General features: G+C 40.4%; 6 protein-coding genes across 10 annotated transcripts in view; 3 read left to right on the top strand and 3 right to left on the bottom strand.

Moving 5' to 3' along the window:
- scara5 (scavenger receptor class A, member 5 (putative)) overlaps positions 1 to 8,069 on the bottom strand; it is a 51,150-nt gene extending 43,081 nt beyond the window's left edge. For 2 of the 4 annotated variants that reach the window (XM_053643328.1, XM_053643300.1), the window contains exons 1-2: positions 7,710 to 8,069; positions 2,130 to 2,248 (exon numbers count right to left, since the gene is read on the bottom strand). In XM_053643328.1, the coding sequence (XP_053499303.1) occupies positions 2,130 to 2,241 (112 nt within the window). In that variant the 5' untranslated portion in view covers positions 2,242 to 2,248; positions 7,710 to 8,069. Of the gene's footprint in view, positions 1 to 2,129; positions 4,440 to 7,136; positions 7,300 to 7,709 lie in introns of those variants that run through there. The other 2 variants (XM_053643318.1, XM_053643308.1) reach the window with 2 other exon arrangements.
- Positions 8,070 to 9,189: 1,120 nt separating this feature from the next.
- On the top strand, positions 9,190 to 11,969 carry LOC128619281 (uncharacterized). The gene is made up of 7 exons (XM_053643357.1): positions 9,190 to 9,328; positions 10,425 to 10,739; positions 10,848 to 11,159; positions 11,338 to 11,433; positions 11,488 to 11,555; positions 11,654 to 11,719; positions 11,816 to 11,969. The coding sequence occupies exons 1-7, from the start codon at positions 9,190 to 9,192 to the stop codon at positions 11,921 to 11,923; spliced, it is 1,104 nt and encodes a 367-aa protein (XP_053499332.1). The 3' UTR covers positions 11,924 to 11,969.
- A 4,905-nt stretch (positions 11,970 to 16,874) lies between these two features.
- LOC128619274 (polymeric immunoglobulin receptor-like) lies at positions 16,875 to 37,450 on the top strand. The gene is made up of 14 exons (XM_053643348.1): positions 16,875 to 17,261; positions 22,949 to 23,263; positions 23,372 to 23,683; positions 24,012 to 24,077; positions 32,651 to 32,704; positions 33,763 to 34,071; positions 34,180 to 34,485; positions 34,783 to 34,830; positions 34,953 to 34,994; positions 35,623 to 35,730; positions 35,807 to 35,874; positions 35,965 to 36,030; positions 36,224 to 36,289; positions 36,374 to 37,450. Exons 1-14 carry the CDS (start codon positions 17,123 to 17,125, stop codon positions 36,479 to 36,481), a joined length of 2,007 nt encoding a protein of 668 aa, XP_053499323.1. The 5' UTR covers positions 16,875 to 17,122; the 3' UTR covers positions 36,482 to 37,450.
- A 3,252-nt stretch (positions 37,451 to 40,702) lies between these two features.
- On the bottom strand, positions 40,703 to 45,374 carry LOC128619289 (uncharacterized). 2 transcript variants are annotated; one of them, XR_008387911.1, is made up of 5 exons: positions 45,034 to 45,374; positions 43,221 to 43,414; positions 42,404 to 42,514; positions 42,223 to 42,311; positions 40,703 to 41,178 (listed from the first exon to the last, which is right to left on the bottom strand). XR_008387911.1 is itself a non-coding variant. In XM_053643369.1 (5 exons), the coding sequence occupies exons 1-5, from the start codon at positions 45,080 to 45,082 to the stop codon at positions 41,071 to 41,073; spliced, it is 657 nt and encodes a 218-aa protein (XP_053499344.1). In that variant the 5' UTR covers positions 45,083 to 45,374; the 3' UTR covers positions 40,703 to 41,070. The 2 variants fall into 2 exon arrangements, 1 of the variants encoding a protein (XP_053499344.1); XM_053643369.1 differs by having other exon boundaries at positions 43,115 to 43,414.
- A 22,395-nt stretch (positions 45,375 to 67,769) lies between these two features.
- Positions 67,770 to 216,548, top strand: LOC128619295 (exostosin-1). Its single transcript, XM_053643387.1, has 11 exons — positions 67,770 to 68,898; positions 187,582 to 187,675; positions 192,185 to 192,292; positions 196,269 to 196,388; positions 202,021 to 202,153; positions 204,580 to 204,698; positions 205,423 to 205,518; positions 209,706 to 209,795; positions 214,102 to 214,262; positions 214,805 to 214,976; positions 215,721 to 216,548. Exons 1-11 carry the CDS (start codon positions 67,985 to 67,987, stop codon positions 215,904 to 215,906), a joined length of 2,193 nt encoding a protein of 730 aa, XP_053499362.1. The 5' UTR covers positions 67,770 to 67,984; the 3' UTR covers positions 215,907 to 216,548.
- Positions 216,549 to 240,889: 24,341 nt separating this feature from the next.
- Positions 240,890 to 250,000, bottom strand: part of gnpat (glyceronephosphate O-acyltransferase) — a 13,019-nt gene continuing 3,908 nt past the window's right edge. Inside the window, exons 6-16 of the mRNA XM_053643480.1 lie at positions 249,338 to 249,413; positions 248,448 to 248,599; positions 248,146 to 248,276; positions 247,560 to 247,783; positions 246,731 to 246,982; positions 246,539 to 246,618; positions 246,194 to 246,334; positions 244,749 to 244,848; positions 244,510 to 244,603; positions 244,319 to 244,380; positions 240,890 to 244,184 (exon numbers count right to left, since the gene is read on the bottom strand). Of these exons, the coding sequence (XP_053499455.1) occupies positions 244,141 to 244,184; positions 244,319 to 244,380; positions 244,510 to 244,603; positions 244,749 to 244,848; positions 246,194 to 246,334; positions 246,539 to 246,618; positions 246,731 to 246,982; positions 247,560 to 247,783; positions 248,146 to 248,276; positions 248,448 to 248,599; positions 249,338 to 249,413 (1,356 nt within the window). The 3' untranslated portion in view covers positions 240,890 to 244,140. The remainder of the gene's footprint in view (positions 244,185 to 244,318; positions 244,381 to 244,509; positions 244,604 to 244,748; positions 244,849 to 246,193; positions 246,335 to 246,538; positions 246,619 to 246,730; positions 246,983 to 247,559; positions 247,784 to 248,145; positions 248,277 to 248,447; positions 248,600 to 249,337; positions 249,414 to 250,000) is intronic.

Here is a 250,000-nt window from a genome sequence, read left to right on the forward strand (position 1 = left end):
TACGGTTGAACGTTTCTCTTTCTGGCCGAGACACAACGGGAAAAGGTATTTCGTGACGTCATACATGTAGCACATCATCGAGACAACCAGAGAGTGAGAATGTCAGACGGACAGACTTGACGTTAGAACTCAACCTGCAAAATGTCTGGTAGAGAGACTTTTCAGACCGAGTGCAGATCTACAGCGAGACGTACGGCGGATATTTACGTACGGCAGATGTGTAGGAGTTTATCGGTGTTGTGACATCACACAAGGCGGTGACGAGATTACACTTTATATAATGACGAAAAGGGACTTGAACAAATACACAAGAAGGAGAGTTTTGGACTTTGGTCTTTAGAATGATTGACATCCTTTATTTAAATAATTCATGGCTTAGTGGTTAGCACGTTTGCCTCACACCTCCAGGGTGGGGGGTTCGATTCCCACCGTGGCCCTGTGTGTGCGGAGTTTGCGTGTTCTCCCCGTGCTGCGGGGGTTTCCTCCGGGTACTCCGGTTTCCTCCCCCAGTCCAAAGACATGCATGGTAGACTGATTGGTGTGTCCAAAGTGTCCGTAGTGTATGAATGGGTGTCTGAGTGTGTATGTGATTGTGCCCTGCGATGGATTGGCACCCTGTCCAGGGTGTACCCGGCCTTGTGCCCAATGCTCCCTGGGATAGACTCCAGGTTCCCCGTGACCCTGAAAAGGATAAAGCGGTATAGAAGATGGATGGATGGAAGAATGAAATGACTGTATAAGATTTTCCACTCAAAGATTACCGGATTTGTGCATGCATCTGTCTCTTTTGTGTTGATATTCATTTGTCTTTCTCCTGCTAATGGACAACAAAAGGAGGAGTTTACGTGTGCGTGCAGGATCAAATTTATACCCCAGGACACTGAAAGTCGGCATTTTCATTAAGACCCTAAAAACAAAAACACAACTAAAAACAGTGCGTCTGATTGAAATTTCTGATTATACGCGATTTCCGGACACACTTTACGTCCCCGGAATGCACCTCAAGGATAAGTCCATATTCAGCGAGCTAAAATTTGAACGATCGGGATCACGTCGGTGTTTATGCGGCCGGGGTATGATGTCAGAGTTTCACATTACAGAGCCCAGCTTTAATAAAACACACTTATTAAGACTTAAATAACCAGCTCCTGGAAACGCTTTCCAAAAGCATGACTCGCTCATCCGCGGTCTCGTCTTCTCGTCGGGCTTATTAGGTGTCTAGATATTTGCACGTCTGCGACTCATAAGGACCAGCGAACATGTTTACACCACTTTTATGCTCGGCGGGGCATTTAGGAACTAAGTGAAGCAAGCTGGCGCTCCTAAAATGTCGTAAATGGGTTTTTTTTGGGGGTTTTTTTTTTTAAAAGCATCCGAGCAGAAATAACAGCAGTGTATAAGGACAGACAAGCAGAACACACACATGCACAATGCCTACCCTCTACATGCAACCTTATATGGGTTTTATGGGAGATTTGATTTTTAAAAACAGGATTAAAATGCATCAGAATGTATACCATTTCACCGTTTTATTTATTTTCTGATTGTAATTACTACATCTATCTTCGTTTGTCCTTAACATAAGCGTCATTGAAAACACGTACAGTATGTAGCCTATTAATTCTCTCACCTGTATATAATCTGCGTGTTTGTGTTCACAGCTTGAGTTTCTCATCCTACAGCTGATCTACGCTTTTTATTTTTCCCCCCTCGTTCCTCAACTAGCAAATCCTCACTCACAGATGTCAAAACACTTGCTGGTTCCCATTGCAGCTCATGGAGGGAGGGAGGAAAAAAAAAAAAGCCCCAGATGGGTCAGGGCAGCTCACACAGCTCTGCGGGACACACCCAGCTGTTCTGCTGTCAACACTCCAGACTCAAGTTTGGTTTATTGCCCAGCATGCTCTCTGATTCTCTCCGCTCGGGGATCAGGCGTCATGTGGCCACCGAATTATTAGGCAAATATCTTTTATAATGGTGAGACTAAAGTGCAAAACTGTAAACAAACACGAAAATATCGGTTTTTATTCTTCTACCCAGAATAGAATGGTTTAACCAAGTTATGAAACATCCGCAGGAGATTTAAAAGCCTGATTTTCTTCCCCTCGCTCTCGATTATTTGAGCTTACCTTCTTCGCAGAGGTTGAGTTTGGACAGGTTCCGTCCATCGTAGCCCTCCTCATAAAACGAGCCATTGTCTCGCTCCTCATATGTGCTCAGGTACATGGCCTTGTTCTCCATTCAGGAACTAATGCAGGAGAGAGACATTCAGAACCACCATCAGGAGCTGAGCGGAACCAGAGCCAATCAGAACCATCCTCGCCGAATCGTATTTTTAACCAGGACACTGAAGACCACACTCTTGACCTTTTAGTATCATTATTTTTTAATGATTCATAGCATCAGCATGGACAGAGCTGATCAGATTCTCCACCACATGCACGTCATGTTCAGTGGTACAATGAAAAACGCATCTCACTATGAATCAGAAGATTCTAGGTTCAGCTCCTAGCAAACGCTACCCATTAGGGCAGTGGAGGCTCAGTGGTTAAGGGTTACCAAAACAGAAGGTCAGGGATTCAAGCCCAAGCACTGCCAAGCTCCCACTGTTGCGCCCTTGTGCAAGGCCTCATGGCGGACCCTGCGCTCTGACCCAAACTGCCTAACATGCTAGGAGGAAAAGACGAGCGAAGAGTTTTAATAAATTATAATGTATACGTGACAAATAATGGCTTTCGACTACTCCTTTCTTACCATCTCACCTATTCAAAGCCACCATCACATCCATTCATTCTGATCTATTCTATACTCATTTAGAACCATCTTACCCACTCCAAACCAATATCGTACCCATGCCAAATCACCATCTGACCCATTCCAGCCCAATGGGAATTATTTAGAACCATTTTGTCCAATTAGAACCATCTCACCCATTCCAAACCAACATGTTACCCATGTAGCACCATCTGACCAATTCCACACCAACGCAGTACCCATTTAGAACCATCTGACCTAGTCCAAACCATTATGATACCCATTTCAAACCACCATCTCACCCATTCCAAACCAATAGGTTACCCATTTTATAACCATTTATTCCCATGATTTAGAAGCATTCCAAACCACCATCTTTCCTATTCTAAACCAACAATTTATCCATTTAGGACTATCTTTGCCATATCTATTCCAACACATCCAACCCTTTCCGAAACCAAATGTTACCCAGTTAGAACCATCTCGCCCATTCTGACCCACCGTCTTTCTCACTCCAAACCAATATGCTACCCATTTAGAACCATCTGATCAAGTCTGAAATAATATAGTACCCATTCCAAACCACCACCTGAACCATTCCGAACCATCTGACCCATTCTGAACCAACATGTTGCTCATTTAGAACTACTTTGCTCCCTCTGACTCAATCCTAACAGCTACCTTTCCCATCGCAAACCAGTGTTACCCATTTAGGACGGTCATCACCATTTGGAACCATCTCCTCATTTGTTCTATTGGGCCCACTGCTGCAGACCACAAGGGCAATCATGACAATAACTGTGGTCTTACTGTCCTATGTCAGTATACATTATTATCCATAATTAAAAGAAATGTAGAATACATTAAAGAAACCCAAACCCATGAATCTATTTGCATTCAATGTGACTCTTGGGTTAGATTTTCAGCTATAATAACATAGCCACACAACCTACCCTGCATAATTACGATCACACTCATGAATGCGTGGCATTGTGTCCTTTCACAAATGAGAAACACACTCCACAAAGCGATGCTGTATGCTAAATACGTCCTACGTTTTCCATTACCTCGTCTACAGGTGCCTTGGATTGAGTTTCTGGACATGAATCACATGCCTTGGCTTTAAAAACAACATGACGAATGACACGCAGTACGCTCCAAGCTGGCTTTAAACGGTCTAGTAAAACAAGTGTCAGTCAGTGTGATCCAGGGTGCGTACAGACAAGACTGTGTGTGGCTTTTCCTTTTTATTGGCTTCATCATCCGAGTGACCTCATCAAAGTTTTTTTTGGGAGGGAGGGGGCTGTTTATTTTGAATTCAAAGTCTGCAGGTTGAGCATGGACTAAATGGATTATTACATTAAATTATTAGAAAACATAAAAATTCCATGTTACATTAGTCCATATGGCCACACTTCTATTTTGGACATTAAGATTTGTGCTACATTTAAGTTAACACATTACAACATAGATTATTCAGCTACAGCAATATACAGTCTGGTAGGAAAACCATTCAAAGCCATATTATAAGATAATGGATGGAATGGAAAGGAATAAAAATGATGGATAGAGTGACAGATGGATTTATGGATGGATGGTTCGTTCCCTGTATAAAGTGAATGGAATAAATGAATAAAGAATATGGAAATGAAGGAAATAAGGGAATGAAAAGAGGGAGGGAATGTAAGGGAATTAAGAAATTATGGTATGGATGGATGGATGGATGGATTGGAAGGAAAAAAAAAGGAAGGAAGCAATATGATGAAAGGAATGAAGAAATGATGTATGAAGGGTTGGATTGATGGATGGATGGAAGGAAGGAAATGGAAACAATGATGGATAGAAAGATGGAAAAAGGGAATGGAAAGGATGGATGATGAGAATGATGATATGATGGGAGGAATGGAATGAAATGACGGATGGATGGATGGATGGAAGGAAGAAATTAATGGAAGGGAGTAAATAAAAAAATGGATGAAAAGTAAATGACGAAATGATGGATGGATGGAAGAGAAGAGAATGAAGAACTAATGGATGTAAAAATGTAAAGGAATGAAAAAAATATGGATGGATGGATAGATAGATAGGCGGAAGGAAAGAAGATGATGAAAAGAATGAAGAAATGATGTATGACGGGTTGGATGGATGGACGGAAACAAAAGGGAAAACTGTTGGATGGAAAGATGGAAAAAAGGAATGGAAAGGATGGATGGATGAGAATGAAGATATGATGGAGGAAAGGAATGAAATGAAATGGATGGATGGAAGAAAGGATGGAAGCCAGTCTGCTACAAGTAACTAACTTTCATGAACATTTTTTTACACAAAAAATGTAACTATAAATGGATAAAAAAACTTAATTATTGGAATATCGCTTGAGTATAAGAGGAATAAAGCCCTTCAGGACACGCTGTAATAGTGACACCGCTTCATCACACCACCCGTCGTTTATGAGTTTCCTAGAACAGCATGACACCAAGTAGATTATTCCTTACTTGACTGTATTAATCATTTATGTTTATAAATTTACCTCAATTTACAGTTTAGATCTCATTTTATTATTAGAATTACTCTCATAATTAACCACAAAAACCTTCTCGTCATTTCTTTTTAACCCGTCTCTACCGAGGGTGCCGATAATTCTGGTTGAGATTCATGAATGCTTGTTCACATGCAGTGCACATGTATAAAAGGTTCTTGTTGAGTAAGTGTAGGGATGAACTTTACCTTTATTGCGATAAAAACAACATGAGACGTGCGTTACATTCGCATGCGATGATGCTGAGGTTTAGAAAATGAGGGGACACGATGACATCACTGCGTCTCCAGTTATTATCCGACTCACGAGGGATTTTTTTCCTTCAGAAAGTCACGCTGGACCTACAGAGATGAGGGACGAGCCGCGAGAGCGCCGTTTATCGAAGTCATTAAAAACGGCTTCATCACTGGAGTTTTCATTAAGCGCTGCATGTGTGTGCTGACATTTAGGAGTCCGCTGGCAGGCTGGGCTGCTAACACACACACACACGCACACACACACATGCTGCTAGGAAACTGGGACTAGAGTTAAACACTGTCGGAACCAGAAAAGACCCTGTGAAAGTGCAAACCTCCTGTCCAATGTTTTTAGACAAGTTCTCTGTCCATCTCTCTGATGAACAACACTTTAATCCTCATTTCCTGTTCGCTGTTTAGCAATGCCTGTTAATCCAGGTGTGTGTTATATCAAGACACACACACACACACACACACACACACACACACACACAGAGACAGACAGAGTCAGAAATACAGACAGTTGGAGACCGACAGAAAGTGGTGGATAGAGAGTGAGAGAGACAGACAGTGAGTCAGAGATGAACACAGACAGACAGATGGAGTCAGACAAACAGTAGTAGACAGAGACACAGACAGAGACAAGCAGATGGAGACAGACAGACTGTGAGACAAAAAGATAGAAACCAACAAAGACAGAGACAGACATGTAGAACAGTTCTGAGTGGGTGTGGCCTAAAATACTACTATTCTACTGAACCAGAAATGGAGTGTGAGGCAGCAGTAGCGCGAACCCTAGACTTACTCACTGGACTTACTCAAACTGCAGCCATCCGCCCAGCGTCAAATCAGGGACTGCTGTGTTTTTCTTCTTCCTTTTTACAGGAAAATGGCTCAAAAACTGTAGAGAGCGTCCTGGGTGAGTCTCGCCGTGTGGTACGGGAACCGGACAAACCGCAAGACCCTACAGTGAACTGTGAGAACAGCTGAAAAGATCACCTGGGTCTCTCTACCCACCAGCGACACCTCGGACAACATCCGCACAGCCGCCAGTACTGCAGACGACCACTCGCACCCCTCTCACCGACTCTTCACCCTCCTGCCTCCTTCAGAAGGTCCAGGAGCCAGCAGACTCCACACCGACTCAACACCCTGCTGCCTCCCAATGCTTACAAGGGCTGGTCAAACCCCTAACCGAGTAAGACCGCTCCAGACCGCACTTCACATAGCTACGTCAGACGCTTGCTCTGCTGCCCATATTGCTGCTATACTCGTGCTGCTACATCACACGATAGTGTACATCTCACCACACTCTCGCTGATTATTTTCCTTTAACCGCACCACACTGACCGTTTTAATCCGTACTCACGTTGGAATACTGCCAGTAAGATATGTTCTACTCGACCTGCCGTAAATCTCCTCGTATACTTGCTCACGAACGACCAAATTTTCGGTTCGGACCTGACCCGAGCATAAAGGTTAAATGATGGATTGTGAGTCTTAAATCTTATAATATGAGTCTTATAATCAACACCTGACTTCATGATGAACTTATTCCATTCAAGTCCATCTAGTTTCCTGCATTAAGCACCATGCTGTTCGACTACCTGCTGATAGAGGGGCAGTGTGATTCAGCCCTGACTTCATCTGTATCTAAAGAGAGAGCGATGCAGTGGTGCTTTAATCCTCCTCGTCCTCTGTAAAGATATATTTCAGACCTGGTGTATGTTGTGCAAGGCTATCAGCAGAAACACTCGAAGGTGGAAGATGCTGCAATGTGAAACAAGGTCGTTGTGCGTGTTTGGTGAAGACAGCAGGAAAAGACACACACACACAGAGAGAGAAAGGTAGAGAGATGGAAAGGAAGTGTCAGTTATAGTACTCCACATGCACTCACTGTTAGACTAACTGTTAAAGAAAAGCTGCACTGAATAGGACAAAAAATATAGATTTCAGTCGAAGAGACCAAAAGTTATACTGCACAATTTATTTATTTATTTTTTAATCCAATTGTTCAAAATATTTAAATAAATGATACTTTGTGGGTTATTTATTGGACTTTTTTTTTTTTTTAATTATTATTCCTGAAGTTTCCACCAGTTTATGATTTATGGAGCTACTTATATTTACAAGAACTCAATCATACATATACAAACTTTGAAAGAACAAACATCACCCACCTTGATTCTCCAAAATGTTCTCCACTCTCAAAATCTCATCCTGCTCCTTCTCCTCACGTCTGTACAGAACCAAAACCCGACCTCTCCTCCAACTCCTCTCTCTCTCTCTCTCTCTCTCTCTCTCCACACTGATGTACACTGAACAGTCCGCCTCTAAACCCCTGCATGTGATCAGATGATTGGTGCTCTTGTGTTCTCCTGCACCATGAAGTTCTTCCTCTTTACTGCATTAATCCATCAGCCTGGTCTTCAGCTCGACCTGCTTCTTTATTTATTTATTTATTTATTTGTTTATTTTTTCCAGCAGAGAATGAACAGTAAAGAAGCTCAGAAACGGACGCAGGCATTACAGTAGAGTGCAGTGCATTGTTATTTACAAACACAGCGCAGGTTCTCTGCAACAGGTGAACGTAATTACACGCTGTGAACGCGCACGCGTCCCTTTTCTCCATCGCCAGCGCGCTCCCGGTGGAGTCACGTGACCAGGCGCACGCTTTTCTCCCGCAGTTAGTCCACTTTTGCTGCCCGCTTATTGTTGATGTACAAACATTAGAATAATTATATCTCTGTATTAAATCATCTCATCAGCGCCCCCTTGAGTCTGTGTGTGTTACTGTATCAATGTGTTTGTGTCAATAAACTGGTCTCAAATATATCATAATATACTGTGTAGTAAGTGTAAAACACATTATATATATATATATATATATATATATATATATATATATATATATATATATATATATATATATAGTTTTATATTAACAGAGCAAAGATCAGCAAAATACCATACACACAGGATGTTTATCTATCTATTATATTTATTTCTATAATATCTATTGTATTTATTTATCACATAAATTCAAACTAAACAGTATTAACAAATCAACGCGAGGGGGCGCCATTAAGTGATTAAGGAAGTTTAATAAAATATTGAGTAAATGAATGAACAATTAACAAAGAAATAAACAAAGTAACAAATAAATAAGATGTTTAGAATACCGAAGTGCATAAACTACTGCAGTGCATTGAAGTGTACTGAATACTGAAGTGTATGAAATAGTGCTCTTTACTACTTTGCATAAGTTTTGTCCTGTTCTTTGCCAGACATTTAAAAATATATATTAAAAACATATCATAAGCTTTATTCTGGTGCACTAACCCTGAAAGGCCACTAGATGGAGAAGTCAGATCAGTAATGCAGGAGACTGTGGATGACTGTCACTGTGTCATGTCAAATCTCATGTGAGACACTATAAGATGCATGTTTTTAAGGCATGACAGTGATTAATTATACAATAGCTGATTGTTTATTTGAATTAGATCATTTGAAAGGATTTAGAACATAGACTCAGTTCTGCTGTGCAACAGACATGAGAAACTTCCTCTCATCTTATCTATCTATTCAGTGTCATACTGCTATATCTGCACTTCCTGTGTGAGCTGTGAGTGTGAGTGTGATCTATAGTGTGTGTTCATTATGATCAGACTCGGTGCAGCAGTTGGTCAGTGTGTGTTTAGCTCCAATTCTCTCTTTGGATTAATGTGTGTGTTTGGGTCCTCAGTCAGAATGCAGGTGTGTTTTCTTCTCCTACTTATACAGCTTCATGTCACTGAAGGTGAGTCTGCTTCTCTCTCTCCCGTTTTTAATAATGTCAGTAAATATATGGAAGAGTTTATAATTTAATGCCTTTAAAGCATGACATCATGCAGTAATCTTAAGTAGAATATGGAAATATAAAGTGCACACTGAACTACTGAAATTATTTGGGTGAGTTTTGGAGTTTTTCTGTTTGATATCAAACCAAATATAAATATAAACGTGAGAAAATGTTCATGACGGGATCTTCAGAAAACCTGCTAAGAACTTCCTGCTAGAGCTTTATTAATCCCCGTCCATGTCCTGGGTTCATGTAGAACGCTGAGTCTCCTTCATCATGATTGGTGTTCTGGTTGTTCCTGATTCGTCCCCCTACAGTTTCCTCTTGCTCTCTCATTGGCTGTTACGCATCGTGGTTCTTACGGCGTCGTACATGCTTGAAACACTGGGGTGTGAACACTGTTCTCAGAATATGTGGATAACGTCAGTAAACTGCTTACCCGTGTGGTGTGTTCACGCCGTCACTTCCTTCACCAGCAGTCGGCCTCTTCGGTGGTGTGTCACTAAAATAGAAGCGGGTTTATCTGTTCAGAGGAAAATACATGCAGAGTTTCAGTTCCTCAGAGTAACACAAGATAAAATCAGACTAGCCATGTTGCAGCTTTTAGATCTTTGTATCAGATATAACTCCTGTTAAATTACAATTAAATTCCTGCTGAATCTTCACACATTTTATTTCCAGTTAAAAGCGCATGTGAGCATTGTGTAGTTTGTGTTCTGTGGATTAACACTTGACCATGGGTGTGACAAATGATGAGAGACTTTTACATTCAAACTGATAAACACTCAATAATCTCTTTCATTTGTATAAATGTTTGTTTTTTCCTGCGTCACAAGCCTCTAAACATTTTTGCCTGTCTCAGTAGAAACGTCATTTGAGGAAACCACAGGTCTGTAACTGTGTGCTGTGAACTTGTCCCCATACTGCAACACTATATGACAGTAGTTGTGCATGATGCAGTGTGTTGCTCTGGTGGAAGTGTTTAAAATAGCATTTAAAATAAAGTACAATTGAACTGCTCATTAACAGATCATTAACTGGTGTGTTTCTACAGGCTGCAGACTGGAAAGAAACGGAGAGGCAAAACTGATCACTGCATACACAGGAGGTTCAGTACTGCTGTCCTGCTCCTGCACTGACCTCCACACCAAACCTGAGACACTCACATGGAGGAAAATCACAAATGGAAATAACTGGGTAGAGATATCTCCTGAGAGAGAGCAGTACAAAGACAGATTTCAGCTGGTTAATGATCTCTCTTCAGGAAATCTCTCTCTGCTCATATCACACCTGACTGTAGAGGATGGAGGAGGTTACAGGTGTAGTCTTAATGAGAATGACATCAGAGACTTCACACTCACTGTTAAAGGTAAATGACTCATTTTTATTCACAATGCTACTTCAGTGATAATCTCAGGACAGATTAATCTGATGATGTAACAGCAATGCAATATGTTGATGTTTGTTCATTCTCCAGGTTGCACACGGAGTCGTCAGACAGTGACTGTGACTGGATACGTGGGACAGTCTGTCCTTCTGCCCTGCTCCTGCTCTGAACTACAAGCCAAACCACACACTTTCAGATGGGTCTATATTGAAGGATCTGATCGCATAAAGATCTTCCCAAAGGACGAGACAAATCGCTACACAGACAGAGTTCAGATCTTTAATGATCATCTTCCAGGAAATCTCTCTCTACTCATATCACACCTGGCTGTAGAGGATGGAGGATGGTACAGGTGTAAGATCAGAAACACTAGCGATACAAACATCCACCTCACAGTAAAAGGTAAAACGACCTTCTGTATATAAACTATATGTGAAATTGACTACAGTATGTGTCTAAGGAAAAAAATAGAGGTAACATCAAACATAAAATAAGAAATAAAATGTAATCTGACCAATCAGAATGGAGAATTCAAACCCCCATGTGTCCTTCTCACTTCTCTTCTGTTCCACAAACCCAGATCCTCACACCATCATCATCATCATCATCTGTACTGCTGTTGGGGTTCTGCTGCTGCTGCTGATACTCGGACGAGTCATGTACTGGAAACACAGAGGTACACGCACGCACGCATGCACGCAGTCTCACTCTGTCTGGTTTCATTCTGTAGGACAGAGACGAGGACAGACCGAGACCGGTGATGGACAAACAGGACAGAGGACACAGAAGAAGAAGCAGGTGAATACACACATCCATGTGTGTGTGTGTGTGTGTGTGTGTGTGTGTGTGTGTGAGAGAGAGAGTTTGGTTTAATGCAACATGTTTTTTCTCTACAGAATGATTGTGATGTTCTGTACACAGCTATAAATCCACAAACTAAACACAACAAAGCAGAAGAAAAGGTGTGTATCATTCTAAAAGTGTGTATCTTACATGTGTGTGTGTGTGTGTGTGTGTGTGTGTGTGTAATAACACATTGTTGATGTTTATTCCTGCAGGATGAGGTGACGTACTCGACTGTAGTCCACAGTAACACTGTGAGAGCAGCACACACTCCAGTGGAGTCAGGAGATACTGCAGTATATGCCATCATCAAAACTAACTAACTAACACACGCACACACGCGCGCGCACACGCGCGCGCACGCACGCGCGCACACACGCGCGCACACACACATACACTGTTTGTACTATATTTGTGAGGTTTTCGCACTGCTTTATTCCAAAGTGTCTACAACTCTTATTAATTTTTAAAAATCTTTTATATCTACTGATAATTTTCTATATCTGAAGTATAATAAAGCTTTTTTTGCCTTTACATATTCATCATTTTTATCTTCTGTATTATGGTTAGATCTTTAAAGCAGCAGTTTGATCCACATCTCCAACTTCAAGCTCTCTGCTGAAACTGTGAGAGCATCACGGGGGTCTTTTAGGAAAACATTTCGAGCTGAAGGAACTCTGTCTCGGCCGGAGCTGAGGTGATTTCTGGGTCGTAAAAATAAAGATCCTGTTTTTATAAGAGATATTTGAAACAATTCGATTCTTTTAGGTCTATACACACCTGTAAAAATGACTAAAGCTCACGGCGTTGGATTAAATAGACTTCATTGTTGTTTTTAGCTTCAACAGTTTTTGTGCATGTTTATTTCTATTTCATAAATAAATAATAAAATCAGAAAAGCTCACTGTGGACTGTCTTCTTCTTCTTCTGTTTACTAGCCATTAACACTGTTCACTGGCCATGATGAGAGATTATCCACATTATCAGTGTTTATTAGCCGTTATCGCGTCCATCAGTAATTATTACTATTTACCAGCGTTTATAATCGATGGTCAGCATTTTCCGGCATGCGGGCGCTACGAATTTTCGCATCATAGACCATCAAATGCTGACTAACCGGCGAGTCAGTGTAGAGAACACAGGGTTACGTGGCCGGAGAAGCGTAGCTGATTGGCTGCTGCACGGCGTCGAGGGAGCCAATCAGCGCTCAGACAGAGTTTCATGGCTGAAATAGGCATTCGGTGGAAAAAAACCCCTCCACTCTAAACAGGTTTGGTTTTATCCAGCCTCTGAGTGTGACTGGCTTTGTTTTGGGGAGAAATATTATAATTACACACATTTCGGTCTTATTTTCGCACAATGATGATTTGAATAAAGTTGAACATTAGATTAATAAGAGAGATGTAAAATTACTGTGTAACTCACCTCGTAGAGACACTGGTTATAATTAAGATCTGGGCTCTAACAGAGTATAAATATATATAAACACCAAAAACCACCATCAACTTTCACCAAGTTTGTTGTGTATTATACAAATATAATACACACTTATATATACACACAATAAACTCACACACAGAGTCTTTCTTGCAGTGAGAAAGTCTATTTACAGAAATATACACAGCGGATTATAGTCTTTTTGGATCGTCCTCACCCGTTCCTCAGTCCAAAGGTGAGAAGATCCACTTTTCCGCCGGATTAATGAAACTCGCTGGTGAATCCTCCCGAGCAGTAACACAATAGAAGGGAAAAGGTATTCCTTCAGAGGAGACATCCACCGGAGATGTTCCTTCAGAGGGAAACCATGACCATAATCCACAGAGATGATACACTGATCCGCTGAGCGCGCTCCTCCTGCTGTCTCTCTCCCGGTTTAAACTTTACTTCCGTAAACAACACGCGCCGTTACGTGATGACGTAACCAGTGCTGAGGCCACATATAGTCTCGCGATAACACGAATGCGGAAGTAAACACGGTGTGGATGATGGTATCTAGACAGCGCTAATAGCTAACATGTGCTATTAATTAAAATAATTAAACACACAGGTATATATCAACATGGACATTATGTGGCATAAATAATAAAATACAAAACAGAATAAAAAGAAGCTCAGAAACGGACGCAGGCATTACAGTAGAGTGCAGTGCATTGTTATTTACAAACACAGCGCAGGTTCTCTACAACAGGTGAACGTAATTACACAGTCTGTGAACGCGCACGCGTCCCTTTTCTCCACCGCCAGCGCGCTCCCGGTGGAGTCACGTGACCAGGTGCACGCTTTTCTCCCGCAGTTAGTCCACTTTTGCTGCCCGCTTATTGTTGATGTACAAACATTAGAATAATTATATCTCTGTATTAAATCATCTCATCAGCGCCCCCTTGAGTCTGTGTGTATTACTGTATCAATGTGTTCTCAAACTGGTCTCAAATATATGATAATATACTGTGTAGTAAGTGTAATAACAAGATTTTATATGTAGTTTTATTTTAATAGCACAAAGATCAACAAAATATACACAGGATATAATTGTATCATGTATTTATAAACTTATCAATATTAACAAATCAACGCCAGGGGAGCCATTATGCAAGTAAGGAAGTAATTCTGAAGTGTAAGGACTACTGAAGCGTAGAAGTGCATAAACTACTGCAGTGCATTGAAATGTACTGAATACTGAAGTGTACTGAAATAGTGCTCTTTTCTACTTTACATAAGTTTTGTCCAGTTCTTTGCCAGACATTTGGAAAAAAAATAAAAATAAAACATAACATAAGCTTTATTCTGGTGCACTAACCCTGAAAGGCCACTAGATGGAGAAGTCAGATCAATAACGCAGGAGCCTGTAGATGACCGTCACTGTATCATGTCAAATCTCGTGTAAAATGTAAGACACAATAAGATGCATGTTTTTAAGGCATAACAATGATTAGTTATACAATAGTTGATTGTTTATTGGCATTAGATCATTTGAAAGGATTTAGAACATAGACTCAGTTCTGCTGTGCAACAGACATGAGAAACTTCCTCACATCTATGTGGTCAATGTCATACTGCTATATCTGCACTTCCTGTAGTAGCTGTGAGTGTGAGTGTGATCTATAGAGTGTGTTCATTATGTGGCAAATCGGGGATCTGGACCAATGCCCCCACCTCCATCACGTGGCATTGGTCTTAGAAATGCCCAGGCTCCCTGCTATGCCAGAACACTGATGCAGGCTTTACTCCCACACCTGCGGCCTGAGATTCACACACCTGGGGAGAGAAGAGACAGACACAGGGGGAGAGAGAGGGGAAGCACGGATTCGGGGAACTGGTTTCAGGGGGGTATGAGAAAGAAGGTGAGAGAGAGAGAGAGAGAGAGAGCAAGAGAGAGAGAAGACAGGGGTTTGCCTTCCCCCAGATGATCCTCTGCCTACTGGACTGCCTGGTTGAGTGACGCCGCTCAGTGGTACTGGACCTACTCCACCATCCCTTCTAGAAGACAAACTGTTCCAACACCATGAGTTCGACCACATCTTCAGAGCTGCACCCCTCAGACAGCAGCCACCTTCGCCAGGTGTCCCTGAGCTTCTGGGTGAACACAAACAGGTGGCCAAACTCATGGACAGTCAGCAAGTGGAAACGCTGATGGTCCTGTTCAAGGGTACCGCCGACCCATTGCAAAATCACCCATTTATGTCTGGGTACTCCAGCATCTTGGTGACCTGCAGCTGCTGGGCAGCAAGTTGGGCTTCTCCGATCAGGATCGGCAACAGGCAGGCCACCGACTGGGCAACGGGCGAGCCCCATGCCTCCAAGGAGCGTTCATACAGCTCCAAGGATGTTTCAGAGTCGTCCTGCATTTCTATCTTAGCTCTGGTGAGTGTGACCTCTGCCTGCGGGGAGGAGTAATGTCCTGAGTCCTCATTACTGTGGTTTTATAAAAAAGCTGATAAACAAAACATCTACAGCTTATAAAAGATACAATTCAGGGGGCAAATCATGGAGATATCTTGTGGTTATTTCAGTGGAAAAATGAATCAACGTTTGTGTACATTTCTGAGGCAGCTGTCATGACAGAACCGCCTCCCCCCCCCCCACCCCCCAAAAGGCACCACTGCCAGAGTGCCAGAAAACACTCCCTCCCCTCGTGGTCCTGGCCTTCTCGGCAAAATGTCTTTACAGCCCCTTAGTTCCAAGGCAGGGCGTTGTCCAACAGATAGCAGGCTCCTCAAGGAGCCGAGGGGAAGGCATGAAGTTGGGGCAGTAGACAACCCAGCTTCCCACGCCTGGGTACTATCAGCTTCAGCAGAGTGAGAAGGCGGAGCGACGTCCTCAACGTGCAGGAAGGCGGAGTGACGTCCTCAACCGAGCAGGAAGGCGGAGTGACGTCCTCAATCGTGCAGGAAGGCGGAGCGACGTCCTCAACCGTGCAGGAAGGCGGAGCGACGTCCTCAACCGATCAGGGAGGTGGAGCGACGTCATCAACTGAGCAGGAGGGCGGAGCGACGTCCGAAGCGGAGGCTGGCGTAGTGACATCCTAGGCAGAACAGGGAAGAAAAGCTGAGCTCATGGTCGCACCGGGAGGCGGAGCAACTTCATCAGCTGAACAGGGATGCTGAGCTCTGTCCTCAGACGAGCAGGGAGGCTGAACGACATTCTCTGTCGACTTGGCATGCTGGACGAGATCCACAGTGGGGGAGGGAGGGTGGGAGATGGTTCCAGCCTGGTTGGAAGGCTCCCCTTTGGCATACCCCATGACGGGGTACATCATGTCGAGCCATTCCTGATTGTTTTTATTTAGGGACAATTTTCCCTCTTTCTCCCACCTCGGCATTTTCTTTTTATAAAGGGCCTCTTGGATTCTGAAAAGATCTGCTGCAACCATGTTGAGGTCTTACGTTCTCTCACGATTTCAAGGTGGAGACAGACGTAAGTGCGATTAGAATTTTAATTAATATCAAAGCAAAACACAAAACAAGAACTATGAACAGGCAGCAAAACACTAAGGCAAAGAATAACCGTGAAACAAAGACCATAAACACAGACAACGGTAAAGGAAGACAAACGTAAGACAAGGAGTGCAGTGCAAACTGTGGCTATATACACATAGGTGCTCATTAACATGACGTGATTCAGATGCAGGTGGTCATGTGACTGTGATACAGTGAGGTGCAGTGCATGCTGGGAACTGTAGTTCAGCGTTCCTTCTCTGATATACATGACCAAAAGTTCATACTATTACGACTTACCACAAAAGCTTGTTAAGTGTGTGGTTTTGCGGGGACATACAGAGTTGAGGACAGTTACGGGGTATTTCCAGCTTCCTGTAGAAATCTTTTTGGAGCGGGGGACGGGGTAATTTGTGGCACAATCCTGCACCATGTTATGTTGCACAACAGACAGGAGAGACATTCTCACTTCTGTCTGGTCAGCGATGAACTGCTAAATTTGCACTTCCTGTGTGAGCACTTCCTGTAAAGGTGTGAATGAAGTAATGTAATAAACGTCCAGTGTGTGACCTATAGAGTGTGTTCATTATGATCAGACTCGGTGCAGCAGTTGGTCAGTGTGTGTTTAGCTCCAATTCTCTCTTTGGATTAATGTGTGTGTTTGGGTCCTCAGTCAGAATGCAGGTGTGTTTTCTTCTCCTCCTTATACAGCTTCATGTCACTGAAGGTGAGTCTGCCGATCTTTCTCTCTTTTTTCTCTCTTTTTTTAATTTGGATGACTTTTTGGAGTTTTTCTGTTTGCCATCAAACCAAATATAAATTTAAATATAAACGTGAGAAAATGTTCATTATGGAACTTTTATAAAATGTACTTAGCACTTATTAAATAAGAACTTCCTGCTAGAGCTTTATTAATCCCCGCCCATGTCCTGGGTTCATGTAGAACGCTGAGTCTCCTTCATCATGATTGGTGTTCTGGTTGTTCCTGCCTCGTCCCCCTACAGTTTCCTCTTGCGCTGTCATTGGCTGTTACTCATCGAGTTTCTTACGGCGTCGTACATGTCTCAAACATGCTTGAACCACTGGGGTGTGAACACTGTTCTCAGAATATGTGGATGACGTCAGTAAACTGCTTACCCGTGTGGTGTGTTCACGCCGTCACTTCCTTCACCAGCAGTCGGCCTCTTCGGTGGTGTGTCACTAAAATAGAAGCGGGTTTATCTGTTCAGAGGAAAATACATGCAGAGTTTCAGTGCCTCAGAGTAACACAAGATAAAATTAGACTAGCCATGTTGTAGCTTTTAGATCTTTGTATCAGATATAACTCCTGTTAAATTACAATTAAATTCCTGCTGAATCTTCACACATTTTATTTCCAGTTAAAAGCGCATGTGAGCATTGTGTAGTTTGTGTTCTGTGGATTAACACTTGACCATGGGTGTGACAAATGATGAGAGACTTTTACATTCAAACTGATAAACACTCAATAATCTCTTTCATTTGTATAAATGTGAGAAATGTTTGTTTTTTTCCTGCGTCACAAGCCTCTAAACATTTTTGCCTGTCTCAGTAGAAACGTCATTTGAGGAAACCACAGGTCTGTAACTGTGTGCTGTGAACTTGTCCCCATACTGCAACACTATATGACAGTAGTTGTGCATGATGCAGTGTGTTGCTCTGGTGGAAGTGTTTAAAATAACGTTTAAAATAACGAACAATTGCACACCTCTTTGTCTTTGACTGGCCAGTTGTGGATATTAGAGGGTTATCAAAATGTGTGACTAGTGGACATTAATAAGATGAGGATGTTAGTGTGATGTGGACATTAGTGTGTTGTGGACATTGTGTTGTGGACATTATGTTGTGGACATTAGTGTGTTGTGGACATTAGTGTGATGTGGACATTATGTTGTGGACATTAGTGTGATGTGGACATTATGTTGTGGACATTAGTGTGATGTGGACATTATGTTGTGGACATTAGTATGTTGTGGACATCAGTATGATGTGGACATTATGATGTGGACATTAGTGTGACATGGAGATTATATTGTGCATATTAGTGTGATATAGACATGAGTGTGTTGTGCATATTAGTGTGATATAGACATGAGTGTGTTGTGGACATTAGTGTGATATAGACATGAGTGTGTTGTGGACATTAGTGTGATATAGACATTAGTGTGATGTGGACATTATGTTGTGGTCATTAGTATGATGTGGACATTATGTTGTGGACATTAGTGTGATGTGGACATTATGTTGTGGACATTAGTATGATGTGGACATTATGTTGTGGACATTAACAAGTTGTTGTAATTATTGTGTTGTGAACATTAGTGTGATGTAGACATTATGAAGTTGTGGACATTATGGAGTTGTGGACATTAACAAGTTGTTGTAATTATTGTGTTGTGGACATTGGCGTGATGTGGACTCAAAGTGTTTGTGTCAGTAAACTGTTCTATAATCTATGAAATACACTGTGCCGTTAGTGTAATAACAGAAGATATTGTTAGAACTAACAGCAACGATGCCTTCCAACAAAAACTTGGCAAATATGGACACTGCTTTTGCAATGTTATTAGGAGAACTTTGCCATTTACACAGCGGTACGTAGTACATAGCTACTCATGCAGCATACCATTGGAAAGCTAAGAATCTTTGATTTGATTGATATAAACTGTTTAAAGATACAATCACCAAAGCAGCTACAATATATCAACTGGTGTGTTTCTACAGGCTGCAGACTGGAAGGAAACGGAGAGATAAAACCGGTCACTGCATACACCGGAGACTCAGTACTGCTGCCCTGCTCCTGCACTGACCTCCACACCAAACCTGAGACACTCACATGGAGGAAATACACAAATGGAAATAACTGGGTAGAGATATCTCCTGAGAGAGAGCAGTACAAAGACAGATTTCAGCTGGTTAATGATCTCTCTTCAGGAAATTTCTCTCTGCTCATATCACACCTGACTGTAGTGGATGGAGGAGGTTACAGATGTGATCTTAAAGGGAGTGAATACAGATATTTCAGACTCACTGTTAAAGGTAAATGAGTCATTTTTATTCACAATGCTACTTCAGTGATAATTTCAGGACAGATTAATCTGATGATGTAACAGCAATGCAATATGTTGATGTTTGTTCATTCTCCAGGTTGCACACTGAATAATCAGACAGTGACTGTGACTGGATACGTGGGACAGTCTGTCCTTCTGCCCTGCTCCTGCTCTGAACTACAAACCAAACCACAAACTTTCAGATGGCAATTTTTACAACATCACAAAGAAATCTTCCCAAAGGACGAGACAAATCGCTACACAGACAGAGTTCAGATCTTTAATGATCATCTTCCAGGAAATCTCTCTCTACTCATATCACACCTGACTGTAGAGGATGGAGGATGGTACAGGTGTAAGATCAGCAACACTCACTTTAAAGACGTCTTAGTCACAGTAACAGGTAAAATGACCTTCTGTATATAAACCGCATGTGAATTTGACTAAAGTCTGTCTAATAAGTGAATTATTTTAATGAATGTGACCTTTCAGCTTTTCGTTTGATGGCTAATAATATTTTAATTAAATTATAGAATATGTGTGGTTTAGATTTAAAAGTATATCATTTATAGTTTTATACCTGATTCTCACATGCTTTTGAAACCTGCTTCACTTTCACAATATTTACATCATTAAAAACTAGACACAGACTCTGGTGTTTTCACGCCGTCACTTCCTTCACCAGCAGTCGGCCTCTTCAGTGGTGTGTCACTAAAATAGAAGCGGGTTTATCTGTTCAGAGGAAAATACATGCAGAGTTTCAGTGCCTCAGAGTAACACAAGATAAAATCAGACTAGCCATGTAGTAACTTTTAGATCTTTGTATCAGATGTTTTTATTACAACCCCAATTCCGAAAAAGTTGGGACAATATGGAAAAAGCTAATAAAAACAAAGAGAAGGGATTTGTAAATGTACTTTGACTTGTATTTAAACAAAAAAACGTATTAAGACAGGGTATTTGATGTTTTACATGCAGCTGATCAACTGCATAGTTATTTTTAAGATAACGTTTATTTTGAAATTGAGGCATGCAACACGTTCGAATAAAGTTGGGACAGGGGCAGTTTAGGACTAATACCGATGTGATAAGTTGAAATAAGAAGGTGATGTGAAACAGGTGAGACAATCGTCTAATCATAGTATATAAGGAGCCTTGAAGCTCGCCAGTCTGCCAACTGATGCATCAGCGAATAATCCAACACTTTGAGAAGAACATTCCCCAAAGACAAATCGGTAGGATTTTGGGCATTTCACCTTCTACATTGTACAATATAATTTAAAGTTTCAAGGAATCCGGTCAAATCACGGTGCGTAAAGGGCGCGGCCGAAAACCGCTTCTGAATGCGAGTGATCCCTGATTCCTCAGACATCACTGTCTTAAAAACCGTCATGAGTCTGTAATGGAGATCCTGACATGGGCTCGGAATACTTTGGTAAACGTTTGTCAGTCGACACCATTCGCCGCTGCATTCAAAGACACAAGATACGGTTTTACTATGCAAAGCTGAAGCCATACATCAACACTGTCCAGAAGCTCTGCCCACTTCTCTGGGCTCGGTCTCATCTGAGATGGACAGTAGCACAATGGAGTCAAGTTTTGTGGTCTAACGAGTCGACATTTCAAATAATTTTGGGAAAAAACAGCCGTCGTGTTCTCCGGGCCAAAGAGGAAAAGGACCGTCCAAACTGTTATCAGCGTCAGGTCCAAAAGCCAGCGTCTGTTATAGTATGGTGATGTGTCACTGTCCATGGTATGGGTAACTTACACATCTGTGAGGGCAGCATTAATGCAGAAAGATACGTACACATTTTGGAGCAACATATACTGCCATCCAGAGCAGGACAACGCCAAACCACATTCTGCCCGGATTACAAGCGCATGGTTGCGTAAGCAGAGAGTGTGGTGCTAGCATGGCCTGCTGCAGTCCTGACCTGTCTCCCATTGAGAATGTGGCACATTATAAACCACAAAATAAGGCAACGAAGGCCCCGTACAGTTGCACAGCTGGAGAAATGCATAATGGATGAATGGGGGGAAATTCCCCTTGCTAAACTTAACCAACTGGTGTCTTCACTCAGCGCCCAAACGTTTAACAAGTGTTATAAAAAGAAAAGGTGATGTTACACAGCGGTAAACAGTCGACTGTCCCAACTTTTTTGGAGTGTGTTGCAGTCATCAAATTTGAAATGAGTGTATTTGAAAAAAAAATTAAAAATTTAATTCACAAAATAAACCATCAAATAATGTGTTAATAATGTGTTTTCAATACAGTATAGGGTGAACTGAATTTTCAAATGATTCACTTTAACAAGACCTGCAGGACATCAATCCTGCATATAATTATGTCCTTCAGAATATTCCCGTATTTTTTTTTTTGTTTAAGGAGATTTCTAAACAAGAATAAATGAACACTCCATCTCAGATACTGACTACTGACCATTTAGAGCTTTTTAACTGTTTACATTTTCATATTCAGTTACATCCCTACTGTAGACATTAATAAGATGTGGACATTAATAAGATGAGGAGGTTAGTGAGATGTGGATATTAATAAGATGTGGACATTAATAAGATGAGGATGTTAGTGAGATGGGGACATTAATAAGATGAGGATGTTAGTGAGATGTGGACATTAATAAGATGAGGATGTTAGTGAGATGTGGACATTAATAAGATGAGGATGTTAGTGAGATGTGGACATTAATAAGATGAGGATGTTAGTGAGTTGTGGACATTAATAAGATGAGGATGTTAGTGAGATGTGGACATTAATAAGATGAGGATGTTAGTGAGATGTGGACATTAATAAGATGAGGAGGTTAGTGAGATGTGGACATTAATAAGATGTGGACATTAATAAGATGTGGATATTAATAAGATGAGGATGTTAGTGAGTTGTGGACATTAATAAGATGAGGATGTTAGTGAGTTGTGGATGTTAGTGAGTTGTGGACATTAATAAGATGAGGATGTTAGTGAGTTGTGGACATTAATAAGATGAGGATGTTAGTGAGATGTGGACATTAATAAGATGAGGATGTTAGTGAGTTGTGGACATTAATAAGATGAGGATGTTAGTGAGTTGTGGACATTAATAAGATGAGGAGGTTAGTGAGTTGTGGACATTAATAAGATGAGGATGTTAGTGAGTTGTGGACATTAATAAGATGAGGATGTTAGTGAGTTGTGGACATTAATAAGATGTGGATGTTAGTGAGTTGTGGACATTAATAAGATGTGGATGTTAGTGAGTTGTGGAGTTGGAGGTCGTCTTTAGTTCTGTAGAGTTGCTGCAGATGGTGAACTGCTCATTAACAGATCATTAACCGGTGTTTTTCTACAGGCTGCAGACTGGAAGGAAACGGAGAGACAAAACTGATCACTGCATACACAGGAGACTCAGTACTGTTGTCGTGCTCCTGCACTGACCTCCACACCAAACCTGAGACACTCACATGGAGGAAATACACAAATGGAAATAACTGGGTAGAGATATCTCCTGAGAGAGAGCAGTACAAAGACAGATTTCAGCTGGTTAATGATCTCTCTTCAGGAAATTTCTCTCTGCTCATATCACACCTGACTGAAGAGGATGGAGGAGTTTACATGTGTAGTCTTAAAGAGAGTGAATACAGAGACTTCACACTCACTGTTAAAGGTAAATGAGTCATTTTTATTCACAATGCTACTTCAGTGATAATCTCAGGACAGATTAATCTGATGATGTAACAGCAATGCAATATGTTGATGTTTGTTCATTCTCCAGGTTGCACACTGAATCGTCAGACAGTGACTGTGACTGGATACGTGGGACAGTCTGTCCTTCTGCCCTGCTCCTGCTCTGAACTACAAGCCAAACCACACACTTTCAGATGGATCTATATTAAAGGAACTGATCGCATAAAGATCTTCCCAAAGGACGAGACAAATCGCTACACAGACAGAGTTCAGATCTTTAATGATCATCTTCCAGGAAATCTCTCTCTACTCATATCACACCTGACTGTAGAGGATGGAGGATGGTACGGGTGTGAGATCAGCAACAATATCGATACAAACATCCGACTCACAGTAAAAGGTAAAACGACCTTCTGTATATAAACTATATGTGCAGTTGACTACAGTATCTATCCAAGGAAAAGAAATTAGAGGTAACATAAAATCAGAAATAAAATGTAAGAATCAGACATGAAAAGTTTCTGCTCCGTGTTCTGCCCCTCGTCTGGGTTTGTGTTTATGATTATAGATGATCCGAGTGTGTGTTCTGACCCGCTTTCAATTCTCACTACGGTTCCTGGATTGTCTTTAATAAAGAACACGCTGAGTTTACACACTTGTGTCCTGCCTTCACTCACTGCACATCACACTCTTTATTTATAACTTATTAAACCTTTCTCTCCTTGCAGATGCACCAACAAGACCTTCAGCATCCAGACCAGTGATCACAACAACTTCACCTAATCCTGAACCAGGTACCACACACCACTGATACACACTGGAATGAAAAGTCTTTGTGAGTACGTTAGTACATCAGCTCACAGCAAGAAACGCACACTAACTTTATCTGGTCTTTCAGTTCCTGTACGTGTCACAACAAAAGCTACAAAACCAACCCCAGTGGTCAATGACAACACAACCACACACTCTGAAACTTCTTCTGAAAACGGTCATGATCAATACACTGCATTATCTTCTGTTCATTTAAGATGCACTTACTGTGTTACATCATTATACATAAATGTTAATTTGTGTAATTATGTGAAGACTGGATATAGGGAGGATTGTATCTTCTGCTAAGAAATTCCACAGGAAACGACACGTCTACAAACCCCTTATCACTCATTCCCTATCAAACTTTTACCCTTTCCATCAGTGTCTCCTTTAAAAAGTGTAACATTCAGTGTAACACATGTAAACAGTGTTAAGGTAATGTTCTGACTGATATTGATGACGTCTCTCCAGAGCGTCTTCCCTTCGTCCCCTTCGCCGTGGTGACTGTGATCTTTCTGCACATCATCGTGGCTGTGGTCTATTGCAGAACCAGAAAGAAAGGTACACACACTTTCAAGCTCTTGTACTCTTACTACTTTGTGGACATTTATCCTCCACTTCCCTGCCATTTTATCTGCATGAACGTAGCTTTTCTTGTTTAGTTTACTCTCTAGGTCCTCTTAGAGTTCATTACAGCAGAGCTGATGGAGATGGAGCAGTGAGTCTGCAGTGGAGAAGAACTCAATCAGCTGATCCATCAATACATTAATAAACAGATTTATTCATAAATAGTACTGCATAAATAGTTCTGTAAATACCGGAGCTTCATTTTTTATTCACGTTTTGTCCTTTCCAACCTTTTAGACGTTCAGCTTTCATTTTCAGCCTAATAATATTTTAATTAATCATAGAATATGTATGGTTTAGATTTAAAAGTAGATCATTTAGAGTTTTATACCTGATTCTCACATGCTTTGGAAGCCTGCTTCACTTTCACAATATTTACATCATTAAAAACTAGGCACATTGTATTTTTCCCCTCAGAAAATATTGTAATGTTCTTGGTCCTGCATTGTAAATGCGATCAGAACTGATGTATTCTGACTAACATTGGTGCGCTTTCCTTTTTTACTTTTAAAATGAAATAAAATTTCCAGAAAACCACTATTTTTAAAGGTGTACTGTAAAGGTGTGAATGAAGGAATGTAATAATCATGCAGTGTGTGATCTATAGAGTGTGCTCATTATGATCAGAATTCATTATGACCATCTTACCCATTCCAAACCAATATCGTACCCACTCCAAACCACAATCTGACCCATTCCAACCCAACGGGAATCATTTAGAACCATTTTCCCCAATTAGAACCATCTCAACCATTCCAAACCAACATGTTACCCATGTAGCACCATCTGACCAATTCCACACCAACGCAGTACCCATTTAGAACCATCTGACCTAGTCCAAACCATTATGATACCCATTTCAAACCACCATCTCACCCATTCCAAACCAATAGGTTACCCATTTTATAACCATTTACCCATTTATTCCCATCATTTAGAAGCATTCCAAACCACCATCTTTCCTATTCTGAACCAACAATTCATCTATCTAGGACTATCTTTGCCATATCTATTCCAACACATCCAACCCTTGCCGAAACCAAATGTTATCCAGTTAGAACCATCTCGCCCATTCTGACCCACCGTCTTTCCCACTCCAAACCAATATGCTACCCATTTAGAACCATCTGATCAAGTCTGAAATAATATAGTACCCATTCCAAACCACCATCTGAACCATTCCGAACCATCTCACCCATTCTGAACCAATATGTTGCTCATTTAGAACTACTTTGCTCCCTCTGACTCAATCCTAACAGCTACCTTTCCCATCGCAAACCAGTGTTACCCACTTAGGACAGTCATCACCATTTGGAACCATCTCCTCACCCGTTCTATTCTATTGAGCCCACTGCTGCAGACCACAAGGGGAATCATGATAAGTGTAGTCTTACTGTCCTTTATCAGTAAAAGTTAGTATCCATAACATGACGAATGACACGCAGTACGCTCCAAGCTGGCTTTAAACGGTCTAGTAAAACAAGTGTCAGTCAGTGTGATCCAGGGTGCGTACAGACAAGACTGTGTGCGGCTTTTCCTTTTTATTGGCTTCATCATCCGAGTGACCTCATCAAAGTTTTTTTTGGGAGGGAGGGGGGTGTTTCTTTTGAATTCAAAGTTTGCAGGTTGAGCATGGACTAAACGGATTATTACATTAAATTATTACAAAACATAAAAATTCCATGTTACATTAGTCCATATGGCCACACCTCTATTTTGGACATTAAGATACACACATTACAGTGTACATTATTCAGCTACAGCAATATACAGTCTGGTAGGAAACCCATTCAAAGCCATATTATAAGATAATGGATGGAATGGAAAGGAATAAAAATGATGGATAGAGGGAAGGATGGATTTATGGATGAATGGTTCGTTCCCTGAATAAAGTGAATGGAATAAATGAATAAATGAATAAGGAAATGAAGGAAATACGGGAATGAAAAGAGGGAGGGAATGTAAGGGAATTAAGAAACTATGGTATGGATGGATGGATGGATTGGAAGGAAAAAAGGGAGGAAACAATATGGTGAAAGGAATGAAGAAATGATGCATGAAGGGTTGGATGGATGGATGGAAGGAAGGAAATAGAAACAATGATGGATAGAAAGATGTAAAAAAGGAATGGAAAGGATGGATGGATGAGAATGAAGATATGATGGAGGAAAGGAATGAAATGAAATGGATGGATGGAAGAAAGGATGGAAGCCAGTCTGCTACAAGTAACTAACTTTCATGAATATTTTTTTACACAAAAAATGTAACTATAAATGGATAAAAAAGGTAATTATTGGAATATCGCTCGAGTATAAGAGGAATAAAGCCCTTCAGGACACGCTGTAATAGTGACACCGCTTCATCACACCACCCGTCGTTTATTAGTTTCCTAGAACAGCATGACACCAAGTAGATTATTCCTTACTTGATTGTATTAATCATTTATGTTTATAAATTTACCTCAATTTACAGTTTAGATCTCATTTTATTATTAGAATTACTCTCATAATTAACCACAAAAACCTTCTCGTCATTTCTTTTTAACCCGTCTCTACCGAGGGTGCCGATAATTCTGGTTGAGTTTCATGAATGCTTGTTCACATGCAGTGCACATGTATAAAAGGTTCTTGTTGAGTAAGTGTAGGGATGAACTTTACCTTTATTGCGATAAAAACAACATGAGACGTGCGTTACATTCGCATGCGATGATGCTGAGGTTTAGAAAATGAGGGGACACGATGACATCACTGCGTCTCCAGTTATTATCCGACTCACGAGGGATTTTTTTCCTTCAGAAAGTCACGCTGGACCTACAGAGATGAGGGACGAGCCGCGAGAGCGCCGTTTATCGAAGTCATTAAAAACGGCTTCATCACTGGAGTTTTCATTAAGCGCTGCATGTGTGTGCTGACATTTAGGAGTCTGCTGGCAGGCTGGGCTGCTAACACACACACACACACACACACGCTGCTAGGAAACTGGGACTAGAGTTAAACACTGTCGGAACCAGAAAAGACCCTGTGAAAGTGCAAACCTCCTGTCCAATGTTTTTAGACAAGTTCTCTGTCCATCTCTCTGATGAACAACACTTTAATCCTCATTTCCTGTTCGCTGTTTAGCAATGCCTGTTAATCCAGGTGTGTGTTATATCAAGACACACACACACACACACAAGCACACACACACACACACACACACACACAGAGAGACAGACAGAGTCAGAAATACAGACAGTTGGAGACAGACAGAAAGCGGTGGATAGAGAGCGAGAGAGACAGACAGCCAGACAGTGAGTCAAAAATAAACACAGACAGACAGATGGAGTCAGACAAACAGTAGTAGACAGAGACGCAGACAGAGACAAGCAGATGGAGACAGACAGACTGTGAGACACATATAGACAGAGACAGGAAGAGAGACATGGGCAGACAAATACAAATAAAGAGACAAAAAGATAGAAACCAACAAAGACAGAGACAGACATGTAGAACAGTTCTGAGTGGGTGTGGCCTAAAATACTACTATTCTACTGAACCAGAAATGGAGTGTGAGGCAGCAGTAGCGCGAACCCTAGCCTTACTCACTGGACTTACTCAAACTGCAGCCATCCGCCCAGCGTGAAATCAGGGACTGCTGTGTTTTTTTCCTTCCTTTTTACAGGAAAATGGCTCAAAAACTGTAGAGAGCGTCCTGGGTGAGTCTCGCCGTGTGGTACGGGAACCGGACAAACCGCAAGACCCTACAGTGAACTGTGAGAACAGCTGAAAAGATCACCTGGGTCTCTCTACCCACCAGCGACACCTCGGACAACATTCGCACAGCCGCCAGTACTGCAGACGACCACTCGCACCCCTCTCACCGACTCTTCACCCTCCTGCCTCCTTCAGAGGGTCCAGGAGCCAGCAGACTCCACACCGACTCAACACCCTGCTGCCTCCCAATGCTTACAAGGGCTGGTCAAACCCCTAACCGAGTAAGACCGCTCCAGACCGCACTTCACATAGCTACGTCAGACGCTTGCTCTGCTGCCCATATTGCTGCTATACTCGTGCTGCTACATCACACGATAGTGTACATCTCACCACACTCTCGCTGATTATTTTCCTTTAACCGCACCACACTGACCGTTTTAATCCGTACTCACGTTGGAATACTGCCAGTAAGATATGTTCTACTCGACCTGCCGTAAATCTCCTCGTATACTTGCTCACGTTCGACCAAATTTTCGGTTCGGACCTGACCCGAGCATAAAGGTTAAATGATGGATTGTGAGTCTTAAATCTTATAATATGAGTCTTATAATCAACACCTGACTTCATGATGAACTTATTCCATTCAAGTCCATCTAGTTTCCTGCATTAAGCACCATGCTGTTCGACTACCTGCTGATAGAGGGGCAGTGTGATTCAGCCCTGACTTCATCTGTATCTAAAGAGAGAGCGATGCAGCGGTGCTTTAATCCTCCTCGTCCTCTGTAAAGATATATTTCAGACCTGGTGTATGTTGTGCAAGGCTATCAGCAGAAACACTCGAAGGTGGAAGATGCTGCAATGTGAAACAAGGTCGTTGTGCGTGTTTGGTGAAGACAGCAGGAAAAGACACACACACACACACACACACACACACACACACACAGAGAAAGGTAGAGAGATGGAAAGGAAGTGTCAGTTATAGTACTCCACATGCACTCACTGTTAGACTAACTGTTAAAGAAAAGCTGCACTGAATAAGACAAAAAATATAGATTTCAGTCGAAGAGACCAAAAGTTATACTGCACAATTTATTTATTTATTTTTTAATCCAATTGTTCAAAATATTTAAATAAATGATACTTTGTGGGTTATTTATTGGACTTTTTTTTTTTTTTAAATTATTATTCCTGAAGTTTCCACCAGTTTATGATTTATGGAGCTACTTATATTTACAAGAACTCAATCATACATATACAAACTTTGAAAGAACAAACATCACCCACCTTGATTCTCCAAAATGTTCTCCACTCTCAAAATCTCATCCTGCTCCTTCTCCTCACGTCTGTACAGAACCAAAACCCGACCTCTCCTCCAACTCCTCTCTCTCTCTCTCTCTCTCTCTCTCTCTCCACACTGATGTACACTGAACAGTCCGCCTCTAAACCCCTGCATGTGATCAGATGATTGGTGCTCTTCTGTTCTCCTGCACCATGAAGTTCTTCCTCTTTACTGCATTAATCCATCAGCCTGGTCTTCAGCTCGACCTGCTTCTTTATTTATTTATTTATTTATTTTTTCCAGCAGAGAATGAACAGTAAAGAAGCTCAGAAACGGACGCAGGCATTACAGTAGAGTGCAGTGCATTGTTATTTACAAACACAGCGCAGGTTCTCTGCAACAGGTGAACGTAATTACACGCTGGGAACGCGCACGCGTCCCTTTTCTCCATCGCCAGCGCGCTCCCGGTGGAGTCACGTGACCAGGCGCACGCTTTTCTCCCGCAGTTAGTCCACTTTTGCTGCCCGCTTAATGTTGATATACAAACATTCGAATAATTATATCTCTGTATTAAATCATCTCATCAGCGCCCCCTTGAGGCTGTGTGTGTTACTGTATCAATGTGTTTGTGTCAACAAACTGGTCTCAAATATATGATAATATACTGTGTATGATTATATAGTTTTATTTTTATTTAATAGAGCAAAGATCAGCATGCAGTATTTATTATATCATGTACACACCACGGGATATCATCTAAATGCAAACTAAACAATATTAACAAATCAACGCCAGGGGGCGCCATTAAGTAAGCAAGTATGTAAGTAAATGAATGAAGGGACGAATGAATGACTATCAAACAAAGAAACAAATAAAAAGATATTTACCATATACTGAGGTGTAAGGACTACTAAGGCATACAGAATGGAGAGAGTATATGGAACAAAGAAGTGTATAAAGTATTGCAGTTCATTTAAGTGTACACACTACTGAAGTGTATGAAAGAGTTATATGTAAGTGTAGCACTTGTTTGCTCTGATACAACTTTATTGAGCTACTGGACCAGTTCTAGGTTCGGATGGAGTGGGGTAACGGTGAAAAAATTAGACCAGAGACCAGGTTCTTTAAATACAAAAGGCATCAGTTTACTGAAGGTCAACAAAGGCAATACATTTAACAGACATCAGAACCAATGAATAGTCCTGCAAGTAGCAAAAGGTAGGTAGAACCCACTTTAATCCTTTTTTCCTCTGTCCCTTTCCTTCACCTAGGTCACAAACAATTTGGTTTACCTAGCTTATTTTATTAGATTAGACCGGTCTAAGTATTTTATTTTAGGTTAATAGGGTGTGCCTATATTCTCTTTCTCTATTGGCCTTTTTTCTTGAGTTTACTCTTTTTTCCCTTCCCTTACAGGTGAGAAAACATTTATGTCAGTTCCAAATCAAAGTCAATTCAAGTAAAACACTCTTAACCCTTGAATCATAATATTCACAATGATGAAACAGAATACAATGTGAAGTAACACATCAGATCCAGTCCAAGTTCAGTTTCACTTATACCTTCAAATTCAATTAAGATCAGTAAAGTTCAGTTCAGTTCCAAGGGAAAAAAAAAAAAAACTAGTCACCACAATTCCTTACAGCCATGCTTCAATGTGTTTACATTCAATCACTGTCAGACTGTTTTTAACCATTCTTAATTGTTTCTTACGTGTATGTGTTTTAACTGATTACCTTATTCATGCATTTTATGAATTATTTATTTGGTGATAATTCAATGTGGGTTACATAAGGAATATTGTAGTGTATAGAATACTGAAGTGTACTGAATACTGAAGTGCATGATTTAGTGATCTTTACTACTTTGCATAAGTTTTGTCCAGTTCTTTGCAATGGACACTCTTTTCTCCTGCATTTAATAACATAATGTTTTAAATCTAAATATTGTAGCGAGTTTAGACAGCAGTGGGCGGAGCACAGACAGACACGGGGCTGTTTAAGTATAAAATGAAGTGAATTTATTTACAGTTTGTGATAGTATGTGCGTGCAGGAATGGTCCTTAGGGGGAAGTGCTCGTGTGCCGGGGTCGTCCGTGGGCGGTAAGTGCCGCGCTGGAGGTCTTCCGAGAGGCTGGAGTTGGGTTCTGTCCGTCAGCCTCGTCCCGGATACAGCCAAGGGGCGGAGCCTTTGGTCGCGCTCGCGCTCTCTGCAAAAGACACAACACACATTAATCAGTGCACCGGGAGAGTCCTCTCTCCCTTTGCTAGAGGAGGATCGCCCTTTTATACTCTTCCTTCGTCTGCTGGATGGTGGAGAGCAGACGCGCTGCTCATCAGCCGCCAGCCGTGTGTATTTCGGCGGCTTCCCCCCGCCGCCACGCGCTCGCCGGCTGTCCAAAACATTGGGGGTGCTGAAGCCGAGCTGTCGCTACACTGAATACTGAAGTGTATGAAATAGTGCTCTTTACTACTTTGCATAAGTTTTTGTCCTGTTCTTTGTCAGACATTTAAAAATATATATTAAAAACATATCATAAGCTTTATTCTGGTGCACTAACCCTGAAAGGCCACTAGATGGAGAAGTCAGATCAGTAATGCAGGAGCCTGTAGATGACTGTCACTGTGTCATGTCAAATCTCATGTGAGTCACGATTAGATGCATGTTTTTAAGACATGAATATGATTATTTATACAATAGTTGATTGTTTATTGGCATTAGATCATTTGAAAGGATTTAGAACAGACTCAGTTCTGCTGTGCAACAGACATGAGGAACTTCCTCACATCTATGTGTTCAGTGTCATACTGCTATATCAGCACTTCCTGTAGTAGCTGTGAGAGTGAGTGTGATCTATAGAGAGTGTTCATTATGATCAGACTCGGTGCAGCAGTTGGTCAGTGTGTGTTTAGCTCTAATTCTCTCTTTGGATTAATGTGTGTGTTTGGGTCCTCAGTCAGAATGCAGGTGTGTTTTCTTCTCCTCCTTATACAGCTTCATGTCACTGAAGGTGAGTCTGCTTCTCTCTCTCTCTGTCTCCCCCCCTCCCGTTTTTAATAATGTCAGTAAATATATGTAAGAGTTTATAATTTAATGACTGAATTTTTCTGTTTGATATCAAACCAAATATAAATATAAACGTGAGAAAATGTTCATCACCGGACTTTCATAAAACCTGCTTACCACTTATTAAATAAGAACTTCCTGCTAGAGCTTTATTAATCCCCGCCCATGTCCTGGGTTCATGTAGAACGCTGAGTCTCCTTCATCATGATTGGTGTTCTGGTTGTTCCTGACTCGTCCCCCTACAGTTTCCTCTTGCTCTCTCATTGGCTGTTACTCATCGAGGTAATTACGGCGTCGTACATGTCTCAAACATGCTTGAACCACTGGGGTGTGAACACTGTTCTCAGAATATGTGGATGACGTCAGTAAACTGCTTACCCGTGTGGTGTGTTGACGCCGTCACTTCCTTCACCAGGCGTTGTCCTCTTCGGTGGTGTGTCACTAAAATAGAAGCGGGTTTATCTGTTCAGAGGAAAATACATGCAGAGTTTCAGTTCCTCAGAGTAACACAAGATAAAATCAGACTAGCCATGTAGTAGCTTTTAGATCTTTGTATCAGATATAACTCCTGTTAAATTACAATTAAATTCCTGCTGAATCTTCACACATTTTATTTCCAGTTAAAAGCGCATGTGAGCATTGTGTAGTTTGTGTTCTGTGGATTAACACTTGACCATGGGTGTGACAAATGATGAGAGACTTTTACATTCAAACTGATAAACACTCAATAATCTCTTTCATTTGTATAAATGTGAGAAATGTTTGTTTTTTCCTGCGTCACAAGCCTCTAAACATTTTTGCCTGTCTCAGTAGAAACGTCATTTGAGGAAACCACAGGTCTGTAACTGTGTGCTGTGAACTTGTCCCCATACTGCAACACTATATGACAGTAGTTGTGCATGATGCAGTGTGTTGCTCTGGTGGAAGTGTTTAAAATAGTATTTAAAATAAAGTACAATTGAACTGCTCATTAACAGATCATTAACTGGTGTGTTTCTACAGGCTGCAGACTGAAAGGAAACAGAGAGATAAAAGAGATCACTGCATACACAGGAGGTTCAGTACTGCTGCCCTGCTCCTGCACTGACCTCCACACCAAACCTGAGACACTCACATGGGAGAAATACACAAATGATTGGGTAGAGATATCTCCTGAGAGTGAGCAGTACAAAGACAGATTTCAGCTGGTTAATGATCTCTCTTCAGGAAATTTCTCTCTGCTCATATCACACCTGACTGAAGAGGATGGAGGAGTTTACAGGTGTAGTCTTAAAGGGAGTGAATACAGAGACTTCAGACTCACTGTTAAAGGTAAATGACTCATTTTTATTCACAATGCTACTTCAGTGATAATCTCAGGACAGATTAATCTGATGATGTAACAGCAATGCAATATGTTGATGTTTCTTCATTCTCCAGGTTGCACACTGAATCGTCAGACAGTGACTGTGACTGGATACGTGGGACAGTCTGTCCTTCTGCCCTGCTCCTGCTCTGAACTACAAGCCAAACCACACACTTTCAGATGGGAATTTTTAAAAGATCACAAAGAAATCTTCCCAAAGGACGATACAAATCGCTACACAACCAGAGTTCAGATCTTTAATGATCATCTTCCAGGAAATCTCTCTCTACTCATATCACACCTGACTGTAGAGGATGGAGGATGGTACAGGTGTGAGATCAGCAACACTGACTTTAAAGACGTCTTAGTCAAATTTAAAGGTAAAATGATCTCATGTATATAAAGCAGGTGAAATTGACTTCAGTGTCTAGCTAAGAAAATGGAATGTTTTTAAATAAATATATGGACTACTACTATATTATAAACCGGTGTTGAGTACATTTATCCATTTTTGCTACAAAATAAAATGTGAAAAGTTTCTGTTCCGTGTTCTGTCCCTCATCTGTGTCTGTGTTTGTGATTTTGAACGATCCTGACTGTGTGTTCTGTCCCGCTGTCACTTCTCACTAAGATCCCTGGTTTTATTTATAAAAGATTAAATCGTTCTCTCCTCACAGACGCCCCAAAACAACCTTCAACAACCATCAGAACAACTTCCAAACAAGGTACCACACACCACTGTAACAAAAAGTCCGGCTTGTTAGTCCAGGTTAATGCATCGCGTTGTAGCAAGGCTCAAACACAACGCTCAACATCTCCATTAATCTTTGTCTTTTACTTCTTGTAGATGTAGGCGAAAGAAATCCAGAATCTGAAACATCTGGAAATGGTAATGATTCACTGCATTAACTTCACTGACAGTATTTGTGTTACATGTTTGACTGGAAAGAACTTTTCCAGAAAGGACAAATCTACTCTTTTAAAACTCATATATACACACACTCTAAAAGCCATCCAGATGTTTACTTAGTAAGTAAAACTTCATATATAAAATCACTGAGTACATTCAGCATAAAAACTGTATTTAGTTACCTATTTTTCATTATTACCTGAAAACATGTGACCCTGTTTTTTTTTTCCTTCTTAAGCTATACGCAGTTTTTTTTTTTTTTTTTTACGATAATGTTGTAGACAGGGGCAAGTATTAAATTTGCGGGAAAACCAGTTTTCACCACTTGAATGCAAAACTGTATCATTTACTAAGCGAGGAATTAAACACGATGTGGCGTGCTTTTAATTAGGTTTAGAGTTTGCGTAACATCTGTCTTACAAGTCCCTGTGTAAGCTGTTACTATAGAAACAGGAGCATTAATGAACGAGCGCATCGATACTGTATAAACCTGTGATTTGCAGCGGCACTACTGTCGGAGCTGCTTTTATCGAAAATTTAGCAACACCTTTTGCCCAATCAGAATCCAATCTCTCACCTGGTGTTATTTTTATTGCTATTTATAAAGTCCCAAACACAGATGATGCCAACACCGCCATCATCATCAGCTCTGGTGTTATTGGGGTTCTGCTGCTGCTGCTGATACTCGGAGGAGTCATGTACTGGAAACGCAGAGGTACACACACACACACACACACACACACACACGCACACATTCCTGCAGACTCACTCTGTCTGGTTTCATTCTGTAGGACAGACACGAGGACAGATCGAGACCGGTGATGGACAAACAGGACAGAGGACACAGCAGAAGAAGCAGGTGAATACACACATCACCTCCGTTTTACTAGTGGGATGTTATTTAGTAACAAGGCTTACGTTTGATGTGTGTGTGTGTGTGTGTGTGTAGGACTTTACCAAATCTCTGAACTTACCCGTAACATCAGAACCCACTTATGAAGCGGGACACAAACAGGTGAGTGCGTCCAAGTGCTCAGGACAATCCATGCTACTGATTGGTTGCCGATTTGTGCATTTGGCTGTGTGCATGCACACCTGTGTGTGTGCGTGCGTGTGTGTGTGTGTGTGTGTGTGTGTGTGTGTGTCTGGGCGTGTTTGGGTATATGAGCTTGGTCTCAAGGGCCATGTTTTCTTTCTTTTTTTTACAGAATGATTGTGATGTTCTGTACACAACTATAAATCCACAAACTGAACGCAACAAAGCAGAAGAAAAGGTGTGCATCATTCTAAAAGTGTGTATTTTACGTGTGTGTGTGTGTGTGTGTGTAATAACACGTTGTTGATGTTTATTCCTGCAGGATGATGTGACGTACTCGACTGTAGTCCACAGTAACACTGTGAGAGCAGCACACACTCCAGTGGAGTCAGGAGATAATGTAGTGTATGCCAGCATCAAAACTAACTAACATACACACACACACACACACACACACACATACACACTCACCTGCACACACACACACACACACACACATGCGCACACACACATACACATGCACACATGCACACACACACACACACACACACACACACATTATTATATCTGTGAGGTATTTTATTGACTTGTATGTTACTGTAGCTGAATAACACAAACCTTCTATGTCAAAATGTCTAAAAGTTGTCTATATTTTATCAAAAATATTTTTCTTTAAAATGTGATTATTTTTGTACTAATTTGAATTCATTGTGATTAATAATAATAATAATAATAATAATAATAATAATAATACAGGGTGTATGTATGCCTGTACATTGTTGCTTTTTATATATTTAGTTTTAAACTGTATTTAGATCTTTAAAGCAGCAGTATGTCATTTTTAAATCCCTCTTCGATCTCTTCAGTGTGCAATTGCTATCAAAACATCAACAGGCCTGCCCTGACCCTTATGCAACTTCAAGCACTCTTGTGTGTATGTATCGTGGGTTGGAAAGAACAACAACAACAACAAAAACATTATGATGTTGATTGTCAGTGTTCAGTGTTGATTTCTGGGCTGTAAAAATGTAAACAGAAACCTGAAATTGTGCATATGTACGTTAAAAAAAAAAACAATAAAATCTGAAAAGCACACTGTGGACTGCTTGTTTACATGGCCGTGTCTCATTGCAAAACGCATCTCCTCGACTTTCTCTGTCTAACTCTAGACTATTGTTCGAAAGGCAAGCTTTCGAACTGCATGCTAGCGATGCACTGGCATGTATTGCAGTCCTTGAGAGTAATAACTCACCAAATCGGGTGTTTAATAAATCAATTTATTGCCATTTATTTCAGATTTATAGCAATTACAATATGGAACTGACAAGTCCATAAAATAGCATAATAAATGTATACTTTTGAAAGAAACGAAGCAATTCAACACACATTGTAAGTTCATTCTCTTTCCCTTCCCCTCCCCCACACCTTTTCTCTCCATTTCAAATACATCTACAGAAAGCAGAACTACGTACTTTTGTACTAACTCCAAGCCTGGAAGTTGCATCATCAGTTTGTTGCTTATAAGCCATGTGAAGCATATGCTTCATCATGCAACACTGCGAAATCACATCACGCAAAATGTTTTGTGTGCTTGCTATCACAAATGTAACTGATAGCGAATGTTGTGTTCAGATTTTATATTTCTGAATTACTGTGTGAATGCCAGTAGTTGGTCTGTTGATCAAGGGGGTTGGTGGATAATGTCTGTACGCTCTGTGTAGGTCTCCAGCTTTACATCAGATGTATAGGTTGGTACTTAGTCTGCTGAGTGTGTAGGTCAGTAGCCGGAGAGTTTATTAGGTGTGTAGGTCAGTAGCTGATCTATTGATCAGGTGTATAGGTCATTAGTGGGTGAGTTGTTCACAAGTGAAGGTCAGTAGCTGAGATTTGTAAGTCAGTAGCTGGTGAATTGTTCAGCTGTGTAGGTCAGTAGCTGGTGAATTGTTCAGGTGTGTAGGTCAGTAGCTGGTGAATTGTTCAGGTGTGTAGGTCAGTAGTGGGTGAGTTGATGGGTGTAGGTCATTACTGGGTGAGTTGATGGGTGTAGGTCAGTAGTGGGTGAGTTGATGGGTGTAGGTCATTAGTGAGTGACTTGATGGGTGTAGGTCAGTAGTGGGTGAGTTGATGAGTGCAGGTCATTAGTGGGTGAGTTGATGGGTGTAGGTCATTAGTGGGTGAGTTGATGAGTGCAGGTCATTAGTGGGTGAGTTGATGGGTGTAGGTCATTAGTGGGTGAGTTGATGGGTGTAGGTCATTAGTGAGTGACTTGATGGGTGTAGGTCAGTAGTGGGTGAGTTGATGAGTGCAGGTCATTAGTGGGTGAGTTGATGGGTGTAGGTCATTAGTGGGTGAGTTGATGAGTGCAGGTCATTAGTGGGTGAGTTGATGAGTGCAGGTCATTAGTGGGTGAGTTGATGGGTGTAGGTCATTAGTGAGTGACTTGATGGGTGGAGGTCATTAGTGGGTGAGTTGAGCATGTGTGGAGGTCAGTAGCTGGTAAGTTGATCAGGTGTGTAGGTCTGATCATCATGAATCTATATTAGTAGCTGTTCTGTTCCTGTTTCTTTCTTTTCTTTACTGAAGACTCGCTGTTTCATCTCCCTCAGTACAGCCACAGAGTGCTCTAGTAGGATCTAAAGCAGAGATTACGAGACAAGACAAACAGAGCAGAACTGTTGGGAAAGCACATGAGCATACAAGGAATAAAGTTAAGTATAACGGCTCAGTCGAGTTATGCTTACTTTTGTCTTTCTTCGTGACATAGATAGTGATGACTATGTGGAAAATGATTGCAGCAAACAGGGCAATGGGGAAGTACACCATGCTCTTTCCGGGCACTGTTGCAAAAATAACAGAAATGAAGACAACAAGCAACGAGTGATATGAAGACAGAAGCATACTTCAGCTCGGTTTTTAAAGGTAGTAATTACCTGTAACCGTGATCTGCATGTATCTGAACTGATTTCTCTCAAGGAAACACGTGTAATATCCCTCATCCTCGTCAGTCAGGTGCGATATGAGCAGTGAGAGATTTCCTGGAGAGTGAGTATTAAGCAGCCGAACTCTCACCGGATATCATGTCCCATGTGATTTTGCCTGGATTGTTTTTCTTCCACTGGAACGCTGCAGGTTTTGGGGTGTATTTCACTGCAGCAGCAAGACAGTAACACTGAGCTTCCTACATGTTTTAAACATTTAAAGTTGTAGAATAGGGCGCACGGTGGCTTAGTGGTTAGCACGCTCGCCTCACAACTACAAGGGTCGTGGGGTTCGATTCCCACCGTGGCCCTGTGTGCGGAGGTTGCATGTTCTCCCCGTGCTGCGGGGGTTTCCTCCGGGTACTCTGGTTTCCTCCCCCAGTCCAAAGACATGCATGGTAGGCATGATTGGCATGTCTAAAGTGTGTGTGTATGTGATTGTGCCCTGCGATGGACTGGCACCCTGTCCAGGATGTACCCCGCCTTGTGCCCGATGCTCCCTGGGATAATCTCCAGGTTCCCCGTGACCCTGAAAAGGTTAAGCAGTATAGAAGATGGATGGATGGATGGAAGTTGTAGAATGTTCACAGAACAAGTTCGTCCTGTAAATGTTCACCTGAGATCTGTTAAGATGGTTACATCATTTTCATCCTAATCAAACAGTTCAACGAGATCTCGCTGTGTGTGGGGGAGGGGTCGTCTCCAAAGTGACCACACCCACCATGATAGAAATGGTTCATCATCGGTTAGAGAAAATCAATCAGAAGAACTTTGTATTGCGTTTGTATTTGCATTGAGTGCGCCAGTGCAGCCACTCTATACCAGAGCTACCCGTTTTATCAGTACAACAACATAAATAAAGCTTACCCACAGCAAAGTGGAACACAAAGAGAAGAAAACAAACGTTCTTCATTGGCAGGTCCGATACACTCTTATACGAGCCGAGGGACACTGAGAAATGCAGTTTGTCCTACAACGGGACTAGAAAGCACCTCGCTCACTATTCCTGCCCATTTCACTGAGTTAAATTAGAAGCAAAGTTTTTCTCTTCGTGCTAAATATAAACAAAGTCTGCTACAGACATTGTGCGCTACATCATTTTAAAGCAAGCTGTGCAGATTAATCACACACAAAGACACGCTCCACACCATGCATCTTCCTGTATTATAAATCTCCTAGATTTAAAAAACAAAACAAAGTAACTTTCCCAGAAATCCATTACTTATACTGGCGTTTTCTCATATGACTTCATGAGGTGGTGGCTTGGTTAGCATATTTGGAGGTTCGAAAACCTCTGCCTCGTGTCTGAGGAGTTTGCATGTCCTGTCTGTACATCGGGGGTTTCCTCTAGGTACTCCAGTTTCTTCCTCCAGTCCAAAGACGTGTGTTGTAGGCTGTTGGGCCCTTGAGTAAGGCCGTTAACCCGCAAATGTTCAGATATATAAGTGTAAGTCGCTCTGGATAACAACGTCTGCCAAATGCCACAAATGTAAATGCACTTGTTGTACTAGTAACTAATAATACATTTTCTTTAGCATTTTCACGCTTTTCTATGCTATATACTATAAATATACGATAAGTCATATGCAAAAAAGGAAATGGTTTCCTTTCCTTTTCCCCACACTTGGATTAGTCATATATTACTGTACACAACTCAAGGCGTTTATGCTGAGTCTGTAACTCTGGTTCAAATACGAGAAGTAAAACCATGAACTAACACTAAACACATGTTCGGCAGTTTACTCACATCTCTCCTGATGTCAGAACATCCACATGACTTTAGCCACATCTTAGATCATCACTAAAAATGTCTTATCACGTATGAGTTATGAAACAGTATCGTGTGTAAGAATTTACATCACTTACTATAAAATCTACAACGTGTGTACGGTAATTCTGGTGTTCAATGGTGTTCACCGCACGCAATTCTTTATTATATGACGTTTGTTTTTATTATGTTAGACAAGCTGAGAAAAGGAAAGCTGGCGGATTTGTTGTGGAAAAGTTTATGAAGTCACGTGTAACTTTTTTTTGTACGTGATTATTGATTTAATTTGATGACGGCGTATTCTGTCCTCTCCTCAGGGTTGACCACTTTGGGTCTTTGAGCTGTGTCAGTGGGGACCACAGTGGTGTACGTGACGTCATCCTGGAAAGAGAACACACACACACACACACACACACGTGTGTAAACAGACAAAACATCTTCAGTGATTTCACCATTTAAAAATCTTTACAATTTGAAGAAATTGTCAGCTTTAAGAAATTTGCCGTCACGTACACTCGTGGGACGTTTGTTAAAGTACGATACTTGTCCACTTGCAAGAAGTTTGAGTTGTTATGTGACTGAAAACGTTCATCTTATGCAAATGTGTCTTTCTGCGGCATCGCATTTAGCCAGTTGGGTGAGGGTGCATGTTAACTTGGTTCAAGAAGGAAGGCTTTGAGTTCACGTCTGAATATCATACGTCAGTTTGCCATTTTCTTTGAACTATTTAGGTTTTTTTTTTGTCAAAATGTTATTCTAACACACACAACTAAGACCTCAAACAAACGCTGGGACAAATTCCAAGACTTCGCATTGTGGCATTGGGTGCTTGCCAAAATATAAACTGAGGCCTTCTTGATTTCTCGATCGTGAATTCTACATGTTAAGAGTGCAGAAATTGTTAAAACGCACTCAGAGGAATCAAGGTGAGAGGAGATAGATTGCTTCTAGAACGAGGATACTACTTAAGACAGATAGTACACCAATTGGGATGCGGGCATTGTTTCTTCTGGATTAATATATGCTGAAACCAGGAAGTTACCCAGAAGGAGAGAGCTAGACCTGTGCTAGTATTCTTGTGATGGTGACCTCTGCTGGCGGGGAGGGCTAATATCCTGGGCTGGTGTGAACATCTGAGCATCCTGAAATGAACGTGCTTTTGCATGTATTTTGGTACGAGTGTGAGGGCTTTAGAATGGACTGACTCGTTGTCGAGAGTGTAACATGCAAAATAAAAATCAGTTTAAAATAGAGAACTCGCTGGTTTTAGTGGGATCATACCATTGATTTATTTTCCTCAATCACGTCTCCATATTTACATGAAATGCTCAAAATGGCAAAAACGTTGCAAAATTGCAAATTGTGGTTGTTGTTTCCGAATAATCTCTCTAAATGATAGATATGAGTACAGGTGTGTGTATTCACCTGTGTTTCCTGCTCTTTCCCCTCTGTTTCCTCATCGTTCTTCTGTCCTGTCGGTCCTTCACTGCTCGGTGTCTGCTCTCGTTTCCTCGCTACAGAACAAAACAAGACAATGAGACAGAGCGACATACACACACACACACACACACACACACACACACATTGGATGTCTATGTTTAAGCACCTCTGCATCTCCAAAAAATGACTCCTCCGAGTCCCAGCAACAGCAGCACAACAGGAATGAAGGAGAGGAAAGCCATGCTCATCGCGTCAGGCGGCTTTGTAATGCTTCCTCCTAGGAATACAGAGGGCAAGAACTGAAATGATGCTCCGGTGTGCTGAAATAGTTTTAAGTAGATTTGCACATTGTTGAATTCTCCAGTCTGATTGGTCAGGTGGTGTCAATTCATTTTCTATAACAGCGGCTCCGACAGACGTGCAGCTCCGAGTCACACGATTATATTAATGTATATTTGCAATAAGGTGTCGTTTATACGGAAGAAATCTCCAGTGAGATAAAACTGTAAAGTCTCCAGGACAGAGGAAATCGAATCTATCAAGCTTCTCAATGACATGACAAGCTGCATTTTTTGTTGTCGCCTGTTTATAGCTGATATAACGTAAGCAATAACATGAATTGATGTGTATATCTGACGTTCCATATCATTCAAGGTAACCACAGTCGGATAAAAAGTACACGTTGTGCTTTCTTGACTGAAAACTTGAATGTTATAGTTGGAAAATCATTGCAATATAAGAGGAATGAAATTGTTCAGGACCTGCTGTATTGCCAAAAAAAAAAAAAGAATCAACTTTGGGATCGTAACAGTAGCTTCATCACGCGACCCTGTTGTAATTGATATCATAATAATAATAATAATAATAATAATTTTACCTTGAACACTGAGGTTGATGTCTGTGTAGTCAATACTAATTTGACACCTGTACAGTCCATCATCCTCGACAGTCAGGTGTGATATGAGTAGAGACAGATTTCCTACCTGAACATTACTGAGCTGAAATCTCTTTTGGTTAAGTGTTACAGAATCCCAGTCATTGATGAGCTTGTTAATTTTCCTCCATATTGGCATACTAGCTGGGCTCTGTTGTGCAGCGCAAGAGCAGGGCAGCAGTACTGTGTCTCCTACATGTGCAGTAACTTTTGATGTTCCTTTATTGTCTGTTAGAGAGCAACCTTCAGAAACACACAATCACACAGTATGTCATTTAACTGAAATTTCTCTTTATAACATGATAACGCTTTGGAAATACATAAATGAGTGTAAAAGCGTATGGGGACTGATGCGTAGTTCCTTTTTAAGAAAAGGTTTCCGTCCTTATCCTTAACATGAAGCATTTCTAACACACAAAATCTCCCACACTTATTAGGATATAATGGCACTATCTCCTTGCTCTGGCAAGCTGTGAACACAATTCCCATTAAATCGATGTGAAATGGTACGCTGCTCTTGCTTTGAAGAATAAAAAACTATTAGATGAGTACTCAAGGTGCAAAAAAATATAATTTCGCTATTTATTAATTCTATCTATTACTATTTATAAGTAAAATAGGCAGATAGACACGTTATATGCCGATTTAAAAAAAATAAAAAAATTTGGTGTCAGGCAACAATTGAGGACTTAAGTGCAAGTAATGAGTGGTTTTATTAACGAGGTAAACAAGACAAAGGCACAATCCAAAAACGTGGTCCAAAAACTGCCACAAGATCGGATCAAGATCTCAACAGCAATAACAAACACAAGGAAGAGCAAAAAGGCGAGTAACAAAACTAGGTCAAAGACCCGAGAATCAGTGAATTAAAACGCTTGGTGTGAATGGTCTGCACTTATATAGCGCTTTTTTTTAACCTTAGTGGTTCTACAAAGCGCTTTACACTGGTTCTCATGCACCCACTCACACACACACACACCAATGGTAGCAGGGCTACTATGTAAGGTGCTAGCTTGCCATCGGGAGCAACTTGGAGTTCAGTGTTTTGCCCAAGGACACTTTAGCATGTGGAGTCATGTAGAGTCATGTGGAGTCATGTGGAGTCATGTGGAGTCATGTGGAGTCATGTGGAGTCATGTGGAGTCATGTGGAGTCATGTGGGCCGGGGATCGAACCACCAACCCTACGATAAGTGGACAACCCGCTCTACCACCTGATCCACAGCCACCCCAAGTGTAGACTTGTACAACAGACACAGAGTGTATACTTCCACAATGAGTGGGTTTTAAACCCAGAGTTTAGTTTTAAATTAAATTAGTTTAAATGAGTTTTCTATTTACACTATGAGAGTCCAGGTGTGTGTGATCAGTAATATGGTGAGTGTGAGCATGAAAGAGTCTGGGTGTTGTAGTTCTCGTCGGCCATGTTTGTAGGCCGTTCCGAGTTCTGCGTTGTGTTGTCAGATGCTGACGTGACTTTTTTTTTTTTCTCCCCTGCTTGTCACATGCCTTTACTTTACTGTAAGAAAAGTAAGTAGATTTCACCGATATGATGCAGAAATGTTTTTGATTCACTTTATAACCTAGCTCACGCTGGGTAAATTAGTTTATTAATTAATTCAATTCATTTATTACACATGCAATTGAATGTACATCAAACCAATAAACAAACAAAAAATATACGGTGTTGGTGTCTAAAAGTACGTTTCTCCTTTTTCGGTTTGAAGCAGACTTCTAAACGCTAGAACTTTACTTGTGGTTGAGATACACAAGATGAAGAAATAAATTTCAGTGAAGCGAAACTTGTAGAAATATATAGTAGTTAAATGCCTCTATTAGCAACGTTATAAATTTAGGACTTACCTTTAGTGACATGAAGCACACCGAGGAGAAGATAAAACCCCAGCAGCATTCTCACTGGAATGACTTTAATGACTGCTATGAGAAAATCGCTTCTGTATTTGAAGTTTTAAGCCAAAACATGAAACACTTCTCACTTGATTCCAGAGAATTATTACTGCTTCCTCTTTTAGTGTTTCACAAGACAATCACAATGCCCTCTGTATAACCCGCTGATGTTACAACCTCTGCAAAAAACACACACTCGGTTCTTCCGGGGTGATGGTGTCGTCTGAATAGGGAAGGAAAAATAAAGGTGTGCATAGAGACCAGGATCTTTCATCTTTCAGTGTCATTACATCACCTCTAACGCTGAATCATAGTCCCAAGATTTCTGAATAGTACTGTAAGAAATCTCACGAGTCTGAAGTTTTAGTCGAGATTGAGGTTCGGTTTGAAAATCAGAAGTAATGCTTATTAGTGTTTACATATGGACACTGGTTAATGGCAACCGTGTGTCTTAATGTACAATATATCTCAATATTCATCTCTATAAATAGAAATCTCAACAATACTGATCAAAAATTAGCTGTTCCAGATGTCAAGTCTGGCATATTTTTGAGTGCGAACACGTAGCAGCGTAATTCGACGTTAAAAGGCGGAGCTCTTCGGCTAATTCAATTCAAAGGTAAAACTAATCACTACTTTATAATCACTGTCTCTGTTCGGTCATGTTTGATGCTTTTGGGGTACTGGTGCTCAGTGGTTAAAAGCTCAGGGTTACTCATCAGAAGGTCAGAAGTTCAAGCCCCAGCACTGCCAAGCTACCACAGTTGGGCCCTTGGACAAGGCCCTTAACCCTCAATTGTTCAGTTGTGTAAATGAGATAAATGTAAGTCGGTCTGGATAAGGGCGTCTGCCAAATGCTGTAAATGTAAATTTTAGTCAAATTACCACAAAGAAAACACGGAACTCCACAGTTAGTGTGAAGAACTAAACAGTCTGAATGAATTGATGTTCTAAAGTTTAACTACCCGAACGATTACACAAATAAACTCAGACATCACCGACGTCCTGGATTTTTATAAATTATTATTAAATCAAATGCAAAAGCAAAAAACAGTACATGAATATGAAACATGAACATGTGAGCGTTTTTTTTTTTACTTTGTGCGTACATTCGACAGAAATATTTCCCCATGAGGAAAACTCTAACCTTTATTTAAAAAGACAAAAAAGCCAGGTTAGGTTTAGCATAACATAATAAAATAGAATAAGGTAGCATAGATAATAAGACTTGTGTGTGTATGTGTGTGTGTGTGAAATACGGGTCCCCGCATTGGAGGATCCAGCATATAGTCCCCGATATTGACTTGCACAAGTATGTGGGTGTGTGTGTGTCTGTGTGTGTAGGTCTCTGTGTGTGTGTGTGTGTGTGTGTGTGTGTGTGTGTGTGTGAAAATGTTCTACAGTAGCTAGTCCTTGTATTATCTTCAGTCTCCAGCAGCCTGCCTGCCAGTCTGGGCACGTGACTTGTTTACAGTAGCATACATCACGTCGTCATCCTGCACACACACACACACACACACACACACATTAAAATAAAATAAAATGTTAAATTAAAAATTAATTCCTAATGAAATCACTTGAACTATGTTGTCCTTGCTGATTTAGATTCAGGCGCATATAATAGTTAATCTATATTAATAATATTTAATTTGCTAAATTTAATCTATGCATGGTCTTTATTGATTAATTTATTCAAGCTTGCATGAATCTTTTCATATAAGAACATGTTCCAAGACTGAATTGCGTTCAGTTTCTTTGCAATCGCATCTTTTGTTCAAATTAAATCGAACTGAATATGAAGCTCAGCTTAACACCGAACAAACAAAAATAAGATTAACACAAATAATCACAATAACTCATTTCAAAATCCAAGGATCTCACATCAGCTAGATTGTCCTTGCTGATTAGGACTAAGCAAATCATATAAAAAGTGGAAATCGACACATAAAATGTCGGTACCGTGTAAATCCACCCAAACACAAACCTGTTCGTTGTCGGATCTCACTTTTACACTGGCATACAGCACGTCCTCATCGTTCTGTAGAAACACAAACACACAATCATATACAGCTCCAGTGAGGGTAAGAGTCTAAACATTTTGGCACCAGCAGGGGGTGCTGTATGAAAGTCTAAAAACCTTTTTTTCTTTTTCTAATATCTACTTGCCATTGAATCCATTCTGCCTACTATTGTATTCATTCACATTTCACATAAAGAGAAAATAAATAAATTGTACAATTTTGAAATATTATCCAATGTTTAACAGGTGATTATGCCTCACCGAGTGCACCTGGGGTGGTTTCCTGGGAGGTTTGAATGTCACAGCTAAGTAAAGCAGTTCAGTACTATCCTGCACAAACACAAAGAGAAAGGTCACTGACATGGACTAGAATGTTATTTAGGCTGCAGTTCCATTAGCTATGTTTCCATCCAAGGATTAGCGCATTGAAATGTTTACCAATAGAGCTGATGGAAATGCGAATTATCGACATAATCTTTTTGGTCAATGTCGATACTTTAGATGTTGAGGAAAAAATGAACTTAGAGTCAGAGTGAGGAGTATAATTCACCTGTCCTTCCTTGTTTTTCTGCCCTGTCTGGAGTTCCTTGCTCCTCATCTTTCCTTGTCTCTGTGCTGCGATATGAAACGAGGCAGAGTGAGAACTACGAACAAGATTGGAAGGGTTCTTCCTTTGATTGTATGTCTTCATACCTCTGTATGTCCAGCAAAGGACACCTAATAGGAGCAGCAACACCAGAAGAACAGGCGCCAGAACATACAGATGTTCATTTACATCCCATTTCTTCCCATTGCCACTTCCTGTAGGAGAAGGTACTATAGAAGCAGAAGACGAAGGTAAGTAATATAATCATATAATCCCTACCACAGAAAACTGGAACAACTAAAACAAGGATTTAGACTAATGGTGTGTTCAAGTCCTCACAGGAAGTTTGTATTTACGAGTTGGGAAGTCGTAATTATGACGTCAGGTGCGTTCAAGTCACTTTGGTCAGAGCAAGATGGCGGTGTACCTTCCCTTAATCAACTACAAAAAAAAAATCTAGCAAGTTTTTTTTTTTTTTTTTTTTTAACTCTACTTGTAGAAAATGTAGAACAAAGAATGCGTATCAGGTGTCTTTGGCTTTTTGTAAAATGTTTTTAATCAATTTATAAAGCCGCTATACAATTTAAAGTTCCTTATTCTATCATAATTGTAACATCTTATCATATATTGTGCAGGTAATTAGCTTGTTCTATTGTAAATAAAAAAGCCTGACAAAGACATATACCAAACACATAATAACTGGAATCAGCTTTTGAGGCGAGTAAACATTCGATATCGACAAATCTACCATTGCATCCATTGATTCTGCCATGTTCTTTAACTGACACGCCGCAACTCGGAAACTCTGGGCTTTAAAGAAAGTTTCCCACTCATAATTACACCTTTGCGTTGGCGTTCATGTGCGTTCAACTCGTAAATACGATCTTTCGGACATGAATTGAACGCACTATAAGGCTAGGAAAGGCACACACACACACACAGCAAAAGAAGTTAGAGAAATGGGTGAGGGTGCCCTCTGGTGGTGTGTGTATGAATTGTCCAGGGTGGACATTATGATGTATCTGAGTTTACGCTTCACTGTTTATACATAGTACAACATTAGTGGTAACAGGAACTTGTTTCATGGACATTTTATAACATTAAATGTAAATATATTTGGATAAAAAAGTACACCGTGTTCTAAATGTAATTAATTAAATAAAGTGTAACCACTGGCTCATTGCTGTGGTATAAGAAGATGAAGAAAAATAAAACGCTTCAGGATGTGATGTGATTGGAAAAGACATCCATTGTTGATTATTTTTCCTGTAACAGCATGACATCAAGTGCTTTACTGCTCACTTATTAAACAGATTTAACTTACTTCCTGGACTTGGTGTGCTCACTGATGGTTTACTGCCACCATTTTGCTCGGGAGTGCTCACTGTAGTTTTACTGCGCACTAGAGGAGCTAAAATGTCGAAGAGTTAGTAATATAAATGTGTATTCATAAACCATATTTACCACACACTGACAATTGAGATATTATAGACCCATTACTGTGTCTGTCAGTACATTAACCCTTTGTGTCCTTGTGGACATTTTTGTCTTTTTCATTTATTAATTTTTTTAATCAGTTTGTCTGTGTTAATGCAAACAGCATACATTTTTGCAAAAGGTGTGTAATTTTATTGGGATTTTAACATTTCACCCTCATTTGCTATCATGAATCTGTTTTAAACTAGGTACACAAAATAGTTACACTCAGGACCTTAAGGACAAAAACGTCCCCATTGAAACCCATTCAAACTGCAATATTGAATCCCCGTGCCGTTTAAGCATGAAATCATGCGTTCTGTGGGTTAATAGGCTTTTATTTTATTGACAAGGTTTCAAAACATTTCATTTCTTTTAATTTTCTGAAATGTGTATTATTTTTTTTTTCAGGTTTAGCCTCTAGGGGAGAGAAGGTTCCTGAGCTTTGAAGATTTTCGCATTGTGTAAAGAAACCGGCGTTTACAGGGTTAAAATTCTGAAAATGAATGAATGTTTGGTCATTATGCTCAGAACGGATGCTGGTAAAAACTCAGTGAAAATGATAAATAAATATTAATATATACAGCAATATTCAAATGACAGTTTTTTAACACAGACATTTTTGTCCTGTATGGACCTGAGTAGTAGGGGTTTTTTTTTTGTTTGTTTTGTTTTGTTTTTTAATTTGGCATCAAAATTAATGTTGTTAATCACTGACATATCAAAGACTGTAATAATCAAAGGAAAACAATTCTGCTGCATGGACATTTTTTGTCCTCTATGGACCTATGTGTAACTTTTTTTAATTGAGGATTAAAACACATGTCATGTTTGGGTCAAAATGACTCGTTCAAAATGACTTATTTTTAAAAAAAAAACATTAAAACGATTGAATATTTTTGGTAATAAACACAAATGATTATGTTTACAGTCAGGTTTATGTTCCAGGAATTCTATTCAGGACGTGTTGAGATTATAGTAACAACGCTTACTTTACCTTCTACTGTGAGGATGATAAGCCTGAGGTTTCTCGACTGATTCTCATCAAATTCTACCATAGAAAAAAAATGAATCAGTACATTTGGACCAATCAGAATTGAGAATTCAGCAGCGTTGCAGTATACTTATCTTTATTTGTTTTTAGAAGACACAAAGATGAAATATCAATGGCGATACAGTCCTGTTATTTAGTTTTATAAGACAGTATAGTTAAATTATAATACACATTTCTATGACCGTAGCTAATACACTTGATTAAAGAAAAATACATGATATAGTCCAAAAGTTTGTGGACACCTGACCATCGCACCCATATGTGCTTGTTGAATATTCCATCGCAGATTTATTCCCTCTTTGCTGTTATATTAACCTCCACTCTTCTGGGAAGGATTTCCACTAGATTTCAGTGTAAAGCCATTCAGCTACAAAAAGCATTAGTGAGGTCAGGCACTGATGTTAGATGATGAGGTCTGGGGTGTAGTCGGAGTTCCGGTTCATCCCAAAGGTGTTCGGGGGGAACAGGTTTGAGCCTCTTAGTTCCAGCGAAGGGAAACTGTAATGTTATAGCATACAAATATATTCTATACAGTTGTGTGCTTTAAACATTGTGGTAACAGTTTGGGGAAGAACCACGTACGGCATGTGTGTGATGATGAGGTGTGCACAGACTTTTGCTCATATAGTGTCTATACACAATGCATTGTGTATACCTTCTTGTCTATCTTTTAAAAAAATATAAATAAATAAACTATATATATATATATATATATATATATATATATATATATATATATATATATATATATAAAGCCAGTGTATATTCCAGGTCAACACAGGATAATAAACAAAGCAAATTTGTTAGATTGGAGCTGGACTATGAACCTTCTGTTCTTCTGCTGAGCTTCACAACTCCAGAGTCACACTTCCATCTCCAGCTGTGCTGTAGTGAACTCTGGAAGAATCTGACAGAGATAAGAGCAAAGTGGATAATGGATAACTTAGTTATAGTGGATAACTTCACACACACACACACACACACACACACACACACACACACACACACACACTTAGTTTGATCACAGCAGCTGGATAATATTGCATGAATATTGTGTGTACCTTTCTTTCTGGTTCTGCAATAGACCACAGCCACGATGATGTGCAGAAAGATCACAGTCACCATGGCAAAGGGGAAGAAGGGAAGACGCTCTGGAGAGACTACATTACATTTAAAAAACATTTCAGACATGAAAAGACAAAGAAAAGAAAAACTCAATATGAAAACAAAAACCACTCATGGTGCAAATATAAGATAATAAACCAGCAACCATACCAACTATGCATCTCTCTCTCTCTCTCTCTCTCTCTCTCTCACACACACACACACACACACACACACACACACAGCAAAAGAAGTTAGAGAAATGGGTGAGGGTGCCCTCTGGTGGTGTGTATATGAATTGTCCAGGGTGGACATGATGTATCTTTGAGTTTACTCTTCACTGTTTATACATATTACAACATAAGTGATAACAGGAACTTGTTTCATGGACATTTTATAACATTAAATGTAACTATATTTGGATAAAAAGTACACCATGTTCTAAATGTAATTAATTATTATTATTTATTTTTTTACCATTGGCTCATTGCTGTGGTATAAGAGCGGGAAAAAAAAAAAAAACACTTCAGTATGTGATGTGATTGGAAAAGAAATCTATTGTTGATTATTTTCCTGTAACAGCATGACACCAAGTGTTTTACTGCTCACTTATTAAACAGATTTAACTTACTTCCTGTCCTTGGTGTGCTCACTGTTGGTTTACTCGGCACTAGAGGAGCTAAAATGTCATATTAGTAATAGAGTTAGTAATATAAATGTGTATTTATTAATCATATTTACCACACACTGACAATTGAGATATTCTAAACACACGTGTGGATCATTACTGTGTCTGTCAGTACATTAACACTCATGTCCTGTTTGGGTCAAAATGACTTGTTCAAAATGACTTATTAAAAAAAAAAGTAAACATAAAAATGATTTACATTTTTGGTAATAAACACAAATGATTATGTTTACAGTCAGGTTTATGTTCCAGGAATTATATTCAGTACATGTTGAGATTATAGTAACAACGCTTACTTTACCTTCTACTGTGAGGACGACAAGCCTGACGTTAATCGGCCGATTCTCATCCCGACATCGATACATTCCTCCATCCTCTACAGTCAGGTGTGATATGACGATATTGAAATTTCCTGGAGCAGCACCATTAACCAGCTGAACTCGGTCCCTGTAGCATTTCGTCTCATCAGTGGGATAGATGGCAGAAAAACTAACGGCATACGTTTTTCTAAATGACCATATAAGACTCGAGGCTTTAACCTTTGGATCAGCGCAGGAGCACGGCAGCTCTGCAGACCTTCCTGATGATGCTGATATATAAACCTCATTATAATCCGATAATGTACAACCTGTACAGTACAAAACAGTGTGTCGGGTTACTCTTAATCCAGATGTTCACAATATATCATCCTCCACTATTCATAACTCATTTATTTATACCCTCACAAGCTGAAAGTGACAGCACAAAACCACACATTGTAGTGTACATATCATTATATCAAATAAATGATTATCAAACAAGAACATACAGTCAATACTCAGATTAAATGCCCGTACATATATATAAATAAATAAATAAATAAATACATAGACAAACAGACCTTTTTTTATCCATGTAAAAAATATATAAGAAATTTGACAGTTCAGATAATATAATGACCATATTTTATTTTTCACTTTCATATTTTCTTCATATTTTTTCCATCTGTAATCTATAAATCATTTACATTGATATGTTGATTTTATTTTATATGTATTTTATGACTGGCATATTTAACCCTCTTATCCCGTATGGCCGAAAAACCGGCTTGCCCGTCTTTGATCTATTCCCATAAGGACGATATACCGGCTTGGTCATCTATGTCAAATCCCCGTAAGGCCGATATAGAGGATTTACAGTGTAAACGTTATCCCCGTAAGGCCGGTGTACCGGCATTACTCTGCTATCATTCCTTACTTATTTAATTAATTTTTTTTACCCGGAAGGTTGATGACGTCATTACGTCACGACGTGATTACGTTATTACGCCGGCATTACGATGAAGATCCAAGCGTGAATATTGGTGTACTAGTAGAAGTGAACTAAAAATGCCAAAGCGAAAAGCTAATCGTGTTCCAGCTAAAGTTACACCTACAGTGAACACAGGTACATCTAAAACAGTGAAGAAAAAAAGAGAAAACATGCACAGTTACACAGGCGAGAGCGAGGATTCTAGATAGTGACAGCAGTGAAAGTTCAGGCGATGTTGAAACCGAAACCGAAACTGATAGAGACGCAAACTCTCCTGATTCAGACCCTGATCCGTCTTCATCTTCAGCATCAACCAGTGCGACTGACACTGAGGGGTCTGGAGTCATAACCTGACCATCTCTGTGCATTCGTGAAAACACTACCTGCTGCTCTGATTATCACCAGAAACTTGACTTTTGGCGCTAAAATGCATTTATTTATTTATTTACTTGAATTTATTCAAAGGCATTGACCACGCTGGTACTTCTAGATGAGTAGAAGGATTTTATCAAGCATTTTTTGTCATTTCTCTAGTTAAGAATTGTGCTCTAAGTTTAGTAAAAACACTGAACTGCTTCATTTTCAAAGTAATATTACACAAATACATTATTATAAGTTGTTTCAAGGCCTAAAAATGTTCAAATTAAAATGTTGATTTTGGGGCCAATTTTGGCCTGGGAACTCAGGGTTGGCGTGCTGTTTCTATGGGGAATATAGGGTTGTGGGACATAATACTGTGGGAACTAAGGGGTAAGAGGGTTAATATTTTTATCTATAATTTATTGATTTAACTTATACATAGAATTATTGGCATATTTTAAGGAATATAAATAAAACAATATAGGATTTAACAGTTCATATTTTATAAATGTTATCCGTATTATGTATTATTTTATTTTGTATTTTCATTTTATTTTATTATTGCTATATAAACAAAATTACAGAGCACTAACATGGGATTTGGAATGTGTGCCCATTTTCGTTATATTCTTTATCTATGATAATGTGCAATAATTTATTATTAGTGTCAGAATATTATTTTATTATCTTTATGCTTGTTTATAATTTATTACTACTGTGTTTTTTTTTTTTTTGTTTTAACCATTTAAAGAACATTTGAATCTAGGGTATTATTTTATTCTTATTGTATATATAACACTGGTGATGTCATGGGAGAGGGAACAGACATGAGACAAGAAAAGAGAAGTAAGTTGCGAAAGTGTTCAGAAAGTACATGATACTTCTATTTATATATTATATAATTATAGTTATAGCATTTAAAGTGCCGTGTTCACGTCCTTCATGTGTTCATGATGAACTGATTGATCTGGGCTAACTGAAAAAAGCTCTGTGTGTGAGTGTGTGTGTGTGTGTGTGTGTGTGTGTGTGTGTGTGTGAGAGAGAGAGAGAGAGAGAGAGAGAGAGAGAGAGAGAGAGAGTTTCTTATCTGTCATTATATCTTTATGGAAAATAAAATAAAAAATGATATAAATCATGGTTCTAATAGAAATATTAGAAGGATATCCAAAGTGACAGTGCGGAAAGTGCGAATGTGGAGAAAATCTGACTAACCTTCAGCGATGTGAAAGAAGAAGAGAAGATAAAAACACGTCTGCATTCTCACTGTCTCGTACCAACTGTGACTAAAACGACACTTCAGTGTGTGAGCTGCACAATTCTGCTGTGCAACAGCTGTGGTTTTGTGGCCAAGACTGGATCACATGGTCACTGGTAGACTACTGCTTTTTACTCCTTGTCACTATACCCACACACACACACACACACACACACACACACCTATACCCACACACACACACACACACACACACACACACACACACATACATACACACACACACGCACATATACACACACACATACACACACACATACATACACACACACAAATAAACGCACATATTCGCACACACACACACACGCACATATACATATACACACACACACACACACACACACACACACACACACACAAATAAATGCACATATTCGCACACACACACACGCAAACACACACGCACACACACAAACATATACACACACATAAATACACACACACAAACACAAACACACACACGCATATACATGCACACACACGCAGTCACACGCATGCACACACACACACGCACTCACACACACGCACTCACACACACACACACACACACACGCATGCATACACACACACACACACACACACACACACACACACGCATACACACAACTATTAACACTGAACCCTGTCTGTTTATTTCTGTATTTCAGATTCAAAGCATGAGAAAAAGCATCAGACTTCTCCTGTGGTCTTCACACACTCTAACTAGTATTTCCTCATTTTTTGTTCTTTTCTGTTTTTTTCTCTCCCTGACTAACAGACAGACGCAATAAACTAACGCAATAACCACAAATATCTCCCACTCAGATCATTTTGTCATGTGAAAGTCAGTGTATTCTGATTCGCAAGTCGTGACCACTGTAACACACCTAAGAGCTACGACCAGTCAAAACTCTCACTATACAGCTCTTATGGCTCTACAGTACGTGTAGCAGTATCTGTTTCCCTGAGTAACAGTGAAAATCAATGCATACTGTCTATTTCAGCTCAGTAAACTATCATGAGCACTGACATAAACTCAGTTTTGTTGTTTTAGTTTAGAGTCTGAAAGGCGCCAGAAACCAGGAGGCCCCCCTCCCCCGCCCTTCCCGCCGCCGCCCCTCCATCCCATCTGTTTTGATGTGTGAGTTCTGAGGGTAAAATCAATAATGAAAGACGAGCACGCTTCGGCGAACCGAGCCGAGGAGCCTCGATCCATCTCTACCGGAGCAGCTAAGAATTTATCAGGGCTTGAAAACAGACGCAATTAAAAGCTGAACTCATTAACTCTCTGGCGGTAGTTTCCCAAGGCAAGATAAAAAAAAAACAAAAAAAAAAACTTTAGCGCAGTCACTGACGTTACGCAGTAGATCATAATGAGCAGGAAGACTGATGGGACTGATGGGAATGGAGCGTGAAACAGGAAGAGGATGTGGCTTCGACTTTTCTAGTTGACATCCACAAATTACGTCAATATTAACGTGAGGAATTTCGCACGTATTCAGCTTAAGTTCGAGTTCTGAATCAGGTGTCGCTGAGACATTTCTCACTCAAAAACATTTCACTCCAACTCAACCCTGAGCACGTAGCTTCTAAATACTGCTTCATTACGACGTTACACCTGGGGTCTGAATACTTGTTGTTGTTGTTTTGTCTTGATTTATTTCCTTCCTGTTTCTCTTTTTGAATGCTTTAATGTTTGTTGAATACTGTGTATGTGTGTGTATGTGTGTGTGGGGCCTCCTGCAGGGTGCAAACGGAACAGATTTATTTCCATTCAGCTCACGCTGTCACTCATCGTTATCGTTATTCAGCACCGTGGCTACGGGCACCTCGAACTTTTTCTCTCAGCAACAGTTTGGATTGAACTGCACGTTTCTCTCATTACACTTCTACCAGTCAAGCATAGCGTTTCCACTCAGAGTCCACTCCGCTTAAGTGCGTATTATCTCATTCCAAGTCATTTTTATTTAAATAGTACGTTTAAAAGAGCACAATAAAATCAATTCATGTTAAATAGAAATCCATTTTCTGTACCGCTTATTCTATATAGGGTCGCAGGGGAGCCTGGAGCCTATTCCAGGGAACTCCCCCTTCCCGCCGCCACCCCTCCATCCCATCTGTTTTGATGTGTGAGCACCCTCCTACCTCAACTCTCTCCTGAAGGCCTACGTTCCCTCTCGCAATCTGTGATCGATTAGCGACTGACGTTTAGCAGTTCCAACTCAGCGTGGCGCAAGGTCCCTTTCCAGAACCTTCACACTAACTGTTCCTCAGTGGTGGAATGCACTTCCAATCTCAATCTGGACCACAGAATCTCTCACCATCTTCAAAAAACAGCTAAAGACCCACCTCTTCCATGAACACCTAACCAACTCATAATTAAAAAAAAAAAAAAAAAAAAAAAAAAAATTGCACTTACACCTCTACTCTGCACTTTGCTTCTTCTGGAATTCAATTAATGGATCTTGTATGGTAGCACTACTTGTATTGTCCTCTGCTTGATATATCACTTTGCTTGTATCTTTCTCATTTGTAAGTCGCTTTGGATAAAAGCGTCTGCTAAGTGAATAAATGTAAATGTAAATGTAACTCGGGGCACGAGACGGAAGACACCCTGGATGGGGTGGAGGGTGGGGGGGATGGGGTGGCAACCCACCGCAGGGCACCCTGTACAGGGTGTACCCCACTTTGCACCCCCCATGCTCCATGGGATAGGCTCCAGACCCTGTAGGATAAGCAGTATAGAAAATGGATGGATGGATAGAATATTATCTTTTAACAAAGTCTTTAGATAGGTTGGATGTTTGATTGTGAGCCTATCAGTGTCAACGTTTCAGTGTTAAAATCTTCACTGTAGGTCTGTTGAGGGTTTCTGGGATGCTTTTCTGCTCAGCACGTTTGTAAAGAGGGATTATTTGAGTTTCCTGTCAGCACAAACCCGTTTGGTGGCTGTTCTCCTCTGACCTCTTTTCTGTGTTAGCAGTACTGTAGGTGTGTACCTATCGGTGTCTTTATTTTTCTCCCCACTCGTTTCTCTCTTTTTATTATACCTTTCACCTTCTCTCTCTCTCTCACACACACACACACACACATTTTGTCATTTTCCTGTCATTTCTCTCATCTTATCGACCGACCTAAATAAATAACAATGTTCGGTATCTGGCTCGACATGCTCTCCTCTCAACCCTGTTTCATTCACAGCAAAAACAAGGAATTGATTTCTAATGCAGAGACGAGAAGAGATGTGAAACTCCACACAGACACCATGGACTCCCACGATGCACTGAGGTTAACACACGAGCTCTCGGCCACCCGGACCAAATTGTTTACCTTTAAAAAAAAAAGTGGATGTAGCCATGCTTGTGTTTACTTCCTTCCACTTCCTGGTTTTACGTCCTGCTGTCCTGTAAACATGGCCAGGAATAGCAGATTCGTGTGGTTTCATCTTTCCAGGTTTTAATTTACTAGAGACCCGCTATACTGTAGTCTCGCATGCACAGAGATGGTATCGCGTTCATGTACGCAAACTTTAATTCACTGCTATTCTGAAGATTTAAATAACCTCCAAACCAGTCGTGTCGTACTATATACACACACACCCTTATCCTGATTTGTTTCCTCCGTTAATATTCTCCTCCCATGGTGACGGTGTCAGACTGTACACTTTTTATGTATTTAAATAAGATGCCATATACCTAGCGTCAGCCCTGTGAATGGATTTAGAAAAGGTATGAATGATAACCCCGCCCCTCGCGCTAACCTTTTAACCTCCAGCAGCTTTTATACAAACCTTTTGTTACAAATATGCAAGTGAGAAATCAGTGACTGCGTTAGCGAGCTAGCTTACCTGCATTTCCCTCGAAACTATGACAAAACATAGAATTTCCTTTCACTGTTAATATTTTAGTACTTTTTATTTGCATTAAATACTACAATATAGAATCAGCACTCAATACTCAATGGGCAATACTAACATTCCGATACTCTTTTGGTTTATATAAAAAGCACAAATATGTTGTTTCTACAGTTAGAATTCGCAAACATCAAGAAAACGTCATGTTTTGAATTAGAAGGGAACTAAATAATACACCGTTCTATCTTGGGTCGGTTTTTAATACAGAAATAAGCCTCATCACTTACAATACTTGTCCACTCGTCTCTCTCTCTCTCTCTCTCTCTCTCTCTCTCTCTCTCTGTCTCTCTCTCACTCTCTCTCTGTATGTCTTCTGGCCTCTCTTCTTGTTTTCTGCATCTTGCAGTCTGTCTCTATCTTGCTGTCTTTGTCTCCGAAACAGGTGCATGTGCAGCAGGGTTCTGCGATACAGGGAAAGCCCACACTAACACCCTGCGGTGTGCGAACAGGTAGTAATCAGGAAAAGAACAGCAGGTGTGTGTACTTCTACTTTGATGTCTGATTTCTGTCATGCCGACTGGCCTACACGCATCCTCTTATGGGTTTAAAAATAAAATGCACCAGCAGCTAAAGAAAGAAATCGGACCACATGAGGTCAAGGACCGTCAGCTTAAGCAGGTACGCTCTCAGAGGTGCGAAGAATCTGAAAACGCATCAAGCTTTGAAACTGACAAACACTTGAGTCAGATTAGGGCTTAATATATATATATATATATATATATATATATATATATATATATATATATATATATATATATATATATATATATATATAAAAATTTGTGCTGAAGCAAATGAAATGCATTATAATTAGCAGAAATATGTGATGTTTTGGATTTTTGCTCTTGCAGAGGTCATATTCAATTTAACCAAGGGTGCCAAAACTTTTACACACCTTTTTTTTTTTTTTTTTTTTAGAGCGACAGGTATCTACAATGATTAGAATATGAGAACAAGTAAAAATATGAAACATTATCCCCGCTTGTACGATCTGCAAGTATAAAACAGAAGGAGAAAACAAATTAGCGCTTGTATGGTATTTAACTTTTATGGAAGGAGTCTCCAGTGTCAGCATTTTAGTTTTAGTTAGAGGTAAAGTTTAAGATTTCTGACACAGGAAAGTCTTCAGGACTGAGAGAGAGAGAGAGAGAGAGAGAGAGAGAGAGAGAGAGAGAGAACAGGAACTAGTTTCACGGACATTAATGCTAACTATAAATGGATGAAAAGGATGACTTGTTTTTCTTTAATAAATAAAATGATGTTAGCACTGGCACATCACTGTGGTGTAAGAGGAATAAAACACTTCAGGGTGTACTGTTATGGGAAAATAATCAACTTCAGGGTTGTAACAGTGAATTATGATTATTTTCCTATAACCGCATGACACCAAGTCTTTTATTCTTTACTTATTAACAATACAAGTTAAAGTAAGTGTGTTAAAAACAGCCTTACAGTTATATAACTATGAAATCACTGAAGTTAAAGTCTTTATCCCAACACAAATATTAACACGCTGTTAGATTAGATTTCTTCATTTTTTTACTAATTTTTTTTTTTACTCCACAACATACTGAAACTGTCTACAGCGTCTGCTTCCTCTCAGCACGCAGAACTGACAGCAGCGATCACGGTCCATCTGCTCTTCCTCGCACGGTCTAATTGCTGCTACACGTCCAGCGGATGATCAGACAGGAGACGACGAGGCGCTGTCCAAACACACCTCGCGTCATCTTTTCCATGACACACCCGAGCAGCATGTGTAAGCAAGCGAGAACATGCAGGCAGCTCAGATGCTCTCGTCTCTCAGCACCTCGTTTCACTCTGATGGAGAGTGAATGAAGTCATACGTACACCACAGAGCTTCATGTAGTTATATAAGCTGCAGGATTACGGAGTGAAGCGGTGTGCTGCATCGTTTGAGTTTAAACGAGAAATAAAAAGACTTCTGATTTACTTTCCCATGAGATAGTGTTGAATGATTCTATATACAGCATTACTGTTTACATGAACAGCTTTGCACTTAAGTCTCCATCACTGAACGGTTCAACTATAATGAGTACAGAAATGACTCTGGTGCTCATATTCATAAGTTGTTCCTAGGTTCCTGGCTACACAATTGCACTTTTTGACTATATAACATACAGTTATAGAAGGGAAATGATTTATAATCATACTATCGGGGGTCACCCAGATGACGATGGGTTCCCTTTTGAGTCTGGTTCCTCTCAAGATTGATTCCCTCATGTCTTCTCAGGGAGTTTTTCCTTGCCAACATCACCTCTGGCTCACTCATTAGGGACAAATTGATACATTTAAAATGTATATATTTCTGTTAAGCTGCTTTGTGACAACGTCTACCATTAAAGCGCTATACAAATAAAACAGAATTGAATTAAATTTTTCAAGTCCTTAGCATCTGATAGCTCCAGACTTACATTCCTTGCTCTCCTATCTACATAGCTTTCATAACAGATCGTTTGTAGTTGTTATATAAGGACTAAAGTACTTACAGACATGTTATTTTAGTAAATAATCAATGACATAGTGATTGTCCATGTGATCGTTGTGGCCAAAAATGACTGGCAATTGATTGGCTTTTTCAAAATTTGCGATGCAACTTGTGGACATTTTTGTGCTTTTTTTCTTATGGAAAACTACTTGAATTGCCGAAATCGCAATCGTACGAAATTGTTTTGCACGCTCTTTCACAGTGATGTTTGTTAGTAAATGAGACCTTTTAGCTGTACGCATGTTCGACGCACATGAATCGAAGAAGGCTTTGATTGAATGTCCCTCGTGATGACGTCACATGATCAAAAAAGGTATAAGAAAAGAGTATCTTAGAGAGGCAGAGTCTCTCAGAAGTAAAGATGGGATGGATTCTGGATGGAAGCATACTGTATGTTGATCTTAAACTAGAATAAGTAATAAGCTAGAAGTGTAAGGGGTGACCGGTGTCAGTTTTGTAGCATTATAGCAAGTCCAGGCTAGTTTTCTGGTGTCAAGTCCACAATAGTTTAAATTTTTTCCTGATTTTCGCCCAAATTTAATCACATACCATTTCCCACCGTATTATATGGCAGCTACCGATCGGAGAGTGTGAAAACTAACACATTCTACAGCTACAGTAACTGCATCTTTTCAAACTGCTGCTCATGCTCCATCACATCGAGGGTAGTGGCATCTACCCTCTACCCTCTTCCACATAATGAGCTCACAGATGCCCACAGTTCACTAGTATCACTGTGATTGACAGGGGAGAGAAAGTAACACCGTTCCTGCCTCTCATAGAGAGCACGGCCAGTTGCTCCATTAGCAAGGATGAACTCTTCTGTTCACTCAGGAATATGTCCAGTTTAGTTTCTAGTTTGGTTTAGCACTTCAGGGGGAAAAGAAACTGCAACCCTGTGAAGTCTCATGCGTTTTCAGAAAGGGTTGAAAAGAACATTATGTCCCATTTCTCTGCTTGGCCAAGAAGTGCTTCAGTCATTTGTTTATCAGCAACATCCCCCCATTTCAACTGAAGTGCTAGCATATACTGTTAGCATAGCCGCTAGCACAGGCCAGTCGCTACGTGCCTAATGAACCAATGGAAAAAGAGGAATGGGAAGAAAATGAGATTTACACTCCAAGACACACACACACACACACACACACACACACACACACACACACACACAGCTCGTTCTGGCTATTCACACAACTCTTACAGACCTACACTCTCTCACTCAAACATTTTCTTTTCCTGAACATCCATCACCGTTAACTGTAGAGTTCAAATAAAGACAGCGTAATTAACAGGAAATTTAAATGCTCCGATAATATAATTTATAGTACAGTGCAATAATACACTTCTGATTCTGGTCAGAAGGTTAATTATCTGGTTAATGAACTTAGAGTAATAATACAAGCTGTAATGATTTAGTAAGTGTAAGAGGCTGGTGAGAGAAAAACCTGTTTGTAGCCGCTATAAATGAAGTGTTAACAGGAAATAACGTTTCGTGGATGTTCCACAACATTAACTACAACTATAATTGGATAAAATGTTAAACTTCATGTTCAATAATAAGGCAAATTGCTGTAATATAGTGTAAGTGACTCTACTTCATCACACAACCCAGTCATTGATTATTTTACCATAACAGCATGCCGTGTCATGTTTGATTCCTTGCATAACCTTGTACATTTGAATTTATATTGTAGTATATAGTATAACTAATTATAACTCATAAATTGCATTCCACCGGTGGAATAGAAATCGACTTATCAGACATTTTCAATCAGTATGAACAAATTCATTATTTTATCTCCGCAAGTCTGATGACTCTGTGTTTAGCTGCTGATGAGCAGGGCGATGGGAAAGGGGAGGGGTGTGAGCCCGCAGCTGGGTAAACAGTTCACACCTCTCTACAATAACATTGGTACAGTGATAAAAACGGACAGGACAACTAAAGCTTTTATAGTAAAACACTGTATACAATTGCTACAATAAAATTATTACATTTAAACCTAGTAGACTAGGTGAAAAAATTCCCGCCATGGCCCTATGTGTGCAGAGTTTGCGTGTTCTCCCCGTGCTATGGGGGTTTCCTCCACCAGTCCAAAGACATGCATGGTAGGCTGATTGGCATGTCCAAAGTGTCTGTAGTGTATAATTGGTTGTGTGTATGTCATTATGCCCTGCGACGGATTGTCACCCCGTCCAGGGTGTACCCTGCCTTGTGCCCAGTGCTCCCTGGGATAGGTTCCAGGTTCCCCACAAACTTGTAGGATAAGCGGTATAGAAAATGGATGGATACTTATGAAAAAACCCTGAGTGTCTACTTTCATTTGAGCCATTAACCACTACTGTGGAGTGTGACATCACAAAAAATCCAATGTTGAACCTGGGCACCCCCAAAACAGGTGGAAATTCCTGGTAAAAAGAGTTTAAAGACATCATTTAAGTCTTGGGTAAAGCACTGGTTTAATGTTTCCTGTTATTTAATTCTCATTCTACACCTTATTGCTTCATGTGACACTAGCAGTGAATCAAGTGTAATTAAACACAAGAAAGTAGAGGTGTTCAATAACTTTGAATGGCAGTGTTTAATTATAATTACCAAAACTGTGTGTACTCATCAACAGAGTAGATAAAGATTTGCTGACAAACAGAAGGATTTTTTTCAGCATCTGTCCAGTTACAGAGTACACCTCTAGATGGCGTCATTAGCTCCCAGATCACAGTACTAATCGTATTATACCCGAGATCCTGAGGATATTACAGAAGGCCGACCGTTTTAAATCTTGTAGCATTTCTCAGGAATTTAACAGCATTAAATATTAATGGTACACTGAAGGTCATCTTAAAAAAAAAAAAAAACAAACAAACAAAAAAAACAATCATTTATATGTATTTTATCTATTAATAATGGAAATACAATGATTAGTGTGGACATGACAAAAAATAAAAAAAATTCCAAGGACAGCTGCTGATAAGCAACTGAGGCAAAAAAGAAGCATGTATTAATAATGTATTAACACTGAAGGCATTTTTAACAACGTGTTGAATTTCAAACACTTTAATTATCCTTAGCATGCTCAGATTTGCAGGTAAGTAAAGATGAAATAACATGAGTAAAAAAAAGAGTATGGAATCATAATAGTTTTTATTTTTTAAGGCAAAAAATATTTTAGGAGAAACCGGTGATATGTTTTGGTCAGTCATCAATGACGTGTAGCATCATCATTAAACAAGCGCTAACAATTTCTAGGTAGCTAAATAAGGAATAAAACACCTGGGGGGTGGGGGGTGGGTGGGTGATAAGACCAGACACAAAGCAGAGTTATTATTACAACCATAACATTCATTGCTTTCCTATAAGAGCACATCCTGTTATGTTTTATTCCAATTATAGCCTACCACGGCAATTCACCAACAACAACAAATTTTATTTATTTAAGATTAACATATCATACTTTCTATCCATGTATCATTACATTTAATGGTGTGGAATGTCCACGAAACAAGTTACTTCCTGTTATTATTTACATTATTACCATTGTTTGCTTACATTCATTCGACGTTAATAAAAACTACAAAAACACAATCTCCATCCTGAAGACTTTTGCATGGTGGAAAACTGTTACACAGTGTTGGTACTAGAGTCTCCTTAGAGAAAATGTCATCATATCAATGATTATACTTTTTCTTTGTTAAATAACATTTTTAATCTGTGTATTATTAGTCTTGGACACCATGTAGTCTATTCATTAATCCATCCATCCATCAATTTTCCATACGTCTTATCCTACACAGGGTTGCACGTAGCCTGGAGTCTATCCCAGGGGAGGATACTGGAGTACGCAGAGGAAACCCCTGAAGCATGGGGAGAATGTGCAAACTCCATGCACATAGGATGGAGGTGGGATTCAAACCCCAATGTGCTAACCACTAACCAACTGTGTAGGCTGATTCCCTGTTATTATAGGAACAAATTCTCACAGCTAACACTACTGTCAGAGCTGCTGTTAGACAGTCCATACAGAATTTTGTGGAGTTTTATTGTGATTGTTGCGGCCAAACATGCTTGATTTTGCTGCGGCTTTTTTTTTTCAAAATTTGCGATGTAGTTTGCAACATTTTTTTTGTGCGTGGAAACGTACTTGAATTGGCGAAATTGCACTTGTTTTTTACAGTCTTTCGCAGTCATGTTTGTTGGTAAATGAGACCTTTTAGCTGTACTCATGTCCGACGCACATAAATCGAAGAGGACTTTGGCTGAATGCACGCTGTGATGACTTCACATGACACGTCTTGGCCCAAATCTGTGGAAAATCTGTGGTAATTTTTAAAAATTGCAAGCTCCTCTGAACATTGCGGAGGTTCCTTGATTTTGGGTTAATTTCTGCGACCATAAAATCACAAAATCCTGGAGGGACTGGTTATAGAAAGGTAATAAATACCTTCTGACCAATCAGATTTGAGAATTCAACAGTGCTGTAGTATAAACTGACTTAGCAAATGTTTACCTCTTTTTCTTTTTACTCTATTCAAAGTCTACTAAACCACATATTACTTAAAAGGAGTAGTAAAATATAGTGTGAATGGTTTATACGTTAAGAGAAGAAAAACGTCTCAATTATGTACTAAAATGCTGTTCGGAAATACCTCAATTAAACCTTTTTACACATTTGTACCTAAGTAAACGTGTAATTGATACCTATATGACAGGTTTTTGTCATTACATTATTTTTTTAAACTATTAAAAAAAATTCTTAAATTTAAATCGATAATAATGATAAAAATCGTTCTTGACATATATTTGTACAATTATCGATAAAATTTGCAATCTGTTTCATTTCTTTCTGACGTTTGGCGTTGTTTTTGACCCGTTTGGCTTTCCATACCGACGTTTTTGACCCGGTTGGCGCACCATAAAGCTTCTCCTCAGATGATGCTGAGGCAGTTTCGCTCGCGCTCAGAGTCACAGTCGGTTTCATCCGCGCGCTCATGCAACTGAGACGTGAAATACGGAAATGGTTCTCGCGTGTCAGTAAAAACAAAACCCGTGTCGCAAAGGATACGTGCGTTCTAACGCCATTTCCTTTTAATGTTTTTATTTTTATTGTTATTTTTTCCACCTCCGCGGATTAATAACGGACCCCGCAGTGACACTGAGGAAAGCGGGATGCTCAGGTGTCGGCGCCGGGAAACAAACTTTCTGGCTAAGTGTTAAACACGCGCGAGACGGCGAAAGAGCGCGTGGAGTCACTGGACTCGGACCTGACAGAGACTTCCGGTGAAGCTGACAGGAATCTTGGCGGGAAAAAAAAAAGAAAAAAAAGAGCGCGAAAGACCCAAGTTTCACTCAGAGCTGAATGAAGTTTTATCATCCTGTCAAGATGGCTGGTTTCACCAAATCTGCATCTTTATGACTTTAAAAAAACAAACAAACTTAAAAGCCTTAAAATGTTATACATTTTTAAAAGTAGAATTTGACTGGGATTTGTAGTGAATTCATATTTTATGCTGTTACAGAACTGGAAAGAAGTCCAAGCCTGCTCGGATATCAGTGAAGGTAAACGGACGCCATGTAGACGACAGGATCGGTTTAATAATTCCTCTTCCTGGTAAGAATGAAGAGTATATTTGACCGTTTGGTTTTGAACGTGTGTTAGACGAGAGTACCGGATTAAACGTGCTCTTCGAGCGGACGTATGGAAAACGCCACGCTTCTGGGATTGACGTCGGGATGACACGTGAAAACCCCAAGAGACCCGAGGGCACGTGCGAGATCCTAAGTTAAATCCGTTCTGTAAAACGCGGCCCAGATCTTCGGTCTCGGGAACGGGAGTTCCGTCCAGATATTAGCGCCGTTAAAATAAAAAAAAAAAAAAAAAAGGTCCCCACTTTTTCCTTCAAGGAATAACAATCCGTGTGTACAATATCGGTCTGACTGACTCCATGAAGAAAATGCTCCATCTTGCTCTAAATGACGTTCGGATCTTCTCAACCGAAGCTGAAGGTTGGTTAACGTCACGTGCGCTCGAACAGGTGCGCTGCCGCCCAACTTTCTCCTCGCGTTCAAAGAATTTCACACACCGTTTCATGCAATTTCCATCGCCTTTGTTACCGCGTCACTTCTCAGCTGCAAACAGGATATGGCGCCTTGCAGGTTTATTTTACGCATGAGCTGAAATTTTGTTGCTTTATCCTCTTCAGAATTTCCATAAAAGCACATTTCATCTAATGCTACTCATGAGGAAAGTAAATCAGGTGTCAAAGTTAATCAGAATAAAGTTACAGCCTCCATACAGCATTCCCGGTGTTGAATTTAACGACTACAGAGCTTCATTCTATTGCTGTAAGATTTATTTCAGTACTAGAGGTAATAATAATTCAGCACAGGGTATTTTTCATGTGTCTAAGTGCGTAAACGTTATGCAGAGAATTATTAAAGTAAATTTACCTCAGGACTCAGAGTAGTGCATGCAGATCATTTTACCAGCTGATTTTATATCAGTTGTTCATGTTATTTTTCCCAGTAAAATTAACCTTTCTTGGTTTAAGGCTAAGCTGCGTGTATATGCGTCTGCTCAGAGCGGCCCGTACGTTGGCGCTATGCTCTAGCGCCAATATGAGAGTCTTTGTGGCGCGTTGAGCTTCTCCGTGCCAGTCCACATGCAGGCCAAGAAGCGCTACGTGCTAGCGTTGGCGGCAGCTTGCGCCATGCTGCTCGCCTACATCTGCACTCTACACACCACCGAGCTCCAGACGCACAGTGATGAGCCGCATTTTCACGCCCTTCTTCAGCATGCCGAGCAGCCATACCTGTTTCTGGAGGAAGTGGAACCAGAAGAGTACGGACCGCTGGTGCTGCTGCGCCGTGAGATCCAGAACAACATGTACAAGAGCCGCCGCTGTCGCATGGACACATGCTTTGACTTCGGTCGGTGTCAGGGTGCCTTCCGCGTCTATGTGTACCCGCCAGGCACAAGCGCGGTCACGGGAATTTCCGAGAATTACCGGAAAGTTCTGGCGGCCATCGAGGACTCACGGTTCTACACGAGCGATCCAAGTGAGGCGTGCCTTTTCGTGCTCAGCGTGGACACACTGGACCGGGACAGACTTTCACCACAATATGTGCAGGATGTTAGAACTCAGATCCAGAACCTTCCACTGTGGAATGATGGCAGGAACCACCTGATCTTTAACCTGTACTCTGGGACGTGGCCCGACTATGCTGAGGATTTGGGTTTTGATGTAGGCCAGGCCATGTTGGCCAAGGCCAGTGTCGACGTGCAGAACTTCAGGCCCAATTTTGACGTGTCCATACCTCTTTTTTCCAAAGACCACCCCCAGAAAGGTGGGGAGAAAGGTTATTTGACATCCAACAATGTCCCGCCTGCACGGAAATACCTTCTAGTGTTCAAAGGGAAGAGGTATCTTACAGGAATTGGTTCAGAAACCAGGAACGCTTTGTATCACATACATAACAGGGAAGATATGATTTTGCTGACCACCTGCAAGCACGGGAAAGACTGGGAGAAGCACAAAGACGCCAGGTGTGACCAGGACAATGAAGAATACTCAAAGTAAGTCCACTACTTTTGTCACCTTGCTACTGCTCCAAGCCTGTTTGCCACGGTTGATCACGTTTCATTCACTGACTGTCGCACGACATGACGAATAAATGTTTGCAGTGCCACAGTTGTTATCATGAAAAATCGGACGCATCTGTTTGGTAAAATGAAACGATTCCTGAGAAAAGAATGGCGTGTCACTTGACTGTCATGGAAAGGAGACCTCGGATTGTAACGAGTGTTGCGTCACAGAGTTAGCTAAAATGACGAGAGACAGGGAACCCCATTAAAAAGCTATAAAATTATTTCAAGACGAAGCATGAAAGCATTTTAGCAGAAATGGATGCTGAGATTTATGATATGTGGCGGTAACAAGGAGGGGCCTCAATGTAGGCAACATATGTTCCACTTGTTGACACAACTCTGCCTTTTTCTTGCTCAAATGCTTTGTCTTGGTGTTGGTGTTTTCTCTCCTCGGATAACTTTGAAAAAGCTTCGGCCGTTAGCCGAACATTGTGTGTCAGCATCAAAGCTGAATTGAGACGCGTTGCTTTTGTTGCGCCTTACAAAACACATTCTCTCACGCATACACAGACACCGAACGACGAGTATTATAATCTCAGTAATCCATTGCGGATGAGCGGAATAGTGTGTTTGCTTTAGTGCCCCATGGGAAGAGTTGGCCTTCATTGTCCTGGGCTCTTTACATTACATGTGTGTGACAGGCTTTTCTCACTAATGTTTTGTTACAGAGTGTGTATTTCAGCACAGGGACTTCTGTCACATCGTTGGGAAAAGCCCTTTCCCACCCAGAGAGGGTGCACCACACGAGACTGGGACCAATATTTCTCAGTCCTCCTGCGCTGAAGGAGTTGCATTCAAATGTTGGTAATCAAAGCCGTTTATGAAAGAACGAGGTGTTAACCAGGAGGCACCATCCACATCATTTCATGCTCATTTCTTGCTAATCTTGCACTCAAACAAGACCCCATCATATATATATATATTTTTTTCTCACCCAACAGTTCTTTTAAATGGTCAAGATTTCTAAAGGAGTTCTACCTAAAACCCTTTGCGACTAGCAAAAAAGAAAAGAAAAATGTAATCCCTCAGAGGGAAAAGCTGGAGCATATACTAATACTGTCATTAAGCGAGAACAACAACAGACCACTGTTGATCAATTCCCAAAGGAGTGATAGTGGCAGGAAAATACTTGCTGCTGGTTCGGGATCCATCTTGAGGTAAATAGTAAATAGCGATAGTAACGTAACATGTGTGTTAGGAGCTCTCATGTGTTACCATTTTCAAGAAATATATGACGTGTGACTGGGTAAAGAGGGGATTAATCAGAGAATCTGCCAGAGTTAACTCAGAAGACTCAGACTCAGAGACTGAATACAGCGATTAATCGGCCACGGTTGACTCAGAAGGAACTGGAAAGATCCACAGCTCCAGTGGGAGAAGCTGTTCATAGGACAACCAGAGCGTGGGCACTTTACAAAGTTGGGCTTTATGGAAGAGTGGAGAGCCAAAAGACATGTTAGGGACCTGGCAAGGACTGAATGTGGGGAAAAAAGTATTCTAGTCTCACAGATTGCTTGGCAAAAGTTTGGAAGCAACAGAAAACCGTCCCTGCAGTGAAGCATGGTGGTGGGAACATCATGTTGAGTGTTACCCTTGGCCTGCTTTTCTCTCTAATGCCCTTTTTACCTGGTGACTGTCTTTTAGTGGATGACGTCCTCTAGGCAGAGTTGCGATCGTGCCATATTCTTGCATAAGTCGATACTATGCAAAGCACTGTATAATAAAACCCACAAATTATATGTAATAAAAAAAAGTTATGAAAGGTGTGCTCTGATTAACCGAAGCAGTGGATGCAATCGTGCGTAACCCTGTAGACGACGAGGCTAATGGAGTCAGCATCAGGTGATCATTTCAATGAACACAAGAGTTTTCTTACTCCGTGCCCTGGCCAATAAAGTACATAAATAACCCTCATTTTGTTTTAGAGGGCTATAAGCGTGCTCTAATAGGGGAATACTCATCTGTAGTTTAAGTGGAGTAATATATGATCCGCTAGCCTGCAAATTAAAGCCTGAGGTCTTGGCCAGCACACACTTACAGTTTAAATAAATTGGAAAGGATTTCAAAGTGGCGGTGCGGTCAATAATTGGCGCTCTGTTAAATTAAGTAGGAGCTCAGAGCCAGAGGAAGAGAGCATTCCTTAAACACACACACACACATACACACACACACACACACACACACACACACACACTCAGTCACTCACACACTTCCCGCTGTGCCGGGGTGGATTAAAAATGAGCCTCGCATAATTCTGCTACGACAGCCCAGGCTGGGCACAGCACACACGCTCTCTCATAGTCGATGCTTGATTTCATTATTGAGCGACTCCGAGTCAATGAGAGGCCCGATTCAGAATGCTGTCAGATGTCTTTGTCAGTTTCCTGTTCATTTGCGCCTGCAGGAGAAGGAAGGAGAGACGGATGGAGGGATGAAGGCAGGAGACAGAAAAGGGAACCCTGCTGATAAGATGTATCGGCTGACTCTAAATTAGAGACGTTCACGACCTGCAGTTTCATCACAGAGAGAGAGAGAGAGAGAGAGAGAGGGACATGCAGAGAAAGAGAGACGAAGTGATGGAGAGGGATGTTTTAATAGAGGTACGGTATGAGAAAACGCAAGATGGTGAGAAAGTGCTTTAATTAGTGTGTGATTAATGGATTGTGTGTTTCTTCTCTCCTGGATCAATTCATCTATACATAGAACACCTAAACGCTCATAAATCCATTTATATTAAGCATTTTTCATGAATGTATAAAACAGACGAATTTCGTGCAGACGTTTTTGGGTAACAGACTAAATATTAAATGAAGAATATTTATTCTGGGAAAGTTCCATTTATTCGGGAATTATTTAAGACAAACACACTTAAGTTCTCGCAAAGCTTCCAGGTATTTAAGGAATAAAACCCTCTGTGTCATGCTGTTATAGGAAAATACTTAACAATGGGGTGGTGCGATGATGCAGAGTTACTGTTACTGCCCGGAAGTTGATTATATTCCTATAACCTATCCATATCAAGTCTTTTATTCCTTTTACACCACAGCGCTTTGTCCTGAAGACTTTCCCACGGTGGAAGACCTCCTGAATGTTACAAACCACAGACGCTGGAGGCGCCTTCAAACAAAAAAAAGGTCCTTACAGAGAATAAGTCAGAGCTAGCTTTCAGATGTCTAGCAATACGAGACCATTTTGAGACACTGGTAGAGAAGAAATGCGAACTGACATCTTAAGCCCTATTCGGAATGGATTAGTTTATCAGCAGGGCATCTGTAATACATTTTCTTTTTCTCCAGACATCTACTCGGTGATGAAAATCTCACATCTGGACAGCAATAAATCTATGAACACAGGAGGAGTGAGTTTCCACAACAAGAAGAGACTCTTATTACAGTTTAAAGCAAACCAAAGTCCCAGCAACAATTTGAAAATTCGATGAAACAATAATCACAAAGGATACAAGAAGCATCCATTTTTTGTTTTCATGATTCGGGAAGCGCTCACACACACACACACACACACACACACACACACACACGTATCCAGACGGACTAAAACAATAGAAAATACTAGATAATTCGGCATGTGTAATGTTCTCAGAGGAGGATACAAGACATGGCCGATCCGGATGCAAATAAAGTCACAGAGGAGCAACTGTAAAACAGGAAGTTACCCCAGGACCCCATGTAAATTTAATCCCATCCAAATACGGCTTTATAGTAGATTTTCCATTGGGATTCTTTTGTCATGCAGAATTGGCAACCCTGGTCATAACGCATACCATCAGGAACACGTACATCAATTTTTCTTACACCTAACAAAGAAATTTAACAAATCAGACAGGACTTTTTCCACAATAGACTCAGTACAGTTAACTAAATTCCAGTACAATTTTATACCAAGTACCTTAAACTGTACACTTCATTTAAACACATTGGTAAACAAAATGTCATTTTATAAACTGAATTTATTAACACGTTTTGAACCTCTTAGGTTCCTAGCGGTTTGACGGCTCTGTGGTCGACCATTTACACCACGTCATGTCGGATTTGAAACCTCATGTATATAAAGTAACTCTAACCTGGAGTGTGTATTGGAATCCCTCCATGGCTGTATACACGCTGTCTTTCCTAGCTTTTCGGAGAAAAAGGCAGGTGGAGAATGGTTGGAAATGGAGCAACAGTTGAGCAGCAGAGAGAGACGTGAGGGATGGTGTGACAGGATGAGATTGGAACAGGCCCACCTGCTGTGATGTGTTCAGTAACAGTGTAATGTGTCAGTGGGAGTCACACTTTAAACCTCTGTAATGAGGAGCCATGAGGAGAACCACCACCTTCACTCTGCCACAGAGTGTTTACTGGCCTGGAAATAATGGTCTTCAGTTGAATTTGTATCTGCCATAAGAGATATATTCCATCAAATTGGGTATATATTTACAGCTAGAGCATACGTTATGGGATATAGCACAGTTTTCAATGCGTTTCAACACGTCAAATAGTCATTCAGCATTCTCCTCAGGAAGACGCTGCCTGGGGTTTGTTTGTCTTTATTTTCTTTTCTTTTTTTTTAACGCCGAGATGAAGCCTGTCCCATTTGGAAGGTATCAGCAGACAGCTGTCGTCTAAGGTTCCTTATTTTGGGAGAATTTGTAGGCAGCGTTTCTAGGCTAAAACAATCACAAAAGTCTGTTCACTAGACAACAGTTGAAAAGGTTTAATAAACAGGGAACAGAACTGTCAGTCTGACAAAGGAATGATTTATTTTTTTAAGTAATGCAATCTTAATATATTATTATACCACAGATCCGATTGGTCACAAGGTCTTGATTAATTTTCTCAGGAATGCCACATAATCTAAGACTGACAATACACAAAGAAAAATATAGGTATAATTGTTGATCTGGTCAATTTTCCTGTGAGGTGATGTTTATTTCAACATTTTTGGAAGGAGTCTCCAGTACCAGTCTCTTAATAATTGTCAGTAAGGACAGAGAGTTTTGTTTATTTTTTTTTTGTCTTCAAGAAACAGAATAAAAGAGGCTGGTGAGGGAATGACTATTTATAACTGCTGTAACTTAAGTGATAAAAGGAATTCACTGGTTTTGTGTACCTTCCACAACTTAAAATGTAACTATAAATGGATAAAAAGTACACCGTCATTCTTTAATGAAAACAAGAACTCGTGGGAAAATTGGTGTGGTATAAGAGTAATAAACCATTTAAGAACGTGGTGTTATAGTAAAATTTTCGACTTCAGGGTGGTAACGTTAACTCTGCTTCATCACACCGCTCGGTCATTGATTATTAACTAACAGAAATTTTGTATTGCTTACATACTGTGATAATATTGTGAAGCGCAGTCAGCTAACCTCAGTGTATTCAGTGGAGCTAACCCAGACTTGCCCTTAACCCTGAGGTCATACGCTCTATACTTGGATTGGATTCTGCCCCATTTGGATAAAAGCTCTTCTTAAATCACTCAGACACTTCATTATCATTTCGTCTCCTGGCTTCCTGAGCTACAGCCAGTATCTGAAAGTTGTACTCCATGCTCTTTAAAGCCGTAAAAGTTAAAGGAGTTAGGGTTGTGACGATGTTACAGTATCAAAAAATACACTACATTTATTTATGGCATTTGGTAGACGCCCTTATCCACAGCAACTTCCATTCATCCATCTGAGTAGTTAAGGGTTAAGGGACTTGCTCAAGGGCCCAACAATGGCAGCTTGGTGGTGCTGGGAATTGAACTCATGACCTTCTGAGCAGTAGACCAACACCTTAACCACTGAGCTTGCACTGCCTGTTAAAATAATTCAGCAGTTCCCGACTACACGCCAGCTCCTAATGTCCTTAAACCTGACATGGTGGAAAGACGTCGTTTATTTAGGCGACCGGTTGTCGACGATTACATCATTAATCCAGATTTATTCTTTTTTTTTATTTTTGGTAAATCACAAGCAGAGAAAAATCAATATTTTATAATGTGTTTTTTTTTGTCTGAAATGTAATTTAAAAAAAAAACAAAAACAAAACTTGTGTGCTGTAATGACTATTAAATTCAGTCATGCCAATCATAATGGCACTTTTATTTTCACCAAACTGCATACTTGTGTGTGTGTAGGTGTGTGTGTGTGTGTAGGTGTGTAGAGCTGAGTTCTGCACTAATAACTCGCCTGCTCTTGTATGACCTTACACCACACACACACACTCACACAACAGACACATACACACTGTCTCCGTCTCAGTCTGTTTCCTCTTCGTTCCTCTCTGTCAAACTGACACACAGTGACACACACACACACACACACACACACGGCTCAGTATAATGAGCGAATATTATTATTGTTTTATGTAAATGTCTGGAACGACACATTAGACAGTCTGCAGCAGGTGGCCTCCAGGGCTTGATTGACATTTCAGCTGACACATTTCTCCGCAGGAGGGACCGTGCGCGTGTGTGTGTGTGTGTGTGTGTGTGTGTGTGTGTGTGTGTGGAATTTGGCAGTCTCTTGTAAGCACAATGACACCATGCGTGCATCTGTTCAGCATATATTTATTTCACATGTACATTAGAGACGGGAAGAGGTACATAAATGCTCACAAGAGACAGTAATCAGTCCCTCCTGGGTTTCGCGATTATTATGACCGCAGAAATTGACACAAAATCAAGCAAAACAATATTCGGAAAAGCTTGCAATTTATAAAAATTACGCAGTTTTGGGCGAAGACGCGTCATGTGACGTCCCAGTGTGACGTTCTGTCAAAGCCCTCTTTTCTGGGCTTAGATTCATCTGGGCTTTGATTCATCTTTGATTCATCTGGGCTTTGATTCATCGATTCACGTGTCATGATGGACAAATCATATTCCTCATTTTAGTAATGAGGAGAAAGAACAGAAAAGAGCACAATATTTAAGAGAAGGTGGTTTGGTGTCATATTGCATACTCTCTGGATCTGAGTCGCACCAAAAGTAATAACTCGAGGTGAGTCAATCATGAGTTCTTTCTTGTTTCCTTCTTTCTTTTTCTTTAGCAGGAAATGCAATATACAAACACTGTAGGTCAGCTAAGATTGATGACATCCAGAGGAGGAGAGGGGAACGCAGGAAAGATCTGCTTGTGGCGCTATTGATCTCCAATATGAATAAATCATGTGGTCGCCTCTGATATTTCCACCTTGTACTTTGGTTGTGTTGCCACTGGCGATGAATGCAGGATGTGTTCGTTTTCAGCTGGAGATAAGCAGGTTTCAGGTTTATGCTGTCGGCTCATAGGAAACAAGCCTTGCAGAGTTAGCATCTGTAAAAGGACACATTTTATTTGTTCCAGGCACTGTATGTTACAACATAGGAGCACTGGGGAGAAAAGTCAACTCGTTTTTTATTCCTTTTTATTCTTGTTTTGGAGTTGTTTAACCGTTAGAAATTCAAGAGTTTAAACACTTATTAATATTAAAAAATGACTAGTTTATCAAATAGCAACCTGAGATGAACCTAGCTTATGCTAACGCCATCCTTCAATAACTCCAATAACTCCTGCAGTCCATTCTGAAGTGACCTGAAGCAGGGACACGCCCATGGCAGCCACGTTTAGGGTCGTGCCAGACAAAAGTGTTTACTTCAAAAGGCCCTTGAAAATGGCCGAATCCAAAGGGAACAAGCGACAGCCACTTTGTTCCTGAGATTCTTTGAACTTGACACAGCAGTAGATGGGCTTACCTGTAAATGTGGGTTTTAGCTAAAAAAAGTTGGTAGGGTTACACTTAACCTATAAATGAAAGCAGGCTTTTGCTTCCTAAAGATGTGAGTAGTCTTGCGTATAAATTTTGGAATGCTTACCTGTAAATGTGGGTGGGCTTATTCTTATCTATAAACGTGGGCAGGCATACGCTTATCTATAAATGTAGGCAGGATTATTCTTACCTGTAAATGTGGGTGGGGTTATCTATAAACATGGGCAGGCTTACACTCACCTATAAATGTAGGCAGGATTATTCTTACCTGTAAATGCGGGCAGGATTATATATAAATGTAGGCCGTCTTATTCTTACCTGTAAACGTGGGCGGGGTTATCTAAAAATGTAAGCATGATTATTCTTGATTTTTAGGATATTAAAGAAATTATTTTTTTAAAAAGGTCCAACATTTTTGCTCGCTGTTTATTAACAAATTTCGTAGAAACATTGCATTTTCAAGAATGAAGAGTCCCGTTGTCATCTCTTTCCCTCCCTGCCCCTTTAAAACTGTCTGTGTCTTTAATGATTATGGATCCAGAGCGTGCGGTACCCAGTTAAAGCACACAGATGTGTTCTTGTAATTCTCACACAGGTGTTGTGTGCAGATTGAAGTGAAGCCGTGACTGGCTCGCGTTAGGACAAATCTTTGCAAATCAGCAGCTGACATGCAACTGGGGCGAGCTACGGTTATGGAAATTACTGAAATGTTGCTAAAATATTGCAAACTGGCGCAAACAAACTGGGAAGAAGAAGAAGAAGAAGAAGAAGAAGTGTGCAGTGCTGGACAAACAAAGCCAAGGCTATAGTGTATATGGAGGCAAGTGTTGGTTCTTATGCATTCTTTCTCTTATTGTAGGCAATATATGTGCTACATGGAAACAGGGTCTGACTTTGGATGCTTTGTTGTGCATGAAATAGATGTAAAGTGTGTGTGTGTGGGTGTGTGTGTGTTAGCACTGTGCCTACGTACCGTTAAGCAAACAAGGTCACAGCTTTGATTTGCGACTGCATCTGGCAGGTCAGTCATTTTTACGGCCGTGTTTATGAAAGGTGACATCAGCGTGAATAACCCTTCCATTCTGTTCACACTGTCATTTAATATCCATCCACCTGTCCAACTCTGCTCTCTCTCTCTCTCTCTCTCTCTCTCTCTCTCTCTCTCTCACACACACACACACACACACACACGCCTATTATCATGTTTTATGATGATTTATACCACAGCACTGTTGAATTCTCAAACCTGATCCTGATTGGTCAGAAGGTGATTCATTTTCCATTAAAGCAGCTCTGACAGTAGAGCAGCTCCAAATCACAGGTTTGTATTAATGCGCTCGTTCCTATAGCAACGCCTCGTTAACGAGGACTTTTACGGCGGACACACAATCTATAAACAAAATGAAACAACGTGTTGCTATTTAAAACGATTAAAAACACACGTAATTATCTATATGGTGAAGTTTTCTGTAAGGAGGAAGGAGTCTCCAGTGTCAGACTTCACACAATACACACACATGGAAAAAAAAACACAATCTTTTCGAAAAAAAAGATAGGGCGGAGTTAGGGGCTGAAGCTTTCACTTTCCTCAAAATTTTGGACAAGATTAGTGCGTATGTTTTCTATTTATTAGGGATGTGTGATGAGGAGTAACGAGTGCTCGGACACCAGATTTCCAGCAGACGCTCGTTTACTGTAATAAATTCACGAGGTAACAAATTAGAGTCCGTTTTTAAATTCACAATAGCAGTGTCAGAGCGGAGATCAGGTGTGCGTAGGTGTGTGTGTGTGGGTGTGTGTTGTTTCAAAAAGAAAAAAAAACCCTGCGAGCAGAAAGCCCTTTGGAGCCACGAGCTCCTTATTCATTACCTCGCAAGACATTATACAGATCCATAACCATGGCCAAATTAATTGTTTCCACTAACCCTAATTATGAAAAAGCATCCAGAAGAAGCGTGGTAAGCATTTGGAAGCGTCGCTACTTTTCAGTTTGATAAATCTCCAGCTGCGTAGGCTGTCTGCTTTCAGGAGCCGGGCATTCATTTGAACAAAAACTTGATTTACTGCAACATCAATACCGACTTTCCCAGAATCTTCTGGCTGAAAACGTGAAGCGGCCAGCGTGAGCTCTACATTCATTACATTGCAGCTGATATTCACCATGACTCGCCATCGATCAGCCAGACTTCGTTTTTTTTCCCTTTGCTTTAATTTAATTTGACCTTCACGAGACCTGTCAGCAGGTAATCCTGCGCTCTTACCAATGCGCCGTGATATCACTCATGTATCTACTCAACCTTGAGAGCGGTTTATACACACGGTTTTCTCCGAGAGTCAAACTGACACTTTTGGCTTTGCTTACTTCTTTAGTAAATAAAACGTTGTCGTGGTTTGTAGCCGTATGTTGTTTTGTAGCTGTTGTAACGCGAGTGATCTTGTTTCACGGTGAGAGTGAGTAACTCCGCTTCGTCACACCACACCGCGCTTGCTTATTTTCCCGTTACAGCATTTTAATAGTTGCGTATAATATATAAGGTTTATCTGTAGCTAGATTTCTAAAACCCAACCCCCACACACACACACGTAATGGAGCATGTTAGCAGGCTGGAGGGTTGTTACAGTTCCACGGTTAGACACGGCGTCACGGTGATCGGATTGTTACCTTTGGCGTTTGTGAGCATTGTGTGTACAGAGTCTGCATGCCTCGCATCCTTCAGGGGTTTCCACTAGGCACACCAGTTTCCTCCCACAGTCAAAGACATGCGATGTAGGTTGAATGGCATCTCTAAATTATCCGTAGTGTGTGAATGTATGCGATTGTGCCCAGTGATGGGTTGGCACCCCGTCCCGCCTCGTACCCCAATTCCCCTGGGATAGACTCCAGGCTCCCCGTGACCCTGTGTAGGATAAGCGGTATGGATAATGGATGGATGGATGGGTCTCCTGTCTGAATTGACATGTTGGTAAAGATTGTGTTACATCCTGTAGGAAAAGTGGTTTTTATTGCTATAAAGTCAATTTATTTTTTGAAACGTGGAACAATATAAACATAGACAATGTTGAAAATATGCATCAAAGAAGCAACAGGGATTTAACTCATTGAATTCCGAGCACAGACACAGCTACGTACATGTTATGGTCATGTGACACATTAACGATCAAGTTACACTTGCATGGCCACACCCCCTCCAACAAGTTCTTATAATAAATCTCAAACCATTAATTTGATATTAAAATAAGCTTTATGTACAGTAGTACAGATGTGAATATCAGTGAGACGAGAACGTATACGCCATGAAAACACACCCATTTCTGGGATGTTACTACGGACGTCGTCCGGCAATGTTCTTTTTTTAAATATATATATATATACACATACACAAGCCTACGAGGATGTGCAAAGAGACTTTTGTATAAAGATTTTGTCATTGATATTTCCTTGTGTGTTTTTAAAATGCTGGATTACTGTGACACCGTGAGACTTTTAGACGAGGCTATCGTCCCGTGAAAATTCCAAACCCTAACACCGCTGATACGCGGCGGTGTTCGAGGGAGCGACCCGCTGTCGTGAGACGAGTTTGAAAACGTACGAGGTGAAATCAGAATCAGCGCTGGAGGTGGAAGCTCGTTGGCCTCTAAGCTCTCAGCAATGAATCACTCTGTAAGGTGTGTGCGAGTGCACAGATCGTGCTCGGGCTCTATTTACGAGCCAATCAGAAACCGCTACGCTATGGCCTTGGCTCTATAATACGACCCTGAGGTACTCCGTACGTTTCTTCATCACGTGTGAATTCTCTTCATTTTGATTGTACTAAGAAAACATCGAGATGTCTTCACTTGTGTTTGTCCATTCTGTAAAAAAGAAAAAAAGGAGAAGAAAGAACAGGAACGAGGGTGAGGGGGGGGGAAAAATAAAAACAAAGGGATTGATTTATCCGACGGTTTCGCCTCAGAGCGCGACCCTCTCCGGGACCTGAATATGGATTCAATAATACAGTGATGGAGTGCGAGAGCGATGGAGTGATTGAGTGATAGCTGGAGGGAGGTAGAGAGGGATGGATGGATGAAGGTCATTTGATATGGGCTGTTATTATTGAGTGAGCTGTGCACTCTGGCATGCTGGGGCTCTCGCTGCTCCTGTGGCTCACATGTGTACGTTAGCTGAAAAGTCAAGAGATTTGACCGACAGTGTGAGTTTTAGATACGAGAAAGACTTTAGCTCACTATTGAGCACGTCCATCTCTTTATTAAAACACAGATACAAAGTGGACGTCCTGGAAAAAGGTACATTTGCTGATGCTTTTATCCCAAGTGACTTTTGAGAAAGCAGGTAAGGATCTCGTTGAAGTACCAAACGGGGGTAGTTTTAGCGGTTATATCTATAACCACTGAGCCACGGCTAGTTTTCGTGTCACGAAAAACATCTGGAGAACGAGAACGTGGACACGATGTCCTAGCACGTCCGGACGTCTTTTATTCCTCTTATACCGTTTGCTAATCTGTTTGATATTGCCAACTCAACCAAGGAATTTATCAGTGGGGAAAAGTGGAAGGTTCTAGACTGGCCAAGTCTTAACCAGACCTTAAGTGAGCAGCGTTTCACCTCCTGAAGAAGAGACTGAAGGGACTTTTTGATGCAAAGGATATGCAAGAAAAACATGAAGTGTTATTTACTTTAATTTACTTCAAGACTGATATGTTCCGATACTTTTGCTCACCTAAAATTGGGTGGTCTGAAAAAGTCTGCATTTTTGGATTCAAGCCCAGTTTTCACACCTGCCGCTGCTCCTGAAGAGGCGGAGTCTGCACAAGAGGAGGAAGTTACCTGGTCTTGTTTTAAAGTGTGTGCCCGAGAAAAACCCCGCAAAACAAATTAACGACGCACAATTCTACGGTTTAGATTTGAATTTTTGCGTGTAAACATTTGACATTTAATCTGTTCTCCTCTATTACATCGTTAATCATGTTTTTTTTATTTATTATTTATTGTAAATCGTGATCGAGTAGACATCAATATCGCACATTACGTTCTTATTTCTCATTCTTTCATAATACACTGGAGTAAAATTCCTGTCTGCATTTTTAGGTCATTATGCCCTTAAAGAATCTGATGACACAGTGGATTGTTAGATAATTGTGTGTGTGTGTGTGTGTGTGTGTGTGTGTGTGTGTGTGTGTGTGTGTTGTAACAGATGGCGGGCAGTGTGTTTACAGGCACTCCAAATAACAGCACTGAAAACAAGGCCCAGCTGGAGGAGTACGTGCAACTAGACAATCATAGAACAAAGTCGCCACGTCTGTCACACACACACACACAAGCTTTGCTATGAACACGGACTGAAAATCATATTGCGATTATCGTGAAGCCGTAACGTTCTTGGTTAAAGATCGACCTGCGTTGATTCGATTAAAGTTCATTTCTCTATATCTGATCGTGTGAATGCCGTCTGATCACGGAACACATGAACCATAAAACATTCGCGTGAATTATTACATTACGAAAAAAAATGTAAATATACTATTAGAGAAGCCTAGTGTTATTGTTGTTGCTCTGTAAGCCTGTTTTGAATTCACGAATGCACATACGACGCTTCCATCACCGCATGTTGTTGCCGTACGGCAACAATGACATTTTACCATTTAACAGAATACTCAAAATATTTAAACTTGTATACATGACTAAATATAAATATTAACGTATCTCGATCGCATTTCATTTTTCCCTTTGAGCATAAATATTGAGAAATGAATCAGAACCCTGTGATGATGTCACCCTTCACCATGCTACTGTATGTGATTGCAGAAAAGGCGTGTACCGGTACGTCCGTGGCATTTTTTCGTTTTTTTGCCGTGCGCTTGATGTTTTTTGTTTTACGCACCATCCGTCGTAAACTCTAGAGAGCGCCGTGTGTGAAAATCCCAGGATTCCAGGCAGAACTACTTTAAAAAAAAAAAAAAAAAAACTGGCAGCATGAACACCATGTCACAGTCAAAGTCACTGCTAATGGATTCATATACAGCGCTGCATCATGCCTCCAGCTACTACACACTCTCCCTCTGGCCGTGTGTGTGTGTGCGCTTGGTCTACTTTTGACTGCGATAGTGATTCCCTGTCATCTGTCTTTATCCCTCACACACACACACACACGCCTCAACTTTAACATATAATCACCCGTGCCCATGTACTCAAATGCTCATTCACTATTTATATCACCATTATACCTCTGTGCTGTTGAATTCTGCAATCTGATTGGTCAGAAGGTATTGAAGCATTCTGAGATTTATTCATTTGCCACACACACACACACACACACACACACACACACACACACACAAAGAGTGTAGAGGTAATTCGGCTCAATGATTACATCCTTCCTTTAAGTATAAATGCTTAGCATGCTTGAGTCTGTGTGTGTGTGTGTGTGTGTGTGTGTGTGTGAATAAAGAACAGATTAAAAAGAGCTTCTCCTGCTTTCTTTCTCTCCTTTCTTTCTATCTCTGTACACAAGTAGGCGATTTCGCCACAAAGACATGTATTTTCCGGGCGAAGGTATCCGAAATGCTCTCCATCTGTCCTGATTTATCCTTATGAAAACCAGAAACTCACTGAAAAACCTCTCTCACACACACACACACACACACACACACACACACACACACACACACACACACACACACAAGACCAGCATCTCGCTGTGCAACAGCTTCACTTGAAGAAGTTTATGTTGTGTGTCATCTAATATCTCACACACACACACACACACACACACACACCAGACACCCGACTGAGGTGCCAACCTGCATGTTCCTAATTAGTCTGTTTCTACTGAGCGTGTGTGTGTGTGTGATACTGGAAACAATTGATTTACGGCTACGCTACAGTAATTGAAATAAAAAAAAAAAGTCCAACTTATGAGTGTTTCATCACTTTGTTGCTGAATTACTATAACAAATCGCACACACCATAAAATTCAACCACATGCCATGAAATAGTCTCAATACATCAGTTTATAATGAACATGTGGCATGCGTGCGTGTGTGTGTGTGTGTGTGTGTGTGTGTGTGAGAGAGAGAGAGAGAGCCACAAGCATTGTTCACTTGCTCTGAATCTTTTTCCAAAGCCTACATTTTGCATCTCGTGTGTGTGAGTTCTTGTCTTGTGTATCATGCAGTAGTGTTGTTTGCACCTTTTACACTAACATAACCATGAGAAATCACCGAGGAGTCTAACCAAACCCCTCCCACACGTACGTACGCAAGCCCGCCATGCGTCCTTTCATATTTCAGATGCGGTGCAGGCTGTTCCGCAGTTTTTCACTGCATGCATCTTCCTTTTGCTTGAAAACCAAATCAGTCACAGCATGGAAGAAGGAAGCGTCGGGTTTTCATTAACACTCCTTCCTCGGCAGGAACAAACTGTTCAAGTGATTTTTCAGGTGGAAAAACAGCAATGCCGTGAAACATAATTAATAGCTTGCCTTTGTATCATGGAGGTTTTTTTTTTCCCCCCCTCTGACTTGACTTAACTTATAACTATACGCTGTATATACTGCACACACACGTATACGTCACGTTAGCACGTCTAGGGAGTACAGTCGGATGGGTGGGAACCGGTACCTGATCAAAGCGTGGAGAAAATTCTGGAAACTTCTCCATCTGTATGCAAAATTATACAAGTAACAAGTACTACACATTGTGTAAAAGTCACCATTTCTGCTTGTGTGTGTGTGTGAGTGATTGTGTAAGACTGATAATTGATTCATTTTTTCCCCCCTTCTCACTCCATTCATATACAATCCAACAAAATAATTCTCACTTGTTATGTTGTAATTTGAAGTCAATGTGGCGACACTGATGAATTTAAGGCAATTTAAAGCAGTTTTTGTTTCCCTTATGAATTATTAACAATACTTGGCACCTATTTCCTTTCCCGGTCTCGCAACACATGAAAAAGCAGATGAAAATAAAACAAACAAACAAACAAAAAAAAACTGACTGAAAATAAGCAAAGCAAAACAAAACCAACAATCTGACCATGACGAAGATTTGACGAAGAAAATACCGTGGCGTGCCGTAAACTATATAAAGCATGCGCAATTGCCAGACTAATGAAGAGGAAACAGGGAACAGGTGCTACTAATCAGCTAGCAAGCCAACAGATGACAAGAACAGGAAGCGCAGACCGTATCAGGACCATAAGTGGAGCGCCAAAAGGGACAAAGATATGAGAAAGCTATGACAGGGACAGAACCAGGGAAAATCAGATTACAGTACATCGAACAGTTTAGAACTGATTCACGTATCAGATGTAAGGAATTAAACACTTTAAAGGGTGTTGTTGTTGGAAAATAATCAACAGTGCAATGGTGTGATGAAGCAGGGTTATTGTTAGCACCCTGAACACCATGTGGTAAAGAGATTGATTTCTTTTAGTCTTTGATTTCTTTTAATTAATGAATTAAAGAACGACACGTGATACATTTGATCCCTTTCGAGCTACCAATCAGTACCGATTTCTGACCAATCAGCATCGAGTGTGCAACAGCACTGTGGTATAAAGTGATCAAATCGTAATGTGGGCTTAACATCGGCGCATGTTTAATGGCAAATAAATGCAAGAGATTTCACGCGTTTAATTAAACGGGCGTAATAAAGTTAACCCAAGTGCCTTCAGCTTGTTGCTGGTGTTTGGAGCTGAATACTCATTACACTGATTTGTTGCTGGTGTGAGGACACTGAAGACGCTCGTGTGTGAAGCTGATGTGCTCTCAGGGAGTTGTTAGCACGCCGTGTGTGTGTGTGAGTCGCAATGAAAGGACATGCCTCTTCCATCTGCTCACTGGATCTTCTGACGATCTTCCCAGCTATCTTTCTCTCATATAGACACACACTTTGTGACTTGTGGTCATGTGACACACTTCTGGGAACGGGAATGGGATAACAAGCCAGGAATTCTATTCAAAGGTTTCCTAGATATCTCCTTATTCCAGAGCTCACACATTCACACGTTCTTCTTTGGAACTCAAGTGAATCTCCACACGCGCGCGTGTGTGTGTGTGTGTGTGTGTGTGTGTGTGTGATAGAGAGTGAGAGTTCTTCTCTAAACAAGGTCAAGCGCTTTACTTATTTAACAGCTACGCTGTAGGAGGTGTTTCTGCGCTGGTGTGTTTATCTGTCAGAGGTTGTGTTAGCGCTTAGCGAGCGAGCGAGGTGGCCTAAATCACAGCGACACAACCTTTAAAACATTCATGAGGAGACGTGCACTAAACATGAAGTCTAACAATTCCCATCGAGCAAGCAGTACGTATGCAGACCTGTGGGCTGTTGTTTTTTTAATGAATACGATCAGAGTCATATCTTTTTTTATTGCATCGTTTATTTTAAAAAGATCAAAGTGAATGTGAAATTGTGTTCAGGAGATACTTTGAGAAACGAGTATCGAATGCTGACATGTTCAGTTTAGCTCTCCGAGAGATGTTTTATGAACAGTAGTGGAATACCTGGAGGCGCTCACAATGCGAAAATAGTTACAGGAGATAAACAGCAAAACCTGTAATAGATCAATAAGGGATTAATACAAAATAGAGCTAGATAAATTATAATAGGTGAACGTTTGATGTATTTCGGCGGGACTGGTAGGATAATCTGTCTGACGAAAAACTGTATCTTTAATAAATCCATGAATATGTAAACGAGTCAAATAAATTAAATGAACAAACAAATAAATAACAAAGCTACTGAGCACTGAAAGGATCTGATGTAAAATACTGAAATAAATAAATTAAAAATAGATAGATAGATAGATAGATAGATAGATAGATAGAGATAGACAGAGATAGATAGACAGACAGACAGATAGAGAGATAGACAGATAGATAGACAGACAGACAGAGACAGACAGATAGATAGATAGACAGATAGATAGATAGATAGATAGAGATAGACAGAGATAGATAGACAGACAGACAGATAGAGAGATAAACAGATAGATAGACAGACAGACAGAGACAGACAGACAGATAGATAGAGAGATAGATAGATAGATAGATAGATAGACAGACAGATAGATAGATAGATAGATAAGATTGAAAGACAGACAGATAGATAGATAGATAGATAGATAGATAGACAGTCAGACAGACAGACAGACAGATAGATAGACAGATAAGATTGATAGACAGACAGATAGATAGATAGATAGACAGACAGATAGATAGATAGATAGATAGATAGATAGACAGTCAGACAGACAGACAGATAGATAGACAGATAAGATTGATAGACAGACAGATAGATAGATAGATAGATAGATAGATAGACAGACAGATAGATAGACAGATAAGATTGATAGACAGACAGATAGATAGATAGATAGATAGATAGATAGATTGATAGACAGATAAGATTGATAGACAGACAGATAGATAGATAGATAGATAGATAGACAGACAGATAGATAGATAGATAGACAGATAAGATTGATAGACAGACAGACAGATAAATATATAGATAGATAGATAGATAGATAGGTTAAAAATGAAATGTTTCTCTACTGCTGAGGTTCAGTGAGAGGGTTATTTTATATTATATTATATTTGTATATTTTTCCTTTTCTACTTGTATAGAAGTAATTGTGGTTTATGTAAATTCTATTTTTATGTCCCGGACAGTCGATAAAAACTTCACTGCATGTCGTACTGTATGTGGTTGTGTACGTGAGCAATACAATTTTAATATGAATGCAAGGAGCACAAATGAATAAATATATAAATAAACAAACGAGCCAAAAAATACCCCCCCCAAAACAATTTTGTCTGAACAGCTGAATATTTTTCTCTACTGTTGTTACCATAGAAACGATAGTGTATTAGAGCGAGTACATTAACACAACCCTGTGATTTAGTAGCTGCAATAAAGTCAGAGCTGCTGTTCGAGAAGACGAATCAACACGAAGCAGAACGCTTGACTCTTTTCTCACTGCTCCGTCTGTCTGATGTGTTTCTCTCTCTCTCTCTCTCTCTCTCGGTCTGGACTCGGGCCACGACATGCAGCGAGGTGAAGTTTGGATAGCGCTGCAGAGGAGGAGCAGCGGACATCAGGATGACGAGCGGGGTTATGAATTCTCTCGCTCCGTTTCACTCCGAGGCTTTCCCCCCACTCTTTGTTTCTTTCTCTCTGTCCCTCGTTCACGCACTCCGTGGGCAGTTGTGAAGCTGTCAGGACTGCGAGCTGGAGGATTGTGGGTAATGAGAGGAGATGACAGGAGGGATGTTTGGAGAGAGAGAGAGAGAGAGAGCATGATGTAGAATGAAAGTGTTCCAGCTTACCGGCTCAGTGTCAGATCTTTGGCCTGAAGTTTACAGCCTCAGTCTAGACGCCGTCTCTCGCTCTTTTTCTCTCCCTCTTTCTTTCGTAGCAGTCTTTCTCTTGACATCTTCATGTTTTTTCATCCAGCTCTCCTCTTGTTTCTCTCTTGCATGTACACTCCTACACTCATTCACTCCCACACAGAACTTTTAAAAAGTTCTTCAAGAAACATGAAGAGCTACGACGATTAAAGCGGTTGTTTTGTTTGCTTCATCCCCCCCCCTCATCGCCCCCACCGCCCCCACCCAGCAGAGTAGGATTCAGAAATTAGGGTCCATTTTTTATGCTATATTATTTACTTATTTACAAAACAAAACTTTGAAGTTCTTATTTTAATGAGTGAAATAGACAACCGCTGATATTGGTCAAACAATTTTAAACAAATAATCACCAATGCACACACGATGGTGCAGCGTTGCCACCTCAAAGCTCCAGGCTCGATCCTGAGCTCAGGTTACTGTCTGTGTGGAGTTTCATGTTCTCCTCATGTCCATATGGATGTCCTACAGGTTCCCCAGGTTCCTCCAATCTGTCCATTTGTTTTCCATACCGCTTATCCTACAGAGGGTCATGGGGAGCCTGGAGCCTATCCTAGGGAACTTGGGGAACAAGGTGGGAGACACCCTGGACGAGGTCCTAGGTGACCCCATGTTGGCTGAGCTACAATTCGGATGTCTCTGAGAAAGTTTCTGGGTTTCTAAAAAAATAAAGAGAAATATGTTCTGTGCTGAATAGCCAAAAAGATAAAGCGGTCATTTGACAGCGGAGCTGTGAACTCGGGTCACTTGCTTCTGCAGTGACTTTGTGGAATAATATTTAGGAGGCATTTATTTTCAGACAGTTTTAGTAAGCCGTGTGTGTATGTGAGTGTGTGTGTGTGTGTGTGGTGCGTTACCTCGTCAGTATTAATGTGCGTTTAAGTGCTCCGGATGGCCCAGGTGATGAAGTCTGGCCGTTTCACATTCGTCACAAAAAGTAAATTGCTGTCACAGAGGGCATTGCCACGTATCGATCCCGAGTGTGTACGTGTGTAAGTGTGTGTGTGTTTACCAGTCTGTGTATTGATTGTTGTGGTTAGGTTCTGAGTGAGGTAGATTGAAGGAACGAGTGAAAAGGGCAGCAGAGAGAGGAAGAAGGAATGAGGATGTAAAGAGGGATCGGAGATGAAATGGAAGAGGTGTGAAAAATACGAGACTCCGATACGAAGTGGCGTTGTTTCGGAATGTTTTCGGAATGGGAAAACGGGAAAGAATCAGCCTTTAAAGCTGCTATAAGCAATATTAACAACCTTTCCCACCACTCCTCCATTTAACCACACGTTCTTGTCTAAACCTCCAACATGTACATTTGTAAGAAATGGCCTGGATAGGATACTCAGCTTCATGCCGAGATGATTTCCGATTGGTTAATCCGGCTAGACTGTACTAAAAGTCGCTGAACAGCCCAGCCCAGAAACCCTGACCCTAAAGCACGTATATATATATATATATATATATATATATATAGTCTCATAACATGTATTATTGACATTACTATCAGGATACTTAGTAACATTTTCTTTAAAGGTGTTTTTTTTTTTTTTTTTTTAAAGAAAATTCAAAATTGCAACTTTATCTTCAAGGAGTTATATTTTATTGTTTTATTCAGATTTGATTTAGGCAATCTTTGATTGGATGTATAAATATGAATGAAGGTGTAATAAAACTCCAGACACACACTTACACCATTCATAATTTGGCTAGTAATTAAATTGAATTAATTGAAAACCAGGTCTGAATTGATCGATGTGGGTATTAAAGGTTATTAAATGTTTTTTCTTTCCTGTATTGGATAATAAACAGCATGAGTTGATGGTTTTACAGCCTACCCTTTCTCTTGCCTTAAGAAATCCAGTTTCAATGAATGCGCAAATCGGAAACACGCCCTAACCCTAAACAAACCTGCGCCTTTTTCTGTTAAAGCTTGGTTTGCTCAGCCTGAATTTGCATATTGAAACATGATTGGCTCTTATATTTTATGATGTCACATGGTGATAACATTCTAACTCCAAATTGATTTCTATTATTTCTTTGAGGATTAAACCAGTGAGGATCTTCCTACGTTTACACCATAACGCTGACTTTAAAATCACGGAAGGTAACTTTCCAGGGTTAGCAAATGTAACATTTATTCTTTATTTATATTAATTTGACTTTTAAAATGTATGTTAGTTTTCACTACTATGTTAGCTGTCACTACCTCTGTAAAGAAGTTGATAAAATGGTGCTAACTGGTTAGCTAGCTCACGGTACTAATACACACTGCCACTGTGTATACCCACAGGACCCACAGGAAGTCCATGCTACAGTGAGTACACACGCTGTATGTTGTGGATGTACCTAATATACTGGCGACACAGTGCGGTTAGTGTGTATCACAGGGCCGATGCTCGAACGCTCCTGTCGGACTCCGGTTTTAACCTCCATTCGTCTTCCGATGGCAGGCCTGCCAGCTCTGATGGATTGGCTTTCAGTGTTTGTTCACATTTCCTTCTTTAGTTTATCCGCCTGCGTGTGCTCACACTGAGAGAGAGCAACAACCGAATCAATAGTCCGCTCTACAAGCAAGTCTGCATTCATATCAACACACACACACACACACACACACGAAGTATACTGTTACATTGATGACATCGATCCAGACGGATTTATGCGTCTGAGAGATGGAACCCTGCTTGCTATTGCGAAAAGAAAAACCTTTACATGCTTACAGCGGTGTAATTATAGAGAGCAGAATTCTGAGGGTTCGTACAAGTTTAAAATGTTTGAGTCAAATTCGGGTCATAATCGTGTTTAAGTTTTATGTTTTGCCTCCAAGTGAAGCATTTTATCGCTTTTCCTGTCAGTGAGTAAACAATTATGGTATGGTAAACCATGTGTAAGGAATAAAACGTTCCACGTCGTGTCGGTAACGGGAAAATCATCAAGGAACATCATAGCATGTCCCAAAATTGTTTTAGTCCTCTTATAGCACAGCAATCTGCCAACAGTTACAACTTTTATTTATTAAATAAAATGACACATTGCATGTTTTTTATCCGTTAGTATTACATCTAATATTGGGAAATGGCTGTTTACATACATTCATGTGATTGGTCACTGAACTACAGCCAGTTTTTCCCCCCCCCCCCAATATGTTGATTGGCTCAAATCCCCTAAAAAAACCAACAAACTTTGCTTGGTCTTTATCCAGATTCTGTTCTGGCAGTTGTTGAACTCTGTGCTAAACCAAAATAAGCTATTTAATAGGGTCTGACGCTAATAGCACTCGTCATCAATGTGGTAACATTGACGATAAATTCCACCCTTCAATGTACGTATATAAGGTTCGTTCAAATTACACTCATGTTACTGAAGATTTTTCTGCTTCAGTATTCTTGTAAACAAGTCGCTGTCATATCAGAGCAAACCAGTGACTACATTTCCCATCCTGCACAGCGGCCTACAAACATGGCCGCCATGGACCGCAATTCCCAGAAACGCTCACTTTTTCAATCTAATCACGCACACCTGCATCATATTCACAGCACTCACAACCACAGTATTAAGAGACTGTTTGAACAATAGTCTTTGCAAAGTATTGAGTTCGTTTATCTTGCTTCTCGTTCCTCGTTCTCGATTCTTGCCTTGCCCAGTTTATGCCTGTTTCTTGACCACGCTGTTGACTCATGATTTGGACTTGTCCGCCTGCCTCTCTTTATTAAAAGCTCATATCTGCACTTGCATCCGTCCTAACCTTCATTACGTGGATGACTTGACAGTCGTTGGGAATTTGTAGAGTCAGAATGACATTATTTGGTTTGACAAAAAAAAAACCTTTGGAAGTAAACTCATTCTCAATTTTGAGAGAAAAAAAATGAAAGAAAATGGATGTTTGAAAAGATTTCCCAGAATAGGGCTTGACATAACACTGAAAATTGAACTGAAAGTACTGTTTGGGATGACAGAGGGCAAGGTTTGGAAGGGGAAAAAAAACCCCATAAAAACAAACTGTATTTTTTATTTTTCAGGTGCATGGCTCTAAGATTGCGCTGTTCGTTGTTCTCTGCTTCTGTCACACCTGTCTTAACTCACACAGGGGCTTGATAATTAGCTGATGAGTTTAATCAGATGTGTTAAAGCTGGGGAAAACACACACACACACACACACACACGTGTCATCAGATCTAAGCTTGAACATGTTGGTAACGACTAAAAAGACGTGAACGGAGGACGGAATGTTCTTAGAACACGACACGGTACCACGATCCCTCTGGACCGAGCCTGAGTTCTCGAACATGATTGGTTCTGACAGGTCGAGATCAGTCATATCGTCCAATCAGAGGCTGTGAAGTATCAGGATGATGTCGAGCAACAGTCTTCCGCTTGATTGAACCCACTATAAGAGATGTGGCTTAACAGCACATACAGTGAGAAATACATCGGGCAGAAAAAAGAGAGTGGGAAAAATAGCACTTGTCAGGATCCGTATGCGATAAGATGGCAGCTGTTGCATTGAGGAAAAAAAAAGCCTTGTGAGTTAAACATGCATTTGGTTTTGCATTGCTGAAAACCTCTTGAGTACATCGTCGCTTCTTGATAAAATATGGATTCATGTGGGTAAGCAGAGTGATGCATTTCAGGCCCGACTAATACTCCTAAAAGCCGTGATTTGTGATCTGTTCACTGGCATTTTGCAGCTGTTGCTTTTTTTCTCTCTCTTTTTTTTTTTTTTATGCGTGTCAGTATATCTCCGCACTTCTCTCGCTATATTATTTTCATATCTGGTAGTCTGCAGTTTCCGCAGGCAGAATGAGGAAGCTCGTACAGCTTTAGTGCCTAAGAATAAAATCCTAACCTTCTAACTTCTACTGCCATTCTTAGACTTGGTGACCTAACTGATTTTTTTTTTTTTTTTTCCCCATACCACAGCACGGTTGAATTCTCAATTCTGATTGGTCAGAACTGCGCAGGTTTACATTAATGCACTCTGATAATGACATTATGGTAACGGCTTGTTTACAGGGACTTCACTCCACATGAACAGAATGCGAGAAATCATTTTATTGCGTTTTATGGAAGGAGTCTCCAGTGTCAGCGCTTTGTAACAGTCAGAGATAAAACTGTAACATTTTTGAGATAACTTCAAGAGAGAGAGAGAGAGAGAGAGAGAGAGAGAGGAAAAAAAAAAGACTTTCCCTACATGCTTCCTGAATTTCCTTTCCTTGATGATAACGAAACCACTTCGTATTAATCACGTCTCCTTCTATTTTGCTTCTACGGGAGTCGTTTGAAGAAAAAAAAAAAAAGGACTCAGCATTTCCATCGTGTGGCCTCTGGCTCCGTTTCGATATGTACCGCTCTGTATAGAAGAGCCCGTAAAAGCCCTGCCTCCACTCCATTAACTTTAATTGGACACACTCAGTGAGACAAGCCAACAGCCAAATGAAAAGGAGTGCATCTCAGTGCTAACGGCTGATTAGCCGCCGTGTAGAACAGCCTCACCAACATTATCACCCTTCCATCAAATGGCAGCCGAGCCAAATTTAACAAGAGCTTGCTCGCCCGACACCACACCTGGCTGATCATTAGTGCTGCTGACGGAGAGTGAGGAGAGAAAATCTCGGACATAAACAACGGCCGTTTATCATGACTATCCACTAGCCTTTATTTACAGGTTATACAATACAACGTCTGCGCATTTCAAATACACCGCCGTGGAAAATCAGTCGAGACGGAGCGAATCGCAAAGGCAGGAGGAGGCGAGCTGAAAGAGGATTTGAGACGACGATGGTCTCGTACAAATCGAAGCGAGGAAGTAGTTCGGGGCATTCCTCAAATTTATCCGTTAATTTGACTTGATTGCTCTGGCGTTTATTAGCTGACTGGCGGTTCAGGTTCAGGTTTGAAGAGCAATAAAAACCCTTAACCTGGCGAAAACTGGAGATTTATTGCCTCTTAATCTCATTTTACACCAGACAGCTGCAGCACCATTTCCAGTACGCTCCCATGCTCATCAGTGTGGGATTTTCTACCGTACACATGCAAGTTTTCACAGGAATTCTAATACATTATAATCGTTTCTATAGTAACAACTCGTTCACACGGACTCGTATGGTGGACGCTCCACGTTAACATATATATTTTCTTAACGTGTTTTTATTTAACGTAGAAAAGCGTGAAAGTGTTCTGTAAGGAGATGCTTATTTAACATTGATCATTTATGGAAGGAGTCTCCAGTACCAATGCTTTGTAACAGCTTACAAACACTTCAGAACAGAAGGCTTTTTTCCCTCCTTTTTCCGGGTTCTCAGAACGTCAAAATGAAAGGAAAAAAAAACACACTGAAACCCCTAACACATTGACGGTACTCGATCGATCGAGTAAACTCGTTCCGTCAATTTAATTGAGTAACGGGGTCTCCCAAAAACTTTTAAAAATATTTAAGATCTCTTAACTTGGTGCTCATGTAGACTGTACTGATATTGTTAAGTTCACTTCACATGGTGTTCATATAGTGTACTTAAATAATTAAGTTCACTTCACTTGACGTTCATATGGTGTACTTTATAGTTTACTGAACGGGAATCGAACCGCATGCTAGCCGCTAATCGCTAATCCATCAGGGAACCAGTGTGCTTAAATAATTAAGTTCACATAACTTATAAGTTAAGTACCAGCAACAGACGAGACGAAGAGGCCCGCCTTTTGCACCTATCTACCAATCGGTTCCTTAGTTCACTTGTTGCCAGGTGGATCTCACTGCATGGCCAATCACATCAAAGGAAGACCAGAGTGAGCTATTTTAATAAAATCATGATTTTGAATTCATAACACTTGAAATCTTAAGTTTATGTGTTTTGTAGGTAAATAAGGAAAGCAAACTTAGATTGCTTTTTGGGTCCAAAACACAGCATTTTTAAGTAACATTTAGTCATGATTGTGTGATTGTTGATAACATTAGGGTTTACAGTGTAGGCTAGTGAGGGAATGACTGTTATTTGGAACTAATTTGTTAAATTGGGGTTTACGGTGGCTTAGTGGTTAGCACGTACGCCTCACACCTCCAGGGTCCGGGGTTCAATTCCCGCCGGGGCCATGTGTGTGGAGTTTGCATGTTCTCCCCATGCTGCGGGGGTTTCCTCCGGGTACTCCGGTTTCCTCCCCCAGTCCAGAGAGCATGGTAGGCTGATTGGCATGTCCAAAGTGTCCATAGTGTATGAATGGGTGTGTGAGTGTGTGTGTGATTGTGCCCTGCGATGGACTGGCACCCTGTCCATGCTCCCTGGGATCGGCTCCAGGTTTCCCCGCGACCCTGAAGAAGGAGTAAGCGGTAGAAGATGGATGGATGGTTGGATGAAATAGTAAATTGTTAGTAAATTGCTTTGGTATAAAAGGAATTAAAATCATTGACTTACATTTTTATATACAAAACATAATAATACTGTAATAAATAGTGTGCATTGTGTAAATATAGCTATTGCTAAAAATCTTCATCCTTTGCTGTAGACATATTTGCCAAGTGTTATAAAAGTACAAATACAGTACTACTCTTTCCTGGACTCCTTCTTCAGCGTGTTTGACGTTCAGTTCTGACCTCAAAACAATCGTGTTTGTTGTGGCTGCTTTTGTTCGGGGGTGTTTTGTCTATTAGCGTTGTTCGATTGTTGCACCGTAAACTGACCTTAGAAGTCGTACTTGCATCTGAGTATTGTTGAACAAACTCATGAATTTGTCTTGGCTGGTTTTTTTGTCGCCAGATGTGCTGTTTTTCCACTGTAATTTCTCACATCGCTACAGCCGATGTGAAAGTCGTTGTAAAAAACCCCTCACCGACATGAAAAATCCCCTCCAATACTGATTACAGAAACGGAGAAAGAGAGATAAAGCAGGCAAGAGGGGGATTGATGGAGGATGAGAAGAGAGACAGAGAGAGAGAAAGAGGGTGGGTGGGGTGGGGTGGATTGGTTCCAGACTGAGAGATGTGAGCTGTGATTTGTTTTGTTGCTGTTTAGATTGAGATAAAACTCTCTTTCTCAGTGGAGCATAAGCGCTCGGAGCTCGCCGAACGCTTACTCTTTGTGTTTGTGTGTGTGTGTGTGTGTGTGTGTGTGTGTGTGTGTGTTAGCATGCTAGGGGTGAACCAGAGCAAAGGAATTGTTGTGTCAGTGTCGTTCTGCTTGATGTACACACACAACACACACGTTTACTTCAATCAGATGCTTGTAGATTATTAACCTTATCGGAATTTTGCCCGGGGTGGTATTTTGCTCGTGACAGTCGATATTAACGTTTCGTAACGGTTTTGAGAATTGTGTAACGCAGGCTCTTTTCTAAAAATGTCTCTGTACCGTAGGTGTTCAGATGCTATAAATGTACTGACCAGAACGCTGCACTGTGCTATTTCAGGTATAGTGACATGCACCTGAGTGCGAAACCTTCCTGCGTTCCAGTATTATTCGTAAAAAAAAAAATAAAAATACATTTTAGATAGTTGATTTTTACATCTTTATTTAACGGAGGAGCAAATCAGACCCTCTGAATGCATGCAGATTTTGTGGGCTGAAACATACCCTCCGTAAACACAGGCTATATATTCAATTTCATGGAAATCACAGTATTAAAAAACAACACCACTTTTTTAATTTTTTTAAACTGATATCAGTAATGCTCACTCCGAGTAGACTAACCACGAAACTACGTATTTTCCAAGCTACGTGCATACAGAATATTGGGACTAAATCACTTTTGAATGATTTACTGCACTCATTAACCAAACACCTACAGCCAGGAGGGATTCTCACATTATAGATATAGAGCTGTTAATCATCTAAGCACATTTTTACACTGTCCATTATCCTGACGGTTTCACTTTTAGTAATTCAGCAATATATCAGCGATACTGAGCGCCTTTGCATGCGGAAAATAAAGTGCAATAAGTGATTTTGTTCATTTGATCAGTGCATACTTAATTATGATAGGGAAACTTTATATGTATCTTACTGCTAATTATAGCACATGTGCACTTACCATTGACAATATGAACATGTCTGTCACTTTTATATACGTCCAGATAAAGTGAAGATTAGATACATTTAACTCTGATAAAAAAGGATATTTTGCAACCAATTAACCTTGATAAAATGAAACTTTATACACAAACGGCTTAACGTGGAAACTTGACTAACGTCCAAGTTGGAAACTGATAATGACGAAACTTGTCTAACTCAAACGATTTAATTCAGTTCAAACATAGTAAGCGATTTACTTGACGTGCAAAGAAACCTTAAATGCACCCAACTGTAATAGAAGGAAACTTTACATGCAATTCTGATAGAAGAACGCTTTACACACAATTACGATATAGGGAAACTTTACATGCACTTACCCCTGACAATGAGGAAACTTTACATGCACTTAACTGTGGTGATGCGGAAACCTTACATGCACTTAACTCTGATGATGAGGAAACTTTACATGCACTTAACTCTGATAATGAGGAAACTTTACATGCACTTAACTCTGGTGATGCGGAAACTTTACATGCACTTAACTCTGGTGATGAGGAAACTTTACATGCACTTAACTCTGGTAATGCGGAAACTTTACATGCACTTAACTCTGGTGATGCGGAAACCTTACATGCACTTAACTCTGATAATGAGGAAACTTTACATGCACTTAACTCTGGTGATGAGGAAACCTTACATGCACTTAACTCTGGTGATGAGGAAACTTTACATGCACTTAACTCTGGTGATGCGGAAACCTTACATGCACTTAACTCTGATAATGAGGAAACTTTACATGCACTTAACTCTGGTGATGAGGAAACTTTACATGCACTTAACTCTGGTGATGAGGAAACTTTACATGCACTTAACTCTGGTAATGCGGAAACTTTACATGCACTTAACTCTGGTGATGCGGAAACCTTACATGCACTTAACTCTGATAATGAGGAAACTTTACATGCACTTAACTCTGGTGATGAGGAAACCTTACATGCACTTAACTCTGGTGATGAGGAAACTTTACATGCACTTAACTCTGGTGATGAGGAAACCTTACATGCACTTAACTCTGATAATGAGGAAACTTTACATGCACTTAACTCTGGTGATGAGGAAACTTTACATGCACTTAACTCTGGTGATGAGGAAACTTTACATGCACTTAACTCTGGTAATGCGGAAACTTTACATGCACTTAACTCTGGTGATGCGGAAACCTTACATGCACTTAACTCTGATAATGAGGAAACTTTACATGCACTTAACTCTGGTGATGAGGAAACTTTACATGCACTTAACTCTGGTGATGAGGAAACCTTACATGCACTTAACTCTGGTAATGAGGAAACTTTACATGCACTTAACTCTGGTGATGAGGAAACTTTACATGCACTTAACTCTGGTGATGAGGAAACCTTACATGCACTTAACTCTGGTAATGAGGAAACTTTACATGCACTTAACTCTGGTAATGAGGAAACTTTACATGCACTTAACTCTGATAATGAGGAAACTTTACATGCACTTAACTCTGGTGATGCGGAAACTTTACATGCACTTAACTCTGGTGATGAGGAAACTTTACATGCACTTAACTCTGGTGATGCGGAAACTTTACATGCACTTAACTCTGGTGATGAAACTTTGCATGCACTTAACTCTGATAATAAGGAAACTTTACATGCACTTAACTCTGATAATGAGGAAACTTTACATGCACTTAACTCTGGTAATAAGGAAACTTTACATGCACTTAACTCTGATAATAAGGAATCTTTACATGCACTTAACTCTGGTAATAAGGAGACTTTACACAAATTTAACTGTCATAAAAGGAAACTTTACATGCACTTAACTCTGATAATGAGGAAACTTTACATGCTTCTATGGCTGTTATAAGGAAACTTTACTTGCACTTACCCCTGGCAATATAGAAAATTTACATGCAATTAACTCTGCTAATAAGAAGACTTTACACAAACTTAAGTGTCATAAAAGGAGACTTTACATGCGCTTAACTCTGTTGTTGAGGAAACTTTACATGCATCTATGTCTGTTATATGGAAACTTTACGCAAACTTAATTGTGACTTTACATGCACTTAACCCTGATGATAAGAAAACTTTACATGCACTAATCTGAGATAATGGTGAATTTTACACTACACTTGCATTAATTGTGAACATAAGGAAATGATTTACTCTGATTAAATTAACATTTACATACACTAAACTGATAAAACTAAACTTTACAAGCAGTTAGCTCAGATAAAAAGGACACTTTACATGCACTAAACTGATAAAGGTAAACTTTACAAGCAGTTAACTCGGATGAAAAGGATACTTTACATGCACTTAACATTGACAGTAAGGAAACTGGACATCCAATTAGATTTAATAAAGGGAAAATTTTGATTGGACTTGGTTATGATAGCCAGGAAATTATAAATGCGATTTAATTACTGTGATTTTACATGCGTTTACACTTGCGTTACGTAGCGTATAGTGGTAGTCTCAGATAAATTAGTTGTATTCGTGGTTGCAGAGTTCCTCAGTGTTTATGTGAAATTCACTATATTTGTAAAATCATCATTACTGCTAATGTTTTTTTCTAAAGGGAAAGAGAGAAGGAGGAGGAAACAGAGACTCCTGACATTTCAGTTCATCATTTTAGGCTCAAATGAGCAACTTTACAGACTTGATCTGCAGACGGAGACGAACGACATGAATCATGACTCACCACGGCTCATTCCATCTGCAAACATACAACCCTGTTCACACTTACCTTCAGCTCACGCAACCGAGAGAGAGAGAGAGAGAGAGAGAGAGAATGGCAGGAGGAATGGAGAGAAAAAGATGGAAAGATGAATGAGGAGTGTAGATTAATTACTCATTTAATTTATGGAAAGTTGTATGATGTTTTTTTTATATATAATTACAGATTTGAGGAGAATAGAGCAGACGTCTAGTCTCTGTTTCTGATCTCTCTCTGTCTGTGTTTCTGCTTGTCTCTCTCTGTGTCTGCCTGTCTCTCTGTCTGTCTGTGTTTCTGTCTCTCTGTCTGTCTGTGTTTCTGTCTGTCTGTCTGTCTGTGTTTCTGTCTCTCTATCTCTGTGTGTCTGTCTGTCTCTCTGTCAGTGTGTCTGTCTGTGTTTCTGTATGTCTCTCTGTCTGTGTGTCTGTCTGTCTCTCTGTCAGTGTGTCTGTCTGTGTTTCTGTATGTCTCTCTGTCTATCCCTCGGTCTGTCTGTGAGTCTGTCTCTCTGTCTGTGTTTCTGTATGCCTCTCTCTGTCTGTGTGTCTCTCTGTGAGTGTTTGTCTCTCTGTGAGTGTCTGTCTGTGTTTCTGTCTGTCTCTCTGTCTGTGTTTCTGTCTGCCTCTCTGTCTGTGTTTCTGTCTGCCTCTCTGTCTGTGTTTCTGTCTGCCTCTCTGTCTGTGTGTGTTTCTGTCTGTCTCTCTGTCTGTGTTTCTGTCTCTCTCTCTGTCTGTGTTTCTGTCTGTCTCTCTGTCTGTGTCTGTCTGTCTGTGTTTCTGTCTCTCTCTCTGTCTGTCTGTCTGTCTGTCTCTCTGTCCCTCTGTCTCTCTCTGTGTGTCTGTCTGTCTCTCTCTCTGTGTGTCTGTCTGTCTCTCTCTCTGTGTGTCTGTCTGTCTCTCTGTCTGTGTTTCTGTCTGCCTCTCTGTCTGTGTTTCTGTCTGCTTCTCTGTCTGTGTTTCTGTCTGTCTCTCTGTCTGTGTTTCTGTCTGTCTCTCTGTCTGTGTTTCTGTCTGCCTCTCTGTCTGTGTTTCTGTCTGCTTCTCTGTCTGTGTTTCTGTCTGTTTCTCTGTCTGTGTTTCTGTCTGTCTCTCTGTCTGTGTGTCTGTCTGTCTCTGTGTTTGTGTGTGTGTGTGTGTGTGTGTTACTCTGAGCTCACGCTCAAACCCAACAGTAGCTTTGTCATATTTACAGCCTTATAAAGCAACACGCCACAATCTCTCCCTCTACATCTCTCTGTTTTAGATCTCTCATTCTCTCTGCGTGTCTTTCTCTCACTTTTCTTCATGCTCTTCTGTCTCTCTCTCTTCCTCTCCTCTCTCTTTCCCACTTTTTTCCTTTTGTCTGCTTTCTTCTTTCTACCCATCTCTCCTTCTTCATCACTTGTTCATCTCACTCTCTCTGTCTCTCTATCTCTCTCATTTTATCTCATTTCCTGATATGCCTCTCTTCTCCTTTCTGTCTCTACTTCCTGCTTTCTCTCCCTTGCCATCTATCTTCTTCCGTTTCCTTTCCTCTGCCTGTCTCTTCTCCTTTCTCTTTCACTCGCTCACTCTTTCCCCCTTTCTCATTTTCTTCCTGTATCTTCCTGTTTGTCTACCGCGGCCTATCTCTTTCTATTTGTCTCCTTCCATCTTTCCAGCTGTCTGTTTGTTCTGCTATCTCTCTCTCTCTCTCTCTCTCTCTCTCTCTCTCTCTTTCTTTCCACCTGTCTCTTAATATCTCTCTTCTGTTCCTCATCTTACTCGGACCCTTTTCTCCATCTTTTCTCTTACTGTCACTCTGTCATTCATTCTGTCTCACTCTTTCACCGTATCACTTCCTTTCTTTCCGTCCTTCATGCTTTCTCTACCTCGTTGTCTCTCGTCCTTTTTTCTCACTCCCTGCGTATGTCTCTTTCGTCATCTCCATTCTTCTGCCCCCTCTCTTTCTCTCACTCCCTTTTCTTATTTCTCTTTCACACACACTCTCTCTTTTCATCTCTAGTTTTCTCTCTCGCACTCATACTACTCGTCTCTCTTTATCTTCGTGTATTTTTTCTTTCTCTCAGTCCTTCTTTCCGGCTTTCTATTTCTCTGTCTGCTTCCTATCTGTCTGTCTGTCCGTCTGTCTGTCTGTTGCCATGTCAGTATATATTGTGCTGCCTCTCTTTCCACCTTTCTCTTTTCGTTCTCTCTCCTTGTCCTTCTCTCTCTCTCTCTCTCTCTCTCTCTCTCTCTCTCTCTCTCTCTCTCTCTCTCTCTCTCTCTCCCTCTGCGTTTCACAGTATCGTGTAGCATTTCTGCACGACTGGTTCTCCTTCCTTTATTAAAACATTTCGAATATTTCTTTTCGGTGAATTATTTCTCTGATTTTCGGGGGAATGTTCTGACCCCGACCAGCATAAAGCAGCTGTGTGAGATGAAACGAAATTGATTTATTATTTATTTATTTTGTAAAATTCTAAGACTGAGAACTCAGCAGGTGGTTAAGTCGCATGTAAAAAAAAAAAGAAAGAAAAGAAAAGAAAGAAAGCTTCAGTTAAAAATACAAGCTCCACCTGTGTGTGGATGAAAGTGTGTAATGTTGAAAGAAAGTCTGCGCGACGATGGGAGACCGTTACAGAGACGATTAAAAAGTTTTTATTAACAGTTTTCGTTCGATTTCAAGTCATAGTCTTTAAGTCATAGTCATTAAACAACACTTGTTTAACGCTTTCCCTTCTTCGGTTGCCGTTCCGTTCCTTTTTGTTTTGTCCGACACTAACGTTGTTTAGACTGTAACAGAACACATCAACGGCAGGTGTTCCAAAACTTTCGACTGCCAGCGTTATTCATCACCCCTAAACCAATCAGCGTAGCCCGAACAGATGCCTGTCCAATCAAAAACATGCTGAGGCAGTCGTCTGGACAATCAGAGTCCTCTGACACGCACACGCACACCTGTGCGCTCAAAAACAAATCAAACAGATGTCTGTCCGATCAAGAACGTCCTTGACAGATGGCTGTCTGGTTAAAAAACAATCGCCTGCCCAGCAAAAAGAACACACACAGATGGCTGTCCAATCAAAACCAACCTAGGCAGATGTCTATCCAATCAAAGGATGCTGAGATAGAGCAAGGACAGATGTCTATCCAATCAAAAGAAGTCCAGCCAGATGTTTAGACAGTCAGAACACGGCACTAGACATGCAGAACATATTTAATGATCAGATGTTTCAGATTAGGAGGCAATTAAAGGGCAAAAGGTCTTTTTTTTAATTCTACTACTAATAATACAAATATAGAGAGATGTAATGGGTTCATTTGAATTGTTATTTCAATATTGTCCTACACCAGCACATCCTGAAGTCCTAGACCACAGCAACACTAATCATACATTTTTTATCCGTTTATAGTTACATTTAACGTTGCGGACGGTCCATTAACAAGTTAGTTTGCCTTCTCACTTATGTTATGTCAGCTACAAACAGCTGTTCCTTCACCAGCCTGTCTTCTTCTCTCTCTTGACCTTAATGAGACGCCGCTGTCCTTTAGTTACAGCTTTACCTCTGACTGTTACATACGTAGCACTGAGACTGGAGACTCCTTCCGTAAACGCTAAACAAATGATTAGGCGTATATTATACGAGGTGTCCACTATGTAAATCCGTTTGTAAGTTGTTATAGGAATCATAACGTATTCGAGCCATCCGACCAATCAGAATCCAGATTTCAAAAGCACTCACACGACGTTGCCATTTAGACCAAAAATGAACATTCTGTAAACATTAGTGTTAATGATCCTACAGTTAAAACCTGGAAATCTCGGATGAACATGCTAGGAAGCCTAACGTTCAGAAAACGTTCTGCTAACCTAAATTCTAACCAGTCATTTTTGAGCATTGTTGAAGGTTGTTTCTTGTTTCCTCCCCACGCGGTGCGGTCGCATCATTGCCTCGGCCTTTTTCGTTTTGCCTTCTAAATTGTTTTTGTCCGCTAACAGCGCTAAATTGTAAACAGTCCAGCTGTGCATAACATCTCCGTCTCTGCCGTCCCACCTGTCAGTGCGTCCGGCTGGCTGGGTGTCCTTCCCGTGCGGGGCCGTGATCCGTGAGGTTGTCATTGCGACGCGTGTTGCTCTTCCTCTTGTTTTGTCATCTGTGGCTAATGAGTCAACCTCCTGGTGTGAGCACACACACACAAACACACACAAACACACACACACACACACACACACACACACACACACGCACACACACAAGGAGGACATACTTACAAACATCATCCAGAGCAGAGAGGCCTGAAAAAATAATACAGTTTTGAGAGAGTGTGAGAGAGAGGGAAAGCGAGAGAGAGAGAGAGAGAGAGAGAGAGAGAGAGAGAGAGAGAGCTCATGCATTTGTATTGCGGATGCTCCACAGTAAACAGATTATAAATATGGCAAAGTTTTCTATAAAAAGAGAAAAGACAGAGAGAGAGAAAGAGAGAGAGAAAGTGAGTAAGAGAAAGTAAAGAGAGAGAAAGTGAGAGAGAGAAAATAAAGAGAGAGAGTGAGAGACAGAGAGAGAGAAAGTGTGTGTGAGAGAAAGTAAAGAGAGAACGTGAGAGACAGAGAGAAAGTGAGAGAGATAGAGAAAGTGAGAGAGAGAAAGTGAGTGAGAGAGAGAAAGTAAAGAGAGAGAGACAGAGAGAGAAAGTAAGAGAGAGAGAAAGTAAAGAGAGAGAAAGTAAAGAAATAGAAAGAGAGATAGAAAGAGAGAGAGAAAGTGAGTGAGAGAGAAAGTAAAGAGAGAGAAAGTGAGTGAGAGAGAGAAAGAGAGAGAAAGAGAGAGAGAAAGTAACGAGAGAGAAACTGAGTGAGAGAGAGAAAGAGAGAGAAAGAGAGAGAGAAAGTAACGAGAGAGAAACTGAGTGAGAGAGAGAAAGAGAGAGAGAAAGTAACGAGAGAGAAACTGAGTGAGAGAGAGAAAGAGAGAGAGAAAGTAACGAGAGAGAAAGTGAGTGAGAGAGAGAAAGAGAGAGAGAAAGTAAAGAGAGAGAAAGTTAGTGAGAGAGAGAAAGAGAGAGAAAGTGAGAGAGTTAAAGACAGAGAAAGTGAGTGAGAGAGAGAAAGAGAGAGAGAAAGTAAAGAGAGAGAGAAAGTGAGAGAGTTAAAGACAGAGAGAAAGTGAGCGAGAGAGAGAAAGAGAGAGAGAAAGTGAGAGAGAGAGAAAGTAAAGAGAGAGAGAAAGTGAGTGAGAGAAAGAAAGAGAGAGAGAAATTGAGAGTGATTTCATGTAAAGGACATGTATGGTGGACCACAGTAAACAGATTCTAAATATGATGAAGTTTTCTATAAAAAGACATTTAAATAAAAGTTTAATTAACATTTGTGGAAGGAGTCTCCAGTGCCAGTGCTCTGTAACAGCCCGAGATGAAGCTGTGACTTTGTCTTCTTTTCTTTGTTGGCATGACGAGGTGTGTTTTTGTCTTAGCCACTTCAACAAAGAGGAAATAAAAGAGAGGCTGGCGAGGGAACTGTCTACAGCTGCTATAACGTAAGTGACAACAGGAACTAACTCGTTTCGCAACACTAGGCGTAACTAAAAACCGTCATTGTTTATTCAATAAAAAAAAAAAAATTCCAATCGTTAGCAAATTGTTCTCGTACAAGAGATCTGTAATAAAACACGCTGGGATGAGCGGTTATAAGAAAATACTCGTTTCATAGTTTTCCACTTAAACGTTTCCTTGTCATGAATTAACCCCTTCACGTCTTCTTCCTCAGTTTGGGAGTGAGGAGTGTGAGGAGATAGAGCTCTGCAGGCTGGACGCTGGACGTTTAAGGGGTTAAACGTGATCTGCCTGAACAAGTGGGTCCAGCCTGTAGCTCTGAACATCTCAGATGTTCCTATCGACTGAAGCGGTTTCTCAAAACTCGATTTGAGATTTCTCTGGACCACAGCGAGCTTTATTATTTTATTTTTTTCCTGTCAGCACGGGCAGCTGAGCTGTCTTCATCCCAGTCTGATCGTGATGGAGGAGTACGTGTCTCGACAAGCGGAAAATCCTCACTCATTACACGCTTTCTCTCCGTCTCTGTAGAATTCATTTACTACCAAAGGTCCTGATCCGATATATTCGGGATACGACATATATATGAACGCGTACAATCGTACACATACACGCGCTGCTATATAAGATATTCACTTCCAAATATATAGCTCATATACAGCTATAATGTGTAATTACTCTCTTACTATGTAATCAGCCTCGTTACGATCGTTAAGAAATAACTCGCTCTGAGAATAACTAGCGATTTTTATACGCGATTATTGTTAAATACACCTTAAATTTGGCACAATACATCTTCCATCGCAGCCTCGTGACATTTCATACAAATCGAGATGTTTCAGATATCCGCGTTCGAATGGCGGCTTCGATGAGTCGGCGCTTTATCATACGTTTATTAACAGTTAGTAACATGTTTATTACGGCACGAGTTTTCTCGCGTTTTCGTTTTAATCCGTCTGAAAAAGGCCCCCGTCGCAATTCCTACGACGTAAACGACACGCAGTCGGAACAATACGGTACCAAGCTGTCGTAAAAGTAAACGTTTATGTTTAGTAATGTTGAAATCCGTCATGTTAAATCTTAAAATAAAGGGATTTTAGAGACCTAATTGGGTTTGTTTGTTTTTTTTTAAGGATGAATGTCGTGCTTTACTTGTAGCTGAGAACACAAGAACGTACTGGTGTAGTTTGTTATGAATGGACACACGCCGGCCACTTTATTAGGAACACTTTATGCTGTACACCTGGCCGTTCGGGGGAATTATCCGATCAGCGAATCACGTTGCAGGAGCACGATGCGTAAAGTGGAGACGTAATGAAGTACCGAGTAGCATCAGATTCCTGTTCTTGGCTGTCTGGAGTGAGACGTGACCTTCTAGTGTTGTATCTTCTCGGGGTTTGACGTGTCGCCTGTTCTGAGGTGCTTTTCTGCTCAACACGCTTGTAAAGAGTTATTATAGTTATTTGAGATGCTATAGACTTCCTGAACCGGCCTGGCCGTTCTCCTCCGGTCTCTCTTTTTCAGCATGATCATGTTTTTTTTGTGTTTTTTCCCCTCATTCTGATGTTTGATGTGAACAATAACTGAAGCTCTCGAGTCGTAGTGGCGTGATTTTATGCTTTTAATGGATTGCGCTGCTGCTACATGATTGGCTGATTGGACATTTACGTGAATGCTTGTAGTAGAAATGATAACTGAATGATTTGCGGTTGCACAAAGAGTATGTGGGGCGAGAGATACAGAGAGAGAGAGAGAAAGAGAGAGAGAGAGAATAGTGAGTGTCAGTGTCACGGCTCCAGAACTTTTCTGGGTCTTGTTCGTTTGTAACGGGGCCGTGCTTCAGCCTGCTAATCACATGTCTACAGATAAAGGTTAATGAGGGAGAACCTGCACTGTCTTGTTCACACTCACATACACACACATACTAATTGGGGTCGGCTTCACAGTGTAAGACAGTGACGGTGGCTCAGAAGCCGCCAGGAGAGAACCTTTCCTCGGCACCGCTCACTGAAATTTTCACTTTTATTCCTGCAGGTTAACTAAATCTGAAGCCGCACTGGACGCCGGTCCCCCCTCCCCAGTCTGTGGCCTCAAAGATTTAAAGCGTGCCTGTTATAATGGAAATAGAAGGCGTATTGATTTCCCGGCGCTCACGGCGCTTATTTCGTGAATTATCTCGCTCGCGGCCCCGGCGAGGAGCGCGACAGAGGGAGGGAGGGGGAGGATTTTATGCCCCGCTGGCTGTTTTGTGTCCCGAAGTGTCTAAAAGCAGGTAAAAGATATAAGAGCGCTGGCCAGTGAAAGAGCCACAGTTTGAAATCCGTTAAAATTTAATTTCTTTTCTCTCCTGAGGGAGCGATCTGCGCTAATACAGCGATGAGCAAGAGGACCCCTGGCACCGAAGAGGCAGCGGCTCCGGAGCCTCGACACACTGCCATCGATCTGTAAAGAGAGTCCAGGTTAATGTTCTGTTTTATTGGGTTGGTTCGGTTTTCCACCAGCAATTTATTTATATATAAAAAATGAATAAATAAAAACAATCCCTTACATACGGTGTCCAGAGTAATTCCATGTAATAATGATGATTTCACTTCAAATCATGAATCAGTCACGAATTTATTTGTAGTTCATTTATAGAAGAAATCAATTCATGGAATGAAATTGAAATGTCATTACAAGACCATTCAGATGGACAACGATGTCGTATACACGTGTAATAACACATTTGTTGCCATGTTATGCTACGCTGTTACGATATGCAGTATACCGGGCGCCAAAATTATTCTTCAGATAAATACTACATTTATTCCAGAGATAGAATCATATTTTATGCTTAAAAAAAATACATATATATATATATATATATGGCTTAGTGGTTAGCACGTTCGCCTCACCCCTCCAGGGTCGGGGGTTTGATTCACATCCCGTCCCTGTGTGTGCGGAGTTTGCATGTTCTCCCCGTGCTGGGGGGTTTCCTCCGGGTACTCCGGTTTCCTCCCCCAGTCCAAAGACATGCATGGTAGGCTGATTGGCGTGTCCAAAGTGTCCGTAGTGTATGAATGGGTGTGTGAGTGTGTATGTGATTGTGCCCTGTGATGGATTGCACCCTGTCCAGGGTGTACCCCGCCTTGTGCCCAATGCTCCCTGGGATAGGCTCCAGGTTCCCCGTGACCCTGAAAAGGAGTAAGCGGTATAGAAGATGGATGGATGGATATAATATATATATATATATATATATATATACTTTCAATACCAATAAATACAACTTAAATCATGAATCTTGTCTTGACTGCATGTCATGTGTTAGCAAAACTTTCAAATATCATGATTAGCATGGAGGCACGCAGTGACGATGGTAGTTTGGTCATTTGTAAACGTTTAATCGTATGTTTCTTACAACGTTAGGGTTTCTTATTTGCTATTAAAGGCTGAATTTGGAAAGAGAACGAGTCAAACTCAAAATATAGTAGACATTTTGAACAATACACATACATATTCATAAGAATAATGAAATTAAACGCCAAATATATTATAGACGTGTGTGTGTGTGTGTGTGTGTGTGTGTGTAATAAGTTTATTATCATGTTACTACTCTGTTACTATGTACATATACTGGGCTCCAAAAAATTAGACTTCAGATAAATATGACGTATTATATTCCAGAGATCAAGCTATTTGATTGTTTACTTTAGATTATTTTATATCGCTGTATCTATAAATAGCAACAAATACAGCTTAATTTATTCAGACATGGCGCTAACTATATTCTTTTGTTATATTTTTATTGATTTTTTTCAGCTGTAAGAATTCAGACAAACACAAGCACACATTCCTAAGATATTTACTTCCAAATAGCGCCTATATATGTATATATTATTACTATGTTACTATATATTGGGCATATTTCTATATTTGAGAATACGTAGCGATTTTATTTGCTATTTATGCTATTTTTATTAATTATTAAATACATCTTAAATGAGGCAAAAGCTTCAACTGCGCATTTGTGACGTTTCATACAAATCAAGATGCTAGGAAATGTTTCAAATATTAGCGCTAATATGACGTATTCGTTGAACCGGTGATTTGGGACTTTATTATACGTTTATTAATAGTTTATTACATGATTATTACGACGTCTTCAATTGGTTAATTTTTTTTTTTTTTTTCCAAGGATGAATGTTGTGCTTTTTAAAGGTTATTTGACTTATAGCTGATAACACAAGAAGATACAGCTATAGTATGTCTGCTAAGGTTTTTTTTTAAATAAATATACACACACTGGCCATTTTATTAGGAACACTTAGGAACCCTTGGCCATTTCAGTTAGGACTTCATTCAGGACAAAAGCTATTACAGAATAACATTTCCTAAGTACATTATCTTTATCATAACTACCAATAGGGGGGGGGGGGGGTATTACAGATACATCCTAACATGGCAAAAAATCCTGAAAAGTGTCTTAACTTTAAGACAACCCCACTGGTGTTTTAACTTAAAACCTATTTGAAAGGCAACGATAACAGAGACGTTACAATAGCCGTGTCCGAGAACGGCGTTAAATTTTTTAATGATACAAGACTGTGATGTTTGATGGAGGAAAGACTTTTAGAGGAGTACCCGGATGGTGTTCTGTGCTTTGACAACAAAACACTGATAAATAATTACAGACCTCCATGAAATATGAGAATGCAGTTAGCATTAGAACCGCGACCAACGTTATAGAAGATGACGAGCCGTCACGGCACGTTACGAGTGATTTAATATTCAACGTACTCCGTTTTAATCGAAAGTTTACCTCACAGATGTTGGTGGCAGTTGGTTGCTTGGTAACAGACCTGAGAGTTGATCATCGAACTCGATGGAGCAGTTGAAGATTTCTTAACTAGAGATAAGATTTTGTAAGATAAGAATCCGCTTCCGTAAAAATCCTAATTTAACTTGTTAGAGCTTAACTTAAGACTTGTATAAGTATGCCCCCTGGTCATTCCTGCAGTTATCCAATCAGCCAATCACGGCAAGAATTCAAACAACGCGTTAGCAAAAGCTTCAGATATTAGCTAGCATGAAGCATTCAGTTATTTATTACATGCGTAATGAATGGCTGATTTGGTAATTACTTGTGATTGTATGTTTATTAATAGTTTATTACAACATGAGTAGTTTCGATCAAATAAAGGTGGATTTTTGAATGGAGATTAGGCTAAATTAGGTACAAAAAGGAAATAAGGTACTACACTGCACGTTTCAGAGTACAAACAGTCTTGTGTATGTTTAGTTAGCTGGAAAAGTGGAAAAGGTACTTAATTGGATTTTAAGGAGGAATGTTGGGTATATTTCTACCACTTAACGTACGTGTACAGCGTTTTTTTTATTTATTTATTTTTGGTAAATAGTACACAGCTCATGTGCATTCGGCGTGTGAAGGCTTTAAAGCGAATCCGCCGTGGCTTTGATTTACTCGGAGACATTTTACGGTAACGTGTCCCACATTCATCCGTATTCCTTCTCCTGATTGATCGCAGAGAGCAGCAGCAGGATGAGCTGTAACCCAAGCCTGAATTAATGGACCATATTGGGGAAGCGCCTTCTATTAAACATGCCTGCTTATCCGAGGTGATGCATTATCTGCCCCGTGCGCTAGCTACGTTCGCTCATGTGTGGACGGTTAAAGTAGACGATGATGTCAGAGGAGGGAGGAAACGAGACGCGGCGTCACGATTAATAAAACGGAAAACGTTCACGCGGGGAAGGAGATCGAGTTTATAAGCCCTAACCTCGAGCTCCCGCGATTGGTCATGTGACCTTGTGGCCTTGCCGTTTTTAGAGCGTGTAATAAAGATGAAATTACAGTCATCCATTATCATACTGTATCTGTTTACTCTAGTTAATGGATCTGGTGTTCACAGGAAATGCTAAAATAGTTTTGAGGTAAAAGCCCAGGACTCTCAAATATCTACTAGATTGGAAACGCATTAAACAGCATACGCTCTTAACTTCCTATAAAAGGTTGAAATTTCGGAACCAATCCTATGGCACGTGCGGTCCGAAATTCCTTCACTTCCCCGCTCAAGGGGAACGTTTTTCTGTCGTTTTCCTGTCATATACGACATCTCATTAAATATGTACGGACATTAGGAAGAAAAATAACGCTTGGAAGAAAGCCTCCGCTGAGTGTTCGTAGCTAGTACCGTTAGCTTGCTTTGCTAATCTTATCAGGCTAGTGCGTAGCCGAGCTAGTACCGTTAGCTTGCTTTGCTAATCTTATCAGGCTAGTGCGTAGCCGAGCTAGTACCGTTAGCTTGCTTTGCTAATCTTATCAGGCTAGTGCGTAGCCGAGCTAGTACCGTTAGCTTGCTTTGCTAATCTTATCAGGCTAGTGCGTAGCCGAGCTAGTACCGTTAGCTTGCTTTCCTAATCTTATCAGGCTAGTGCGTAGCCGAGCTAGTACCGTTAGCTTGCTTTGCTAATCTTATCAGGCTAGTGCGTAGCCGAGCGAACGGATTTCTCAAATAAGCAAACAAATTTCACACTGATCAAAATGCGTTATGTTAATTTATGTTAATGAGTTCGCTGTAGAAGCTGTATATAACTGTGAAGAATCTTTTTTTTTAAGGCCACGCCCACAAGCAACAACAGTAGCAAATCACTACACGAATTCGTCGGATTCATTCGCAAAGATAAATGCTAATTATCTTACGTACAAAGTTTCTCAAAACAAGTAGACGAGTCGGAATAGACCAGTTATCTCCAGAAGTTTATATGTCAGGGTGATATTCTAGCATATTCTTTCCTGAAAGTTTGTGTAGGTAAATCTGACAGAATAAAATACTGCTAAAATCCTAATAACACAAAAGATGAGTTGCTAATGAACTAGCGTGTAGGAAAAAGTGTCGCTGCATGAGAGAGATTTTTACGTGTTTGCGTGTGTGTGTGTGTGTGTGTGTCCTCTCTCCAGTCCTGCTGAATGGACGCCAGCCGTGCTGTTGTCCTGCTCTTTGAAGGCGGCTTGCACTCTTTAACTCTGTGCATTTGCCATGGGCTGATCTTACAGAGTCGTGCAGCATGACACACGTGCTCACACACACACACACACACATCTGCAGCTGTTCAGCTCACACACTGAGAGTGAACACAAAACACACAAAACGAATAACAACCTGCTGGACACCGGGTCCAACTCTGTCTTTATATCTCCACTACTCATCTGTACAGAGAGGATTAACAATGGCGGATGTTAATTATCGAATCCAAGATGGAATGTGCGAATGTAACCCGCTACTGCATTAATGATTACATTTAAAAAAAATTTAAAAAACAAATGTTTTATGTATTTTTATTACTTGAATTAGTTCGAGTCATAAAGATATGCTTTATAAGAATGGAAAAACATTCCGTGTTGCCGTGTGGAAACGTAAAATCGGAGATAAATGCATTGTTGCCATACGGCAACACAATGCAGTAAAGGGTTAAAGGTGTTTATTATATCCAGATCAGATTATTTCCTCTATCCTAAACTCGGGGAAAATTCCACTTCCTCTGACATTTCATATTTCTCATTAGAATGTGCTAGACGGGTGGCAGTCCTATCCGTGATGCCATCCTGAAAATCCCTCCGTGCTGTGCAGATGAATGTGATAATTAGCTATGACTCTTTTAATCCATACGGAAACGAGTTGATCGACTAAGATCGGGAAAGACGGTCCGATATAATATGGTGGGTTTAAAAAGATTAAAGGCCGTACGAGGATATAGTAAGGAAAGACGTATAAGAAAAAAATCATAAAAAATATAACTCGTAGGAAAAATTGAAATAATTAAGGTTCTGGTGATGGGCGGGGTTAGGGGCGGGATTTTTTTTATTTTTTTCGAAATTCCAAAATTGTAACTGGTTGACTAAACTGTGCGTTTAATATAAAATGTAACAAACTTCACGACTTAAATTGTATAAAAAGGTTGTTAGTTTGTTAGTCATTAAATAATTAACAGTTAATGAGTTTGATCATTATGACGATTTCATACTCACTCATGAAACCTGTAGCGGAAAGTTATTTGGTCAAATCTGGCAACCTTCTCCTTATATGCTAGCTCCAGACCATGAAATCCAAAATCATCATTCAGAAACGTTCCGACTTTTAATGTTAAAACCAGCATTTTGTGGAAGAGCCTTGCCACGATGATGATGTCGTCATTGCTGCGATTGGCTCGAGAGGCAACGATTCGGGCTGGAAACGGCGCTTGTGTACTTCGCAGAACTTTGCGTACAACGTGCTTCGTGTGAATTTCTGCGCGGCATCTGTTTCGGAAAAATACTGTTTATCTTTACTGTGCACACAGATTAGCGTAAGAGGCCATTACCAGAAATGCTTCGAGCTCCTTTTCCTGTCAAGCCCGAGGCTGAAAGCACTCGAGCGCTCTCCTCTAGAGAGAAACTCTCCAGACCCGCGTGCAAGATTTGAATATTTGTTGTTAAATGAACGACCCGACGAGCACATTTATTCCAGAATTAATTAGTCCAGGATAGAATCTCTGCGGCTCAGCTGGGGCAGATGTTGATCTTTCTTCATGCGCGTAACGAGGCCTGGGGTCGTGATTAAGTTTACAGAGTGTAGAGATGATTTTTTTCTCTCTCTCTCTCTCTCTCTCTCTCGCTGTAATAAGCCCACGCACCAGGCTTAGACGCCCTGCTGTGGAGTTATTTGCTGGCGCATTAGAGGCGCACATACACGCGGTGATGGAGTGTCTCAGGAGGAGGCCTGTGCTGCTATGGGGATGATGGGATGGCTGGTAAACTGGAGCTCCAGGTCTACTTTAGTGATATTGATTCCAGCTCTGCTGTCTGACCCTCTTCCAAAGAGCGCAGCCGAGTCTGTCGCCGAGGTAATTTCGGAAATATACTGTAACGTACCGGAAAGAGATGAGAATGAGAACATTGCTGTAATCTGTAATGTCAAACAATAATTATCGATATGTTTAGCATCAATTGTAGCCCGTACGTTGCTATCGCGTGTCATGTCGGTGCTAAAGTCCGTTTCCCAGCATCCTTTACACGAATTACTAAACGACAAGGCTGACGTCACATGACCCGTTACTACACGTCGCTATCACTACTAACGCACGTCACGAGAGACGGATTAAACGCAGGACGGGGCATTTCGTAAATCGTACCCGTGACGTATCACGCTCTGACCGATCCCACCTCACCCTACACACACGTCAGTACATTACGCGTCCATTCTGAGTATTTGAGTAAGCCTCGGAGTTATACAGAGGCCCAAATGAACATGATGAATTTTCTTCTTGGCCACCCTACCTTATTTATTTTCTACACTTAATAATTTAGGACTTGGAAATCCATATTCGGTAAATGTTTCAGGATATGTCTTTGTTTTGATTCGTATCGTTCCAGTACTGTGAGTCACTCACATTTGCGAATCAAGTGGACCCACCCACCCTCCACATATTGGCGTGACCCCTAGTTTGCGAACCTCTGGTGTAATGGATTAATCGTTCATTTTAAATCTGGGATTCACGATGATCCCTGGACATGTCCCCACTAGGCCTGGTCAGTAATCTGTCCCTGTCGCCGAGCATTTACTACCGAGCGCATGCATTTTCTGGTATTGACCTTTTGTTCGTACTGAATGAAAATGTCTGATAAGTCCATTTCCATTCCACTGGTGGATTGGAATACCAGTGTATCCGCAAGAAAGGGTAGTCGTTTTGAGGATTCCATAGTCATTCAGCTTTCAGGTCATCTTAATACTGTCCACCTGTAATGGAAATAATGGAAATACGACAAGGTGGACATGTAAAACCTCCATTTTGCAAGAGATCCGGACCAAAATTGATCCAATGCGAACATTCGATGTTGTACAAATTCTCGAATTTCCCCGAGTGACTGTACAGACTATTACTGCTGTTGTCTGGAGATTGGCAACGATTCCCTCTTATTGTCTGGAGATAAACCATGATTTGAACTTACTGTCTGGAAATGAAACGGGTTAAGGGGTTACAAATGGTCTGCACTTACATAGCACTTTTTTAACCTTAGAGGTTTCACAGCGCTTTACATTGTGTCTCATTCACACACACACACACACACACACTCACACACCAATGGTAGCAGAGCTGCCATGCAAGGTGCCAACTTGCCATCGGGAGCAACTTGGGGTTCAGTGTCTTGCCCAAGGCATGTGGAATCACGTGGGCCAGGAACCGACCCGCCAACCCTACGATTACTGAACAACCCGCTCTACCACCTGATCCACAGCTACAAAGTGAAAACACTAACAATTCGAGTATCTCCTCTTTCTATTTCTGTAAACTTCACCTCTGTCTTTACCGATGAAGCCGTACGTGACCCCGTACCACCAGTCTCATTAGATAATACAGACTTGTAAACACATCCATACTCCTTTTCTCTCTTTTTATTTCATCAAGTACTCGGTACAGTACGCATTCGAGCAGCAGTACAGGGTTATGTAGCGGAACTAATGACAGCAAGCAGAATTATCTTATTATATGAGCGTGTAATCATTTAAACAGCACTTTAATTACAGCATCTTTCGAGAGAGCAAAGATTCAAGCCCCAGCACCGCCAGTGCAATTTTTATTTATTTATTTATTTATTTATTTTAATCCAAGGATTTAAGCAAATCTGTTCTAACCGTGAGTGTAGTCACTTTTGATTCAATGATTTCAACACTGGAGATAAGAGATAATGGAAGCTCTGACTTCAGTCCCTAACCTTCTCATACACAAGAGGAGAGGAAAGAGAGAGAGAGAGAGAGAGAGAGAGAGAGAGAGAAATAGACTCAAGTATGTGTTTATTGGTAGCTTTATGACAAAATAAGCACCATATGTTGTTCATTTACACACACACACACACACACACACACACACACACACTCACTCTCTCTGAGTGTTGGATTTTCACACTAACACTCTTCTCTCTCCTGTGTGTGCTGGAATAAATGCTTTTGTTATACACACACAATGCTTCTACACACTGGGAGCACTGCACTGAGTGCAAGACACAATGACAGTCTAATTGAGTCGGCGCTAATCTCTCTCGCTTTGTACATGTGTGTGTGTGTGTGTGTGTGTGTAAGTGTTTGTGAAAGTGTGTGTTGATACAATAAATGTATGTGGTTGTGTATTTTTATTCTATAGATGTGTGTGTTTGTGAAAGTGTGTTTTTTGTACAGTAAATGTATGTGGTTGTGTATTGAATTCTATTTGTGCGTGTGGTTTTTTTTCTATAGATATGTGCGTGTGTGTATTTGTGCATTCATGTGCATGAGTGTTTGTGTTCGTGGGATTTTGGTGTGTGTGTGTGTGTGTGTGTGTGTGGAAGCGTGCGTTTATACAGTATGTCTATGTGGTTGTTTTTTTCTATAGTTATGTGTGTGTGTGTGTGTGTGTGTGTGTATTTGTGCATGCATGTGCATGAGTGTTTGTGTGTTTATTTATGCACATATCTGCGTGTGTATATGGGGATTTTGGTGTGTGTGTGTGTGTGTGTGGAAGCGTGCGTTTATACAGTATGTCTATGTGTTTTTTTTTTTCTATAGTTATGTGTGTGTGTGTGTGTGTGTGTGTGTGTGTGTGTGTGTGTATTTGTGCATGCATGTGCATGAGTGTTTGTGTTTGTGGGATTTTGGTGTGTGTGTGTGTGTGTGTGTGTGTGTGTGTGTGTGTGTGTGGAAGCGTGCGTTTATACAGTGTCTATGTGGTTGTTTTTTTCTATAGTTATGTGTGTGTGTGTGTGTGTGTGTATTTGTGCATGCATGTGCATGAGTGTTTGTCTGTTTATTTATGCACATATCTGCGTGTGTATATGGGGATTTTGGTGTGTGTGTGTGTGTGTGTGTGGAAGCGTGCGTTTATACAGTATGTCTATGTGTTTTTTTTTTTCTATAGTTATGTGTGTGTGTGTGTGTGTGTGTGTGTGTGTGTGTGTGTGTGTGTATTTGTGCACGCATGTGCATGAGTGTTTGTCTGTTTATTTATGCACATATCCGTGTGTGTATATTGGGATTAGGGTGTGTGTGTGTGTGTGTGTGTGTGTGTGTGTGTGTGTTTATCAAACTCCTCAGTGAGCTGAAACTTGTTCCCCGCTCGAGCACTCTCTTTAGAAGCACCAGGGGGGAAAATATTTGATTTGTTTTTGAAAGCTGTTTGTTATTTATAATTCTCTTTTGTGCATCTAAAAGTCATTTTTCTCCCCAAACTCTGTGTTGATTCAGCTCATGATTAAGTGCTGATTTATGTATTTATATTTATTTCTGCCTGTGCACATCCTCAGTCGTGATTCTCTGGCTTTATTTAGAAAGGTTGAGATGAGACACTCCGTCATCGCTTTTCATTCCTTATCTGTGCTTTTGTCGTCACTGACAAAGGTATTGTTTGATATATATTATATATGTTTTTATTTAATTATTAATAAGCTTTTAATTATGTGGTTCTCTATCTTGTCTAAAATGGTGTCCTACCCTCTAGTCCCTAAAAAAAAGCAGCACTCTATGGTTCTTCATTTAGACATGAAGCTATTGCAGTGCATTGTGGGATATTAGCTATTGCGCTTTTCATGGCTACAACTACCAACAGACAACGCTAGTGAATAGAAGTAAGTTTCTGACATACTATCAGATTCAAACCCAAGACTCAGGATGCAGAATATTCCAGATCCACCTTCAGAGTTCAACTCCGGTCCAGATTTGAAATTTGAAATCATAGAACTCAGATCTAACCACCACCTCACACGACTCAAATGTGACCTCAGGTCCATTATTTCAAACTGAACCTTTAAATCATGATCAATCAGACTGGATCTGAAGTCCCCTAACTCCAAATTTCACCACAAATTCCATACCTCAACGTTTCAACTAAACTACCTCAAACCTCAAATAAAAAACTCAAACTCAAATTTAACCTCAAAACGTTGCTTGTATTTGTAAGCTGATTTGGATAAAAGCGTCTCCAATTTAATCTCCGATTCCATAACGCAAAATTTTTGTTACCTCAAGTCGTGGAAATTTAACCTCAAATTTAGTAACTCAAATTTGCTGAAGTCCTGAAATTCAAATGTAATGTCAAATTCCGTAACTCAAATGTTACCTCAAGTCAATGAAGTCAAATTTTACCTCAAGTTGTGCAAGTCAAATTTAACCTCAAATTGCATAAGTCAAGTTTTACCTCAAGTCATGGAAGTAAAATTTAACCTCAAATTCCATAAGTCAAATTTTACCTCAAATTCCATAAGTCAAATTTTACCTCAAGTCAATGAAGTCAAATTTTACCTCAAGTCATGGAAGTAAAATTTAACCTCAAATTCCATAAGTCAAATTTTACCTCAAATTCCATAAGTCAAATTTTACCTCAAATTCCATGTCAAATTTTACCTCAAGTCGTGGAAATTTAACCTCAAATTTAGTAACTCAAATTTGCTGAAGTCCTGAAATTCAAATGTAATGTCAAATTCCATAACTCAAATGTTACCTCAAGTCCTATAACTTAAATTTAACCTCAAATTCCATAACTCAAATGTTACCTCAAGTCCTATAACTTAAATTTAACCTCAAATTCCATAACTCAAATGTTACCTCAAGTCAATGAAGTCAAATTTTACCTCGAGTTGTGCAAGTCAAATTTAACCTCAAATTCCATAAGTCAGATTTTACCTCAAATTCCATAAGTCAAATTTTACCTCAAGTCGTGGAAGTCAAATTTAACCTCAAATTCCATAAGTCAAATCTTACCTCAAGTTGTGCAAGTCAAATTTAACCTCAAATTTAGTCAAATTTTATCTCAAGTCCTGAAATTCAAATGTAATGTCGGATTCCATAACTCAAATCTAACCTCACATCCCATAATCTTCCACCTAAAGTGATTAGTCATATTTGCAGCTGTATTTTTCCTGTTACTAATGTAACTGTGCTGAAACGTTGAGACAAGAAAACTCTTTTGAATTGTTGGTTGAGCAGGTCAGAGAAAACTCTAAAGAAAACATTCTCCAGAGCAAATAATAATAATAATAATAATAATAATAATAATAATAATAATAATAATACATAACCTGCCAGCATTGAAAAAAACCTATTTGTTTTGGTTACTATTTCTCAACTTGTTTGTGTGTGCTTAAAAAATGTCAATGATGGAAGAGAGAGAGAGAGAGAGAGAGAGAGAGAGAGAGACTCAAAACCCTTTCAGGCCTGGAAAAATGGAGTGATTGAGTGACTCTCTCTCTCTCTTTCTGTCTTCAGAATGAACAGATAATGTTCTAAACAAATACAAATACAGAAACAGCAGCTAGAAAGTTTCAGAGGGTATCTGGTTGATGCTGGAGGTGTGTCTCGGGACTAGGATCTACTTTCGCGCTGATGCATGCTTGTTAGACGAGCAAAGACCGTGTTCATTGCCATGACCATGTGGCACTTTATAATGCTTTCACAGTGTTCATTCGTTCCTCTTTAGTACCTGCCTGGTCAGGTTTGTGGTGTAGATGAGGTTGAAGAACGGTCAGAGCCATGCATCTGGAGGTGTTTTCCAGTGTATACATCATAAAAAGAAAGAAACCCTTTTATTTTAGGCCACACCCACTTACAGATAACAGTAATGGCATTGCGTTACACCCCTACTCTTTAACTCTCTCTCTCTCTCTGTCTCTCTCTCTCTCAAGCTGATGCCAGCATATTCATCAAGCTCTGGTATTTGTATGAACACTCCCAAAACAACACACACTCAATCTCAGACAAACATATTCTCTTTGCCAAGCACGGTATACAGGGTACAACTGGAGCGCACACACACACACATACACACACACACACAGAAACAAACACACACATACATACACAAATACACTCAGAACATCTGCAGCATCTCATGCTCTATATCAGGCTTTGTGTGGAGACTAAAAAGCTTTCCAAAGTCTGTTTGGATAAAATGGGTTTGCACTGAGCCATCATTCCAAAGTGAATAGTTTTGGACGAGCGATATCCCGAACAAACACACACACACACACACACACACACACACACACACACACACGTGTACGCATCGTCCAAAACATTCACTCTTTATAAAACCCACAATCTAATATTTAGCAGCCTTTAATTCCTAAATTGACCCTAATAGAAAGAAAAGTGCTGCAAACACACACACACACACACACACACACACACACACACACGCACACACACGCACACACGCACACGCAGAATTTCCTGGTAAATGTACTGTAATGTAACACTTTAATGTCTTAATGAACGGCCCTCTGCTCTCCACATTCAGGACATCATTATTTTCCTTCCCAAAGAATCCGATTTGTCTAAATGCGCTGCATTTTTCATGGACACAATCCCACGGGAAAGCGTCATTATTCAAACGGCAAAACTCAGAAGGCTTTCTGGGTCAGCCGAGGCTGCCGACGAATTCGAAAGCAAATGCAGTTCTCCGTTTCGGTTTTAATATCAAATTGAAAATGTGTCTAGATGAAAAACGGAACTATCTTTTCAAAATTGTGTGACGTCAAAAATTTTTAATAAATAAATAAATAAGGGTGTTTTGTAGCTTTAGTTTGTCTTTCATCTGGGAACGAATATAAAGTACGTCGTTGGACCTCGAAGACCACTGTTGCACCTTTCAGTTGTGTTGTTGTGTGTGATTTGATCCAAATACAAAAATGCTCATTCTAGAGTTTTAGGGAAAATACAGTACGACTGAAAATCTGAATTTTTTTTTTTTTTTGGTTTGTTTGTTTTTCTAGTTATATTATTTTGTTAATGAAAAAACGTTATCTTTTCATTTTTAAACACATTTTATTTGATTTAAAATATCATTTTTCATTTTTAGCTTTTGTGTATAGTGTTGCCATGTGGCAACAATTAATCATCTCTCGTTTTTTTCACAGACAATAACACAAAATTACTATTTTTCAGTGTAACCGGAAAAATTGAGGTTTAACTTAAAAAAAAAAAAAAAGTTACCATCTATCCACATACTTTGTAATTCTAACTGTAATTCCTTTCTAGAAGATGTGACGTTTACATGCTTACTACATGGAGAAAAAAAAAAACCCTCTGCAACTTATTGTCTGAACAACGCAGTAATGAGAATTGTAATCTCATACATTGTGTGTTATTTTGGACGATATACTGATACTTTCCACCATTGCACATTGTTGCCATATGGCAATAATTAACCAACTACCCCCTAATTTCTTTTTCACAATTTTTTTAAATGTTTAAAATTTTATTATTTAAGTTCAAGTAATAAAAATCCATGAAAAAACATGTTGTTTTTATAATAAATCAAGCAGCAGAGAGTTTAAAAAAAAAAAAAACTCTATGATTGTGTCTATGTTTAGCTTGAGTTGTGTCTTTGAACAGTTCCCTCCACTAAGTCTGTGAAAAAAAAAAAAAAAAAATTGGCTTCATTGTTTAACCTTTTGATCTTTTGTTAAAAAGATTTTAAAAAAATAAATAAATAAATACACCGCTCTCATGGATATTAAACAATTGCAAACACAACACAAGTTTATTTAAAAAAAAAAAAAAAAAAAAAAAAAAAAAGTCTTTGTTAAATATATGTGTGGCATAATTATTGGCCCTCCTATGAATTCATATGAGAAAAAAATATATTTGAAGGATATTCCCAATGAGATTTGACATTTTTTTCGTCTTCACCTGGGTGACTAGGAAGTGTGTTTCACAGGGGTATAAATATGATGTAACACATACACCAAATTCCCTTAATCATTCAGAACAATTTGTAAGACCAAGGAATGTATAATGTAATTTTTTTTTTTATGAAAAAAATAGAAAGAACCTTACACTTTAAAAAAAAAAAGAAGAAGAAGAAGAAGAAGAAGAAGAAAAGAGATGTACTCATGCACATACTAGATGATTAGGTAAATATTTGGTACATTCGCTTAACGGCTTTGTAAATGGAATATAGCCTCAAAATTCCCAATCTTAAAGGAATTTGGTCAATCCTGCAATTTGCAAAGATTTTTCATTTTATAAAAAATCATATTTACATAATATACTAGGTCTATTTAAAAAAAAAACAAAAAAAACAAACACATTTACACGCACTCCACAAGTCTGTCCTCCATCTCTGTGTATTCAAACCGCTTAGACGTCCCAGTATTTTTCGTTAATTGCATTACTGACTGTCTTGCACATTACACGACTTGTACATTTTCTCCAGATTATCTGTGCCAACAACTGTTCCTGATCCAACGGCGCTTCCATTCAGGTGCGAATCGGTGATAAACATTAATCATGACTAATTGCACTAGCCTTATCTTCACTTTACAAAGCTTCAACCAATGGCAGGAAGACAAACAAGCTTCAGAAGTGCGTGTATAATTGCAGGGAAACCTCATTTGCAAAAACAATAAGTGCACATTGATTCATTATCCATCACTGCACTGGAAAATATGGCGGGGGTGGTGTGGGTGTGGGGGTGTGAGATACATGGTGTGTACTGCGGTGTACCTTCTTACTTTAACAAATTTTGTTCAGAGGCTTCTGATGCTGTTTCCAGGTGAAATTTGTCGTCATTTTGCGGTACTTTTACATTGGTAGGAATCCTAAGTACCGTTCTGATTTTTTTCCCCAACGTACCATGTACATGTTCTTGCTACACTGTCAGAAGAACCCCTACTGAACATGTACATTTTTGCAAAAAAAATAGAACTGTACACTGTAATCTACAACTGTGGTCCTTGAGGTCTAATTATGCGGCTTGAATAAGTCTTAAACGTACATGAAATCCTCTAACGCTGTGAGGTTGACCACAACCGCTGACAAGAGCTTGCGCTTGGGATTAATGTGCTACATCCTGGGACCCTAAAAAAGTTTGAGTTCTGTTGCTGTTAGTTCCTAAAAGCAAGCTAACAAGGTCTTCTTTTCTCACTCGCCATTTCCCAGTCATGTTTACCGTGAGAAATACGGCCGAGATGCTGGCGTAAACGCCGGACTTATAGTTCCGGAATTGCAGCAGTACATCTATACACATCTAACAGTTACAGAAGAGTAAAACTTGGTTTGGGCTTGTTAGCGTTATACAAGATGACTAGCACAATTATATGTAGCGTTACGGTGGTATTAGCATGAAAGTCGAATCTTAAGACGCTGATCTGTTCGAGGAGGCGAGAGAGCCAGACAGACTAAAAGGACTAAAACGCCACTGCATCGCTCTCTTTAGGTAGAGACGATGTGACGGCTACATCCCACTAGCATCACTATCAGCAGGTAACTTAGCGCATTGTGGGTAATGTGAAAAGAATCATTCGCTAGTCACTCAGAGTGACTGGATTGGGGAACTCTGAATTACAATACCAGACTAGTCGATTTGGATCAGGTCCAGAGTGAGGACATGTACTAGGTTCCAAATAGAGCTGTCCAAAGAACCCAAGAGGAACCACATTTTTACACCAAGAGCGTAATGACTCTTAAGACCCTTAATATGAACTAGTATGATTGAAAAACATCAGTCTCAACCAAGCCCTAGCAAGATTTCAGGACGTTTCTCTAAGCTCATGGATTCACCATGGAAAATATTCTGGCTTAACATCAACGTAAACTTAACGAATCACTTCCAGGTATAAAAAAAAAATTAAAAAAATGAAAAGCTGACAGTCGTATCATCCGTCCTCATTGTTTGTGTGTGTGTTTTCATTTTCATAATGTAGTTGTAAATTTTCACTCGCGCAGATGGCTTCAGGGCCTCGTCAAGCTACTGAGGATTTCAGTAATCCTGTTCCACTGCTCTTTCATCATGCTGGACAGATGGAAAATCACAGAGCTGCATGGCACGTCGATCAACCTTTCCTCCTCCAGAACACCTAGACACGCACACACACACATCATTCATCTGTTCCATTTGTGAAGCTGATTTACATGGCCTTGCGTAAGTATTTACCCCCCACACACCTTTGATCTTTTCTACAACCTGGGACTGAAATGGTTATCTATATCATGAATGTACACGATATAGCCCATTACACAATATAGTACACAATATAGTGCATAAGTTCTCACCCCCATTACCGGGAACCCCTTAAATTTAAGTTTCCATCAGAAGCCACACAGTTAATTGAATGGAGTCGACCGGCAGGCTATTGAAAGTGTCATGTGATCTCAATATAAAAAACTTCTGATTATGAAAGGCTCCAGAGTTTGTTGGAGAACGCACCTAGGCAAACATTATCATGATGACCATGGAGTTATGAAAACAAGTTCTGGAGAAGTATCAGTCGAAGTAACTTTTACCATGAGGCTACCACCACCATGCTTCACTGTAAGTGTGATGAACAGTGCTAGCGTTCTCCTGCCAAACGCAGGAAATGCGTCTACCCCCTGCAAATTCTTTATGGTTTTATTTTTATTAAATGTTAAAAACCAGACTAATTAATACTAATATAAGGGCTTTCCATATGCCGAGCTGCCGGATCGAAAGCGCTGTTTTTGTGATTGCACCGGTAGTAAATTGCCTTTTGTTCCCCGTTGAGCACCGACAGCTGTGGATACAGCTGTGAATCAGTCACACGGTATTAATCATGAAGCTTTTAGCCTCTCGATTCATTGCTAAGAGAGCAATTACGGCAAATTCCTCACTACGTTGCTCTGGAGATGTCTGAACGTTACGATTCAGCTTTGGCTTACTGTGTATTGTAAGTGTGGAACGCTCAAGATCATGAAGTTCAGACTTAACAAATCTAGAGGTAAGTCAAACTGAACTCGCAACAATTCTGTCGTGTTTTAGGTTGAATAGGAAAACGGTACATCTAGTGTATTTTACAATCATCGTTTCTATAGTAACAGGTCAAAGTTACAGGGCTTTTGAGGATCATGTACGTTTCTATACTTTATTGTTGGCTGTTAACAAACTTTATTTTCAAGAACACAGCTCTACAGTCTGTAACCCCTGATCTGAGTCTCTGGCCCTTGGCTTCAGCATCTTCCTCATCTTCATCACTCCTACCTGTTTCACACTATAAACTTCCTTCAGATAGGTATTTATAGCCAACCTTTACACGAACTTTCCCTGCTGAAACTCCACAGTGCTCTTATATGGCTTTTTTATATTACATTAGCTAGCTCGCTGTGATTTTGGACCTTGTCGTTGTACTTTTGCTCAGCTAAAAATGGGGTGAAATCCTACATTCTCGTCTCGTATCCATCCATCTTTTAATCTCAAACCCAAATGTCTTTGGTGTACAGCACAAGCAAATGAATTGGCCTTGCCAGTCCAGCAGTTTTGGACGTATATGCAGATTTCAAATAGAAATGTGTCGTTTTATATGTACATTTTTTCAGCTGAGATAGCAACTACTGCAGTTTTAAGTATGTCTGGGGATTGTATTAATAGATAAACCTATAGAAATTGTTTTACAGGAAGAAGAAGAAGAAGAAGAAGCAAAACTCTTATTTATTAAAACCTGTGTGGAGTTCAGTTTATGATCCAAAAGTCATTCCATTGCTAAACTGTAAAACTCTTACAATAAAGGACCATTATTAAGAAAATGGACATGTATTTCCATTTATTGATTTATTTATTTAACTAGGACCGCAAGATCATACAGTATGGGGTTTTATAGCTGAATATATTATTGAAGATGTCTGCTTTATAGTCGAGTTTTAGGGGTTTTTTTTTTTTTTTTTTTTTTACAATACAGTTTTAGAACTTATTCATGTATTAGGTGCAGATTTTTTTTTTATTTTTTTTTTATAGTAGAGCCCTAGGTACATGGAGGACAGCGAGTGCTGGTGTCTCCCGCTAGACGTGCAGAGGTAACAGATGTGGGGAGAAGTGAAGGACGGAAGAGTCGAGGTTTGAGGGATGTGTTGGAGAAAGAAAGGTAACTGGAGAGGAAAAACAGGTGTGTTGGTGGTAAAGGTTGTCACTACCAGCAGAGAGGAGTGTGTGTGATGGGACAGGTGGGCCTTTCACACTGATGGAGAGAGAGAGAGGGAGAGAGGAATTGGGAGGGAAAGCAGAACAGGTGTGTATTGAAGATTCTGTTCTTCTACAAGGTCACAAGATGGATGGATATTGGCTAGGGTTGCTTTTTGTGCTGCCAAAAAAGCGACGTTTTTTTTTTTTTACCTGTAGAGACGATTCTTCTGCGGTGTTTAATCCTGAATTTGGAGCAAAAACTGTTGCTGATTCCAAGAAGCTGACTAGTTTTGAAAACTTTAGACAACTTAAGAATGACACGAACTCTAGCTTCTACTTTTAGCATAAAAGTAGATCGTGACTCCATGCGTCTCGACTTTAAACGGCCGCTCGAGTCATTACACATTGAAAACCAGAAAAGAATAGTGACTTGCAAATATACCAGAGCTAAGTTTATATCTAAAGCGCTAGTGAATTCTTGATTCTGATTGGTCAGGAGGTGTTGATTCGTTTTCTAGAAACAGCAGCGCAGCTAGAAGTCGCAGGTTTATATTAACGCACTCGTTCTGATACGTTATCGTTTCTAGATGTTTTCTGTAAGCAGATGTTTACGTAACATTTATGGAAGGAGTCTCCAGTGTCAGAGCGTTGTGAGAGTCAGAGGTAAAGAGGTCACTTTTGAGGTTTTGGGAAAAAAAAAAAATTATTATTAACTTATTAGCATAATAGCTGTTCTAATGTAAGTGGGAACAGGAATTAATTTGTTCAAATAAAGCCATGGGTCAACAACAACAACAACAACAACAACAGCAACAACTCAGCATTAAATGAGTTATGATTACTTCTGCTAGGATTACTGTTAGTATTTTTGTCTTCTCGGAGACACGTAACTATCTTATTTAGCGTCTGAAGGGCGGGACTAAATGAAAAAAAAAAAAGATCGTTAAACAAAATAATAACAATTCACACCGATCATCCTGTTCAAAAGTTTACACCCCCCGGCTCTTAATGTATCGTGACACCTTCTTGCGCATCAGTGAACGTTTGCACCTTTTGTAATAGTCGTGTACGCGTCTCTCCGTTGTCAAATATGCAGAAGATGCTGGAAAAAGCGTCGGCGGTTTAACCGCTCAGGACGAACTCAGAGGGACTCATGGAAAAACAAAACAAATCACGAAACAAACAAACACTTCGATCATCCAAGTAACGACACACAGTATTAACAATCAAGGGGGTGTAAACTTTTGAACGGGGTCATTTTTATCAATTCAACTATTATCTTGTCTTGTGGACTATATGTAAACATCTGTTATGTGAAATAGCTTATTCAGGGCAGGACTAAATAAAAATAATTTAAAAAAAACAACAACATGGGACTTTTATGATGCGTCTTATTTTGTTAACAGTATTAAGATTTAGCAGATTCTGCGAGGGGTGCACAAACTTTTGAGCAGAACTGTAATCAAAGATTTTTTTGACTTGAACGAGTCATGATAGTGTGTTACAGCAGTATTTATTGTACAATCATTTGTGTGCCGTCAGAACTCAATAAAAATAGCAATTACAAACAAAATAAATCTTTTTTTTTAATTTTTGTTTATTTATTGATTTTAAAGTTTTGGCTAAAAGGTCCTCCGAATTAGTTTTTATTTCATGTTAAATAATGTTATCGCCGGAAAAATTGCTGTCACATAAAACGTTGAGACCGTATTAATAGTCGTTGATTTCGTCGTTGTCTTTGTCCTCGTGGCCGTCAGCTTTCTATCGATTTCGTCGTTCTTTTTTTCCCCCCGTCGTTCTGTTTACACTCGCACCTCGCTGCGACTGCGAGAACGATGTTATCATTCTCCAGGAAAATGGCCCATAAGTAATCAACAACAACATGTGCGCTAGTGCAAGGGGAAGATTTTAGCGTTGCTCTTTCACATCATTGTTCTGCCGCTTTCATTCTCCGATCCAATATAACTTCAGATGAGTCTGGAACGGAGCGTACCGTCAGGCAACGCAATCGCGCTCGCAGTGTAATTTCGTACAATGTAATCAGATTCATTTCTGTCTCCTAGTTTGCACCTTTGTTTTCTTTGAGTCATGAGCGTATTGTTGTTGGGGGGTTTTTTTTACGGAAGCTAGAGGACAATAGCGAGTAAAACCTTGAAATCCAATTTGGTTTTCAATCACCAAGGTGAAGATTCTCATAAAAAAGAAAGTCCCAACAGAGTCCTCAATAACTGTCATTTGCTCCAAAATAGGCTTGGCATATACAGTAATTGGTCTCGGTGGTGTTAGAATTTGCATATGGTGCACTTCTCCAGTAGGAAAAAAAAAAAAGGAAGAAAGAAAATTAAAAAAAAAAAAAAAACTCCACAATGTTGAATAATCAGTGGTGAACTGGGGCCATGTTTAGAAAAGGTCACTGTAGCCTTTACCTCACCTTTAGCTGTGTATTCATCCGTCATGTACATTCACCCACTCATTCTTTCACTCAGTCATTCCTGTCAGTGTCACTCACCAGCTTTCTTCTTCTTCTCACATTCCTTCACTCACTCACTGACTTATTCACTACATTATTTATCCAGATAATTACTCTTCTGTTCACTTTCATACGGATTTATTCACTCCGTCGTTCATTCCCTTTCATTCACTCTGTTGCTCAGTATGAGTGAGTGAGTGAGTAAGTCACTGAATATCAATGAAACTGAAAGTGTGAGCAGGGGAGAAAGTGTGAGAAATGATTAAATGAGTGATTGAATAGATAAGTGAGTGAGTGAGTGAGTGAGTGAGAGTGAAAGTAGGTGAGAAAGTGAATGAATTGTTAAATAAGTTATTTAGCAATTCATTCACTTTCTCACCTAATTTCCCTATCACTCACTCACTCTCTCACTCACTCTCTCACTCACTCACTCACTCACTTATTCACTCACTCACTCACTTATTCACTCACTCACTCACTCTCTCACTCGCTCACTTATTCACTCACTCACTCACTTATTCACTCACTCACTCTCTCACTCACTCACTTATTCACTCACTCACTCACTCACTTATTCACTCACTCACTCTCTCACTCACTCTCTCACTCACTCACTCACTTATTCACTCACTCACTCACTTATTCACTCACTCACTCACTCTCTCACTCGCTCACTTATTCACTCACTCACTCATTCACTCACTCACTCACTCACTTATTCACTCACTCACTCTCTCACTCACTCTCTCACTCACTCACTCACTTATTCACTCACTCACTCTCTCACTCACTCACTTATTCACTCACTCACTCACTTATTCACTCACTCACTCACTTATTCACTCACTCACTCACTCTCTCACTCGCTCACTTATTCACTCACTCACTCATTCACTCACTCACTCACTCACTTATTCACTCACTCACTCTCTCACTCACTCTCTCACTCACTCACTCACTTATTCACTCACTCACTCACTTATTCACTCACTCACTCACTCTCTCACGCACTCACTTATTCACTCACTCACTCACTTAGTCACTCACTCACTCACTCTCTCACTCACTCACTTATTCACTCATTCACTCACTCTCTCACTCACTCACTCACTTATTCACTCACTCACTCACTCTCACTCACTCACTCACTTATTCACTCACTCACTCACTTATTCACTCACTCACTCACTTATTCACTCACTCTCTCACTCACTCTCTCACTCACTCACTCACTCACTCACTTATTCACTCAGTTATTCACTCACAATAACTTATTCACTCACTTATTCACTCACACTCACTTAGTCACTTATTCACTCACTTATTCACACAAGTATTCACTCTCACTCACTTATTCACTCACTTATTCACTCTCACTCACTTATTCCCTCACTTATTCACTCACACTCACTGATTCACTTACAATAACTTATTCACTCACTTATTCACTCTCACTCACTTATTCACTCACTCACTCACTCACTCATTCACTCACTCACTCTCTCACTCACTCACTTATTCACTCAGTTATTCACTCACAATAACTTATTCACTCACTTATTCACTCACACTCACTTAGTCACTTATTCACTCACTTATTCACACAAGTATTCACTCTCACTCACTTATTCACTCTCACTCACTTATTCACTCTCACTCACTTATTCCCTCACACTCACTGATTCACTTACAATAACTTACTCACTCACTTATTCACTCACTTACTCACTCACTCACTCATTCACTCACTCATTCACTCACTCATTCACTCATACACTTATTCACTCATTCACTCACTCAGTCACTCACGTATTCACTCACGTATTCACTCTCACTCACTTATTCACTCAGTCACTCACGTATTCACTCACTTATTCACTCTCACTCACTGATTCACTCATGCACACACTCACATCAATTATTCATTCATTTTTTACTTATCAATTTGGTAATGTTCACTTATTACCCAGTCACTAATCCATCCAATCACTTATTTACTTAGGAAGAGTCACTCATGTCCTTACTCATGCTCACCATTTAGTCTCTCTCTCTCTCTCTCTCTCTCTCTCGCTCTCTCTCTTTACCATCACTCTTTCTCCCCATATCATAATTCCTGCATTCTCTCTTTCCTACTCCCTTCTGACTCAGTTGTGTTAAAAATTGTGCCTAAGGTGAAACCGTCATTCTTCCTGGAAAGGGTACAGTACATCTCTCTCTCCGTCTCTCTCTCTCTCACAGACACACACACACACAAACACACACACACAATCCCGAGCTGATCAGAGCGGTATAAGTCATATCTGTGTTTCTCTCTGGTTGTTATGTGAGCTAGCCTGAAGCTGTGCATGCTAATGAAGCTCTGATAGATTCTCCTGCTCAGTCCTGTTACTGAGAGCGAATTAGCAAACAGACAGCTGTAATAGAGACACGGCTAGCAGCTACAGAATCTCCGAACTAGAACAGTGTCATAACATTTCCGAGCACAGCTCTGCTGTCACACGGGCCTTCAGGATGTAATCTCATGCACTTAGCACATTAGACAAGTAGTGTAGCATATTAGACATCACACATCCTATAATAGCTTAAAGGGCAGCCTGGACTGGGATTATCTCTAATATATATATATAGGTTGCGGATTATTTTAAAGTTAAAGACATATCTCATTGGAAACCAAAACACCTTCACATCACAGCCCCACAGCAGCAGTGTTCCAGCTTACACTTATTATATAAATATTATACTTTCATACTGTTAATAAAGGGCAGATAAATCACCTTACAACTTGAGATATCATTAAAACCGAGGCCGTGCCGGATAAAGGACATTCGTTGTATATGCGAGCCGTTGTGTCAGGAATGACAGTGAGGAAGTGGTGTGGAAATGCCGACGCTGCATTCCCTGCATGGTGCCCTTTTCTCGCGGTCCCCCGGCACCGAGGGCGCAGATTTTTTCAGTAGAACCGCTGACAATAAGGAAGTAAAGGTAAAGTCCTACAGGGCTCCATTCAGATGTTTGCATTAACTAGAAGGATCGAGCAACCAAGCAAGTAAAAAATAAATAAATACATTTAAAAAAAAAAAAAAAAAAGACACCGCGGTACCGTGGTGCGGATTCTCACGTCTGATGGGTCAGGAGTTGTTGATCACGTTGTCGGTACGTTTCCATGGTAACAACAACATATTAGGTGGACGCTCCGCTAAACGGTTTCGAAACGTTTTGTAATTTCTGTAAGGAGATGTTTCTTTCGCATTTATGGAAGAAGTCTCCAGTGTCAGCGCATTGTATCAGTCTGAGGTAAAGCTATAGCTATAAGTTTCCCATGATGCTCTTCAGGCGTTACAGTGCATCTCACCTCCGGACTGGAAGTACCCAGGGATCCCCATGTAGGAACTGCAGAGGAGAGAGATGTACGGGGGCCAAGCATTTTTCATTTTTATTTTAAAGATGATCCCAATGATGACAACACACAACACATCTCAACACATCCTTATTATTTATTTATTTATTTATTTATTTATTTATTTATTTACCTTATGCACTGGTTCGGGCTGGATATAATCCAATGATCGTTTTACATGATAATAAGCTGCATCTGTTATAAATCATTCTCACCTCCACGTTCTCACAACAGATGCTCCAGTCAGGCTTCGCTGTACTCAACAGAGGAGTCAAATGAGCAAAACATACCTTGTGGTGCTATTAGAATAATTTATCACGCAAGTGTTTGATATTATTATTATTATTATTATTATTATTATTATTATTATTATAGTGATTAACGACAGCAGTGGACTTAATAAACACGGGGTTTAAAAAACAGATGCGTGTCATTTGCTTCAGTAGTAAACTGGTGTGTTTTTGTTCACTACTTAGCAATGATTGTCCTTGGTTCTTTTTTTTTTTCCCCCTCTACCGTCAATAAAAAAAAAATAAATAAATAAACACGGGCTTTGTAATTATTTACATGTACTCTATATGAATTTTTAAGCCTTGAATTTTTTAAAAGATGTCAAATTCTTGATGTGTGACATCACAAGGTTCCCTCTCAATTATATATCCTTCGGACATCCAGCTCTTTTCTAATGATCAGTGAAGGCTCCTACACACAGACACACACACACACACACACACACACACACAGCATCACTAACCAACAACATTTTTTTTTTTTAAATACATGGAAAGCTTGTTTTTATTCTCCTTCTTCAGCTGTATTTCCTGTGTGTGTGTGTGTGTGTGTGTGTGTGTGTGTGTGTGTTTGAGAGAGAGAGAGGGAGAGAGAGAGCAAGCTGAAAGACGTCTACAGTAATAAAGTTAGACCAGCACCCAATGGACTCTTCCACACGCTCACCTTTATCAGCTTTTCCCCAGGGTGTGTTGTCTGTTGTGGTGTTGTAGAGCAGGGAGTCATGGGAAATATTCAGTCTGTAGCAATGATCAATGCTTATGCGCACGCATTTGTGTGTGTGTGTGTGTGGGGGGGGGGGGGTCAAATGTTCCTAGAAATCTAGGGATTTAAATCTTGTAACTCTTGTTATTTTTCAATGATCTTAGACTTGTGTTATATGCAAATTATTAAAGGACTTACTTGATTCTTCTTCCTTTTTTTTTTTTTTTTTAAATGATGTGAGTGCTGTAAACATTGTGTAAGACCTCCAAGCCACCAGGGGGCCTCACTTGTATTTTAGGATCCCCGATAAAAGCATTTTCTCTTATAAGATCAGCTAGGTTAAACGTGACCTAGGCCGATTGGCATTACTTCCCGGAGCGAACGCCGCTGTTTCTGGGTGACAATTGTTTCAAATCTATTTTAAATTTATTTTTCTTTTTAAAGCTAAAATTAATTTAGCTCGTGATCGTAAAATTGTCTTTGGAAACAAACAACTATATTCGGTCGATTCTGCAGTTACACAGCGCGGATATCTTCCTGTTCTGTGTTCGGTTGACGGTTTTCCCTGATCACCGGCTGTCTGCGGTCGGCAAACAATAAGGATCTACGTGACGTTTCCGTGGCGATTTGTTCTGTCTACGCTTGCCAACCCCGTGGTCTTGTGATGCTTTACAATAAGAAATGGAAGGTGTCTACTATATCTGTACTTTCTTATGTTGCTTTTGAATCCGTGGTTTTGCGAGTTAATGGGCCGATACCTAGCTACTATTATAGCTACAGTACGTCATCCTCCTAAGGCTAATACTAATTTTTGTTTTTCCTCATTTAATGATGTTCTATTTCTCCAAATGTGCTTATAGTTGGTGATTTTAACATAAATGTTGACAAGGCGACTGCCACTGACTTTTACAACAGACTTTTTTTATCATGCTTGAACAATTTATTGATTTTCCAGCACGTATAAAAAGTCATATACTTGATCTTATCTGCACTGGAATAACACCTTTTAGTAGTAGTGCACTTGACCTGTCTATATATCTGATCATAAATCGGTGTCTTTTAGTGCCAATATAGCAGTATCACAAAAAATTGTTCCAAGTCATACTATTTCATGTCTTAACTTTAAGAACGTTGATTTATCTGGGTTTTCTAATGACGTTGCTGTTATAGGAAAATAATCAATAATCAGTGCACACCTCGAAGTGGATTATTTTCCAATAACTGCACGTCCTGTTTTATTCCTCTTATAACTCAGCAATCTGGCAACCATTACAATTGTTTTCCTCTCTTGGAGTTAATAAGCCTAAAAAATATATATATATATATATATTTTTTAAAAATCTTCTCAGCTTGTCATGTTACCTAGAAACTGAAAAGCGTAAACTCCTCAGGTCCTGAAGACTAGGTGGAAAACCTACAGCTTTACCTCTGACACTGGAGACTCCTTCTATCATGTCTGCCATACGAGTAGAAAACAACGTCGCTGTGAATTAACGAGTTGTTACTATAGAAACGAGAACGGATTCGAACGTGGACACTGATATAAACCTGTGATTTGCAGTACAGCCGGAACTACCGTACAGCCGAACACCTGTGTAGTGTAAGAACTATTAACAAATTATACATAGTGCTGCTTTATGAGGCTTTGGCAATCCTCTTTTCTTCCTTTCTATCAGTCAACTCTTTCATTTGTATTTATGAGGCTAATAATTTTATTGCAACTCTCCACCTGACCCTCCCTCCCTCCCTCCCTCCCTCCCTCTAAAAAATTACCAGTGGCTGAAACTTCTCTCTGTGGAAGTGAGCCAGAGCCACAGCATTTCTGTCCTTCTTAGACAGGAAAGTGCCCACTCACCACTAATAATAATCTAATAACATACAGTCAGCTAACGGCCTCCAAAATAGTTTCTGTATCAAATAAATAAATAAATAAATAAAACAGGGAGCATCAGATTAATGGACTGCTTGATGTGTGCCAATGGAGATGCCAGGCCAAAGCTTTTCTGAAAAGAGAAAAAGATAGGGAGGGAGGGAGAGAGAGAGAGAGAGAGAGAGAGAGAGAGGTGTGCTAATTTAGGAAGGTGGACTTTATTTGATTTACTCGCTTTCTTTCTGTGCTGTGAGCTCTTCCTGTCACAAGCAATGTCAGAATATTAAGGTTGGGAACAGTGTGTTTTGATGTTCAAAGGGGAAATAATCTAAAATAAATAAATAAATAAATAAATAAATAAATAAAAACCCCACATATGCTTCATTTTTTTTTCTCTAGATTTTCTCCAAAATGTCGCTATTCTAACTGATCCGTTTGAACACTTTTAATTGATGTACGATATCGGTCACGGAAAAAAAGAAAGAAAAAAAGAGAAACAAAACAAATAATTTGTATGAAAAATACCAAATAAGTAAAAAATAAAATATCAACAAAAAAAAAGGCGGGGTGGGGGGTTGGGGGCGGGGGGGGGGGGTTGGTACGATAGAGCTTAACTGAACTGTTTACATACAAGAAAATTAATAAATAATAAATAAATGACTTGATAAGAATAAATACAAAACAATAAATAATAAATAATTGAATTCATTAATACGTACAAACAACTATTTCAGACCTGATCTTTTTTCATTACAAGTCTAATTAGATTAATGACAAAATACTGATGTCTAATTCAATGTTCACTTTTTTTTTCTTTTTTTTTTACATTTATAATCTCTTAGAACGTTAACTTTTATACGTTTACCAAAATTAATGCGTCAAATTCATGTTGACTGTTCTAAAACGTATATAAACTACAACTCATTTCTGTCATCCAAAGTACTTTGCATTATATATTATATATATACACACACACACACACACACACACACACACACCTTTACTGTGTTTCCACGGTAAACCAAGATGAGCAAGATGGCAATGTTTTTCCAAGCCGTGTTCAGTCATGGAGAGACCGAAGCACACCTGCAGTTTGCCAAAATGTATTCCAAAAATCTGTTTCCATCACCCTGTACTGCAATTTTTCTTGATCCATATGCCAACTTTTACGCCTCAACCAAGTGTAGGAAAGTTTGCTATTTGATATTTGCACCTTTCGGGAGCTTAAATGAATTCAGCAGATGTATTTTGAAGAGAGCTGGGTGTATTAAAGATGATGCCTTGGTGAGAGATTTTTGGATATGTGCACGTGTGTCCTGCAGTTTGAAGATATTATTTGTGGATAATTGAATTAATTATTTATTTTCTGCAGGTGGCCGCATATCATCATTATCGTGATGATAATTCAAGAAACAACACGTTTCAGGTTCGGGTTGCGTCTCATGGTCATGTGACTCAAAGTGCTTCTTCTTCCGAAGTAATATATCTGGACTCAGATCTTCCATTCATGTTAGCGTTTTCAGTTCAGTCATAAATTAATTAGGCCAACCGGGAGAGAAAGCCAGGACCTGGTCGAGGTGGGGGGGGCGGGGAATAGGAGCTATTTAAATAACCTGCCTAATTACTTTGACTCGAAATATTGAGATCCTTGAAAACATATCCCTCAGGTTTGCTGCATAGTTTTGTGTGTGCAGTGATGAGTCTGTTAGGCTGTACATGGTAAAATGAATGGTCTTTTATTTATCTGGCTAATTTGCCAAGTTAACAAACATGTAGCTAGCTAGTAGATGGTAATGCCTGATCACACAGGTGATTTGCCCTTGAACGCAACTGAAACATGTATTTGTTGCGTTGTACATAGAACCTGGAAGGGTTCACCCAAATTTGTTGTGTGCATAGGACCATTTTTACGTCCCACAGCCACCCACTAGCGAAAAGGAATTGTAGCAGATATCGTCCACTCCCGAAGACAGTACTGACAAATCCCACCCACTCCTGAATCAGTTCTGACATATGCCGTCCACTCCTGCAGACACTCTTGACCAAGCCCACCCATGCCCAAAAGAATTCTGAACAATCTCACTTGCTGCCGATGGAGTTTTGACCAATCCTGTACATTACTGAAGGAATTCTGCTCAATTCTACCTGCTCCCGAAGGAACTCTAACCAATGCCGTCCACTTCCACATGCATTATTGTGTCACACTTGCTGCTAAAGGAATTCTGACTAATCCCATCAACTACCATAGGAATTCTGACCAATTCCATTCACTACCATAGGAATTGCGACCAATTCCATCCACTACCATAGGAATTGCGACCAATCCCACCTACTGCCAAAGGAATTTTGATCAATCATGTCCACGCCCAAATTAATTCTGACCAATTCTGTCCACTCTCAAGGAAAATCTGACCAATCCCGTCCAATACTGAAGGAATCCTGATCAATCCCACCTGCTCCCAAAGGAACTCTAACCAATGCTGCCCACTCCCGCAGACACTCTTGCCCAATCCTGTCTGCTCCAGAAGGAGTTTTGACCAGTCCTACCTGCTTATGAAGGAATTCCAACGAATCCTGTCAGCTTCCGCAAAACATTCGACTAATCCCGCGCACTCCTGCAGACACTTTCGACCAATACTGCCCATTCCTGACAGGATTTTGACCAGTCCCATGCACTCCTGAATGAATTATTCCAATCCTACCTGCTCCCACAGAAAAGCCTGACCAATCCCACCTTCTCCAAGGACTCTCGCAGACACGTCTTCTCCAGAAGGAATTCTCCTCAATCTTTTCAGCCCACAAATTAAACCCACCTGCATGAGACTAAATCCCACCCACCCCCACCTGCATTATTTACTCTCTCAACACTTCAGACAAAGAAAAATCTCATATTTCTAGCACTTGTTGATAAAACAGAGCAATGATACACTCTAATGCACACTTCTTATCCGATTCCAAACATCTTCAGACTGTTTGTTCTTTCTATCTTTCTATCTAGATGACTCTTCCAGTCTCTCTCACGCTCGGCCTCCTTATCGCCCGGTGTGCTAGTTTGTTTATTTCCTCTTTCGTCCTTTATCTCTGCGTTATCTCTGACCTTCACCGTGTCTGCCTGTCTACGTCTATGATGCTCAAGGAGTGACAGGACTTCCAAATCAGAACGTCAACACCATCGGCCGTTACACAGAGGCGATAAGGTGCGGAATTCAAACAGAATCAAAAATAGATCCACATGGCGCCCAAGAGTATAAATGCCCACGTGTGTCATGATTTATACAGCAATGTACTTTTCATTGTTAATTTATAAAGCGAGTTTCAATTTGGCGTATAATTATATAAGGGAAAGGTACTAATGGACTGGAACAACTAGGGAATAATACGCTTGGTATTTCACCATCGTAATCAGAATGATCAATCAAGAGGTGTTACTATTACCACCCCGAAGTTGATTCTTTTCCAATAACAGCATGTCATGAAGTTTAAAGAAATGAAGCAATCTCACACAGGGGATTTATACCGACTTGGATCACATGACTAATTATACACAGGTTATAAACATGTACAATTGGAGCGCCATTGGAGGAGAAGAAGCGGTGTCTGTAGTCATGGCAACAGAAGATAAATAAACTTCACAACCATAAAATCAAAAGAAAGATAAAATGAAGTGGCTATATAATTATACATACATATATATATATATATATATATATATATATATATATATATATATATATGTATATATATATATATATATATTATATACACACCATTTAATAATAAATATAAATTGTAAAATGAATATAACACACACACACACACAAAAGGTTTTATCAAGTACAAAAAACCCCCCGAATTATAAATACAAAACAGATATTACAGCAGGGCTATCCATCACACTACAGTTCCTTTTATCGGGCTACGTATTAACAATAATAGCTCCTAATATCTCTGGAGTAATAATCTACTCGGCTCTACAACAGCATGAGGAATAATTAAAGCCATAAACTGTAATTAAAGGATATCAAGTCATATTCAAACTTAATCCGCCTCTGTAATGCCCTGTAAAACCTCATTAGGGAAACCGAACGGCTCGTATAAAACATTCTGAGGAAGCCGGAGAGCTCTCTGCAGCTAAATTAAACGCAAAAATCTTATCAACTCAAGAACGGATAAGATACAAGCATAAACTGCAGACACGCTGCATTGCGAAAGAGCGTTTGCTTAATAACGTCAAAGGATTTCTTTTTTTAGATTTCGTTTCTTTGCATTTTCATATGTTCACCATTCTACATTGCATATATTATATATATATGCATGCGATATAAATATTTGCATAGTGGGCGTGGTTATTCATGATGATGTATTTTGGAAGCTTGTGATATTTTATCTATGTAATAAACAAATAATACACAGGATTAATAAAATAATCAATTCCATGCATTAATACTCAATTTACACAAAAATTTATTGTTTAAATGGGGGGGGGGGGGGAACACGTACGTAAAATGTCGTATTTAATCGTATTTTCATTCCAAGCGAGGCTCTGTATGATAGACCTCCAACGCAAAGAGTCATTGAACCAAATGGAAAGTGACGGGATGTTTATTTATCCAATATTTAAGCATTTTAATATAATTAATGGGTTGAATTTTTTTTTTCTCTTCGTCAAATAGCGAACGCTAGTCAGGGGTATTAGCTTAGACAGCTGAAGACGTGATGAAGTGATGGAAGTGAAGAATCGACAGGAGCGCAGACATCAAGGACGCAAGCGTCAGCTTTGTGAAACGGTGTTCATCGCCGAAGAACGTCATCGCCGTCCGCGTTCAGCTTTGAGCGTGTGACATCTGAGCAGGAACAAAGCTTGGAAAGAGCGTTGTCTTTGTGTGAACGACAATGCCAACGTGTATTCATTTAACAGACAAAAAGAGCCATGTGGAGGGATCGGAAGGCTGAAAGACTTACAACGAGGCGTGGAAAGCAGAAAGAGAGAAAGAAAAGAAAAGCGAGAGATGTCTGAGGAGGTCCAGCACGATAATTCGAACACAAAAGAGAACAGCTGCCGTTCGTAGAGTCGCCCGTCGCTCTACATCTGGTTCACATTTGTGCACGTGTGTGTGTTTATTCTGCAACAAGCTGTGTTTGTGCGTCCGGGCGTACACATGTGCACATCTGCATGCTGACACGATCGTGTTTAAGAAATAAGCCACATGAGTGAGGGAGTGTTTGAGCGGTCGCTCCTTTTCCTCTGTTTTAGGAGGCTTGCCTACACTACAAAAATCTTACCCAGGGAAAACATCTGGAATATACTCCGATGTCTCTCGTATCAGATGTTCTAAGATTCCCATAAACCAAATCTAAGATTTTTTATTTTTTTTTGGAAAAGAAAATAAATCTATTGGCAGATCATTTTTGCTAATTGTAAGCACTTATTTAGAAAGAAGGACAATTATTTGGCAGTAGAATAAGAACGTTTAAAGCTCGAAATGAGTTTTAAAAATAAAGTTTAGAAGGATTTGGTTTACGGTAGCGTTAGATTCTTCAGCGTCCCTCTTCAGCACAATGCCAGCCACAAAATTCAAAAACATTACCGAAACGCCTTCAACGTTCCTTTTACTGAAAAGAAAAAAAAAAAAACCCACATAAAATAAATACTTAATCCCTAAATTTACTCTCCAAAAACTAAAAAGAAAAGAGAAACAAAACAAGGTGGGGGAAAAAAAAAAAAGAATGAAAGGGAAAATAGGGAAAAGGATGGGGAAGGAAAGAGAGACAGAGAGAAGGAGACAACGTGTAGAGAGAGAGACGGCTCAAGAGAAATAAAGAGACGGAGACTGCGGGACAGATAGAGAGAGGTGGAGAACGAAGAGGACGAGATGAATAGAGAGAGAAAGCCCCCCCCCAAAAAAAAGGGAACACAATGAGGAAGCAAGACAGGTGACGATGAGGGAGATAGAGAGAGGCTAGAAAGAGGAAATGAATGAGAGAGAGAGAGAGACGTCAGGGATAAGTGAAAAAGACAGAAAATGAAAGAGAGGTGGAGAAAAATGGGGAAAGATAGAAAAAGACGGAGCACACACGCGCACGCACACGCACCTTCCTCTTGTAATGGATAAATCTTTACGTCAATCTTGAGTGATCCTGTCTGATCTATAGCGAGAGGTTAGATATAGTGCTGATAATGTGTGGGTGTGGGTGTGTGTTTCTTTTAGAAGAAGGTGTCGATCATTTGATCAGGAGGTCAAGACTTTACTCGTGTGATCATTTATTAATTCATATTGGGTCTGCATTCTCTCTCTCTCTCTCTCTCTCTCTCTCTCTCTCTCTCTCTCTCTCTCTCGCTCTCTGGAGAAGTATATTTGTGAGTGTAGTTATATATATGCATGCTTTTCCCAAGACAAAACCCACTCATCTGTTTTAGCCACTCCAGAGCAACAAGGGAATAAACGAGTGAGAGAGAGAGAGAGAGAGAGAGAGAGAGAGAGTATTTCACATCATGGATAGAATAACAAAACATTTGGAGTGAGAGAATTAATTAGCCCGAGTGGATTGAAATCCATTCTCTTTTAATTTAGCATAAACTTTGAATCACTCCACTGCTGATTTAGCGAACCAGCAGCTTATGAACACTAATAGCGGCTAAACAAACTAGCTTTAAGAGGAACATACTGTAAGTGCTAGCTGGAATCAGGCTAAGTGCTATTATGGCTCAATCACAGGGTGTCACACTGCACTTATTGAAAGCTTCAGATGTGTGTGAGTGGATATTTGTAGCTTTACATTGCTATAGATGAACACTGGATGAGAAGCTTGGTCTCAACTATGCTAGATACAGGCTAACTGCTAGCTAGGTCGAACTAATCATATTCCCTTTTAATCTTACAGCTAGCAGTAGATAATAAATTGCAGGAATTCTCACCAGTCAACTCTTTTCTAGCTAATTATATTTCAGACTAATTAGATTGTTTGATAAGTCTGAAACTGATATTTCTTTTGGTTTGTTTGCTGTTTGGATTCGGTTTGTTTAATTACACTATATATAGTGTAACCTAAAACACAAGGCATGTTTGATTCACATCCTGCAAGTGAGTCGATTCAGAGTCAAATCACTTTCTCACTGTAATCGAGTTCACTTGGCTCAGTTTGTGACCCGTTGCTCTATATACACTGTAACCCAAAACACAAGGCATGTTTGATTCACATCCTTTAGGTGAGTTGATTCAGAGTCAAATCACTTTCTCACTGTAATCGAGTTCACTTGGCTCAGTTTGTGACCCGTTGCTCTATATACACTGTAACCCAAAACACAAGGCATGTTTGATTCATATCCTGCAAGTGAGTCGATTCAGAGTCAAATCACTTTCTCACTGTAATCGAGTTCACTTGGCTCAGTTTGTGACCCGTTGCTCTATATACACTGTAACCCAAAACACAAGGCATGTTTGATTCACATCCTGCAAGTGAGTCGATTCAGAGTCAAATCACTTTCTCACTGTAATCGAGTTCACTTGGCTCAGTTTGTTACCCGTTGCTCTATATTCACTGTAACCAAAAACACAAGGCATGTTTGATTCACATCCTTTAGGTGAGTTGATTCAGAGTCAAATCACTTTCTCACTGTAATCGAGTTCACTTGGCTCAGTTTGTGACCCGTTGCTCTATATACACTGTAACCCAAAACACAAGGCATGTTTGATTCACATCCTGCAAGTGAGTCGATTCAGAGTCAAATCACTTTCTCACTGTAATCGAGTTCACTTGGCTCAGTTTGTGACCCGTTGCTCTATATACACTGTAACCCAAAACACAAGGCATGTTTGATTCATATCCTGCAAGTGAGTCGATTCAGAGTCAAATCACTTTCTCACTGTAATCGAGTTCACTTGGCTCAGTTTGTTACCCGTTGCTCTATATACACTGTAACCCAAAACACAAGGCATGTTTGATTCACATCCTGCAAGTGAGTCGATTCAGAGTCAAATCACTTTCTCACTGTAATCGAGTTCACTTGGCTCAGTTTGCGACCCGTTGCTCTATATACACTGTAACCCAAAACACAAGGCATGTTTGATTCACATCCTGCAAGGTGAGTTGATTCAGAGTCAAATCACTTTCTCACTGTAATCGAGTTCACTTGGCTCAGTTTGCGACCCGTTGCTCTATATACACTGTAACCCAAAACACAAGGCATGTTTGATTCACATCCTGCAAGTGAGTCGATTCAGAGTCAAATCACTTTCTCACTGTAATCGAGTTCACTTGGCTCAGTTTGCAACTCGTTGCTCTATATTCACTGTAACCCAAAACACAAGGCATGTTTGATTCACATCCTGCACGTAAGTCGATTCAGAGTCAATTCACTTTCTCACTGTAATCGAGTTCACTTGGTTCACTTTGTGGCTCATTGCTTTATATACACTGTAACCTAAAATACATGGCATGTTTGATTCACTTCCTGCATGTGAGTCGATTCAGAGTCACATAACTTTCTGATTGCAATCGAGTTCACATGGAAGCGGACCGAGACCGCCTCGCTCAGTCGCTCTAGGCCCCGAGTTTGATTGCTGTGTTCTCACCTGCCTAAAGAACCGCAACCATAGTGAGAACACAACAGGGTTCCATACACGCTGCATCTGTGAAATAGCAATTCTCAAGTTCTAAATATTTCATCCAACCGCCGTTCCTTTGCATTTATTCTCCGCTAACTGAAGAAACACCGGCGTTTGTAGCAAAACAGCACAATTTAATACTTTTATTTTTTCCTCCAAAGATGTTTTTGAGACCTTCTTTAAAATTACACCCCAAAGTCGAGGTAAATAACTCCATCATCAACAGCTTCCTGTCGGAATATATATTTTTCCTCCAGCTGGGGCATGTCATCAGTGTTCCGCAGGCCTTGATTAGCTGGCTGAGTCGTGTTTGGTGCTGGATTACGACGAAAAAGATTGCACTGGCTAGGGGGCCTTGAGGCCTGGAATAGAAATGACTTTATATCATGCATCAACAAATCAAATATTGCAGCACTGACCGCCGGTTTTGTTCAGCATCATCTTCTCTCCAACATTCGACTTCACCGACTCAAAATGAATGTTTCGGATGACTAAGATCACAGTGGAACGCGACCTTGATGCGACCTTGTTGCGAAATCACCTAGGCTGTATGTGTACGAGACTGAATTTTGACCGTACTCGACTATATTTAACCAATTAACCTCGTTTAAAGTCTACCTTCGTCTCTCCACATTGATTAAACCGAGATCTGTCTCTGCTGCCCTTCATAAATATTACACAACCTTTGCATTGTAAATTTGTGTCGAGGGATGGCGCGTCTAACCGTGGGGCTGGAGCCCCGCCCGTCTGCGGTCGGCTCGTGAATAATTAATCAGTATGGTAATTAATCTCCATGGCGGAACCCCTGAGAGATGGAGGCTGTCTGGAGCAGATCAAGGCTTCGTGATGTGCAGGGTTAGTTTGAGGTCACTGACCAGCACCATAATCATAACTCAATTATCCTCCATTGTTAACCCCGGTGTTGTGCTTCCTGTTTTCCGGATATGTGGTACATCCCAAAATTAATTTCCTTTAATGAAAGATAAAACAGTTTTCCGAACTGCTTTTGATGATAAGGGACCAGGCATGGACATATAAATACATGCATATTACTCTCGGTTATTTCTAACAAGTCATGCCAAGAAATTGTGTGTTTGATGTCTGATGGAATTTATCATTTTTTCCATACATTTAGCCAGATCTATGTTGGTGTCTGTGTTCAAGTGCACAGAGACTACAAGTACAAGTTGAAGTGCACAGAGACTACAAGTACAAGTTGAAGTGCACAGAGACTACAAGTACAAGTTGAAGTGCACAGAGACTACAAGTACAAGTTGAAGTGCACAGAGACTACAAGTACAAGTGCACAGAGACTACAAGTACAAGTTGAAGTGCACAGAGACTACAAGTACAAGTTGAAGTGCACAGAGACTACAAGTACAAGTTGAAGTGCACAGAGACTACAAGTACAAGTGCACAGAGACTACAAGTACAAGTTGAAGTGCACAGAGACTTCAAGTACAAGTGCACAGAGACTACAAGTACAAGTGCACAGAGACTACAAGTTGAAGTGCACAGAGACTTCAAGTACAAGTACACAGAGACTACAAGTATAAGTTGAAGTGCACAGAGACTTCAAGTCCAAGTGCACAGAGTCTACAAGTATAAGTGCACAGAGACTACAAGTACAAGCGCATAGAGACTACAAGTACAAGTTGAAGTGCACAGAGACTACAAGTACAAGTGCACAGAGACTACAAGTACAAGTTGAAGTGCACAGAGACTACAAGTACAAGTGCACAGAGACTACAAGTACAAGTTGAAGTGCACAGAGACTACAAGTACAAGTTGAAGTGCACAGAGACTACAAGTACAAGTGCACAGAGACTACAAGTACAAGTTGAAGTGCACAGAGACTACAAGTACAAGTTGAAGTGCACAGAGACTACAAGTACAAGTGCACAGAGACTACAAGTACAAGTTGAAGTGCACAGAGACTACAAGTTGAAGTGCACAGAGACTACAAGTACAGTGGCACAGAGACTACAAGTACAAGTTGAAGTGCACAGAGACTTCAAGTACAAGTAAAAGTGCAGTGAGAATTCTAGTCTTTTAGAGTATAAGTGAGAATTTTTGAGATGTTTAGAAATTACTTTAAATTAAAAGTTAGATTTTAGTGTCAGATGTGTTCAGTGTTCCACCACCGCACAGGTGTGTGTGTGTGTGTGTGTGTGTGTGTGTGTGTGTGTGTGTGTGTTTGCTGCTGGTTTGTTTGGAGCACATGAATATTTCATCTTTAACATGCGGCACAAACGTGTTTGATTGAAAGAAAGGAAATCGAAGTGCAGTGTGACGACACGAAAGACGAGCTCAGTGTCTGCCGCTGGGGAGTGTGAAATCTCATCAGACACGCTCGCCGCTGTCAAGGTCAACAACCCCCCCCTCCCCCCCCCCCCACACACACACACTCTTGCTCTTGGTCCTCTTGGCCCATTTGTCTGTCTCAGATCGTCGTGCTTATCTCTTCTCTCTCTCTCTCATCCCCTCACTCTGTCTTTATCTCTCTGCTTTTTCTCCTCTCTTTTTTCCTCTTTCTCTCTTTTTCAATCTGTCTACCTGTCTGTCGGCCTGTTTGTAGCTCCATACACCAATCTATCTATCTATCCATCCACCTATCTACAGTTGCAATCAAAAAGTATTCACCCCCCCCCCCCCCCACTGCAAATCAGATTTATTGTCAAAATATACAGACTTTCAGCTGTCTGCGATGAACAAATCAAACAAAAGCGACTGAAATAGTTCGACACAGTGAACGCTTCAAGTGGTTTCCCCAAGTTCAACTGAAAATGCAACTTATAATGATTTCTCCAGTTTCAAAATTATTCACCCCCCTGAATAGAATCCCTCACAATAGCACAAATATGCAAAACAGGAGTTGTCTCAAGCACACCTGATGCATCTAATCAAGGGCTTCATTCGTTGCAGCAGGTGTGCTTGAGCTGGAACACATGAAATACCTGAATTGGCTAGGGGCAGAAAGTATATGAAATACCTGGACGGGGCAGAAAAAGGAAGCGATCAACGGCTGCAAGCAGATTTGTGAGAAGGCAGGTTGTGAACAACCCTCGAGTGACTGCAAAAGACCTGCAGCAAGACTTGGTGTAACAGCTACTGAGGTTTCAGTGAGCACAGTAAGGCGCGTACTAACCACAGAAGGTTTCCATGCCAGAACTCCAAGACGTTCACCACTACTGACCCAAAAGCAGAAGAAAAGAATTGTTCAAAATCATATAAATAATCCACAGAAGTTTTGGGATTCTGTTCTGTGGCGTGATGAAACAAAACTGGAACTTTTCAGCACGCTGGATCAGCGGTACGTCTGGAGGAAGAAGAATGAAGAAAGAACACTCTGTCCACAGTCGAGCATGGTGGAGGCTCGGTGATGCTCTGGGGCTGCTCTACATCCTCTGGCACTGGAAACCTGCAGCGTGTGGAAGGCGAGATGAATTTGTTGAAGTATCAGGAAATCCTAGGAGAAAACCTCATGCTGTCTGTGAGGAAGCGGAAGCTTGGGCATCATTGGACCTTCCAACAGGACAATGATCCCAAGCGTACCTCAAATTCCACCAAGGCTTGGTTGCAGAAGAAGTCCTGGAAGATTCTACAGGGCCATCACAGTCACCTGACTTGAACCCCATGGAAAATCTCTGGTGGGATTTGAAGAAGGCGGTTGCAGCACGCAAACCCAAGAATATTACTGAACTGGAATCCATTGCTCATGACGAATGAGAGATGCCTCAGGAACGCTGCAGAAGCTCTGCATCTCGTTTGCAGCAGGTCATAACAGCAAAAGGACGCTCTACTGAGTACTAACGATGCTCGCCATGAAGGGGGTGAATAATTTTGAGACTGGAGAAATCATTATAAGTTGCATTTTCAGTTGAATTTGGGGAAACCGCTTCAAGCATTCGTTGTGTTGAACTATTTCAAATGCTTTTGTTTGATTTGTTCATCGCAAACCGCTGAAATTTGACAATAAACCTGATTGGCAATGATGGTTGAATCATTTTGATTACAACTGTATCTATCTATCTATCCATCCATTTATCTATCTACGTCTCTCTCTCTCTCTCTCTCTCTCTCATATATATATATATATATATATATATATCCACCTATCTATCCATCCATCCGTTTATCCATCCATCCATCCAACCAATCTATCTATCTATCTATCTATCCAGACCCCAATTTATCTATCCACCCATCCATCAACCCTCCCTAGCCCTTTTCCATCTCTCCCTCTCTTTTCTGGCCTGATGCTTTTCTCTTTCTTCTCTAGTCCTTTTCCATTCCTCTCTCTCTCACTCTCTCTCTCTCTGACAGATCTGCTGTCAACAGCTGTGAACTGTAATTTCTCCGAGAGCAGTGCGAGCGTCTCGGCCTCGGCAGCTGGCTGATGAACAGTTTGCCCTTGTCTTGATTCTTTCATTTTCTTTGTTTCGTTCATTTTGGTGTGCGTCTGTCGGCATCAGATGTGAACTTGACGTGCTGATGCACTGATGTGCCGCTTGTGAGTGGAGACATGGGGGAAAATAGATTGTGGCAGAGCCGAGGCCGCACTATACCGACCGATCGCTTTTCCTTCTGTCCGCTCAACTGACTGAAATACAGCACCGTAACGTTGATTGTTCACAGAGTCGGAGTGTGAGGCCGCCATTTGCGGAGTTGAAAACAGTTTTCAGACCTTTAATAAAGACAGAAATGTAAAAAAAAAAAAATAAAGATACCTCAGGGATACTAAACAATACAGTATCGCCATCTAGTCAGAGTTCAGAGAGAGAGTGAGAGAGGATGGGTGGACTGATGGATGGATGGAAGGATGGATGGATTGATCAGTGTTCAGGAAAGAGTGAGACATAAATAAGAGGAGGAAAGAGTGAGGGATGGGTGTATGGATGGACGGATAGACGTCCCTGTAGGCTTGTTTGATCCGGTGTCACTGCTGCTGCATTATTCAGCACACATCACCAGGGGAAGGGTCGAGCGTAGGTAGCCATCGATATGCCGGCGGTAAACAAACGCCACGAACGACACACACGACCCACAGTGACCTTTGCTAAGCCTCCCAGCCCTGTCGATGACCAACATCAATATGCTTAAGACAGGCAGGTGCTGCCGGGGCACGACTGTTTGTTGAAGAGATGATGATAGGACAGCGATCCGGCACAAACAGTCTCCGCTCGGCTACGGTGCTTCTGTCGTGGCAGACTGATGCTGAACAGAATCGAGTAACATGCTTTTTACGTAACACACTTCCCATCGTATTGCTATACAGGTTGGGTCGGGTCGCTTTCTTACCATAAGCAAACCGCTCCAGAGTTCCTGTACGAATCGTGCCGAGACCACCTCGTTCTCTAGTGAACGTTTTTTTTTGTTTTTGTTTTGTTTGTTTAAAGAAGGAGAATATTCTCATTGGATCTGTCCAGAGGTGGAACTGCGTATTAGTTTCTGTTCATCGCCGTGCAATAAAATGGAGCAAAAACTTGGACTTGTGATCATCTCTGACTTAACTTCCACCTAAAATCCCGACGTGATTCTCACTCGCGTTGACGTGAAAACCTACTGGCTTTCCAGGAAATGCTTTCCTCTCTTGGAGCAGTAGTGACAGCCGAGAACGTGCTGTCGACATTTCTGCGCTCTAACCTGTTTCCTGTGGATTACAGAGCAGTGAGTGCTAGCTAATTAAGTTTGAACTGGTAACGAGATAAGAATTTAAGACAGCGGGTCCACGATTTTTCCGGCCTTAATGCACCGACGCTCGAGTGTCGGAGCTGTGGAAAAACCGAGGGAACGCGACTCACCTTCTGATATCACGGTCTACAGGGGCTGTAACATAAGGAGAAGGGGAAAATGTCGAACTGAACGAGGAATGATTTATTTTCTCACGGTCAAAGTATAGAAAGAGCTTCATGAGGACCAAATGTTGAGGAGAGAGGTCAGAGGTGAATGCCTGGTATCTTTCTTCTGGTGTTTTCCAGAGTCAGTAGAAAGTTCTCTTTAGTGTCCTAACGTATCGTAACTGTGACCTTAATCGCCTTCCACCTCTAAACTGTTCGTGTCTTAATGACTGTTCCAGATGTGCAAAAATTGTTTAAGGTTCATTGAACAAGCATGGAAAACATTGTTTCCGATGTTTTTCATTTGAGATGTGGAAGTGGCGTTACTCCAGAAAGGAAAGAAAACATTTAGTGGCTTTGCTGTGATGACTTTAGTATTATACATTATTTGCCTCACTGGCTGATGATCAGAGGAAAGACTACGTTTACATTAGAGAGAGAGAGAGAGACAGACTCGTCTCCTTCTCTGTCAAAGGAGACACCTTACAAGGCTTACAAGCTCCAGAACTAATTACCAAAGTACACCAACGACAGGCAAAAAGAGGGACCAAATTAGCACGCTGGCTCTTATCACTACGCTAAGAGTTTTCCTGACGCTCCAGGAGTGTCTGAGTGTGTGTGTGTGTGTGTGCATCGTTCCAAATAAACCGCTGTATCATTCACGGCTTTATCACCTGCACACTGACGATCAGGGTGGCCCGAAACTAAAAACAGGTGTCTCTCTCACACACACACACACTCCACTCTTCAGCTCCAGTCACTATAGCAGTTCATCCGACTCTGGACGTTGTGTCAGTTAGGAATTTCTTGGGAAGTTCATGGTTTCTCACTGGTGTAGGTTCTGCTGAGTCTTTAACACCGAACGTTTTTCCGGACTTTTACCTCCGCTTTTTCCTCCCCTCCTTCACACTCCCAGCTGGAAGGTGCAAAGGCGAAACAGTTCAATTCCAACCAGTGTTCGGCAGGGGAAAAAAAAAAAAACGAAAAAAGATATTAATAGGAGGTGTGTTCACAGTGCATGAGCAGTCTACGCACTCTTAGGCATCAAATTAACACATTTCTACCTGCAGCCTGCGAAGTTATTACTCCAGCACCATCTGTTGATGATGAATCGCACGATTATTCCTATGTAGCTCCTCCCACATCGGAACTTCGGTTACTAGCCGTTACAGTCCCTGACCTACCCAACGTATGTAGTGTGTTTTCGCTCACAGCAAAGTCCAGCGTGATGTCATTGAAATAAATAAAGTCTTTACATCCTGACCAATCAGGTCGCAAACAACAAAATCAAACATAGAGGACAAGGTGGCAGTGAAAATTTTCCTCCAGTGAATGTACACTGCTAGGAAAGTTAGCTTTGCTAATCTATCTTGCTAAGGAAGTTAGCATGTAACATGACAAACAATCAGACAACTACAATATTTAATTTGTCTTTAAATAGTTAGCTTTAGAAGCTGTATGTTTTTGTTTACGTTCCCATTTTTAAAAAAAAAAGAAAACCCGCAGTAAACAAAATGCTGGACAGGCCACGCCCACACCAGACAAACTACAAGCAACACAAGCACGCCGCTACTTGTTAGCGGTTAGAAATAGTTTCGAAATGGTCTCATGTAATAATTCAGACCAATTTGCGACCCACAATGCTGTGTTTCTTTAAATAGCACCGTGGATCCGTACATATCTTAGCGTCGATTGGAATTCACACCCGTTAAGATTGTTAGCACTAACAGTTTAGGTTTAATAAACGGAAAATGAACGACGGGCTCGTTATTCCACTCTTCATTACAAACCCCGAGTTGTTATATTTCTAAAAATGAGTCGGAGACATTTTCCAGTCGATGCTCCCATTGTCCTTTCCCTAGATGTCCTTCACAGTCAGGCAGCGTGACATTAGGGTGTGGTTATTTGCGGGTATAAGCGTGTTAGCGAGGTGAAGGCTCTTTGATTTTTCACCTCGATCAGTTCGTCACACAGCTCGCCTGCTTTTCGGGAGTCGTGGAGAGGAGGTTTGTTCCACTGTATGCGGTTCATAAGATGTATTTTAAGACCGGTTTCTCCAGTTAATTGCTCAACTGATTGCGGTTTAACGGAGACGATTAGAGTGATGAGATTTAAAACTAATATAGAGTAGTGTGTAAAAGTGTATTATAAAAATAAATAAATAAATAAAAAGATAATTTCATCAGGTACTAAAAGCAAATTCAAAAAAATTATATTTATTCAACAAGATTTCATCTTTGTTCACTAACATGAGGCAAATATCCTGTTATGCTCAATTACAGGCTGTAGGAACATACTGAATAAAACACAGCAAAGAACGAAAATGAATAGATAGATAGATAGATAGATCGATAGATGGTCGAATAAACGAATGAAGAAATTAAGGGTGTGACTGAATAAACGAATGAACAAACAAATGAATGAAATGGATGCTTCAAAGAGCGGATGGATGGATGATTGAAGTGAATGCTCCAAAGAGTGGGTGGATGGATGAGTTTGATGCTCCAATGGATGGATGGATGGATGGATGATTGAAATGAATGCTCCAATGGGTGGATGAATGAATGCTCCAAAGAGTGGATGGATGGATGGATGGAGGATTGGATTAATTGATGGATGAGTTTGATGCCCCACTGTATGGATAGATGGATGGATGGATGATGGAAATGAATGCTCCAATGAGTGAATGAATGCTCCAAAGAGTGGGTGGATGGATGAGTTTGATGCTCCAGTGGATGGATAGATGGATGGATGGATGATGGAAATGAATGCTCCAATGAGTGAATGAATGCTCCAAAGAGTGGGTGGATGGATGAGTTTGATGCTCCAATGGATGGATTGATGGATGGATGATTGAAATGAATGCTCCAATGGGTGGATGAATGAATGCTCCAAAGAGTGGATGGATGGATGGATGGAGGATTGGATTAATTGATGGATGAGTTTGATGCCCCACTGTATGGATAGATGGATGGATGGATGATGGAAATGAATGCTCCAATGAGTGAATGAATGCTCCAAAGAGTGGGTGGATGGATGAGTTTGATGCTCCAGTGGATGGATGGATAGATGGATGGATGATGGAAATGGTTGCTCCAATGAGTGAATGAATGAATGGATGGATGGATGGTTTAATGGATGGATTAATTTGGTGCTCCAATGGGTGAATGAATGGATGGATGATTGAAATGGGTGCTCTAAATTCTACTCTACGGTCATTAAACACATTAGTATAAAAACTAACGATGGAGTGGTGTGAAGAAGCAGCACTACCAACCCTGATTAATCATTTTTCCAATACCAGCACATCCTAAAGGTTTTTATTCCTCTTATACCACAGAAACATGCAAAAAAAAAAAAAAAAGTAAAAAAATAAATAAAAAAAGCAAGCCTGTCTTTATTAAAGAACAACACATTACTTTTAATCCATTTATAGTTACATGTTGTGTTGTGGAACACAGAAAACTTCACCATATCAACAATTATACATTCTTTGCTAAACACCAGCAGTTTTGCGGGGCGTCCTGTGAATGACCTGTTGCCATAGAAACGATAGAAACGATAATCTATTAATACAAGCACGACTGTACGGTAAACCTCTGATTTGCAGCTACGCTAACGTCTGAGCTGCTGTTATAGAAAATGAACCACCACCTTCCGACCAATCAGAATCCAGGATTCAGCAGGATGCGCCGTGCAATTTTTTCAAATTAGTCATAATGTATCAAGTGTGTGTTTTGGCTACATTGGCTAGCTATAGTACTTCTATTGTGTGCCACTTATTAACGCCAGCTGTGTGTCCTCGAGATCGCTCAGAAACCCTCAGCCGCTACTAAAACCCTCTTGAACTAAGAGTATCATAACTAGAGCGAGAGAAACAAGAAAGAGTCATTTTATCCTCGCGAGCTGAACTCTGTAGTATCACTTCCGTGCCCTCTTCCATCTGATCTGATGGCGTTATTAGCGCCTCAAGAATGCTGATGCGAGACCTTCTCAGACAGCCTTTGTGCTCGGCGTCTCTATTAAAGCTCTGCTTCCTGCTCCTCTTCCATTGTGCGTGTGATTGATCCCGTCATGTCCTGCGCAGCTTCCTTTTGTCCTCCTAATGTACATCTGACGCAGCCTTTTGTCGCTAGTGATTCAGCTGATTGCTGTTTGCTAATTTCGCTGCCTCTCAAAGGACCTGTCATGGAGTGCCTCCTCATCGCTAATGGATTTTTTTGGGGGGGAGGGGGGAAGCTAACGTGAAAAGATCTTCAGTGGTGGTTTTAATGAAATTGTCAATGTGTGCGGGGGGTTTTTTTTTTCCTTTCTTTTTTTGTTTTGTCAGACAGCTCTCTTTTGTACCAAGTCAAGCAAGAAAGGTTTTGTGTATGTGTGTGTGTGTGTGTGTGTGTGTGTGTGTGTGTGTGTGTGTGTGTGTGTATGTGTTGCTTCTAGCTGCTCTCTCAACGGACATCCCACCGATCTTAAAGCGATAAAAATAGCTTTTACAATATACATATAAAAATAGAAATTGAGTCAGATAACCTTGTGTGAAATTTGCATGCACAGTTAGAGGTATGAATAAAAGATGAAGGAAATGGAAAAGCAGTCCATTATAATAAATAAACAAATAAACAAACAAACAAACAAACAAACAAATAAATAAATAAAAACTTCCACAGCACCGCAAGCAAACGGATTTTGAAATATTTTGCTATTTTAAAAGATTTAAAAGACATCCAGTCAGGTCCATAAGTATTTGGACAGCGACGCGTTCATAAGTTTGCCTCCGCCACAATGGATTTGGAATGAAGCCATCAGGATGTGATTGAAGTGTAGACTTTCAGGATTAATTCGAGGGGTTTAACAAAGAATATTGCACTAAATGTTTGGGAATTAAAAACAGCCATTTTTATTTTGTGAAACAATTTTTTTTTTTCCCACAGGTCCAAAAGTCATTGGACAAACGAACGATATTAGGATTCTTTTTTAATACACGGATGCAAATCCTTTGCAGTCAGTGACGGCCTGAAGTCTGGAATTGTGCCGCTGTCCGAATACTTATGAACCCGGCTGTATATTCACTTACTTACATCGATACTTGGGAGACGATTTAAGAATGTACTAGAAACTGAACTCAGCAACATGAAAGGATGAAAGGATAGAAAGCCTTTATCACCTGTAACGATGTCTTACAGTGTGCAGGGGATTAAACGCAGCGAACAACAGTGAGGAGTTGTACTTTTAGAAACCTTTTCCTTTAAACAAAACAACAACAAAAAAGGACGTGAGCCGTGGGAAGATCCCTTACGGAAAACTACTGTCGGAACACGATCGTTACTGTTTCACAAACATTATACGGAATTATTTTTAACGACGTTTTTGCCGTAGGAAAGGAGTGATTGCTTTCCCACAAGCTCTAGCTGTCGAACGAAGGTGCTCAATCTGAAACATGCAGACGAAGGCATTGTTCCCTGAAGGGACGCTAATAGACTGTCAGTAAAGCGAGGTGCATCGGAGACGAGGTCTTATTGCGTTTTATTACGTGAACATTCTCGTCTGTGAAACGCTTCCAAATGAAGGTCAGACACTCCACGTGTCAATCTTCATGTTCGGCATGGACGATCGAAGCCAGAATGTATGAAGGGAGCAAAAATATATGCCCTCCCCCTCCCTTCCCGACACCCCCCCACACACATTTCCGTTAAACGGGACGTTCCTGACTGCGTAGCGAGCACATGTTAGTCACACGCACGTCTCACTGTAACGAGAGATTTTGCACCAGCACGGCGATGAGTAAACTGACATTTTAATGGAATAAAAGGCAGAGTCGAAACTGCTGGCAGGAAATGCACGTCCAAATTTTTCACCCATTCACAGAGGAAACAATGGGAGCAATCATCGTGTAGAGTTGATCACAGGGCGTCTTATTAAATGTCAGCTTTGGAACAAAAAGCCACTTTAACTGAAGAAGCGCTTCGGTGATGTTTGACTGTTAATGACGTCTTCGTTCCCACAACCCGGACGGGATCGGCTCGCTTGCACCGACGACGCATGAAATAAAGCATGACCTTCTGTATTAATACATCACGATTATCTCGGTTTGTTTTTTTTTTTTTTTTCTTATGCAGCTGTAATTGCAGCAAAAGGTGGCTCTACAAAGTACAGTGGTGCTTGAAAGTTTGTGAACCTTTTCGAACTTTCTACATTTTCACACAAGTCCTAGAAGTAGATAAAGAGATCCTAATTAAACAAATCAGACAAAAATATTATACTTGGTCATTTATTTATTGAGGGAAATGATCCAATATTTCATATCTGTGAACGGCAAAAGTATGTCAACCGTTGCATTCAGTATCTGGTGTGACCCCCTTGTGCAGGAATAACCGCAGATAAACGTTTGCGGTAACTGTTGATCAGTCCTGCACATCGGATCGGAGGAATTTTATCCCGGTCCTCAGTACAGAACAGCTTCAACTCTGGGATGTTGGTGGGTTTAATCAATGAACTGCTCGCTTCAGGTCCTTCTACAACATTTCTATTGGATTAAGGTCAAGACTTTGACTTGGCCATTCCAAAACATTCACTTTATTCTTCTTTAACCGTTGTTTGGTAGAACGATTTGTGTGTTTAGGGTCGTTGTCTTGCTGCATGACCCACTTTCTCTTGAGATTCAGTTCATGAACAGATATCCTGATCTTTTCCTTTAGAATTTGCTGGTATAATTCAGAATTCATTTTTCCATCAATGATGGCGAGTCGTCCTGGCCCAGAAGCAGCAAAACAGCCCCAGACCACGATACTACCACCACCATGTTTCACAGATGGGATAATGCTCTTATGCTGGAATGCAGCGTTTTCCTTTCTAATTTCACCTTCAAATTAACTGCTAATCCTAGAGGTTCACATACCTTTGCCACTCACAGATATGTAATATTGGATCATTTTCCTCAATAAATAAATGACCAAGTATAATATTTTTTTATATTACAGCTTCAGCTCTGGGATGTTGGTGGGTTTAATCAATGAACTGCTCGCTTCAGGTTCTTCCACAACATTTCTATTGGATTAAGGTCAAGACTTTGACTTGGCCATTCCAAAACATTCACTTTATTGTTCTTTAACCGTTGTTTGGTAGAACGACTCGTGTGTTTAGGGTCGTTTTCTTGCTGCATGACCCACTTTCTCTTCAGATTCAAAATGTCCTGACATTTTCCTTTAGAATTCGTTGATATACTTCAAAATTCATTTTTCCATCAATGATGGCAAGTCATCCTGGACCAGATGCAGCAAAACAGCCCCAAACCATGACACTACCACCACCATGTTTCACAGATGGGATAAGGTTCTTATGCTGGAATGCAGCATTTTCCTTTCTCCAAACATAACTCTTCTCATTTAAACCAAAAGTTCTATTTTGCTCTCATCTATCCACAAAACATTTTCCCATTAGCCTTCTGCCTCGTCCACGTGATCTTTAGCAAACTGCAGATGTTCTTTTTAGAGAGCGGTGGCTTTCTCCGTGCAACCCTACCATGCACACCATTGTTGTTCAGTCTTCTCCTGATGGCGGACTCATGAACATTACCATTAGATAAGTCTTAGAGAGGCCTTTAATTGCTTAGACGTTACCCCGGGTTCCTTTGTGACCTCGCAGACTATTACACGTCGAGTGATCTTTAAAGAAACACGTGAAAGAAACCATCGCTGATAATCCATTCTTATCATTCCATCGAGGTCGGAAAAGCATCCTTAAATCTCAAAGACTTGCACTATAGTCGAATTTAAAATGAAATTTTACTTGTCCAAGCCTCGAGTACACAATAATACACAAATGTATGAGATTTTTTACTTCATTTATAGCAACATATATTCCGGTGCTGCTTTGATGTACGAGCGCACTTCTGTGTAATTATGAGCCTGGCTTTTCTGAAGGGCGCTGTTCAACCAAGATGAAGAGCAGCATTTTTATTTTTTTTATTTAAAGCTCGAGAAGGCCAGCGCCTTTCTAATGATGGATTAATGCGTCACTTTTCATTAGCATCTGTCTTTTTGAATGATGAAATCATTTTCTGTGTGCGCGTGCGCGCGTGCTTTGTTTGAGTAGCAGTTAGCTAGAACGTGAATCGCTTTCCTCTGAAAGGCTTTCGTTTCTTCAATCCGAAATGCAATCTATTTACATACACAGCTCTGAAGAAGTTTGTGAATCCTTTATAACGATGTGGAAATTTTTTGTATGAATAATTGAATCAAAATGTTTGATCATAATGATCACAATAGGCTTTAAATTATAATAATAATAATAATCAGATCCAAGGTTCCTGTACTTGTTTGTGAAGAGCTTTGGGTTTTAGTTGATTTGTATCTCATCAAAACATCATCCGAGTGTGACGTTCTCTTTTATAAACTGTGAAAGACATGGGACTATACCGAAAATAATTTGGTCCTGTCCATCAAAGGTTTGTCGTTCTTCATCATGACCTTCACACTCAATTCTCCACTCCTGATACGGTACTGGCACTGAATGACGAGCGCGTGCGATGACCGTACGACCCAAATATTCTCCCGCATCCGTTCGCCCGTCGAAGGACAAGCTGCACACGGTGACGTTTTCATGTTCTTCATGGTGTCCAAATCAAACGTTCTCCTAGATCTGATGCGGAAATATAAATGACTAAAGCTGAAGTAAGGTTTCGTTTTTATGATTACAACCCTTTAAAATTTGAAGACTAGAAAACACATTTTCGAACATTTTTTAACTTAAAGTCACACGTTCATAGTTATACCAGGGGTCAGCCCATGGTATAACTGAGATTTAGGATTTTTTTTATTTTGGGGGGGGGGGGGGGGGGGGGTTCATTTATTCATATTCACTTTGAATGAAAAGGAGGTTGTTTTTGTTTTTCCTGAGTTTCTGCATTAATGCAGTTTAGTTTGAGTTCAGACTTTCAGAAATGTTGGTCCGGGCTGAATCTGGGGCCGTGTACAGTAAAATAACTTTGAGATATCATCAATAAAGCAATTAGAAACTAAATAGAAGCAACTAATTAGATGTTTGTACTGAAACTTTAAAATGTTAACAATTTTATTGATTTTATTATGCTCCCTTATTTTCTGTGATAAAAATTTGTATAGGACATTAAACAATAGTATTATTTATTAATATCAGTCTTTCCCAGTTGTTTTTTTTTTTTTTTAATGCAACACCACTGTTTTGCTGCTTTCTTGCTGTATATTATGTATCACTGCAATGCCTTCGAGTATTGAAATATCATACCTGAATCCTGAATCCAGCTTAGAGAAGCACTGCTCAAATTGAGTTCTAGAAGAGTTATACAAGCCTCATTCAGTCTTTATACATAAACTATCAGTTCAATCAAAGCGCCAAAGGTCCACCTAAGGCTTAATACATAGATTACCAGCTCAAACACAGCTCTAATCAACTTTCACAGGCCAGACTCTGGTTATTGCACACATTATTACCTCAAATTCAGCTCACGTGCATTTGAGAGGCTTGATTCAGGTTTTATATATATATATATATATATATATATATATATATATATATATATATATATATATATATATATATATATATATATATATATATATATTTATTAGGTACACCAACCCAGCTCTAGTATAGTTGAACAGGATCAGTTCAGTCCAAACATATATAATAGTGTCTTAAATACAGCTCTAATGGACATACAAAGTCCCAGCATATATATTACATAACAAGATAAATACAATTACAGGCTCGATTCTGGATAGATACACACTTTACCGAATCATATCGAACTCAAACTGTATTCTACAGGCCTGACTAGGGTGTAGTCCACATATAGCAGTGCAAATGCAACTCAAATCCAATTCTAGAAGCTCGATTAGGGATAAATACACTCCATAGCAACTCGTATCCAACTCAAATTGAGTTCCAAAGGCCACAATATGAATTAGCGCACATATCAGGGACTCAAACATAGTCCTAATAGACAAACAGTGGCCCTATGTACAAATTAACAGCACAAATGCAACTCAATTACAGTTCTAGAGGCTCGATTAGGGATAAATGCACTCTATAGCAACTCATATCCAACTCAAATTGAGCTCCAAAGGCCTCAAGAGGAATTAGCGCACATATCAGGGACTCAAACATGGCTCTAATAGACAGACAGCACCTCAATGTAAATATTAGCAGCAAAAATGCAACTCAAATACAATTCTAGAGGCTCAAGTGAGGATAAACACACATTTCAGCAACTCGTATCCAACTCAAATTGAGTTCCAAAGGCCTCAATATGAATTAGCACACATATCAGGGACTCGAACACAACTCGAATAGACAAACAGTGGCCCGATGTACATATTAACAGCACAAATGCAACTCGATTACAGTTTTATTGGCTTGATTCAGGATAAACACACACTATAGCAAGTCATATCTAACTCAAATTGAGTTCCAAAGGCCTCACAATGGCTTAGAACACATATCAGTGACTCAAACACAGCTCTAATAGACAGGCAGCAGCTCAACGTAAATATTAGTAGCAAAAATGCAACTCAATTACAGTTCTAGAGGCTCAAGTGAGGATAAACACACACTTCAGCAACTCGTATCCAACTCAAATTGAGTTCCAAAGGCCTCACGATGGCTTAGAACACATATCAGTGACTCAAACACAGCTCTATTAGACACACGACAGCCGAACAGACATATTAACAGCACAAATGCAACTTAAATACAGTTCCAGAGTCAGGAGTCAGGAGTATATTTCAGGATAAATACGTCTTTTAGCAACTCACGTCAACTCAAATCGAGTTACTCTGGTTTAACGCACATACTAGCGACTTAAACACAAACGCTCTAATAGAGTTCCACATGCCTGTTTCAGGCGTAATCCACATATTATTGGCATAAACATGTCTCAAATAAAGTTGAAACTCATTTTAGGGACACAAAATAAAATACCACAGGAAGTACTTACTCTAAATTCACACCAGACACGTCTCATCTGACAGGAGAAAGAGCAGCACTTCGAATCGAATCTGTTTTGGTAACTCCAGCATTGATCATTTGTTTAGAGAGAACCGTGAACTGATTAATGTTTAATAGTTAATGTGATAAGCCTCGTTCAAGACAACCAGCCTCCCTTCAGCCAAGCCAATTGTCTCTCCCATTTACTAATTACACGCACCTGTTGCCCATTATCCCCTTAGTTTCCTGCGTAAATGTCCCTCCAGTTGTAGCTCACATTGCTACACGGGATGAAATAATAATTTGCCATAATAACCATAATCCACCGGGATAGCTACACAGATACTTAAACAATAACAAACATATTAGCTGCTCACGTAGACTTTCAGCTTAGAGGTCCGAGTTATGCTTTACACTCATATTAGCAACTCAAATAGACTTACTTAGGTCCAGCTTAGGCTTTATATACATAATTAATAGCATATACGATGCTTAGAGTTCCACATGCTTAACACATGACACACTAGAAAAATAAACATAGTATATATAAACTTACAACCCCGATTCCGAAAAAGTTGGGACACTGTGTAGAATGTAAATAAAAACAGAATGCAATGATTTGCAAATCTCATAAGTAATTTGGAATTTGATGGCCGCAACACATCTCAAAAATGTTGGGATGGAAAAGTAAGTGTTAGTAAAAAAGAAACAGCTGGAGGTTTAATTGGGAACAGGTCAGTAAGATGATTGGGTATAAAAAAGAGGATTTTAGAGAGGCGGAGTTTTTCAGAAGTAAAGATGGGCAGAGGTTCACCAATCTGCGAAAAACTGCGTCTACAATTTGTGGAACAATTTCAGAATAACGTTCCTCGATGTAAAATTTACAAAGACTATGAATATCTCATCATCTACAGAATGTAATATCATCAAAGGATTCTGAGAATCTGGAGAAATCTCTGTGTGCGAGGGACGAGGGTGAACATCAATATCGCATGCCCGTGATCTTCAGGCCCTCGTGCGCTAAAAAACAGGCGTGATTCTGTAATGGAAATCACTGCATGGGCTCAGAAACACCTCCAGAACTCATTGTCTGTGAACACAGTTCACCGTGTCATCCACAAACGCTGGTTAAAGCTCTATCGTGCAAAGAAGAAGCCGTACGTGAACATGATCCAGAAACACCGCCGTCTTCTCTGGGCCAAAGCTCATTTAAAATGGACCGAGGCGAAGTGGAAAACTGTTCTGTGGTCAGACGGATTGAAATTTGAAATTCTTTTTGGAAACCATGGACGCCGCGTCCTCTAAACTAAAGAGGACTAAAGAGGAGAGGCACCATCCGGCTTTTTATCAGCGCCCGGTTCAAAAGCCTGCATCTCTGCTGGTATGGGGGTGCCTTAGTGCCTATGGAATGAGCAGCTGGAAACATCTGGAAGGGCACCATCAATACACTTCCATCCAGATTCGATCGCATCCTTACTTCTGAGAGACTCCGCCTCTCTAAGATACTCTCTTTATACCCAATCATCTTACTGACCTACTAATTAGTTGCAAATTGTTCCTCCAGCTGTTTCTTTTTACTAACACTTACTTTTCCTGCCTTTTGTTGCCCCCGTCCCAACTTTTTTGAGACGTGTTGCGGCCATCGAATTCAAAATGACCTCATTTTTTCCTTAAAACGGTACATTACCTCGGTTTATATAGTATTCTATTGTGAATAACATACGGGTTTATGAGATTTGCGAATCATTGCATTCAGTTGTTATTTACATTGTACACGGCGTCCCAACTTTTTTGAATCGGGGTTGTAGTTCTAAACTCAAAGAGTCCCAGTACACTTCAGGCAATAAAGCAGCATGAGGTTGCAGGTGGAAGCCTTTTACTAATTCATGCAGGTGAAGAACTGCACAGTGTTCTGTGCCCTCTATTAGCTAAGCAAGCATGCACAGGTGGTGTTTGGGAGTGGATGTGTGGTGTATGGTGTGTGTGTGTGTTAAGAGTGTGCTTTGGCAAGCATTTGCTAATTTGCTGTGTGGTAACAGATCCGTTTTCCAAATGTCCCATAAGATTCGTGCGACATAGTAGTGAGAGATGAGGAATGTGCATAATTGTTTATGAATATTTATGATTGCTGTGAGAAGACTATGTGATCAGACTGCTGAGTGTAGGTTTGACTAATGTTCTAAAGAATCAGACCACACTCTATATCAAAATATGATCTCAGGGCTGGACCAATAAAGGTCGATCCATCTATCCATATTCCATAAAGCTTATCACACACAGGGTCACACAGGGAGCCTGGAGCCTATGCCAGGGAGTTGTGGAGTTTCACATGTTGCCCCTGTGTTTGCGTTTGGTTTTCCGGTTTCTTCCCGCTTCCCAAAGATGTGCCAGTGGATTGGTTATGACAAATTGTCCCCAGGGGTGAATCTGTGAGTCCATGGTGCCCCGCAATGGACTGGCATCCCATCCTGGGTGTGTATTCCTGCTCCGGTGTTCCTGGTACAGACTCCATATCCACCTCGAACTTACTGAAGATGATAGTCCAACAATCCATCCATCTATTTTCAATAACGCTTATCATACACAGGGGCACGGGGGAGCCTGGAGTCTATCCCAGGGAACTCTGGGCACTCGAGGCAGGGGACACCCTGGACAGGATGCCTAACCATCGCAGGGCAGAAATTGATAGTCTAGTTCACTTAAATGTTCAACACCTGGTCCTGATGAACTCGTCTTCCAGGCTTGATCAATTTCAATACTTCAGAGTTGATGTTGGACGGATGATCTTTATCTTTTAGAGCACCGAGTCCTTGAATTCCAAGTGGCCAGTTGGTGCAACGTAGATATTCAGTTTCAGCTGCCATGGAAGGACATTCGTGTGAACGTTTTGCTTCTCGACTACCCGATTCTCTCTGTCTCGTCGCTCTGGTTCTCTGTTTTCATCAGTTTGCTGCAATTCTTCATCGATCTTTTGGTCCACCGTTGATATTTTTTCATCTGCGCAACGTTTCAGCCGTTTTTAACCGCCAAAATCTTCACCTTAAATTCTCACATTCAACTCAACAGGAACCATTTGAAAACGTTACCCCGTCCAGAGGGCTACACTGTCGGTGTGTCAGTTTCGAAACAAAAGCAGCACCTAGGTTGCCAGTTTCTGTAGTAATGACCTTGTAAAGCTGCAGCTTAGTTGGTCGTCCATACTATACGTTATTAACACGTGAAACGCATTCCTATACGATACGAGTCGTTGCTCTCGGTCTATAGTGTCCCGTCTTCAGTCTTCCAGCTGAAGGGTTGGGAAAAATCGCACGGGTGTCGTGTTTAAGAAAGCAGTTTGGAGTTAGGAATTCGTGGCTGTTTTGATGATTCGCAAACTTGAGACATACTCATTATACACTGTTAATTTACGACCCGTTTATTTGATTAGCGCTTTTTTTTTTTTCAATCCTCTTGATTGAATTTTCTATTTAGGCTATATTTTATCACACTGATTAACGTTACGGTAATTTATATCACGGCCTATTTTAACTGTACTGATTTATTTATTTATTTATTTAAAGTTATAACGTTCAAACTCATTTTAAAACATTACAACACAGACGTACTGAATTAATTATGACTATTGTTTAAAAATCGAATCACTTAAGCAGAAATGGTTAAATACAGTGTTTAGGAACACGAATATAATATAATATAATATAATATAATATAATATAATATAATATGAGATGAGTTGTTGCTAAATGGATCTGTTCTACTAGTAGAGCACGCGCTTCTTCTGTCTTTGCCTCCGTCGCTGATCTAAACGCTAAACTTTTCGGATCAGAATATATTTTCGCTCGCCTCAGCTGCGGAGAACAATATCACAGTTGAGTCCTAAATCACATCAGCCGAGAGAAATGTAATTTACTGTCAATAAGCTGTGACTGGAAAGCGATCATTACTTTTCTTTTTCTTTTTCGTTTGTTTTAATTCCATCCACGTCTGTTTTGCTCACGGTTTGTTTACCTGGGTTTTGTTTTTTTTTTTTTTTCTGCCTTTACTCTCCTCAAGCAGCCGGCATCATTCTGAGCCCCCCCCCCCACCCCACCCTCACCCCCCCCCCTCCCCCTCCTCCTCAGCACCATTTATTTATTTATTTGTTTGTTTGGAATAAATTGGCTTAATTTCAATTTTGCTACAGTGGAGCGTGAAGCATACACATTAGCGGCGTGATTACAACGTAGGGAGCGTGTGTGTGTTTTGAAGGTCTTTTCAGGACTCTTGGGACACACACACACACACAGAGAGAGAGAGAGAGAGAGAGAGAGAGATGAAGAGCTTGAAAAACACAAAAGACTCTACACTTTAGTGTGTCTGCCACTCGAGATAGTATTTAGTATGTAAATCGTTATTGTTGCTCGTACAGTGGTAATTAGTGAGGGCAGAGAGTGTGAAATAAGAGCCTAGGCCCTCACACAGGGGAGGAGAACGCTCAAACACACACACACACACACACACACACACACACACAGGATGAGTACCCTCTCTATTGCTGTCTTTAATCTGACACTAGTGACTCCTCCACAATCATATTAACACACAAGCTACACTTCTGCTTTTCCACAAAAATCCCTCCCTCCGTTCCATCGTTCCGCACATGTTCTCTCCATCTGATGATCTGACTCCGATCTCTCGACCGACCTTGCGCTTTGATTGGACGACGAGTGCTTCGTCTGTCTACTTTTATTTACGACTTGGTCACTCCCATTACACGCACAACGGCGTCTTTTCTCTAAAATATCAACCCAAACATAGATCAGATGTGGGACGGGTGCTTAAACACACACACACACACACACACACACACACACACACACACACACACACACACTATACACTCTTTCCCTCGAACACTTCTTCTCTTACACACACTGTCCTCTTGTTATTGTGTTGTTGTCTCAGGGTCAGAGGTTAAGCGATGGGAGTGGCAGAAGATAAATTGGAATACTGAGGCGTATCGATTACAGTATTGATTCGTGTGTGTGTGTGTGTGTGTGTGTGTGTGTGTGTGTGTGTGTGTGTCTCTGTCTGTCTTCACAAAGTGGTCACAACCTAAAAAATGTGCTTTCTCCAGCTACGCTCAGAGAAGTTTAGTCATAGCTGTAGCTTTCAGCACTTTATATAATATCTCTCTCTCTTTCTCCCTCTATCTCTCTCTCTCGCATGCTCTCTCTCGCTCTCTCTCTCTCGCATGCTCTCTCTCGCTCTCTCTCTCTTGCATGCTCTCTCTCGCTCTCTTTCTCCCTCTCTCTCTCCCTCTCGTTCTCCCTCTCTCTCTCCCTCTCGTTCTCCCTCACTGTCTCGCTTTCGTTCTCCCTCTCTCTCTTGCACGCTCTCTCTTGCTCTCTTTCTCCCCCTCTCTCTCCCCCACTCTCTCTCTTTCTCCCTCTCTCTCCCTCTCGCTTTTGCTCTCCCTGTCTCTCTTGCTCTCTCTCTTTCTCCCTCTCTCTCTCTCTCTCTCCCTCTCTCTCGCTCTCTCTCTCTCACTCTTGCTTTCCCTCTCTCACTCTCTCTCTTTCTCCCTCTCGCTCGCTCTCCCTCTCACTCTTGCTTCCCCTCTCTCTCTTTCTCCCTCTCGCTCTTTCTCCCTCTCACTCTTGCTCTCCCTCTCTCTCTCTCTCTCTCTCCCTTGCTCTCGCTCTTTCTCCCTCTCACTCTTGCTCTCCCTCTCTCTCTCCCTCTCTCTCCCTCTCCCTCTCTCTCTCTCTTTCTCCCTCTCGCTCTCTCTCTCTCTCTCTCTCTCTCTCTCTCTCTCCCTCTCTCTCTGGTGCAGGTCATTGTAATCTATTATGGTCATTTGTTTTGTCCCCCAGGCACTCCAACACATATTATAGCATTTCTGGAAAAAAAAAAAAGTAATATAATGTGAGAGAGAAGCTTTTGGGTCAGAGTCAGAGAGAGAGAGAGAGAGAGAGAGAGAGAGAGAGAGAGAGAGAGGTGGAAGAGTTTTCTGTACACATTTTTTTTTTTTTTTTCACTATTCAGTAAATATTACAGAAATGTCCGATCTCCTATAGTCTATAATGACTGTTTGGGTGAATATTCATCTTATTTACTTACATTTGGACCAATGAAAGAAATATTTAAAAACACACGCCCTGTCTCATCAGTACGTGGCGTGAGTATTCTACCAACACTGCATCTCAGCATTATGGGGAGTTAGTATACGTTGTAAGATCTTTGTTTTGTTTAGTTTTGTCCCCTCTCTATATAAAAAAATTCGATTTAATCCACATTTTAATTCCCAGGACAAGTGAATGTGTATAATTAACTGAATGCTTAATTAGCCAGGATATGTCTTCCTGACTCCGTGCCGTTAACATCTCCACGTCTGGAATTTTAATGCCACACAGTGGGTTTTGTTCGTATGTAGCGATTTATTTATTTTTTTGAGTAAGTCACATGGTGGGTGGTAATAATTTATAAATGATTTAGCCGTAAAAACAAATACGTTACAATCCGCTTTATATTTAATGCATGAGCGGGAAGTGTTATTTATTGTCTCACGTTTTATTAGCAGAAAAATGCCACATGGAAAGAATGCAGAATTGTACGGAATGATAAAGTGTGTGGAATACTGAAATCTGCACAATAGTATACAGAATAATGGAGTGTATGGCATAACAAAATGTATGGAATACTGGAGTGTACGGAATACTGAAGTGCACGGAATACTGGAGTGTACAGAATACTGAAGTGTACGGAATAATGGAGTGTACGGAATAATGGAGTGTACGGAATACTGAAGTGTACGGAATAATTGAGTGTACAGAATACTGCAGCGTATAGTGTAATGAAGTGTACGGAATACTGGAGTGTACGGAATACTGAAGTGTACGGAATAATGGAGTGTACGGAATACTGAAGTGTACGGAATAATTGAGTGTACAGAATACTGCAGCGTATAGTGTAATGAAGTGTACAGAATAATTGAGTGTACGGAATACTGAAGTGTTCTAGAATAATGGAGTGTACAGAATACTGAAGTGTACAGAATAATTGAGTGTACGGAATACTGAAGTGTACGGAATAATGGAGTGTACGGAATAATGGAGTGTGCGGAATACTGAAGTGTACGGAATAATTGCGTGTACAGAATACTGCAGCGTATAGTGTAATGAAGCGTACGGAATACTGAAGTGTACGGAATAATGGAATGTATGGAATACTGAAGTGTACGGAATAATGGAATGTATGGAATACTGGAGTGTACAGAATACTGAAGTGTACGGAATAATGGAATGTATGGAATACTGGAGTGTACAGAATACTGAAGTGTATGGAATAATGGAGTGTACATGATAATGGAGTGTACGGAATATGGAAGTGTACGGAATAATTGAGTGTACAGAATACTGCAGCGTATAGTGTAATGAAGTGTACGGAATACTGGAGTGTACGGAATACTGAAGTGTACGGAATAATGGAGTGTACAGAATACTGCAGCGTATAGTGTAATGAAGTGTACAGAATAATTGAGTGTACGGAATACTGAAGTGTTCGGAATAATGGAGTGTACGGAATACTGAAGTGTACAGAATAATTGAGTGTACGGAATACTGAAGTGTACGGAATAATGGAGTGTACGGAATAATGGAGTGTGCGGAATACTGAAGTGTACGGAATAATTGCGTGTACAGAATACTGCAGCGTATAGTGTAATGAAGCGTACGGAATACTGAAGTGTACGGAATAATGGAATGTATGGAATACTGAAGTGTACGGAATAATGGAATGTATGGAATACTGGAGTGTACAGAATACTGAAGTGTACGGAATAATGGAATGTATGGAATACTGGAGTGTACAGAATACTGAAGTGTACGGAATAATGGAATGTATGGAATACTGGAGTGTACAGAATACTGAAGTGTACGGAATAATGGAATGTATGGAATACTGGAGTGTACAGAATACTGAAGTGTACGGAATAATGGAATGTATGGAATACTGGAGTGTACAGAATACTGAAGTGTACGGAATAATGGAATGTATGGAATACTGGAGTGTACAGAATTCTGAAGTGTATGGAATAATGGAATGTATGGAATACTGGAGTGTACGGAATAATGCAGTGTACGGAATAATGGAATGTGTGGAATATTGAAGTGTACGGAATAATGCAGTTTATGGACTATTGAAGTGTACGGAATAATGCAGTTTATGGACTATTGAAGTGTACGGAATAATGCAGTGTACGGAATAATGGAGTGCATGGAATAATGAAATATGCGGAATTCCGGACATTAAAAGTGTACAGATTATTGAAGTGCATGGAATAATAAACTTATGGAATACTGAAGTGTACGAATGCTCCAAAAGCTGATTTCCAATTTGCTCCCTTTAGATCTTGCATGCACGCATGCACACACACACACGCACACACACACACACACACACACACACACACCTAGATGGTTCAGACCTGACTCTAACACACCTCATTTCATTTATTAGCTAGTGTTTAAAACAAACTCCTGGCCAACAGCGCTGAAAAACTCTCAGCAAGAAGCAATAACAGGAAGTGTTTCCTCCTCACAGTATCGCTACGCTGAGCTCAATTACACACGGCCCGGTCCCTTCAATTACGTCTCACAAAGATCCATACACGACTGATGATACACTTCAGCAGCCTGCATTAATCCGTACGGCTCGGATTGTAATCTAATCCATCACCCCAGACTGATCCAGAGAGCAGACCGGATCCGATATACGATGCAGGAGCGTGTAAGCCTTGTGATCTTTTGTGCGCTGTCTCACTAGCTTTCACTAGTCAACCAGTCGTTCGAAAAACACCGCGCTTGTCCTCTTTTCCGTAGTTAAAGCCGAAACCGAGGACATCAGGACATCACAGTTCTTTTTTTGTTAGTCGTGAATGAAGAACACATCAGATCACACTTCCGGCTTCAGTGCTGCTTTAGACTGTTAACACTGAAAATAAATACATCAGTGCATGATGGGGTTTTATATTACACTACATTTAAATCCATTACACACCTAAACATGGAACACTCAACTAGAGGTGTAAACACAGGGGGCTGTGGGACACGGCGAAAGTCTCGTAGACAATCTTTTACTCCCTGTAGGTCCGAGCTGGTGGTTTTTACTCTCATGTGGGCGGGACCAGGATTTGTTTACTCTCACGTGGGCAGATTTGACACTTATGTGGGTGGGACTGGGTCATTTCTACTCACGTGTGGGTGGTTTGTATTCTAGTGTGGGCAGAACTGGGTGTACTCACGTGGGCGTTTTTTATATTTATGTGGTCTTGATTCTCGCGCGGGCAGGACCGGGTGGGTGTTGTTTTTTCGTTTTTTGTTTTTTTTAAACTCTCGCGCGGGTGGGGTTTTTAATTACTGTTGCGCGGGCAGGACCAGGTGGGGTTTTTTTTTTTTACTCTCGCACGGGTGGGACCGGGTGGGTTTTTTTTTTTTTTTTTTTTTTTTTTTTTTAAACTCTCGCACGTGCAGGACTGGGTGGGGTTTGTTTATTTATTTATTTATTTATTTATTTTAACTCTGGCACAGGTGGGTTTTTAATTACTCTCGCGTGGGTGGGGTTTTAATTACTCTCGCGCAGGCAGGACCAGGTGGGTTTTTTTTTTTACTCTCACACGGGTGGGACCGGGTGGGGTTTATTTATTTATTTATTTATTTATTTATTTAACTCTTGTGCGTGCAGGACTGGGTGGGGTTTGTTTATTTATTTATTTTTTAACTCTCGCACAGGTGGGGTTTTAATTACTCTCGCACGGGCAGGACCAGGTGTTTGTTTTTTTTGGTTTTTTTAAATATTCTCACACGGGCAGGACCACATGGAGTTTCTTTTTTTACTCCCGCGTGTTTTATTTATTTATTTATTTATTTATTTATTTACTTACTTACTTATTAACTCTCGCACGGGCGGGACCACGTGGGGTTTTTTACTCTCGCGCGGGCGGGACCGCATGGGGATTTTTTTTACTCTCACGTGGGTGGTTTTTACTCTCATGCGGGCGGGAACAGATGCTTTTTATTCTGATGTTGGCAGTTTTTACCGCCATGTCGGCCGCCAGGGCGTTTTTTTTTGTACTCGCATGCAGAAGTGAGTGGGCAGTCTTTGTGCCGTGTTTGACTAGAAATCGTAACTTCTGAACTCCGACTAAGAAAAAACAAAGCAACCGACCCCTTAACTTTTTTTTTTTTTTTTGGAGAATTCCTACTCAGAAAAAATCAACCTCAAACTCCGAGTTCAGCACGTGATCTTAAATCAACACGTCAGCTCACAGCATCAACAGTAAACCAAGTGGCACTTCTTTTTACCTTATACTGTATTAACAAATACGTGCTTGTTAAATCTGTAACACCGACTCTACGAGTCACTGTTCGGGGGAAGAAAACATGCATCGCACATCACAGATAAACGTTTTTTCCCACTTCACAGCTCGAAATCTCCAACTTCCCACTTCCGAGTTAATATTAATCTCATGCCTTGCGTAAGTGGATGGTTTTTAGTCCGTGTTTGGACGGCGATTATGAATCTTAAGGACAAACACTATGAAATGAATGTGCTGCTGGAGCGCAGAGTTTCATGTTCACACAATCTTATTAAAGCAAAGCAATGACGAATGACTCTCTCACCACATCTGTAATTCTGTTAATGAAAATGTCTTTTGTTCTCTCTTTTTTTTATTCATGTGCTGCTGCGATCCTCATTTCTGCATCTGTGCCATTACAGGTGAGTCTCTCTCTCTCTCTCTCTCTCTCTCTCTCTCATTAACACCATTCTTACATTCTCATACCACTCGCTCACACAAAGAGGAGTGAATTCTCTTTGTCTGTAATTGTATCGGTGTTGTTGGAATTTATTCGTGTCTTTCACGTTGGAATTTAACTCCAGTGACCTAAAATATCCCGTCACTGGCAGAATCACCTCGACGCAAATAATCACATCTGTGACCTTTGACCCTCTTCTGGCTGGCTATCTCAGCCGGAATATCACAACAGTTTAAAATATTACTATATTCACACACACACACACACACACACACGCTCGAAGGGAATGAGTATGGAGTTGTGTGTGTGTGTGTGTGTGTGTGTGTGTGTGCTATTGATTCCTCATTTCCTTGAACTTTAAATGACCCTGCAGTGTGGGTTTGTGCATGTGTGCATTTATGAATCTCTGCGTAGGAGTCTTTTGTTTTCTATCTTTTTTGTCTTTTCGGTGTGTGTGTGTGTGTGTGTGTGTGTGTGTGTTTGTATCAGTCTGATTCTGACCGCAGGCTGAACCCATTACACTAATACGGAGTTGATTCTGCAGCTTCATTGCAAAAACTGAACACATGTCCTCTCAGTCAGTTTGCCCCCACAGTGCCCTGACACCCACACACCCCAGTGCATTATGGGATTGGTCCCTAATGCCCTGTTCTGTATCACAACTTTCCATCCAAGTGTTTCACAAATGTTAAGTGTTCTTTTTTTTTTCTTTTAAACTTGACAAAAGAAAGTATGACTCATCAGTGTGCTTCACTCACCTATTGTTGGATGGGCGACATGTGACATCATCACGAAGAGACGAACACGTCGTGTTCGTTTTACGGTTTCTTCCCACCTCCAAAAGATGTGCCAGGTGTGACCTGTCAATCACTGTGGAATAGTTGTGACCTGTCCCTGGTTTGTCCCAGTGAAGGAGGCGTGGCCTGTGCACCTGTTAAGTTTTGTATACGAGGCTTGTACCTGTCGAGCGATCTGTGCTTCTGTCTGTTCCACAAAAGAGGCCTGGCCTCAATAGGCATCGTTGCCAAGTAGGTGTGGCCTCGGTGATGTTTAAGTTGAATGAAGGAGGTGTGGTCTTTTGAAGCTATTTATAATGAATGTCTGTCCAGCACAGTGTAAAAGGAAAGGCCTCTGTGTGAATCAGGAGGCGTGGCTTCTGTGCCCGCCCTTTACAGGGAAAATGGTGTTGCCTCCGCACTTGTCAGTCCCACTGAAGGAGGCGTGGCCTCTTTGCCTTGTCAATCTCCGGGAAGGAGGTGTGGCCTTTGTGCTTGTCAATCACTATGAAGGAGGTGTGGCCTGTGTACCTGTCAGTCTCAGTGAAGGAGGTGTGGTTTGTGTGCATGTTAATTACTGTGAAGGAGGTGTGGCCTGTGTGCCTGTCAGTCTCAGTGAAGGAGGCGTGGTTTGTGTGCATGTTAATTACTGTGAAGGAGGTGTGGCCTGTGTACCTGTCAGTCTCAGTGAAGGAGGCGTGGTTTGTGTGCATGTTAATTACTGTGAAGGAGGTGTGGCCTGTGTGCCCATCAGTCTCAGTGAAGGAGGTGTGGCCTTTGTGTCTTCCAGTCCTCTGTAGGTATCAGTACCTTATTTTTTTCTTTAAAATTGTACATGTCCTCAGTTTAAACATTTGATATGTTTTCTATGTTCTACTGTAAAGAACATGAGTGTATGAGATGTGCAAATGTATTGCTTTCTGTTTGTATTTACATTTTACACAGCGTCCCGACTTTTTTGGCATCAGGGTTGTATCTGGAGAGTAGTGTAAGTGTATGCATGTAGTGTGTGTGTGTGTGTGTGTGTGAGAGAGAGAGATTGAAATGGTGTGGTGTAATCTCAGTGTTGCTGAGTGATGGGAGTGGAGGATCATCTGGAGTGCCATTCACTCCTCTGCCTGCTCTTCACCCAGACCTCTCTCTGCATGTTTTCATTCATCTCTTCTCCCTCACTCTCTTGTTCACCTTCTGTGTCTCTCTACCCACTTCCTGTCTCTCTCTCTCTCTCATCCTCCTGTCTCTCTGGCCCTTCATCTGTCTCTCTACTCTTCGTCTCCTCTTTCTTTCTTTCATACAATTGTGCAAATTCTTAAAACTTAATAATCAAGGCAGTGATGGCTATCAACTAGATTCCAGTAGAATGTTGTGTGTGTGTGTGTGTGTGTGTGTGTGTTACAGGAGGAAAGGGCTCCGTGTGTGGGACTGTGTGTTGATCGAGACAAACCGTGTGTAAATCCATTAAGAAGGTTTAAGACAAAGCAAGCCGTGTGTGTGTGTGTGTGTGTGACCTCATTGACCAGAAGGTATTCTACAGACACTGGGCTTTTACAAGCGTGATCAATGATCAATGAGTGTGTAGTGAAGGAGGTGTGGAGATGATGGATTTGCCAGTGTGTGTGTGTGTGTGTGTGTTTAAAATCTTCTATTAGCTGCAGTGTTAAACACCACACACCTACATTTCTCTCTCTCTCTCTCTGTGTGTGTATATATATATATATATATATATAGGAGTAATACAAGTAAGAACATCTATTACGTGGTGCTCACAGCAGGATATGTTCAAGTGTGTAAACTCAGCAAACCTAGTAATCATCAATATTCCAAGCGAGGGTTTAGAGAACATGCTTTATACGGGGATAATCTATGATCCGAAATGAAAAGCGTCACAAACCAGAATGAACAGGAAAAAGGAAACGACCGACCGGAACGTAAAAGATATATGTGTGTGTATATATATATATATATATATATATATATATATATATATATATATATATATATATATATATATATATATATATATATATAAAAAGAAGACTTCACAAATAGACAGACGCAGCAGGGGATATAGAGTCAAACGTAATGACAAACTAAACAACACAGAACAGGTGAACACAATCAGGTAACACCAATGACACCGACAGTCCTGAAAGCTGGAATTTTCCCAGCACACTTGCACTTTGGTGTAGAAACACTCTCAGCTCGTTCCTTATATACACACACACACACACACACACACAGTCCCCTCCAAAATATTGGAACGGCGAGGCCAATTCATTTGTTTTTGCTGTAGACTGAAGACATTTGGGTCTGAGATCGAAAGATGGATACGAGACGAGACGTTTATTTCCTGGTATTTACATCTAGACGTGTTAAACGACATACGACATAGCACATTTTGTATCAGACCACCCAATTCTTCGGTGAGCAAAAATACTGGAACATGTGCAATTTGCAAAGCAATCCAGAAATGTGCCAGGAAAGTTCTAGAATCAAGTTTAACCTCTACTGAAGTGACGGAAAGGCCAAAGAAAGGATCTTCTCATGATCCGGAACTTCCAAGCTCAGATGTGAAACATGGTGGAGGTAGTGTCATAGCTCGGGCTTTGCATGGCGGCTTCTGGAACATTCTCACTCATGTTTATTGATGATGGAACTCATGATGGTTGCAGCTAGGACATGTTTTTGTAGCGTTTTTAGCTACACATTTATGTCTTAACAAAAAAAAAAACATTCAGGTTAATTTTAGAGCTCGGTTTTCAAACGGAGGTACAAACGGAATTGTTCTCACTTTCATCATGGCACGAACACACAAGCTATAAATTACCAGGTTTTTAATACCAGGCCGGAGTTAGCATTTATAGAACAAAATCACTCTCATTCATCAGGCTTCCTCACTCTTTTCTCTCTCTTTTCATTTATTTATTTATTTATTTCGTACTGCGAGACCGCCGAAGGTTTCTATGCGTCATGTTCACGCGGCACAAACGAATCAAAGGAATCGCAATTCGGCTCACGCGACTGTGTCACGAAAGATCGATCTGGATAATACACCAGTTACGGAACAGATAAACATCGGGGCGGCGCTTTATCATTGGCTGGCTTTATTTAAATCAGGATGTGGCGGCGTGAAATGAGAAAACAGTCCATTTCTCATCGCGTTGAAATGCGTACACTCGCGACTTGTTCATGGGAACAAAGCTGTTTTAGATGTAAATGATCTATTAAATTAAACAGTCAGTTCAATTCTGTCTTCTGTTTGCTCTCTGTGTGTGTGTGTGTGTGTGTTTTAGAGCAAGTATAATGCCATGTTCAGTGAGGTCATTCAGGCACTAAGTCATTTCAAAGATACGGTAGATCGTGTAGAATAATTCTCCCTGCTCCACAATTACAGAAGCACCTACCCATGACTGAGAGTGTGTATATGTGTGACTGTGTGTGTGTGTGTGAGACTCGGGGAGCAATTACACTGAGCAATTGTTTCCAGCGACTTGCCAAAAAACCGCCAAAAGGATTGTGGCAGCATTTATTTGAAATGACAAACACTTAATTCAATTAAATTACTCTGTAATGCATTTCAGTCAGGCAGAGAACGTATACATGTATATATATAAATAACGGCACGGAAATTTTTCAGCTAGAACGTTTTTGTTTTTTTTTGTCTGATGATTTGGCGTTCGTCCGTGTCGTGCTATGTGAAGACATTTTTTCCGGGTTTGATATTTCATTCAAAAGGTTAGCAGGATTACTCAATGATAACAGCATTATTTCAGACATGATCTGAGGCCTATTTGGCAGGAAGACAGGAGAGGAACGCAGAGGAAATGTCATGCGTCTGTCTGGCGGAGCTACAGATATTCTTCAGGTGATTTATCTGGTCTGTGTGAACTCGTACCGTCTATGCAGATCTGAGTCTTACATACTTTTCCCTTTATTTGAGCCAGTGAGGTGTTTTATCTCGGCTCGTTTCCTCGATGTTCGTTATGGCCGTGGCTCTCTTCTTCAATCCGACGTCGAAAAGATTCGTTTAAAGAAGCCAGTGGTTCGATATAACAAAGTGTGATATGATGAGGTCGTGCTTGCTTTACTGAGCCACACCTTCATTGAGATTCATATGTGCAGAGGCCACACCTCCTTCACTGAGATTCATATGTACAGAGGCCACACCTCCTTCACTGAGATTCATATGTACAGAGGCCACACCTCCTTCACTGAGACTCATATGTACAGAGGCCACACCTCCTTCACTGAGATGCACATGTACAGAGGCCACACCTCCTTCACTGAGACTCATATGTACAGAGGCCACACCTCCTTCACTGAGATTCATATGTACAGAGGCCACACCTCCTTCACTGAGATTCATATGTACAGAGGCCACACCTCCTTCACTGAGATTCATATGTACAGAGGCCACACCTCCTTCACTGAGATTCATATGTACAGAGGCCACACCTCCTTCACTGAGATTCATATGTACAGAGGCCACACCTCCTTCACTGAGACTCATATGTACAGAGGCCACACCTCCTTCACTGAGACTCATATGTACAGAGGCCACACCTCCTTCACTATGCACATGTACAGAGGCCACACCTCCTTCACTGAGATGCACATGTACATAGGCCACACCTCCTTCACTGAGATTCATATGTACAGAGGCCACACCTTCTTCAGAGACTCATATGTACAGAGGCCACACCTCCTTCACTAAGATTCATATGTACAGAGACCACACCTCCTTCACTGAGACTCATATGTACAGAGGCCACACCTCCTTCACTGAGATTCATATGTACAGAGACCACACCTCCTTCACTGAGACTCATATGTACAGAGGCCACACCTCCTTCACTGAGACTCATATGTACAGAGGCCACACCTCCTTCACTGAGATTCATATGTACAGAGGCCACACCTCCTTCACTGAGATTCATATGTACAGAGGCCACACCTCCTTCGCTGAGATGGATAGGTACAGAGACCAGGCTGGAAACAGTAACTCCACTTATGACACCATCCTGTTGTTGATTATTGTCCTATCACAGGACTCCCTCGATGTGTTTGATCCTTTACAAATTCCTAAAATAGTTGGCATTAATACGTGTATAATCGTAAGTATCTTGGACGAAATACTGTAGCATCTTTCTCCATTCTGAACTAATTTATTATTTATTCCTTCATTTATTTGAAGTTTTGACGTTTGCTATTTTTAAATGTTTATCTGTTTGGTCTGTCGAGACTCCTAAACCAATCTGCACCCACATCACTGTGTATTCGGTGCATTCAGTATAATTCGTAGGCTGTCTGCTTCTCCAAACCCGGGAGGGCCTCAGATATTTCTCTGAACAACAGAAACCCATTTGCAACCTTTTAAAAGCAACTCCAGCAGGACCGCCGAAGCCCTTGTGCGTCCTCGGAGCATTCGCAGCGATGCCGACACACATGTCTGCTATAAAGCCTGCATTCGCCAACCTGCTTGTTCTGAGATGAGGCAATATCTTCGTTTTTTTTCCTTGGTGCTATGGACATATTTTTCTGTGCTTTAGATGTGGAAGAAAGGAATCAGAGGTTTTTGTGCATCGAGAACCAGAGTTTCTGATAGGAGATTATGTAGATCTTGATGGAGATTTGTGTGTGTGTGTGTGTGTGTGTGCGAGAGAGAATCAGGTCAGCTTGTCAGGTTCGAATTCAGATTCTGTATTCCGTTCTTTAATGCAATTAATGTAGCTTATCACTTGGTTGCATAATGATAACGCACACAAACCTACATAAACATTTATAAAGGCTGCTTTCATCCGTTTTCTTTCCACATCGTCACAACACTCGGATCAGATCAGGGTACTACATTTTCTCATGGATTCCTGGCTACACATGGCTGCAGCATCACTGAGCAGAAATAGTCACTTTTAATAAACCTGGACCAGGCCTGAAATGAGCATCAATACCCCCTACCTCTTACCACCCCCCACCCCCAAGTCCATTTGCATCGAGTTCTTGCGGAAGTGTTGAATTTTCTCGGACCAAATTGAAATTGATGATGGTAATTATCCTAATGGCAGCAGGTTACAACTTTAAGGTGTGTTAGCGTGACCATTAACCCGACAGCTTCCTAATGAGATGCTCAATAACTCAATATTAAAGTGGAAGGGATGTCTGGATGCATTCAGACTGTTTATTCCTGCCTGGCTGGATGACCTTCTACCTAATAACTCTAGGCAAAAAAAATAAATGAATAAAAAGATAACCGTAAAAAGGCGTAGTTATATAATTTTGGCCCAGATTTCTCTTCAGATCAGATTTATTAGTATCAGTAATGCACTTGAAATCTAAACTGGTGTAACTCTTGTGATTAAGGTTGAGGTTGTTTGGCGGAAAATCGAGAGATTTTGGCCCACTTGTTTGACTTGACCGTATACATCCACAGTTAAAGTGTTCAAGTGGGACGTCACGGCACGTGTTGGTACATTGCAACGTTACCACAAATGATGCAAGTTTCCTCATATTTGCTCAACAAGACTAACACTTTGTCCTCCATGTTTGTTTTTCTTGCTTGAGCCCAAATTTGTGACCCGATTGGTCAAGCGACAAAACAAACAAACACTTGCTGTCACATCTGGATCTGAAAACAAAAAAAAAAAACAAAAAGAAACCCACAGCTTGTTATGTTACTGAGAAACTGCACCTTTTTTCCGTTTCGTAAAAATTCAAGTTCCAGCTTTATCTCTGACTGACACTGGAGACTCCTTCCTGAACATCTTTTTACAGATATGTAAAAAAAAAAAAAAAAAAATTTTAAAATCCCTCCATTCATTTTCTGTGCCACTTATCCTTGGGACACGAGGCAGGGGAAACCCTGGATGGGGCACCAGCCCATCATAACGCACAACCACACACCCATTCACCCACTACGGACCATTTGGAAATACCAATCAGCCTACAATGCATGTCTTTGGACTGACGGAGGAAACCGGAGCACCCAGAGGAAACTCCGAAAGCACGGGCAGAACATGCAATCTCCAGATGCATACAGCAGGTGGAGACGGGATGTGAACCCCCAACCCCGGATGTGTGAGGCAAATATACTAACCACTAAGCGACCGTGCCTCACCATCTCTAAAAAATCTTTAATTTACTAGGCTTAGATTATGAAGAAGGTCTGCCATGGCATCAAGTCCTTGTGTAAGTCGTTACTACCGCTACTGTTACTACGCTTTTATCAGCACCTTTTGACCAATTAGACAGCGGACAGCTGTGACGTAACATGTTTTCGCTTGGACTGTTACCTTCACGCTCGTTTCTCTCCATTTTGGTTCGACGTCCAGCTAGTTCGTTATCGGTTTGTGTTTAATTGTGTGAACCGAGGTTAGCACCTGTGCCTGCTTCATCATAGCCTTCACAACCGAACCCTGAACATCGCTCTCGCTGTACTCCGACGTGGGAGTGAAGCAGCGGTGAGTTAGAGGTGAGAAGACAGCAGGGGTTTAATTTAGCTTTGCCGTGCAGGTGATGCTCACTTGAAGGTGGAGTGGGGGGGGGGGTTGAGTGTCGAGATGTGCAACATGGTGTCATTTTTGGCGTTGGGGGGGGGATGATGGATGATGTGGTGTACCTTGATTTAGCACCAGACCATCGCTGTTGCTTTGTCGCCGTTTTTATTTCTTCCGCTGCTGTGATATTTCCGATGCTTAAAGTTCACTCCGTTCCGAGTGCTTTGAAACTCATCAAACTGGGTTTGAGCTTCGGGCTTAGAGTGCGAAATACGGCTTGGGCTCGGCTCTTTGGGGGATATCAGACGGTGCTGAAGTAGTTTTCTGAAGCGGGTTTGATTAAGAAGCAGGATCGGATGGAATCCGTACTGGTTGCTTTAATTAGAAGACCATCATTAGAGAAGAGCTATGTTAATTATGTCTGAATTATGCTAGTCTGTCAAGTTATTCTCCACACTTAATAAAAATAAGATCATTTTGTGACAAGACTCTAAAGACAGCTTTTAATCAAGTTTTTCATTGAACAGAGATGCCTCTACGTCCAAAATCAGTTGCGTCCTGCAATGCGACAGTTCTAAACTGCATACGTTTCGTACAAAAAAATGATATTTTGTATCGTTTTCATAATCGACATTAAATATTTTTGGGCTTGTTTTTTTTTTTTTTACTCATATGGATAGTCCATTTACTTATTAAAATAAGCGATATTTAGAAACAACGAGTCATGTACGGTAATGAGAGGCAAGACGCTAAGGATTTTTAAATCCAAGAATCGTAACCGATATCCGTAGTGAAAAAATTAGGCAACGTTAGCAAAGGATAATCCAAGATCAAACGATGAAAAACACAAGCGAGGCCTCAAAACCAGGATGTGCTGTACATGGAACTAGAAAACGACATGGTTTAACCCTTCATGTTTCTTCAGTTTTTGATAGGCGATAATAACAGGGGGAAAAAAAAGAGGGCTTTAACTATGTCACATGACCAAAATCAAAACAAATGGTCCCGAATCCCTTCAGAGCACATCCGGCGTTTTCTTTCTTTTCGTTCATTCTCGTCTACACCTCCTGCCTCATCACTGGGCTGTTTTTTTGAGTGTACACACCTGTTCTCGCTTTAGTTCTTGATTCCCTCTTGTGCCTTGGGAAAGTCTCGTTAATTATTGTGCCTTTTCTACTTTCCCGATTTTGATCCCGCTCATCTTTTATCCTTATTCGACATCGCCTACCCGTTTACGATATACGGAAAGCCCTATTAAAACCAACTACAGTGCTCCTCCTAATAATTCACGACTTGGCCATTCATCACAAAGACGGCAGGTTTGACCAGGATCAACCCCTACACATCGGACGGAATACAAAGGCCATGGTAGAGAGTTCGCTGTGTGTTGACCTGAATACTGTATGAAGTGATGAATAATAGATAGGTCAATGTAGTCATTTAGAGGAGCAGAACAGGGCAAGCTCCGGCAAAGGAAGAGATCGATTCGTCTCCTTCATACGATTCTAACCGGCTCTCTCTGACAGGAGCTGGGAAGCAAGGTGTCATGCCTCCTTTCAAATCTCTTCTTCAGCTCATTCCAATCATTTTCGCTCGATGACAGGGTGAGAGCTAATCGATACTCTTCAAACCGGATACAGGATAAATATTCAGCAGCACGGCAGAACATTAAACATTAATTAGCAGACGGTGAACGCGAGAGAAAGAGAGGCCTCAGGTTGAACTCCGCAAGGTAGAGACATGAAAGTTTGCCGGGTTTTTGGCTCAGGTGTGTTCTCTCGCTGGACTCTTTGAAGTCTTTTCAGGTTTTTTTTTTTTTCTTTTTTCAGAGTAAAAAAAAAAAGAAAAAGACTACGGTCAATACGGTTACCCCAAGATCTATTCTAGTAAGATAAATTAAAAACGTGCCCATATGTTATTAGCATCAGGTTGAAATGGAGTGCGAATAAAAAAGTGGCTGTGTTAAAAAAAAAAATTTTAAAAAAATTTAAAAAAAAAAAAAAAAGGGTTCAGCTTAGATATAATGCCGTGCAAAATTATCGGCACCTTTAAAAACAATATCGCATGCAATTGGTGATCGGTTAAAACTTGACCTTTTCTCTGAACAACACTGCTTTCAAAATAACCAGCTAATCCTGGTGCTGTTGAATGCTTCATTCTGATTGGTCAGAAGGATTAACGATGAACTTTCTACAACTATTAACACGGTACACTTCATTATCTTCATTACAAGTGTTTTATTCTTCTTACAGCACAGCAATTTACCAATGATTCTCTTTTTTTTTTTTTATTAAAGAACAACACTTTTTTTTTATCCGTTTATAGCTACATTTAACGTTGGGGAGTAGCCACAAAACGAGTTCGTTCCTGTTATGACAAAATTTTATAAACATACCTTAAGCAGTTGTTCCCTCACCAGCTTGTCTTTATTTATTTATTTATTTTTTACATCAATAAGACGTCACATTACAGAGAAACCACGAAGTGTAAACTCCACTGTCGTAAAGACTTCCTTGAAGCTCTGACACTGGAGACTCCTTCCAAAAATAAACATCTCCTTACAGAACAATTACGCACATTTTTAAATGTGAATAGAAATGTTTATGTGAATGAGCTGTTACTATAGAAACGGTAAGGTATTAGAGCAAGCGTATTCATTTTTTTTTTTAAAAATGTAAAAAATTAAATCAACACTCTCTGACCAATCACAATCCAGAATTCAACAGCGCTGTGGTATAAAGACCAATACTCAATGCCAAGTTCAAATATCATATAGAACAATTCGGAATAATACACTGGAAGGTACTTAAGCGCCGATCTTTTATTTATGAAGACAAAACATTCCTTATAAGTGTGTTATTCAGTGTAACAAAGAGGATTACCGGGTGAACAAATCTTCTGCTGAATGGCGTAATAGCGGGAACAGATGTAGCTCACTTCACAGTGTCATTTAGAAAAAGCAATCTAATCCGAAATGCTCCTCAAAAAGAGAGCGCCCTTTTTTTCCCCCCATCCGCTTCAGGCAGTCGATTCGAGTCCGTTCGGAGACGTGCGGATGGTGGCGAACATCTCATTTTTTGTAATTATACACAAAGCGAACCGACAGAAGTGTGTAAAAGAGTCAGAATTAACAAACGCGCTCCGAGCCGAATACCTCGGCTGCCGAGAACACAAACAAATGCATCATCCGGAGCCGTTCAGTTTAGCCAGTGGAGAGAAAACAGAAATAAATACGGTGTCAGGTTAGTTTGCACATCTCTAAGGCATGCATCATTCACACGAACAGCTTCTCTATCTAATGACTGCAGTCAGTGATGCCATTGTAGCCTGGTGATTTGATTTATATCGAGTTATACAAGGAATGGATTAGTGGCTTATAAAAAATGCATGATGTGCTGCCTTGCGAATGCTGAATTTGTCAGAGCTCTTTAAATTCCTTTACCATGTGCCCAACGAGGCAATGAACGGGGGGGAGAAAAACCCAATTTTCCCCACTTCCTCTTCAGTCCACACGCCGTGAACCAGAAAGCTGATAATAGCTACAGCTGCACTTTGTATTCTTCTAGTAATAGTATATACTTGTGTTCTTACAGATGTTTCAAGCCAGTAATGTACTGTAGCTTGAGCAAGCAGTGAGACATCGCAACTTGCTAGTCACGTGAAAGGTTGTTGGGTGCAGCGTGAACGTGAGGTCCTGGAAGAACAATCTCCAAACGGGTCAGGTTTAAAACACCCTGAATTCACCAGGTAAACTTGAGTTAAATCATACACTCAGTCCTGAAGCGATCAGTTGTAAAAATAGAGCAGTGTGGAATTTTGGGTGCACCACAAACACTAGTTGTGTGTAAAGCTCAAACGCATCACCAGCCAATCAGAAGACTGGACATTCTCCTGTAGGATTTTCTGGTAGAGAGTAGAATTCATGTTTTCCTCAATTACTGCCAGTTCCCCAGGCCCTGAAGCAGCAAATCATCCCCACACCATCACACTTCCTCCACCATGCTTGACCGCAGGTATGATGTTCTTTTTGTGGAATTCGGTGTTTGGTTTACGCCAGATGTAACGGGACTCCTGTTCGACTCATCAATCCACAGAACATTCTCCTAAAAGGTTTGAGGATCATCAAGCTGTGTTTTGGCTAAAATTCAGACGAGTCTTAATGTTCTTCTGGGTCAGCAGTGGTTTTCACCTCACCACTCTTCCATGGATGTCATTTTCGCCCAGTGTCTTTCTGATAGTGGAGTCATGAACAGTGACCTTTATTGATCCAAGAGACTCCTGTAGATCCTTTGATGTTGTCCTTGGCTCTTTTGTGACTTGCTGGATGAATCGTCGCTGTGCTCTTGGAGGAATTTTGGAAGGTCGGCCACTTCTGAGAAGTTTCACTACTGTGCCGAGTTTTTCCGTTTGGAGATAACGGCTCTCGCTGTGGTTCTTTGGAGTCCCAGAACCTTTGAAATAGCTTTGTAACCCTTCCCAGACATATTGATGCATTTCAATCACCTTCTTCCACATCATTTCTGGAATTTCTTTCAATTTCGACACAGCGTGTTACTGCGTAAGACCTTTTAACCGACTTCATGCTGTTGAATACGTTCTATTTAAGTGTTGATTTGATTGAACGGGGTTTGCAGTCATCAGACCTGGTTGCGTCTAGTCCAGTTGAACGCCATTATGAATGCATTTTCACAGATTTGGGGAATTAATAACTACGGGGGGCAAATACATTTTCACACAGGCTGAGTTGGTATGGGATAACATTTTTGCTTCAATAAATAACATTATCATTTGAAAACTGTATTTTGTGTTTACTCAGGTCGACTTTGTTTTATCTTAGATTGTGTTTCATTTCTGAACCAATTTACTGCGAGATATACACAAAAACAGAAGAAATCAGTATGGGGGCAAATACTTTTTCACAGCACTGTAAAACCTGTTCCATGCTGTTCTCTTATTGCTGTGTCGTATATTGCCGTTAGTTATGGAATTTCTGTCCAGTTTCTTTTTCTTTTACAGACGTGTGTGCTACTAAGTGGGGCTTTTGCAGTAAATGTCTACAATTAAAACAGTGAAGAACATGTAACTTTCCCCTCATTTAAAGCCTGTCATTTGCCACACGCTGCTAAAAGTTACGCCCTGTATTTTTAACACCACAGGTGCCACTATTTCTGGATGCAGAGCACCTGGTGTGCATCAGTTCAGGCAATATCTTCGAAATCTGCTCAGCATTGCTGCTTTAAGAAGTACTTTAGATACCGGAGCTGCCACGCTTGAAGTATCCATGCCCCCAGGTGATCATGGCTATAGCTCTTGCAGCTGCAGATGATTTTCTCGGCCTGCAGTCCATCACCTGAATATGGGATCACTTTATTCTTGGTTCATGGTAGTACAGCAATAGCAGGCAAAGTTGTCTGCGTAGAACCTGCGAGTGTATTAAATATATCAAATGTGCTTCATGCCACTCAACCAGAATGCATAGAAATGCCAAAACAAGGATAGATTGATGTAATAAGGATGGTGGAACATCTACAAATGCTAAACAACACCCTATACAATTCAGAACATGATTGGAAATCAGGAACTCCAGAGTCGTGAGTTCGACCCTGGCCTCAGGGTTGTGTCATTTCTATGGGATTGCTCTGGGTTCTCTGGTTTCCTCCCACGTCGGTGGATGAACGACTCAAAATTGGTCCACGTGTGCCCATTGTGGCCTGCGATAGACTGGTGTCTTATACAGGGTGTATTCCCACCTCATTCCCAGAGTTCCCAGGATCGGCACCTTGACCCTGACGACGATAGCAAATAACTGAATGAACAAACACGGCAAAATTTCTTAATGGAAAATGAAGATGAAGGGATGGACCCGTGCGTAACCATTGTATTCTTATTACACCATCCATGAGGTCTTGTGCTTTAAAGCACTGCTTGACTCTAATAGCTTTATTCTCAAGCTATTGAAAGATATTAGCTCTTAGCCCACATTTTGAAAGCCGCGTTAACGAGCGTTTTATTCCATTCAGAAACTCCTGGTGCTATTCGTGTAGCTTCAGAAGCAAGGATTTTACAGAGCAGTTTAATTTTTAAGTGTGCTCACATTCAGTCAGTGTGAAGTGATGACCTATAACGGAGGGGGGGACAAAAAAAAAAAAAAAACCACGTCTCTTTTGAGTGGACATGCTAAATAAAATAAAATGAACGACCTTGGCACTCGGTCCAGGTAGAAAGGAGAAAAGATGATGTAGGAGGTTAAAAACAGAATAAGGGAAGGTGTCGATGAGAGAGAGGGCCGACGGGGAACATTATATAAGTGGTGAAGAGAAATAAGTGAGGAGAAAAGCTGTGGGTCCAACATAATGAAGAAATAATTAGATAGCAGACTGAGAGATTTGGGTGAGATTAACGCTTTCTACCATGTCGGTGATGAAAATAATGGATGGAACGGTCAGAGCGAATAAGGATAGGTAATATCTCCATTTTCTTTTGCTATCGTCTCCTCAGCGTTCGCACTCGGATTTGTTCGATCTGGCTCAAGTTGCCTGGACCGTTCTGATATTTAGGATATATAGCGACATACATAATGCATGACGAGCATCTTAGCAGGCTGTAGCCTTCGGTTAGATATTACAGTTCTAATATGTGGTGCATGTTCTCTCATCCTTCCCTTAATCCCCCTTTCATTTTGATTGCTCTAGCCACCCTCTGTCCTGAAATACCATCCGTACCACGCTTAGCGACAAAGAACGCGTACGTCTTTTCTGATCTATTATTAATGGACACCTAGGCCGGGAATTATCACTGTTCGCAGGGAGATAAAAAGTAGTTCCGAGTTTTCAGTAGTAGGCTGAAATATGTTCTCACTATAGGAAAATGGATTGCAGGAGTGTATAGAGTCAGTACGACGCAAAACACTAAAGGTACCGTCCTCTTTCCGTACAGGTACGATCTTCGCCTTTAAATCGTTACACCACACACCGTCGACTTCTCGTTCAATCCGACTGGTCAGGAGGTATTGGTTTGATTTTCTATAACAGCAGCTCTGACAGTAGACCCAGCTGGAATTTTAGAAGATAAGTTTATATTAACGCAATACGGTGTAGTTTCTACAGTAGGAACTCCTTCGTATTGACTTGAACGTGCTTTTATTTAAAAAAGAATAAGCACAATCGTACGTCTTTCTCTAAGGGAAGGTTTATTTAAGATGCATGGAAGGAGTCTCCAGTGTCAGTGCGTTCTCTGCGACAGGAAAGACTTCAGGACGGTGTATGCTTTCCAGTTTTAACATGACAAGCTGTAGTATAAACGATAGCGAGGGAACAATGCGACGCACTCCGACGTATCAAGTTTTACGTTTAAACACGGTGCGGCATTTAAACGGGACGTTTAATAGAGAATGCGAAAATGGCCGATTTGAGAGCGCAACGCAGTATCAGAGCAAATAGGTGCTCAGTGCTCGCCAAACTGAAGTGCTCTCTCGCGCATCGGATTCTCTGCAGTCTCGCGTCACAGCGCTATGCTTGGAAACACCTTCGTGTTCGCAATTCACAGCACCATGCAGTCTCTATTAAACGTTCAATATATACACATTATAAAGGGTTGCTCGTATTGTCGGAAGATCCTGTAGGAGATGCTGCGAGCCTTCTTTGCTTTGGTCTTTGGTCTACTTGCGATATATATCCAGATCGCTTTTCGCACGCATTAGCATTAGCACGACAACGTACACTACAATTACGTCGCACGTTGTAGTATGACGTGGCACCGGATGTTCATATCTGTGTTTTTACAAGTACAATCATGAGTCAACGATCACAGTATTCAACCAACGCCCAATAACTATTGAAGGCCAAACTGAACACGAATATTGGTGTAAGTTAGGTCAGAAATGAGGCAGTGTAGAAAGCTGGCAGCACGTCACTGAGAGTTTCTCAATTTCTGACAACTTTGCTTAATCGTTATTGCCATACTGACCAGAAGGCAAAACTGTTGCTGTTTGTGTGACTTTGTGCGTTCGTGTTGATTCCCCCCCCCCCCCTATATCTTCTTCTGAAAGCTGTCTCTGATCTCTTCTGACATGTGTGTGTGTGTGTGTGTGTGTGTACGTCCTTACAGATTTGATTACCAGGAGCTGCTACACAATTCAACTTTCTGCCTGGTGCCTCGTGGCCGGAGACTCGGGTCTTTCCGTTTTCTCGAAGCCCTGCAGGTAGGTGGCTGAACATCGCCTTTGATGAAAAAAATAAATAAATATATGTTTTTTTTTTTAAATAAAAAAAAAATAAAATACACCCTGAAGGTCCCAGACTCCCACCACACACCCATACTCTGAGACTGGTTTCTATGGCAACAGGTATTGGCCTGGCAGGTTGGCGTCTTGTTGTTACAGAATGCTGATGTTTGGGTTATTGGTATTGACATCCTGTCTTCATTCCACTAAGAAAGTTCCCCATTTTGTAATGAGAAAAGTATTATTTATATTCCCTCTCTCTCTCTCTCGTTCTCTCGAATGTAATCTTACTTTTTCTCTCTCACTTTCTGCACCTTCGAATTCAGAAACTTTGTACATTCTAAACAAAACGGTAAATCTCTTCGTTGAAACAGTCCGGATTTCAGTTGCGACAGAAAGAGTTTAGTGGAAATCAAGTTACGCTTTACCCGGTGCATGAAGTAATGAAGAGAAATAGTCACAGCTGTAATTCTAAATCAGGTTTTCCCTTATAAATTATTTACACCACAGCGCTGTTGAATTCTCAGGTCTGGTTGGTCAGAAGGTTTTATTTATTTATTTATTTATTTATTTATTTATTTATTTATTAATAACAGCATCTCTGAAGGTAATTTATGCTGCAACGCAAATCACAGGTTTATATATTAATGTGCTCATTATAATATGTTATTGTTTGTCGTAACCGCTCATACACGGGGAGGCCAAACAAGCAGACAATCATCGACAGGATGGAGTCTTCTCTGTGAGGAGATGTTTAGTTAAGATTTTTGGAAGGAGTCTCCAGTGTCAGCGCTTTGAGGTAAAGCTGTACCGTTAAGTATTCTGCCATGCGAAAGTAAAGCAACATGATTTAAAGCGCGAGTGTTACGATTTCCCCTCGCGCTAGCGCCGGAGGACGGCGCGCTCTCGGAAACCCTCCACTTTGTTTACATTCTGCACGTGCGTCTGTGATGATTTCTGTCCTGGCTCGTCATCGGTTGTTTCCCGTACGTCCGCGTCGTCGTTGTTCTCAGCTGGTTTTGTGTTTCACCCCCGATTACGTTTGTTATTTAAACCCCTCGCGTGTCTACGTTCAGTGCGAAGCCTCGAGTGTTCTCGCGTTTTGTTTCACGGTTTTGATCTCGATTATAGCATAGCATAACGCGTTGTTGACGCTGACATACACACAGTACAATTGCCTACTGTTTAATACCTGTAATATAAATTGGCTTGGGCGATTTTTATGGATTTTCTGATTAAAAATTAATTAATTAATTAATTTATTTATTTTTACATTTCTATTCAATTCAATGTTATTTATATAGCGCTTTTAACAATGGACGATGAATTTTAACTGTGTGAATTTGAACAAACACGACGGTTGGAGCTCATCTGATTGAGGAAAAACGATTTTGAACGAAGCGTACCGCCCTATCCCCAACACTACGCTTCGTTTTCACAACTTTTCTGATAAAAAAAAAAAAAAAAAGAGTTGTATAATAATTGTTACCATATTTGTTTTGGAGAAACTTGTCTCCTGTATGTACTTACAGAAGCTTCTGACTTCACAGAACCTCCAAAAATCTGACTCCTGCATTCTTCAATGCACAAAGATACTAATTCTGAACCCACTGAGAACACACACACACACACACCAATCCCTGTGCTCTCTGTCAGTAAACTTGGAGCTCACCCTCAGGCGGCCATGACGCTGTTTCAGCAAATCCTAAATTTAATCCATTTATTTAAAAAACACAAGTTATGTGAAACAAGCTCTATTGTACACCGAGTTACCAGTTTATTTCATTACAGAGTTACTGTTACTACCCTAAAGTTGATTATTTTCCTATAACAGCATGTCCTGAAATGTTTTTATTCCTTGTATATGACAGTAATTTGCCAACAATTAAAATTCTTTAATTATTAAATATATAGTACATCCTGCAATAGAAATGGTTCTGTAAATCATAGTCTGCACTTACACTTTGCCTTTGTTTGCAGAAATATATTAGATGTAATTTAGATTATTTGCTATAAAATAAGATCTTAGTCTCCGTGGAGTGTTTTTTTTTTTAACTCTGGCAACCCTGTGATTAACCGTCTTGCTCCTTCACTGAGAATGGGGCAGCGCGATTCCTGCCCCAGCGAGCGTCTATTAGCACTTGTTGTAGTCTACATTCATAGGCGCGATGATGAAACGTCTAGAACGGCGGCAGATCAAAAGACTCCCCGCGTGTATGTTGATTAGCAACGTTTTTATTAACCTTTAGTGAATAACGCTTAATGAACGAGGATCTCCGTGTATACGTACGCATACATCTAACCCCGCCCCTCGCTCTAACCTTAACCAATCACGGAGTTATACACGAGTTGGTGTTTTCAGTAATTACACCACTTCGCTTGTAGTCCATTTTCCACTACAGAGTCCTAATAAGATCTGAAGGTGACCAAAAAAAAAAAAAAAAAGCGTAGCGAACACGTCACAAATGAGATCTTCCACTCCTCAAAGAGGATAAACGGGACAAAAAGGCAAGTCGTGTTTGGAGACTCGATCCGTTTTTTGTTTTTTTTTCTGATCTCTCCTCCTTTCATGTGTGAATCAGTGGCTTTCAGCGCCGTAGAAAGCGACATCAAAAAGCTTTTAGACGTGACGTGAAACTTCTCGGACATTAGCGAGTCTGAGAGCTATAATAGAACAGTACTGATATATTATATTCTTTTATAATACTAAAGGATGGAAGGAAATAGGTGTCTGTTTTCGTGGGGACATCCACAGGAAATTTCAACTGGATTCATGAACGAGAAAAGCAGAAAGGAAACGAGACTGTGCAAAAAAAAAAAAAAAAAACGACAATGTTTTCATTTTCATTTTCATTTTTAAATAATTAAAAAGAAGACTTTAAAAAAAAATTCCATATTTTGTAAAAGTAAAATATATATATATTGTTAAAGAAATGTAAGGTGAAGGGCATCGATTTTTTCCAGTTAACGATTACATCATTTTTTAAAAAATTCATTGATTTAAAAAAATAAAAATGAATAAATAAATAAATAAATAAATATGCTCAAAGATTAACAAAAAAAAATTTGAAAATTTAATTTGGATGGAGACCCCTTGTGTGAGCAAAAACTGTATATGTAAGTGATGTTTCCATGTTACTACAGTGCTGTGAATATGTATTTGCCCCCCCCCCTCCCCTCCCCCTTTCCAGATTTTGGAATGTTCTTGCCTATTTGCGACTTCGAATATTTACTGACCTTAACACAAATTCTAAAAAAAAAAAAAATAGGCAAAAAGAAACCGAGTAAAGATACAACTTTAAAGCTGAGCACACTTTAGTATTAAGTAAATAATAATAATAATAATAATAATCATCATCATCATAATAATAGCTGATACATTATACATTTCATAATAATAATAATAATAATAATAAATATGTTCACTCAGTTTCCATCAGTATGTTTACTAATATTACATTTTGTATAAACATCAAAATATTTCATAACCAAAGGATCGAATCATTATTTTATCCCTAAAGGGGATTTTTTTTTTTTATGCTAAAATGTGCGTCAAAAACATTTACGGTCCTAAAATAATTGATGATACTTTACAAACTCAGTAAGTTTTATACATATAATATATAAAACTTATATATATATATATATATATATATATATTTTTTCTCCTCAGTATATTTTATGGTTCGAGGTTTACTTTGATTATCCCTAGCGCACATCAGTCGAAAGCTTTGTTCCATTTTTATTCCAGAATCCTTGATTCGGAGTTTTTTTACTCTCTCTCTTCTGAGCTTTTATTCATGTTTCCTGTCTTAAAAGCAGAATTCGACGAGCAGCACTTTCACCGGTTTCCCCTCGGGGTGGGGGGGGCCTTGGTTCTGTTCTTCCCGTGCCATCATTCTCATAAATGTATTATTGATCTTTTTTTAAAAAAAAGAAATGAAATGCGTAGGATATGTTAAACTCCTCTTATACGATAGCACAAAAATGTCCCCGTACTTTTTCTTTTATTCATTTATAGTTACACTTAACGTTGTGGAACTTCCGCAGTCAGGTTACATTAAGTTGCTATAAACAGTCGTTCTCCGTCTTCTCGCTTAAGTTAATAAGACAAAAAAAAAAAAAATGTAGTAATAAAAACCACAGCTCGTCATGTTATTCTTAAACTCCTGTCCATCTGTCCTGAGGACGAAACTGGAGACTCCTTCTATAAATGTTAAATAAACTTGTCCTTACGGGAAATCTTACCTCTAAATTAAATGAACACTTTTTTTTTTATTTGTTTGTTACTGTACGCTATACGAGTCCCTGTGGACGAGTTACACATTGGAATGGGCGGGTTCATTCGGATCGACACTTTCCGACCAATCAGAATTGAGAATTCAACAACACTGCTGAGTAAAATGAAATTAAACTTTAAGTGGTGATCCCACTTAAAGTGTACCGTGTGTGTGTGTGTGTGTGTGTGTGTGTGTGTGTCCTCCTTAGGCGGCGTGTATCCCTGTATTACTGAGTAACGGATGGGAGCTGCCTTTCTCTGAGGTCATCGACTGGAGTAAAGCCGCTATCATTGGAGATGAGAGATTATTACTGCAGGTAACACACACACACACACACACACACACACACACAGAATATCTTTTTGTAATTTAGTCATGATTAAGATGTACTTTCTCAAAATAATAATAATAATAATAATTTTTCCACAAGTTTGCCAGCGTAAAATCTCTTTTTATTATTTTTTTTTTTTACATTTTTCATTTCATTCAAATTCTGTACAAACTGTGGGAACTCTTCGACTTTTATTCATTTCTTTTGTTTTATTTTCTACAACAGTGCGTTTCTCTGCGAGGAAGCGTTCCAATTCGAGCACTGTAGGAACCCAGGAACCTTTTTAACTATCCAAAAGAAGCATGAAAATAAAAATGTAAGAGTGCAAAAAAAATAATAATAATTATCAGATGAAATACAAATTAAATGGGTTTTTTTTGTTGTTGTTGTTGTTGTTTTTTAAACAACAACAACAACAAAAAAAATACTGAAAAACTTTAACTCTGGGTTTCCCTTTCGCAGCAGGCTTCACGTAGAATCTCAAAGAACGTTCTTTTATAAGACTGAGGTTAGTACACGTACTGTAAATCTAGAACCTTAATGTTTCTTAGGCGCTAATGCTCACCTCAAAGGCTCACCGGGAATCAAAACGTTCTGTGGAGACGTCTGAAAGCACGGTTTTCTCAAAATCTTACAGTCCTCCAAGACGAACCCTTTTAAGAAGCAAAGCAAAGAAAAGGAAAATCAACAGCTTTTTTCTAAGCACTTTCGTCAGTGCACTTTTAGAGGAAAAAATAAATGTGGTTTTTTTTTTTTTTTGGTTCGTCCCTCCAGGACAACATAAACGTTCTGTGTAAAAGCCTACAAGGTTGGGTTTCCCTTAAACGCCCCAGGAACCCTCGAGGAACTTTTTCAAGGATGTGATCAGTATTCAAGGAACTTTTTTTCACTTGTACGTGTCTGGAGGTGGCCTGAGGCTTGACATCAGCCTGGAGGGAAGACATCCTGGGGCAAGTCTGCGTTGAAAAAAAAAAAACATCCACATGAGAACACCACACGGCATATTGAGTTGTTTTTGTGTGTGTGTGTGTTTGTGTGCTCTTTTAACTCTTAAACGGTGGTACCCATATGAGACACCTTCGGAGAGTCTACTAAATATTGTGCAGCACCATTGGAATTTTTCCTTTTCCTTTGTTGTTGCTAGGTGCACATCTGGGAAACTACTTGGCTAGCGAATCACACTGCAGAACCAACATACTGCATGAAATAACTTTATACAGAATGCTTCTTCAGATTGTGCTTAAACATCAGCTCAACCACCTGCTTTTTTTTTGTCGCTTGCTAACTAGCATACTTCTGATGCTAATTTGTCTTAGCACTAGCATGACAGCGTGAGCTCGGTATTGAAGAAGGTTTCACAAGACGTGTGCATTGGAATCACATGGAAGTTGCTTCAAATAAAAGGCGCTCGCTAAAGGAATAAATGTAACCGTTAATGATCGCGATACACCCGAGTTGTTCCGCCTCCTCATCAAGGTGGACCTTTAAAAGCAGAGCGGGTTATCAGCCCTGGATAATAAAGCTCCAAATTGATTCTTCAGCCACCGAGTAGTAAATTTCACACACGTCACTGGTGTTCATTAAAGACGTGCTGTAAAACGTGATATGGTATTTATGTTCGTTAATTACTAGGGTTATTAATGGCTGCTACCTGCCTGCCCTTTCCGAGCGAAGCCGTTAATGTGTCGATCGCGGCACTGCTGAAATATCACGGGCAAAATGTCAGTAAAGACGAGAAACCAGACTGTGGGGATTTTATTTCAGGGGATACGAATGGAAATTGCCGTTATTAATGACCCTAAGCCCTTAGGGCCACACACACTCACACACACACATGCAAACTGTTCTCTATTAAATTTTCCAGAGATTCGGTGTGGGTGGGAAACTAGCAATTAATTACACCTAATGTAACCTATATGTCATATTCCTTTAAACAATCATTAATAATCTGAGCTAAATTAAAAAGGTTGAATCTCACCGACTACTGAGAATTTTCACTCATAAACTAAGCCGTTATTGGTTTCATCCAATTACATCTACAGTTTATAACATTTGCAAAAGGTGAGTGGTGTTTTGCCACTGCATGCATAGTTTATATAATATAATATAATATAATATAATATAATATATATATATATATATACACACACACACACACACACACACACACACACACACACACCATCAATGGCCACATACAGGAATCAAGTGCTATAACATGAATCAACTGATCTATAGGAGTTAAATGCCCTAGAAGGAATCAAGTGCCATAGCATGAATCAAGTGCTCTAACAAGGAATCAAGTGCCATAGCATGAATCAAGTGCTGTAACAAGAATCAAGTGCTCTAGCGGGAGTTAAATGCCCTAGAAGGAATCAAGTGCCGTAGCAGGAATCAAGTTCAAGTGGCTTTATTGTCATTTCAACCATATACAGCTGGTACAGTACACAGTGAAATGAAACAACGTTCCTCCAGGACCACGGTGCTACATAAAACACTACACTAACCACACGAGACGACACAGAACTAAATAAGACCTATACACGTTTACAGAAAGTGCACGTTCAAACATGCGGAATCAAATATCATAAGAATCAAATGGAATAGAAAGAATCAAGTGTCATTGCATGAATCAAATGCCATAGCAGGAGTCAAATGGTATAGAAAGAATCGAGTGTCATTGCATGAATCAAATGCCATAGCAGGAGTCAAATGGTATAGAAAGAATCAAGTGTCATTACATGACTCAAATGCCATAGCAGGAGTCAAATGGAATAGAAAGAATCAAGTGTCATTGCATGAATCAAATGCCATAGCAGGAGTCAAATGGTATAGAAAGAATCAAGTGTCATTACATGACTCAAATGCCATAGCAGGAGTCAAATGGTATAGAAAGAATCAAGTGTCATTGCATGAATCAAATGCCATAGCAGGAGTCAAATGGTATAGAAAGAATCAAGTGTCATTGCATGAATCAAATGCCATAGCAGGAGTCAAATGGTATAGAAAGAATCGAGTGTCATTTCATGAATCAAATGCCATAGCAGGAGTCAAATGGTATTGAAAGAATCAAGTGTCATTGCATGAATCAAATGCCATAGCAGGAGTCAAATGGTATAGAAAGAATCGAGTGTCATTTCATGAATCAAATGCCATAGCAGGAGTCAAATGGTATTGAAAGAATCAAGTGTCATTGCATGAATCAAATGCCATAGCAGGAGTCAAATGGTATAGAATCAATCAATGTGATTGCATGAATCAAATGGTATCGAAAGAATCAAGCGTCATTGTATGAATCAAATGCCATAGCAGGAGTCAAATGGTATCGAAAGAATCATGCGTCATTGTATGAATCAAATGGTATAGAAAGAATCAAGTGTCATTGCATGAATCAAATGGTATAGAAAGAATCATGCGTCATTGTATGAATCAAATGCCATAGCAGGAGTCTAGTCCTTTTCGTAAATGAACCACTTTTTTTTTTAAATGTATGTCAGTGATGGAATCTTTTTGCTTTTACGTGACAGATGGAACTGTTACATGACGACAACGCAATAAAGTCGAGTTGAAATCTGTTCCACTGAAAAATTTATTGCAATTCACGCACACATTCAGTACCATGCCTCTTGTACACCAAGTCAACCGAACAAAATAATATTATTTCCTGCATTCGTTAATATAAAGAAAAAACTGCTAACAATATAACAAAAGTAATTCAGCTCCGAATTTTGCCTGATGTTGGTTTCATAGAAACACGCTACCAGCGGCAAAATGCACAAACATTTAGAAAATGGGTTTTCATTATGTTTCTCTCTCTTTCTATGTCTTTGTCTCCTGCAAACACATGCACGCAATGACACACCTAGCGCCTTGAGACACTAAGTAGTAATGTGAAGGAAAAAAATGATGTAGTTTTTGTCTCTGCTAACTCTCTCTCTCTCTCATTCCTTCTCCATCTCAGATTCCCTCCATCACCAGGTCTGTCGATGCAGAGCGAATCTTGGCTCTGAGACAGCAGACACAGTTCCTGTGGGACTCCTACTTCTCCTCCGTGGATAAAATTGTCTTAACCACATTAGAGGTGAGATTACAGGAGGAGGAGGGGGGGAAGAAAAAAGAATAAATAAATAAATAAATAAAAAAGGTCAGACTAGGAGCGAACGGATTATGTGGCGGGTTAAAAAAAGGAACAGATTGACGTTGTGGTAATTTGTTTGTCACACCCTATTCACACAAACGCTCAAGTTTCACGACAGTGTTGTGTCTAAGCGAAGGCTGTTTTGTCTGCGATACTTCACACATGCCACGAAGTTAAACACAGTCGATCTGTGTGGACATCTCAGGCTCAATATCACTTTATTACTGTCAGAGCAAGTTCATTTTTTTAATCAGGTTTGAGTTTATGAGTTAATAAGATTTTGGGTAAATGAGGGTAAACATTTATATTATAAACATTTCGATTATAGCGTATGTCGTACAGAAACATTACCACGTATTGTCTAATGTCCAGCAAATAACAACAACTGTTGGTTGAGTACTGAAATCAATCTGGGCGTGATGGACATTGAAATTAAAATGTAGGCCATTGACAAACACTAGAACTTAAGTAGAGCATCCATCGCCTCTATCCATTTTCTGTACCGCTTATCCTATACAGGATTGTAGGGGAGCGTGGAGCCTATCCTAGGGGACTCACAAGGCGGGGGACACCCTGGACAGGGTTCCAGCCCATCGCAGGGCACAATCGCGCACACATTCAGACACTACGGGCAATTTAGAGATGCCAATCAGCCTACAGTGCATGTCTTTGGACTGGGGGAGTATCCGGAGGAAACCCTCAAAGCACGGGGAGAACATGCAAACTCCACGCACACACGTCGGAGGAAGGATTCGAGCCCCCAACCCTGGAGGTGCGGGGCAAACGTGCTAACCACTAAACCACCGTGCCCCCCTTGAGCAGAGCATGTAGGTATTAAACATAAGAAGTCCCAGGACAGAATCCTGTGGGACACCTTGGGAAACGTTAAAAGTGTGTGATTTGTGCTTTCCTGCAGAGATAACATGTTGTGTGTTGGAAAGTTAGATGTCTAAGTGTGCTTCAATTACAAGCGCACAATTAAATGAACCAAAATAAGTGTCATTTGAGGGGTATGTAGGGCTGAAAACGTCCAAAGTGCCTTTTGTTCGTTGGTGAGAAATACAGCAATGGGAAAAATGCTCCAAAGAAACTCCAGGAAAGCAAGCGGTTAAGGCTCTGGGTTACTGATCAGAAGGTCGGGGGTTCAAGCCCCAGCACTGCCAAGCTGCCACTGTTGGGCTCTTAAGCAAGGCCCTTAACCATCTCTCCTCCAGGGGGCGCTGTATCATGGCTGACCCTGCGCTCTGACCCCAGCTTCCTAACAAGACTCATTATCATTAAGTCGCTGGGACTTTAAACAAAGGGATTCAATACTTTCAGTAATCGTTTAAAACAGTTTGTGTATCACATCAAGGGGTTAATGTCTGCCTTTTGGCTCACTGGTTCAAATCTTCAGGACACGTGACATTTCTGCAGTTCTACAGCTCTGTCCTTTGGTTGAATAAAGCAGCTCAAAACGCACAGCGAGTTCGATTCTCTTGACTCAGAGTCGAATCAGTTTTTGATTAGAGTTCACTTGAAAGGAGCTAGACCACCGGAGTGTCTAAAGAACCACACTGAAGAAGAAAACACACCCAGGTTCTATTCAAACAGACTAAACACGGCATATTTGAAAATCCTTTAAGTAAAGTTCAAGACATTGTGATTGATTAATTGTACAATTTTTGGTCAGAGTTTGTAGAAGTAAGTGGGAAAACTCTCTAAAAATGCTAACTTGAAGCTCGTCGAGTGTCGTACTGAGCACGTAGGCCAATCAGAGGCATCGAGGAAGTATCCGTGTTTGTCGTTTCTAGCCTTTTTGTTACTTTCAGTGATGAATTGCGCTTTTTGTCTCCGGGATTTTCCAGCAGCGTTACATACCGGGGGCTCCCGATAATCCCTTAATGATTCTCATTAGCGTTAATTCACCGTTAGCCACATTAGCGCAGAACAAACGCGTCCGGTATTCCAGCCACCTCGTTCCTTGTCATTTAACACCTCTCCGGATGTGAAGCGTCAGTGTGAAATTCCACATCTGTCAGTCCGCACTCGATTCCACAAATACACGCAGAGACAAAGAAACAAAGAGAAAGGTGGGGAGAGAACGGAAGACGTGTGGAGAGCAAAACAAAACGCTAAATTTGCAAGGGAAAGATATTCCCACTGTGACAGAGAGAGCGAGGAAATAAAGAAAGCACTTGAGTTTCGTGTGTGTGTGTGTGTGTGTGCTGGGATTAAAGCAAAGCTCGAGTTTTATGTTTCGCCAGCATAAATGTCACCAGGTGCATAAAGAAATCCTGTTGAGACTAATTTAGCCCTTCGTTCATAGTCGTGTGTGCATGGTGTGCGTTTGTTTTTGTCTTTGTGTCTTTGTGTGGCAGATGCTCTAAACAAGGGGATGGACTTGTGCATTGACACCGAGGTAAATGAGGCATACATAATGCCCCATGGGACGTATGTGTGTGTGTTTGTTGTAAATGCTAGCTCATTTCCTACACATATCAAATATATAGCTTTCTCCATCTGTTCAGGTTGGTGGTCCATTGCGACTATGGCCAGTCTTGAGATGTTTTCTGTATTCACTTGGACTTATCTCCGTCTCGAGCACTGGTCTTGCTAAATACGGTCCGTGGTTTTGACAGAGATTTTGTCTTTTCACATAAACCTAACAAGTTTGAGAAATCGGGAAGGAATTCTTCTAGAAAACCGCCTGATCGTTGGAGCAACGCACGAACGAAGCCAACGACTTGAAGTAACGGCGTTAATGACCTCACAGCACGTATACAAATATGAATTTCAGATAGAAATTATACTGCGGGTACTATGACGAGTAGATTAACGATGAAATTACGGTGAAATCCCAAAATATGCTGGGACATGAGTTCAATCTAAATCAATCATCACACATAAAACGCAAAAAAAAAAAAAAAGACCTCACTATAAAAAGTGCACGTAATAATGACAAAACATCATCAAACAAATTGACTTACAGACATGGACCGTCATGGAGCGCGTTACACTTCTGCAGCTCAGAACAAGCGTTGACAACTTCCTCTTAAAACAGGAAATTCAATTCACATCAAAATGGACACGTCATAATAAAAGCCCCGAAGCACAAAAGGCTTGGCTTTGAAAAAGGACTTAAAGGGATAGTTCACCCAAAAATGAAAATTCTGTCATCAATTTACTCGCCCTCATAAAACTTTCGTTTATCTGCAGAACGAAACATCTCCAGTGTTTGTAACTGATGACGTAAGCAGAACGTAGATTCACAGCTATATATATATATTTATACACACACACACTGCATACACATACATGTTTGTCATACTATCCTTGAAAGGACCTTACATTTACTTAAATATTAATTCAGCGAATGAATACGACGCTACTCCTAAATCTAACCCTAACCTTAACATCAGAATCCAAACCAGAATCCTTTGGTGTCTTTTAGTTGTTTTGTTTTGGTTTTTTTAAACTAAAGTTGTCTATTTTTTTTTTCTTTTTGTAACAAAGCAGTTTACAGCCTCAGGGGGACCAGACAAATGTCCCCACAAGGTCGACACTATCTGAAATTCCTATCCTTGTGGGGACATTTGGACTTTACCAAGATATAACTGCATGCTCACACTCACACACACACACACGGGTCAGTGGGCTGCCCCAGAGAAGTGAATGCTGGGACGCTTAATTAGACCCTGTAGTTGATCCTAATTGGCTGCTACAGCTTGACACAGCAGTTCTCCAGACTCACAGGAGACACGGTCGTGCCAGAGCAGATGGAGGAACATGAACTGGGACTAACAGCACGCTATTTTACCAACCTGAGCTTTCTCTCTCTCTCTCTCACACACACACACACACACACACACATACACACAAAACCTTCCTTTTGTTGGATTTCACCTTAATAATTGCATTAGAAAAGGTACAACTGTGCAATATCTCACGCACTTTAACTTGGGAATTGTACGCTCTTTGAATTTGCAAACGTGAGGTCATCTTCAATTTTTTTTATTCCCCCCACCATTTTACTCGAATGTCCTCACTATTGCTCAGACTTTTTGCCACCATGTGAGGACCAAAATATCCGCACAAAGAAGAGAACAAAAAAAACCCAAAACATTGAAGTATTTTCCAATAACGGCAGTTTGTTACACTAGCGTGTTTAATTTATAAAAGAAAACATTTTTTTTATCCATTTCTAGATACAATTAATGTCGTGAAACATCCACCAAACAAGTTCCTGTTATCACTTTCGTTATAGTACATGCACTACATCTTTTTGATTTTTTCTGAAGTTTGTCATGTGACTGAAAGCGAAAACGTCCCGTTGCAAAGCGCTGACACCGGAGACTCCTTCCATAAACATTTAATACAGACGGAATTTTCAACAATTACATGTTTTATAATCTGTGTATGTCGAGTTTGCTCCATACAACTCCCTATGAATAAGTGTGCACGCACTTGTGTGTGTGTGTGTGTGTGTGTGTGTGTGTGTGAGATACATCATATAGGTTATTTTCATCTACCTAATTATATACCACAAACCTTTCCTTATGAGCCCACACGTATGCCCTGGTGTCCTGATTAGGACGAGTGTGATTAATTAGCGCTATACCGAGGTGAGTTTGCTAATTAAGGAAAAAATTTGCAGAGAGATACTTACGGGAAACGTGGCACATCAAAACGGCAGACATTTTGAATTTCATTACCTGGGACGAGAATAGAACGCTGAGTCGTATCCCGGGAGGGCGGAGCTTGCCTCATTAAGAGACGGGTACAAGCTAAAGTGTATAAATCTAATATTAGCCTACGCAATTAAATACTATAATAATATATCACGATAAGTTAGACGATGCTGTTGAATTGTTTATTCTTGGTTAAAATTCGCATTTTAACACACTCGTTCCAATACGTTAGCGTTTCTAGACTAACACAGAGGGACTTGTACGCCAAAGGGACTTGTACGCCAGACGAATATTCCTCCTAGACGAATTCGAAACGCGCGTAATCGTAGGTTATGCGAGTCAACGTTTACGTAAACCTTCATGGGAGGAGTTTGCCGTGTCAGTGCTTTGTAACAGTCACGTGAAAGTCAGGACAGATGAGTTGACGTTTCGCGGTTAATCGGTGACATGACAACCTGCGTTTTTTTTGGTTTGTTTGTTTGTTTGTTTGTTTGGTCTGTCTGTCTTTCTTTTGTCTTTAAAAGAAATAATAAGGGAACAGTTGTTTGTAATAGATATAAAGGAAGCCGTCACAGGAACTAAGTTGTTTCCTGGACGTTGCACAACCGTAAACGTACTGTCGCTACAAAGAGATAAAAACTATGATGTGTCATTCATTAATTCATAAAAGTTGTAATTGTGGGGACATGGCGGTGGTATAAAGAGGAAGAAAACACTTCAGGGTGTGCTGTTATGGGAAAGTAATAAACGTTAGGGCGGGAACATCGATTCCGCTTCATCACACCAACTCGTCGTTGATTCTTTTCCTATAACAGCACAACTCGGGGTGTTTTATTCCTTGTGTAATATACAGTCGCATATTAAATGTGTGTGTGTGTGTGTGTGTGTGTGTGTGTGTTTAACAGATCATCCAAGACAGGATATACACCTACACCTCAAGAAGCATGCTGATGTGGAACTCTCTCCCCGGTGGACTCTACACACTTCCTCGGTTCTCCTCATATCCCACCCTTTTCCCCTTTTACTATGGACTCCTGGGTGAGTGTGCGAGTGTGTGTGTGTGTGTGTGTGTGTGTGTGTGTGTGTGTGAGTGAGAGAAGAAGAAGAAGAAGAAGAAGAAGAGAGAAAATGCCATAGACCTGTCTCTCCTGAGCATTTTCAGCTCCGAGCTGTAAAAGTCTGTCGCAGCAAAAATGAAACCATAACTCAGATGGATGCCAAGCTGTCTCAGAGCGTGTGTGTGTGTGTGTGTGTGTGTGTATACCTGAGTGTGTGTAAAATGAAGGCGTATCTTTAGCTCCATAACCACATCACGCAGTATTGCAAGTCACAAGCTGATTTTGACACTCTCTGTGTGTGTGTGTGTGTGTGTGTGTGTGTGTGCGCGTATGTATCAGTGTTCAAGCCTCGATGTACTCCATCTCCGAGCTGTAAATCTGTAGCTCCGCTGTGATAGATGACCTGTTTCTCCAGTGGCAGCGACACTGTTAGTCTCACTTTCCATAATTCTGATGACGCTGCAGGAACGGCTCGGCGCGCTGATATACGCCGTCGCTCCGCCCTCGTAAATCTGTCGGAATTTACACCGTAGCACACACTTCTCACACAACACACACTCACACAAATATCCCGCACACGCAGGGGGTGTTTCATTTCTTTTTATTTTTGATCTAAACATAAACATCATATTCCCTTTAAATGTTTGATTTCGACGTGTATTTCAGCACGTATTTCAGTCTCAGACTCTCACGTGCTTGGGTCATCGGTGTGAGTGCTAGTTTACGAAACGTACAAATGAACACCGAGCCAAACACAAAGGGCCTCGTTTATCAATCGTATAGTAGCGTTGCGTTGTGCGGAGGACGAACTTAAGTAAACGTCAGCAAAGGTTTTGCTGATTTGCTTCGTATTCACGTGCGCACGTCGATAAACGCCAATCGGGAGTCAATTACCGAGCGCATTCGCAAAACTCCATAAAAGGCAACGCTGAGAAACGACAAAAAGGCGACTAAATGCTGAAAGAGCGCTTCCTGAGTGCGGTGTGTGCTAAATCTTCCAGTAATGCAGCTCAGCCAATGCAGCGCATCATTACTAACACATCTTCCTACTATATCTGATAGGGCGCCATTACTTTTGTCCTTAATGAAATATCTATTCTTATTTGTTTTACGGATTAGTTTGGGGGTTTTTTTCAAGTCATTAGCGATGACCGAGTTTCACAAAATGTTCTTTAAATGTGTGTGTGTGTGTGTGCGTGTGGTTGAAATAAACGCGATTTAAATTCGATAACCCGTAAATAAAATCGCAGCGGCAATTGTACGATTTCGACCCGATCGATCGAGGTCCGAATGACGAGAATTCGTAGGATATGGACATTTTTCCAAACTGTATTTTCACGTAGCGTAAACGCTCCTACGAACAACGTACGAATAAATTCCGTGTGATAAATAACGCTTGATGTTTACACAATGCCGAACAGCTCGCTATCCGCTTTCTTTGTTTTAATTGTTAGCTACGTTAACACCGTGACTCGCTAACGTCAGGTACCAAACGTTTCTTCGTCCACTGACTACGTTTGAAGAAAGAAATATGTTGAAAATCCGCTAAACCTGCCCATCATGCTAACCTTAGCTAGTCGTTTACCATAACGTGTAGCTACATACGTGTTAAAAGTGCGTTATTACAAATGTACGATGTCAGAATTTACCAGAAATGTGTATCAAATATCCCACTCTGAAAACGTCTTTAATGCTAATTACGCAAATCTTTTTCGCTTTTGAGGTTTTCATTATTTCGTAATCGTTTTTTAGCGTGTCCTTGGGAAAATGAAGGTCATTTTTCAAAACTCGTTGAAAATAATGCTACTGACAGTACATTTCCAGTGTATTGTTGGGCTGTTGGGAATAAAAATTTACCTGTACACTGTTTTTTGTTTGTTTGTTTGTTTTTTTTCTGTCAGAATCTTTTGATAAAATTGCTCACATGGGAGCCGGAGACGGGGGAAGTGGTACGCAGATGGAGTGTGGAGCTTTAATGAGACCTGTGTGTGCCCATGACGATAGGAATACCTGATAGTCATTGGAAATGTGGGGACATAATAATAATAATAATAATAATAATAATAATAATAATAATAATAAGTGTATTGAGGTTGCAGTCTAAATTTATAACATTGTGTGTGTGTGTGTGTGTGTGTGTGTGTGTGTGTGTGGTCTGCAATTCCATTCAAATGTGTTTAATATGGTATATTATTGTATTGTATGTTTAATGCTTTGTACATGTGTTATATTGACAATTCTCACACGCACGCACACACACACTCACACACACACACACACACACACGCACGCACGCACACACTCCGACTGGTCTTTGTACGTACCTATTAATTCAATTTGAAAGTCGGTTTAATTGCAGGCAATTACATTCTGTGTGTGTGTGTGTGTGTGTGTGTGTGTGTTCAGGTAAGACTCCTCAGCAGGAGTTCACAGCTGTTATTCAGGCAGTAGCTCCTCTTCAGTCTCCTCAGCAGCCCATCCTCAAACTCATCATCGCTGTTGCCAAGTCCAAGTTCTGTGCTCAGGTGAGTGTGTGTGTGTGTGTGTGTGTGTGTGTGTGTGTGTGTGTGTGTGAGTGAGTCTGTATGAGTGAGATCCTGCACTTTCTGTAGAAATCTTTACTGTAAATTTCATTGTTTATTAAACAATCAATGAATTCTAGATTCTGATTGGTCAGAAGGTATTGATTAATTGATTAAATGGACAAACACACCACACAGTCAAGCTTGTGATTGGTTGTTACAAAAAAAAGGGGCTTGTCTAAGCCTATTTACAGTATTCCAAGTTGAATGACTTTGAGTAACGCCAATAAGCTTCTTGTCGTCGTGGAAAGGTCAGGAAATGTGAACAGCGCCACCTGCAGCGCTGGAGCACTCATACGCGACAGTCGATACGGAGACGCGGACAAAATACGCGCTTGTGGTTTTGTCTTAGCGCAAAGACAAGCTATGTTTTTTTTTTTTTTGGTCTTATAATCTTCAAAATAGAGAAACAGACCAGGCTTGTAATGAAATGACTGTTTATAATGTAAGTGAGACTAGGAGCTAACTTCAGCAGCATTAAATTTAACTATAAATGGATAAAAAAAAATAGTTTTTTTATTCTTTAATTAATAACAAATGTACAAATTGCTTAGTATGTGTATAAGAGGAAGAAACCACTCTTAGAGTTTTATTGCATATACAAACCTCTGATGTTTATAATGACTTATAATAACCTTGGTTGGATGATTTGGATGCTCTATTACAGATCATCGTGCTGTGGAACTGTGACAAACCTTCACCTCCTAGAAGCAAATGGCCGTCCATCAGCGTCCCTCTGACCGTCATTGAAGAAGAGAGAAAGGTACGGAAAACCAAGATGACAATTTTGACACTGTTTTTGACTCCAGGTTCCCCTGTGACCCTGTGGAGGATAAGTGGTATGGAAAATGGATGGATGGAACAGTTAGAGACAGCGTATACAATGTGTGGTGGGTCAACAGGGACAAAGTCTGAGAGGACATAGCACCCTGCAATCCTGTCCTCATTCTGGACTTTTTTGGACCAAATGCCTGCAGGAAACAATGACCATATAAGGAAGGTGATGGGCAAAATGGGACACATGGTGTACAGAGTATTGGGCAATGGGTCATCAGAGACTAAATCAAAACAGATATGATGCACTACGATCCTGTCCCCACTTTGAACTTTTCCTGCTACTTTGTGGGAACCGAATTTCCTCAGGAAACAATGACCATATAAGGAAAGCGAGGGGCAAAACCGAGACGTGTGGTATAGAGTCTTGGCGAAAGTGTCATCAGAGACAAAATCGAAGCAGACATGATGCCCTATGATTCCATCCCCACACATGACTTTTCACTACTTTGTGGGAACCAAATCCCCGCAGGAAACGTTGACCATATAAGGACGATATATGAACAAATCAGGACAGAAAGTGTACAAAGCTTGCTGAGGGGTCCCTACAATCTCGTCCCCATTTTGGATTTTCACTACTTTGTAGGAATTAAATCTCCCAAATGAAATGATCCCCATCGAAAAAGCAAATGATGACTATATAAGGAACATGAGGGACAAAACTGGGCAGATGGTGTCGGGATGGATTCAACAGAGACAGAGCAGATATGATGTCCTGCAGTCGTTCTCCACTTCGGATGTTTTTGGGAACCAAATGTTCCCAGGAAACACTGACCATATTAGGAAAGAGAAGCACAAGCAAGTCGAGGACACTAATCCGATCCCTAGATTGTGTTGGATTGAAACACGGCCGGTATATTTATTGATCTGCTGCTGTGGTCGGCCTCGGAGGAACACCGGGTACTCTGTTCTTCAGCCTTTCACTGTGTGTTATTGTGTTCGTAGATTTTTAATAAACTGACCTTTACCTGCAATTTTATATCACATCCTCTCAGGGGATGTGCCGTGTCATGTGCGTATAGATATATATATATGTGTGTGTGTGTGTGTGTGTGTGTTGGAGGGTTTATGATGTTCTAGGGTTTCTATTCTCTTTTTTTTCCCCCTCTCTTTTTACTTACATCACCTCTTCTCATGGTGGCACAGACACGAAATGTGCTTTCGATGGATGTTTATTAGGGCTAAAACAGAAATCTAAGCTAAATAAACCAGAATTTAAAAGACACGTCTAGGGAACGGCTGAGGGATTTCAGCAAGTAAATCAAAATACCTGGAAAAACAAGACAGTATAAATAGACAAAACATACAGCATAACAAGCAGCAGGTGAGATTAATTAGCAACCATGGTTGCTAACAGTTGCAAGGGAAAAAATTATATTCATAGCCCTATAAGGAAAGAAAAGAACGAATCAAGGCAGTGTGCAAAGCATGATAGGACAACAGAGACAGAATCATAGTGCATGTGATTTTGTCCCCACTTTAGATGTTTCATTCAATTTCTTCAGGAAACATTGACCATATAAGGAAAGTGAGGCGCAAAATGGGAAAGATGGTACACAATGTACTGGGGCATATGACATCCCATAATCAGGTTGCCACTGAAAGAGGGGGCACAATGGCTTAGTGGTTGGAGGTTCGAATCCTGCCTCTGACCTGTGTGTGCAGAGTTTGCTTGTTCATCCTGTGCTTTGGGGGTTTCCTCTGGGGACTCTGCTTTCCTCCCCCAGTCCAAAGACATGTGGTGTATTTCAAAATTGTCCATTGTGTGTGTGTGTGTGATTGTGCCCCGTGATGGGTTGGCACCCGGACCCGAGTTCCCTGACTCCAGGTTCCCCTGTGACCCTGTGTAGGATAAGTGGTATGGAAAATGGATGGATGGAACAGTTAAAGACAGCGTATACAATGTGTGGTGGGTCAACAGGGACAAAGTCTGAGAGGACATAGCACCCTGCAATCCTGTCCTCATTCTGGACTTTTTTGGATCAAATGCCTGCAGGAAACAATGACCATATAAGGAAGGTGATGGGCAAAATGGGACACATGGTGTACAGAGTATTGGGAAATGGGTCATCAGAGACTAAATCAAAGTAGATATGATGCACTATGATCCTCTCCCCACTTTGGGACAAAACTGGCCAGATGGTGTCGGGATGGATTCAACAGAGACGGAGCAGATATGATGTCCTGCAGTCGTTCTCCACTTTGGATGTTTCACTATTTTGTGGGAACCAAATGTTCCCAGGAAACGCTGACCATGTTAACAACGAACAAATAGTTGAGTCGACATGAGACCCTTCAATTCGGTTCCTGTTCACTACTCCGTAGGAAATAAACATCCTCCAGGAAACAATGACCATATAAAAAGCAAGAAGAGGAAACAATGACCATATAAGGAACACGAGGGATAAAATGGGGCTGATGGCATACGGAGTACTGAGGGATGGGTCGACGGAGATTTGACAGGGTCCCCGCTCTGGACTTTGTGGAAACCAAATGACCATATAAGGGACTGATATAACTGAATGACCATATAAGGAAAATGTGGTGCAAAATAGGATGCCTGACGTCCACAGTATTGAAGGAAAGCGGCTAAGGGAAAAAATAGTTGTGAAGATGGTTTTGGTTAGTTCATATTTGACGTCTTGACAGACTTTCCAGAAGTGGGAAAAGCTCGGCTAGAGTATAGTATTAAGGCCAGAAAAGGTTTTAATTTACATGTCGATATCATATCAGCCTCCATCACACTAAAGACAGAGGGCAAAGGCCACAAAGCCTGTCATCAATGCCAGTTCTAAATTAAGCCATGTCTTAATTAAGGTACATGTAATTTAAAAAAAAAAAAATAGCTCATCCAAAAGGTCAAACACTGATTAGCTGATGTTCCCCTGGGTCCTCAAATGTTTTATTTCTTGCTATTGGACCTTGACAGGCTCATTATGATTCTGACCTTTAATTTAAGTTTCATTTAGGCAGCTGTGCAGAAATAGGAATTTGTCTAGGGTTGTCATGCGCTGATTTTTCTACATTCGAAGTTAAGAAAGGTCACTTTCTTTCTCTCTGGCTGTAGCATGAGTGATAACAAGAACTAACTTGTTTCATGGATGCTCTACAGCCTCTGGAGTTTACGAAAACTGGTGTGAAAAACAAAAAAAACATCCAGTGAAGAGTGAGCGGTACTGCTTTGTTGATGAGGATGAGAAGAATGACCAGGAAGGCTACGCTAACTCAAATAACCACTCTTTACATCTGTGCTGAACAGAAAAGCATCTCAGAATGCACAATATGTCAAACCTTGAGGCGGATGGGAAGGGCTAGAACAACAGAAGTTCACATCGGGTTCGACTCAGCCAAGTGCAGGACTCTGAAGCGTAATAACAGGAAACGGGACAGTTAAAGATTGGGGAAAAAAAACGTCACCTGGTCTCTTTTTTTTTTCCAATTTGCTAATCTAATAAAAACCCTTCAGGTCCACACACACAGTAGATTTATTAAGGTTAAACAAATCTGCTTTCCTTTTAAATGAAGCTGTTTAAATGACTCAGTCTCTCTAATTAAGTATCAATAATGTAATTAGGGAAGTGTTTGCCTGAAGCCCTTATTGACTGAAATGATTGAACATCATAACTAGCCTGCTGGATCAATGGCTCAGTTTCTCCTCAAGCTCCGGGATTCCTGCGCACTAACAAAACAGCAATACTGCACGTATAAAACACTTAAATAGCACGTTAAAGGTGCAATAAGCAAAATTTATGTTCTTCAGTAAGCGCTTTATCCGGATCAGGGTCATTGTGGATTCGGAGACTGTTCCAGGATGGGTTTTAGGATACTGTCAGAGAATCTACCGTACACCCGGAGAAGACGCGAGACCTCCGCGCAGACAGAAACCCAAGCTCTACATAAAGACTCAAACGTGCTTCACACTCTGAAGTGGCTCACAATTTGTCACATTCCACAGTGTGATTTTTCACATGACTGAGACAAAGGACGGAAACAGATGCCTCGATAATGAAGACAATGACTAAACAAGGTGGAGACGGGTTTGTTTTTAGCGCTAGAGGAGTTGTTGAAATTGAAATGTGTTGTCACTCATGTCTTTTCCTGTCTTTGGTTCCTCAGACGATGAGCGGGCGTTTTTTCCCTCATGATGTCATCAGGACGGATGCCGTGCTCAGCCTGGACGAGGACTCGGTTCTGTCCACGAACGAGGTAAAGCTCTGTTATAACATCTAAAAAGGAGAGGAGTGAATACTGATTAAAGTATATACTACAGGCTGTAATGGACATAATAAACATTATTACAGACATAATAAACATTATTACAGACATAATAAACATTATTACAAACATAATAAACATTATTACAAACATAATAAGCATTATTACGGACATAATAAGCACTATTACAGACATAATAAACATTATTACAGACTTAATAATAATTATCACAGACATAAGCATTATTACAGACACAATAAACATTATTACAGACATAATAAACATTATTACGGACATAATAAACATTATTACGGACTTAATAATAATTATTACAGACATAATAAGCATTATTACAGATATAATAAACATTACAGACATAATAAACATTATTACAGACATAATAAACATTATTACGGACATAATAAGCATTATTACAGAGATAATAAGCATTATTACAGACATAATAAACATTATTACAGACATAATAAGCATTATTACAGACATAATAACCATTACAGACATAATAAACATTATTACGGACATAATAAGCATTATTACAGACATAATAAGCATTATTACAGACATAATAAACATTACAGACATAATAAACATTACAGACATAATAAACATTATTACGGACATAATAAGCATTATTACAGACATAATACACATTATTACAGACATAATAAACATTATTACAGACATAATAAACATTGCAGACATAATAAACATTATTTATACAGATATCATAAGCATGATTACAGACCAAATAAACATTATTACAGACATAATTAACATTATTACAGACATAATAAACATTATTACAGACATAATAAACATTATTACAAACATAATAAACATTATTACAAACATAATAAGCATTATTACGGACATAATAAGCACTATTACAGACATAATAAACATTATTACAGACTTAATAATAATTATCACAGACATAAGCATTATTACAGACACAATAAACATTATTACAGACATAATAAACATTATTACGGACATAATAAACATTATTACGGACTTAATAATAATTATTACAGACATAATAAGCATTATTACAGATATAATAAACATTACAGACATAATAAACATTATTACAGACATAATAAACATTATTACGGACATAATAAGCATTATTACAGAGATAATAAGCATTATTACAGACATAATAAACATTATTACAGACATAATAAGCATTATTACAGACATAATAACCATTACAGACATAATAAACATTATTACGGACATAATAAGCATTATTACAGACATAATAAGCATTATTACAGACATAATAAACATTACAGACATAATAAACATTACAGACATAATAAACATTATTACGGACATAATAAGCATTATTACAGACATAATACACATTATTACAGACATAATAAACATTATTACAGACATAATAAACATTGCAGACATAATAAACATTATTTATACAGATATCATAAGCATGATTACAGACCAAATAAACATTATTACAGACATAATTAACATTATTACAGACATAATATGCATTATTCCGGACATAATAAACATTATTACAGACATAATATGCATTATTCCGGACATAATAAACATTATTACAGACATAATAAACATGATTACAGACCGAATAAGCATTATTACGGACATCATAATATCTGCACTCCCCGAAGTATTTTATATTTTACATCCCGCATCAAAATTTGAATCTGAACATTTTAAACGCCATTTCAATAATAAAATGAAGTAAGAAACCGTTTTGTCACTTTTTCTAATATTTGATCTAATAATTCATAAATATCTCCTATTTATCCATAGACTAGTTTGTCCAAAGGGTTTTTTTCCCATAAAGTATGGTGTAAATATATGAGTGAATATATGAAAGTGAGAGGTGTTAATCCCACCTCTAACCATAACCGTACATTTCGCATATATTTATATCCCTTGAGTTAGTTGTATTGAATTGTTATGAATCTGCATGTTTATTTTTAAAGTTGTTTTTATTCCCCAGTAAAGCTGTACAAACTAAAGTAAGATGAATAAATAAAACAAAACCCAACTTAACAAAATAAAACCCACTAATCCCTCTTTTTTCTTCTTTTTCCTTCTCTGCTAATCAGCTTACTTTCTTTCCTGTAGACGTCTTTGTTATGCAGCGTGCGCCGCCCCCTCCCTCGTCACCGTGTTTTGTGTTTGTGCACGCACTTTGTTAATGTCAGTTCGCTCTCCTCAGATTCAATTAGCACAGGCATGATATTTACACGGCGCAGGATCGGCGGGCTGCTGGATTTGCTTTTAATTGCTCTTGGCTGTATAATTTAATAAGACAATAACGCGTGTCTAAGAAAGAGACGGTAAGATGGATAGACAGCGAGGGAGGGAGGTAGAGAGGACGGAGGAACAGGAAGAGAAAATAATAAAATAAAGTACGAGCGAGTAATGGAAGGATGAGAAAGAATGAGGACGGGACGTGACCGGTCTGCATTAGATTCCATCAAAACTTTCGTAAATTTACTCGCTCTAGAATACACAAAGGACTTGAACACAGCCCGAAACCAAAAGCCTTAGACATTCCTGAAGTGCGTGCGATTTTATCGACTGTTTCCGAAGCGTTCGTGACCATTTCCGGCACTAAAGGTCGGTTCTTGTTTGAGAGAACCTCTCCAATCTTTGTTGAGGTGCCAATATTTATGACATCATGTATATCATGATACATAGTTCCTGATTATGAAACAAACTCAGCAAGTGAGCCAGAATTATTACACTTGAGTGTATTGCTCTCCATTGTTCCCTAATGGAACTCTTTAAACGGTTCTTCAAGGGTTCTTTGGAGGTTCTTCAACGAGCTCCCCTTTTAGAACCCTGAGAAGCAAAGAGTTTTCGGTTTCTACACTGAACCTGTATTTGTTCTTCCAGAGACACCACTGAAGAACCCTCGATGGTTCTAGATTTGAACCCTTTATGCCTTAAGAGTCTATCAGTGTGCTATATACTGTATTCGGTTCTAACTGGAACCTTATATGAATGTGAAAACCCTCTGTTCTACGTAAACACGTTAAGGGTTCCACATCAGAGGGAACTATTTAGGGTCTAAGAGCCTACCATATTTATTGGGTGTTTTGTTGTTTATTTGATTGAGATATTTTACATTTTATCCATTTATAGGTGCATTTAATGGGCTGGAATGTTATAGCAGCTATTCACCAGTCTCTCCTTTTCTTTCTCGCTCTTGAAGTTAATAAAACAAACAAACAAACAAACAAAAACGCAGCTGAGAAACCACGAAGCGTAACCTCTTCCGTCCTGAGCTATTCTAACACCGGAGACTCCTTCCCTAAATAGTGAAAACGTCACCATATCAACAATTAACACTTTTTTTTTTTTAATATGGAGCGTCCCAAAGTCCCAAAGCAATAACGTATTAGAACACGCCCATTAATATAAGCCTGTGATTTGAAACTTTAAGAGTTAATCACCTTCTGACCAATCAGATTTGAGAGAGAGAGAGAGAGATTGCAAGCCAAAACACATCAAGTGAAAAGCCTGGAGTTGTTTTGCATTGGTCATCTGGCTGCCAAAGGAAAACGAGATGATGATGATGATGATGATGATGATGATGATGATGATGATGATTTGGCCGCTACATGCTGATAAACCCCAGGCAGACCTGCCAGACACCACATTCCAGGCAGCCTAAGGGAATTATGGGAGCCAGACCATCGCAAATGGACCTGATTGTGGAATAAAACAGAAGAAAGTAACAGCTCTAGGTCTGGGAAAGTTCTTCTGGCAGCTGAGAAGATAAATAAATGAAGTAATTCTCTGTTTGTCATTAACTTCTGCACCGCTATTGTCAGGTCGAAACAAATGGAGCTTGTATTTTGGCCCGTTTTCTTGGCCAGCGGCATGGGGACGTGGACGGGGGTTATTTATCACGTGTCGCAAGTTTGGTTGGAAAAACCATTAAGCAGTTTAGTGTTTACCAGTCACATGATGACGATGCAAATATATACTGTTCGAAAAGGACAAAGTGTGCGTAAAGAGCTACACAGCACGTCCACGTCCATTACATCCTCGGTAAGGTGAAATGTAACATTAAGAGCGACATTTTTCATGCATTTTCTCTCATTAGGCAGAGCCGTGAATTCATTCCCGCTCCCTCGGCCTGCGGACGTTTTTGTTTACAGGAGTGACGCGGAGAGAAGAAGGAAATCGTGTTGTTTTTGCAAACTCGGTTAATAATAATCGTTAATACTGGGTTTGTTGGTTTTTTTTTTCCGTTTGTACTCAGGTGGATTTCGCTTTCATCGTGTGGCACAGTTTTCCTGAACGGATAGTCGGATATCCGGGACGCAGCCATTACTGGGACGCCACCAAGGGGAGGTGGGGCTACACGTCCAAGTGGACCAATGAGTACTCGATGGTGCTGACGGGCGCCGCCTTCTACCACAGGTACAAAAACAGGACCTCTAAGGGTTGTGTGTGGGATAAGTCTAGGAGTTCAATCTGTGTGTGTGTGTGTGTGTGTGTGTGAGATAGAGCAGACTTTCAGAGACAGTGTGATATAAATGTTTGCGCTGACAGGTTCAGTGGGAGATTTCAGAGATCTATAGCGCAGGTGAGACAGCGATCACAGTTTGTTTTAAAGTGAAGGCCCTCCTGATCATTCTTCACACACACAGAGAGAGAGAGCGAGAGAGAGAGAGAGAGAGAGAGAGAGAGAGAGAGAGAGAGAGGGAAGAAATACAGTTTAAAAGACAGAGCACTTTACACGAAAAGTGAGAAAAAGACAGATATGCAAAATATCTATTTCTTTCAGAATCACAATAGCCTGATGTCTTTCTTTCTTTCTTTGTTTTTCTTTCTTTCTTTCTTTCATTCCCCATCATTCTTGCTTGCTTTTTTCTTCCCTGTCATGTTTGTTCTTTCTCTCTCACACCATTTTTCTTTTTCCTTTTCCTTTTTTTCTCTCTCTCTCCCTCTCTCTGTCTCAGGTACTATCACTTCCTGTACACTCACTACCTGCCCAGTCGACTCCTCTCCATGGTGGACCAGCTCGCCAACTGTGAAGACATTCTCATGAACTTCCTCGTCTCCACGGTAACCAAGCTGCCGCCAATCAAAGTCACGCAGAAGAAACAGTACAAGGAGACGATGATGCAACAGGTCCGTGTGCGCGTGTGTGTGTGTTTAGTTCAATGTGTGTGATCCAGGTGATTGTCATCCAGCAGTAAGGACAGCAGAAGCCAGGACTGATATATGGATTGCGCCGGAGCAGAATGTAGGAGTGTGTGTGTGTGTGTGTGTGTGTGTGTGTGTGTGGCTGCTCACTGACTCAGCAGTATAACCCTTTTGACAAATGTCTCGATATCCAACTCTAGTGTTCAAGTTGGACAGTTAGGGCTCGGACACTCCGGAATATTCCACCAGATGGGATGGGGGTAGGAGGGGGGTGAGAGGGGTCACCCGTAAAGCCGGTGCCTGTGCAGACGCAGCATTTACTCTGAATGTCCTCAGTGGAGGTGAAAAACACCCCAGTGACGTTCTCGGCTTTTTGAGTTCTGAAACGCTTATATCGTTCCGATAGTGATGCGGTCACGCCCCACGCTCTCTACAGTCCATCTGAAGTCACATCACTTCTCCCTCAGTCTGTCTTAGCTAAGCACATGGTTTCGAAGAGAAGTTAGCCTTGGTGCTGAAGGTCCACATCTGCAGTACAGCTGAGGAACATTAGAGGAACTGGAATTAACCTCCATCTATAACAGCACTGAATGTTTTATTCTTGGCATATTAATTGTGCAATCAATACTCTGTAAGGGAATAGGATATATTACGGTTAGTGCTTTCATGTAGAATTGTGGCTTAGTCTCTCTCTCTCTCTCTCTCTCTCTCTCTCTCTCTCTCTCTCAGGGTTCGAAGTCATCACGTTGGGCCGACCCAGACCACTTCGCTCAGCGGCAGTCCTGCATGAACTCCTTCGCCGCATGGTTCGGCTTCATGCCCCTCGTTCACTCTCAGCTCCGTTTGGATCCGGTTCTGTTTAAAGACCAGGTCTCCATCTTACGCAAGAAATACAGGGACATCGAGAGACTGTAAAGACGCATGACTCGTCCTCGGAGCCCTCATATCGACGCGAACGTCTCGAATTTATGGGCACTTTTTTTATGAGTGATGTGCTGATTGGCCTGGAATAGATTGGCCTCACAAATATAATGTCTGCAGAGTCATTTCATTTAAAATATATGCAACTCCGAGTTTTATCTTGTTTAGCGGCTCTGGTCGGGTATCTGAGAATCCGGCACCGCCGACTTTTCATCCTCATCATCATCGTCATTTGCAGAGACCTCTGTTGCTCCTCGGACACGATCAGAGGAAGGAAAGATGGCCTGAAGTCGAGGTCACGGGGAAGACGCCCAAACTCACACCAATGCCTGCAATATGTACATTCAGTTCCTTTATTTTTTGTACGATTTTGCCTTTTTTTTAAAGAAGCCTAAAGTCGAATAAAATCTCTGAATGCCACAGAAGGGACTGCTGATTAAATGTGTCTTGGCTCTTGTCTCTGAGGTTATAAACAATCTGATTTTGATGTCTTATTTTTCCTGGCAGGTTAAAGTGAAAGGATTTATTTTGGGCGCTGTGTTATATAAGGTGATTTACAGTGAGGACTGGTTGGTGAAATGTTTTCTATTTGCAGTTATTCTTACTGTGACTTTCAAATATTACTTAGAGGAATTGAAGATTTGTTGTGTGTGTCTCTTTGTGAGGACCAAGAAGAATCAAATGTCCTCACAATCACCCAAATTGTGTGTGTGTGTGTGTGTGTGTGTGTGTGTGTTACCCTTTTGTGAGGACCAAAAATTACAACAACAAAAAAAAGGTTCTCACAATCATAGGATACTGTCACAGGTCCTTACAATCACCAAATGTGTGTGAATGTATTTAACCTAAAAATGAACAGAGGTCCTTGCAATGATAGGATAGTGTCAAAAGTCCTTACAATCACTGTGTGTGTGTGTGTGTGTGTGTGTGTGTGTGTACTAACCCCTTTGTGAGGACCAAAACTAACTGAATAAAGGTACCCATAATGATAGGATATTTTCAAAAGTCCTCAGAATCACCCTGTGTGTATGTGTGTGTGTGTGTAGACCAAAAATGACCAAAGGTTGTCATAATGATAGGACAGCATCAAAAGTCCTCACAATTATCCTCTGTGTGTGTTTGTGTCAGAAATTACAAAAGGTCCTCACAATGATAGGACATTGTCAAAAGTCCTCACAATCTGTGTGTGTGTGTGTGTGTGTCTGTGTGTGTACTAACCCCTCTGTGAGGACCAAAAATGACCAAATGTCCTCACAATCTGTGAGTGTGTGCTTGTGTGTGTGTGTGTGTACTAACCCCTTTGTGAGGACCAAAAATGACCAACTGTCCTCACAATCACCTGGTCCTCTCAAAAATAGTGTTTTTATAGCTTTTATTTGAAAATCTTGAGCAAAAATATTTCCTTTTATTTACAGTATTATAGTATTTGAATAGTAATATACGATAAGATTCGGAAGAGGTTGATATTGGATAAAACTAGATATGAATGAATCAGACACCTACACAGACAAGTGGAACTACAGATTGCATTTTAACAAAATTATGTGGCACTACAGTAATTAATATTATTGTGTTGTAAATTTTAAGCTGAAAAAAAAAATAACTAATGACATCAGAATGCTGTGGGTGCCATATCAATCAAAAGCCACGACCCCAAACTTAGCCGTCATGCTAACCTTAATGGGATAGCTCTGTGATGACACTCTGGAAAAAAAAAAAAGAAAAAAAAACTTCAGAGACTTGGCTGAGTGACTACTTTTGGCATGTGGGAAATGATATAAATTAATTTTTTGGCTGGTCTTATAAATTTGATGATGCATTGGTCATGCTGCAGAAATAAGCACCGAGTCCATTTACTTTCTCAAACACAAGCAGTTCCCCATCAACACCACCTATTTCCCCGAATCAATCCCACCACTGTTTATTATTTCACGCTGCGGCAGCTCAGTATTTTAATTTAGTCACTCGGAATCAAGCGTACACAGCCACAGCATGCTGCCTGATGGTGATTCACTCTAAACAGCTTTCACTAAATAACTTTTTTTTTTTTGTTGCTTTTGCGGTTGTTTAACACTTTTGGACTCACTAGTTAGCCTAAAATTGCTAATCTTATGCGTAACAAATGTGTTTTTCTTTCTCTTTTACCTCAGAATATTTTATAACTCTAAAATAGACCGAACTTTGATTGAGTTTAAATTCACAGAACTTGTTTTTAGCATTGACGTGACTAACAATACAATACTTTACTACAATATTTCTATTTTTGTATGATTCTATATACGTGTGTGCTTTTCTGTGCTTTTTTGGGCTCACTGTTCCAAAATTTCTAGGTTTTTTTTTTGTCCAATCAAGACTCAATTTCTTTGTTTACCTCAGAATATATTATCATTTTAAAGTGGTCAGATATTTGACACGGTCTGAATGTAAATACGAACACTATGCTACAATAGTGTCCTTTTCTGTGCATGCTTTTTACTCGCACACTCGCAAATTTATATTAATTTGATATAAATCCGAACTGTATGCGATGTCATGAAGGTTAAAGATAAGGCTAGGGCAGGATTAGTGTTTATATCTTTTGGAAGCGTAACCAGAAATGTGTCATAGTTAGTATATCACAATTTCATATCTATATTGAATCAACTGCTAATTAATCTTTTAGTTATCTTTCCATAAACTGAATATTGAGTTAATGAGTTGCACGATACTACGGCATCGATACAGTAATAAATAATGAACTTCATCATATGAAGTTCATATTTTCATATAAGTTCATATTTTCTTGCATAAACTTAAACATTTACATTCATCATAGCTATGTCAGATGTTAGCTTATAATAGTTTTTTAGCTTATAAAATCACTTCTGATTGGGTATCTGTTTTTTTTTTTTTTTGGTAGATATTAAATTCTACAACTTGACAGTCCTTCCAAGATTCCACGATTTTGCGATCGCAGAAATGAACGCAAAATCAAACACACTCTGTAATACTCAGAGGCGCTTGCGATTGTTCAAAATGACCGCCGATTTTCCGCAGATTTGGTCCGAGACGTGTCATGTGACATCGTCACGACGCGCATTCAGCCGAAGCCCTCTTCGACTCACGTGCGTCGCACATGAGTACAGCTAAAAGGTCTCGTTTAATAAAAAACGGACATCACCGCGAAAGTTTCGTGCGATTGCGATTTCACCAATTCAAGTAGTTTTCCGCAACAAACAAATAAAAAAAAAAAAAAAACACGCAATCGCAAATTTAAAAAAAAAGCTGCAACAAAATCAAACAAACTCAGGGAAGTCCTATACAGACTGAGTGGAGATCAGCTATCTCTGCCTCATAGCTACCTCAGAGCCTCATAGCTAGTCATAGCCATGACCGGAATCCAACCACATCACCCATACGTTATTCCCGTCTAAGTATTTCTGATTTCTTCTGCAATCAGTTTGTTTTTTTTTTCACGTGTTTGTGCTCCGACACGTTTTGATTACCGACGGTGTCAGACTCTTTCATCCCTCTCTGGAGAACCCCACAGAACAGAGAAGAGAGCCGATAGGCGGAGATTTACCCTTCCATACCTCCCTGAGTGTCTCGCTTACTCCCTCCACTCCTCCTCTCACTTTCTCTATAATCCATCCATCTTCTTCTTAAACCTCTCCACAGTATTCTCCTGCTCTTCCTCCTGCCAGCTCTCATCACGGTCTGACGTCTTCTTCTTCTTCGTGGAACTTCTGAAGCGCTCCGAAGACCACGCTCGTGCTATGAAACTTAATCGTTCGCCTACATTACCGTTGCGTTTAGTTAACCGCGTCATTTCGCTTCGTTCAGTGTTGACGGAACGAGCAAGAAAACGTACAGCTTTACCTCTTCAGGACTTTTGCCAAAAAAAAAAAAAAAAAAAAAAAAAAAAAAAAACCCTGACACTGGAGACTCCTTCTATAAATGTTAAATAAATATCTCTCCTTACAGAAAACGTTACCGTATCGACGATTAGACGTTTGTTGTTGTTGTTGTTGTTGTTGTTGAATAACACCACCTTTAATAAACACCTGTGAACTCCTGTCAGTGCTGCTGTTATGGACATTTACTCATAACAGCAACACCGTCTGAACCAATCAGAGTTGAGAATTACACATCATAAGATATGTAAGATATTTTAAAGGAAGCGATTTGAACTGTAGCACTTCCTGTTTGCCGAGGGTTTGCTGTCTTACAGACGCTGCTGGAAAATCGGACCACCATTATTGGAAGTGGGATTGCATCGGTCAGACACAAAAGGGAGGCATACTGGACAAGTAGAAGTGTGTGTGTGTGTGTGTGTGTGTGTTTTGTCCTTGGGGAAAAAAAAAAAGTCAAAGAAATGAAAAGCCAGTAGCGACAGCCATCAGACTTCAGCTGGAGAAGTGTGTGTGTGAGAGTGTGTGTGTGTGTTTCATATCTCTCGAACACATATACCAGAGTGGACTCTCATCAAAATCACACTTGGATTCTCCTCACATCAATCAGCAGGACACATTCCCCGTCCATGTTTGTTGCTTTGTTTTTTTTTTTAAAACCAGACATTGATTTTTGCTTGTGGCATCATGGTGCGCGAGCTCGGAAAACTTTATTACCTCCATGTGGCACGGCGTTCGAACTTCGCTCATTACTGCCACTCAACATTCACAAAAATAGAAGCAAATTTGATTTTCTCTCTCTCTCTCTCTCTCTCTCTCTCTCTCTCTCTCTCTCTCTCTCTCTCTTCCTCTCTTCAAGCGGCATCCTGAAGGGAGTCGATTATAACAGTCCCGAATCAATCAGTCAGAAGAAAACGTTGTTGAAACGTCTATAAATCTTACGGCAAATAAATAAATAAATAAATCAAATACATTTCCCTGCACGCTAATAAAAATTATTTCTGCCCCCTGTAGGTTTCATAAGTGCTCGTCAATACGCGCTAATAGTCTCTCTATGGCAGAAATTGAGTTGAGATTGAAGACGCGCAGAGAGAAGCAGCTATCTCATCAGCACTGGTATCACACACACACACACACACACACACACACACACACACAGGCTGGATGATGAGTGTGTTATGGCGAGGCCGAAAGTTTTGCCGTACGCTGATCAGCTCATAAACAGTCATTATTTTCATCTCTCGGTCTTCCAGTTTCTCTCAATTCAACTCATTTCCATTCGAAATGGACTCGTTTATTTCTCGTTATGTTCTCATACTGTGTTGTTGTTGTTTTTTTGTTTTTTTTTAAATAATAGCATTAAAATAAACACTCATGCTTCCAATAGTGAATGAAACACTGCGGGACATGCCGCGATAGTAAAATAATCAACTTCAGGATGGTAACGTGAACAGTAACGCCGCTTCATCACCGATTATTTTTCCTCACATTAACAGCACACGCGCAAGCGTTTTTTTTCCTTTTACATCAAAACCAGAAATAGATTATCAGTGCCTCGGTGTTGCTGAAGTGTCTCCAAGCAGCTCAGATGATTTCTTAGGTTATTTTTGTGCATAATGTTCTTTTTTGGCTCAAAATCCATCCATCCATCCATCCATCCATCCATTTTCTGTACCGAGCCTGGAGTCTATCCCAGGGAACTCGAGGGACACCCTGGACGGGGTGCCGATCCATCACAGGGCACAATCGTACACACACTCAAACACCCATTCATACACTACGGACAATTTGGAAACGCCAATTAGCCTACAGTGCAGGTCTTTGGACTGACGGAGGAAACCGGAGTACCCGGAGGAAACCCCCGAAGCACGGGGAGAACATGCAAACTCCGCACACACAGGGCGGAGGCGGGAATCGAACCCCGGACCCTGGAGGTGCGAGGCAAACGCGCTAAGTACTAAATGAGAACATTCTGTTAATGGAGCGCAAGCACCAACGTGCACTCGTGCGGAAATTAGGCTCAATTCCATTTTTGATTTACTTTGGTGTACTCGTGCATCCACGAATTTTGTCGAATAAACCTGGAAAAAATGATATATTTTAACGCAGCTAGGTTTAAATCAGTTCTCCAGTCACGCTGGTGGGAAGAATAAAACGACAAACTGGCACTGCGTCTACATGTCTAACTGGACTAAACATTTGTTATACACGTCTGAGTCTTAAACTCTTCTGTTAAGAACGCTAGACTACACACGATCAACTACTATCCAGTCCGTACAGGACGCCGCGGAGTTTTGATTGTGATCCTTGTGGCCAAGTAGTTTCCGTAAAACTACTCGATTGGCAAAATCGCAACTGTACAAAATAGTTTCGCGCGCTCTTTCGCGTTGGTGAACGAGACCTTTCAGCTGTACTCGTGTCCGACGCAGGTGAATCGAAGACGGTTTTGACCGGATGACGCGTCTCGGCCCGAATCCGCGGAAAATCTGCGGCCGTTTTGAAAAATCGCGAGCTCCTCCGAGAAATTGCGGAGTTTGCTCGATTGTTACTACTTTTAGTCGAATTCCGTACGTTGCCTAATTCGCTCACGTTAATCGCAGTACCTTTCCTTTTCACACCACGAGGGGGCGCCCTGAGACAGAAACCTTTCCACTAAATGACAGTAAAGAATTTTTTTTCGTGCGTATCTAGCGGTTTGAAAATCAGGGCGCCCCCTGGTGGTCCTACATGACCGCTAGTACCACTGCCATCCAAGCACACACAGGAAAGTATAGGGAACAAGACGTACAAATAAGACACTAACTCCACCGTGTGAGCGTCAGGAGCAGAATAGACAGAAACCCCTGCATACGACGCAGAGCTCTATTAGAATCTCTGTCTGTGGCGAATATGAAATAAAACGGTTTAAAATTATAAACATAACGGCTACAAGATCTAAGCACACAGGAATGAACAGACTATGAAGGTTAAGCACAACAGTTGGACCCAGACACCGCTTCACTCTGAAAACTCTTACGCACACGTCGGACGTGCGCATCATATTAGTCTCATGAGCCTCGGGCCACATCGTCATAGCTACTGTAGGGTGCGACGTCGGCTCGCGAGACGCCGCTATTTGTTTGGAGCTCAGCGAAGCTCTCAGCACTCGCCGTGTTTCCAGTCTCTCACACACACACACACACACTCTCGCGCTCTCTCTCTCTCTCTCTCATTTCATTTTCATTTCAGTCATGCTTTATTGGCTTTGCCCCGCGCACGAAAATTGACTTTCACAACACAATCGCGGCGGAGCAACACAAAGTGTTTACTATAAGACAAAATCAATTTGAAATTTGCATTAGCCTATATCTGTGATGCAACCGTTATGAAACGAAAACTCACGGAAATCGACTTCCTCGTAACGGATAGCTCTAGAATCACCGAAGAACCACGTTGTTAACCTAGAAATACGTCTTCTGGATGAGGGAACTCGGAGAATTTGGTACTTTCCGAAAGTTTGCGCTACATGCTAACGGTCTGCCTTGGCAGATGTGGATCCAGGAAGCGTAGCTAAACAAAACATAAATAAAAATAACACCAAAAAAAACACAAAAAACCAAAAGGAACATGATACGGTCCCAGAGATCAAGGACTTTAAGAGCCATCTTGGTGTGCGTGTGTCTCAATAGGCATCATTTTTTTTATTTATTTATTTATTTATTTATTTATTAAGGAATGACGTACTTTTTATCCACTTATAGTCACATGTAATGTCCTGGAACGCCCCCAAAAAAACAAGTTATGACTTACATTATATCAGCTAAAAAGACAAGTGCTAGAGAGACCAGTAAACCTGTGACTTGCGGAAAACCAATCAACAAATTCCGACCAATCAGAGTCCAGAATTCGAGGCATAGGTTTGTCGACGTTACACAGCCTTACACAGCAAAACATTCGGTAGAATATGATCTAGAAGCACGTGACTCCATATGTTTGTCTGCATTCTCTTGTGGACTTTAAGAGCCATCCCTGTGTGTGTGTGTGTGTGTGTGTGTGTGTGTGTGTGTGTGTGTGTGACTGATCCTAATAACACAGCCACAACAATCCATCACTGCAGGCACACAAACCACACCATGTTCATTCCCATGGTAGAAGTTGATTTGAAATCTCATTTTCCAGCAGGTTTTCAATTTCGCCTCCTCCCCCTCCTTCCCCCCTCATCCCCTCCTCCGACCCCACTCCGCCCCCACTCCGCTCCGTCATTCATCCAGACCCGAGCACGGAGGGAGATGCGAGGCGGAGGGGAAGCGGAAGGCGCATACCTCGTCTCGATGGTAATATCCTGCAAGGAAATACTTTTCTGCTGGGACTTTAGTGCGATCAGGAGAGTTACACTGAATGTGTACAAGCACAAGCATGAATCAGTACCGCTTCGGTAGCAATGCAAATTATTGCTTCGGAAAAGCAACAAACAGCCTGCGTTAATGTTTTAGATCCCGTCAGTGGTGAAAAGGGAGGTTGTGAGTTATGAGCATGCGGTCAGGATTGAATATGGAAATTGTGCACGATGGTACCCAGACCTCCGATGGAACTATAGACTTAAGCACTATTCAAGAGTTATGCAGCATTCTGACCTCATTAATTAACCGTATCACAATTTTTTACATTTTTGACGGGGGGGAAAAAGATACATATTAACCGAAGACATTATTTATCTTGATAAATAATTCGAGATAGGAAAAAAAAAAAAAAATCCTGAATTAAATGAAGTGAGCTAATAGTAATTAATAGTAGCCTGGTCGTAGTCAATAAATAACAGCAAGTAATAAAGTAAAATTCGCTAATAATAAGTAATAAACTAATATTAACTCAGAAACTAATAATAAGTAATAAACTACTACTAAGTAATCGATTAATACTAACGAATGCTAACCAATATTAACTAACAATAACTAAGAAACTAATAACGAGTAATAGTAGCTACATAATAATACTAAGTAATTAAACAAAGTTAACTCATATTTACTAAGAAACTAATAAGTAATCAGCTATTAATATGAATAACTAATAGTAGCTAAGGAAATAATAAGAATAAGTAAACTCCTAGTAACTTATAAACTTATAAACAGTACGTAATAAACGACCAGTAACTAATAATAACTCATTAATTATACTAAGCAATAAAGTATCGTTACTTATTACTCGGTCAAAGTTTATTACTCAGGTATTAAGTTAGTAAATATTATTAGTTTCTTAGTTAGTAGGTATTTATTGAACTTCTAGTAAGGCATAGTAACTACTAAATAATAATAATAATAAATAATAATCTATTAGTGACTATCGGATCGTATTGTGTATTAATTATGTTTAGTCACTAGTAGATTATTACTTAGTATTATTTAGTAGTTACTATGCATTACTGGAAGTCTAATAAATACCTTAGTTACTATTATTTACTAACTTATTACTTGGTCGAAGATTATTACTCACTATTAAGTACTTGGATTACTTCTAGTAATCCATAGTAACTACTAAATAATAATAATAATAATAAGTATTTATTACTTTAAAGTAGGTAATAAACTGCTAGTGATAAATAATTTAACAGTAACTAAAGGCGGACTCAACAGTGCGACTGAAAGCGTTAGCTAGCAGCTTAATTTCCCCCCAAAAAATCCAGCAGTAGTGATGTTTATTAGTTTCCGAGAAACTGTAAATATCTTCCACCTTGAAGACTTCCCCGTGTCGGAAAACTGAAACTCACAGCTTTACTCCTGACTGTTTCAAAGTGCTGACACTGGAGACTCCTTCCTTAATTGTTAAATTCGTGTGGCTTTCATTGTTAAATAACACAGTTTTAATCTGTTTATTATCAGACTTTGCATCCCCTATACAGTACAAGTCCCTGTGAATCAGCTGTTACTATAGAAACCGTAGCGTAGTATTTCCCTTACAGCCGTAACGAGCCGCTATTCTATCCAATTAATCAACTCCTTCTGACCAATCAGATTGAAGAATTCAACAGCGCTGTGGTGTAAATGAAAAACATCAAGCCACAGCTGCTCTACATGGATTGGATTTTCTTGTGTGTGAAAGCGAAGGCCCATTGGTCATGTAGGTATTCTTACACCGCAACACTACCAGGAAACATCACGAGAGCAGCAGAAACCATTATTCCTGGAGAAAAGAGAGGGGAAGAAAAAAGAGGGGCAGCCAGAGAGAGGGAGAGGGAAATGCACCTGCAGTACCAGCTGAGTCTGAAGTACTACATCATCGTGGGACGAAGCCGAACAGCCCTCATGAATCCTCGCTTTGTTCTCCACCTGATATTATATTGCCTTCTGGAATATTCTTCTGAGGAACACCGAGACAAGTGAAGAGGGAAGCGGAGTGAGTGATGAAAGAGAGGACGGAAGAGAGAGCACGGCGTGTAGATTTGCCGAGTCGCTGAGTGCGCCGTGTCATCTCCACTCGATTAAATCTCTCTGTGCTCGCAGTCTTTTACAGCAGGACAAGTGTGAGAAAGGTCATCCGTATCAACGCTGACGATCTCTCCATCCTTTTCTCTCTTTTTTTTGGGTAGGAATCAGAGACTGAGACGTACATGAGACCATCTGGTCTTTATTTCAGCTGTTTATCTCTCACTGAGCTGCTTCCATGCCCACGAGACATTGGGCCGATTCATTGTCATGCACATTGTTAAAAGGGCTACAAGTAAAGATGCTGTTTGAGGGCATGTAACCCCCCCACCCCCACCCCACACACACACACACACACACATACACACTCACCTTAAATGTAGTCAGTCATTCTTCTTCTTGTTTGATTTGCTCTGAAATTATGGGGTTAATACACATGGCAAACAAGAGGTGACGCAAAGGACATCACATAGCTAAAAACAAAAGACGGACTCAATTTGGTGACTTAACGAGGAGGCGTCGCCTAAAGATCAAAGGCAGAATTGCACGCTAGACAACAATGTGAGTGGCAAATTCAATCGGTTCTTTTTATAGTGAGCAATGTCCTTTGAAATGGCATGCTAACCTGGTGGCTATAAGCTTCTATAACCTCTTAGCTATGTTAGCTAAGCGCTTCGCTGTTATTTTTACTTAGTATCTAGTAACTAAATTAAATGACTAACTCAAAAGAATGAGATAATATCCTGAAATAGTGAGTTCGTAATTCGAGATAACGAGATACTAAGTCAAAAGGATGAGGTACTATCCTGAAATAGTGACTTCGTGATTCGAAATAATGAGACACTATGTCAAAATAAAGATGATATCTTGAAATGAGTTAGTAAATCAAAATAATGAGATACCTGGTCAAAATAATGAGATAATAGCTTGAAATTTGTTAGTATGTCAAAATCATGAGATAATATCCTGGAATAATCAGTTAGTAAGTAAAGATAACGAGATACTATGTCAAAAGAATGTGCTAATATCCTGGTATAATGAGTTAGTAAGTCAGAATAACGAGATACCAGGTCAAAAATAATGAGAATATATCTTGAAATTAGTTAATATGTCAAAATAATGAGATATTATCCTGAAACAATGAGTTAGTAAGTCAAAATAATGAGATACCAAGTCAAAATAATGAGATAATATCCTGAAATGAGTTACCCTGTCAAAATAATGAGATAATATCTTGAAATGAGTTAGTAAGTCAAAATAATGAGATAATATCTTGAAATGAGTTAGTAAGTCAAAATAATGAGATAATATCCTGAAATTAGTAAGTCAAAATAATGAGATAATATCCTGAAATTAGTTAGTATGTCAAAATAATGAGATAATATCCTGAAATTAGTTAGTATGTCAAAATACTGAGATAATATCTTGAAATGAGTTAGTAAGTCAAAATAACGAGATAATATCCTGAAATGAGTTAGTAAGTCAAAATAATGAGATAATATCATGAAATTAGTTAGTATGTCAAAATAATGAGATAATATCTTGAAATGAGTTAGTATGTCAAAATAATGAGATAATATCTTGAAATGAGTTAGTATGTCAAAATAATGAGATAATATCCTGAAATTAGTTAGTATGTCAAAATAATGAGATAATATCTTGAAATGAGTTAGTATGTCAAAAATAATGAGATAATATCCTGAAATGAGTTAGTAAGTTAAAATAATAAGATAATATCCTGAAATGAGTTAGTAAGTCAAAATAATGAGATGATATCCTGAAATGAGTTAGTAAGTCAAAATAATGAGATGATATCCTGAAATAATGAGTCAATACAACGAGATAATATCTTGACATGAGTTAGCAAGTCAAAATGACAAGCTACCAAGTCAAAATAATGAGATAATACTTCGAGAAACAGAGTTACAAAGTCAAAACTTTGTATCTGTGCTGCACACAATAGCTTTTGTGATTTTCATTCTCTCTCCATCTAATACACACTCATACACACGGTGCAGTAAATGAGGAGAGGTGGAATGAGAAGCGCCGTTTCCTGTCTGTACTCACACAGATTGACATTTTCCATTATGGCCTAAAAATGTACACATGTTTCTTCGTCAACACAACGCAGGCTCTCAGTCAGCTCATCCATCTCTCTCTCTCTCTCTCTCTCTCTCTCTCTCTCTCTCTCTCTCCACTCCATACTAAACCTATCACTTTTTCTCTCATGTATGGTTTCTATTTCTTATTCTGACACTCATCTTTTTCTTTTCTGTCTAACTCTCCCCATTTCTCTTGCATTCTCCATCTCTTATTCTTATTCTCAAACACCTCGAACATCTCTCTCTGTTCCTCGCTAAATCTCCATCACGGTCTCTTTTTTTGTGTGTGTGATCACGATGTAAGAGTCATTGTAACTCATCCATTGTTAACAAAAAATTAGGGGTCCAAGCACTGAATGCTTAGGAGCTTTTCATTAGGGGTCCAAGCACTGAAGGCTTAGGAGCTTTTCATTAGGGGTCCAAGCACTGAAGGCTTAGGAGCTTTTCATTAGGGGTCCAAGCACTGAAGGCTTAAGAGCTTTTCATTAGGGGTCCAAGCACTGAATGTTTAGGAGCTTTTTATTAGGGGTCCAAACACTGAAGGCTTAGGAGCTTTTTATTAGGGGGTCCAAGCACATAAACTGATGGTCTGGAGATGGTACAGAAGCTCGAATGTGCAAGATTCCTTTAATGAAAGTTCGTTTTCTTATGAAGGATCCAGTAAAGCAAATTTCCCATTACAACATAGAACTTTTTGTATTCTTGTCGAGTCCGGAGATGGTTCAGGACCCCGAAAGTGCAGGATTCCTTTAATGATAGTATGTTCTCTCTCGATGTTTTTATGAAAGGTTGCACTAAGGTTAACAAATTAGGGGTCCAAGCACCTAAAATCGCAGGAACTTACAATGCTTGACTGCTTTCTTATTAGGGGTCCAAGCACTTAAAAAACGACAGGGGGATTGCTGTTACAGTAGAGTTTTGTTTGTTTGGATTGGCTTGCTTTCTTACACATGACTGCGTCACAAACGATCGTTTTTATTTATCTAATGTTAGACGGTTGAATGATAGCGGAAAGCTCTATAAGAGATGAGGGACTGCGACAGGAAGACGTAATCACCTTGACAAAACAAAACGTACAACAAATGCAAAGTTGGTGATCTCGTGGTTTTGTTTTTTTTTTTTAGAGCGTCACCCATTTCACCGTCGTCGTTTTTTCCTGTTTGTTTTAGACACTTGCCTTTCTCATAGCCTTCCTATCGTTATTTCATATGCACTCTCTCTTTTTCTGCCACTTTTTCAACACCCTCCCTATTTCTCTACCTCTCGCTCTCTCACACTTTCTCCACACACTCTCTCTCTTGTTCTTCCTCTTACTCCCCAACACCTGTCTCTCTTCCATTTTTTCTCTCTCTCTCTCCGTCTCTCTTGGTCTCTAACCGGTGTGATTTATGAAAACTGAGGCAGTGGAGCTCAGCGGTGCTGGGGGCTGCTAAATCCTGATAAAGCCTCGGATAAAGGCAATTTAATGCCATCAATCATGCAATACAGGCCCCTGACGTGAAGCCCTGAGCATGTGTGAGTGTGTGTCTGTGTGTGTGTGTGTGTGTTGCAGATTTTATGAGCAGAACAGCAGCTGTAGGGTCAGCTGTGTCGCTGGTGTGTGAAGTCTCTGTAGAGTCGGTACACTGATCACTGCGGCGCTGCCAAAGCACACTCGAGCTGATCGGGGCGTTAACGGAATGTTGACGCGCGTAATATTTACGCCAGTATGACCTGCACGGTTCGTTTGCGTGTGTCTATTCGAGTCGCGAGCGTCGAACATGAGTACAGCGGAAAGGTCAAGCCGCAGTGAAATCGAGCATCTTTGGCCGCGACGATCACTAAATAAATAAATAAATAAATAAATAAAAACTCTTGTACGGACTGGAATGTACAAATTACAAACATTTCAGGTTCGTGTATTAAAGTCAGATATGAAAACTAAAGTCTTTTATCACGAACATGGAAAAAAAAACACTGTTGTTATTGCCTTAAGGAAATAACAATTGAATTCAAAGATGTACTTTATCCATTTCCTTTTTTTTTCTCCTTGAGTCCATTAAAGCGCTATTCATCACGCTGTGAGGTAATACTCATCCTCCTCAATAAATAACCGAGAGCACTGCATTATAAAATAAATTACTCGACTCAACTGTACGGTTTGTGTCAGTGAACTCTGCCTCCCGGTGCCACATTAGTGTTATTGCCGCAACATGGTCCAGCGTTTAAAAGATAAAACTAAATCTCCAGGAACGAACGCTACGTCTGTAGCAGGACCTTTTCCCATAACTAAGACTGGTGTATAATGAGAAATAATGAAAAAAAAAAATAGAATAAAATTACAACCCCGATTCCAAAAAAAAAATAAAAAGTTGGGACGCTCTGTGAAATGTAAACAAAAACAGAATGTTGTGATTTGCAGATCTCCTAAACGCGTATGTTATTCACGATAGAACATGTCAAATGTTAAACTGAGGAAATGTACCGTTTTAAGGAAACAAATAAGACCGTCATTTTGAATTTGATGGCCGGAACACGTCTCAAAAAAGTTGGGACGGGGACAACAAAAGTCTGGAAAAGTAAGTGTTAGTAAAAAGAAACAGCTGGAGGTTTACCTGGGAACAGGTCAGTAAGATGACTGGGTATAAAAAGAGGATGTTAGTGAGGCGGAGTCTTTCAGAAGTAAAGATGGGCAGAGGTTCACCAATCTGCGAAAAACTGCGTCTATAATCTGTGGAACAATTTCAGGATAACGTTCTTCAATGTAAAATTTACGAAGACTATGATTATCTCATCATCTACAGGATGTAATATCATCAAAGGATTCTGAGAATCTGGAGAAATCTCTGTGCGCGAGGGACGAGGGTGAACATCAATATCGCATGCCCGTGATCTTCAGGCCCTCGTGCGTTAAAAAACAGGCGTGATTCTGTAATGGAAATCACTGCATGGGCTCAGAAACACCTCCAGAACTCATTGTCTGTGAACACAGTTCACCGTGTCATCCACAAACGCTGGTTAAAGCTCTATCATGCAAAGAAGAAGCCGTACGTGAACATGATCCAGAAACACCGCCGTCTTCTCTGGAACAAAGCTCATTTAAAATGGACCGAGGCGAAGGGGAAAACTGTTCTGTGGTCAGACGGATTGAAATTTGAAATTCTTTTTGGAAACCATGCACGCCGCGTCCTCTAAACTAAAGAGGACTAGAGAGGAGAGGGACCGTCTGGCTTTTTATCAGCGCTCAGTTCAAAAGCCTGCATCTCTGATGGTATGGGGGTGCCTTAGTGCCTATGGAATGAGCAGCTGGAAACATCTGGAAAGCCACCATCAATACGCTTCCATCCAGATTCGATCGCATCTTTACTTCTGAGAGACTCCGCCTCTCTAAGATACTCTTTTTATACCCAATCATCTTACTGACCCGTTGCCAATTAACCTAAATAGTTGCAAATTGTTCCTCCAGCTGTTCCTTTTTACTAACACTTACTTTTCCAGCCTTCTCTTTCCCCCGTCCCAATTTTTTTTTTTTTGTTTTTTTTTGTTGTTGTGGCCATCAAATTCAAAATGACCTCATTTCCTCAGTTTAAACATTTGATATGTTCTCTATGTTCTATTGTGAATAACATACGGCTTTATGAGATTTGCAAATCGTCGCGTAATGTTTTTATTGGCGTGTTACACAAGCGTCCCACCTTTTTTGGAAGCGGGCTTGGAAATAAATACGCAAAAAAAAATTAATGAAAAAAAAAAAAAAGAAAACTTGACCTGAGTTGCTCTGGCTGTGAATTATTAATTAACAAAAAATAAACAAATTGGGGGGTTTTTTTTGTCTCTGACTCGACAATGCATAGTTATACACCATCATGCACATTTTCTCACACACACACACACACACACACACACACACACACACACACACACACACACACACACACACACAGCTGCAGGTGCAGCAGGTGATATAATGCTCTACAGACAACTAGTCATTAATACTTACACTCCAACACACCTGCAGTCTGGGTGATGACACACACACACACACACACACACACACACACACACACACACTGAATTCCCATAGTAGACATCCTGCCCATCTGTTCATTACATGAAAAAAAATCTGTTGTATCTTTACGAAGCAGCATTATGAGTAAATAATCCGATATACTGCATTCATCATCACAACAACGCTGTGAAACGCTCGATTCTGATTGGTCAGAAAGCCTTCACTCATTTATACCTGCTACCGTATAACGCATACGTTTTCTAGATATTCCACAACTATAAATGGATCAAATGTACTAGGTATCTTCCTTTAGTGTACGGAAAGTTCGGAACGGTCAGCGACGTGTCTGTAGAATAAGAGGAATTAAACACGTCAGGATTGTGCTGCTACAGGAAAACGATCAGCTTCGGGGCGGTAACAGTACCAGTCACGCCACGTCTCGAAACAGCACCGCGTCATTGATTATTTTTCTTATAACAGCACAGAGTGTTTTATCTTTCTGCTTCACAGCACTGCAACTGGTTCAGCTCAGCGGTGCGGCAGATTCAAGTGATAATGTCCTTTGGGAAGCAATGATTTATCCCACCACACACACACACACACACACACACACATAGCAGGTATTGATGGATGATTGAGACACCTGTCAGACTTGTCACCCTACCCTCACTGGGGATAAGAGTTACCGGTGTCACACACTCTACTCTGCCGCTCTGACAGGGACACACACTGCTACACATCTTGAGAAGAAGAAAGGAAGCTCCTGCACAGGAACATCCTAATTCCTACACTCTTTTGACCTTTTGACCTCTGAACTTAGTGTTACACGTACTAACGTTCACTTTAACCGTCTTAAACCGGGTCTAAATATTACAGTACGAAAGCTTAACCGTTAAACGTACGATGTCGCTGTGATACGTTGTGGTTGTAGATTCAGATCACTTTGGGACGTCTCACCGTCTCACCGTCTCACCGTCTCACCGTCTGGGTCTCATGTTCTTTTTTTTTTGACCGATAAACTGGATTTTTGTTTCTCTCATACAACGTGTTCTAGATTTGTACTTACAATCGTGCTTTTGAGTATGATCACTTATGGAAAAAAAAAAAAGGGTCATTAGCACCACTGCTACTGCTCAGGATAGTGCAGTGCATCTTCACTAGAAAGCTAACTGCGTAGCTAGAAATATGATCACGATCTACCTAGCTCGCTAACAAATCCAGCAGGTTATTGAAATCCCAACGGTATTTGGCTAAAGGTACCTAGCTACGTACTTAGCTAACGTTATTTTTCTAGAACATGTTTCAGATCAAACGAGCTCAGGAACGTACTCCCAGACTTGTTAGAGGACAAGCATAGCATGGGATAAGTAAAGAACAGATTATGTTCTCCTAACAATAGTGTTTTATTCGCTTTACACCACAGCATTTTCACCAAAGACTTTTTTTTTTTTTTTTTTAGTAAAGAATGACACTTTTTATCCATTTCTAGTTACATTCAACGTGCGTGGAAATTCTATGAAACGAATTAGCGCCTGTTGTCACTTACGCTATACGGTGGATCGTATATCCGCTTTAAACTGATGTTCTCTCACCATCCTCTCGTTGTCTCTCTTGAAGTTAATACGACAAATAGATAGCCGGTCGTTTTACAGAGATGTTCCAAAAAAATAAATAAATAAATAAAAAACGCTGACGCTGGAGACTCCTTCCGTGATAAATCTTAAACGAAAAAAAAATCGCAGATAGTTCAAATACAAAGATTTCTACTTGTAACGTTACATGAGAATGTGAAAGCTTCTGTTTGTTGGGTTCTACATTTTTAAAAATAAATAAATAAATAAATATCTTTAAGGGTTCACATACTTTTTTTTTTTTTTTATCCTTTTATAGTTACATTTAACGTGGAACTTCCACCGCCTTTTCCGTCTCGTCGTGTAACTGAGAAACCGCCAAGCGTAAACTCATCTGTCTGTGTTTTTTTTGGATTGGAACACCAAGTTACAAAAGCACTGACACTGGAGACTCCTTTACTATTGAAATGTTACATCTTCACCACATAGACAAACTGTAGACGTTTATTAACTCGTTTGCATGCGCATCCATCGTACGAGATCCTGTCTAATCTCTTACTATAGAAATGACAACACTAGTATAAACGCTTAACACATTCTGACCAATCAGATTCAAGAATCCAACAGCGCGCTCATATAAGACTCCGGATAACCCTATATATAACTGTTCATATACGTTTTGGCAGTGATTTGTAACATTCATTCGAGTAAAACGTTTTCAAACCCAACCGAGTGTTTGATCAAGTAACGCCTGCCAAACTCGTACGGGTTGACCTCACTCATCTTCTCTGGGAGATTCTTTCTATCTATCTGTCTGTCTGTCTCTCTGCCTACTTTTTTTTTTCCTCACTCGCAGTCTCGTCGTTCCTCTCAACCCCTGACAGGTCGTACAGCTCACTCCGGTGGCCTCTGCTCTCAGTGGGAGGCGAGCGACGAGACTGATATCGGTCTGCCTCTCTCCGAATAGCTCGTATCTCTCTCCTCGGCTGCGATAACCCTGCCTGACACCTGCCTCCCTCCATCCATCCCTGCTCTACACGCTCTGTACCAGTTATTCTCAGTTTCAAGGTCTATGGAGTCAGCTCTCTTGTTTGATTAAGTTGAGCATATTTCAAGTTTCCTTCTAACGTCACAAGCGCCTCTGCCATTCCTGCATGGGCGCCTTCTATATATTGGAACAGTCACCGAAGAACTCGGGAATGATGGATCTTCACAGTAGTAGTAGTAGTGGTACTCGGGCAGAAATGATAACGTGACTGGAAATCAACAAAGTTAACATTGCAAACTTGTCGTGTTTAACGAATGGTTACGGTCTTCTGTGTGGAATTGGGTTGACGTAGGATCTCTGCGTATGTACCAAGCCCTAGAACCAAAACCCGTAAGAATTTCTTTCATAGGTTTGGTAACAATATTACTAGGTTTAATATGAAGTACCTAAGATGATATATATATAAATCAAATCAAATCCAATCGAATAAAATCAAATAAAACTGAATTAAATGAAAGTCATACATGCAAACAAACAAAACATTTTATTGTTTATATAAAAATTAAGCAAAATAAAAATCCCAATGTATCTTCACATGTAAGGGTTTTTTTTTGTTTGTTTGTTTGTTTTTGTTTTTTACATAAAAAATGATGTTAAATACAAAAAAAAAAAATTCGAATACATAAAGTTTTGTTGATTTTATTGGAATATTTTAGACATATCGGATTATTATCGGAATATGTATTGGAATATTTTAGGCTCTTGTTACAAATGAGTAAATAAATATATGTATATACTTTTAAAATAATTACAATAGTATCCCAGCATCCGGTGGCACTTGGACCTCTCTAAAAAAAAAAAAAAAAAATTCTCAAGTCATTAAAGAATGTCATGTTTTGTTGTTTTTTTTTTTATCTGTTTGCAGTTACATTAATGTTGGTGCGTCCATGAGCCATCCTCGTCTTTGAGCTGGATCGATGGTCAAGCTAACCCGAAGCACTTCTGTGATAAAAGCGGGCCGGCATTAATGCAACAGCGATTCTGAGCGGTTTATTTGTTTCATCTGATTATAATACGCCTGCTGCATTTGATTCAGTTTGTCCTCACTGGCCTATCACCAAATATGAAAGGCTGCGAGAGCGGGCGCTAGAGCGAGAGCGAAACCAGGATTGATGCGCTGTAATTGTAACGCTGAAAGCTTTTTTGGCAGCAGTATGAACAAGTTTACCTATCAAGCCATTTTAATTAAAGCAGCCTTCACCATTCACTTAATGAAAAGCTCCATTGAAACCCAATGGAACTCATTTGGTAATGCTAATTGGCTAGCACCGCAGCCACACAGGCGATTACAGTGCGCTCGTTCGCATTTACACACACACACACACACACACACACGGGCTGGCTAATGTGCTAGACGCACTCATTTGAATAGTGCTGATCAGACGGAGAGGCTGTAATTTCATAATATAATTTGCTGTAATGCACACACTGCGGGGCCGTTACCCAGGGGGCCGAGGGGCAAATAATCATGGCACAGCTCTGATGAAATACGTTTTGGCAGGTAAACCAAAAGAGATATGCATTTTTGAAAGGAGTTTCGCGTGTCAGTGCTATGTAACTAAGCAAAGTTTTCCACCACAGGAAAGTCTTCAAGATAGAGGAGTTGACGCTTTGTGGTTTCTCCAAAAACAACAACAACAACAAACCTTTTCCTTCGTCTTACTTCTTATATTTTGATTTCTTAAGTTTTATTAATACAGTGCCTTTCTGAAACCCAAGGTCAATTTAAGGTCAAAGATTGCGATCTGCTGCCCTTTTTTATCTTACCAATTCAATCAGTTGTATTTCTGTGCATTTTATTGATTAACCAAATTTAACAATTCATACCGATTAATATTATTAATATTGTTGTTGTTTCTTTATTTATCAAGTGCCTAACTAGTTAAACTTTAACTTCATGCTTTAAACTTTCTTTCAAAAAAAAAATAAAACATTGTCAAAATGAAATCCAAAATAAATACAAATAAACATATAAAGAAGAAAAATACAGTGTGATGAAATATAATACATAAATGAGACTAAAAATATATACACACAAAAAAAATCAACATACATAAAAAATATAACGACATTTAATTAAAAGAGAAACCTGATTTCATGTTTAACGGCTACCGGAAGCTAACGCATCTTTACCGTCCTGCACCCTTTCCCCTTCGGTGAATTGGTTTTCCACAGAGGGAATTTCACCAGTGTAAAAAACAAAAACAAAAAAAAAACTGTAACGTAAAAACTAATAAATGCTATGGATGCATATAAATCATAACAGCTACAACTGTAAAAATCCTAAATGATATGTCTATGTGAAAATCGCAAATGCTATGGCATTTACAATGCAAAAAATCGTAAATGCTTTGAATACATAAAAATCGTAAATTCTATTAATACATAAAAATCGTAAATTCTACAACTACATAAAAATCGTAAATTCTATTACTACATCAAAATCGTAAATGCTACGACTACATAAAAATCGTAAATGCTACAACTACATAAAAATTATAAATTCTATTACTACATAAAGTCATAACTTCTATTACTACATAAACATCATGAATGCTATAACTACATGAAAATCGTAAATTCTACAACTACATAAAAATCGTAAATTCTACAACTACATAAAAATCGTAAATGCTACGACTACATAAAAATCGTAAATTCTGTTACTACATAAAATCATAAATTATAGAACTACATCACAATCGTAAATTCTATTACTACATAAAAATGGTAAATGCTACGAATACATAAAGATCATAAATGCTACAACTACATAAAAATCGTAAATTCTATTACTACATAAACATCGTAAATTCTATTACTACATAAAGTCATAACTTCTATTACTACATAAAGTCATAACTTCTATTACTACATAAAGTCATAACTTCTATTACTACATAAACATCGTAAATTCTATTACTACATAAACATCGTGAATTCTATTACTACATAAAGTCATAACTTCTATTACTACATAAACATCGTAAATTCTATTACTACATAAACATCGTAAATTCTATTACTACATAAAGTCATAACTTCTATTACTACATAAACATCGTAAATTCTATTACTACATAAACATCGTAAATTCTATTACTACATAAAGTCATAACTTCTATTACTACATAAACATCGTAAATTCTATTACTACATAAACATCGTAAATTCTATTACTACATAGTCATAACTTCTATTACTACATAAACATAGTAAATTCTATTACTACATAAAGTCATAACTTCTATTACTACATAAACATCGTAAATTCTATTACTACATAAACATCGTAAATTCTATTACTACATAGTCATAACTTCTATTACTACATAAACATAGTAAATTCTATTACTACATAAAGTCATAACTTCTATTACTACATAAACATCGTAAATTCTATTACTACATAAAGTCATAACTTCTATTACTACATAAACATCGTAAATTCTATTACTACATAAACATAGTAAATTCTATTACTACATAAAGTCATAACTTCTATTACTACATAAACATCGTAAATTCTATTACTACATAAAAATGGTAAATGCTACGAATACATAAAGATCGTAAATGCTACAACTACATAAAAATCGTAAATTCTATTACTACATAAAGTCATAACTTCTATTACTACATAAACATCGTGAATGCTATAACTACATGAAAATCGTAAATGCTACGAATACATAAAAATGGTAACCGTTACAGAATTCCCAAAATGTAAAAAAAAAAAAAAAAAACCCTTGAATGCAATGCCTACCCAAAATCTGTCATGCTTTAGCAATGTAAAAATCTTAAATGTACGATTTGAACGTACAAGTCCGATGTCGCTGGATATGGTGTCAAATTTGCAAGCGTTGCGACTTTCAGTTAAAATCCTTTTGCTTTTTCGTTTATTAAAGTGTGGACATTTAACTAACTTCCACATACTACACATATCTTTTTTAGCTATTTCCACTTGTCAGTAACGTTTTGACACACAACCCATAATTTCACCCCAATATCCTTTTCCCTCTACGTTGCTCGGCCATGCTCGCAGCAGAGCAGCTCGATGACAGCAAGCGGTGCCGAGTTTTTTTGTGTGTCAGAGATCATGACAAAAATAATAAAGAGAGATGGCTGTCCAGGGACTGGCGTTCACCACTTCAATTAGATTCTATTGGATTGTATTCAATCTTCTCTGCGCCGTCACTTCATTGCGGTCGTCGTCTGTGGATTACCGTTCATTTCTCTGTCAGCACGGTGATGGAGGAAAATTCCTCGTGCGCCGACACGAAGCTCCGCCTGTGAGCTAAAGTTCAAGCACAGCTAATATAACGACTCACTCCCGAGAGTTTAAAAAAGTGTGTTTAATGCCGAGAGGGTGAGGAGAGGTTACGCGGAAGTGGGAAAGAGGGAGTGTTGTGCTTTAAAAAAAAATAAAAATAAATAAAAAGTTTAGTAAGAATGACTAGCAGTGAGGGAAAAAAAAGCTAGCTTTAGGATTGCTAACTAGCCTCTTGAACTAGCCTCTTTTTTTCATTATTAGCAAACTTACTTCTTTGAGGTTGTACTTAATATGTAGGTACATAAAAGCTTTTTTAATAAGTGAATTAATAATGCGAAAAGGTGTAAAATTGTATATTTTTGTATGTATTGTTGTTACACAATTAGAACAGCTAGTCTTAGCGTCCCCATACCTCACGTTTAAAGATGACGCTTCGAAAGTCACACTGTGTCCTCAAACCGCATCAATTTGAGGCAGATCTTTACATAAAAAGATTCTTTGCTGAGAAAAACTTTCATTACTTGTTAGCTACGTTAGCCTCGGTATCTAAAGCGGCTACCTTTGCGCTACATTTGTAGTACTCATTTTTTAACGGACATTCGTTGCGCCGTGGTTTGATCAAATTTATGGAAATATTGTCGACATCAGCAGCGTCGTATGCCGTCACGTCCGTCTATGCATCGTCTCTTGCCAGTTCAATGCAAATGTGTTGTGCTAAATGAGTCTAATCAATCAGCGGCTGTCGAGATCAACAAAGCACAAAGCTGAGCACGGAGAGGGGTGACGGCCACTGGAATACGCTACACACCAAAAACTTACATTACAGAACAAAGTTAAGGAGAATTGATTTAGTGCCGACGTCACAGGCGTGAAAGCGTACACGAGTTTCATAAAGGACAGAAATAAGAGCTGTGTGGAAAGTGTAAATTGGTTATTACACTCAACGAGCTTGCAAAACAAGGCTGACTGCACAAATTATTATTTAAAAAAAAAAGCTTCACAGGAATTCTGGCTGTTCATCTGACCCCTGAAATGTGTTTCTGTCATTCCGGGAGCAGGGGAAAGAAAGGATCGGTGTGCCATCTAGAGGAGATTTGGAGCTCTGCATGGAAAGCTACAAAAAGTACATGGATTACAGATTTTCTCTCTCTCTCACACACATACACACATCAGGTGATGGTGAATGTTTGTCATGATGAGGATATTTGGTCACTTTTGGTCCTCACAAAGTACTGAATACATGTGTACACACAGTGATTGTGAGGACTTGTGACACTAGACTATCATTGTGAGGACCGCTGGCCATTTTTTGGTCCTCACAAATGCATAAATATGTACACACACACACACACACACACACACTTGTTGATTGCAAGGACTTGTAATAGCATCCTAATATTGTGACAAAGTTTGGTCATTTTTGGTCCTCGCAAAAGCGTACATATGTGTACACACACACACCTTGTGATTTTAATGACTTGTAATACCATACTATTATTGTGACAACATTTGGTCATTTTGGTCCTCTCAAAGGCCTAAATATGTGTGCGTACACACAAAGATTGTGAGGACTTCTAAAACTATCCAATCATTGTGAGGACCTTTGGTCATTTTTGGACACACACACACAAACGGTGATTGCAAGGACTTGTAATACCATACAATTACTGTGACAACATTTGGTCATTTTTAGTCCTCTCAAAAAGCCTAAATATGTGTTCACACACACACACACACACCTGGTGATTGTGAAGACTTGTAACACAATCCTATCATTGCGAGGACCTCTGGCCATTTCCTGTCCTCACAAAGGCCTAAATATATGTGCAAACACACACAATCTGCATGAATACACACTCGATTATCAAACTTTATTGTCATTACAGATTTAATACCAAACACACACCATATAATCATTATTCATTAGACAAACATTGTCAAACCGTGAAATTAGACTGAATCATTAATGCTCCGAACGCACCGCAAACCGAAAGCATACAAACCTCAGTAACAGGAAATGACTTTGGCAAAAGAGTTTGCTGTAGGCAAAGACGTTACGGTGGAAATATCATGGGGTTTACAGACATGCTTTACTTCAGCTCTTCAGCATAGGTTTTTATTAAAGAATCGTCCCAGAAAAGCGGGACCTAAAAACAGGAACTCAGAAGACGTGTCCTAAAGTAAAAGCGTTCACTTGGGTGGGTAGGTCTGTAATGGATGGACCTCTGGAGAAGAATCCAGGTTTTAAAGCAAATGTTCAACAAAGTATTTAAAAAATAAAATTAAAACAAAACAACAACAACAAAAAAAACCTTTCAAACGCCCTGAGTGGACTTTAGTAAATTGAGTTTCAAAATACATTTGGCACATTATAATAATAATAAAAATAATAATGAATTTCTATTTTTTTTTGTTCAATCAGCTGTACAGTTGTTAATTATACAAAAATCACACGTACATAACCTGAACTCTGCACTATAAAACTCAACCAAAACACTGTTAGCGATGACTAGCATGTGAACATATGCTAAGTGCACTCTAGCTAGCATATGTTTTATGACAAACGTTATGTACTTCAAGACAACTGTAAGACACAGGTCAAAGGTTAAAATCTGTGAAGGTGGTCTAATCAGTAGTCAGTAGCATCTGAAGACATTGTCTGAGTGTTTTTTTTTTTTTTTAAGTAATATTTCGGTGCAGAATGGCTCACATATAGTCCGCAACAAACAACTACCATTTTTATGACATCATCTCCTTTCTGCTTTGATCTGCCACGATGTGCTTATGACGTGCTTAATAATATTTTTTTATGATGATAGGTATGAATTGGGTGCATCAATGATTCCTCTTTTATCAACACGTTTCTATAAAATGAAAAGCTCACCGATATCCGCAGATTCCGCGAGTCACAGTATGAGAGCAACAGCTCTGCTATATAAAGATGAAACACTTGATTTTACGGTGACGGTACGCCATCAATATCGCCGTAAATTATGTCACGAGAAACGAGTCTGTTGTGTATTTGATGCATAGCTTTTCATGAGATGTTTTACTGCTTTGTTGGCACTTTATGATATGTTTGGAATATTATGTGAAATATATTGTATATAAATATTACATAAAAAAAAAATTGCTTAGTTTTGGGATGTGGTTTTCTTGCCATATGGCTGAACTTTAACATGGAGAGAAACTGAACTATGGCTAAAACACACTGTAAACATGGGTGTATACGTGAGTATAGAATTGACATAACTAACAATTAGAGTCCGACGTACACAGATAAAAACCACAAACCGTAAGTAATCAGATACCCCATACCAAATCCAAGTTAACCATTTTTTCCCCCACCAAATTCCCAGAGAAAACCCCAAACTTTTAGTCCGATATACCAGACCAAGTATAAATCAGGCACTTCTGACCAAATCCAAACCTTGGCATGATATATCAAACCAAATCCAAACTTTAGCCGGATATCCCAGACCAAATCCAAACTTTAGCCGTATATCCCAGACCAAATCCAAACTTTAGCCGGATATCCCAGACCAAACCCAAACTTTAGCCGGATATCCCAGACCAAACCCAAACTTTAGCCGGATATCCCAGACCAAATCCAAACTTTAGCCGGATATCCCAGACCAAACCCAAACTTTAGCCGGATATCCCAGACCAAACCCAAACTTTAGCCGGATATCCCAGACCAAACCCAAACTTTAGCCGGATATCCCAGACCAAACCCAAACTTTAGCCGGATATCCCAGACCAAATCCAAACTTTAGCCGGATATCCCAGACCAAATCCAAACTTTAGCCAGATATCCCAGACCAAACCCAAACTTTAGCCAGATATCCCAGACCAAACCCAAACTTTAGCCAGATATCCCAGACCAAACCCAAACTTTAGCCGGATATCCCAGACCAAATCCAAACTTTAGCCAGATATCCCAGACCAAATCCAAACTTGTTGTAGTTGCTTAAACTGCATATCGCAGACTAAATCCACATTTTGTGGAAAATATCCTAGACCAGTGCCTTGCGATGGGTTTATCCCCATCCAGGGTGTCCCCGCCTTGTGCCCCGAGTCCTCTGGGATAGACTCGAGGCTCCCCCGCAACCCTGTGTAGGATAAGTGGTACAGAAAATGGATGGAAGGATGGATATCCTAGACTAAAGTTAAAATGAACCAAAAATCTAAACGTTAACCAGATATCTCTCCTAACTCAATTCTTACAAAATAAGAAAACAGAACCCACAGTATATCAAGGACATTAAACCAAACATCTTACCGACTGTATAAACTAGCTTAACGACAGACAAATAATGTGGTAGTTTCTTTTGGATAAAATTTCTTTCTTTCTTTTAGGTTGTCTGCATATTCTCCTCTGGAAAACGACGGTCCGCCTTTTCATGGCGGCGTTTTATCAAGACACAAAATACGAGCACCTGATTCCGGTCAAGCAGAAAAAAAATTTTAAAAATTCATTAAATAAAAACACTGGATTTATATGTGTGCAAAAAAAAACAAACAAACAAACAAACAACATAAATAAAATGGGCAAACATTCTTTTTAAAAAATCAATCATAAGGAAAAAAAAAAAAAAAAAAGACAGAAGAGTAACTGAGTCCATTTGGTGAGACCAGAAAGAATAATGGCTGAAGATGAAAGTTCAAAGCAGTTAAAAACTGAAGCATTGATCACACAGCAGGATACTAACACTGAGACTGTGTGTGTGTGTGTGTGTGTGTTTGTGTGTGTGTGTGTGTGTGTGTGTGTGTGTGTGTGTGGAGAGAGCGTGTCCCAGATGGTTACGGCTCCTTAAAGCTCGATGACAAACAGTCCTTGTAGTTGGTAAAGCCTTGACGCAAACAATTATGCTAATGAAGGCAGTTGAGGCACACATCAAGAGGAGTGTGTGTGTGTGTGTGTGTGTGTGTGTGTGTGTGTGTGTGTGTGTGTGCGCTTACAGCCGAGCGAGGACAGGCTTCTGGGTGGGAATGTTACCCCCTGCGAGATGGAAACTGGGTCATGAAGTGCACACTTACAGACATGCTAAGTATAAATTATGAATGATAACGATACAGGCTTTGCATAAAGTGTTTAAAACTCTCAGACGGGACAGGACATGACATCACACTTACCCAGCGCGTCCTCCAACGAGTTCACGGCCATCTTGTTGATCTTTAGCAACACCCGATCGCCACTGGGCGTAAAAAAAAAAAAAAACGAAACCTGTCAGGTAACAGAAAACTTCACCAAAAAAATAAAATAAAATGCTCGGCCAATCATATCATCATCATCATCATCATCATCATCATCAAGACCAGCTTACGTTTTGACCTGCTTGACAGCGTTCAGCCGTATCAGTGCAGCCAGAGCGTTTTTCTGCAAATCGGACGACAAGGCTTCGTAATACCTCAGACTTCCTGCAACGTGCGAGAGGAGAAAACCTTCACACGCTCCGTACAAAACACGGTCCTGCTACACAGTTTCAGCTCGGGGTGCGCAAACTTTTGCACTTAACCGTACACAGATTTTGCAGAGTGTAAAAAGTAAAAGTGGCGAGGTCACCTGCTAGGATGAGCTGGAGAGCAAAGTTCCTCACGGCAGGAACAAAGTTCTTCTCGGGAAGATCCTCCTGCGGGTCCTCACACAGACACCTACACACCACCTACACACACACCAGATAGTGACGCAAGAGTTCCCATTACCGCCATTAAGAGTTCCCATTACCGTCATTAAGAGTTCCCATTACCGTCATTAAGAGTTCCCATTACCGCCATTAAGAGTTCCCATTGCCGCCATTAAGAGTTCCCATTACCGTCATTAAGAGTTCCCATTACCGCCATTAAGAGTTCCCATTGCCGCCATTAAGAGTTCCCATTACCGCCATTAAGAGTTCCCATTACCGCCATTACAATTTCCCATTACCGCCATTAAGAGTTCCCATTACCGCCATTAAGAGTTCCCATTGCCGTCATTAAGAGTTCCCATTGCCGCCATTAAGAGTTCCCATTGCCGCCATTAAGAGTTCCCATTACCGCCATTAAGAGTTCCCATTACCGTCATTAAGAGTTCCCATTGCCGCCATTAAGAGTTCCCATTGCCGCCATTAAGAGTTCCCATTGCCGCCATTAAGAGTTCCCATTACCGTCATTAAGAGTTCCCATTACCGTCATTACGATTTCCCATTACCGCCATTAAGAGTTCCCATTACCGTCATTAAGAGTTCCCATTACCGTCATTACGATTTCCCATTACCGCCATTAAGAGTTCCCATTACCGCCATTAAGAGTTCCCATTACCGCCATTAAGAGTTCCCATTACCGCCATTAAGAGTTCCCATTACCGCCATTAAGAGTTCCCATTACCGCCATTACGATTTCCCATTACCGCCATTAAGAGTTCCCATTACCACCATTAAGAGTTCCCATTACCGCCATTAAGAGTTCCCATTACAGTCATTACGAGTTCCCATTACCGCCATTAAGAGTTCCCATTACCGCCATTAAGAGTTCCCATTACCGCCATTAAGGGTTCCCATTACCGCCATTAAGAGTTACCATTACCGCCATTAAGAGTTACCATTACCGCCATTACGATTTCTTATTACCACCATTAAGATTTCCCATTACCACCATTAAGAGTCACCATTACCACTTCAAAGTTCATTATTCCCGCTGATTATCACCTAGTGTAATAAGTTTAGGAAACTATTAGGAAGGATTTTGCGATCGAGACAGCACTTAAACTGGCCGCCTCCCTGATCAGTGCCCTGACTACTGAACTAGGGAGCTGATTGAGACGCGCCCTAAAGCGTCACCCGGCATCGCAACAGGAAGCTGACCGGATGATTAACACGTTCTCCCGTTATCACTTGTTTAAGGCCATCGCTGATTATTTTTTTCCCCCCACCGATGCTTTCCAACTTAATACAATTAATACACCTCTAAATACATTAAATATTTTTATTTGAATCAGGGGTCATTTAAAATAAATAAATAAATAAGAATGACCTGGTAGCCGTGCAGGAACGGCTCCAGCAGCGAACACAGGAAGGACAGTGTCGTCTGTCCGCTCGATGACATCACGACCTCTTGTTTCAGCTCCTGGACTGCGCCGCACTTCACCAGCAAGCAACATGCCTCCTCGAAGTCCTAAACAGACACACACACACACACACACACACACACACACTGACCTGAGCATAACCAGCACGAGATAAACAAAAACAATTTTAACCAATAAAAAATAAAAATAAAAAAACCTCTACACAACAGATTCAGTTTGTTTGTTTGTGTGAGTGTGTGTGTGAGAGTGTGTGCGGTGTGTGAGGTATGTGTGTGTGTACGTGTTCTGACCTGCACTGAGGCTCCGGGGCAGAGGATGAACTCATTGGAGAATATGTTCCGCAGGATGTTAAAGCTGTTGTAGAGCTCGTCTGGAACAGGAAATCACAGGGAGTCAAATAAATATTATAAATAAATCCATAAATAAATAAGAACATCATGGTTTCTAGAAGAGGAATGATAATCATGCGGTCCGCCCCTCACCTCTCCTGTTGGAGTTTGCGGTTTGCATGGCCACGGCGAGGAGAGCCGGCCTCACGAACACATGCAGCGACTGATTCCTGTAGGACGCGCAGGACAGCACGCTGACCGCTCGGTGAAACTCCACCTCTTCTGCACTCAGCTCCGCCCCCGACGCCTCAGGAACGACCAGGCGCACAAGTCCCTCAGACACACGCGCCAAGTTTCTGTGTATGGTCAGGCTGGAGCTTATCACCTTACTGCACGGCTCCCCATCTGAGAGAGAGAGGGGGGGGGGGGGGAACGAGAAAGAGAGAAATAAACAGAGAGAGAGACAGACAGAAAGAAACACAGGGAGAGAGAAAGAGACAGAAAGAAACAGAGGGAGAGAGAGACGGAGAGAGAGAGAGAGAGAGAGAGGGGGGGGGAGAGAGAGAGAGATGGAGAGAGAGAGAGAGGGAAATAAACAGAGAGAGAGACAGACAGAAAGAAACACAGGGAGAGAGAAAGAGAGAAAGAAACAGAGGGAGAGAGAGACGGAGAGAGAGAGTGAGAGAGAGAGGGTGAGAGAGAGAGAGAGGGAGAGAGAGGGAAATAAACAGAGAGAGAGACAGACAGAAAGAAACAGAGGGAGAGAGAGACAGAAAGAAACAGAGAGAGAGAGAGACAGACAGAAAGAAACAGAGGGAGAGAGAGACAGAAAGAAACAGAGAGAGAGAGAGAGAGAGACAGAAAGAAACAGAGAGAGAAGAAGAGAGAGAGAGAATCAGATTAAAAGATGGATCTATGAATGTAATCTACACGCTACAGCTCCCCCTACTGGCCGTGTCTGTAGAAACGTGCATGCTCCTACCTGGCCAGTCCAGGAAGGCCCCGAAGCTGAGTGCGAGGTGCCGGAGCCAGTCTGCCTGCTGGGCGAGAGCGGACAGCTCCACGCCGTCGGGGTTCTGAAGGAGCAGTGTGGAGATCAGCGCCCACGGCTTCAGCACCATGTTCTCCTCCTGCAGCCGCACCAGGTGAAACGCTACGTCATTCACAAACGCCTGAGTGTCCGCCACCGGCCTCTGGGGGACGTGTCTGAGAGGGACACGCGGGACAGATCACCAACACTGCATTCTACCACCCCCCGTGCTTCACTCTGAATGCTGTTGCGCAGTGATGCGCACTTCCACAGTTCCACAGCTCCACAGTGAAGCATGAAGCAGGTAGCACCAGAACTCATTTAGGGCTTTCACCGCAACAACGACGAATACTTTCACTTTTTTTGGGGGTTATTTTTTAAAATAACTTTGCAAACTATTTTGATCGCAACAAAACACACCCTTCAAAATGACGAGTTATGTCGTGCAGCTTGATGACAAACAACCTGAATTAAAGTGGGAGGGTTCGAGGGGGTGGGTGAATGCTTACGTAATACGCTTCATGGACACCTGCATTACCTGGGCACCAGGTTGTACTGGGAGCGGCTGATGTGGCCCTGCGCCAGGCTACGCACAGACACCGGAGCGCCGAAGTACACGTGCATAGTACCAAAGTCCTCACTGAGGATCCGCCTGGCCTTCAACAGACCCTGAGAGAGAGAGAGAGAGAGAGAGAGAGAATCAGAATCCAGAAAACAAGCAAGAGAATGAAGAGTATATATATGATGCTCCCACCACCATGCTTCACTGTGGGGAATATATATATAAAGAGCGTGAGAGAGAGAGAGACGGACAATACTAAGAGCTGGAGAGTTACTCACAGACGTGGACTCTTTGGGTTTGGGTACTCCGAGCAGCTCACGTGCATACAGAGACTCTTCTAGAATTCGCTCATAGCTTATACTCACAGGAACCAAGTTCACATCGAAGACTTCGCCTTTAAAAAACGGCTCCATGACTATATTCAGCAGACCTGAGAGAGGCAGACAGACAAAAAGAACAACAACAAAAAAACAAAACAAGTTTAAACGATCACAGATACCACCCCCCCCCATTCCCCCAATCCCCCCAACCCCCACCGACCCCGATCCCACGCCCGCGCCGCATCTGATTAATGACCGGATCAGAATTGGGTTCATCACACCAAACGTTCTCATCCGTAAACACGGCAGTAGCATTAAATCACTTCTGATGCAGCTGTTCGGCGGGATTTCATTTAAGAGTCTCGGCGCAGACAACGGAATTAACAAAAGCCTTTTCCTGTCGCGTCTCGTTTATTTTCAAGGGAACAGAAATAAAGAAATAAATAAACGGATCACAAAGAGGGAAAAGTCTTGACGCTGCACTATATTATGCAGGAGTCGGCGCCGCCCCCCCCCCCAGGCCCCCCACCCCCCCGATGTCAACATCCCAGACGGGTTTCATGTTTCATGCAGATTGTATTAACTGAACAAATGATGTTTAACGTCTGCCAGCAGAACAATTCTCTCCAGAACTTTCCTGCACCGTGATATCTTCTGATCTGTCCCTGTTTAACACCCAGAATTCCCATACTCCAGAGGGTATGTATACTTCTGATCTACCCTTATTAATGGAAAGTTTTCAGAATGTGCTCCCGGATGCCAATACTTTCACAGCTTCTGAGCAAACAAACATTCCCTCTAATCCCTACCCAGAGAATTCCCAGCCGTGCATTCGACGGGCGGGTTACCTGTCTTCGGGGTGAGCGATTTTGCCGTTCGGCTCCTGGTCCCTTCGAGGAAGAACTCGACTGGCGCGTACCCGTTCTGTGGAATTCGACGGAGAGACACGACGGGTGAGACGGGATTTGGTAACGAGCACAGACTTCACTGGAAGAGTAAAAGAACTCGGTGTACTGAGATGTTAGTCATGTAGCTTGGGAAAGAACGAGGAAATGAACAGGATAACGTGATGTAACCTATAGTCAGGGCCTGAATGGAACTCTGTGTGTGGAGTGGTGCTTGAAAGTTTGGGAACCCTTTAGAATTTTCTGTATAAATATGACCTAAAGCATCATCAGAGTTTCACACGAGTCCTAAAAGTAGATAAAGAGATCCCAAGTAAACAAACGAGACTATAATATTATACTTGGACGTATGATTGGCACACACCCATACATTATAGCGATAAAAATGATAAATGAGAGGATGCAGGGATGGATCAAAGCGATGGAAGGAATGAATGGAAGAGACGGACATATATGTGTGGATAAAAGAGTGGATTGATGGATGAAGGAATGAATATAAGGAATGGACAGATGAACAGAATGGAAGGAATGGACAGATGAAAGGAATGGAAGGAATGGACAGATGAAAGGAATAAACAGATGAAAGGAATGGAAGGAATAAACAGA

The sequence above is a fragment of the Ictalurus furcatus genome, chromosome 2 (genome assembly GCF_023375685.1).
Source record: "Ictalurus furcatus strain D&B chromosome 2, Billie_1.0, whole genome shotgun sequence".
NCBI classification, from domain to species: domain Eukaryota; kingdom Metazoa; phylum Chordata; class Actinopteri; order Siluriformes; family Ictaluridae; genus Ictalurus; species Ictalurus furcatus.

What these genes read in the sequence shown, in the direction of transcription:
- LOC128619281 (XM_053643357.1), top strand. Translation starts at nt 9,190, where the DNA reads ATGATCAGACTCGGTGCAGCAGTTGGTCAGTGTGTGTTTAGCTCCAAT. An exon ending in CATCCACCTCACAGTAAAAG is followed by an intron (nt 11,160 to 11,337) that starts GTAAAACGACCT and finishes CCACAAACCCAG; the next exon opens with ATCCTCACACCATCATCATC. An exon ending in CATGTACTGGAAACACAGAG is followed by an intron (nt 11,434 to 11,487) that starts GTACACGCACGC and finishes TTCATTCTGTAG; the next exon opens with GACAGAGACGAGGACAGACC.
- LOC128619274 (XM_053643348.1), top strand. Translation starts at nt 17,123, where the DNA reads ATGATCAGACTCGGTGCAGCAGTTGGTCAGTGTGTGTTTAGCTCCAAT. An exon ending in CTTCAGACTCACTGTTAAAG is followed by an intron (nt 34,072 to 34,179) that starts GTAAATGACTCA and finishes TTCATTCTCCAG; the next exon opens with GTTGCACACTGAATCGTCAG. An exon ending in GCAACAAAGCAGAAGAAAAG is followed by an intron (nt 36,290 to 36,373) that starts GTGTGCATCATT and finishes TTATTCCTGCAG; the next exon opens with GATGATGTGACGTACTCGAC.
- LOC128619289 (XM_053643369.1), bottom strand. Translation starts at nt 45,082, where the DNA reads ATGCTGCTGGGGTTTTATCTTCTCCTCGGTGTGCTTCATGTCACTAAA. An exon ending in CATCAACCTCAGTGTTCAAG is followed by an intron (nt 42,515 to 43,114) that starts GTAAAATTATTA and finishes CTGTATTCCTAG; the next exon opens with GAGGAAGCATTACAAAGCCG. An exon ending in GGAAAGAGCAGGAAACACAG is followed by an intron (nt 41,179 to 42,222) that starts GTGAATACACAC and finishes TTCTCTTTCCAG; the next exon opens with GATGACGTCACGTACACCAC.
- LOC128619295 (XM_053643387.1), top strand. Translation starts at nt 67,985, where the DNA reads ATGCAGGCCAAGAAGCGCTACGTGCTAGCGTTGGCGGCAGCTTGCGCC. An exon ending in CTTTTACTATGGACTCCTGG is followed by an intron (nt 202,154 to 204,579) that starts GTGAGTGTGCGA and finishes GTGTGTGTTCAG; the next exon opens with GTAAGACTCCTCAGCAGGAG. An exon ending in TCATTGAAGAAGAGAGAAAG is followed by an intron (nt 205,519 to 209,705) that starts GTACGGAAAACC and finishes TTGGTTCCTCAG; the next exon opens with ACGATGAGCGGGCGTTTTTT.